At 36.3% G+C, this 250,734-nt stretch overlaps 32 protein-coding genes, 2 long non-coding RNA genes, 1 other non-coding gene and 2 pseudogenes across 46 annotated transcripts; 20 read left to right on the plus strand and 17 right to left on the minus strand.

Annotated features, from left to right (window-relative positions):
- The first annotated feature begins 2,487 nt into the window (after positions 1-2,487).
- LOC148168937 (T-cell immunomodulatory protein) lies at positions 2,488-4,556 on the plus strand. Its single transcript, XM_088046699.1, has 2 exons — positions 2,488-3,277; positions 3,327-4,556. Exons 1-2 carry the CDS (start codon positions 2,653-2,655, stop codon positions 4,493-4,495), a joined length of 1,794 nt encoding a protein of 597 aa, XP_087902825.1. The 5' UTR covers positions 2,488-2,652; the 3' UTR covers positions 4,496-4,556.
- Positions 4,557-4,611: 55 nt separating this feature from the next.
- LOC148168938 (E3 ubiquitin-protein ligase RNF10) lies at positions 4,612-8,319 on the plus strand. Its single transcript, XM_088046698.1, has 8 exons — positions 4,612-5,000; positions 5,636-6,029; positions 6,079-6,169; positions 6,220-6,892; positions 7,079-7,330; positions 7,531-7,808; positions 7,854-8,097; positions 8,146-8,319. Exons 1-8 carry the CDS (start codon positions 4,928-4,930, stop codon positions 8,232-8,234), a joined length of 2,094 nt encoding a protein of 697 aa, XP_087902824.1. The 5' UTR covers positions 4,612-4,927; the 3' UTR covers positions 8,235-8,319.
- Positions 8,320-8,503: 184 nt separating this feature from the next.
- Positions 8,504-20,010, minus strand: LOC148168939 (fatty acid-binding protein-like). 4 transcript variants are annotated; one of them, XM_088046703.1, is made up of 6 exons: positions 19,923-20,010; positions 15,622-15,698; positions 9,142-9,249; positions 8,929-9,098; positions 8,778-8,885; positions 8,504-8,730 (listed from the first exon to the last, which is right to left on the minus strand). In XM_088046703.1, the coding sequence occupies exons 3-6, from the start codon at positions 9,209-9,211 to the stop codon at positions 8,674-8,676; spliced, it is 405 nt and encodes a 134-aa protein (XP_087902829.1). In that variant the 5' UTR covers positions 9,212-9,249; positions 15,622-15,698; positions 19,923-20,010; the 3' UTR covers positions 8,504-8,673. The 4 variants fall into 4 exon arrangements, with proteins under 4 accessions (XP_087902829.1, XP_087902828.1, XP_087902830.1 ...); XM_088046702.1 differs by lacking the exons at positions 15,622-15,698; positions 19,923-20,010 and adding an exon at positions 10,597-10,744; XM_088046704.1 differs by lacking the exons at positions 15,622-15,698; positions 19,923-20,010 and adding an exon at positions 10,470-10,561.
- On the plus strand, positions 9,392-10,243 carry LOC148168940 (synaptic plasticity regulator PANTS). Its single transcript, XM_088046700.1, has 3 exons — positions 9,392-9,532; positions 9,581-9,745; positions 9,791-10,243. Exons 1-3 carry the CDS (start codon positions 9,476-9,478, stop codon positions 10,016-10,018), a joined length of 450 nt encoding a protein of 149 aa, XP_087902826.1. The 5' UTR covers positions 9,392-9,475; the 3' UTR covers positions 10,019-10,243.
- On the plus strand, positions 10,288-75,014 carry LOC148168941 (uncharacterized). Its single transcript, XM_088046697.1, has 13 exons — positions 10,288-10,554; positions 21,297-21,406; positions 21,840-22,048; positions 22,099-22,287; positions 22,341-22,490; positions 22,540-22,633; positions 23,855-24,019; positions 53,879-54,487; positions 71,105-71,229; positions 71,276-71,530; positions 71,638-73,698; positions 73,745-74,002; positions 74,053-75,014. Exons 1-13 carry the CDS (start codon positions 10,385-10,387, stop codon positions 74,323-74,325), a joined length of 4,668 nt encoding a protein of 1,555 aa, XP_087902823.1. The 5' UTR covers positions 10,288-10,384; the 3' UTR covers positions 74,326-75,014.
- LOC148168942 (transportin-2 pseudogene) lies at positions 17,161-20,742 on the plus strand (annotated as a pseudogene). Its single transcript, XR_015770836.1, has 2 exons — positions 17,161-17,505; positions 17,663-20,742. The product of XR_015770836.1 is annotated as a transportin-2 pseudogene (transcript).
- Positions 75,015-75,903: 889 nt separating the features above from the next.
- On the minus strand, positions 75,904-77,500 carry LOC148168943 (uncharacterized). The gene is made up of 5 exons (XR_015770748.1): positions 77,439-77,500; positions 77,325-77,377; positions 76,704-76,910; positions 76,597-76,643; positions 75,904-76,219 (listed from the first exon to the last, which is right to left on the minus strand). It is a non-coding gene; the product is annotated as an uncharacterized LOC148168943 (long non-coding RNA).
- A 1,053-nt stretch (positions 77,501-78,553) lies between these two features.
- On the plus strand, positions 78,554-79,423 carry LOC148168944 (cytochrome b5 domain-containing protein 1). 2 transcript variants are annotated; one of them, XM_088045686.1, is made up of 2 exons: positions 78,554-79,128; positions 79,173-79,423. In XM_088045686.1, the coding sequence occupies exons 1-2, from the start codon at positions 78,620-78,622 to the stop codon at positions 79,387-79,389; spliced, it is 726 nt and encodes a 241-aa protein (XP_087901812.1). In that variant the 5' UTR covers positions 78,554-78,619; the 3' UTR covers positions 79,390-79,423. The 2 variants fall into 2 exon arrangements, with proteins under 2 accessions (XP_087901812.1, XP_087901813.1); XM_088045687.1 differs by having other exon boundaries at positions 78,554-78,966.
- Positions 79,424-80,271: 848 nt separating this feature from the next.
- On the plus strand, positions 80,272-112,594 carry Traf4 (TNF receptor associated factor 4). Of its 3 annotated transcripts, none has more exons than XM_088045738.1 (7): positions 80,272-80,536; positions 92,617-92,668; positions 108,883-108,987; positions 110,927-111,088; positions 111,140-111,457; positions 111,509-111,769; positions 111,824-112,594. In XM_088045738.1, the coding sequence occupies exons 1-7, from the start codon at positions 80,505-80,507 to the stop codon at positions 112,175-112,177; spliced, it is 1,284 nt and encodes a 427-aa protein (XP_087901864.1). In that variant the 5' UTR covers positions 80,272-80,504; the 3' UTR covers positions 112,178-112,594. The 3 variants fall into 3 exon arrangements, with proteins under 3 accessions (XP_087901864.1, XP_087901863.1, XP_087901862.1); XM_088045737.1 differs by lacking the exon at positions 80,272-80,536 and adding an exon at positions 90,070-90,285; XM_088045736.1 differs by lacking the exons at positions 80,272-80,536; positions 92,617-92,668 and adding an exon at positions 106,787-107,097.
- On the minus strand, positions 81,217-81,329 carry LOC148168946 (U5 spliceosomal RNA). The gene has a single exon (XR_015770845.1). It is a non-coding gene; the product is annotated as a U5 spliceosomal RNA (small nuclear RNA).
- A 2,292-nt stretch (positions 112,595-114,886) lies between the features above and the next one.
- LOC148168947 (uncharacterized) lies at positions 114,887-118,211 on the minus strand. The gene is made up of 3 exons (XM_088046086.1): positions 117,511-118,211; positions 117,009-117,449; positions 114,887-116,952 (listed from the first exon to the last, which is right to left on the minus strand). The coding sequence occupies exons 2-3, from the start codon at positions 117,427-117,429 to the stop codon at positions 114,965-114,967; spliced, it is 2,409 nt and encodes an 802-aa protein (XP_087902212.1). The 5' UTR covers positions 117,430-117,449; positions 117,511-118,211; the 3' UTR covers positions 114,887-114,964.
- LOC148168948 (uncharacterized) lies at positions 118,208-124,236 on the minus strand. The gene is made up of 2 exons (XM_088046088.1): positions 124,185-124,236; positions 118,208-118,548 (listed from the first exon to the last, which is right to left on the minus strand). The coding sequence occupies exon 2, from the start codon at positions 118,544-118,546 to the stop codon at positions 118,208-118,210; it is 339 nt and encodes a 112-aa protein (XP_087902214.1). The 5' UTR covers positions 118,547-118,548; positions 124,185-124,236.
- Positions 118,672-120,701, minus strand: LOC148168949 (heat shock protein 68-like; annotated as a pseudogene). Its single transcript, XR_015770771.1, has 2 exons — positions 120,410-120,701; positions 118,672-120,356 (listed from the first exon to the last, which is right to left on the minus strand). The product of XR_015770771.1 is annotated as a heat shock protein 68-like (transcript).
- A 474-nt stretch (positions 124,237-124,710) lies between the features above and the next one.
- Positions 124,711-127,653, minus strand: LOC148168950 (uncharacterized). The gene is made up of 4 exons (XM_088046264.1): positions 127,371-127,653; positions 126,879-127,319; positions 126,725-126,820; positions 124,711-126,674 (listed from the first exon to the last, which is right to left on the minus strand). Exons 1-4 carry the CDS (start codon positions 127,651-127,653, stop codon positions 124,711-124,713), a joined length of 2,784 nt encoding a protein of 927 aa, XP_087902390.1.
- A 31-nt stretch (positions 127,654-127,684) lies between these two features.
- LOC148168951 (heat shock cognate 70 kDa protein 2-like) lies at positions 127,685-129,781 on the minus strand. Its single transcript, XM_088046265.1, has 4 exons — positions 129,577-129,781; positions 127,879-129,528; positions 127,754-127,806; positions 127,685-127,708 (listed from the first exon to the last, which is right to left on the minus strand). Exons 1-4 carry the CDS (start codon positions 129,779-129,781, stop codon positions 127,685-127,687), a joined length of 1,932 nt encoding a protein of 643 aa, XP_087902391.1.
- A 1,913-nt stretch (positions 129,782-131,694) lies between these two features.
- On the minus strand, positions 131,695-144,891 carry dom (domino helicase). The gene is made up of 20 exons (XM_088046294.1): positions 144,801-144,891; positions 144,146-144,324; positions 141,982-143,400; positions 141,286-141,789; positions 140,746-141,236; positions 140,510-140,696; positions 140,186-140,322; positions 139,950-140,136; positions 139,258-139,759; positions 138,846-138,976; positions 138,380-138,795; positions 137,956-138,328; positions 137,378-137,689; positions 137,014-137,325; positions 136,744-136,965; positions 134,601-134,636; positions 133,417-134,536; positions 132,774-133,364; positions 132,355-132,722; positions 131,695-132,303 (listed from the first exon to the last, which is right to left on the minus strand). The coding sequence occupies exons 2-20, from the start codon at positions 144,311-144,313 to the stop codon at positions 132,004-132,006; spliced, it is 7,776 nt and encodes a 2,591-aa protein (XP_087902420.1). The 5' UTR covers positions 144,314-144,324; positions 144,801-144,891; the 3' UTR covers positions 131,695-132,003.
- Positions 144,563-146,517, plus strand: Rad51D (Rad51 recombinase D). The gene is made up of 5 exons (XM_088046295.1): positions 144,563-144,735; positions 145,115-145,269; positions 145,323-145,441; positions 145,652-145,853; positions 145,903-146,517. Exons 2-5 carry the CDS (start codon positions 145,126-145,128, stop codon positions 146,350-146,352), a joined length of 915 nt encoding a protein of 304 aa, XP_087902421.1. The 5' UTR covers positions 144,563-144,735; positions 145,115-145,125; the 3' UTR covers positions 146,353-146,517.
- On the minus strand, positions 146,373-146,881 carry EMRE (Essential MCU regulator). Its single transcript, XM_088046297.1, has one exon. It carries the CDS (start codon positions 146,781-146,783, stop codon positions 146,529-146,531), a length of 255 nt encoding a protein of 84 aa, XP_087902423.1. The 5' UTR covers positions 146,784-146,881; the 3' UTR covers positions 146,373-146,528.
- A 23-nt stretch (positions 146,882-146,904) lies between these two features.
- LOC148168955 (uncharacterized) lies at positions 146,905-147,456 on the minus strand. The gene is made up of 2 exons (XM_088046296.1): positions 147,139-147,456; positions 146,905-147,095 (listed from the first exon to the last, which is right to left on the minus strand). The coding sequence occupies exons 1-2, from the start codon at positions 147,346-147,348 to the stop codon at positions 146,946-146,948; spliced, it is 360 nt and encodes a 119-aa protein (XP_087902422.1). The 5' UTR covers positions 147,349-147,456; the 3' UTR covers positions 146,905-146,945.
- A 10,806-nt stretch (positions 147,457-158,262) lies between these two features.
- On the plus strand, positions 158,263-159,425 carry LOC148168956 (uncharacterized). 2 transcript variants are annotated; one of them, XM_088046716.1, is made up of 3 exons: positions 158,263-158,346; positions 158,701-158,802; positions 158,895-159,425. In XM_088046716.1, the coding sequence occupies exons 2-3, from the start codon at positions 158,729-158,731 to the stop codon at positions 159,382-159,384; spliced, it is 564 nt and encodes a 187-aa protein (XP_087902842.1). In that variant the 5' UTR covers positions 158,263-158,346; positions 158,701-158,728; the 3' UTR covers positions 159,385-159,425. The 2 variants fall into 2 exon arrangements, with proteins under 2 accessions (XP_087902842.1, XP_087902843.1); XM_088046717.1 differs by having other exon boundaries at positions 158,265-158,802; positions 158,910-159,425.
- Positions 159,422-169,519, minus strand: Ttd14 (TRPL translocation defect 14). Of its 2 annotated transcripts, XM_088046714.1 has the most exons (10): positions 169,176-169,519; positions 169,058-169,125; positions 168,969-169,006; positions 166,219-166,256; positions 163,939-163,998; positions 161,496-161,624; positions 161,310-161,446; positions 160,929-161,262; positions 160,525-160,735; positions 159,422-160,463 (listed from the first exon to the last, which is right to left on the minus strand). In XM_088046714.1, the coding sequence occupies exons 1-10, from the start codon at positions 169,231-169,233 to the stop codon at positions 160,184-160,186; spliced, it is 1,353 nt and encodes a 450-aa protein (XP_087902840.1). In that variant the 5' UTR covers positions 169,234-169,519; the 3' UTR covers positions 159,422-160,183. The 2 variants fall into 2 exon arrangements, with proteins under 2 accessions (XP_087902840.1, XP_087902841.1); XM_088046715.1 differs by lacking the exon at positions 163,939-163,998 and having other exon boundaries at positions 169,176-169,517.
- Positions 169,520-169,717: 198 nt separating this feature from the next.
- On the plus strand, positions 169,718-172,461 carry Vps51 (vacuolar protein sorting 51). Its single transcript, XM_088046713.1, has 9 exons — positions 169,718-169,882; positions 169,928-170,062; positions 170,109-170,330; positions 170,385-170,989; positions 171,036-171,258; positions 171,305-171,679; positions 171,728-172,087; positions 172,134-172,246; positions 172,295-172,461. The coding sequence occupies exons 1-9, from the start codon at positions 169,802-169,804 to the stop codon at positions 172,401-172,403; spliced, it is 2,223 nt and encodes a 740-aa protein (XP_087902839.1). The 5' UTR covers positions 169,718-169,801; the 3' UTR covers positions 172,404-172,461.
- Positions 172,451-179,693, minus strand: SmD2 (small ribonucleoprotein particle protein SmD2). Its single transcript, XM_088046719.1, has 2 exons — positions 179,610-179,693; positions 172,451-172,857 (listed from the first exon to the last, which is right to left on the minus strand). Exon 2 carries the CDS (start codon positions 172,850-172,852, stop codon positions 172,499-172,501), a length of 354 nt encoding a protein of 117 aa, XP_087902845.1. The 5' UTR covers positions 172,853-172,857; positions 179,610-179,693; the 3' UTR covers positions 172,451-172,498.
- Positions 179,694-179,835: 142 nt separating this feature from the next.
- Positions 179,836-182,390, plus strand: LOC148168960 (uncharacterized). The gene is made up of 3 exons (XR_015770742.1): positions 179,836-179,931; positions 179,985-180,149; positions 182,098-182,390. It is a non-coding gene; the product is annotated as an uncharacterized LOC148168960 (long non-coding RNA).
- Positions 182,326-187,043, minus strand: LOC148168961 (uncharacterized). Of its 2 annotated transcripts, none has more exons than XM_088045763.1 (5): positions 186,836-187,043; positions 184,834-186,790; positions 182,850-184,781; positions 182,655-182,803; positions 182,326-182,603 (listed from the first exon to the last, which is right to left on the minus strand). In XM_088045763.1, the coding sequence occupies exons 2-5, from the start codon at positions 186,779-186,781 to the stop codon at positions 182,535-182,537; spliced, it is 4,098 nt and encodes a 1,365-aa protein (XP_087901889.1). In that variant the 5' UTR covers positions 186,782-186,790; positions 186,836-187,043; the 3' UTR covers positions 182,326-182,534. The 2 variants fall into 2 exon arrangements, with proteins under 2 accessions (XP_087901889.1, XP_087901888.1); XM_088045762.1 differs by having other exon boundaries at positions 182,850-184,784.
- A 235-nt stretch (positions 187,044-187,278) lies between these two features.
- LOC148168962 (uncharacterized) lies at positions 187,279-187,655 on the plus strand. Its single transcript, XM_088046266.1, has 2 exons — positions 187,279-187,294; positions 187,339-187,655. The coding sequence occupies exons 1-2, from the start codon at positions 187,279-187,281 to the stop codon at positions 187,653-187,655; spliced, it is 333 nt and encodes a 110-aa protein (XP_087902392.1).
- A 7,416-nt stretch (positions 187,656-195,071) lies between these two features.
- LOC148168963 (uncharacterized) lies at positions 195,072-196,244 on the minus strand. The gene has a single exon (XM_088046071.1). The coding sequence runs from the start codon at positions 196,242-196,244 to the stop codon at positions 195,108-195,110; it is 1,137 nt and encodes a 378-aa protein (XP_087902197.1). The 3' UTR covers positions 195,072-195,107.
- Positions 196,245-196,299: 55 nt separating this feature from the next.
- Positions 196,300-197,356, minus strand: LOC148168964 (uncharacterized). The gene is made up of 2 exons (XM_088046072.1): positions 196,639-197,356; positions 196,300-196,577 (listed from the first exon to the last, which is right to left on the minus strand). The coding sequence occupies exons 1-2, from the start codon at positions 197,210-197,212 to the stop codon at positions 196,300-196,302; spliced, it is 852 nt and encodes a 283-aa protein (XP_087902198.1). The 5' UTR covers positions 197,213-197,356.
- On the plus strand, positions 197,258-198,057 carry LOC148168965 (uncharacterized). The gene is made up of 3 exons (XM_088046267.1): positions 197,258-197,863; positions 197,954-197,971; positions 198,027-198,057. Exons 1-3 carry the CDS (start codon positions 197,325-197,327, stop codon positions 198,055-198,057), a joined length of 588 nt encoding a protein of 195 aa, XP_087902393.1. The 5' UTR covers positions 197,258-197,324.
- A 2-nt stretch (positions 198,058-198,059) lies between these two features.
- Positions 198,060-199,104, plus strand: LOC148168966 (uncharacterized). Its single transcript, XM_088046268.1, has 3 exons — positions 198,060-198,146; positions 198,191-198,449; positions 198,491-199,104. The coding sequence occupies exons 1-3, from the start codon at positions 198,060-198,062 to the stop codon at positions 199,024-199,026; spliced, it is 882 nt and encodes a 293-aa protein (XP_087902394.1). The 3' UTR covers positions 199,027-199,104.
- A 4,878-nt stretch (positions 199,105-203,982) lies between these two features.
- On the plus strand, positions 203,983-210,136 carry Osi17 (DUF1676 domain-containing protein Osi17). The gene is made up of 5 exons (XM_088046278.1): positions 203,983-204,606; positions 205,705-206,257; positions 207,522-207,657; positions 207,706-208,121; positions 209,431-210,136. The coding sequence occupies exons 1-5, from the start codon at positions 204,096-204,098 to the stop codon at positions 209,573-209,575; spliced, it is 1,761 nt and encodes a 586-aa protein (XP_087902404.1). The 5' UTR covers positions 203,983-204,095; the 3' UTR covers positions 209,576-210,136.
- Positions 210,137-212,190: 2,054 nt separating this feature from the next.
- Positions 212,191-213,024, plus strand: Osi18 (DUF1676 domain-containing protein Osi18). The gene is made up of 3 exons (XM_088046279.1): positions 212,191-212,585; positions 212,642-212,826; positions 212,872-213,024. The coding sequence occupies exons 1-3, from the start codon at positions 212,204-212,206 to the stop codon at positions 213,022-213,024; spliced, it is 720 nt and encodes a 239-aa protein (XP_087902405.1). The 5' UTR covers positions 212,191-212,203.
- Positions 213,025-215,405: 2,381 nt separating this feature from the next.
- On the plus strand, positions 215,406-216,234 carry Osi19 (DUF1676 domain-containing protein Osi19). The gene is made up of 3 exons (XM_088046270.1): positions 215,406-215,620; positions 215,668-215,881; positions 215,927-216,234. The coding sequence occupies exons 1-3, from the start codon at positions 215,426-215,428 to the stop codon at positions 216,232-216,234; spliced, it is 717 nt and encodes a 238-aa protein (XP_087902396.1). The 5' UTR covers positions 215,406-215,425.
- On the minus strand, positions 216,235-216,858 carry LOC148168970 (microsomal glutathione S-transferase 1-like). The gene is made up of 3 exons (XM_088045617.1): positions 216,690-216,858; positions 216,568-216,644; positions 216,235-216,523 (listed from the first exon to the last, which is right to left on the minus strand). The coding sequence occupies exons 1-3, from the start codon at positions 216,825-216,827 to the stop codon at positions 216,271-216,273; spliced, it is 468 nt and encodes a 155-aa protein (XP_087901743.1). The 5' UTR covers positions 216,828-216,858; the 3' UTR covers positions 216,235-216,270.
- Positions 216,859-219,250: 2,392 nt separating this feature from the next.
- Positions 219,251-219,981, plus strand: LOC148168971 (uncharacterized). The gene is made up of 3 exons (XM_088045961.1): positions 219,251-219,349; positions 219,394-219,613; positions 219,662-219,981. The coding sequence occupies exons 1-3, from the start codon at positions 219,275-219,277 to the stop codon at positions 219,979-219,981; spliced, it is 615 nt and encodes a 204-aa protein (XP_087902087.1). The 5' UTR covers positions 219,251-219,274.
- A 2,088-nt stretch (positions 219,982-222,069) lies between these two features.
- Positions 222,070-223,014, plus strand: Osi20 (DUF1676 domain-containing protein Osi20). The gene is made up of 3 exons (XM_088045402.1): positions 222,070-222,311; positions 222,361-222,508; positions 222,553-223,014. The coding sequence occupies exons 1-3, from the start codon at positions 222,090-222,092 to the stop codon at positions 222,951-222,953; spliced, it is 771 nt and encodes a 256-aa protein (XP_087901528.1). The 5' UTR covers positions 222,070-222,089; the 3' UTR covers positions 222,954-223,014.
- Positions 223,015-223,200: 186 nt separating this feature from the next.
- Dip-B (Dipeptidase B) lies at positions 223,201-230,290 on the plus strand. Its single transcript, XM_088045401.1, has 7 exons — positions 223,201-223,357; positions 223,409-223,799; positions 224,499-224,729; positions 224,777-225,226; positions 228,636-228,735; positions 229,699-229,893; positions 230,040-230,290. Exons 1-7 carry the CDS (start codon positions 223,332-223,334, stop codon positions 230,207-230,209), a joined length of 1,563 nt encoding a protein of 520 aa, XP_087901527.1. The 5' UTR covers positions 223,201-223,331; the 3' UTR covers positions 230,210-230,290.
- Positions 230,291-250,734: the final 20,444 nt, after the last annotated feature.

The raw sequence follows: 250,734 nt of genomic DNA on the forward strand, positions 1-250,734 counted from the left end.
TTAAAATCGGACACGTATGTCGTAAAAATTCTTTCCTGTGGCGTTTTCTACTGTCTCCGATGCGAGAAACGAAAACAAAACTCACAAATAACTAATTTACAGTATGTGGACGGTGCTATTTCCTAACCGCATTCTTCTGGTTATTTTTGAAACTTGAAAGCGCTAACTTTACAGGTACGAATAGAAGACGTCTGAGAGACAAACTTAAAAATAAAATCGTATAAAGGCAAAAGCTTCTATTTCGACCGGTGAAAGTTGCCCAACTGCAACATGCAATAGTTGTCCATTTTTCGTAAGTGTGATTTACTTTAAGATTAATAAATGACACAACACTCTAAATACTCATAAATTAATCTCGTTATAAATCCGTGGGTGATTTATGTATTATCTATCAAGAAAAAAGAACAGGTGTTCCTGCATCGAAGCATAAACGGATCTACTGAAGGTTCCTAATAAATCCGATATCAATAAATTGTCGCCAACACTGCCGCCCAAATTAATTCAATTATTTTAATTCGTTTAGTTGCTTGCGTATGTTGAATTTCCCACACCTTCTTTTACACTTAAATTGCGTGCCTCGCATGGCATGGAACAAATCGATAAAGCGCTATTGATTTTGGCACAGAAACAAACATTATTACTACACAGGTTTCTTGGCTAATGTGTTTTGGTTTCTAATTATTACTTTAGCCAACAACTTCATCCCGATTCGTTTATAAAACAAATTACAAACACTCGACGGATTTCGGGATATTCTTGTTGGAAACTAGACTACTAATGAAACAGTAATAGAGTCGAAAGACCATTAAAGTTCACTAATAGGTAAATCGGTCGAGTATTAAACGTTCAAGGATGTCCACATTTTTATAAAAACGATAGGTGGGAACTTTCTAGGGAATTTGACGACATATTCAAAATCGTTTCTTTGCCTTACAATTGAGAGATTATATTGCATTAGTTACATTGACATTGAAGGATTTCCCGGAGAAAGTGGCGTTGAATTTCACGGTTTTGCTTTAAATAATAAACACTTTGAAGACTTTAATTTTATGGATTACCTAATGATAGTATCCTTTGATCAACACATGCTTCTTTTTTCCGTCTTGTCTTCTGGATGAACATCAGTCCAGTTATACCATTACTTCGCCAGTTTTGTTTTCTTTGCACTTAACTGACTTCAACGAAAATAAATGGAGCGAGTTTAGTTTTACGTTTTTCTTGTAAGTGCGAAATTAACTAGTTCTGACTTACAATTGTTAAAAGAAAAACTCCACTGCGAGCAGCATTTGATGGTTAATTTATGATCCTCGAGGATATTCCACAATATTGAGCATGTTCAAACGGATGCAATTATGGGAAATAACTGTATTTTAGGAAATATTTATCTAATTTGTTTACGTGGCCGAGCTCGTTTCTTGCTTTGAAAATGGCTTCAGAGTGAAGCGCGTTGATTCTTTAATTTATTTTATATTAAACATTTTATTCTTTTATCTAAATCCAAAAACACAAAATATGAAGTTATTATAAAACGTTTTCTGTTATATATTAAATGACAAAATACAATTACCTTAGTGGCCCTCGGAATTCTGTAGATTTTGCTTTTTAATATCCAACGCCATGAAAAAGCGAGATCCACAGAATTCCGAGAGACACCTAGAATTTATCCAATTTGTTTACGTGGCCGAGCTCATGTCTTGCTTAGAAAATGACTCCAGAGATGTAAAAAAATTTGGAGCAGTCGTTTAGTGAAAAAAACACTGTTTGACTGTGGTAGTAAATATTTTGGTGCAATTTAAGAAGGCTTCGACACCCTAAAATTATTTTTTACAAATTTTAGCAGCATCATTTTGTAGTATCGTGAAGTTTATTTACAGGTGTTCCAGAGCAATTCAAAGTTAGCCAATCAAAACTTTTATTGTCATAAAAAAAGTTTGTGATAAACGTTGCTCCAGCCAATTTAGAATCTAATTAAACATTTTTTTTTCGAAAATTCACTCTCAAAATGCAAGAGGCTCAACGGGTTCTTTGTGATTTCTGGGACATTCTATATATAATTTGTTTATTTAACGATTTAAAACAACACAGGTACACTGGCATGGACCGGCGCGGCGCTTAACTTTTTTGGCTCCAATTTCTACGTTAATGAAAGAACAGCTGTGTCGCGTGGGCCATTTTGGCCAAACTCTGTACAAATATTGCTTCAATTCAATAAAATAATTAAAAATCACCCTGTATGTATTTTTTTCAAAAGCCATGGCTTTTTCGAAGTGGGCCATGGGAATTTGACAGCGTGCGATGTTCTCGAAAACGCAACGATTTTGAAATCCCCAGATCTTCCCGAATACAATGAAAACTAGACTTTTATAAATAAATGCATACCTTCTATTAATAAAGCAGTTTTTTGCACCAAGAACCACAAATTTCCACTTAAAATCGGCACTTTCACTCGCACTGACACCTACCATTCAAAATTGACATTTGACAGTCGGTAATGCAGGTCTCGACCACCACACATGTCGTTTGACAGCTCCAATAATGACGTACTGAGATTAGTCACGTCAAAGTCAAAATAACGTGAAGAAATGTTAAAAAATACGTCGTAATAGTGAAATGTGTGTGAATTACTTATTTGGATCGTAAAGCGGAACCAAAATGACTCTTCCTTATCACTTTTTCGCGTTGTTCGCGGTGCTGTCATTTTACACGAAAATAGCCCAAACCAGCGACATAACAAATTTGGTGTTTGGGAAACTTACGGATGGAATGCCTGCAGCTTTTGGTGATTTTAATTCTGACGAGCTAACTGACGTTTTTGTTTTGCAAGACGAAGGGAAGACTGTTGAGATTTTGTTGGCGCATGAGGAAGAGCCTTTGTTGAGGTCAGCTAAGCCTAAACTTGCTTGCACTTTTAAAGATAAAATGATTACGAGTGTGGTTCCTGGGGATTTTGATGGGGATGCGTTTATGGATATCATGGTGACTACTGTGTATAGAGGGGCTGAGAGGGATAAGTTTCCCCATACTTATGCACATGTAATTTGGGGGGGTGCTAACCAGTTAAACTGTAGTCATGACAGGGTGGCGATACCCATGATTGGGCAGCCTTTAGCTCTGGATTATAATCAAGACATGATTATTGATTTGTTTGGGCAGGACACTGACAATAAAAGGGTGTTTTGGGTGTTTAACAACACAAGGAACCCTCCTGAGAAGATCCCCATGGAAGATAATCGCCGCAGGACGGAGCTCAGGAGGCCCCACTCTCACGCTTTTATCGGTAATCACCATATAACAAAAAATTCGCTTTTAGCTTCCGTTTTTTTTAGATTTAAATGAAGACTACATGGCAGACTTGTTTATCACCACAACTGACGACTTCGAAATTTGGCTTGGGAGTGAGCACAAGGGCAAATTCGTCTACAACAATACAATTGAACATCCAAAGAATGCTGTCCACATTGGACAGTCACTTTTCATGGATGTGGAGCTGAAAGGACAGATGGATTTGGTGACTCCAGTTTGTTATGACTCCAACTGCCAAAACAGCGCTCTTCTGGTTTACAGCAAAGGAGAATGGCAGAATCTCCAAGTCAATTTTAAAGACGACACAAGTGTGACCTGGGGGTTTGTTTTCAAGCCCGGGACTAAATACACAGATACTATCACTTTACACAGTGGTGATTTTAATATGGATGGATATCCAGATTTGCTAGCGACGCTTTCTCCAAATGATCCAGAACACCCACAGTCTTTCTTTTTGGAAAATGTGCCTTGCGACACTGGATGCGGCAAATTCAAACGGTCCTTTGCCGTCAAATGGGGGATTTTGAACTCTTTCAAAAATGGTACCGCAATGGCTGCGTTCTTTGATTTCTATCAAGATGGGATCTTGGATGTGATCTTAGTCACTTACCAAAATAAGGAATATAAAGCTGCAGCGTTCAAAAACAGCTTAGATTACGACGCGAATTTTATCAAAGTCATGGTACTAACTGGTCTTACTAATAAAAATAACGCCATGATAATGGGACGAGTGGGGAAAAAACGGAGAACGTATGGAACGAATCTCCCGGGGCCTCTTATTTCTTATAAAACCACAACACAGGAAGGGTACACAAGACATGGAATTTCTGCCCAATTACCACAATCCGCGCACTTCAGTTTAAACTTACCATACACCATTTTTGGCTTGGGAAGAACTCCAAACTTTGTTGATTCTTTGACTGTTGGGTTATCAAATCACTCAAGGTCGTGGACTCAAATCATACCAAACTCCCAAATGGTTGTCATACCATGGCCTGCTAACGAACCTTCCAGATGGAAAGCCCAGCTTTTTGTCACACCAAGCAAATTAATTTTGATGTCGGTAGCAGCCTTGACGGGCATTTGTGGTATTATTACTGTGATTATTGGTGTCCTGCACTGGAAGGAGAGGCAAGAGGATAAGAAGGAACGCCTCTCGGAGTCGCATCGTTTTCATTTTGATGCTATGTGAATAATTTAGTATTAACAATTCGTGTTGTGATTTAATTTAGGACAATATATCATAGTTTGAATTTCCCGCTTTTTATAGTTGGTAGTACTGTATTTTCTTGGCCAATCACGTCACCGCGTCGTAGACAAATGATTGAATTTCCCGTCGCCATCATTGCGACGAGATCGCGAGAAGTGTTTTCGTGTTAAAATTCGTCGTTTTCGACGACAGGGAGTTTCCTGCTCCCGAAAGTTATTTCCCTAGCTTTTCGGCAACCTTTTCGGCGTTGGAAATTGAGGAAAATACAGTGTTGTTAACGTATTTTTCTTGTTTAGTGATTTTATAAAACATGGCTTTTTAAAATGTCTGCTTCGAATCTGCGTGTTGCCACTCCATGTGGAGGAGCTCAACTCTCCGAAAAACTAACTATTTTTAAGACTGGAGGACAGTGGAATGGAGAAAAAAGGGAGTCGTTGTGTACAGGCTTCTTCCAAGGGGGCCACTTCTGACTCCAAGAAAAGTCAAGGTTTGTATTGACCAAGGTCAAAGAGCAATTTTGCCAATATGGCCGCCGTTTGTTTTACATAATTGCGGTGTTTTGCTTTTTTACTAAAGGTGCGTCATTATACACGAATTGCGGTTTTATAAATTTGCTTTGATCGGCTATAAACTGCGTTGTTTGTTTAGCTGCCCGGTGCCCCAGGCTCAAAACAGTTGGCTAAACGAGAACAAAAAATGTGGCCTCTTATCAGACACCTTTGTCCCATAAATTCTCTTACATAATCTCGCCACTTGAATTTTTGCCGATTTCAAAAAGATGACTTAGCACTTTGCTTGTAAAAGTGACGTTCAAGTAATTATTTCCTATTCTGTATAATCGTCTATTGTGCATTTGCACTGCAGGGAAGTCTGCAGAAATAATTAACTATTGTGCGTTCGAGTCAATCTTTTATGACACCATAAAGCCTCAACCCATAGCAAATTGTTTCTGTTTTTTTACCCATGAAACAATGGCGGCTTTTTGCATCGTTACTTCGGGAAACTGTACTTTTCTTTACTTTGATGTAATGTATTGTGACGTAATGTTACTCAAGTTGAAACAATTTGCTCCACTTCCTTTTTTAACATTTCCGCAGATATTTCAAAATTCTGTTTTTCCAGATGGTACCAGCGGTAAGTTGTGGCCCCGCGCAGGGCGCCGCAGAGAGCCCGCTGGCAGCAGCCTGGCTGCAAAAAGCGAGTCATCTCGTAAGCCCACTCCACAACGTGCTAACAAGACGTTCGACATTAAAAGACCTAGGCCGAGGGGAGCCTTTGGCGCCGGTTCTGCTATGGGTCGAACGGAGACAACCCGGCTAGAAGAGGACTTTGAAGCTGAATTGGGTTCAGTTTTTCAACCAGGCAGTAAAAAACAAAGTCTCAATCATTTGCTAAATTTCGTTTATGCAACTCCAGGACGTTACCAGTCTGAGAGAGGATTTAGCAATAAGAACTCCAATCGTTTGATTCTCACCAAGAAGCATAAGTACAACAAGGAGCACTTTTTACAAGCAAAGTAATGATTTGATGTTCGTCGTCTTTTTTTAACGCGTTGTTTTTCTTAGTTGCCAGTTTGTTGTGAATACTTCTGGTGATTACAAGCAATATCTAAACAACCCCGATGCCTTAGTTGAGTGGAGTTTAATTGAGCAAGTGGTAAGTTTCATTGCAATTTTACACTAGTAGTTGATTGGTTTTGATTTAAGAATGTGGAAGTTTCTGACTATCCATCGTGCCCAATATGCCTTTATCCTCCAGTTGCTGCCAAAATAACTAGGTGTGGTCATATTTACTGCTGGTCTTGTCTGCTACACTATCTCTCCCTTTCCGATAAAGCCTCGCGCAAATGCCCAATTTGTTATGAATCAGTTCATAAACCCGACCTTAAAAGTGTCGTCAGTAAACAACATCAAACCTTCAATGTGGACGAAGTTATAACCTTCAAACTAATGAAGCGTCCAAAGGGATCACTGGTCACGTATCCAGCGTCCGCTATAGTTCGGGAAGAGGAAATTTTCAATCTCTCAGACTTACAAAACGTTGATGTTTATTCTAAATTACTAATCGCTAAAGAAACTGAAATATTGTCAATTATCGATAGAGAAAACGACGAATTGACGGCGCAACTGTTGGAAAATGGTGAATGCCCAGAGAACTGTTTTATAGAAGAAGCTTTAAACTTGCTAAATCAACGTAGAGACGAGCTACTTAAAAATCTGGGCTCTACTGTAACTGAAAAAGAATCGCATAACGTAAATGAAGCTTTTGGGGCATTAGAACTAAATGATAGTGACAGCCTTAATTGTAACAACGTAGATGCTGAAACTTTGGACATATCTACCACCAATCCACAGTCAAAATTTCACTACTTTTACCAAGGTAAAGCCACAACTTGTTTACATCCAAAGAGTTGAGTACGCACTGCCACTTCAGGCTTTGCGAAATTGTTTCTTTGGTAAATTAGCAGCTGTGTTGATTAGACTCTTACGCTAAAGTAACAGTCATTTCGCTCATAGCTACAGTAAAATTTTGTGTATTAGCGATACTCATAAGAAAATTTTGCAGCATCTGACGGCCAACATATCTACCTCCATGCTATCAATGCTAAAATGCTCGAACATACGTATGGGTCACTGGAACACGGCCCGAAAACCATAACAGGGAAGATCCTTGAAAAGGAAGGAGGATCCATGACTGAAGAGTTACGAAAGCGCTTGCGATATTTACAACACTTGCCAGTAACATGTCAATTTGAAGTGGCTGAAATTTACTTGCAGCAGTCTATTGTGTCCAAAGAAACTCTTCAGCATTTCAGTGGTAAGTCTTGTGTTCATCACCCGCACTGGAGTGTTCCATCAAATTACGTACTCTTTGGGAATTTGATCGACTTCGGTGCCATATTAACGTGAGGTTAATTATCCTTTTCATGTTCTTATAACGTAAAAGGACAGTCCCCTTACTACAGATACTTGAATAAAGTTCTCTCTTTGGTGATGACTAACAAGCTTCTTTTGTAGAACAAATCGAGGTACGTAAAAAACGTCGCCAACGCCGCGCCAAGCAAGAAAAGCGCCGCGAGAAAAAAATCGCAGCTGAAGAAAACCGTCTAATGGGGATATACCCAACCCCGAATATCCACATAGACTCTCCTCAACAGTTCCCACGTTTCGATGGAAGACCTCGATCCGAGTCGGAGTGTACCCAGCCCAGTGAAGAAAGTCTCTCAGAAGCCACAGTCACTCCTCCGAATAGTTTGAACACGGATCAAGAACACGCCGGGCCTTCTTTCGCCAAAGTAAATGGTCCGATTTTTCGTGCACTTTTTAAAAGGTGTTTGTAGATGCTGGCAAGTGCCAAAAAGACGGAAACCGTCAAATGGCCAGCTCTTAAAGCTTCCAGTCCGACGAAACTGATCAACGTAACTGGGCAAAAAATGGCAACTTCTTTCAAAGTGCGTGGTAATAAAAGTGATAGCGAGCAGGAGAATGAGGAGTTTGAGCCGCTTCCACCGAGTACTAGTCTTGGGGATGCGATCGTGCAGGCTCTTCAGAAGGCGGAGGAAAGCGATTTGCTACATGATGCTGGTGAGTGAGGACGTTTTTTTATTAGTTGTTTTGAAATAATTGTTACAGGAGTCACGCCAGGTGGTAAAAAGAAGAAGATCAAAAACAGGCAAAAGGTCCTCTTCACCACGACTCTGGCGTATACCGGGAATAAATAACGTTATGTTCATAGGTGTAACTTTTTTGTTTAACATTCGTTGCATAAATTCATTTTTGCTTTTTCATTTATTTGATCGAATCAGATATAGGTGTTATTTTTTATTATGACCCAAACTCGTGGACTATTTTAAGATCAGTGATACGCAAGTTTGAGGCTGGACTTGTCAATTATCAGTCTTAACATGTAAGTACTAGACTATTTTAACCTGTCCAGGGTACTCAGAGGGTTCGTTGTTTTATATGATTATTTTATCAAATAAAATAGAAGTTTACAAGCGGAATGATCATTTTATTGACCCTTGCAGATTAAGAAAACAGTTAAGTAAAGTCGAGCGCAAGAATGCTCCATCAAAATGTTAGTAACTACACCGAAGAACAATGGAGAGAAAAGTGCTGGAGAGTATTATTGCACATTTATAGAATAAAATGTTTGGAAGTTTACACCCTCTTGAAATAGCGTTTTCCTTCAGTTCCGCTGGCTTCGTGCTTCAAGTTCTGAAAATTTACATGAAAACGCGAAACATAAATAAAAAAAATTTTACAAGAATGCAGCCGTCATCCGTCAGTGAGTAACAACGTGTAATCTTTGTCTCATTAGGGCCAATGGAAACCGTCTTCAAAGTATTGTCATCCTCAGCGGTCGTCGTGCTCTAAAACAGAATTTAACACCACAAAACTACAAGAAAGAACCACCTTTAGACTTCCTTTCGGCATTTCTTCATCATATTCTTCATTTAACTTGAACTTGACGGTATTTGTGCGCAAAGTTGTAGCAGTGGTGATGGTCCACTCATCCCCGTCGACACTTATAGTGAGTGTGGGGCTGCTAAAAGCCATCATTTTGCGAATGAGGAAGGGGACCCCTAAAAACTGAATAAAATTGGGGAAATATTCCTACAAACTTACCCAGAGCCTGGTAGTAGGCATCCAAATTTTCATTTTTGTCAAGGGCGTACGTCCCGATCAGCTTCGACATTTCGGTTAGATCTTATCTCTTTACGTGCCGAAATAGATCTGCGATAACAATTAACGTAGACATTAACGGATGTGCTTTTATCGTGATAAATGATAAGAGGGTGAATGACACATTTGAAAATATACGCGCCCTTTTTTTTATCACCTCGACCAATCACGGTGAAGAAAGTCACGTGTTTGCGGCAGATTCGCAGAGTTGCCAACCTCTAGTCAAAAAACTAACCTTACATTTTCAATCAAATTTTTTATTCAAATTCGCCTGCAAATGACTGAAACTAATAATAATGAAGGCAAAGAACCGACAATTGAAGACGAGTGGATGGTATGGAGTCTTTTTGTATGTCATTAGGTTATGTAAGGTTAATTTTAGATCCGGCCATGCCCCGCTTATGAAGAAGAATATAAAGAATGTACCTCAATAAAGGGGCGATTCCACCAGTACTTTATTTTTGGGAAAAGCCTCGATTGTGTACCGTGGAAGCGAGATTATGATAACTGTTGTAGGTGGCGAGATAATAAAGATGTCAAATCGGCGGTATTATCCATAATACTGTGTAACCAAAATGATGTATTTTTTTAGAAAGAAATTGTGGAGAGTGAAAAAGTGAGGCGCAAACAGCGCTTGGAGCCCCATTATAGCAACGATGTATGGACACGCCGAAAATCGCCCCCGGAAAATTGGAATTCTCCTTTACCTGAGCACATACAAAAAGAATACGAAGCGAGTTACTTGAATGTTAAAGCAAAAGAGTTGCGGGGCGAAGCGCCGCCTCAAGCAGACCCCTCGAGTTACTGTATTCTGATGTAAATCTAAAATTAAATTGTAGTATGGATAGTGAGCGGTATGGTTAGTGTGTGTTCAGGAAATCCATAGAAAGAATTTTTGTATTTGTTATGTTGGTAAACACGACCCCAACAAAATGAAACCTATCATCGCTGATTTGCTAGTTGGGTTAGGCGAATGAGTCAGAGGTGTACTTTTTTATGAATGGTATTTTTGAAACTAGTTGCAATACAATAAAATAATTTACCATTACGACAGTATTACGTTGCAAAACTTGTCTTAATCAAAGTACAAATATACATATCAGTTAACTCTGTAAACAACGAAGCCTGTGTACATAGTGTTCAAACTTTAACATAAAAGTGCCTGTGATAAGTTTTCCTAGTGACTATGGCTAATAAAGACGATTATTTGACTTATTACCGCGAGTTTTTCGAAAATTTTGCTCAAACAGTAAATCCCAATGATCAACTACCTGTTAAATTAGGAAGCTACAAGTTGATTAACTTTGAAGTCGTCGGTGGAGTCATCGATTGGACAACTCAGTATTTAACCCAAAAGTAAGTCCCAACACAGATAAAATGATAAATTCCACAACTTACGTCAAATTGACACTTTATTTTGTTGTTTTTTTTGCTCAGTGTTTACTACGTACACTACTACGCGATTACTACAATTTAATGGCAAGTGTCAAATGAAAACAACAACAAATGCACATTGACAAGATGACACACTTCCGGTTGAATATTTAAGCCTTCAACACATTCAGATTTATGATTTTAGGTCAGTTTGAGATGAAAATTATTACGCAGGACATGCGTAGGTCACAATTTAATTGAATGATTGCAATTACGCGGGTTAGTCATTAGAACGTTTCAGGTTAATGACTACAAGTTAAGAGTATTTACAGAGAAGCGTTAATTACTTGTGTTTGTGTTTACGAACTGCGAAGCGATTAATTTTCAGTGGTTTTAGGCGGGTGGACACACCCTGCAAAACCGCCAGCCTTTACTCTTCACATTTAGGTCATACATGGACTCGAAAAAATTCACCCCATTTTCTGGTTTCTGCACTCTAAGAGCAGTTTACCCATTAACTGGTGGATTTTTTCACTTCACAGCACCTTTTTATTCTCCTCAAACTTGTTCCTTGTTAAAATTTTATGAATACATACAACATAAAAGTCGTTTTAAGATTTTGTACCTTGTTTTACTGCCACTTTTTAAGATATTTATTTTAAGCCTGAAGATGTTTGACCAGTCATGGTGATCAGTTTTGTTGGACATAAAAATTAGGCGAGTTGTTTACTTATAAATATAAATTAAGTGTTGTCGTGGAAAGACTCTAGGGGCACCTTCACTTAAAGTGGTGCTTTGATGGTTAGTCAGGCTTATTTTTCTTTCCAAGATTTGTTTAATTATCTTGTTTAAGTTTTAGCTTATCAAACCGCGTTGGTTTGCTGGCAGTTTGATATCCTGCTTTTAGTGATAACCTGATAACTGATAAGTCTTTTTTACTTAGCTTATTGTTTGTGAAGAGTAAAGAGTTATAATCTTACTATTTAGGAAAATATTATCACATTTAAGTCTTCAAATTTATCAGCTCCAAATTTGATTCTTATTTAAATCGATTAATTAGATTTAATTTTTGCAAAGACAATATTGTGTTGTTCTCGGATCTTCTTGATATTTCTATAAAAGCCGGTAATCAAAAGTACGCACTTTTCGTAGAATCCGCTTTTTACTTTACATAAAATGAAAAGCAAGCATTAACTAGCAGATGCGTTCAATTACCCTTACGACTATAGGAAAGAATATTACCATAAATGTTTCATAAGCACCAAGAAAATCGCAAATTGAGCTGCGCCAGTGTTTGTGACGCTAATTTTAAGAGATCGCGCTCCTTTTGTAAAACTTTTGTAATTTTAATTTTAAAAGACAGACAAAGCTGGAAGTTATATCAAAGTTTTGATTACGTATGAATGGTTGATTTTTTGATCGCTGAAAGTTCTTATTACGTTTTTTTTTTATTTTTATAAAATAATTACCTGACCCATTTATAGCTTATTATTATTACTTCAATATTTTATATCTAGTTTATCTCATCAATAAATCTTTTGAACGGCTAATAATAAAACAGTTTCGCTTAATGCCGACAAACGTATAATTTATCTCCGTTTTTCAAGATACAGAACTTTTATTTAATGTATTTATTTATACCAAAAAGCTATTAGTCGAATATCTTATCTGCGGTGTTATGTTATAATACAACACTTCCTGAACAGATGTTATTTCACGATCTAATTTACGAAACTAACAACAGATAATTCCGGGAAAAATGAGGAAACTATTGAGATTGATTGAGAGCGACGCTTACCTTATAGAAATGCTCAAAGTTCTCTCCAGAGCAAATAACCCCGAGAAAGAAACCGCCGTTTTTGGTAAACGCCAACATACCCCTTGCATTTTCTCATTATAGTATGCCGTTTTGGCCACAGTTAACCGCGATAGTTTCTCCCGAAGATTAAACAATATATCTAAATTCTCAAATAAAAAGACAAAAAACTTATGCGTAAGTAAACAAAGAAGATCCCTTTTTTGCAAAAAGAGGTGATGCGGTACGAATTTCTTTTTCTCTACTTATTTATGAATGCTTTTGATGATTGTAGGCAAACTACAGTAGAGTCTCGATAATTAAAAAAAAAACTCCGGTTCCCTCGATTTGTCTCGATAAATTAAAAAATTTCAATGTATTTTGGTCTTCTTGTTAATTTCAAGTAAAATCCTGCACTTTTTTCCGCCAACACTCTATAATTAATTTGAATTTTTTCTTTTCATTCTCTCAATTATTTGAATCACACTATATTTTGAACTCTCGATAATTTGAACTTTTTACCTTATCGCTAGTCTGTTTTGTTGGTGTCCTTACCACTGCTAAAATTCAAAAATGTTATAAAATATTGTATTTGGCGACTAAAACTTCAAACACTCAGTATACAGGGTGTCCCAGAACTCGCGCCCCAGAGAGAAAGGGCTTGTGGAGGCAACTGTTCTGAACGTAAATTTTGAAACTAAAATTTTTTAACTCAAAAAATAATCGAGATAAGACGAAAAAATGGTAGCCAATCCCGAAGCTAAACAGAATTTGAAAATAGGTAACTATGGACACATTCTATCATCTATTGGTCAGATGAACATTAGACTCTCGTTGTCTAGGAAATTGGGCTGGCCTTTTTTTCTACTTCTCGAATAAGCTTTTGGGATTGGTTGGTATTTTTTTATCCGTTCTCGAATACTATTAAACTTGGTTAATTTTTGTTTTGAAATTTATCATCTGTATTGCTGTCGGACCTTCCCTTGCTCTCTGGGGCCAAATTCTGGGACACCCTGTATAATTTTTTTACCCTTTCTTGTTCTACCAAAGTTCTAATAAAAACAATTTTACAATTATATCTGTGAAGTTCAACTGAATAGTTACGTATATTTTCTATCCCCGCAGCTAAAGAACTGTGCACACAAACATGATGAAATGCTCGGTACAATTCTTGAGTAATTGTTCCACTTTAGTTGTCTCATTACCATTTATACGACTAATTTATCATGGTTATGCCAATTTTTCTTCTTTTAACTCTTTCCGCTTGATGGAATCGACGTCCAAACGAGCAAAACCGTGTTAAAAATCCGCCACCAAGAACCTTTTCTTCATATTCATGTAGACGCCACATAATTTTTTGGTTCTTTTAACACCATTGCGGTATGAAATGAGGAATGAGTGGCAGCTTAGAGTGAGAACTGTTATTGCAATTACAAAAGAATAAACACAAATTCTGACCGCATTAAAGAATAAAAGAGCCGCAGTATTATAATGCGGACCACGTTTTATTGGATTTGAAACGGCTGTAAAAGTTTAATTATGGAGGTGCTATGTTAATTAATTCCCACATAATAGCGTGGCACCTATTTTTATTGATTTTCAGGAAAAATGAGTTGTGAGCATGCATGCGATATTAAAATAATATTTATTCCGGTTTGTAAATAATATGTTTGGTTTTTGTATCAGTTTGCTAAATAGGAGACAGATGACTCATTGCAGGACGTTTGTAAAGTAGGTTAATAGTGCCATAACGGCAAGTTTTGCGTTTAAAATAACATCAGGAGATGCGACAAATTCAACAAATTTGTGTGACGTAATTAACGTACGAAATAATCGTATTACTGTATCAGTTTCCGCCGAAATTGCAATCATTACTTGCATTTTAGACGTCACTTTCTATTATTTCAATACAATACATGCGGTATTTTCAGTAAGAGCACATAGTTGCTTAAATTTAGAACACTGTAGAATTTCAATTCTTTATTACTATGTATTACTTCCAGTGAAACTACACTGCCACCAGCAATGAAACGGCAATAATAAGTATTATTAACAATAATCCATGGAATTACAGATCGCAATAAAAAGTTGAATAAACTGTGTTAACAGTAAATGACATTTTCTTTGCCCTCTTTGCAAAGGTTAAACTTTGTCATGTTGTGGGCTTGGTACCAGAAATTTTATTACTAACGAAGATGACTAAAATTTGAGGCAAATTGTGAATCAGATTACGAGGAATACGGACATGTAGGTAGAAAAGAGGCATTCATTCAAGAGGAAATTTAACGCATCATTGATAAATTTCTCGGCGTGCTTTGGGTCTTGCCATAAATCTTACAAAAGGTTACGTTGCTATTCGTGGTTTGTAGCGATCATGACCTACACTAATTGTGTATTGATCGGGAAAAACTTGAAGGAAATGTTACAAATCTAACGTGGCGTGAGTGGGTTGTTATCTCCGAAATACAGAAATTTGGAAATTCTGATTTTCCTTGAAATTGCCACACAAACTCTGCGGCTGTTATCAGTGTTATTTCTGTCTGTCTGTCTATTTAGATTAGAGTGATAACGCAAACACAACCTGGAAAGTCCAAAACAAACAATAATCAGTTAATTGCAAATGATTACAGCAACAAAATGCATGATTTCATTTTTTTCAAGTATTATCTAACTTTGCATTCCAGTTCTCGTAATTTTGGTAAATTGAAACGTCAATTTCGCCTCGAAAAATGCCAGATATTTCGTGGAGCACCCACACAACGCCACATTTTCAATACACCTACTTAATTTTAATCATAGAACAGATGATGAACGAGCGCGTTATTAAAGAATGCAGGATTGAAGCTTGAGATAGATTCGACATGCAAATTACACTTAATTAACGATTTACATAATTAATCGAGAAGCAACAAAATGCGTAAAACCAAATCAAAATTACACAGTGCGGACTTAAGGTGTGAAATTAATTCAAAAGTGGAACTAATAACCTCCCAGGAGAATTATTTACATATAAAAGCGATTTTTACATTCTTTAGAGGAGTCAAACTTAATTGGAAACAACAGGCGAAAATTTCTAATGTTGGGATGAATGTCTAATGTTGCGCTGGTTTACTGCTATGGTAATGTCGTTTTATGGAGGATACAGCAAATGTCAACATAAATATTTGAGTTATGTATTCACCACTAGACATAACGAAGGTGCGTGGGGACAAGTCACAGAAAGTGGTTCCCTAAAAGTTTGAAAGCATACATACCTAAAAAACTGAAGTGTAGCAAGAGTACGAAAATAACTGCATGGAAATTTGATGCATCGTTTTAAAGTGGATGTTTTCTGTAAAGAAACAACGTAATTTGTTTGTCTATTCTTAATTTATACTGTCACAACAAGAGTTTATGACAGTTTTTGTTGCACATTTTTATAGCTTGTTATGAGTTATGAGACATTTATTATTTTATACAAATAGACGTGCGTGTTTTGAACTAGTTAATTCAGATCGGGGACAGTTTGTGATTTTATATGAGGCTTTGAATTATTTCGACGGGTTGGTAGCACTGCTGTCTGGGGATTTTGACACGAGCCGAGTCAGCAGTGATCTCACGTTTTGAGGGCAAAGTGGTTCAAATTCCACCACGTCGAGAGTGAATAATAATTTAAACCTAAAAAAAAATCCCGGAAACAATCTAGCGAAAGTACAGAATATCTAAGAAAAAATAAGAAAATCTAAATGAATTTAGGAAGAGTAAGGAAAACTGAAGAAAATCTGGGCAATAAAGAATTGCTCATAATGTTAAAGAAAATTTAGAAACTGTAGACAGAATCTACGAAAAGTGTAAATAAAATTCAGAGATTTTGCATAGCCTTTAAAAAACTACAAAAAGAAGGCTTGAAAAGACACTAAGGAGAACTCAAAAGAAATCTGTAGAATCTACGTTGAATTAGACAGAATTTAAAGAGAATTTTCAGAAACCAGACAATTTAATAGAATCACTGGAAAATCTGAAGAAAACACAAAAAGTATCTTAAGTACCTTAAGAACAGTCTAAGAGAAATTAAAAGAGAAATTATAGACAAAACACGAACAAACTAAAAAGAATTTAAAGCGAATAACTTAAAGATAATCTCAATTGAATACAAAGAGAGTCAAGACAAACCGAAAGATCTGGATGGTCCTAAAAATACTGAGAAAAATCAAAAGGAAAAGGAAATCTACAGAATCTTAAGAAAATCCAAAGAGAATTTGAAGAAACCGAGGAAGCAATATTAAGATATTAGTATGCAATAGTTTCTCATGCGCTTAGGGCCTCAACCGACCTTAATCCGTCTCTGAATCAACCAAGCATTAAAAAATTCACACTCACAATCGCGAGCAAAAAAATTTGCTCATTGTTTTGACGTGTCATCTATAAGATTTGTCGTTTAATTGGTTGTTTGTGCACAATTTAACTTGTAATCTTATAAATGTCAATTTGACGACCAAATTTTTTTGCTGCCGGCTGAAAATGAAACATTCCGTGCATTATTTTTAATTATAAAGATAAGCATTAATCATATTAACAACCATAAGGAGATAAGTAAAATAGTTATGTTATGATGCGTGTTATATTTATATTTATAAGAATTTTTATTTATGCCACATGCACACTACAGTTAGGAGCGAACATTTTTAAACCGTCTAAAACAGCCTTTAGTTACAGCCAACTTCACAAAATCAAAAATAAATTGAGCATAAAGCTTACTTTACAGTTTTTACATTTATTGTGGGGTGTCATTATTATTTTGCTGCTAAGATCTAGACACATATGAAATAATGACAATTTGTTTTTTTCAGCAAGAAAAAATGTTCATTTTAGTCTGTAATTTTCTTCCAGTGATCGTGTTAATACAAAAGTACTTTTTAATGTTATTTGACGTTTTAAGAAGTTGAAGATTTTATTGTCCAGTACTGGAATTATTGATTTTGTAACCATTGCAATAACAGATTATTCCCCTGATCAATGACGTCATCAAAGCGATACCGATTTACCGACTGATAAAAGTGATGCAGCGACACTGCGCTCTCTCGTTTTCCAAGGTTGTCGTGATAATCAGCTGAAGGTTTTTGTGCAATACCGGCTGTCAAAACAACCATTTTTGACGGGTAAGTGCTTTTTTACAACTCATTTCGCTTAATCTTCTATCTAAATCGTTGGATTTCGTTGTTATCAATCACATAATTCGCTTTGTGTCTGTGTAAACAGTGTATTTGTTATTCATGTGAAACATAACCCCACTTTTGACGCCGATTCTGTTTAAAGGTGAACATTCCATTATCGACGATGGATTGGACTTTGTGGAGACCTCGAGAAGAAACCCTAACATCAATCAAGGAACTTTTACAAGACGCATTGATCCCTGATAGCGAAATCCAGAAAGACGTGCAAAACAAGCTGAAAAATCTTGAGATTGTGGAGGATTTCACGTATTATTTGCTTTATATCGTGGGTCAGAGCCATTTTTCTGAAGAGATTCGATCGCTGAGTGGAATATTGTTAAAGAATAACATTGCAACGGTTTATAATAAGCTACCTCATGACAGTATTATTAAGATTAGGCAGTTGTGTTTAATGTTACTTCGAGACCCCTGTAGGGACGTTCGCACCAGTATTTCTAACGTTATTTACACGTTGGCGAAGCATAACCTTCATACATGGCCTGATCTAATTCCTTTCTTGGTAAAATCGTTCGAAACTCCCGACGAATATGGTGAAGTCGCCCTTACTACACTTTTTAGTGTTTGTGAAGAACTGATGAACCTTGACAAGTCTGAAGAAGAGATCTGTTTGCTCACGAAGGAGGTTTTCCCTAAATTCGTCGACTTTCTGACTGATGAGAAGTGTGATAAGAAACAGAACATAATCAAATTAATCAATCAATTCCTCCAGGATCATTACAAAATAATGAAACAATCAATAGATCTCGGGAAATACTTGAGAAATGTGATGCAGTTAGCCGACACCGACGAAGTCGACATGCAGAAGTACATTTGCCACACTTTCGTCATGTACGTGGAGTACAGAGAGGAGTGTCTTCTCCCTCATCTCCACGACGTCATCATGTACCTTATGGTGAAAACTCAACACGATGACCTTGAAGTGGCGCTAGGCGCTTGCGAATTCTGGCTAGCGGTCACTAAACTAACTAACTGTAAAGAAATCCTAACACCTTACATAGACAAGCTCGTGCCTGTACTATTAAAGAACATGAAGTACTCAAACTTCGAGCTCATCGCTTTAAAAGACACTTTACGGGTCGAGCAAAACGACCCAACCAAAGAAACCTTCCCCTTCCACATGCACGACAAGAGAATCACTCGAGAAAATGACTACGAAGACGCCGAATTTTTGGGCAACTGCGACGACGTGGACGACTTCTACGTCGGCTGGACTTTACGAAAATGCAGTGCTGCTTCATTGGACGCAATCGCCGTGAAATTCGGTGAAGATGTTCTTCCTTTGATCGTTCCGTTTCTCAACGAGCTCCTTTACCATCAAGACTTTCTAATTAAGGAGTCAGCGATCTTAGCTCTGGGGGCCATTTCCGAAGGTTGCATGAACGGATTAAAACCTCATTTGCCATATTTGATTGAGTATTTAATTCATACCATGAATGATGACCATTCAATGGTTCGCGTGATCACTTGCTGGACTTTAAGTCGTTATGTAACTTGGATCATCAACTCGCAACCTTCTCATTCTGTTTATTTTATTCCCGTTATGACGGTGCTGTTGAAGCACTTTATGGACGACAATAAAAGAGTGCAGAGAGCAGCGATTTCGGCGTTCTGCGTGTTCCAAGAAGAGGCGCAAATGCAGTTGATTCCGTACATTGATTTGATTTTGGAAGGGTTCCAATTGGGGTTCCAGAAATTTAATTATCGGAGTTTGTACCTTTTATATGATGCCATCAATGTCTTGGCGCTGTCTGTGGGGAATGAGCTCGGTAAACCTGAGTACATCGAGAAGTTGATGCCTCCCATCATGCAGAAACTGAACGAATATAACAATTATTCAGACGACCAGTTTATAGCCGTCCTCGAGTGTTTGGCGAACATTATACCATCTTTGGATGCTGGTTTTTTACCATATTCTGAAGTCGTGTATTTGCAGTGCATGGAAATCATCATGGACACCTTCATGGCGGATGCTAATTTCCAAGAGAATCTCAATGGGATGGATCCGCCGGATAAAGAACCCATGCATGTCGCTCTCGACGTTCTATACAGCATGGCGGTTGGGCTTAAATCTTACTTTTACAAATACGTGACCAACAGCAACTTGGTCTGCCTGCTGTACACGACCATGCAAGACTGCTCCTTTCTTATCCGACAATCGTCCATAGCTTTATATGGAGAATTAGTATTGATTTGTTACCCTTATTTATCGACGAATGTGGGCGACTACATTAAATTGATTGTAAAGAATTTAGACGAGAGCTACGAAGGCGTTTGCAAGAACGCCGCTTGGGTCATCGGAAAACTAACCACCATGATGGGCACAGAAATTCGTCCACACGTACCTGAAATCTTAACACCTTTCATCAACATTTTACGAAATCCATCAGTTTCCAGAGCGATGCATCAAACCGTTTCGGTCTCACTTTGCACACTTTGCTGCATCTGCCCCGACATCACCATCAGCGAAGCCGACACCGTTTTAAAGAACTGTTGCCTGTCTTTACGCAGCTTGAAAGACTCAGACGAGAAAGATTTGGCCTTCCGTGGTCTCTGTCAGATCGTAGTACGTCATCCCGATTTCTGCCAAAACAACTTTATGTATTTTTGCGACGCTGTGGCTTCTTGGAACGCTGTCAAACCCGATTTAAAGGACATCATTAAGAACATCCTAGTTTCTTTCAAAGAACAATGTGGAGAGATGAACTGGATACAGTTCTATGGCCAATTTCCTGAATTATTGAAGCTGCAACTGTATAATCTTTACGGGGTTTGAACAGTTTCATTTAAACACTTTACCGGGGAACGAATTTTTTGGGTGGGATAGCTTGAGTGCACCTGCCTTAAGTTACATCGCGTCATATCGTCCACGAGGGAGGGATCGCGTTTGTCTATCATAACAATCAAGATTTTAAACAAAATATGAATCATCGTCAACATGGGGATTTATTTCAAGAGAAAATAATCGTCTCAACGCCTTCGATTTGTTTACCCAAATGCTATTTTACATACATTTTTTCATGTTCTGTGTTCTTTATTCCTCTATTTGTAACTTTCTAAATTACTGGCTTGTTGCATTTTACTAACATCAATGAGTATTCAATGTTTTTTTAATAATAGTCTTGATATTGTATTCTTCATTGTGATCTTTATAAATGCTCAAATAAACAACAGTGTTTTATTTTTACCCCATCAGATTGTTCTTAGACTAAATAAACAAAAGTCTGTTATTCCGCACGAATTATCTTGAGATTTTTACAGGCGGAATTTCAAAACAGTCTACTGTGGTAAAAGTGAGAAAGTTGATCAAAGGTCTCGATACCGCCCGACACCAATCGGGGCAAAAAATATTACAAAACGGACAAAAATGCCGAATCTTAAGATCAGATTACAGGTTACAAAATTACTTTATTTTGATTAGAAAAAAACACATTTTCCGTTGTTTGTTCATTAAAAAATTTCCAGTTTTTTGCACTTTTACAAAACAGAAACTCTCATTGTAAAAGTACAATTTTTGTTATATTCCGATGCGTACAAAGGCTTTGTTTTTATTTAAATGTTCTGCTACATGACCGTGAAAATTAGATAATTTTAGTTGAACAGATCACATTTGTTGTCATCAACATTATGTGGGAACTGAAGTGTGACTTAATTGTTTGTTTAGTGTGTAAAAACATTTTTTATTTATTTTACTCGGCTAATAAAACATCGTTTTCCAGAAAATGCCCCGAAAGTTTAGTCGCCCCCCTCATTCAAATCGTCATCGACGAAACGAGAAAGTCCTGCAAAAAACAGCCCATAGCGTGTGGCTTCAACCCAGTAGATAATGGTAAGTTTTCCACAATGTGAAAATTTCTACCAGTTTTAATAATTACTCTGGCGGAAAATGTATGCATCAAATAACTGTGCTTTATTTAAATTTATGACGCGAATATGGTCCGATTTCTCCACTAGCGGAAGATAATAATTATTCAAAAGTTTGTACTTCCGCATCCGCTCGAAGCATTTCATTTAAACGGATATTTTTTCGACTTGGAAAGTGGGCTATTAATAGTTGCCACCCTTTATAAACTAATTCTAATTCGAGGTTCTTGTAAAGTTGAACTACAAACAGTTTCGGCAAATCAATAACAACTTCCACTCTCCATTTAGAGATGATTCAGTTAGCACACACATGTTTAATTTCAAATATTGTGTCACTTTCATGTGAATCACGTCACGTACAAGGTAGTGGGGCTATTCTGATCATTTGTCTTTTGCAGCTTACGAACCCTTAAAGTTAATGCAAACGGTGATGGCTATAACGAACGAAATCTGTTTGAGATACCTCGACAATAGTATGCTTTGTTCTTTACCACCCCCTGGAACACCCCATCATCTCGTCAGTATGTGTGCCGCGAAGAATAAAAGAAGACGAATGGAAGACAGACATGTGGTCGTCCACGACTTGAACACCTTGTTCAACCTCCAGGTAAAAAATCCCCCAAAATGTGTTAATTTTACTAAAAATTCACGTTCTAGGAATGTACTCCGTCCAGTTATTATGCAATATTTGACGGTCATGCAGGACATGATGCTGCAGCGTACAGCGCGGCTCATCTACACCAATTTCTAGCTGAAAACAAACACTTTGTGACGAATCCAGAACAAGCTTTACTTGATGCCTTTGATAAAACTGACGCTTTGTTTATTGACAAATGTAACGTTGAGGTTTGTACCACCGATGGACGACTCTTCAGAGTTTAATTTTTTTCGTATTACAGAGGTTTAATAGTGGTACGACAGCGGTTTGCGCGTTGTTACGACCGAAGGAAAAGAAACTATACATCGCATGGGTTGGGGACTCTCAAGCACTTCTTGTAAACCAAGGAAGAGTTCTACAATGTGTGAATCCACATAAACCATGCAGAACTGTAAGTGTTTCCTTGTTTCGGATCGTATAATAATAAGTTATGGTTCTAGGATGAACGGGAAAGAATTGAGAAACAAGGAGGATACGTTTGTTATTGGGGGACGTGGCGGGTCAACGGACAATTGGCTGTTTCTAGAGCAATAGGTAAATTCAAGAATGACGCAACTGTTTACTTTGGTGTTATCTTAGTTTGTCGTCTTGCAACACAAAAAAATCTTTTGTTAAGAATGTGGAGTTCCTACATGACGCATCGTTTTCAGTCACTTTTTTATGTAGTAATTATTTGTAATGAGTGAGAAAGGAGCGACAGAATCGTTGTGGTGGATCTGTTTGTTTTCAGGAAGTTTACTGACCTAATAAAATAGAATTAACTATCAGGTGCCATTCAATGCATAATTATTTACAATGAAATGCATCGACGTAGGATTACGAAGCGTAAAAAAACGTTTGGAATTGCAGACAATCAGAAGTAAAAAAAAATACTTTTTTAACGTAGTTATTATTCATAGAAAGGCGTGATTTCATAACATATCTGCAAATTTTGTTACTGCTACTAGTTAGTTATGCAACACATTTTACAGATTGAAATCATTTCCGTACTCTCTTGAAAGAGACTTTGCATTTTTCCAGTTGTGGTAGACCTGTTGTTTATCAATGTGGACATCTTTGTCCCTCAATGAATTAATTAAGATCTAAGCAGGGATGCCAATATTTCAATTTTTTTCTTGCAACTATCATTTTACGTTTGAAAGTTTATTTCCCCGTCTTCATCATTCGTAAGAAACTAAAAATTCTTTCACAACCAGCTAACATTGTTTCGTGTTCTGACTCTCTGGATAAAATTATAGTTTCCGAACTTCACTAACCAAGTATCGGAGGTTTTCATTAAATTCTTACGTTTCTCATTCTGTTCAAAGTTTCGTTACCTCCAAAGTTCTTGAACAAAGTCTACTAAATGGTACTTTTTATTTTATTTTATTTTAACTCTTCGGCTGAAGTTCTAAGGGTGTTTTTGGGTAATAAAAGAGTGAAACTACCAAACTACGTCGTTATGAAAAAAAATGCGAAAAAATTTAATTGAACGACATCGTGTCCCTTCCGAAGTCCGTGACCCATTTTCATAACGTGATTTTTGCAGGATCACCTTCAACTTTGGAGTTAATTATTTTGTAGAAGAGGAACATGTTATGTAAGATAGATGTGTGATTGTTTAAATAAACAAAACCGTTTTAAACTCTTTGATACGAAATTGGGAACCGAAAAAACCTGAAAATTCGTAGTTGACATGGGTGTTCACTGCTTATGTATTTTCACCACCTCCGCTCCTGTAAACAACCTCCTTTTGACTAAAAATATTTGTTCAAGGTGATGCAGAGTACAAACCATATGTAATAGCAGTGCCTGATATACGTGTTATACCTCTGGACGGGGGCGAAGACTTTTTAATCCTCGCTTGCGATGGCCTCTGGGACTTCCTCTCTGAAGACGATGCCGCCCGAACTGTGTACGAAATGGTCTGTCAGAATCCAGGTAAGTCTTAAAATACGCCGAACATTTGTTGTTCTTAATATACCCCGTTTTTGGTGGTCTGCCACCAGTCATGATTCATTACTTTAATCAAGTCCCGAGCAATGCGTCGATGGCATTTGTTGTCTCGCTATTATATTTAACTTTGATGTTCTTCCTCCCTCTCTTCATGGTTGTATTTTTGACTGCACTTTAGTGGCAATGACCTACAGGATTGCCCCGTTACGTCATTTCTAGGACACGCATGATGATTTTTAAATGTCATCTGTTCACATTCAGAATCACTTAACCCTCATCGGGTCGGACCCTTTTTTTTTCAACCACTAATTCAATTTTGTATGGTAATGGCTGCTAACTAGGATTGATAAAGTGTCAAGCGGCGAAACAGTCACAGTTCATTTCAATTGACAAGAGCAAAATCTTGCTTTACCAGCATAGGATCAATATTTTACCGTCAAGCGGCGATAGAAAGATGCGGTTTTTACCTTTTCCAAATCTAATTCGGTCGATACCTTACTTATTTGTAAAGCAATTGAACTATTGGTGCTCATTTTACGCCGTATTTCACGAAAATTTGAATTCAAATTTTAAAAAAATTGTTCTCATTCTACGTAGAATTTCAGGTAAAATCCAAAAATGGGCGACAGTTTCACATACGTCAAAAAAAACTGAGTTAGAAGCGTTTAAAGTTGCTGATGGTGCCGCTTGATTTAAAGGTCGATATCTCCGAAACTATGACATGTATCAATATGCGGTTTTGAAAATCGTTTTTTTTTGCGCCTTTTTACATAAGAATAAGTTCCTAACACAAGTTTCAAAAATTTGCCGAAAAATTCAAAGACTAAGGGTAGCCTACCCTAGGGTGCAAACCCTAATTCGGTCGATATCTCGCTTATTTATAAAGCAATTTAAAAAAAATGGGCTCATTCTACGTAAAATTTCAGATAGAATCCAAAAATGGGCGATATTTTCACGTACGTTAATCAATAACCGAATTAGAAGCGTTTAAATTGCGGATAGTAAATTTTTGCTTCCAAAATGTTTAATGCTCAATATTTTTGAAACTTGCGGTTTTTAGCATCGATTTTCTCAAGCCTTTTTTACATATGAATCAGGTCTTTACTCAAATTTAAAATTAAAAAAAATTATAAGACCAAAGGTAGCATATCTTATGGTTTTATAGACTTTTTTTTAGATTTTTGAACTTAAATATCTCCGAAACTATGAGAGATATAAAGAAGCGGTTTTTGTTATAGTTTTTCTGGCGATTTTTAGCTAACAAATCGGTTTGAAATTTTCCAGAAGTCGAAAATTTGGTTTCTTCGAATAAAACTAATGTCTAAAACTATGTCAAACTTCTACGGTCGATGTCTCGGTTATGTTTTGGGCGAATTCGCGTTATTTTTGCTCATTTTACCCAGAATTTCGCGCAGATTCCAAATCCGGGCTCAAAATCTACGTACGACGACAAATAACTGAATTATGGCTTATAAAGTTTCTGATAGTTGATTTTTATTTTTCAAATTTTTTAATGCTCGATATCTTTGAAACTACAACAGATAAATAGAAACGGGTTGCGCCATCGTTTTTCTCGCACTGTTTTCTTTTAGAATTCGCTCTCAAATACTCAAAACTAGGCGAGATTTTCACGTACGTCAACAAATAACCAAATTAGAAACGTGTTTAAAGTTGCGGATGCTGAATTTTTAGTTCCGAAATGTTTAAAGCTTGATATTTCCGAAACTAAAATCGATTTTCTCGCGCTTTTTTCCATAAGAATCCGGTCCTAAAATCTGGAATTCGAAAATTATAAAAAAAATACTAAAAATTTGTTACATTATGATTAAGGAAACTTTTTCAATTGCTAATTGAATTTTGTATGGCTGCTAACTAGGATAGACAAAGTGTCAAACGGCGATGCAGTCACAGTTCATTTCATTTATCGACAAGACCAGAGTGGAGTAAATCTTGTGGCAGGAAAGACTCATTTTTTTGATTTTATACCAGCATAGGATCAATATTTTACCGGAGATTAACGAGAAAAAATAAACATGATAGGTAGTTAATTAGATCGTGAATTATGCCGGTTTAAAAATCGGATTGGAATTAATGTTGGTCTGGATTTAATTAGATTTTGATCGGGAGATTAGATTAATCAGCGCCAAGGTTCTGGTTCTAATTCTGGTGCAAAAAGTGGCGAATTCGATGCAACTCGGGCTTTCCTGAGTGTAACAGAAACGCGGTTTTCTCCGAAATTCACCATAAAATAATAGACGCGGTTGACGTATATCAAAACCATCATTAGATGTAAACACGATTGGCTCCAGGGCATTAAAAAATCGAAGATTCTTCGGGGAACAAATCTTTTTTGTTACGAAAAATTACAATTGCTTGGGAGTGATTTTGACCACAGTTTGCATAACGCCACTGATTTTTTTTTCTGAATTCCAATGTCGAATTAAGAGACCCATAAAAAACTGATCAACAAATTGCCGATGACTGAAAAACTAACCGCCTAGGGATTCGTTATATTTCATATTTTTAATTAGTTTTTTAATAAACATTTCAGGCGTGACCTGAAAGACGCAATTAACAAAATACCACCAAGCTCACGCAGAACTTGGACACGCATTGCAGATTTGAACATTTTTCGGTTTCATACGAATTTAGACGGTTCAGAAATTTACTTGAAGGAATATCAACACGACTACAATGTGAACTAGGTCTTAAATATTACTATTTTCTGCTACATTGGTTTTTAGAAATTGGAAACGTGCGTACATAAATCGCTAGAAAAAGATGTTAATAACATGTAGTTTATCATAAAAACGTTCAATCTCGCTGTGAATGTTTTTCGTGCTGCGTGCCTCAGTGTGTACTCAACTAAAACACAAGTTTACCCACGAAAATTAATAACATTAAGAAGTGAACAAACTTCTCGTCTCTTATTGTTGCTCGCATGGATATGGGAAAGAGAAGAACGTGACTTGCTATTTTTTCTCATAGTTTCGTAAAAGACAGATTTATAAAAAATCCGACCTTGTAATCGTCATGCATTCTTCTCGGCGGAAATAATAAAACACATGAAACATTAACCTCCGAATAATCAAATTGACCAAACTCCGACTAGACGAAGTAATTAATAGCTCAGCGAAAAGAAATGAAAACAGCTTTTGATGCTCTAGATATGATTATCAAAAGGAAAGGATGGTCTGATTATTCTTGGGATCATGTATATAATTTGGTGTACCAGTGGCGCATGATAATTGCAAAGAGTACTATACTCAAAACGTCGTCTAACCATTAACTTTCACAGTTTCTTAGAAGTCCGCAGCAGCAAAACAAAACTTTTCGTGTTTATGGCCACCAGTAAATCTGCATGAATCATTAAACCCGCCTTAAAAATAGCACTTATTGATTGTTGAATGATCAGATAAATCTCGAGAGCATGTCAAAAGTGTTCATCTTCATGTCAGGCTTTTATTTACGGTGCGAAACAGAAATTCGCAGAACACGAGATGCCGGAATGATGATGGACGATTGATTTTTGCAAAAAATGCCGGTTTGGGCTCGGTAACGCTCGCTGCAATAAATTTCTCTAAACCTAGAAAGCGTGCAGGGCGAATCTGTCATAAGCTTCATGAAATGTTGATCTTGCTGCAGGAAATTGCGTTAGTAGAATTACCAGACAAAGACTTACCGCCTGGTTTTCCCTCGAATTGATTTTCATACGTCGACATGCAGTTTTCAGTGTTTTCCTCCCTAAAGTTCCCGTTTTGTTTTATTACTGGGGAGACTTTAACAACCTCCAGGCGCTACATGAGAGGAGCACGCGACCGCAATCGAAAACAAATTGAATTCGTTTCATTGGACCGATTTTCATCGTTAGCTTCCACTTTCTTGTTTTCATCGTCTGGAAACGAGTGGAAGGAATATTACAATTATGTAAAAATCGCCTTGTTTAATTGCTCCTTCCGTTACTGAGAGCAGCCAGGCACGCCCGTCTTCCGCTTTTTTTTCCTTCGCGAATGTGAATTATAAAACGGGGTGATTTTCGGAGGAAGAAAAATAAAAACATGAAATATAAAAATTCCCGCTGCTTTTACAGTAAATGGGGCGAAATGTGACAGAGGTGCATTTATTGGGCGACAGCTGCCGAGTGGATTAGCTATAATTATACAACGAAATGAAGCTCCATGTATTTGTCGTTATGAATACGCGAAAGTAATTATGTGGCCATACATATTTAACAGTTCTGTGAAATTGAAAATTGAAACGTTCAGTTTTACGTGAAATGCGATGGGCTCTCTGTTTTGATAAATTATTGGGGTTGATTGCATAATAAATAAATGTTGAAAATATCGCTGAAATTGAATTATAGACTTTTTTCTGACTGATCATATTCAAACCACTCATATCTCGCACTTTTATAACTTGTCAAATCAAATCTGTTTCAATAATAATTTATTTATAAATAAGTTTATAACCCTATAAATCACTAGGTACGGGTGCGTCGCCATTAAAAGTCGATGAATTGTACGTTGATCTAAATTAGATATTAACTGTACGTTGCTAATTTAACAAGAAATATTGTTTAACTATGCCCTCATTTTTTATCTACCCTTATATTTTTAATGAACAGTTCGAAAAACGACACGAAAATGATAATAGTAAAATTAAATAAATAATTATCTTTTTTTCAGACTAATGAACGGTTTTTGTTACAGACTTTTTTTTGAATTACCTAAAACGAAATGTATTTTTCATGCAACTGCTTTTATATCGTTGCTTTTTTAGCTTCCAAAAAGAATTATTTATCTCGTTTCTGTTCAATAATTTCCGCACACTGGGGATTTCAAATACTAGTGCAATGTTTGTTTGCTATAGCACTTTACACTAATCTACATTAAATTCCAATCAAAACTTCCGAGCAATTAATTCACCGTTGTGGGATAAATTGAATTAATTTAATTATCGCTTTTAATTCTCCACACTTTACAACTGGTGACGGTTTTTGTTTTTTTTTCCGGTTCTTTAAACAGAGATTAATGGTTTGTTTTAATTTTGGCGAGGAGTTGATTTTCCTGCTTAAATAATTTGGTTTGTTAATGCGTGGCTCCTGAATATTGATGGGAAATGATGGTTTTTAGCGAAGTTGGTTTAAAAACATTAATACTCTTAGATAAAATTTATTACCCCACGTAAGGTTGGTAATAAATTATAAAGTTCCGACTACACAACTCATTCCAGCGTCATTAGGCACTTCATTTAACTTCTTGTAGTACTGAAGGTATAATACGGAACAATCCTTAATAAGTGTCTGAATTTAATTATTAATTCGCTGGAGGTGCATATTAATATACAAAGAAAATTTACTCGTGCATGAGGTGTCTGCAACAGTGTCCGACATTTAATTAGCAATATTTACATTAACGCAAGCACCAACATTAGATATAATTAGCACACGAAACGAGTTCTGTTTCGTTTTGTTTTAAAATGCAATTTACTCAAGAGAATAGCGACGTCTCTATAAAATACTTGGGGGATCCTGACCTAGACAGGATTGGGTGTAGCTGCAGTTGGGGTGCATATGAATAAAAACACATGCCGGACATGTTATCGATTTCTTAACACCCTCCCGAGTTCACAAAAAGCCACGCGGGTCCGAATTTTATGAAATTTACAGTTCGACGGACTTTTTAATTACGACAAATCCAACGGTAACACCGGGACTATTGTTTGAGCTTTTAAAAGTAATTAAGTGCCACAATCTTATGTATCGGCATGGCGAACTATTATTCTAACTGTCGATACCAACGTTGCAATAAACATTTTCTTGCTGTAGGTTAGTAAAATAAGTTGAAGCGTGGGAAGCAATGAATCAAAGAAATGCATAAGCCATAATTAAGTCGCAAAATAATTGCAGAGTGGATAGCCCACGAGCTTTTGCAGATAATATTTCAATCCTCCGCCTCTTACCTCGAGGACACGATTAAAAAACGCTCAATAATCTCGTAAGATTTGACTGACTGGAAGTGCACCAGTTTTGGGGGGAAATTCGCGTCCGGATTTTTATGTAGATGTTTTGTCGTTCGAAATGCATTTCTAGGTTGTTGACCGTAATGCGTTCGGATTTATTGAGCCGAATTCTAACTCGGCATTCACGCGTCATTAGGAGCCAAAAGCGGACGTGACAGATCTAGAATCGATTCTAGAAAATCGAATTTCTAGAAGCCGAAATTTTAGTTTTAGTATTTCCGGGTTGGTGTGCTTTTGACATATTTAAAACCGCGCAGAAATGAGCTTTTTACATTTGTACAAAAACTTCCCTCCCTTGAGTTATAAAAAATAGATTATCTTGTCAGTGCGCCACTTTGAAAAGTGCCCCCAACACGGCAAGGGTATTCTTTCCATGACTTGGAAGGGCTTTATGGCATGTAGGGCTGACAAAATTGATGAAAAGTTACAGACCGTCGTAACTTTAATAACTGCGAATTTTTTGCAACAGTGTTAATAAAAGTAGTTGGATCAACAAAGAAAAATCTTTATTTTTGTATAAGTTTAGATGGGAGAGCCGTCCATGAGCTCCCCTTTCGTGCGCGCTCTCAGCCGGCTTGATTCATTTGCCAACAAAGCTCGTCTCGGCCTGCTAGATGCATTTCATTCAGCGACTCTTCGCAGGAACTGACTGCCGGCATAACGTAAACGCGGTTTGTCCCGATTGTACCGATAAGCTTTATTATTATTGTTCCTTGTAATTTTGTGCCGTGATCTAAAAAGTTTCTGTGATATTTGAATAAAATTATTGCTGCGTTGAAATATCTGTGATTAAGTGCGATCGGATTTTAGGTGAGTTTCTCTATTTTTATAGTAACTTTTAATTTGTGTGCGGCGGAGAAGTTTAACTTCTAACGTATTTATCTCGGAAACTTTTAGGGTGTGAAATTGGTGGTGGATTTGCTTAATTTCGACTGAAAGTTTTCGAGTTCGTACAAGATTACCGTGTCCGGAAATCATGACGAATGGAGGGAGCAGTTTACATTATAATTACGGATTTCGCCCTTGTGCATAATTATAACGTCGTTGTTTTATTTGCAAAGGGGAGACTGTTTTAGAAACAAATGTTCGTTGCGGTCGTCTCTTATTTACCGAAGCCAAATATTCTTCAATATAAGGTTTCTATTTGTAGGAAGTGGACAGAAACTCGATACATCCCTTTACAAATAGCAGTCTTGATAAATGTCCGAAGGGTCTCTATAGACAAGTGCATCCCTTGATAATAGCCGCAGTTTTCGAAAAACTGGAAGGAACTGTCGTGCTCTAGTTGCAATATAAATGAATCGGTTGATGCGCTGACGAAGAACGCAAATTATATAATTATTATTAATTGAATGTTGAAGCGGCCTCGTTATTGTGAACAGTTGCGGTAAATATTCATGTTGAATTTACTGCATTGAACACTTGAGCAGGAAAGTCGCGGAATTTTTTGTCTATTTTGTGTTACGCAGTCGGGTCACCTCTATTTTCTTACAATTAAACGGAATTAATCGACCGTGCCAATTATCCTGTCATCTCCAAATGCATTGTTAATTGGTAATTACTAAATGTAAAAGAAATCGGAAATTTATGTATGGCGAACGTAAGAAATGCATCAGTTGTTTAATTTAGTTCTTAAAAGTTGCAACCATGCATAACTTTTATGGTTCATAAAATATCAAGGACTGGTTTTATTTCTCCCCCCGTAACAATTTTATCTCTAGGTTTATTGTTTTAGTAAAACGGCCGATTGAAGATGGTCGCTTGTGCAGCGTTGAACTCACCAGTCTGTTATTAATTCGGTGTAAAAAGACCCTTATTTCGAGGTGTTGGAACGGAAATAGCACAACAATCGATTTGTCGCTAAAGAGAAAGCACCAGCAAAATTTCTCACTCATCATTTATAATTATTTTTATGGCGTTGCAGTCCATAGCAACCGTGGTTGCCTCAAAAGAACTGAACCGTGCAATACATCTAGTGAGACGATAATTTAAGAATGAAATCAAGGCCGCGATCCTGGTGTGTCTGCCAATATTTATAAAACAAACCGTGAAATGGTTAATGAAAAAGTTTCTTGGCGAAATCCTGCTGGAATTTCACGGTTTTGTAATCATCCTGCGAAATGTGTTTTTATGCAACCAATTAAACAATTAGTCGCATTGCAAAGTACAAGAAATCAACACAATTTTCAGTGTAAAAAGCACAGCGATACGTGATCAAGACTTATATCATAGACTTGTTAAACGTGAAAACGTCGACGACAATTTATGCTTAGTCAAACCAAGTGCACGTGATACAACTCGTTTTTTATTCTTGCAAGTCGTGGATATACGGCCATGTTTGTGGCTCTTGGTAACATGCGGTTTGAGCTTTGATCGTTGAGTTTTGAAGCATTAGCTTTAATTAATAACACTTGAAAACTTTCACGTTCTCGAGCTTTTTGCGGCACGTAAAAGGAATGGCACTAGCAGGAACGTTATGGTTGGTTTTCTACCATGTAAAGCATAATAGACCTGCAATAAAATGTCAAATAATAAATACGGTTGTCGGGAAGTGCTGTATGACTCCAAGCCATCCAAGTGCTTTCAATAAGTGATTTATATCTCTCTTTAATCCCAGCTCGTGGAATTAATGAGATTAGAATCGCAATCTTCGAAGGAAATCCTACAGTTTGGATTAATTACGATCATGCTGAGTGTGTGAGATTAACACTTATATTATGTGGGATGCACACGCTTAATACAAACATTGTCACAGTGCATTTATTATACAAGGGGATAATAATCTAATGCTCATATTAGGGGGTTTTATTTGACTGCCAGGGAACGACAATATCGATATTATACCCAGTCTTGGGGTGAATCACCCTATTTCCCAATTATACGGGGAGTTTGAGTCATTTTGTTTTCCTAGATTCTGTACTCAGATTGTCATATTGATCAGAAAATGCGATTTCGCAATAATATTCGCCTCGATTAAAGACAATAAAGAAAGCCATCTTTCATCCAATTAATATTGCTTTTTCAACCGTGAAAATAACAGGATCCAGCTGCGAACATTCGAATCCGATCGCACTTCTAATACTAATGACCATTCTGCAAGTCGGAGGTCCTTCCCGCTGACGTCATGATAATTAACGAGAATAGTTCCGATTCGCCATAAAACTACCTTTGGGCAGTTGTCAACACCAACAGCTTTCCAGTTTAATTGGCAAATTTATATCCATGGCTTCATTAGGCCAATAGAACGATCATTAAAGCGGTTTAATGAAGACGAGTTATTCATGGAAAAGTATACAGCTCTGTAATTGAGCCGTCAGTTGAGAGGAATCCGCCCTTTTATAACTCGAAAGCACGTTCCTCAGCCACTTTTGTCCCCTTCGCAGCATTGTCAAGCGATTAATTACGAATTTTGCATGGGCGGGTATTCCCATGCGGAAGTGTCGAAAATGATCGAAGAGAAGCCAAGTTTGGAACTCAATACGGGGCTTTAACACCAAATTCAACGCACACGAAAGTCGTAAAGAAAATTGGTAATAAACGGGACAATGGTCAATTGATCTTGGCTTTAATGGAAGTCCGAGTCTTCAGGAATTGGATTGCATTGTCTTTATTTGACGGTAATAAAAGTTACCGAGCGTTAGCGGAACTGTGAACAATTATGGACAAGGAGATTTTCTCGTTATAAAAGCTCCGGGTTCAAAGGTTTTCATCCGGGAAAAAATATTTGCAGCCATTGTCAATTTTCAAGAAACGGTGGAAAAATCAAGACGTTTTTCAATCCACTTTAATGCGTTTCTTCATTACTTTTTTAACGATGTAAACAGTTTTTCTCACTTACGTAAACCGTGCGAGCGCAAGTGTAAAATTGCAGAAGTTACAACTAGTTCTGTTTTCTTTATTTTATCCTGAACCACCTGTTCAACACTCGTCAGTTTATAATTTTTTTTGTAACAATTTTACGGGATTATATCCATCAGCCGCTTCCCGAAATCCCACCAATTTATTCCTGCCGAAGAGCAAAAAATTGGAAGCGATCCTTCACCCTGTCCCTTTTAATTAAACCCGATGCTAAATGATTGAAATCTGTAGAGCGCATCAGGGAATAATCGCATATTTTCGTTCCATTTATAAACAGCTAGCCGTCATTTTCTCCGTTGCATTAGAATTCCGTCACGTTTTCGACAGTCGCGACCGGAAATGACGCTTTTTATATCTAGAGGAGTCCGGGCACTTGGCCAAATATTTTTTTCTACATGTACGTTTCCTGCTGCAAGTTCATTGGCCAAGGTGTAAAAAATGTTTAACGAAGCGTTGCATATCGATTTTTGCCAGTTTTTATGGAATTTCGCGGATTCGTTAAAATTCTTTAGTGGAATGGTTCAATAACTCTGAAAATCAAACAAGATAACATTGCTGTTAATTGTCGGCGGGGTTCATTTGCATAGTTCAGCGGCGGTGTCTCTATCACTATGCAATTATTTGTTGTTATTTTTATACGCTGTTACCTGAGTCATCTTCACGATTGTTAAGTACCAACACCCACGAGACCTCATGTTTATAAATATTTTTAGAAACCCACATGGCGTGTATCAACAATAATCCACGTATGAATCACGTTAATTATCTTCTATAATGTCCTCATTTTTCCAGACGCTCAACCATTAATTTCTTACTATACATGACGGTGGACGGAAAGAAGTCGCTTTCCTTTTCTTTTACACAATTTTCTCTCATGAATAACATAACTTTTCTAGTGTTTTATAGGCGATTTCTTCATTGATTTCTCCAGTTTTGTACAAATCGCTCGTGCGAGAAAAAACGGGGATTATCTTCATCTAGATACTACCCAATTCTCTAGTTTCTTCGCCATTGCGCTATTGTTTCCCTGGTCTTCCTGCCATAGAATCCACCAAGAATCTTGCATAAATAATGTTCAACACTCCCATTAATGAGATAGTGTCAGTTGTTACAAGTTGTACTTTCCTTATACGTGCGTTATGAAACAGGAGCACTGTTTATATTTTGGTCATTGACATTTTATTGTTGTAATCACCTTTCTATTTCAACCTGTTGGCCAAGATTGCCTGACAAGCATTTCCTTGTATGAGTCGTCAGCTCTTGCACGAATTTCATTACCAATATCACTGTGGTCCCGATGGCTAATCTTGAGAAGCAATTAGTGTTAAACTTGCTACTTTAGCTCTAGTATGAAGATATAAATAAATGAAAGCGTCAATATCTAGTTTATTTCTGAAGCAAATTTGAAATTGTGCCACTCAGAGTGAAATTCTCGATGACTTTCAAATTTTAAAAATTGTAAAATCTGTATTTATTAAACAACAATTTTCAAATTTGGTGCTCTTAAGAAGCAGTTGAATAAAAACAATCTCACCAAATTTGAGAATTATTGACAAAGAGCTACTGAAATTATGGCACTCAGAGTAACACAGACGAACTTCTAGCAACTTCAAATTTCAAAATTTGTAAAATCTGTGTTTATTGGTCTACAATTTTGAAATTTAGCGCTCTGAAGAAGCAATTGAAGAGGAACAATCTCACCAAATTTGACAATTATAAACAGTGAAATACTGAAATTATGACACTCAGAGTGACATTCTTCGATCTTTTAATGGCTTTCAAATTTTAAAAAGTGTAAAATCTGTATTTATTAAGCTGCAATTATCAAATTTGGCGCTCTTAAGAAGCAGTTGAATAAAAACAATCTCACTAAATTTGACATTTATCGACAGAGAGGTACTCAAAATATGGCACTCAGAGTAACACTGTTAAACTTCTAGTAACTTTCAAATTTCCTCATTTTACCCGGAATTGCACGCTGATTCCAAATCCGTGCACAAAATTTCGGTACGTTAAAGAACAACAGAGTTATTGTCAATTAAAATTTTGGGTGGTCGCCAGAGTGTCAAAATTTTGAAGGTCTTTCTGAAACTACGTCAGGTCTAAAAGATTTTTGTCAAATCAGTTTTTTTTTAGTACCTCGCGTTCACTTTTGCCTTTTTTAAATTTGATTAACAGTTTGCAAAATCATGAAACTCTAGAATATTGGAAAGGTAATTAAATAAGCGTCTCAACGAACTATAGAAATCTGAAAAAGTTCCTTGGAAAAAGATTTGTGATCGAGACACTTTGCAACAGCTCGAAATATGTAATAACGGGTAAAAAAACAATTCAACTTGTTATGAGGCAAGACGGAAACGAATTTCGCACACTTGAGTAGTTCCGGATGGGAATTGCATCATCGGTGTCCAATGAGTCACAAATTTGCAAAAATAAACAACCGAGAAGGTTAGCACAACATTTTTGTTATTGTTTCTGCGACGACTTCCGCCAAATCTAAAATTTTGAGATCTTATAATATAAATTAGAAGAGTTGATCGACGTGGAGTTTTTTGAAACGTTGACCCATCGAGAACTGGTTCCGCAGACAATACTGTGAATTTTCTTTAAAAATAAACCACTCTTTGTGTACTGCATTCCCAATGTAAACTTCTTGGTACTGTTAAATTTGATCGTAATAAAAACAAAATTAAATGGCGTGCAAGAACGCTTGCATCGAATATGGACATATGTTCTTCTCTTACCACAATCATAATATACAAACAAGAAGCTACAAGAACCATACTCTTCTAGACATATGTTTGACAGCCCCGTTGGATTTTTACGTCAATACTCTCCTTCTGGTGTTTTTATGTAAATCTTTGAGAACTCGAAAAATCCTGCTGCAACTTGAGATAACATCAGTTGCGTCCATTAGATTAATCGTGACGAGCAACGGTATAAAGTTTTACGATTCGCATATTTTTCTGTACCGTACCGTGCATGAAAGTTCGGTGGTCAAGGCGCCAGAAGGATATGATAATGAGCACTCGGAGAGAAATCGAAATACTAAATTATACTTTTATCGACATATTTAAGCTGTCAGTTGGTGCACTTTGAATTGCCATTTATGGACAGGACGTAAATTTATCTCTTGCTCTTTCGACCTGTTTTGCTACTGGAGAGATTGAGATTACATAAATTTATAGCGGCCATCGATGATGAGTTTTTATTCAACACTCGATCAATGTACAGATCCGTGATAGAATTTTTTAAATGCGTGCACGCACGATCTAGAAGGCTGTAATTTTATTGTCAGCTAGGACAATGCGACTCCGCCACTAATTCATAATCTTTCTCTTTATGAGTCATTTTGCGCCAAGGATATTTAAATGCAAATTGCGCGGAGTACCGTAATTGTGCAGGAATTGGCTGCATTTACGTTTACGCCGATTCTCGTGGAATTTTTTAGGTTGTGTACGAGCATAGCAATCAAACTACTACAGCCACACCCTTTATCATGTCTTTAGGAAATCCATCATTTTGCATCGCGTTACCGGTCTGCATTAAGTAATTCGGTGGATTGTCATTATTTGCTCATTTTGGTAACTTGTGGAAGGAAATAAGGCTAAAAGACCGGTAACGCTTTCACGATCGTTAATTCCGTAATTACTTTGGCATTCTTTCACCGACACCTGGGGTGGTCGACTATTGAAAAATCGTCGGAAAATCACGAAGAAAATTTAATTCGATGTTAACTTCATTTCTATTTATAGGCATAATTAGGTGCACTAATGCATTAATTGCATGCATTGATAACGATGACTTCACCGCACGTAAAATATAAACACTTTTTCAACTGACTCATTTATCTTGGTATTTTAAACAGTTTGGCAGGCGTAGAGATAAATTTGCAATAAGTATAATTTTTTTGCCGTCAAGCATTCGAAATGTACCTACACTCAGCGATAAGAAGAAAACAAAACGAAAAACCAGTCATGTTTATTTTCCATCGTTTTCCTTAAACATGTTAAATATCATTACGTTGACCACAGTGATGTAATGCTGCGGTACGTGCAGTTTATTCAGTCTTTTTTAAACAAAGTCCGTTATTTTAATATAGGAGCTGTTTTCAAGTAGGTAGTATGAGCGGAAAGAGGAAGAGAAAAACAAAGAATTGTGGTAGAAATTGGAGAATTTTTGAGTTTATGAGGTCGATAGAAAAGAGGGTAATTCATATTTCAATAATTTATCAACTGTTTTAAAATTTTAGACCAAGAAACAGTATTTTTAGAACATTTCACTTTGAACAAAACTTTTCAAGATTAACTATTTTCAACTTGATTATCAACTGTGCTAAATTCCAAAATTTTCGAATGAAAAACATAATTTTTGAAAATTTTTATTTTGAAGACGAACAAAAAATTGTCACCACTCTTTATTAGATTGGCTTTGGCAGTTTTAATCCTAAAACGGTAAAATTTACATTTTTACTACTATCGACTTGATTTTCAGATGTGCTAAAATTCAAAATTTTAATTTTCATTTTGAAACAGAACAAAACTTTTCAAGATTGTCTGCTAGTTTGCGTAATATTTGCAGTTTTAATCCCAAATCAGTGAAATATGTAGGTTTTACCATGTTCGACTTGATTACCAACTGTGCTAAAGTTCAAAATTTTAGAAAAAAAACATAACTTTTGGAAAATTTTTTTTTGAAGACAAACCAAAAATTTTTATTAGATTGCATGACTTTGACAGTTTTAATCCTAAATCCGTGAAACTTTAAGGTTTTACTATTTTCGATTTATTTGCTGATAATTGTGTGTCACAATTTTAGAGGGAAAACAGAATTTTTGAACATTTTTCTTTGAAAGGATCCAAAATTTTCTACGAATTTTTGTAATTTTGATAGTTTTAATCCCAAAACAGTAAAATTTGCATTTTTATTACTTTGGACTTGATTATCAAATGTACTGAAATCCAAAATTCTAGAACAAGAAACAGAATTTTTAGAAATTTTTGTTATGAGAACGACTCAAAAATTTTTACCACTTTATATTTAAACTCCGTAAATTTAGCAGTTTTAATCTTTCAACAGTAAAATTTTAATGTTTTTCTATTTTCGAGTTATTTATCAACTGTGCCTAATTCTAAAATTTGAGAGCATGAAACAGAATTCCGAAAATAAGCGAAAACTTGAAATTGAATATAAAAAACTGGAAATTATTTGTCCTAACATAAAAAAATTCTAAAAAATCTGTTTTTGTCTCAAAAATTTGCGAATTTGGCAAGGTTAATAAGCCTGTTAAAGGTAATAATGGCTTCAAATTTCATTCTTGTTTTTCTAAAATTAACGAAAATACATATATTTGACCTAGAATATGTAAAATTTTTAGTTCTACTGTCTAGTAATTTTGACAAAATTTTTTTGGGTGGGCCACTTCACCTGGCTTTACTCATTTACATAGTCAAGTTACTACGGTATAATATGACGTGTTTTAATTTGCATGATGTAAGAAGGTCATTACATTTACTGTTGGCAATAAATCAGGAAAACTAATTATCGCAAATGGTTTCGATTTATTTTACTATTTATATAATTAGAAACAATTGCGTTTAGACTAAAGCCTTAATATTTCGCGCAGTTTTTGCTTACTCAATTTATATTTTCCTTCGTTTCAAAACACAAAAAAAAATAAATTCAAATTTGGAGCCTTTGTAAAATAAATTTAGAATGAGTTTAATGTGTCTGGAAAGCAATATGGTTGTAACCGCACCTTCAAGAACATCTGTCAACACCAAAGAAACTTCTTCGATTTATGTTTTAGCTTCTTACAGCTTTATGACTAAACCACAGTTCTACCAAATTTGATTCGAACCGTCGAACGTTTGCTTTGTTGATATTTATTTCGAGCGCTGCTCTATATCGTCCATGACTCATATTTTTTCGCGAAATATTGCCAATAATTGCTAGTTACTCGCTTAAAATACAACCATGCGAGCAAACTTTATATCTTTCTTCTTATTCCACCACAATTGCTTCGTGACTGAACCATTTAAGGGTTACGTTAAGTCCTGCTGAAAAAAAAATCAAGGCGACTATAAACATGGTTATTTTCCATCCGTAACAAGACGTGTAAATCTTTGATAACAAGCTGGAAGCATTCCATATCGACCATAATCATTCCTCTCGTAAAGTTTTTTATTCAAGTTATAAAACAAATTGTTAAATTGTAACGGGAGGTACTTTGTCGGCTTGAGTGGTAGCCCATTATTGTATCTCTACATCTTGTGTAGATTTACGAAATTATTACATTGGAGGCCGGTGATACGAGTTTTTATGCATAACGTGTAATTATGTAGTGGAGGAATGATTAAAAGGTATCCAACACCTGACCACGAAAATCCCAACGCTCGGACGAGCATTGAAATCCACTTGTGTGCTTATAGAATTGCAAATCTGCTTTTATAGAATCGTAGAACAAATAATGATGTCCAATCATCCCCTATTCACGCCATATTGTAAGCCTTTCATCTGTTATACGACTCTACAATCAATAACTAATTTACATACTCATTGTCCGTTAAAAAGGATTTCCAGAGGGGGTGACAACGTCGAATCAAATCATTCTGACAGCTGGAGTTGTTAAATATTCTCCCAATAAAATTTCTGAGTTATACGTATAAACCGACGCCACGCCATATGGTCCGATGTCCATTTACGGGTTGAGATTCACCCCCGCTGCGCCGGTTAATACCATTAATTTCTGAAACTGACCAGGCCCCAAACGGGGCCAAACCCGGCCCTGAGAGCTATGAGTCAGCGAAGTATCCTCGTAGCTCGCGGCTCTGCATGTGAATGTAAACCTCCAGTCGCCCGTCGACCGCGCTTCCACTGTCTTTCGGGGTCGGTGCTAAGTGGTGTTGAGTGAGCTAAAGCTGAAGACTTCGATCCAGAATTTGGATACAGCAGGAAGACAGGTATTTCCGGACAAACGCGCAGTTTTATCATGGGTTAAAATTAATTCTTACCAGCGGACTATAAATGATTTTTGTCTAAACAACGTTAAATTTAGGTGGAAGTCATGCATGCGATTCATTTTTAAAATTAGAGACTTTCCAGGCTTTTCTGTCAACCGAAAACTAATTAGGGATAAAAATTAAATGAGGTAATTAAAAGTTCATCAACCTTCATTTCGATTCTACTTGAGTAGACGAACGTTTTTAACATTGGGATGGAAAACGGCGAAGAACGACTTGTGTTCTTCAGCGGCTTTTTGCAGAGATAATTTTGGCAAAAATTAGAGATAATTCGACAGGTTTTTGCGGCGGAATCGGAATTTTAAATTGAAAAACAACTCGGGGGAAAGGTAATCGCATTTTCATTGTCACTTTTTGTACGTTGTGCAACCAAAAATACATTTTTAGAGGCTCCGATTTTATATCATTGCAGCTATAAATGTCCGAATTCGTTCGATTTAAGCATCGATAATAAACACCTCCTTTCATAAAGCCCCGATTAGATAAACACAATTAATTTCAAAATTAGAATACGGTTATAAAAATCGTGACGCTCTGAAAGATCCCATTGAATAAATCCTCCAGTCATCGACTCAAAATGTATTCATTGTCTTCTGAAGAATATGAAAATGAAACTTCCACGTTCTTCTCGTAGATCCTTCAGATACATGTTTAATAATGTTGTTAAGAACGTGTTAATTACACGATAATATCTCTCGTCACGCCAAACACAAAAACCATTGGGGGCTTTTAAAAGGTGGTATAATTTTAGCAAAATATTTAAATCACCCATAAGGGACCAATTAATTTGTTATAGTAGTCATTTCATTTGGAGCGGAAAGAATAATTTGCATAGTCTAGATGCTCGAATTGTTTTCATATCAAACCGATTTTATTAGATCATAAAATTCTTCTGTTTGCTCGGCGCGATACTAAATTTTTGCGATTATATTCATCGTGAATCATAGAGTTTTTGACTCGCAATTGCGGTTTTCATTGCTGCGTTAGAAAAAGACGAAAACTTGGTCGTGTGGAAAATACATGACCAGTGACTAAGACCTAATAAAATTGGCACGTCCTTTACATCCCATGATGTCATTGCCTGAACCAAACTGTTAATGTTAATAAAGTCTGTTAAAATTCAACGCGTGCGTTAATAAATTGCGAAACGATCTAAAAATGAGTTTCAATCCTCCCGTCTGGCCAAGAGAAGAAGTGTTGCATAGGTCAGTGAAGTGTCCTTGCAGCACTGGATTAATTAGCGTCAAACTACAGTTGAGTGGTCTTTTATTTACTGCAAATACCATCGAGTTTATTAACATTCTGTAGCATCGGCTGCTTCTGCGATATTTTCAACAATTTCTTTCGTGTTTTTGCGATTGTGATTACGTGTCTCCTTTCACCACTAAAGCATAATAGCTCTGTAATAACGCTGACTCGTGTTTCCATGCACTTTTCTCCGCGAAATAATTAGTTGATTTAATTAATCAAACACCGACACGCCCATTTGCTTAGCGAACCTCACCCTCTGGTTGTGCAGACACACCTATTCGCACCCTGCAGACTCTCTGGGCAAGTTCGATGACTCGAAGAATTCTGGGGTTAATTGAGACGCGTGTCCAACTATTGTGGTACGATAATTATCGTTTGAGTATAAACATACCAATTAAGGTGGCCGCAAGTTGAATCCATAATCAATTCGAATCCGTCATTATGATAGAGCAGGAAGTCATTATATAAGTAATATCGGCATATGATGTTGGAGTTCTTTTAATCTTCAGAAAAACAGGATGTGGCCAATTCTGGCTTTGTTTTTATTATAGTAATTCGTCATCAGAATCACAGTATGTGACAGTTTCATGTTGGTTTTATGCTTCAATGTACTTTTTTAAGGTGGACGGAGAAAAAGTAGATCGGCGTGGAAGCAGATTGGAATTCTTGGAAAAGGATTATCGTTGCGCTTTTTTAATTGGTTCAAAGAAAGGTGATCTTGAAATTGTTGCTTTTCTTAATTTTGAGCGTTTAGCTACACCTCCCGGAGTTTTACCGGAAAAATTTTCCGGGTTGGGTCAAATCAGACCTTCGAAAGCTAATAGCATCACAGTCGGGCAATTTGCCTGGAAGCCTATAAATGTGTTTCTTCCGTTTTAATTAACAACCCTCCCCTTGATTGCCTATCTGGCTTTTGCCAGTGCAGCCAACATTCCAATATGTAAAATGGGAACTGCCTTAAGCCCCACCGTAATTTGTAATTCGAATGCTGTTCCGAGCTTTAATAGTAATTATCGGCTTTAAATTCAATTTAATTATCCCAGCAATGACCATTTTTGGGAAACGCCTACAGAAAAGTAAAATTGATGCGATTGCATCGTAAAGAATCTCGCTGTATATGGAATTCAGGTTAATTCACGACTTTCATGGTAATAAAACGCACCTTCGCTTCCGATTTTCCCAGCCTGTGTTGGGACGTTATTACCGAACTTGCACTATAAATCTGAACTGGTGGCGATCACATAGGATTTTGGTGGAAAATAAATAAATTTATGGCAGTTTTGACGTTCAAATTGAATAAAGTGGCTTCGGAATCTTTAAAATATTCATGTAAATCTATATTTAAGCTCCAGTCACTATCTCAGTATTCATGTTCGTGTAAAGTGAGACATTTGGTTAGTCGTTTTTTTCCGCTGCTTTATTTTAGACCGATAAGTTCGCACAAGTATGTTTGACTATAAATCACAGTCTCATATCTTTTCAGTGATACTCGTGAAGACGATGTATACACATTCCTTGGCTCTCAGACCACTTATTTATAACACCGCGACGAACTTTATTTTACCTTTTTATCCGAGCACTAACTTACGTTTTTGTAATGAAAGGCGTCGGATTAATGTGAAAATATTTTCTTTCTAAACACGCTCGTGTTCTTGCAATGACAACTAAAGTGAGTCAGTTTTGGCAACTCGCTCATTGTTCTTTCGCAAAATGACTCACTTCACGTTCTAATTCTACTGGTTGTTAAGAGAAAGGTCAGGTTCGATCGACTTCTTCCAGAAAACTTCCAAGTTACTTTCACATTCTGACACAACAAATCCGTTGAATCCGCCTTGAAGCTAAAGACCCCATCGTGTTCGCCCACCTCATGCGTCTCGCGTTTGATTTATGCTTTCAGCGCTTCATTACGATGACATCTAGGTGTGTGGTTGAGTACATCGTCTCCTGGGCGGGACTGCGTCCATCTGGGGCACAAACTTCTTAGACGCGCTGAGGTGTGAGAGCATCGTATTCATCGTCCGTAAAGTACATCAGTTCGTCGACCCTTGAGGCAGTCATCGTTCGGTGCAGACGTTCTGCAGGTGGCGGCGACGGCCACCATCACCGTTCAGAGGTGGTCTACTGTTATGATCCCACCGATGATTCATGGACTCATCACTGATCATTATGGCTAATTATGTATGCTTTGCATGACGAAGGTCCATGGGTCTAAGTGATAACAGAACCTATATAATTGTACCCCCAACAGTATTCATTCAGTATCAATCATTCAGTATTCAGTATTCAGTATTCAGTATTCAGTATTCAGTATTCCATATTCCATATTCGATATTCAGTAGTCAGTAGTTAGTAGTTAGTCGATCACGAAGTTAGTCTGTAGAATTAAAGAATATATATATACCATCAAAAGTTTGTGTCAATCCTCTTCAAAATTCGACCGGCCCAAAAAGGAGATAAAAAGAACCATCACAAACTGGCGCAGTCGTTAAGGATTTCCAACCGGGAGCAGAAAAACTTGTGAAAAAGGGAAGATACGGTCAACTTTGTTGAAAATCCGCAACCTGATTTCAAGTCTACTGATCGAAAAAGAAAAGGAAGAAACAAACTTCTAGATCCGAGTCATCTTCACGGTAAGTGGAATTATTCTTTTGACCACGAATTTCTAACTTATCTATACGATGGTCGATACACGATCCAACCAAAACCAAAACCAAAATCAAAACCAAAACCAAAATCAAAATCAAAATCAAAACCAAAATCAAAATCAAAATCAAAATCAAAATCAAAATGAAAGTTCTGTCCAAACCTTCAATCTATCTGATATAAGAGCAATCATTTCTGACGACTTTGATGGAAATCGAGAAAAACTCTATGATTTTGTTCAAGATTGTACACAAGCATGGTCATTATGCAATGATCAACAGAAGCAATTACTACTTCCTTACATTGAATCGAAACTAAAAGGTTCAGCTCGTGCTCAAACAAGAAACAGACGATTCAAAGACTTGCAAGAATTAAATCTCTATTTACTTCAATTATTCGGTGATCGTCGCGATTTATCTCAAATTTTAGAAGAACTAAATTTAATTAAACAAAATAAAAATGAGTCAGTCCAAAATTATTTTAATCGTATTGAAAATCTACAAACTATCGCCCTAAACACATCAGCTTTACAGGATGCAATCCAAAATCCAGGTAGAACAGCTATGATAATGGAAATTGCACTTCAACGATTTATTTTACATTCAAATGATGCTATTTCGAATTGTTTACGTAGATCAAAACCGCAAACACTAAATGATGCGTTACGCGAAGCATTATCAGAAGAAAAATATCTCTTAGCCCGAAATCCACATTGCAACGGTAACACTTCTACATTATTTTGTTCCTACTGTAAGAAAAAAGGTCATAAAACTCAAGAATGTCGAAACTCTTCTCGTGATCAATCTAAGTTCCATTATTCAAACTCACAAAGACAAACTAACTCTAATTCTAACTCTAATTCCCATAGTACGACTAACTCTAATCGCCAAAATCAAAATACAAATCAAAACTCAAAATTCTGCAACTATTGCAAACATAAAGGACATATGATTTCAGAATGTCGAAAACGACAATATAATAATAACAAAAATCAATCAAGTTCACACAATTTACCTTCCACATCATCTTCATCAAATTCGGTAAATTTAAACGCCAAAATGTCCACAATCAGTGTCGCGTTACTAAAAAGCGATACGCATTCAAGAAATCATAATTTCAAAAAATCAAATCAAATTCATATGCAGAATATCGACAAAGAATTTTTAAATAAACAATCCTCTTATCATATTGATTTATCCAAGTCAAATCTTACATTTGTAAATCTTCCTCATTTCAACAATCAAAAACAAATAATCAATTTCAAATTTCTTGTTGACACTGGTGCAAATGTCTCTCTGATAAAAACCGATAAGTTGAAGACAACATCATTAAATTATAATCCTAATGATACCACCATGATAACTGGTATTGACTCTAATAATGCAATTTTAACTGCAGGCAGTGTTTCCTTAGAACCTCATTTCGAGAATCACGATTTAAAGATCAAATTCCAAATTGTCCAAGGTGATAACGCTATTCCTTACGATGGTATTATCGGTAACGATTTCCTAACCGAACAAGAAGCAGTAATTGATTTGAGTAATTCTGAATTAAAATTAAAATCTTTGCCATTCCCACTAAAACTGTATCCGCATTGTTCCAATTCGATCAACTCTTCCGTACCAACAATTTTAAAACCGCGTTCTGAAACTGTTATTGAAGTCAATATAGTTAACGAAGGAAATTTAAATGTTGGACTCTCACCGGAAATTAAAGTTCACGATGGTGTTTTTTTGGCAAAAGCTATTCTATTTGTAAACAAAGACAAGAAAGCTTTAACAACAATAGTTAACACTACAGACAAATTTGTAAAAATAAATCATATAAATTTACTTCTGGAAGAATTCAGTGAGGACCGAAGTAACATTTTTCTTAACACATCCGAGTCAAATATCACGAATCAAAAACAATACATTAAAACAAGATTGCAAACTCTTAATGCCAATCTTCGACTTGACCACTTAAACGACGAAGAAAAACAATCTGTAATTAAAATCTGTCACAACTATAACGATATTTTTCAACTACCAGGAGATCATTTAACGCACACAGATGCAATTCGTCATAAAATCATTACAACAAATTCAGAACCAATCAGTTCAAAAATCTATCGCTTTCCAAAAGTACATCAAGTAGAATTATCTAACCAAATTGATAAAATGCTCGATCAAAAGATTATAGAACCCTCAACTTCACCATTCAACGCACCACTATGGATCGTCCCCAAAAAGGTAGATAGCTCTGGTAAACCAAAGTGGCGCATTGTTGTGGATTATCGCAAATTAAATTCAGTTACAGTCGGTGATTCATTTCCAATTCCTAACATCGAAGAAATTTTGGATCAATTAGGTCATTCATGTTATTTTTCAACTCTTGATTTAGCTAATGGGTTTCATCAGATCAAAATGGATGAAAACGATGCTTATAAGACAGCATTCTCGACACACACTGGACATTATCAATTCACTCGTATGCCATTCGGTTTGAAAAATGCTCCATCAACATTCCAAAGAATGATGAATACAGTTTTAACCGGATTACAAGGCTCACAGTGTTTTGTGTACCTTGATGATATTGTCATTTATGCTTCATCAATTGAACAGCACGAACAAAAACTAAAGGCTATATTCAAGAGACTTCGCGAAAATAATTTAAAGCTTCAACCCGACAAATGCGAGTTCATGAAAAAAGAAATAACATATCTAGGACATGTTATATCTGCAGAAGGTGTGAAACCTGACCCTATGAAAATTCAAGCTGTTACTAAATTTCCCATTCCGACCAAAGTTCAAAATGTTAAACAATTTCTGGGCCTAGCAGGTTATTATCGGAAATTTATTAAAAATTTCGCAAAAATTGCTAAACCACTCACAAACCTTTTAAAGAAAAATCATCCATTTGAATGGAAAGAAGAACAACAAAAATCATTCGATCAATTGAAACAAATACTAACAACAGAACCCATACTTCAGTATCCAGACTTTGAGAAAACTTTTATCGTAACAACCGATAGTTCAAATTTTGCAATTGGTGCTATTTTATCCCAAGGCGAAATAGGCAAAGACTTAGCTATCTCTTATGCTTCACGCACATTGAATCAATCAGAAATCAACTATTCAACAACTGAAAAAGAACTTCTCGCTATTTTATTTGCTGTCAAGCGATATCGTCCGTACTTATATGGTCAAAAATTCAGAATAATCACAGACCACCGTCCTCTCCAATGGTTATTCAATTGTTCAGATCAATCATCTAGACTTTTAAGATGGAAATTAAAACTCAGTGAATTTGATTATGAAATTGTGTACAAGCCTGGTCGTCTAAACGCAAATGCTGACGCACTGTCACGAAATCCAGTTTTACCCATAACCACTGACGACAGACAGTATTCGAAATTTCTCGAATATCACTACAAAAACGACAAAACAATTGAATTTTCCTCAATAAAAGAAAATATCTTTAACGTAAGTCCTAATGTCTTATTTATAGCCAAAGATCTACATCCAGACAACAAAAATTACGAAACTCTAAATGAAAAATACGATCTAAATGTATTGAATGCAGATAATATTAATCTTCACGATGTTATTGTTTTACAAAACAACAGTTCTAAAACTTACATATTAATCACACATTTAAATCATTTTGATCAACCCACCTACCAAGACATTTACTATTCTCTTATCAACCTCTGCGATAAAGCTAATTTAGAAAAGGAAAGGCAACTCTTCATCAAAGATCCTTCTTACTACAATACAAAAATTAAAATGACAAACTTTAACAGCATGCTTTCGTTCCTCTTTAGCGATGTAATCAAACTTACGATAATTCAATCCGAAAAACTAACGCCAACATCTGAAAACGAGAAAATCAAAATTTTAACCGAAAACCACTCAACTTCAATTTCAGGACATACCGGGTTTAGCAAAACTTACAAACGAATAAAAGAACACTACAAGTGGAACGGTATGAAACACGACATCAAAAAATTCATAAAAAATTGCAGAAATTGCCAAATAAACAAAATTAATAGACATCCCACTAAAGCCCCAATGCAAATTACTACGACTTCATCCAGACCATTCGAAAAGCTATTTTTGGATATAGTAGGACCTTTACCAATAACGGAAAACGGAAATAAATTTATTCTCACCTTACAAGATGATTTAACAAAATTTTCTTATGCATACCCATTACCGAACCATGAATCTAAAACAATCGCAGATAAATTTTGTGAATTTATACTAATATTTGGAACACCCGAGAGTATAGTAACCGACAATGGAACCGAATTCACATCAAATTTAATTAAAGAGATCAATAAACTTTTCAAAATAAAACATATTACGACAAGTCCTTACCATCCCCAAAGTAACGGTGCCTTAGAAAGATCACACGCTACTCTTAAAGACTACCTCAAACATTTCGTCAACAAAGAACAGAATAACTGGGATCAATTCATACAAACAGCTATGTTTTCATACAATTGTCAAATTCATTCAACTACACATTTTTCTCCTTACGAATTGTTATTCGGACACAAACCACTACTACCAAACTCAATCACCCGTACACCAGAATTTCGTTACACATATGAAGACTACCATAAACAATTACAACTGAGACTCAACAAATCATTCGAGACCGCTAAATTAAATGCAAATCACTCTAAAGAAACATCTAAAATCCGTTATGACAAAAGAACAAACGACTATAAATTCAAAATCGGTGACTATGCTTACTTAAAAAGCAAATCAACAACTCCAGGAACTTCTCAAAAACTCTCACCACATTATAAAGGACCATTTAAAATAATCAGAGTAAACGCTAACGAAACCGTAGTCCTAAAAATCAAAAATAAAGAACAAACGTACCACAAAAATTTATTAAAACCAACCATTGTTTCAGATGATACGAATCCAAATAATACTACTCCTTGCACTCGCAAAGACATCAACGTCTCTTCCGACGAATAACTTCGAAATAACGCCGATAGAACAAAAGTCAGGACTTTTTTATCAAGATTTAGGCCAAATTCGCATAAGCAACGACCATTTCACTCTTCTCACTTTCAAAAACATTTCATTTCTCTCTAACAAACTCGCTTATATCCATTTAATTTTTAATAACTCTCAAAATCTATGCGAAACAATCACGTCGATCAAATTCCCTTCAGCTTACTGCGTTAGCTCAATTCGAATTATGAAAAATCAAATCAAACATTTGCTAGAAAAATCAGATACAATCAGACATCTAGTCGGACACACTCTAACGAATAAATTTAATAGACAACGCCGTGGATTAATTAACGGAGCATCAACAGTTTTAAAATTTCTTTTTGGTACCCCCGATGCAACGGATGCTCAAAGATATGATAATGCTATAAAGTCACTAGCAAACAACGAAAAACAAACAGCGATTCTCATGCAACAACAAATTCGAATCATGTCTTCCACAATCGACAATTATAATAAATCAGTTACTACCCTCAAAGCGAACGAAGAAAACATTAATAATAATTTTAGAAAATTTCAACAATTTTCAAATAATGTCTTAGATCGAGTTACTCAGTTAGAACAACTAGACTCTATCACAAAACATTTCGATCTCTTAAACGAAATCATAGTAGAACTTAGTAATGAGTACGATTCCCTCATAACGTCAATAATGTTTGCTAAACTAAACATCATATATCCAAAGGTAATCAATCCTCAAGACCTATGGTCAGAACTTTCAACTATAAAAATTAGTACAGATTTTATTTTTCCAGTCACTTTGAATGACTATAGTGATATCTACAAACTATATTCACTGTGTAAACTTAATGCAATTTATAACAACGAATTATTAATCTTTTCTCTCAAAATTCCATTAGTTGATCATAAAAATTATAATCTTTTTAAAGTCATCCCTCTACCTATTCAACATTACAACTCTAACATATATTCCTTTATAACGCCTTCCTATCCTTACTTGACTATCAGCATAGATAAAGACGAATTCGCTGGATTGAAAGATCTTTCCAACTGCCAACCACTGGAAGAAAGGATAACACTATGTTCTGATGTTATGACATACGCCACCACCTCAAATCCAAGTTGTGAAGTTACACCTAAAGTAGAACATTCGAATGAAGTACCAACAAATTGTCATCTCAACGTAATTAAAGCACAATTCGAAGTTTATCACAAAATTGGACCCAACGAATGGTTGTACATTGTTTCGAAGCCAACGAGCCTCACCATCAACTGCAAATTCGATAAACAGGACTCTACGGACAAAACCATAGAAAACGTCGGAATAATTCGATTAAGCACAGGTTGTGTAGGTCGCACTATGTCTTCATCCCTTAAACCAAGCTATAACCAAACCGTCATCGTTCATCACTACATCCCTAATTTCGACATAACGAGAAATGTCAAATACCCAGGGAAAATCAAGGAGTTAAGCAGAATGGAAACCAAACCCGTGATGTTCCGAACCGTGGATTTAGACCAACTCCATGATGCCAAACATCAACTCCAGATGTTTTCAGATGTACTACAGGACCAAATCAACAAACCTATCCTAGGAACTTACGTCGACCACTCCGTGATAATATTTTCGTCGCTCATTTTCGTAATCTTTGGTGCCATGATCACTTTCATCTACAGAAACAAATTGGTGCCGAAGTGTTCAAAACGCAAAAGTGAAGTGTCAAGTTTGCAGAATACCTAAACTGTGCAGCAGACTGTTCCACAAAGTGAATTTTCGATTAAAATACCTCAACAAACTAGTAACGAAACTCATAATGTAAATTTTAGAAGCATTTATTAAGTAGTTCTCCCTTTTTTATATCTCCATGTTATCTTTATTGTTTTTTTACTTTTTTATATATTTGTATTCACACATATATCAAAAAACTTAGGAGGGAGGAGTGTTATGATCCCACCGATGATTCATGGACTCATCACTGATCATTATGGCTAATTATGTATGCTTTGCATGACGAAGGTCCATGGGTCTAAGTGATAACAGAACCTATATAATTGTACCCCCAACAGTATTCATTCAGTATTCAGTATTCAGTATTCAGTATTCAGTATTCAGTATTCAGTATTCAGTATTCCATATTCCATATTCGATATTCAGTAGTCAGTAGTTAGTAGTTAGTCGATCACGAAGTTAGTCTGTAGAATTAAAGAATATATATATACCATCAAAAGTTTGTGTCAATCCTCTTCAAAATTCGACCGGCCCAAAAAGGAGATAAAAAGAACCATCACACTACTTAGGCGTGCTCAGTCTTCTAACACTAATCTGTGGTCATCTTGTCTTCTCGCGATTACCGCCGATTTGAGTTCTAAATTGTCAGTCAGAGTGTGGAGGTTTTAAAAATTTCAAAAAGTTGTGGAATGACAAGAAACAGGGACTGTGTTTTATAAGTTTTAACTTGCTTTTGTAAATTGTATATCGAGTCAAATTTCATAAATCGTTCTCCAGAGAATTATTTATTCAGAAAATGGCAATTCTTTTGGTAATTTATTATTAATGTGCATTCAATGAAAATTCGTTTTGTTGCAAAATTTAAAATTTTAATCTCTTGGACTGATTTCAAGTGACTTTGTTATGTTGCACACCTGAGTTCAAATCGACAAAGTTCTTCATAGGGAATATTTTACTAGGAATGTCCAAACTACAGTAAATATTCTAAAACAAGTTGCAGAGTTTTTATTAGTAATTTCTATATTACGGCTTTTCTTTCGAATTTAGCTTTAAACGTCAAGCTATAACATCTAAAACAGCATATAAAGTTCATTCTTAATAATAATTTTGGGTGAATTTTTCATTGTGACACCAAAAATCGTGTTGAATTGAGCCATTCTTTTAGAGACTTCTGAATCCAAAATCGTTTTAGAATGAAGCTTGTTCTAGTATGGTTTTTTAACATAGAATAAAGTCATTCTAATGCCCTAATATAAAAATTTATATTGTATTACTGGTTGCATAAAAGTTTGTTTTTTCTGGAAATGCGACTTTAAAAAAATGATCTTGACCCTTCTACGCTTCCGTACAATTTCGGTCAATGAATCGTTTAAAATCCCTTGTTCGAGAACAAAATACCAGTTTTTTTTGTTTCATTGTGATGATATTATACACACAACTAAAAAAAATGGTTATGTTGCGTAATGCAAGAGTATCACAACTTAAAAAACTCAAAACTAGAAAGATTATAACAAATTTTATTACAGGAGTAGAAACTACAATTTATAAGCGTCTTAATTTCTGAATATTGAGTTATGATATCTGCGTTATTATCTGGTGAGATTTAAATGAAATACCAGATAAGTTTTCAAATCTAACTTTCTTGAATATACACCTTTTTGAGTTGTGATAGTCTTGTACTCATACTGCGATATTTGGGTTATAGACAAGAATCTGAAGGATTTTCCGGGCAACTTGTCAGAGCTCGTACGTGCCCATCTGAACGTCGTTAATGTGTTGTGCCCCGCAGCGCATCTCATCCTTTAGCCACGCATCATTGTTACACAATCCTTGATAAGAGTCGGGGCCTCGGTCTCGACGTAACAATACAAATTAAATTTTATGAGAAGCTAACAGTTGGAGGAACTAAGTTGAGATCGCAAATCTTGGATCTTTGTGATGGTAATAACGATAATGATTCTGTGTGAACATCACGACGGAAACATAAACTCTTGCTAATTTGCGTAAAATTTGGGAGAATCGTCGGAACTGCCAAGTCGTGTGAATAGTGTCAAGTTTGAAAGCATCTCCTAGACCATGCCAATCTTGTTATCTGTTTTAACAGGACTGAGCATGGTTCATTTGGCGGGAGTGGTTCTCCTCGTGACTAAGCATGATGGGAATTGCAAGATGAACCTTTCATGCCTTGTTGCATCTTTATAATTAATCGAAACGTGACCAAATTATTGTTTCTTTAATAGCCCGTCATCTTCGAATAAGTGATCGGTCTGTTATTATTTGGTAGCAGATATTGCGATAGTTAGCACTATGTCATTTTTGATTGACTTTGTCATTTTTGTTTCAGACGAGACCGACCGCATAACCGAACAACTAGTTTTCCTGTCTAAAGAAAGAGGATCTGCAGATAACATCTCTGTGATAGTAGTATTCCTTCGAGAACCTTCAAAAATAGCGGCGGAAGCCCACTGGGCAAACCGCAACGCCCCTTCCATCACAATGGACACGAGCCTCGACAATGCCAACAACCCGTTCGCTAATTCGAACGATAATAACATCCTCGGCCAAAAATCAGATGGTCTCCTTTTGAATCTGTCAGAAAACTTCAAACAAAATGGTTCTGATTTATCACCAACAGGAGACTTCTTTCACAATTCTGAGAAATCGAACGGTAAACGGCTAGCATCAGAGTTTGACGACGATGATGATCTAGGACCTGAAACCGACGTGGATGCTGTAGATGATGTTTTATCTCCTTCGATAGTGGCTGCCAAGGCTCTGGCCGAAGGTATTGTTAACAATAATCCAGATGGCAGTTTCAATCCGTTCGTTGAGAAACACGAAGTTGAGAAGGCTGCCCTCGAGATCGATCTTGATCTTCAGAAGCAACAAAGTAGCGAGTTTGATGGACAGAGGTCGCCTAGAGAAGAAACACCGACACCGCCTGCCGATGCCGGTAAGTGCATATTACTAAGTCTAAATATAAGTCTCACATATGAAAGTAGTTAAATTAAGTAACACCCACTAACGACGCCATAATTATGTACTGAAATCGTAACGGAGATCGGGGAAAAACAACGATCAGGGCTAGAAGATTAATCTTCGAATTGCGTGAGCAGTTTAGACGACTCAGGCACAATTAAAACATTTTTCTAGATGAAAGAAATAGCACGATTTCACGGATTATGATTGTTTGTATGTTTACGTTCCTACGTGTGTACGATTATCGTCTTATCAGTTATTAAAATGGGATTTATAAATTAAAAACTGTTTGTCCCAAGGCGTTGCGACGACATTTCGCGTTAGACCAAAGGGGGTCATGGGAGTTATTAAATTCTTTGAAATTACATTGTCGTCATTACCCTAATTACAAAAAGTAATGTTTATGTTTATCGCACAGGTTTTATAGCGCAATTTCATAAAAACTAGAAACTACTTAAAATGCATTTGTGTTTCATAGAAATAGAAAAACAAATTAGATGCGTACTGTTTCGTATTTTGTAAATTAGTCTATTGTCGTTTCTTGGAGCTTGAAATTAAAAAAATTGAATTATTTTAAGCAAGGTCATAAATAAACGGAATCGTTTATTCACTTGAGACGGGAACTACACAACAAGCCTAAAAATTTTGTAGATTCGATTGTTAACATCTGTGTAAACCTTCTTCGGTCGATTTGCGTTATTGGGCCTCTTTTACGCTGAATTTCGCGCAGATTCCAAATCTGGGCTCAAAATCTATGTCCAACAAATAACTGAGTTATGGCCGTTGAAATTTTTGGGTTGTCGCCAGAGGTCCAAATTTTTGATGGTTCGAAACAATTCGTGCTCAATATCTTGAAAACTATTTCAGATATTGAGATGTGGTTTGCGCCATCGTTTTTCTCGCGATTTTTTACGTAAGAAATATTTCTTAGATTTTTCAAAAGTCGAAAGTTGCAGTTTTTCGCGAAAATTCATGACTAAAACTATGCCAAACTTCCGATATTGATATTTCGCTTAGTTTTTCGAGTAAACTTAAGTTATTATACATCAGTGTACGCAGAATTTTCCGCAGATTCCAAATCTGGGATTGAAATTCAGATCCGACATCAAATAACGTAGTTATGGCGGATCAAAGTTTCGAATAGTTGATTTTCATTTTTTCTTATTTTTCCACATTTTTAAAGTTAAATATCTCGGAAACTATCAGAGATATTGAGATGCGGTTTGCGCCATTGTTTTTCTCGGCTCATTTTACGTTAGAAAAAGTTCTCAAATGCCCAAAATTTAATAGTCGATTTTTCGCGAAAAAAAATTCCGACTCAAACGATGAAAATTTTTCAATTTTTTTATTTTTGGCCATAGCTTGTAAACTATTTGTCCGATCGACCTCAAATTTGGCCAGTAGATAGATCTTGAGCTCCTCTTTCGACTGATGTTTAACAAAAAGGTATTAAACGTCGTTTTCACCTTGAAAACAGTGATTGAAAATCACCCCAAAATGACCTCTTCAAAATAGTTTTTGGCCAATACCTTGTTTATTTATTAAGCAAACTCAACAAATTTCGGCTCACTTTACGCAGAATTTTACGCTGAATCTAAAGCCGCAAGAATTTTTCATTTTCGTCAACAAATAACTGAGGCATGGCCATTTGAATTTTTGGGTTGTCGCCAGAGGGCCAAATTTTTGAGGGTTCGAAACAATTCGTGCCCAATATCTTGAAAACTATTACAGATATTAAGATGCCGTTTGCGCCCTTGTTTTTCTCGCGATTTTTTACATAAAAAAGCGTTTTTTGATTTTTCAAAAGTCGAAAGTTACAGTTTTTCGCGAAAATTCTTAACTAAAACTATGCCAAACTTCTGATATCGATATCTCGCTTGTTTTTTTGAGTAAACTGCGTTATTATACATCATTTTACGCAGAATTTTCCGCAGATTCCAAATCTGGGATTGAAATTCAGATCCGACGTCAAATAACTGAGGTATGGCCGATCAAAATTTTGGAAAGTTGATTTTCATTTTTCCTCATTTTTCGTAATTTTTAAAGTTAAATATCTCAGAAACTATTAGAGATATTGAGATGCGGTTTGCGCCATTGTTTTTCTCAGCTCATTTTACGTTAGAAAATGTTATCAAAAGCCCAAAATTCGATAGTCGATTTTTCGCGAAAAAAAATTCCGACTCAAACGATGAAAATTTTTCAATTTTTTTATTTTTGGCCATAGCTTGTAAACTATTTGTCCGATCGATCTCAAATTTGGCCAGTAGATTGATCTTGAGCCCCTCTTTCGACTGATGTTTAACACAAAGGTATTAAACGTCGTTTTCACCTTGAAAACAGTGATTGAAAATCACCCCAAAATGACCTCTTCAAAATAGTTTTTGGCCAATACCTTGTTTATTTATTAAGCAAACTCAACAAATTTTGGCTCACTTTACGCAGAATTTTACGCTGAATCTAAAGCCGCAAGAACTTTTAATTTTCGTCAACAAATAACTGAGGCATGGCCAATTGAATTTTTGGGTTGTCGCCAGAGGGCCAAATTTTTGAGGGTTCGAAACAATTCGTGCTAAATATCTTGAAAACTATTACAGATATTAAGATGCGGTTTGCGCCATCGTTTTTCTCGCGATTTTTTACATAAGAAATAGTTCTTTGATTTTTCAAAAGTCGAAAGTTGCAGTTTTTCGCGAAAATTTATGACTAAAACTATGCCAAACTTCCGATATCGATATCTCGCTTATTTTTTGGAGTAAACTTGTGTTATTTTAGTAAAAAGTAGAAGTTTTTCGCGAAGACACATGACTTAAACTACTTGGAAAAGTTCTGATATGGAAACCTGATGTCAAGTACAAAAAAAACTGAGTTTTTAATGATTTTCATATGCAAAACGAGCTTCGAATTCAGAATCAAAAGACAATTCTGCTTTAGAAATGACTTTCTATTACTTCAGTACAAAATTCGTAGTGTTATTATTAATATTTTGATTGCAATCTTCTCCATTTTCCATCCGTGAATCTGTGTTAAAGTAGTTCGCAACTCTCGCCATTGTTTTAGTATTGTACATTTCTCTCTCTACACGCTGTCCATTAAAACTTTGCATTATCCAAATTCGTTTCGATTGGTGGTTTTTGAACCATAATATTGTTTATACATCGGACTCTGTCCATCATTTCGCTTCGCCGCTTGAAATTTTAATCGCCATTGCCGCATCACTTGTCAAAGTTTAAATTCTCATTAGGACTCCCATAAATGACGATTGTACTTAGTAATTACCATCTCTTGTTGATCCCGCCGCTTTTGTTACTCAATTAACGTGTTTCCATGACGACAATCCGTTGATTTCCATCTGTCTGCACCGGCGAGCTTTTCCCACTTTTCCGCTCTTCTGAATCACGATAACGAAATGACCGAGAACGGATTTTTTACCCTTAGGAAGATGTAGCGATCGGTAGTTTGTAGTTATAAATAGCGCAATTTACCCCCTCAGGTGTTGTAGCGGCATAAAGTCTGCATAAATCTTGATCGTGAGCGCCTGATGGTATAATGGCTGAGTTTGGTAAAGCGCGGTGATAGATCTAGGTGCGGATTAACACGGACACCTTCTCTTGCGTACGAAGACAAGGGGAGGACCTCCAACTGCTAAAGTAAAACGATCTGACACAGTTCAACACGTTAAATGGTGAGATCGCGGGAAGATCTCACGACCTCTCTTATTTTAAGTAAACGCTTGGATAAATCCCACAAACGCCTATGGGATTCTGAAAATTATTTCTCGAGCTCCAAAAGTGGTGCATTTCTCTAGCAACAATATGACATCTGGAGAATTAAGCTGCAAATTGAATTTAATTAGAGGTTTTAATGTGGGAGATTTGTTATCATTATTAATAACTTAAGTGGGTATTTAGGAATTCCAATTAGATTGTGCATTTTTCGTCCTACATAGACCTCCTTCAGATCCTCGTTTTTATGCACAAATTTTGAATCATCGATTCTGTTCTGTTGAAGCGTTTCCTCAACGCAAGAACGCAATATCAAATTTAATTACACTGCCGAGTACCGTTGAATATCCTTGATACACGAGCTGAATTAGCAATAATAAAAATTAATTATTTTTATGTGTAAGTGGGGTTCTAATGACCGTACATCATTTCCGTTCGAAGTTTAAACACAATTAGACTTTGAAAGAATGCCCGATAATTGACATTGATGATTTATTGGTTCAATTACCTGAAGAAAGTCGAAAATTTGCAATGGTAAGTGTCTCGAGTCAGACTTGTTTTTGCGCTCCACAAAAACTCTCTAATTAGTTGCTTGTATAAGTTGGAGTCGGAATGCGTTTTTAAATCCTGATCCAAATGTGTCTCTTGTTACATTATCTCTTTGACATCCATACCTTGTACCCGATCCTTCCAACTTCTTTTTGCATAGATCATGAACACGCACAGTCGCAAGCTGTCTTTTCTATCATGTCTTTCAATCTCGCTTCACTTCCTAACATAAATTGTATGTAGACAGCTGTACCTATAAGTCTCGTATTTGTTTAAACCTCTTTCGGAGCCAACAAAAAGAGTTCTTGACAATTTGACACGGCAGAACGTTCCAGCATCTTCTTCCACTTATCTCGCCATGGAGACACTTTATTTTTGAATCAGAGGCCTTGTGTTAATGAACCCTCTTCGTTTCGTTCTCAAAATAACGTTAAAGACACTGGTGAGTTTAGTCGCTAGACCCGAGACGACAGAATTGTGTGGTGTGTGCTGTTTTGGTGTCCAATTAGCAGAGAAAAACCGGACTTTTTGGGAAGTTCTGTCTGGTAATTTAACCGCCTTCATGTCCTAGAAACTAATGAAATAACCACTCAAATTATTTAATTTACTGTAACCTTTGTGCAGCCGTTGGATTGGAAAGAGAAATTTCAAACCGTTCCTTGAAGATAATTACGTCTTAATTGTCTTCGTTTTACGACTTTATCTCGATTTTGGAGACGTATGAATTAACCGTATCTCAGAAACCCGGAAGATAACGTGAGCGCTTAGATAAACCATGCGGTAACTGTCCGGAGAAGTCCGGACAGGATTTAAACAAGTCCATTTGTCAGCTCATGGTCTCCACCATATTAGAATTCATGTTTGTCGTCGAAGCAGGCACGCGAGATATCTTCATTTTGTTCAATCTAGGAGTTCCAAGCAAATTACTGATAAAATATGTAATGGATGGTGATGGGTTTTGTGAGCATTCGCATTCTTGGTGGTTTTAAGTTATTAGTGCGCGCATGATAGTGCTTATTTTACGATTTACACTTCTTGTTACGACGGTACGTGATGCGGTCATATCTTTTGCTATAGAAAAAACTTATTTTACTGTTGGTTTGTGGATGTTCGTCGCGAAAACGGGGCAGTTTCTGTTTGTCCATTAGGCGAAACTGGATTGGTTTCCGGGGTTATTTTTAGAATGTCAACGGAGAAAATGGCGCTGATAGAAATTAGCGACATTTCATGGCGTTATCTATAATGGGTTGTAGTTTTTTTTTACCATATTTTGTGCGTTCTTTCGGCTCTTTTAACTTGACTTGAATTAGTTTACAGTTAATAGAAAGCTTGGCGGAATTTTTGGATTAAATTAAGTTAAATGGTCATTTCCACAAAAATAAAATGATATCTGCATTTATTAACGACCATGACCTCAAAATTCGCAAAATTATAGGTAATTTGTTCACTCATTGTATTTGTGTGGTGGAAAAGTTGTACAGATTCCACAGGAAACGGTTAGAATGTGCCTACTTACCAAACACCTAGTAAGCTTTGCATCATTTTTTTATGTTGGTGACATATCAAAAGAAACGGTTTTCGCCATCTTGAGATTTTTTAGCCAAGAATTCGTTCTTAGATTTTTTTAAAAGTCGAAAGTTGCAGTTTTTCGCGAAAATTTATGACTAAAACTATGCCAAACTTCTGAAATCGATATTTCGCTTATTTTTTTGAGGAAACTGCGTTATTATACATCATTTTGCGCAGAATTTTCCGCAGATTCCAAATCTGGGATTGAAATTCAGATCCGACATCAAATAACGGAGTTATGGCAGATCAAAGTTTCGAATAGTTGATTTTCATTTTTTTCTTATTTTTTCAAATTTTTAAAGTTAAATATCTTGGAAACTATTAGAGATATTGAGATGCGGTTTGCGCCATTCTTTTTCTCGGCTCATTTTACGTTAGAAAATGTTCTCAAAAGCCCAAAATTCGATAGTCGATTTTTCGCGAAAAAAAATTCCGGCTCAAACGATGAAAATTTTTCAATTTTTTTATTTTTGGCTGTAACTCGTAAACTATTTGTCCGATCGATCTCAAATTTGACCAGTAGATAGATTTTGAGCTTCTCTTTCGACTGATGTTTAACACAAAGGTATTAAACGTCGTTTTCACCTTGAAAACAGTGATGGAAAATCACCCCAAAATGACGTTTTCAAAACAGTTTTTGGCCAATGCCTCGTTTATTTATTCAGCAAACTCAACAAATTTTAGCTCACTTTACGCAGAATGTCACGCTGAATTCAAATCCGCAAGATTTTTTAATTTTCGTCACCAAATAACTGAGTTGTCGCCGTTTGAATTTTTGGGTTGTCGCCAGAGGGCCAAATTTTTTGAAGGTTCGAAACAATTCGTGCTCAATATCTCGGAAACTATTACAGATATTGAGATGGGGTTTGCGCCATCGTTTTTCTCGCGATTTTTTACATAAGAAATAGTTCTTTGATTTTTTAAAAGTCGAAAGTTACAGTTTTTCGCGAAAATTCTTAACTAAAACTATGCCAAACTTCTGATTTCAATATCTCGCTTGTTTTTTGGAGTAAACATGCATACTATTTTATTTATCATCGTGTTTAAAATATACAGGATGTCCCAGAACGTTCACAGTTATAGTTTTTGAGATCGGATCACTTTGAGGTGGCAAATCATAGTGATAGATATCATTTCCCCGCGAAAATTTGTTCTTATATTCATAATTAATACATAATAAAAATTTATAAAAAGTTTAAAATGCTCCGAGCCGTACGATTTTAATTTTTATGTTTTATTACATTTTATATTATTACAGCTTTTTTTTAATGAATAATTACAATTGATTGAAAGCAAAATCAATTTTAAAGAATTCGAAGGAACCCTGAATGCAAATTCATATTTACATTTCTTATATTCTTCTATGGAAATCTCCGAAGAATATAAAATTAATTTAACTCTGAACTGTATAAACGCCGACAAATTCTTTTCTAACGGGCGTCTTTTATTAATCAGAAGCCTTCATATTATTAGCATTATTGATCTTTAACGAACTGTGTAATAAAGCTAGTTTCCGATAAGATTGCAGCTAAGCAAAACGATATCCGAGCGATAATTCTTAATTATCCAATCAATATAAATCAGTGTGACAATAGGTATAAATAAAATAAAACCATTTATCGATTCCGCGTAATCCGTAATCTTATCAAACAAAATTGAAACAAACCCGTAAATTCCAACTGTTGGATTAAAATTTACCACGACCTTCCGCCACATATGGAGGGCAGCTGTCCCCCTATAAAAAATTATTTCATTTTTATTATTTCCATTTCCCGCTGGTAACGTAGGCAACATGTCTTGCAGCGGTGTGGCAACTTAAACCCAACCTGAGAACTCCATAGAATTTCGACAAACAATCGGAATTTAGATTTGTCCTTTTCTTCACGCGAAGTAATTGTGGCACTTAACCCGTAATGCCTATGCATAGCACAATATCCGTTGTAATCTAACTGTATCGCGGTTGTGCAACAACTAACAATTAAAATCTTAGATTTTTACCACACCACGCCGGAAGAGAAATGTTCCCGACCGAACGGTACTCTGCACAGTTTTTGTGGATTTGCAAAAAAATCAAAAGTCGCGCCAATCGGGTCGGTATTGACGCGACCGGATTTACCGGCGCTTTTAAAATTCAAATTGTTTGGTGAAAATAGCCGCGAAAGGGTATTGATTTTTGGGGTGGTCACTCAGGGGTGAGTTTATTGTTGTTTAAAGTGGGATGGGATGAGGGATTATTGCAATTATTTGTTTATATCGCGATATAAAGAGAGTTTGTTGTGATTGCGCTTGCGCTTTGCACGACCCAACCCGAGTCAGTCTTGCACCGGCTTTGCAGAAGGTTCTGCTGTTCGCTTTCGTTCCAAGTGCCTAAATTTAATTTTAAGTGTATTTACTGTCCGTTCTGTGATATTTTATATGTTTTCTACTGTCTTGTAATAAGGTACGTCTGCTACAGGTCATAGTTTTCCAAACCTTTGTTTGTTAAGAGAAGCGACGTCTTTTTCTCACCAGACAAAAAGAAGTGTGGTAATTAACCGACGAAATGTTAAGGAATAACACGCAATTTGCACGACTGACATTATAGCACAAAAAACGAACGTCTTGTCTGGGAAATTTCTATTTTTAGCACTAGTTGCAGGTGTTAGGATCGTGGACAAAGCTTGACTATTTCTTCACGTGGTTGTAACAATGCACCATCAAGGGGAACGTAACCACCATATCCCTCGCTGGTTTAATACCTCCAAAACCCACAACCATGTCGGATTTTTACCACCGAACGTGACGCAATTCAGGGAAATGTAGGCTTAAATTCGTACCATTAAAATACCAAACGTCCGGTTAAATGTTAACAACTATTTTCTGCATACTAATAAGATTAGCTTCAAGTACGATTGATTGTAGCAATGACAGTATCCAAAACGGTTTGATTCCTTTTGAGGTGACCACACTGTACGAAAAGTAGCAATGACTTTTCCAAGGTTTCCGTCGTCATCGGTGTGAAATGTAACCATCTACGATGTGTTGCAAAATGCACGATTTGCACCAAGTCTAAATAAACGTTCTAAGGCCAAATTCGTGGTATTTGAGCCGAAAATAACTCATGCCACAGTTCCGCAAGGTGAACTGGATTTATTATCTAATAAAAAGTTTACAATTGCATTCATAGCAAAGGCACTAAATTCGTTCTGCATTTTCAAATGCGGCACTTATTGGTTTTATAAGATTCGAGTAAATTTACTTGAATCCGCATTTTTTGTTCTTGAAATTATCTTTTAGATCACACAATGGTTAGTTAAAATTCCTTTGAATTGGTGCCACTGTTGTAAAGTTCGCACCAGATAATTTTGTTATTAGTGCTAGACCGCGGTTTGCAGCGAATGCTCTAGTTCAACAAGAAAATACAGTTCAACTGGATGTTATTACAGCTGCATGTAATGGTGTCAATATATTTTATCTTGTGCCATCTGTATCATGATCGTTTTTCAAGTTCTATTCAAGCAGAAATTTAAACGTTTTGAAGGTGTCGATCGCAGCAAAACGTGCGTAATAAAATTGCGATTTTATTTAAATTATTCGAACGTTGCCATTGTATAGGAAACGATTATTTTCATTAATATTTTAGTACCATTTGAGATAGGATTGAATTCTTTGTTTTCTTGTTTTTAATACATTCGCTCTTTTATTTTAGTTTATAGGAATTCTCGAAATTTTACGTCTTAACTCTTTTGAATTTCCTGCAAATCTCGCCTTACATTTCTTGTTTTGTATTAATTATCATATTTCTGCTTATTCTTTGATTTGGTCAACTTTTTCTGTTCCTGAAATGTCTTCAAATCTTCATTTTTAGTGTTTAAATTTAGCACCTTTCGATCAGATTTTTATATTTTTTAATACTGCTGTCCCTAAATATTGTGTAACATTAAAGCTTCTCAGGTTTTGACAAAGAATTAACATTAAAATTAAATGAGTGCGTTGTGAGACACCCTGTATGTTTAAACTGAATGTTTTTTATTCTTCCGATGCTTTTAATCTTCTAGTTTGGCGTCAGTTCTTCAGATCTTTTGGATTTGTTTCTCACACCATTAACGGCCATTTGTACTCTACTCTTCTATGTAATTTTATCTTCGGAATGTCTTTTGTCAGAGATTATGTCGTTTCGTCAATTGAAGGGTTCGCTAAAAGAAGGGTCCAACTTCACAATATAAAACTTTGCGGTGCTGCGAAAAAACGTAAAAATGCACTTTATTAAAATTCAAATACATGTTTGGAAGTTTTTTAAATGTATTTTGAAGTAAATACAGTAGAACTCTGCTATACCGACACACCAAAAGCACACTATAATGTGTGTAACAACATTGTAACTACAAACAAAACCAAATCAATGAACATAAAAAGAAATTCATTTAAAGTGTGACAATTTTTTTGTAGAAAGACAGTGACACTCCTTGGTAACGTTTTGTAATGTAATGTGAGTAAGGAATCACGAGTATTGTAATATGCTGTAGCCCACGTGTTAGGTACAACGTTTTATCTACGACGCGTGAACTAATAAAAATAAGTTTCTTCACTTTGCTCTCCAATTTGTGGTCATTTTTCACATTCTTCTTCAACTTAATTTAAAGTTTTTTCCCGATGGGTTAATCTCCCTGGGAAATTGGTGTATTAGTCTGGGGAAATCGTTAGAAAATTATTAGAAAATCAGGGGAAGTTAAACAAAATCTCAAGGAAGTCGGGGGAATTTAGACGAAAACACAAGGAAGGAGAAGTTAGGCGAAATCAGAGGATGTTTTACGTAATCACGCAAATAAAGGGAAGTTGGACGAAATCACTAAGAAATCAGGGCAATTTAGACCAAATCACAAAAAAATAAGGAGAGGAAGTCAGGGGAAGTTAGACGAAATCATAAGGAATTTAGGGGAATTTGGACGAAATCACAAGAAAATAAGGAGAAATTTCACGAAATCATAAAGAAATCAGGGGAAGTTAGGTGTAGTCCATTTTTGAGAAGTATTATGCCCTGGGTTTTCCCCTTCTACTAATTTTCTCAATTATTTTTCCACACTTATTTCGTGTTTTCACTGACCCAAAAATAGACGAAAATATGAGTAAAAATAGAATACGCAAAATTTTGATTTTTGCTCCAAGCAGTATAATTTTGCAAGTCATTTTTTAAACAACACGCAAAACAATTTTCGCTTGATAAACAATTTACTTCTAAAATACAGTGACGAAATCATAAGGAATTTAGGGGAATTTGGACGAAATCACAAGAAAATAAGGAGAAATTTCACGAAATCATAAAGAAATCAGGGGAAGTTAGGTGTAGTCCATTTTTGAGAAGTATTATGCCCTGGGTTTTCCCCTTCTACTAATTTTCTCAATTATTTTTCCACACTTATTTCGTGTTTTCACTGACCCAAAAATAGACGAAAATATGAGTAAAAATAGAATACGCAAAATTTTGATTTTTGCTCCAAGCAGTATAATTTTGCAAGTCATTTTTTAAACAACACGCAAAACAATTTTCGCTTGATAAACAATTTACTTCTAAAATACAGTGACGAAATTCAAACAATTGCTGAATTGTTTTTGGTTATCTTTCTTATTAAATTTATTTATCCAAGTATCTTTTTGGTTCTTCAACTGAATTAAATGAAGGAAAAAAAGTAGCATCATCACCGACACGCGACAATTCTCCTTTGATTCAACGTCAAACTAATCAGATTAGACATTTCAATCACTGAAATCGCGGAATCTTCCGGTTACTCTATTTTTCCACACGCCTTATTACACACATTAGTTTTTCCCGTCCTGTTGGACCCAAAGAATGTTGGCACGCATAATTCCAAGCCAATTAGCGAACTGTCTTGTTCCTGCTTTAATAAATGAATAAAATTATTTTACATTTTTACCAAGTTTTGGTTCAGTGAGAATGTTTAATCACAGGGATTCACTAAAAGCAAAGTTTAATGATACAGGAGAGGTTTAATCGGACCATAACAATTACAGCTCTTAAAAGGTCATAAAATGCACTGTTTCCATGTAAAAGTGTACTGAACTTCCGTTTGTTGTTTTTTGGAAGATGTTACCTTTACACGGCAATTAGCTGTTACGTGAGCATTGCCTTAAACTGGTTAATTTGAATTCTTGGAGAGAAGTGATCGTAACATGTTTTTATAAAGTGAGTGATTGATTTAATTCAGCACCAGCAGAGCGCATTTGTGGCAACAAAGAGCAACCCTTTCACTAAAGTGAAATATGACACTTTTCGTGCGTTTACAGGGGTCAGAGCGACGATGATAAAGGACGTTAAGACCCACATTTGTCATGTAACAGGGGCAACGTACTTCACTCTTTGTTTTACTCGAGTTTTTTCCGACAATTAAATTATAATCTCACAGTATTGCTCGTGCATTATCTGCAAATTTATCTCAAGAACAGGGCGCGGTGGAATTATCACAATTTATCGTGACTTTTTTAAATTTTGCCAGGCTTTTGCGAATTTCTTTGGTTGAGTCGTGTGAAAGTGGGTTGGTGGATTTGCATTTCGACCTACTATAATTTTATTAAAAACAATGTGGAGGAAGAAGTAAATATTTATTAACCTGCTTCCATGGACACTGTTACGGTTACAATAAAAAAAGCGTTCGCGTTATTAGAGCCGATGAGAAATCCGTCTAGTTCCTTCATTGCGATTTTGCACACAATGCCGTTATTGAAATTGTAAATTACGTCGATTCAACACGAGATTTGTAAACTAGGAAGAACTTGTCATTTTTCGTTGAACCACCTGCGTGTCTGAATTGTAGACATAATCAATATTAAGATTAGATAGGGGTGGTGAACTCGGCGATATCGACCAAAAAAGGGATTTTGTTGTGCGTCTGGCGCCGCGAGAAGACCTTCATTAAGGAGAAAATAATGCAAAAAACATGACTGGCATAATTAGAGTTTTTGCGGTTTGGTTTATACAGGTTGTAAATATCAAGACTGATTCATTGATTGTTTTTATTGCGTGTGTTATTATTATTATGAAAATATCTCGTCATGGTAGTTTTTATCAGACGACACAGACTGGAACTCCATTCTTTACAAATCGTCTGTCAAAATTGGCTTATTGTTATATAATTGTAGCAAAAATTTGATTAAATATCAGTAATTTAAACAGTTTGTTTGTCGTCCTTCTGCAGTGAGGACGAGACAGTTTTCTTCGTAATTTAATCTCTGTGACGACTACAACCCTGTTAATACAGTGTGTTCCACAAATAGAGGGCAATTCGTGATCTTTGGATTCTAAAGTTTTTGTCCTAAAGCATTTCGTTTAGAAATTAAAGCTTTCCCAAGATCAGCAATGAAAAGCGTTAGAAAAAAATTAAAAAACACGTATGAAGTAACGTTACTAAATAAAATGATGGTACTTGCCAATTCTGAAGTAAAATATGTCAAATTTGAAGTGAAAGTCGCGGCCAAATCATTTTACCAGTCATTTGATTGTCATAAAGTGTAAAGCATCCTTTATGAATTCAATTACACTGGTCTACAAATTTTTTTTTGTGTCACAAAATCTCGCTTCTAATTTTAAGAATACTATAAACTGTATTTTACTGTTTATCAAAAATCGCCTTTAATTTGAAAGATAAAAATTTTCAAATTTGTATACGCTTTTGGTTGATCGAGCACCACAACCTGACGCAAAAATTTGTTATTTATCACCGTTTGTTTGGCGTCGCGACGCCTAAGAAATGTAATGTTAGCGATTTTTGAGTTTTTGAGGAAACACTCGCTAATTCAGCATTGTTTGCGCATATTTTAAACACAATTTTGTTGGTTTGTTTATTCTGACTTATTGTTTGTTTGCCTTTAAACTCTCGTTTATTTGATTTTTTTTTTGTCTTTCTCTCGATTATTTGAATCACACTGTATTTTGAACTCTCGATAATTTGAACTTTTTGCCAGGTTGCTTGATTTTCAAATTATCGAGAGTCTAATGGCAATGAGAGAATTTTCCACTGATATAAAACAAAAACAAAACGAATTGTCGCCTATTATTAACATTGACGCGAAAAATGTGTGCGAGTCCCAACTCCTGAAATCACGTTTTCAAAAATAGCTTTTCACTTAACACGCAAATGCAAAGATGAATGAACAGCTTCAAAAACACACACTAGTCATTAAATCACAACAATCCGTGTCCTTTGAATTTTATTCGCTTTGAGCAGTTGAAAAACGCGTGTAATAATAAAAACGTTGATTTTTGTCACGCCACACGCCGTCAGTGCTACTGGTCGGATGATCGTCCCATTTATCACCGACCCATTGTCCTGAAGATGTAAATATGTTTGGTGGTCCGCACATCCATCCATCATAATGGTAATGGTAATACCTGCAGGAATAGGCTCGTTAATCCACCAACGCATTGTTGCAATTTATAGCGTTGTTCGGGGCGGAACTGTTGCATGCGAAAGGGCGTGATCTCGCGCATTTCCATTGTCTATTCTGGTGGTTGTAATGGTCCTCTTATCAGGGAGGGCGCCCTTAATAACCCACCTGTTGAGCGCCGATCAGCTGCTGCGGAATTGCCTGCTGGCCAGCAGACGCTTCGTAATTAACCCATTAATGCCCGTAGATACCTAAGTGATCCTATATAAAAATCTTGAAAAAAAAAATGTTTTCAATTTTTTTCTAAGCTGTCTTATACAGGGTCCGGCAACACTTGTGTCCACCCCCAAAATCGTCTTTAATTTTAAAGTTACAATTTTGAAAATTTGCATACGCTCATAGTTGACAAAGCTCTAGAAGCTGACGCAAAAATTTGTTTTTTATCACGGTTTGGTTGGCGTCGCGACGCCTAAGAAGTATAATTTTTAGCCATTTTTAAATTTTTGCGGAAATATTCGCGAATTCAATTTTTTTTCAACATAACTGCGATACAAATATCTGAGTTTTTATTTTAATCTAATGCAAATTGTGTTTAAAATTTGCGAAAAAAACGTTGTTTTATCAAGTTAGTTTTCAAAATTATGACAGCGCAGCGGCAAACTACGTTTACACCAAAATTTCACAAGTCACTTCATTCTGTCTTATAAAGGTTAATTTTGATTAACACGGGCATGTTGCACTTTATGGACACCAGAAATCGTTAATTAACATCGACAAAGCGACAATTTCACTAAGTAAGACTTTTGTTACAATCTAAAACGAGCCAAAGGATCGATGTCATTTGTGACACAAGATGTTGACAGATGGGTGTAAACGTAGTTCCCAATTTTGACGTAATGAAATTGGAAACTAACTTGATAAAACAGCATTTTTTTCTCAAATTTTGAAGACAATTTGCACTGAATCTAAAATAACAACTGAGATATTTTTAACATATTTATATTGAAAAAAAAAATTAGGGGTTGGTATCACAAACCCTCACAATTAACTAAAAATTACATTTTTAAGGCGTCGCGACGCCAAAACTATCAGTGATAAAAAACAAATTTTTGCGTCAGTTTCTAGAACTTTGTCAACTGTGAGCGTATGCAAATTTTTAAAATTTTATCTTTAAAATTAAAGACGATTTCGGGGGTGGACACAAGTGTTGCCGGACCCTGTATATAGAACATTTGGAAATCTTTTTGATCGACCAGAGTTGATTTTTGCTTTATTTTTATATCCAAATCTTACCCATGTATGTCAATTTCTAGGTTTCCAAGTATGTTATATAATCATCCCCCCTCCCCTATGAAGACTATCATCCTCTTTATAGTTAAGAAAAAAATTGCTTGCATTGGTAAAGCAAAATGCAAAAATTCGACAAGAAAAATATGCGCAGGCATATTTCTGTAAACTTAACGAATCCGCCCAGTGTCCTATATATAGGACAGCATAATTTACAACCTATTATTACTATATAAAAAGCAGAAAATATGTACAAAATATGTGGCTTTGTTAAGAATGAACCTAACTTGTAATAATCCATAAGTCAAATTATATATTCAGTTTATCATTTTAGAGCAAAAAAATTAAATACGGTGAAGTGACAAATACACTGAAAACCGAGATTTTTTAATTTTTTTTGCTAAAAACTGAAACAACTGAAAAAAAAAGTTAATGAAAAGTCAATAGGCAGTAGTTTATGGTAAAATTAAAACATACAAAAACTGGTAATGGGTTAATACGTTCATAAACAGAAATATTGTTATCAGTGCCCGTTTGAAACTAGCCCATTTAATTCCTGCTGAGTGTGGGGTCGGGCAATTCCCTGAGCAAACAGAACGATCAGTAAATTCCATTAGTTTAATTTCCCAAGCCTCTGGCGCTGCCCATGACCCAACAATTGCCATCACCATTGCGAATTATCTTGCATCTGGCAACGGAGCAGTTGCACCCGCCACGATCGATGTCCCCGTAGCGACAGGCTTGTCCCGAATAGCCATATATTTTGTCCCAGGGTGTGGCTTAAGACTTCCATAATCGAATGACGGATCCCCATATTCACGCACACCACGTGGGTGATACTCGCGGCCGTCGCGACTTATATGAAGAGAAAAGGATAATGAGGACGTTGGCGCACTTTGTCAAGGTGTTTTCGAACGGAAATAATATGCAAAATCTTCGTTATTTACATGAGAAACAGCTTTTTATTTGCTGTATTAAGTGGATTTAAATTATCACATTTTCTTAATCTATGTGCATTCTCACGTAGTAATTGCACTCATTTCTCGAAGTGTCATATTAATTAAAATTGACCTTTGCTTTTGCAGTTCATGATGGTGGGTTAGAAGAGAACTTGGGCGATAGTGGCGAAGAATCCGAAGACGAGTGGAACTACATCAAAGGAGAGGAAGCCAATAAAGAGAATATCAGTCCGTCGCAGCCGGACTGCGAGGTAGTAAACCCCTTTCTTAACAACACAAACTAACTCTTTTCCAAAGGTTGCAGCCATCCTGGAAGACCAAGAAAACATGTCTCAGTTAAACCCGAACGCGGCGGAATTCGTGCCCGTTTCGCCAACAAGGAGCATCCCTTCCCCCGCTTGCAGACTAATGCTCGACCCTGTCATAGCCCAATCTCCAAAGAGACCAAGTGAAATTGACATCAACCTCCCCAACCCCCAGGATTTCGAAAAAGAGGTGAAATCAAGACCGAGCGACGTCGACTCGTTTAGCAATGGTCACAACCATGGAGGTGTAAGTCTCAACATTTTTATGACGCTATTAAACTGTAGATAAGATACTGATGTTAAAAGTCAACAGTTTTGTGCCAGCCATTGTTGTTAACAGTGCGTTCTTTGCAGGACGAGAAGCCGTTGGCTCATGAACTCATGGAGAACCTCCTCAACGGCAAGAATATTGATGAAATCCCAGAGTTTCAACCAGGAAGCACCCCGTCGAAAGGAGATGAGTTCCACTTTGGCCCCAACGCTGCTCCTTTCACTCCCGTGAAATTAGCGGACCAATCCGAAGCTGCCCTGTCAACTAATGCTGTTTTTGGCGACGAATCAAACGCGAATTTGGACTCTACTTTGGATGCTTCGCAGGATAACATCGATTTCGCGAAACTTAAAGAGGACGATCCCATGTCGATGTCGTTCTATCAGGACAAAAGCAGTGGTGATGCCGATCCTTTCGATTTGAATAAAGTGCAGCTGTTGCCGGATAATCTCGAGGATTTCTTGAACAAGCACGAGGTACCCGAAGAGACAATTTCCGCAGCGAAGGATTTACTGTCGGATGAGATTGTGTTGAACAACGATGAACGCATTCAGACCACTGATTTAGATAAAGTTGATGATGAAAAAGAGCTGGCTTCTCCTGTATCAAACGACGACGAGTCAAGTGGCGTTTGCGAGCTCTCCAAGTCTCCTCAACCTCAAGTAGAAGAGTTCGTCCAATTGGAGTGTAATCTGCCTAGTCAAGCACTCCCTGATGTTTGCCTGCGACCGGAATCGAAATCCCCGCTTCTGACGGAGTCTCCAGAGCCTGAAATCATCTCTCCTGCGTTTTCACCTGTACCTCAGACTGAGGCACCTCAACCTACTTCACCATCGCGCGAATTTTGTGAACTACCTTCTGAACCAGTAGTGTGCGCATTTCAACCGAAATCAGAACCGGAACTCCAAGAATCGGTCCCTCCTCAAATGGATGTTTTAACTCCTGAACTTACCTTCCAGAGCTCTTTTGAACCGAAACAAGACGTATGCCAAATTTCGAAGACTCCTGAACCAATCGGTGATGTTTGTAGTTTTGCAAAGACACCAGAACCAGAGAAAATCGACACACCAGAGCCTGAAAGACTTATTGACATTGTCGCGGAAGAACGATTGTCTGTTGAGAGTCCCATGGAAGATATCACGTCTTCCGTCAAGGACGCCTCTTCACCAATCAGCTCCCCAATAGACCAAGACCGTAATATCCAATTAAACTTTGCGCAAGAAATCAACAACGCTGTACAGTCAACAGTTAGTGTCACCACTTCGTCACCAATCCGAGAGGACAATCTCGTTCCAGAAGCTTGCGCTCTTTCCACACCAAAGTCAGTAACAGACACGGAGTCCGTTGCCACGGCAGATGTTAACTCGTTCTTAGACCGATCCGAAATTATCGATCTAACGTCGCCACTTAGTCCTGCAGATTCAACGATGATGAACCATCCTCTGTCAAGATGCGTTTATCCTTTACCGACTGAAATTGAGACTGAAAATATAACTCCAGAATTCGCGGAGTCTGTTGTACTTTCTCCAACAGTAGTAACACCTTCAGCTCCTTCACAAGAACCTCCGAAGGAACCAGAAGTTGTTGAACAAGCTGCACCAGTAGCCGCAGCGGTGGTTGCCGCCGAAAAGAAACCTACGAAAGCTAAAACACCAACATTGACCAAAAAACCAGCGGCTAAACCAGGCCCAACTCCGACCAAACTTGCAGCTTCGCCGACAAAGGCGAAAGCTGCTCCCACCGCCAAGGCGAAACTTCCAACAGCTGCTAAAACTGCACCGACGACTAGAACGGTCGCTGCGCCTAAACCTGCGGCTTCGAAGCCGTCACCTAAGCCTGCTGCTGCTGCTGCTAAACCTGCTGACAAGAAACCACTAGCTAATGGTGATGTGAAAGCACCTCTCCGTTCTACTCTGGCTAAAAAATCAACTGAAGGAGCTAAACCAGCACCAAAACCGACGACTTCAACACTTAATAAAGCGAGTCCAACGAAACCTCCGATTTCCAGGCCGACTACAGCGCCTGCAAGAACTGCGGCGAAACCGACGACTGCCACAGCGGCACCTAGACCCAGGCCTGCGACTTTGACGAGTAAGACTGTTGGGAGTACTGTGTCCAGGACGATGACGTCCACTGCTACTAAGGTAAGAGAGATTAACCTTCGATGGGTTTCTTAGAATTTGGTTTTAGGCAAGTACCACGAAGACTAGTGCGACCACCAGTACTCTGAAGACTTCTACTCCTCCAAGACCACGTCCTGCTACCGCTCCTGCGAAGCCTAAGCTTCCTGCAACCAGAACAGCAGCCAAACCTCCAGCAGATGCAGAAAAACAGAGTAAAGATAGTGCTAACAAATTGACTGCTTCGCGCACGGTGACGTCCACCAGGACCATTGGGGCTGCGGCTTCCAAAACTACCACTAGTACTGTTCGGAGAACCGAATTGAAGGTATGAGGAGTTTTGTTTTTTCGAAATTGAGAGTTAAGGGAGTTTTTTAGGCTACTGGAACAACCCGAACGAGTGTAACGAAAACGACCACATCCACAACGCGACCTGGAGTGAAGAAAACAGACTCGATACGCAATGGGACTAAAACTGCAACCAAAACCACCACGAAAACAGAAACTCCAATTCAAAACGGCGTCACAACTGTAGTTACTGAAGAGACCACCATAGTAAATAATGTCCTAAACAATGGCGAAGCACTTTTATTAAAAGATAATTCTCCCATTGATAATAAGTTACTTGTTGATACTAACACTGCAGACTGAACGATTCATACTAATATTTATATTAACCATTTAGCATTATACATTTAATAATTAACTGTTATTTTAAAATAAATTTTATAACTTTACGCCCATATTAATACTGAATGTATAGAGCTGTGGTAATTTAGTATCGAGTTTCTATGTGGTGTGGATTATACAGAAAGACTTCCATATGTAAGATTAATAATAATAATTTATATAACTATCAGAAAAAAAAGTTAAAAATGGTTGACTTTATACCCGTCAATCAATAAAGTTTTTGTATGTATTTATTTTTAAGTTTCGCTTTTTATTGCTTAGGTGTGTCGCCGTGATTGCTAATGCACTTTTTTGTAAATATATTTAAAAGTTGAACGGTCAAATTTTATGAACAGGTGCTTTTAGATCTAGATGAGACTGTTTCAATGTAAGGTTGACTTGCGTTGATGTTGGCCGATTATTGGAGTAGTTTTATCGTCAAATTTGTTATCTTGTAGACTTATTAAGTAGCATAACTCTGCTTTTAATATTGTCTTTATACATGTATTTTTTTTATCGACATTGTAATCTTAATAACCAACTACTTATTTGTACTTTTCATAAGATTTTGTTTTAATATTGAAATTTTATCAACGTTTTCCTTTTGTCTGTATTATTATTTATTGTGTAATGTATTACGAGCACAAAATAAATTGAACATAATAAACGACTCTTTATCTAAATCTCTGCCCAAAAATTTGAATAGACATTTTTGAGAATTACATTTTTATTTTTTTAACCCAATTTGAAAAAAATAATATAAATAAACTACCTAAAAAAAAAACAATTATTGACTAAAAAATTGTCTAAATAAGTTAGATTTTTGATTCAAACTAACTTAAAAATTCTATAACTGGTTAAACAAATTATTTAAAAATCGAACTATTTTTAGCAATTTTTAAGATTTTTCTACAATTTTGAATCATTTTTATAAAAAATTAGTTAAAAATAGTTAATAAATATTATTAACTAATTTCAAAAAAAATGACTTAAAAATCTTTAACTATTTTTAGTTAATTTTAACTATTTTTTTATAAAAATTGACTCAAAACTGTAAAATTTCCTAAAAATTAGTTAAAATTAACTAAAAATAGTTAAACATTTTTAAGCAATTTTTTATAAAAATAGTTATAATTTTTTTAAGAATTTTTTTTAAATTTTTAACTAATTTCAAAAAAAATTGTTTAAAAATGTTTAACTATTTTTAGTTAATTTTAACTATTTTTTTTATGAAAATTGCTTCAAAATCGTAAAAATCCTTAAAAATTAGTTAAAAATAGCTAAAAATAGTTAAACATTTTTAAGCAATTTTTTATACAATTAGTTAAAAATAGTTATAAATTTTTAGAGTTAGTTAGCTTTAAAAATAATCACAATTTTTAACCAATTTAAAAAAAAAATGTTAAAAATGGTTAAAGATTGTGAAAATTTAACTACCTCTAACTTTAACAAACTTACCTTAACTTTTTTTTTCTAGTGGAGGCAAAATAATTCGTTTCTCTGCCGAAAATCGATATTTTTTTGTGTCAGGTAATTAAAAAATATACAAATGGTCCAGATTCTTTAATTTTTATTGGAAAGAGTTGCACTTTATTTACAAAAGCACTTAATTATTTCTTACAATGTTAAAGTGACATTTGATGGATTTTCCGCCAATTACAAGTTAAGAAATTAACTGAATTTCAATTAAATTATTACATGAACCGATTATTAAAAAAATTAATTACAATTAAAGTTCTCAACACAAATATTAAACGTGACAAAATTATATTCACTTCCTTCTTCTTTTGGGAGGATTCACTGCACCAGGGTCTTGGTATCTTCTCTCTGGACAAGCAACTTCATTCTTCTTTTTCGTTCTTCAGAAGCTGCCTTCCTAAAAAAATAAAGAATCTTAAAACTGGGGAGACAAGTGTAATTTAGGGCGATTTGGGGATGAATTTTAGCAAGAAATTGTGGGAAATGGAAGCTTTTTTCAGTGGCCAGAGAACTGAATGAAAAAGAAGTTCACAGGTACCTAAATAATAATGAAGACTTAAAAACAATTAAAAATGATAAAAGGGCAAAGCGAAAAACGTCAAAGAAAGGAGGAAATGTCGAAATTAGGACAGAAATCCAACTACTAGAAACTATCTTCCTGGTAAAGTAATTACATAATGAAAGAAATAAAAATCGAAAAAATTGGTAAAATTACAAAATGTTGAATAGAAACGGGACAGAAATCGCATATAAAAAATCAGATCTCGATTCTACCTTATTGATGGCTTCTACGACGTCATCTGCTTCAAAGAAGGTCCTCACTGTAATAAAAGAAACAAATGTCAGAAAGTTTGACTTTTAGATAAAGCGAAATAACTCACCTTTTTTATCCCCTAGGTACGTTTTGTGTTGACTTCGGTCCCCGTTTCTTGTTAAGCTGGAGTTTCTATAACAATTTAGAATAAAATACGTCAAGAACGTCTTTCAAAGCCAAGCTGTTGTTCCTGAGTTCATAGCAATCGAACGCCAAAATTAATTTTGAGTTTCCACTGCATGTCTTCGTTGAACGAAAGTCCGACCTCGTATGTCTAAATAAAGAATGAATAGAAAATAAGCGATTAGCCAATAATAAAAATAATAAGTATAATACACCACTTTATGAAAACTGTTTTGGCACTTTGTATCAAAAAAAAAAAAACTGAATTATTAATAAATGCAGCTATTGTTGCAACTAGAAGCAGGAGTGCTTCATCTTAGTAATTGAAATTTGCACGAGGAACGAATTACACGACGAAAATTGTTGAATTTGTGACTTTGGTTGGACATTTGCACCCTAAACCAATTGTAGAAAAATTGTTCAAAATAACCCACAAATTACAGAAACTTAAATAAGGCAGGTTCAGTAATTTCCATTGAACTATTTGAAAAACTGGTGATTGTTAGGACAGGAACACCGAAAAGACTAATTCAAAAAATGTAAAAAAATTCAAGCTCTCTCTCACCTTGCGGGCAGTTTTCACTGGAACGTGCATAAAACGATCATCTCGTCCGAGAGCTGGGAACAAAATTTTAATAAAAACACGGTTTTTCTCAGTTTTTTTACAATATATGCCTACCTTTCGGCATGTTGATAATATCAATTCTAACCTTAGTTTCAATTTTGAATTGACAATTGACAGTCAGTGTTGCCAACAACTAACAAGTTAAAAGACCTGTTAGAAAGATGTGTATATTGTGTTGCATAACTATATTTAGATATTAATATTAACAGCGAAAAGGATTAATACCCAAATGATTTTGTATCAAACTTTTGATGTACATATGTTCGAATAAATCAGGTTATTATAATACAAGGTCTTTATTTGTCAGACGTTCACCTTCATAACTAACTTCATTACTATCGGTCTACTCATTAAAAAATTAAGTTGGCAGCAGTCCGTAGCGATTTTTATCCCTAACAGTTGGCAGCAAAAACCTTTGACCTTGACGCAACTGTGGCATGCGTAAAAGCTAATCGTCATTTCCAAAACTTTGTTAAATCTCTTTTGAAATCATTCTTTTGCAACAAATTTTTAATTAATTTATTGATTAATATACTTCACTTTGACAACGTGTTAACCTCAAAAATCGGTACATTCAATTTTCCCCTAGTTTTCTCCCTAAAGAATTGAAAGCCTGATTTACACCCAAGAATTTTCGAAAATTTACACAGGAGAGTGGACTGATAGTAATGAGCGGCACTTTATAAGCTTTTTACTACAAACTAACAAAATTTTATCTTCTTACATTTAAAAGCATAAAAGCGCTAGAAAGCTTTCTGTATTATTCGAAATATTATGGTTGCAAGAAACACTAATTGTTTAAAGATTTAGCTCGCTTCGCTCGCTTTAGTAAACTAATTGTTTTGTAGCGAAATGTAGCTCGCTTCGCTCGCTTAAAACAGTTGGAAACAGTCCACAGAATTAAAAACTGCGAGAAAATGCAGCTCGCTTCGCTCGCTAAAGACAGCGCTTTGTTAAATCCGAAACCCCAAAGAACATTTCAAAGATCATAATGCGCACACACCGTGACTTATTATACAACAATTTTCCTAACTCAGATAACTTTACTGGTGCAGAGCTACCAGCGTATGTAATTTACAACAAACTATTTATTTTTTTCTTTGGAAAATTTATCTTCCGAAAAGGATATACGCTCTGCCGCTCTCCCCTTAAGATATAATTGCGCCTTGTAAGTCATTTACATCGTCCGGCACGTGACCATTTGTGCACACAATCCTCATTTTTTCCGTCACAAAATGACGTCTGTCGGATCAAATTCTTTACCAATCTACGCACCATTTGAAGTTATCGTCCACAACACGCCGCAAGATTGTTGGTTATCATTTTTGGGGAAAGTCTACGATGTAACTCCTCTAGTGAAACAATACAAAGACGATGTTTGTGTTAAGCCAATTCTTGCTTTCGCTGGTAAAGATGTGAGTCATTGGTTTGATGAACGAACTGGGGATATAAGACACTACGTGCATCCCGTGACTGGAGTTGAGGTACCATATTGTCCCCATGGGTTGCTACCAGAAGTACCCTGCCAAGTTCCGAGCTCTCATTGGAAACCAATAACTTTACCATGGTGGTCAACCAAAAGGTACCAAATCGGATTTCTTACAAAACTAGTCAGACCCATCAAAATTATCAACATGTTGATCCTCAAAGAAGTCATTTTGAACGTGTGCTGTGAAGACACTTTCAACAGAATCGGCGAGCGATATGCTCAGTTTAACTCAGAACCTGGCAGCTATGTTTGGGTGTAAGTACCAACAACCATAAACTGATCAAACTCTTCGTTTTTAGATACGAAGACAAAGTCCTCAAGATGGACAAAACCATGGACGAGAACGGCATCCCCGATGAAAGACAAAAAATGGTAGAATTGCGAATCCCCAAGAGTTTTTACATGCCGAGTGTCCGACTGTACTACAAGGACAATCTTCAACATCTTGAGGATTTGAGCGACGACGAAGAAATCGAGGAAATTTCCTGCAAGTGCCCGAAGTCAAAGAAAGAGTAATTGCGTGAATAATAAAATGATATCTGAGGCATAATGCTGTTTAATTTGCGAATGTTGGCGAACCATAAAAAGGTAACTACACCAAGCGGAAAACACAATGAACCTTTTGCAGCAAAAAATAAAACATACGTGGAGGTAACAATAACGATTTGTGGAAGGAAATGGCGGTAGTTTCGAGTTAACAAAAGCGGAAAAAAGTTTGATTGCCAGAGGAAGACTAACCATGTGTTAAGTTGATTAAATAAACTTGACAATCACAGATGAAATGTCATTTCGTTAAAGTTCAAAGTGGCGCAATTTTCCTGCGATTTATGTTTATTGATTTCCTTTATTATTACCGTTCGAATAAAACCTCCTTTGTGATAATTGTTTGATTTACAACTAGAATGTAACTGGTCAAAGTCGTCCACACCCCAATGAGGAAAACCGATTAGAACAGTTTTCCGATCGAATTAATCGTCCACATTAACACGCCAATTACTATGTAATTATCTACAAAGAATCATAAAAACGAAAGGTAATAATGTGTGGCCTCTATTTATCACTTGCAGTAAATGTAAATTTATACAGTACTGTTGACAATAATTAGACCAAACCACTGCACTAAAGCTTTAGTCTCGATTTTCCAAGTGTCGGCGTGCACCTGGAGTGCAACACCTGGAAATTTTATTCGAAAACCGCCTGTGTATATTAACATAAAATCTCGAAAAAATTCAGATTCATATCTCGTTCCAGTTTATGGTAACTGTTTATTGAGGTTCTACACTCCGATAATTCCACCTGTGCTCTACCGATATTTTCGTACAAATTAACTGACCGCTTGCTACAATTGTCGGCGACAAATTTCTTAACGCTCGGGATATAAAGAAGTGAATAAATGTGAACATTTGGTCTTGGGGGTCTTGGTTCGACGACAGTGCTTCATTTATTTCTATATTTGTAGCGATGTAGTAAAGGCCAACAGTGAGGAAAGATAACGAGCTATTTATTCCGTACCGAGAATTGTTAAAAAATTATTTGTGATAAGGGCTCGATATAATGAACACTATGTTGTAAACCGAGAGATTGTTGATTTTAAGAAATCGCTTCCGGGTTGGAGAGTTGGAGTGTCGACAATGGAAATACCGCTTTACTTCAACATTTACAGGTGAGTTTAATTTTTTTTAGTGCGTTAAAGTCCGTTTAACAGTTTGTACAGTCGCAGCCAAATTCGCTTTAGTGTAAAGCACCCTTTATGAATTCCACTTTTGCGGTCACTTTTGACAAAAGTGATTGAAATTTACACGACAAATTGACAGTAATGCATGGACTACACTCAAATTTTCAAAATGTCAATTAAATGTCCTAAATAATTTGGGCGCGACTGTACAACTCTGACGCAATTAATTACACTTTTAGTCATGGAATTTTGAATGTCCGTCAAATGTGAAATGACCTTTAATTAGATTCCGCATAAAAAGTCAACTTTGCAATTTTGAAATATCAATAATAATGACGTTTTTATGATTCACACAATCAATTTTGGTTAGAGAAAAATCTGTCTCTACAGAAAGTTTTTATGCAGTTCCTAAAACTGGTCCAGACTTATTAATTATTTAATTTGATTTTAATTCTCTACAGTTAGTTTGTGCAAACGGGGATTTATTCCGTGTTTGAACTACTCTTTTCCTCTTTAAAATGGACTTTTATAATAATTCTGCACAGTTATTTGCCCCGGCAAGAGAACAGATCTGCAATAATTTTATACCGCAAATAAAATGCTGTTATTTCCATTAAAAGAATGCATAATGAATTTATTGTTTGATTCAGTTATCGCCCGGTCGGAAAAATCCAACTGGGCTTCAAAAAATTGGTCATAGACTCATTTGTATTGTTCCCCTCCACGGAAATCTTTAGTAAAAGGCGAAAGATTTATTCGCTTTGAAGGGAAACCAGAGTGCTCTTACCTTGTAACGGGAGGGAAGTTATGATTCTCTGAATATGTCGATAGTTGGGGTTGGTAGCATGTTGTGCCCTCTCTAACTGGAAGCAGGAACTCTGTAACAAGAAACGTACAGAAGTGTTTTTCATTCACGATATAATCGACTTGTTTCAATACTTAAAAAAGTGTTAATGATACTTTTCAATGACACGCTAATGAAATATAAAGTTTCTACTTATTCATTAAGGAAAAACGTGTTGTTTGTTGGTTTAATTTAAGTTAAAAAGTTCCAGAACTGTTATTTTGGGATGGTTGTGTTTACAGGTGGAACTCTTCCAAACACGTTTTGTTTTTGATTGCCTATTACAAGCATATGTTACACATTTTGTCCAAACAGTTAATCATTTTTTGTTTAAACTTAAATCTAATAGTTATTTAAATCAGATTTTTAATGGCAGGTCCTTCAAAGCTTGAAATGTCTTAAAATATTTGGATTTCTTCATATGTTAGGATATTTTCATTTAATTCTCGAAATTTGATCTTCGAGGTCCTTCAAGTTTTTCTCTGGTTTTGAAAATCATTCAAATTATCGGCATTCATAAACTTATAAAATTAAATTAATTAAATTCTTATAAATTCTATTTTAACGTAATTTTAACGTAAAAGCAATGGAACTTGCTGAATTCTTTGTTTCAGATACGTTTATAAAAAAATAGAGAATTTTAGATCAGAAAACTAAATTTTTAGAATTTTTTCTTCACAAGTCGAACACAAAATCCAAACTTTTTTAATAAATTCTGTAAATCTTTTTTTTGCCCAGGTATTTCTGAGGATGCTTAAAATTCTCTGCATTCTACATATAATAGTCAGTTTATTTAAAAAATCTAAAAAATGAAGTAATTTTGGTTGCTCCTTTACTTACAAAATACCCTTATTATTTACTTTTATTTACCCTTATTACTATTATTACGTTTCATCAAATTTGTATTCTTTGCAGTTCTTAAAATACAATCTTTAGTTTTAATTTCTCACGTTATTTCGATTCTTTTGGATTGATTTTATTTCTCAATTTTTGGTTAAAAAATCGTTGTGTTTCGTTTCCCAAATTTAAATTATTTATTGCTATTATTATTAATTAAAAAAGCGATAATTGCATAGATGCGTTAGCGATTCATATAATTATAGTACGAAAATTGGCTCTTTTCGTAGAAACCTTCATAAATTTATAGAATTTTTCTTCTCATTTGTAACGTAGGTGTAAGCTATAATTAAAAAACAATTAATTGTTGTCGGTAAAAGGAGATTGTAAATTATATAACGTTGAATATTTTTGTAACTTTAATCGTCGTTTTTGTGCAAATTCTAATCTTTGTTTATCTGGTGAAAGTCTAGACTAATTAATTATGATTATTATTTCTCCTTAAATTTAAATAAAGATTTATCGGGCCCAGTTTTCGTATTTAGGTAATTACAAGTCAACAATGTCCACAAATGGAATACTTTTTCTGCATTCTTGTTTGCGCGGAAATACCAACAAGTGTTAGCACTCTTTAGCTAATTAACTTCACAACTAACGCAAATTGGCACGGTGCCACTCATTCAATTTATATTCTTTAACAGCCCCACGAAGACGCTTCTCATTCCAGTCGTCATTAAACTGCGCCAACAGTTACCAAAGGCGCCACCACGAAGTCGCCTCAACAGTTACACGCGACTTCCATAAGATTTCAGATTTTCATATTATTATCTAACCCTAGCCCAGCTGCTCCGATTTATGACAAATACGGCAACATTTATTACAGGAGCCACACTTTTTATCCGCTCCATGTAAAGGAACTGAGGAGATCATGGGGCACCTGGCGAAAAGGAATTTACCATACACATGTCGGGGCAGATGTTCGGCGGACGTTCACGTTTTCGTAACATTTTCGTCGTCCTCTCCTTCATCCGGTAATTCAAAGGTTTCCACACAGACGGCCTCAATTATGCAAAGGCTGTGTTCAAATCAAAGCGAGATGAAGAATTCCGCGAATGTCGGGACTTGGTTCTGGATGGAAATGTTAAGTTCAAACACACGTGTTTAATGGTGTGGTCACGCGACCAACATCTGCTTCTTGGGTGTTTCCGCCCTCACCTCTTCCATGTACTGTAATTGACCGAAAGGGTGGAGACCAAAGACGCTGAAGACAGGTGAGGATAAGTGGAGGAATTTTATCGTGGTTCGGGTGAAGTGGGATCTCTACGATTTCCGATTGAAATTAGCACGTGGCGCGGAAATGAGGTTTTAATTAGACGTTAATAGTGTGAAGATTGCGTAACTTTTAGTGAATGGTTTGACGATTAAATTAAGGAGTTAATTCATTACTTTCCGATGTTACTGTTTATTCTAATCGCCTATAAATATTTAATTATTTTAGTGAAATTCCCGCAGTAAACACTTGAAATTGAGTACACAACATTCATGTTTTCGTGTTGTTTTTCCGACCATTAATATTACTAGACTGGAACATCCTCAATTCTGGAGTAAACACTGGAAAAGCAATTATTCTGAAACACTAAACATTAAAATTGAGTACTTTCTAAGATTTTTTCCTCATTTTTTTCTTAAATCTGAGCATTAATTGCCAATTGTCAGCAACACTCCTCCGTCTGAAAATCGTAAATTAAAGCATGAATTAATTTCCTGTTAGGAGCAACCCCGTCGACATCTTCTTCTTCCGGTCATCACGCTTGACTTCATTTGAAACAATAGTCTTGACATTCCTCAGATTCCTTCCCACAGTGATGTTTTTAATATTGCAATTAGTGAAGAATGTTCCAGTCATTTTCAGCGAATGCAATATGTCAACCTCAAATGCGAATATTTTAGCCCTTTATCTCATTTTAAAAGCGAAATTGTATATAATTTCGGTCTGAAATTACCACAACAAAGGTGAGTGCAGGTGCGGCGGATCAGAATGCACTAAAATGCATTTTATATTTGCTGGTCGGGCTCCAAATCTAAATTTTTAAAATAAATTCGTATAACTTCTACCATTTTGAAGTTAAAGCAATGCAATTTTGTGAACTTTTCATTTCAGATGCGTTTATAATGTGTGTTAAATTACAGAATTTTAGATCAAAAAACACAATTTTTAGAATACTTTCTCTCCAAGCCGGACACAAAATCCAAACTTTTTTTTAATTAAATTCGTATGAATTCTACAATTTTAAAGTTAAAGCAATGAAATTTAGTGAACTCTTCACTTCAGATGCGTTTATGATGTGTAGAAAATTACAGAATTTTAGACCAAAAAACAAGTTTTAGAATTTTTTATTTGCAAGTCGGACACAAAATGCAAACTTTTTTTTTTAATTAAATTCGTATAAATTCTACAATTTTAAAGTTAAAGAAACGGAATTTGGTGAACTTTTCACTTTAGATGCGTTTATTTAGTGTACCAATTTACAAAATTTTAGACCAAAAAAATAAATTTTGAGAATTTTTTCTTTCCGAGTCGGACACAAAATCCAATCGTTTTTTAATTAAATTCTTATAAAAACTACAATTTTAAAATTAAAGCAATGAAATTTGTTGAGATTTTTACTTCAGATGCGTTTTTAAAGTGTACTAAATTACAGAATATTAAACCAAAAAACTAAATTTAAATTTTTTTTTTCTAAGTAATATACAAAAATCCAAACTTTTTTTAATTAAATTCGTATAAAGTCTACAATTTTTAAGTTAAAACGGTTGAATTTGGTGAATTCTTTACTTCACATGGGTTTATAAAATGTAGTAAATTACAGAATTTTAGACCAAAAAACAAAATTTTTAGAATTTTTATTTGCAACTCGGACTCAAAATCCAAACTTTTTTTAATAAATTTTATAAACCCTACAATTTTAAAGTTAAAGCTATGGAATTTGGTGAACTTTTCCCATCAAATGCGTTTATGAAGTGCACCAAATTACAGACTTTTAGACCAAAAACAAAATATTTAGAATTTAGAATGCAGGATGCAGAATTTTTGTGGAGCAACAACCTGAAGAACCACGCAAATAATATAATTCTCTGTACTGTCAAATATGGATAATGTAAACAAGCATCCGACAATATTTACAATGACTATATCAATTAGCGATCAATATTCATAACATTGTCCCGGGTTCCGGTTTGGAAACTCCTTTCCGGTTAGGATTCCCATTGCGCCATCGACCTTTGTCAACTCGTTTCCGGGCGAAATTGGCGCGTGTACGGCGTGCTTTACTGCTGAAAAAAAAGAACTTTCTTCGAATTTGAATAATTGGCGCGTTTCGTGAAATTTTCAGACAGTACAATGGAAAAGCGGCACTGGAGTAATTGTCTTCACATTTCTAGTAACGGAAGTGTTTGATTTGAATTGGTTGCTTTTTCTTGGTGAGAGAAGACACTGTAGCTGGTGATGCTTTTAGGTTTTATAGGTGATAAATCAACAGAACCAACTTGTTTAATCAGGAAAATGGTACTTTTATCTATGTCACAAACCGGTTATGGAGGAAGTTCTGCAGGTATAAAATTAATCAAAAATTAGAGTTATAAATATTCAAATCAATATTTCAACAGATTTTCTGGCAGAAATGGGTTAAGGTGATTTTTCCATTATTCTTCAATCAAGTTAATTTAACTGTGTTTTTTATTAATACTGTTTGTGAGTAACAATAAAGAATATCCGTTCTGGCTTGATTTACATTAGCATAATAGATGAGTGATAACATACACAAGAGATAACTGTCCAGTGTAAAAATGTTTATGATGAATTCATTAAAAATGCTCGATTCAAGGCTGTTTTCGAACAGAAGCGGATTTAATTGCAATTGCAACAACTGTTGCTTTGAAAACAAACCAAAGACAAAGGCGATTATTACAACAAGTTCATTTAATTTAATGATTTATTATGATACGGTTATAATGAAGAAAATTACACTTGAATAAAGTCATTTGCTGTTAATATCAATAATGGGCTACTGTCAAGGATTTATTCATGTTGATTGCGATGTCGGCAAGTGGTGGTTACTTTTTATTGAGAATATGCAAATTGTGTATAAAATTCGGTGATGTAATTCAGTCGAAGACATGTAATAAGACGCAAAGGATTCCAAACACTCACAACTTTTTTTTAATACTAGATTTAATTCAAGACAATTAAAAAAGGAAATCCAAGATTACGTTTTAAACTAAGAATTAAACCATAAGAAACAATAATAACAAAAATGTTATCAATTTTAACGTTAAAGCAATGGAATTTGGTGAACTCTTCACTTGAAGTGCGATTATAAAGTGTACTAAATTACAGAAATTTAGACCAAAAAGTAAAATTAAAAAAAAATTGTTTGCAAGTCGGACAAAAAAAATTAAGCGTGTAAACTGGTCTTAAAAGTAAATTTAAATATAATCGATAGAGAATTTGGACAATCACTAAGATTTTTGGCACCGCCACCGCCACCGCCTAGAATGTTTAAATATTTTTTTTAAATAATAACAAATCTTAAAAGAAAATTATAACTTAGAAAAACTAGATACAAAATTAATAAAAACATAATACGAATAATTGATAATAAATCCATGGAAAGTCCAAAGAGAACGTAAAAACCAAAGTCCAAAAAATCCAGATAACCAATAAAGAATCTGAGAAGAGAGTATTTACAGAATTGATAGAGAATTTCAAAACTGAGAATCCAATCTTATTGTAATATTAAATTAATACATAATTTATGCATTTTTAAGGGGCCCGGTTAGCCCGAGCTAAATCCGCCTCTGACTGCAATTACCCAAAACGACCGGATTTGTGAGTAACAATAAAATTACTCCGCGTAAGACAATTTTTAATTTTTTTAATTTTAAGGAATAATGAGTTAGTTATTGTGAAATTGTGTCAATTTGAATTTCTCTAATTACCTCAGTTGCTTCATTTTCTCTTCAACAAATCGTTTAAGGTTAATTGTAGTTTCTTATTATCTACGTTTTATGTAGTTATTATCAGTTTTTTAGCACTCAAATTGTGCAACATTGCAATTTCATGCTTGACACGTTTAAAAAGTTTCAAAAGAAATTTTTGATTCATTTCCACACGGTGGCAACAATTTATCGGTGCAGTTAGATTTTTCAATATTTCAAATAATTTTGTTGTCCTTCGCGATAATCAGGCCTCACCTTCCTCTCTAGTCTGCTCATCATTACCCTCATTCGATGGAACACCCATATATAGGAAGGTTCGAGAAATCTATTCAAGAATAAAAAAAAAATCAAACTTGAAATAACGTAGGTGGATAGACACCTTATAAGTCCACCTAACTTCACTACATACAACTCTAATTATTATGATTATTGTGAAAACGTTTACATGTTAGAACGTCTTCTGTGTAATTTCTCACCACGTATTATTATTGATGAAGCATTCGTGAATGAAAACTTTAACCAGGACGGAAGTGTTTATTGATTTTTCTTATTTTTTTTTAATGATTTGTAGTACACATATGGTGACCACTTTTTAACCAGACAAATTACAGTGTTTGATGGGAACAGAAACAATGAATAACAGTCTTCAGCGTGTAATTGAAATTATTAAAAAATCGAAAAAGGGAATCCAATGTACACTAATATTTTGTTTCTTCTTTTTAATTAAAGAACGAGATTTTATCTAGTGATGTTTTATTCATGGGGTTTAATAATCCTGTCGTATTATTTTATAACCAGTTTTATTGCCTTTAATCTCCAGATGCCTTAACCGAGTTAAAAATGAAAATTATTGCGGGATTCGCGGAATTTTATTTGAAGCAAGTGCACATAAGGAATTTGAAGAAGTGGTGAATATTCCAATTATCACTTTCGAAGAAGCAATGATGTCGTGTTGTCGTTTTTATTATTCATCATTCGTGGTCTAAATATTTAAAATTGAGTTGGGCAGTATTGCGCAACTGAGGTAATAATGTACAGGTGCTCCAAGATCCCGTGCAGATAAAAAATGATGTTTTCTTTCAAGAAATTACTTATGCAGTTGGAAGGAGATTCAAGAGACCCACCCAAGAGGCAAATATGTGCAACATATGGAATATCACACAATTGTCGGCACCGCATGAGAAAAACAAAAAGCGAAAAAACGCACAGATGCCCCTTGTGAGAGCAAAAATAATCTCAGCGGTTTGTCCTTTTTTCGTCTTTCTCCAAGAATTCATTATAATTATCAAAAGACGTCTTGTGACGTTATGAAGCAACGTAGTTGCCGACATTTCCTCGCTTATCTTTTATGAAAAGTGCTTAGTTGCTTCCGCTAGTGAAAGAATAAAAAATATGATTGCCGCAAATTTATCTTGACTGCTATCGGTGCTCCTATTGTCTTCGCGTTTACTTTCTAGTTCGAGCAACGACTTTTTTAATGCTTGGTTATTAATTTTTAAAACGTTGGCACGTGGAGTTCTGTGGTGGATTATTTAATTTTTGATTCAATTCGAATTTTTTTGGAAAAAATTAAAAAAATATATTTTTTTTTGAGTTCGAAAATATTAAGAAAACCTTCGCGCCATCGTTTTCTCGCGATTTTTTACATAAAAATATTGCAGGTTTTCGAGAAAATTCATGACTAAAACTATGCCAAACTTTTGATATCAATATCTCGCTTATTTTTTAGAGTAAACTTAAGTTATTATACATCAGTGTACGCAGAATTTTACGCAGATTTCAAATCTGGGATTTAAATTCAGATCCGACAACAGACAACTGAGTTATGGCGGATCAAAGTTTCGGAAAGTTGATTTTCAATTTTTCTCATTTTTCGTAATATTTAAAGTCAAATATCTCGGAAACTATTTGAGATATTGAGATGCGGTTTGCGCCATTCTTTTTTTCGGCTCATTTTGCGTTAGAAAATGTTCTCAAAAGCCCAAAATTCGATAGTCGATTTTTCGCGAAAAAAAATTCCGACTCAATCGATGAAAATTTTTCAATTTTTTTATTTTTGACTATAACTCGTAAAGTATTTGCCTGATCGATCCCAAATTTGGCCACTAAATAGATTTCGAGCTCCTCTTTCGACTGATGTATAATTCAAAGCTATTAAACGTCGTTTTCATTTTGAAATCTTTGATTAAAAATCACCCAAAAATGACGTTTTCAAAACAGTTTTTGGCCAATGCCTCGTTTATTTATTAAGCAAACTCAACAAATTTGGGTGTCATTTTACGCAAAATGTCACGCTGAATCCAAAAACATAAAAATTTTTGAATTTTCGTCAACAAAAAACTGAGTTATGGCCGTTTGAATTTTTGGGTTGTCGCAAGAGAACCAAATTTTTGAAGGTTCGAAACAATCTGTGCTCAATATCTCGGAAACTACGACAGATATTGAGAAACGGTTTTCGCCATCGTTTTTCTCGCGATTTTTTAGCTAAGAATTCGTTTTTAGATTTACCGAAATTCAAAAATTTTACTTTTTTGGAAAAAATGCACGTCATAGTATATCAAAATTCTGAGGTCAATATCTCGGTCATTTTTTCGAGTAGACACCAAAAATTAGAGATTTTTGAAACTGCTTGAAAAAGAAATATCAATCAACTGCTTCCAGCCCGATCATTTCGTCCACCTCTGCATGATTTTTCAATTTATTAATCCCGAAGTAGACATATAATTTCGCTCAGTGCAGACGGCGATTGTAGCATATGTAATTTTTTCCATATTGTTGTTGAAAAGCCATTCCCCGCCATGCATCCGGTGTAAAGTTGGAGGTTTTCACTCCACCTGACTTATAATTCACCTGCTCTTACTAAACAGTCACGCTGTGCTGTTCGCAACCGCTGGCGCTGTCACTACACCAAGTTCCAGGCGCTTTACTACAAACTCTGTATTTGATTTTCCGCGATAACATTTCCGGTGGACACTCTCAAATATTAGTTATTGTTAATTGTGAAGAATTTTTGGTTATCGTGTACCATGCCAGTGGGACTCGTCTATGACTTCAACGGGTAAGATAACTTGTGCAAAATCGTTAAATTATTCAAATCGTGGTTTAGGTGAGTCATATAAATCGAGGACAGTGATCTTTTTATTAGTTTCAATTCACTTTGCAGAATTACTCAACTCTGGTAGTAAATTAGTCCGATTTATTGTTATTATATTAATTGGTTTTGTTAATTATAGCTTGCGCCACTGTAGTAATGTGATGTCTAACGATTTTCTGGGATTCAATGTAATGTAGAAATTACTGTAATTAATCGTGAGGCAATAGTTCATGCAATTCGTGCAAACAAGTGTCGGAATTCAAAGTTCTATGGCTCATTATGTTGTTATTCTCTTTTATATGAAAGATAATGGTTCGTCTGAATATTCATAAATTATTTCTGTAACATCGCTCATTATTATTCACCCTTTGGACTTTGCTTGTTTACATTTTTGACTGTCTGCCTGTTGCTGTGACTGAACACGTTCTTTTATCATTGTTTTCATTATTCATTAATTATAATAAAAATTGAGTAATTTGGAAACGAGATAATATAAAGAGTTCGACCTTTCAACAGATAGTCCTAATTTTAATTAATTTGTTTTTAATTTTCTAATATAAATATTTAAATGATTTTAGCGCAATTCAACTTCTTTGATATTTTAGTCTTTTTTTATAGGAATGTAATTTTTTTTGGATACTATATTTCCAACTTTCGTCGTTTTCTTTCTCTATCTGTGTCCCACATTCAGATTTTACGTATTTTACGAGGCTCAAAATTGAACTTGAAAATTTTTGGTTTCTGGAAACGTTTTTTATTTTCAAATTTGGCCAAATTAATAAACTAGTACAATCGAGTCATTTCCCTAAATTTCAGTCTAATAGCTTGAAAAACAACAAAATTACAAGACGCGAAACAGAACTGAATTAATTTTGGTCTCGCCTAAAAATGAAAAAATTTTCAAAATTGTTTCTATTGCTTTAGAATTTTGTAATTTGCCTGACTTAATAAGTTTGCAATCTTCCTAAATTTCAGTCTAATAGCTTTGAAAACAACAAAGCCACAAGACGCAAAACAAAACTTGAAAAATTTTAGTTTCTTCCAAAAACGAAAAATTTCTAAAAAATATTCCCATTGCTCTAGAATTTTGTAATTTGGCAGAGTTAAAAAGATAGACAAAATAAACAATCTCAGTAAATTTCAGTCTTGTAGCTTCAAGACCAAGAATGTTACAAAACTCGAAACAGAACTTGATGAATTTTGGTTTCTTTTAAAAATAAAAAATTCCCAAAATTTATTTTTATAGCTCTTAGAATTTTTTAACTTGGCTGACTTAATAAGCTAGTAAAAATTGAACAAACTCTATAAATTTCAGTTTTAAAGCTTCAAAAACAACAAAGTTACAAGACCGAAAACAGAACTGGACACTTCAAGAAATAAAATTTTCTCAAATTTAAATTTCAATTACATACTTAAAGACGCAAAATTTCCCGCCCACTTATTTCCAATGAACCGTACAGATTTATTGCACCACACCGTAAAATGTTTATTGCAAATTTGATGAAAACTACAGTTCTATCGGACAAACTGTTGATCCCATTCTGTTCTTCTTTCAATAGGATTAGCAGATTTTCGCACGATATTTTGGTCTCCAGTTAATAACTGTCATTTTCTTCATTGTAATTGTACAGTTGGTAAGTGTCATTTATATCCCCAACTCAACAAAACTGCATTTCTTTGAAATTTAAACCAAACGGTGCACAACGAGATTTTCTCCAAGATATCCAACGCACAATATTGTCTTGACAATGAATAATTTTATGCTCATTGAATAATGGGATTCAATTGAAAGCATCCGTCCATTTTGTTTTTGCTCTACTGCTTGTTTAATTCATTTACGAGTACAACCACTAATTACCAGCACGGATTAGATTAACACAATTTATGTAAAAAATAATTGAGTTTACTTATTATCTAATCTAATAAATTGCGGTTTCACGTGCACGGAAATTAAACTGCATAAAGGAAATACCTCTAGCTATGCACTTTTCGAATGGTCTCATCATAGAGCATTGCTTGGTAGCTCAACCAGAAGGTTCACTCACCGAATATACGCATATTGGTGCGTGTATCATTGCAGTTATTATCCGATGATAATGAAGCGTAAAAACGGACACAATGCATGGTATGTCAAGTTTGCTTTCAAGCTGAAGATCTCGTTTTTTCGAAACGTAAAAAACAAACATATGGTAGATGATCATGTTACAAGAGTCCCGTATTCTTGCTTTCAAGATTCACGAATAATAAAATGTAAATTCGCTTTGTGGCTGCATAATAACATATTTTTCGTTTCAGTGACGGTTTATTCACTGGACCGGAGAGCAGTGTCCCAATTGATTACGCCAAGGTAAGTCATGGGCAACAGAACGTGTGTGAAAAATGTACCTTCAGTGACGAATGGGTGGTATCTCTAAATGATCTAAAAGTATTTTAATATGTTATGCTTAAACGTGACGTGACAAAAGAGACTTCAACGGATGATCAAGCGACAAACCGGAGCTTTAATAAATTTCAGAGATATTTCAAGTAGTCGCTTTCAATCATTGCCTCTCAATCTTCCTTGACACGAGATTATAAATAATCTTGTCTGAAAGATCCTACTTGGTTATGGTAATGATTTTTGGAAACGTTTTATGGGGAATAATTTTATAGCTTCCATAAAACAGAGGCTGAGTGTCTTTACATGTTGAAATTATTAGGAAACGCCCGATGTCGAAATTTTTATTCTTCCCCGGATCACTTACGAGCGCAGCTGCAGGTTATTACAACCCCTCAAGTTACTGTTTATTGCTTCATCCCCATCTGGTGCGCATCTAGTGTCAACCTACCAAAACAATGCCGGTCGAAGGGTGCTCAAACCCACTTCCACTCTATAATTTCCGAAGGAACAAAGAAGAACATATTTCGAACACGTGCACCAATTTCCGTTAAGACATTTGACCCCAACTTATAAGTATGAATAAAATTAACTACCCAAAATGGCCCTCGAAAATTGATGTTACATTGTAAAAACCAGCATGGAACCAGCAAATGACACGCTCACATAATTATAATAAAAAGCAAGGAGTGGACGCGACGACCGTCTCCGCATCGGAATGCGTAATTCACCGGAAGTCACCTCCGTGGTCATGTTCACACGATGCGTTTTTCCAGTACTCGAGAAAGGCTTGATGCGGTCATTGAGGGCGTTATTTTTCATCCCTCGTCTTCCGGCCCGTGCACATCTGCTGGTGGCCAGATGCTATCTTTGAATTTTTCTAAAGACGACCTTGGGTGTAATTTGAGGGTCGTTGATAAAAACTTTATGGAGTTATTAAAGCGTCACGGTTTTGAGTCGAAAGTGGGAAACCGTGTTCTTATCTTCACAATAATGCGAATTCCTGCATATGCAATATCGTGTTTAACCACAATAATAATTATTCGAAAGGTGAACATAACGTAAGATGAACGCTGATTTCAGATTCCAAAGAGAAGTTGTGCATGCTTGGAACCAGTAGTGGTTCATATTGAATGTCTTTTCGTGCTTTACAGGTGGAATCACAAGTAATCAAATCCGCGATTTACTATTTTATTTTAAAAGTATGAGAAGTGTTTGATGTCGCCTTCGATATTTTTCCGTATTTGGAATGTTGGTATTTTTTACCTGCAGAACTTTTTGTGTTAGAAGCGAAATCAAATCCTTCGCTTTTACCTGAAGATTTGAGCTCCGATTGAGTAATATGAAGTAATATCATTTATGCAAACTTTAAGTGTTTTTTTGAGACTTACGGTTGTGTAAAATAAAGATTCAGTTGCGAGAATCTAATTCTGGCAGCTCCAAACGTGATTCAAGAGAGATTTACAATGATCTCAGCTCGTTGCTGTAATTTAGAAACCTCAGTTTTGTGTTTCACAATGAATTTAATTAGATATTTAAATATCCTCTCTTTCAGAAGCTCTAAATTAATTAGTTGGTGTCTATAAATTTTGACGATTTATTATTTGTCTTGCATCAGATTTTTATTGTTTATAAATTATACTTAAACACTTAATTTCTGTGTATTTGCAAGAAGTTCGTATTCGAAATGCTACCGTAGATAATTGAGCTACCAGAATTGAAAATCCGGATCTTTAGATTTCCGGGTGTTGTCGCCAAATTGAAAAAAAAAACGCATTTAAAGGAGGAATCCAAAGAAAAAATTGATGAGGACACGACGGGATCTAAAAGAAATTCTAAAGAGATCAAAAAAATAATTTAAAAGAAGAGGAATCTAAGAAATTAAAAGAAAGATCGTAAACGTAGACAAAACAAGGATATCCTTAAAAAAGAGGAAATTAATGATCATAAAAAATCAATCAATCCTACAATAGGTGGGTATCGAAACGGTCGAAAGAGGAATGTAAAAAGGAATCTAAAGAAAATTACAGAAGAATTAAAAAATACTTTCAAGAGAGGTCCAAAAATGGAATTTAAAAAAGAAAAACCCAACAAATATAAGTATGTAACTTAGAGGAGAAATTTCAAGGATCTAAAAAGAAATCTACAGAGAATCTGCAAAGAATCCAAAAGGAATAGTTTTCTAGATCTAATTTCGTCGATATCTCGTTTATAATGGAGCAATCTTAAACTATCGGTGCTCATTTTACGCAGAATCCAAAACTGGTCGATATATTCACGTACGTCAATGAATTAAAAGCGTTTAAATTTGCAGATGGTGAATTTTTAGTTCCGAAATGTTTAAAGCTCGATATCTTCGAAACTAAGACAGACTCAATTCTATTGTACAATAAATATTCTAGCAAATTAAAACCCTACCAAATTCGTGTAGATCGTCAATAATTTTTTAAAGCCACTTTTAAACTGAGTAAATCAATTTTGCGAGGCAGTGTAAATGAAATGTGTAAAGGAACCCAAAAAAGAATCGATAAATGCATTAGGTGGAACCTAGGAATGATCAAAAAAGAATGCAAAAAATAATTCAATAATAAGAAGGAATATAAAAAAAAAGGAATCTGAAAAGAAATCTTCAAGGAAACGACTTATCATATTGCTATCTGGAAAATTTAAAACCCGTTCGATTCACTTGCCACATGCTCGCGATTCAGTTAGCCAGTCTTCACTTGACTGCCCCCCATAATTTCCCACATCCCTTTTCTGTGAAAAACGGAGAATTCCGTTAAAAGCGTTGATACTGTTAAAAACCGTCCAGACGAGCGTCAATTAATAAATAACCTTGCAAGGAAATGCTATAATGAGAGCATTTCCTAACTCAGCCAAGTTACCTTTAGTTTATTAGGGCATATCTTGCATGAAAATTTCTAATACAATTAAAATGTAATTCAAACAAACACGCGACTTGCACTGAATAATTCAAAGAAGACATCAATTTACAAGGCAATTTTGTTGTCTGAGCGCTCGATCAAATTACCAAATAAAGAAAGACGGGATTTGAGAAGCTGATGGGAAATTGCTCATCCACTATAAAACCCACAATCGTCTTAAATCTGTATTTAATTACGGATTCAGGGTAAAAAACAAACCAAAATGTTACTTCCAGTGAAAAACTCGATGTGAATGAAGTCTTCGTTTACCCAGCCGTCATCCATCACCTAACATGTTTGCTCAGTTTATTTTGAACAGCTGTTTTTACCCTCTTTACAAATAATTTGAAACCCTTCGCTCTACTACTGAAATTAGGTGTTATTTTAAGTGGTGTTACATTTCACCATCGATACCGCGCTGAAAAAAATTCTCTATCGGTGGGTGTTTATCTAACGTATCTCCCCTTTGTTTCCCTTGCATATTTCCACGTATAAAATATCAGAACGCGACCGGGAGTTTGAGCAGTGCTCCATTATCCACGCACAAATATCTTTTTTATGGTCAATCTTAGTGCCTTTGTGTATGATTCATGCAGCAACATATTTGACCTGTAAGTCACGTTGTTTTTTCTTTGATTTTGAGCACAAATTCCGACCAATTATTGAGCTTTAAGCGGCTTTCATATTCAAATGTAGCTTTCAAAATATGAAAGGGATTTTATCAATTCAAACGTACAATTTGAAAAGAATTCTTCGGGATTTTTTCAATAGCGTCGCCTGTTGAAATGTTTGTTTAAGAGCTTAGGTTACGATGATCCATATCAGATTTAAGCCCTTTCTCTAAACACAGGAAAAAAATCTCGAAAAAAGTGCAAGCCGCACCTTGATTGATACATCCGTGCGTGTATTTATCTCGTCTCGTATGCACAAGAGTGATAATTGGAAGGTATTAAACTAGATGATGGTTACCACTCTAGCGAATTAGTGATGGCAAAGCATACAAACTTGCAGTGGTGTTAACGCAATTATCATGTATCTGTAAATAGGCAGAGAGAGGTCGTTCAGAGACGTCGAGAACCCGTTCCGTGCAAGGCGCAAGGACGTTGGTCTAGCAATCTAGCAATTCTGGAATGGATGCATTCTTGATAATGTATAAAACAGCCATGCATAGCTGGAGGCCATCCTTCGCGTTTGCTGTTTCTGTTTGTTTCTGGGTTAGCCAAGCCATGGGCATGGAAGGTGAGCTCACGCGAATGATGGAATTTCATGGCGCTGTGTAAACGCAGACACGACGATATTTTTGAATGGACACACGATTAGGTTTGGAATTTCGAGAACGAAATGTGCCACAAAATTGGTGGATCATCAAATAAAAGTTTCTTGAAGCGCGACTATTTTTTTTGGTGATTAATCTGTTCAGACTATGAAACGAAGAATTTCCTTTATGATGGCGCGACAAGGACAATTTGTGAGGTATTTATGTTCAAAAAGTAATAATAAGAAGAAAAATAATAAATTAATTGAGAAAAAAAAAGTCGATCAAATCCAAATATGAGCCACAAACTTTATGGTAAAGTGAATAAAGAAATAGATTTAAAAGTCCTTAGAAATATCCCAAAATCTATGATAGTTTCAACTGAAAAATTATAAACGCGCGATTGTAAAGTGTCAGTTAGCAATAAAAAATAATTAAAAATGATCAACGTGCAAGTAGAGCAGCGTTAAATAACAAAAATTTTAACTTTTTTAATTGTTTATTTCAAAATTTAGTTTCTCGTTTTTTTTTTAATAACATTCAACAAAACAAAGTATAGTAGGCTATTTGTCTCTTTTTGTTCCTTTGTCAATTCATTTTCACTGCGAAGCGTTAAAATTTTTGGATGCACAGAATCTGTAAAATTTCTAATCACATTTTGAGTTTCATCGCCGTTTTTCTTATTACTTTCATTAGCATGGCTACAGGAAAATAATTTCAAATGTACCAAAAAATTAGAAATTGCTTTAAAAATGGTGGAAGAGCGAAATTGTTTATTGCAGACTTTACAAAAACGAAAAATTATGTAAATTTTTTTTGGTTATTTAAAAAAGTGGGCTTTTTAGACTTAATCAACAAAGTTAAAATGTTTGGATGAACATAATTTGTAAAATTTCTAATCAAATTTAGAGTATCACCGCTTTTTCCTTATTGTTTTCATAAGCATAGGCACAAGAAAAGAATTTCAAATATACCAAGAAAACAAAAAATGCTTTAAAAATGGTGGAGGAGCGAAATTTCATATTTCAGACTTTACAAAAACCATAATTTATCTAAATTTCCATCATATTTAGTTATTTAGAAAAGTGGGTTTTCTAAACTTAAGAAAGATTTATTAGAATGCCGAAATAGTCTGTTAACTTACTCAAAATTTTCCTATAACTCTCGTAATTCTGGCAATTTTAGTGTTAAAACTATAAAACTTGGTAACGTAACTTGCATTCGACAAGCTAACTAACTGTGTCAAATTAGAAAATTTTAGAAGAAAAAACCTTTTAAAAATTCAATTGTTTGTTGGATGTTTCAAAATTTAGCTAAATTTTCCATTGAGTCTCGTAATTCTGGTAATTTTAATGTTAAAACAATAAAATAATGGTGGCCTTACTACTTCCAATTTTCTTGTAAAAATCAGAGTTGGAAATTTTGTATCAAGAAACCGAAATTTTTGTTTTTGATCGAGCCGTAATCGACTCAAATCGGCTGCGAAATAGCTCGTTTATCAAAGCAAATTTTGGTTCTTTAATAGTTATTTAAATTCCAACAACTGTTCAAAATTTAGAATAATCGCAAATTTTGGAAAATTCTAGGGACCCTTAGAAAATTACAAAAATTCGAAATACAATCTAAAACATTTTTGTTAAACCTGTAGCTTTATAAGGAATTCTGCAAAATTTTGGATAATAGAAAATTGTGGTAAAGTCAAAATTAATAACAATCAAATAAAGAAATAAATTTTTCAAAATTGGTGGATGCGCTAAATTTGATACTCCCAAAACAATTTTTCATTGCTTCAATCTGTAGCGTAAGAAATTACGCCATGGCCCTGGGGTTTTACAAGATTATCGCGAGCCTCTAAAATAAACTTTTCTTTAATTTAGAGCACCCTATTTCAAAATTTTTCAATTTTAATTTCTGTATTTCGGGCGCCAATCTGCAGAATCTCTGTAGCTTCGATTATATGAAACACAACTTTTTTATAAATTTCATAACCGTTTAAATTACGAATATTAAAATTTTTGAATAATACAAGTCTATCAATGAACTAAAAATAATTCTAATTTTTCTTCAATTTCATCCAACTTTCCAAATATCCACCGAAAAATTCTGTAAATAAGTAAATAAGTACGAGTTTTTGAAACAGCTGTATAAAATTAAATGAACAAATTTGTAATTCCAAAAAAAAATCCCACATTTTCCCTCACACCCAAATAATTTTTTATGAACCTTGTGACTCCACTTTTCTTTAACAAAGTCAATTTCTCCTTCACTGAACTCAAATAAACCCACAGCTCCAGACTTTATTTATTTATCTGAAATCAACAAACACTGCTACGCCAACAATTTACAGAACTGATTAGTTAATCTGCGCGTTCGTGTTCTTCCTTTAAGAAGATTTGTTTTAAAGCAACACGTAAAAAATCATAATTACATAATCTTGAAAAAATCCATCCACTGTTATCACAACAAGTCGATTCGCACTCACCTTTCACGGAAATGCCTTGGCACACCGATGTCACTAACCTTACTTTTAATTTTCTCCTTCCTCTTATAAGCCTTCTCACGATGTCTGGGCGACACATTTATGTAAATACGGTATTCTCTTAGTGTGTTAATACCACTAATATTTATTGAGTCTACATCACTAATTACAATACTTTGATTTACAACATCAAAGAAGTTGCAGCCCACATCCGCATATAGAATTTTGTGGAAATTTAGCCATGTGGAATTTTATCTTCCACTTGTTTACGGTTAATACCGACAAAGTTAATTGTAGGATTTGCATATTGTTTGTCTAATGAGGTCTTTGATGGTTACCTACAGACATGCAGGCCAAAAAACTGCCCGTTTTAACAAGCGGAAACTTGTGGTGTAGTCCTGCGATTGTTCTTTGCGAAAAGTAAATTTATATTACGTTTTGTTGAGGAGAAGAATTAAATCCGATAGGGATCGGTCTGTTTGAAGTATTCTTGGAAGTCAAGGAATTAGTGGAGATTATCTCCAGAGGGGTAGTTTAAGTAACTCTTATCTGTACTAATTATGCACTTCTAATCCCAGAAGCTGGCATTTTTGTATGGTAATAAACTCATTTTCAGTAACCGAAGAAAGATTCTTTTGAAATTGAAGCGAAACCTGAAAAAGCTCGTTTATGGTTGTCACTCTCATTGTGCCCATTCGCCACGCATAAAACGCAACTATTGTGAAACCTTGAAGCTTTCTTGAATTGAAATCCGAAGGCAAATATTTCCGTAAAACAATAATTGGTTACACTATGTCACGGTCGAACATAAATTACCAACCCTTATAAGCCTTAAATTCGTACTAACCTTAACACGAATTGTCCAATGACTTTGCACCTTTTTCGTCATCTAAAGTGAAACTTTAACGGACAAATTCCTGCGTTTATTTCCACGCGGTTTGATATCCTGAACCTGACATTCTAACGAATTTCTTTAACCTTGGAGAACTCTGCTATTATTTTATAACGGTCATACTTTATGGTAATTAAAGATTTTTCGTTTTTAATTCACGTAACGTTTCAATTTTAGCGAATGAGGGTATCGGTTTGTTTGCGACCGCCTCAAGCAAATTCTTTACCGGTGGATCAAAAATAAACAAACACCACTCCTATTTAACGTTCGCAAAATATTTGACATTATCTGTACGATTTTAACAAAGAGCGGGAATTCTTGTTCGCTGAGCATTTTTTTATTGTATCATTAATTCGCTCGGGCCTTAAAAGAATGCATTATATGATAATGTTACAGTTACCGACTTGATGGTATTATACAAGGTGAACATTTATCAGTAACAAGGTAAAGTATTGTGGGATTTTTTCCTGTGGAATGTTATAATAGTGAGAATCTAACATTTTAATCGTACATTCTTTCTAAAAATAATACGGAAATCATAAAATAGTCACTCGTTTATAGTGACACTGCATCAGGAAGTCAATGAATTAGAAAAATTGCTGCTAGGATGAGATATTCAGAACAATGGGAAATAAAGTAGTTTCACTATTATCGCGTCCTGAAGAATCGGGATTAATGGGTCGATCAGTTGACGTTGTCAAGATAAGACGTAAGAGAAAAATTAGGTAATGTTGAAAATTACAGAGTTTATTGCTCTACACACATCGTAAAAGATGTGCAAATTTTACCACTTTTAAAGAAATGGACTCAAAAGTACTTTCCCATTATTGTGCGGGCTGTGCTTTTTGGTTCCTTTGATGTTTGCTATTTTAACAAAATTTCTGAAGAAGAATTTTCTCCCGATTCTGAATCCGAAGCCCGTTTTGCTCTATCAGGTCCGGACTTTAAGATATGTTTAAATTAATTTTTTTTAATGGAAAAAATGCACGACTAAAACTGTTAATCTACTGAGGTCGATATTTCGCTAATTTTTTGGAGTAAACTTGAGTTATTATACATCAGTGTTCGCAGAATTTTCCGCAGATTCCAAATCTGGGATTTAAATTCAGATGCGACGACAAATAACTGAGTTATGGCCGATCAAAGTTTCGAATAGTTGATTTTCCTTTTTCCTCATTTTTCCTAATTTTTAAAGTTACATATCTCAGAAATTATTAGAGATATTTAGATGCGGTTTGCGCGATTCTTTTTCTCGGCTCATTTTACGTTATAAATAGATATCAAAAGCTTAAAATTCGATAGTCGATTTGTCGCGAAAAAAAATCCCGACTCAACGATGAAAATTTTTCATTTTTTTTATTTTTGGCCATTACTTGTAAAGTATTTGTCCGATCGATCTCAAATTTGGCCAGTAGATAGATTACGAGCTCCTCTTTCGACTGATGTATAATTCAAAACTATTAAACGTCGTTTTCATTTTGGAAACATTGATTGAAAATCACCCTAAAATGACGTTTTCAAAACAGTTTTTAGCCAATGCCTCGTTTATTTATTAAGCAAACTCAACAAATTTTGGTCTCATTTTACGCAGAATGTCACGCTGAATCCAAAAACATGAGAATTTTAGAATTTTTATCAACAAATAACTGAGTTATGGTCGTTTGAATTTTCGGGTTGTCGCCAGAGAGCCAAATTTTTGAAGGTTCAAAACAATTCGTGCTTGATATTTTGGAAACTATTTCAGATATTGAGATGCGGTTTGCGCCATCGTTTTTCTGGCGATTTTTTACATAAGAAATAGTTCTTTGATTTTTCTACAGTCGAAATTTACAAATTTTCCCAAAAAATCATAACTAAAACTATGCCAAATTTCTGATATCGATTTCTCGCTTATTTTTTGGAGTAAACTTGAGTTATTTATTATACATCATTTTACGCAGATTCCAAATCAGGGCCCAAAAACCACGTTCGACAAGAACTAACAGAGTTGCGGCTGATTAAAGTTTTGAATAGTGAATTTCCAGCCCCAAATATTTTATCCCCATTATCTTTAAAACTACGATAGATAGAAAGAAACGGTCTGCGCTAACATTTTTATTTTGCTGATAACTGTTTATTATAGTGCAGCAAAAACTAAAAAAGAAAACATTTTTCAAGATTATCTCTGAATCCGAACCTGATGCGACCAAAACCGACTTGAAATTCGGCCATTCCACTCCTCCAGTACGTTTTTTTTTATAAAATTTGTTGTCACGTGTTATTATTCGTCGGATTTAATCAAAATATAGTGGGACTTTTCCATTTCCACCACATGGCGCAATTTTGCATGTAATAATCCAACCAGTGATAACCACCGCCGCTTATTAATATTCAAATACCCAACGGCAAGTAACAATACGTAATTGAAAACTCCTACAATAACCTTTTCATGTGTTTTCGGTTAAACTAACCATTGTTAGAAAATCGTTTGTCTTGGCGCGTGTTTCTGTATCTCATCCGCATACTAAATCTTCCGATTAGCCTTCAAACATTCCTACTTACATAATCAAAAACCACCCATGATTGGGTTATATTTCTTTACAACCATGAAAATTGCACCCATCTGGTGAGTCAGCTTTCCTTTCAATCTCGACAGGGTGCTCGGACTACCACCCTCGTTTTATTGCAGTGTAAATAACAACCCAATCGGTCACAGGACGTCCTGAAATGATTTTCGGGTGACAGGCCAAAATGCAAGTTAAGTTCCTTGTTTGTAAATAAAGAAAGTCGGCATTTCGCGCGGTCAAAGAAGTTGATGAGAAGAAAGACACCGCCAGTTGACGTGGGCGATCTTCATACAGGTTGCATCGAGATTCAAGCAGGTATCGACCTGATCGCGATCTAAACCTGCAAGAATGTAGAATACGAATTCTTTACAAGAAACGTCACTTTGTCTCTTTGTCTTGATAATCGTCATCTTCCGATTATTGTTGTACTGTTAGTACGAGTTCACACACAAAGTACCAACGCCGTTATAAACAAAAATATTGTCTAACCACTGTTCCGGGCGTCGTAGCCCATAAAAGTCTTTTTGTTAACAAAGAGCAATAAATCGTAATTTATGGAACGTGTCTTCACTTGTTTATTTTCCAAACAAAGAGGATTTTGTTGCTGATCGCAATAATTATACCTCAATGCTTTTAGGTCTGTGGGTTAATCAACCGTTCAAAGCAAAGAAAAGCCCAAGGCAAGGTCACTTTCTTGGGTATTGGCAGGTTTTAACAGGAACCAGAAGGTAGTTGACAGGTAACGATTCATTCGAAATTCAAGTAACGCGCGTTGTGTTCAAACTTGAATTTACTTGTCTGAGGGACGAAAAACTATCATGTTATTGATTTCAAGACGAGAATGAGTCATTGCTTAGAGGCCCCCAAAAAATTCTTGCTTTATTAATATTCCATGACAAGTTTAGTTGTAATGACGAGTGCGGGAGGGAAAATGATGTTATCATTGGGGAAAGTACCCTTCAGTACAACCAAATGACATTAGAATGAAAGGGGGAACAGACAATGAACAGTCATGTCTAAAGACACAACAAATAAGTTATAATTATTTACGCTTTGGGAAAGGATATAGGTACGGACCTAATTACAGATTGTATACTTCGAAGCTCGCGGAAACTCGTACTTCCGGTGGTCAACAGTTTTTAAATATTGTTATTTAATCATCTGTCTATTAAAATATGAGAATATGAGTCACATTGTGGCAATTAAATTTAGAATGTTAAATATATGTATAAAAGGACATTGAAATTGCGAATTATGTTGGTAGCACTGCGTCGTTTTCAACTAACAACAAATTACAAAATGATTGTCGCCTCTAAAATCTGAACATACAAAACTATATTGATTGTTGAAAATTTCCTAAAATTTTAGAAACTGAACAAATATTTCGAAGATAAAAAAAATATATAATTCTGGTAGTTTTAGTGCCACAGTGACGAAATTAGGTAAGGCATTCTTATTAATCGTGCTCAATTACAAACTTCTAGGGCAAAAAAAGACAAATTTTGGACAATTGAATTTCAAGATCCACCCGTTCTTCATGGAAAGTAGAGAATGTGAATTAAATCGGATCAAAATCCAAAAAATAATTCATTTATTGGCTCGCCTTATCTTTATAGAAATAGTTTTTATAACAAAAATTGGCTAGATATGCAACTTTTTTCTTGGATAAATTTGTCGGCTATTATAACTCTAAATTTGCTGCAGAAGTTTTTCATTAGTTTTTGTAAACTATTGATGTAATAATTGTAATTTGTCTTTGTCCAACACGTGTAGTCAAAGGAATTTAACCTGCAATCAACTGTCATTCTAATTCTAAATTATACTATTTCATCAAACGTTCAAGTTAAATAAATAAATATTTCGTTGAAATATAGTAATTGAGGTTTTTCTGAAAAATGCTTCAATCAATGTAGACATTGTAATCGATTACGCTATCAGTGTTTACAAATTTGTGATAACTTTATTATACGTAGTCAAATAAATTTCATTCTGGGCTTGTGTCCTATATTGATAGCTTGAACTGGAGATGTCAACAAAAATATTTTTTGATATCTTCTATAGGAGTATTAAATTGATATCATTTTGGTTGATGTAAATTTGAATCATTTTGTTACTTCTAAGGGAGAAATTCCACTTTATTTTTGTAAACTAAAATCAAAGCAATTTATTTAAAACTGAATTTCGTTTGGAAATGCGAAAAATTGTCTTGGATTTGGTTCGAAAATTCGATATTTGTGCATTTTTACAGTTCAAAATTCAAGTTTATGTTTTCATATAGACAAAAGTAATATTTTGACTTCTTTATTAACTTCGTAAATTCTAAAATTTTAGAACAAAAAATAGAAAGTTTTATTTTGAGGACGAACTACAAATTTTCACCACTTCGTAACTTTGGTACTTTTAAATAGACTTGTTTATTAAATGTGCTAAATTTGAAAATTTTAGAACAAGAAACTGAATTTTTAGACCTTTTTATTTTGAGGAAGAACCAAAATGTGTACTATTTTATTTTTTTTTATTCTTTGGCAATTTCAGTTATAATGCAGTTAAGTTTATAGATTTTCTTACCTTCAATTTTTTTATCGATAATTGTAGCAAAAATTTATAGCTAAAAACCAAATTTTTAGAGATTTTCATTTAGGAAAAAAATAAAAGTACCTATCCACCATTTTTTTTTAATTTTGTAACTGACAATTTTTATCACAAAAGTGAAATTTTCTGAAATTTTCTGACTACTTTTGGCCTGATTATCAACTCTGCTAGATTTCAAAATTTTTGAACAGGAAACAAAATTTTTAGACATTTTGATTTTGAGGAAGGTTCAAAAATGTCGATCATTTTCGATTTTTTTCCATTAAATTTCGTAATTTCGATAATTTTAATCCCAAAACAGTAAAATTAGCGGTTCTCAATACTTTCGTCTTAATCATCAATTAAGCTAAATTACAAAATTTTGGAACAAGAAACAGAAATTTTAAACATTTTTATTTTGAAATAGAATGTCCACCAATTTTTATGTTTTTGTTTTAAATTTCGTAAGTTTGACAGTTTTAATTTCAAAACAGTCTTACTGCTTTAAATTTGATTCAATCTTATTTAGAACTAAACTTCATTTCTAAAAAATTTTTGCCTGAAACGGAAAATTGCGATTCCATTATCAATACTTTTTTTTCACATCGCGTCAAAGTGAATGGATCTTCTTTAATTCTACTCCACCTTTACACTGTGTTTATCACTTCTTTTTATTGTGTTCTACTTGTAAGTTTTTATACCATCTAATGGTCGTAATAAATACCGTATTCTCCGACAAAGCAAATGAATTCACACATCACAAAATCACTTTGTCTAGCAGTTATTTTCACCTCTTTATTTTCGAGATGATGTCATTCTATTTCATGAACAGTAAGTAAGCTGAAAATTGTTTACACCGGTCATTTCTTTTTGTGCCTAATTTTTGGAACCACCAACATTTGTCGGTTCTTTTTTAGAACGATTCCTGGAACGTTCAACTGGAACCACTCACCTCTGGCACGTGTTCCATTATTGGTTTTATATTTGAAAGCTTCATTATCTTTTGGGTTAATTATAAGTAAAGATAGACTTCATGGAACAGTAAAACACAAAACCGGTACCAAAAAATATGTTTTTTACATAACTAGAGCGCGTATTACTGCCTGCTCTCATAATAACTATGTCTGCGCATTTAACCGTCATAAACATTATTAACATTGCATAAAGTCGAAGAATTTATGTCCACCTGCCGTAAATCGCTCTACTTTCCCATGTAAAAGTGTGACTGTCGGCTAAATATTGCAAGTAACAACGAAAAAAGCTCGATCGATATTGTAACGGTCAGCAACGGTCAAATAAAAATCAATCTCGCTCGTTTATCAGCATCTCTCCCCTGAAAATCTCGAAAAATACGTTAGGAACTCCCACTTCCATGCACAATTACCAGCAACAGCTGTTTTTCAAACATAAAGAGTGGGAGAAAGGCCATCGAAAGGCCGATTGAGTACAAGAAGAAACACTGAAAACAGTTCGTTTCGTTGATGCGCACGGAGAAGTTGCGTTAGTTCGTGATAGACGTGTTTCGAAAATGGTTCGTAGTTTAGTCCAGTGGACAAAAACTTTGAGCTTTCCTGCGAGGATTTCTCCAAATAAAACTTCCAAAGAAAGTGTACTTTGTAGTCCTGGAAGTCCCACCATCACGCCCACTCCTAGTAACACTTCGTTATCACCAACGTGCAATAAAATCGAAATCAATAACATGAAGAACAACTCTTTGAATGAAGTCAACCAAGTAAGTCGGAACGAATTTTGTTTATTTGAATAATTGACCCAATTACACACTTCGAAGCCGCGGCCTTCCAGCTTCCACAGGATCTCTGCAAGAACGAGCAGGTTTCGACCTGCAGCTGCCCGGTTTATTGTCCTTCAATTCGCGAGTTTTCGCTAGTTTCCTCCATAGCACGTCTAGTATTAAAACACGTCTATTTGTTTGGGAAACGTTCCGTTGATGCACCTCCAGTACGTGATCTATCTAAACGTTCTTCATTCATCGAAGACGGAACTTCCGCAATTATGAACATGGGTGCGTTCTCGTTCAATTTCATAAGCGGATATTATATCATTATCGAATTAAGAGAGCATGTAACATCTTTTGATTGTATTTTCTTCGATTTCTCTCCATTGGGGTCAATACCTAATTACTGCAAGTTAGAGATAATTGCAGTAAGGCGCCTCTTGTCCGGACTTGCAGAGATGTCAGCGCTTGCAGCAGATACATAAATTTACACGGCGATTGTTGTTTATGAAGGTTACAAATCAACCTGCTGGTAGCACGACCTCTTATTCTTAGATCCGTTAAGTGAGAACGAGCGGCAATTATGTCAAAAGAACGAGATATTTTGCACTACTTTTACTTGGAGTTGATGTCTCCGATTTCGTTTTTGCGCGTTTTGGAGATAATGGGCGATTTAGATTGTCTCGAAAACAATAATAAATGTCGGTGAAGTTCCTCGTCAATGACTTTGAGCTATTTCCAACAGAACGGGGGAAAAGCAGGATGAAATTGGACAGAACGAGATTCGCCCTTCTAATCCCACAGATATTCAAATTAGAATTAGAAATTAGTCCACTTTAGTTGCAATTAAATGATTACTTATCGAGAAAGTTCCGATTTCTGTCAACACCGAAATTTCGTGGTCTTCAACTTTTCACACATTCAGTTTTGTAGCCTATTGTAATCTACCCATTTTTCTTGTAGACAAAGCAGAAATTTATTGCCCTAATCTCGGTACCATCATTTGGGCCTGAAAGGTACCTCTCATTTCAAACAATGAAATCGTGTTTACAATCTCCGGACACCCCAAAGAAGTAACTAAAACCGCTCTACTTTACACTAACAGGTGTGTCGATCAAAACAAGGACTTGCAACTTCACCCACTCAAATATTTCTTCCGCTGGAGACTTGTAGGCGTCGTTAAAAATGAGATCAAAAAGCGGGCATATTCAGAATTTTTTTCCTTTATTTGTGCGAATTAACATTAACCCCAATTTTACGACTGCCATAAATCCAAGTCTGCCGCCTCCAGTCTGGATTCTTTTCGATTTTTTCTCTCTGGTTAAATTGCTCTTCATGGTTCGTAATTAGCTGGTAGATTGTACTATTAATGTCAACAAGAGTTACCTGGCGGGGGTGCTACTCTTGGGTGGTATATAGACCATGAAAATCGGTTCCTTTGGTTTCAGCAACCGTGTATTGTGTAATTTATGGGTTTGACTCCCAACAAGGTGCAGACAGTGCATGAGTCAGACTTCTTCAGATCAAAGTACCTAGAATCTTATGTAGGTTGGGACATGCATTTATGCACTGATGATGTCACTTTTGATGGATGAATGAAAGAGATGACACTGCCGAAATAACGGTTATCATGAGATGAGGTCACTCTTGTAATCATCGTGTCAATATTTTACTTTGAATGTTATAATAGAAGTATAAAATAAATATTTGGAGACTTGGGAAAACACTGAACTTAATTTAATTGTACCGCGTTTCTACATTCTTTTTTTCGTATTGTTACAGATATATCCTGATCCGGAGTCGGAGAAGGCTATTATGAGCTCTGTGGTCTACTGTATTCATCATAAAGAAGGATGTAAATGGTCAGATGAGCTCAGGAAATTGAAGGTGAGTGTTCTAAGTTGTTAAACAATTAAAAGGAAAGTTCTGTTTTTATGATGGCGATTCAATAATAAATATTTTGAAAAGTGGAAAAAGTCGCTTTCTCTGGACAATTTGTTGTCAGAAATAAAGAAAAGAACTCATTTGTTTAACGCTTTATAACTGAAATTGTAAATCGCAACTACAATTTAGAATAAACGAGAAATCAGAGAAATTGTATTGGATTTAGTTCAAAAATTTTATAGGTAAAAAACAGAAATAAATTCTAAAATTCTGAAGATTTTTTAGAAATTTTCTTTTGAAACCAACTAAAAATGACCACCACTTCCTATTAAATTTCGTTACTTTTACTGTTTTAATCCCAAAATGCATACCTAAGTTTTATTGCGTACGAGTTAATACTCAACTGCGCTAAATTCCAAAATTTTAGAACAAGCAACAGAATTTTTAGACATTTTCTATTTTGAACAAACCAAAAATGTCACTTTCATATAAATTCCGTAACTTGGGCAGTTTTAATGCTAAAACAGTGAATTTCGGAGGTTTTACTACTTTTGACTTATTCATAAAGTGTACCAAATTTCAAAATTTTAGAGCGCTAAACACAAATTTTAGAAAATTTCAATTTTAAATGAACCACAACTAAGCGCAATTGTTATGAATTTCCATGTTGTTAACACTCGTAACAGTTATAATGCAGTTAATTTTAGGGATTTTATTACCTTCAATTTCTTTATCAACAATTGTACCAAAAATTTAGAACTAAAAACCAAATTTTTAGAAATTTTCGTTTAGGAACAAAATAAAAGTATCCACCATTTTTTTTAAATTTTGTAACTTTGACAATTTTTATCTCACAAGAGTGAAATTTGCAGTTCTGACTACTTTTGGCTTGTTGATAATCAATCTGCTAAATTTCAAAATTTCAGAACAAGAAACAAAATTTTTGAAGAGAAACCAAAAATGTCTAACATTTTAATTTTTTTTCCATTAAATTTCGTAATTTTGACAATTTTAATCCCAAAACGGTGAAATTTGCAATTCTTACTATTTTCAACTTGATTAATATCAACTTTGCTAAAATACAAAATTTTAAAGCAAGAAACAAAAATTTTAGACATTTTTGCACAAGTTTCAATTTTGTTTTAAATTTCGTAGCTATGGCAGTTTCATTCGTAAAGCAGTCAAATTTGGGAATTTTATTACCTTCAATTTCTTAATCAATTTTTCCAGATTCTAAAATTCTAAAACAAAAAACAGAATTTTTAGAAATTGTTGAAAAGAAAAAGTTGAAATGTACCAAAACCTACCACAATTTTTCTAAAAATTTTTGTTTTTTGACAGATTTTATCCCAAACTGGTTAATTTGCAGGTTTTACTACTTTTAATTTGATTATCAACTGTGCTAAATTGCAAAATTTTAGAACAAGAAACATAATTTTTAGACATTTTTCATTTTGAACAAACCAAATTTTTCTACGACTTTTTTAAATTTCGTAAATTGGGCGGTTTTAATCGTTTTGCAGGAAAGTTTAGGGTTTTTATTATCCTCAAGATTACACAATTTTAGAACAAGAAACAGAAATTTTAGAGGAAGAACAAAAAATTTCAACCACTTTAATTTTTTTTCGATTAAATTTCGTAATTTTGTCAGTTTTCATCGTAATGCAGTGAAGTTTGGGGATTTTTTACATTCCAATTGTGCCTGAAAACAAATCGAAGGTCAAAGACAATTTAAAAAGTTTTAAAAAAACGAATTTCTATCGAACTAGTTCAGTAGAATGCCTATCAAACCTCCTCAGCACCTGGACTTGCAAATTATGTCATCAAATTCCGCCCAGTTTCCACCTTCTCGGCAATCAACAACATAAAAATGTCAACGAACTTGACCACCTCCGCTTCCACACTCCTTCTATTAATAAACTAATTACAAATCTACTTCCAGGCCCACTTAAACTCTTGCAAACACGACGCGATCCCTTGCATTGGAAAGTGCGGAGCCCAAATCCCCCGAGTAATAATGGAAGAACATCTGAAGACCACGTGTCCTCAAAGGCGAGCCAGATGTCAGTTTTGCAACAAAGAATTCAGCGGTCTCGTTTTCGAGGTAGTAACCACCACCTTTCCCCGGAACCCATTTTCACGTCTTTTGTTATAGAACCATGTGGGCAACTGTGGCTACGAACCCTTGTACTGCGAAAACAAATGCGGTGTTAAAGTCCCCCGAAGACATTTAAGTCACCATAAAGTGAGCGAGTGCTCGAAGCGGCTCCTTCCTTGCAGATTCTGCACGAAGGAGTTTGTTGCTGACACACTTTCCGCTCATCATTTGAAATGTGGGAGGGTGCCGGTGGCGTGTCCTAATAGATGCGACGTTAATGTCCTTGCTAAGGAGGATCTAGAAACACATTTGAAGGAAGAGTGTACAGTTTCGGTCCTCAATTGCACGTATAAGGACGCTGGCTGCAGGTTCAAGGTACGAATTCCACGGATTTCTCGCGAAAAGATTTCATTGCGGTTATTACAGGGACCTCGACATTTACTGGAGAAACATTTAGAAGAGAGCAGTCAGCAACATCTTGCGCTGGTTTGTACGGTTGTGACGAAGCAGCAACACCAAATCACCTCGTTGAAGAGCGCGCTTTCGAGACTGTCTCTAAACTATTCCGGGACTCTGATCTGGAAAATCAGCGACTTTTCCGAGAAGATGACCGAGGCGAAGAACAAAGAAGGGATGGAGTTAGTTTCGCCCCCTTTTTACACTAGTCAGTATGGTTACAAACTTCAGGTAATAAAAACGTTAATTTGATTTACCACAGTTCTATTCTATTTATATCCACAGGCTTCGCTTTTCCCGAACGGAAACGGCGCTGGAGAAGATTCCCACATTTCAGTGTACATAAAAATTCTCCCGGGGGAATACGACGCTCTTTTGCGTTGGCCCTTCGCACATTCCGTCTCGTTCACACTATTTGACCAGTCGTCGTGTCCGGAAAAAGCGTGCAATATTGTAGAAAGTTTTATTCCGGATCCCACTTGGAAGAATTTCCAGAGGCCTAGTAAAGAACCGGATTCTCTAGGTTTTGGTTTTCCGAAATTCGTCTCCCATGAAATGTTGAAGAAACGGCACTTCATGAAAGACGACACTATGTTTATTAGGGTTAAGGTTGATCCTAGTAAAATCGTTGCTGTTTGAAAAAACGGGAATTTTCTTCGGCTTTTGATCTCATTTTGTAAATAATGTAAAGTTCTGTATAAATCGACGTTTAAGACTGTACATTGTGGAAAATAGTTTTGTTTTGGTTTGCTTCATTTATACTTAATTGGTATCTTCTAGAAATCTGTACATAGAATATTGAATATTTTTTGAGGAAAATATTCATTATTTCACTTCTAGTTAGGTTTCTCAGGAAGTTGTAAAATTCAAAATTATTTTTAGTTTGCATTGTTTTCGATGTTTTGTGATAGCTGGAGAAGACCAAAGTTCTGTTTATACTTTTTGTAAATATAATTATAAGGAACGAGCATGTACGTCGTACGTAAGCAATAGTCATTTTAGGTTAATTGTATCTTGAAATAGCGTTTCATTTTAATAAATTTCTTTTTACTTCTACTTTTTTTGCAGTCAAAATGACCTAACCATAGCTACTTTTTACCCTTTTGTTGCACAGTAATTGCTATTTATGCAATCGCTCGCTAGCGCCATAAACTACAGGGCTCTTCTACAAAGACCTAAATAATGTACGAATTACATACAAGGCTTTATATTCGATTAAAGCCAGGACAATTTTCTTTGAAAAGCGTGAGATTTGGCGTCAAAACTCGGGTGAAAAGAATTAAGTCGTGCATAAAATGAAAGAAATCGCTGGAATAGTCTCGAAATATAAGGAATTTCTTCTTCCTACCAACTTCTGAAGTGCGTATGAAGAAATTTAGAACGAAAACAGGTGGCGAAATTGTATGTTGACATTGAATAATTGTTTTTGACACTGATAAGCGGACGTTTTACTTTATCATTACGGACGCCCTCCATAAACTGGTTAAACAATATCGTAAAACTTGGATTATTGTTCAATCGGATGTTACTTGTTTTGTAAATACGTATAATGTAAAAATGACTTGTGGATGCAAATTGGGAGCGTGTGGGGCTGTGTGCCATTTAATGCTAAGCTTTATTGACTGTACAAAATTACAAAGTTGTAGACCAGACAAGACAATTTTTGGAAATTTTTATTTTTAGGACGATCCAAAATTTTTTCAATGTATTACGTTTACAACTGTAATTCTGCAATTCTCTTAATTTTTATGCCACAGCAATCAAATTTTGGGAAATTACTACTTTTACTACATTTATTAACTGTGCAAAATTACAAAATTGTAAAATAGAAGAGCCAATTTTTGAAATTTTTCATTTTTAGGACAATCCTAAATTTTTGAATGTTTTACATTAACGGCCGTAGTTTTTTAAATTTTAATGCTACAGCAATCAAATTTTGGAAAATTACTACTTTTGGTAAATTTTCAGTTAATAAACCATAAATAATACAGTTTATTATGTGCATACAAGATTAACCGTCTTAAATTAATTAAATTTGAAGTAAAAAATTCAGTTCTTTGCAATACATCCATATATGGATACAAAATAAAAACGTAATCACGCCACATATACAGAGTGTTTGACGATTTGCCTATTTTGACACCCTGAACAAATAATGTAAATAACGAGTGGGTTTAATGTTTATAGCGTGGTTTATAGAACATGCAACATGCGATTAAGAGCCCATTGACGCTTACCTTACAGAAATGTTCAAAGTGAGGAAGAACTCGGCGATCGAAACGTTGTTGGTAAACGGCAGCAAGTCCACTCACGCACACCTTGCACTTCACTAAAAATAACATCCATGTTATGTGCCATTTTGGCCACAAAAAACCGCGATAGTCCGCCACGAATATAAGACAACAAACCCGGAAAACAATTGACTAAAGAATGAACTGGTAGTTATGTAAATTCTCGAATCAACGCGCAAAAAACTTGGCCGAACGCAAAAAATAAGACCCTTTTTTGCAAGGCAATGGAACGGATTTTCTTATCTCTACCAATGTAGATGAAGATGAGTGATACTCATTTGCGGCAAAAAAATCACCTTTTGAATGTCTAGGCAGTCAAATGTGACATTTCGAATAGTTGGTTTTATTTTGCAAGTTGGCATCGCTAATAATTGTCAATTGTGTCAATTTGTGTGCCGATTTGGAGACCAATGACCTTCGAAAATAATAAAGGTAAATGAATTAAGTAAAGATACCACAAAAATTTGCTGAAACACATTTGAATTTAAATTAATCTGCAATCGTTTGATTTGAATGGGGTGCTACCAACATATTTCCAAGCTGATGAAATTCCCCTAAATGAAGGAATGACGTTTCAAATTCAAAGCAAGTCAAAATAAATATTAATAATTGTCGGCGCACAAATAACTATTATTATTGTAAACAAAACATTTATCCTCAAATTGGAAGTAACAGTCAACTTGAAATTTCGACTGATCGTAACTTTATGGATGAATTATGACGTTTCAAATTTAAATGTTTTTCCCCAATGGCAATTTTTTTTGTCATCAATAAAGACAAAAACAAAGTTTTTCAATTGTCAAGTGAAAATTTCTAAACAATTGTTGACAATAGGTCAGAAAGAGGAAAAACAAGTTGCAGGAAGTTGCCTTGAAATAAAATACCCGAGTGTACCCAAAACTCTTAATCAAATTAACCAATCAACTAAATTTAACACAACTAAAATTAAGTAAGATGTTTTCAATTACTCATTACTACTTACTTCAATTACTAATTACTTGCCAACAACTTTTATAAAAACTGAAAAATATGAGAACGGAATATCCAAAAAAATAGAGGGGAAAATAATAAACTTTATTATCTAAAACTACAACTTGTTAAAAACAAAACGAAAAATGAAACAAATTTTGAAAACTTAATAATCATTAGCATTAACTTCTAAATGTTCGACCAATTTTTTAATGTAGATGATTGTCTTAGCTAAAAGCTCAATCATTGCCGGGTCTTCACAGTTCAGTTTGTCGAGTTCTTCCACCATTCGCATTAGATTTTCATGTATAATATAGTAGTCCACCGAACAAGCAGTTCCCAAATAATCCATAACTGCTGATTCAAATTGTTGTGCACGTTCATAAATGAAATGAATAAATTCTAAACTTTCCTTCTTAACGTGCATCTCATTCAAATCGAATTTGGTAAAATAGTTCTGCAGTTCCAAAGTTGGTTTGACATGTTTCCTTTCTTGAACCATACAGGCCAATTGTTCATCAAACGTCTTCAAAACGTTGTTGACTTCTTGTAGATAAGTTTGTTTCTGAGAATCCAGCTCTACATTTCCTTCTGGCACATCTTCCAACAATTCCTTCAAAGAAAAAATCTGTATCATGTTTTTCATAAAATGGGTATTATGGATGGGAGGATGGAGGTCTTGTACTTCTCTGCGAATTTCGTCCAAATCCTTTTTCACATTTAGTAATTGAATGCTGAATTTTTTAACCATAATCGTGTTCTCCACATCGTCTGCAGCTTTTAGTGTACCTTCTTTCGTCGTATTTTTTTTTAATGTCTGAAGTTTAGCCCCATTTTCGTTAAATAATTCGATCTTTCTTGAAACAGGAAGGTTAGATTGAAAAACATCAACGACACTGTTTTCAATCGCTTTCAAAAATTGCAAGTGCTCAAAGTCCTTTTGATTTACTTGCCCATTTTGCTCCAAACTTTCCAAAATTGAACAAACATTATTCCAAAGAATTGTGAAAAGATCTTGTTCAAAACGGTTTTCATGTTTGAAAATTTCCAACTCGTTGAATATAGTCATTACTTCTTTGCGCATAGAACCATACGCTTCGCTCGAAATTGGATAAACAAATTGCAAGACTTCCTTTTCGTATTTGTTGAGTAAGGTTATCCGGGTTTTAATATCTTCAGGGAATTTGGCAGAGTAAAATTTTTCTTCGATAATGTGCATCTGATGTAAAATCTCAATTTTTTTTCGAATTAACTTTTGATGCAAGTTTCCAACCCTGTTTAATTCATAGCGGACTGTGTTAAACTTTTGAAGAGTCATAAAATCCGATTCCTGATTGTCCTCGACGTGTTTCTCAAGGTTTTCCAATTGTTTCAACTCAAAAAGTATGCGTTGATTAGCACTTCCTTTTTCAGCGAGAAGATCCAAAATAACATTAATTTCTTGACAAAGACCGTTCTTTCTTTTATCAATAAAGTCGTTTTCTGATGGCACCAAAATAACGTCCGTTTCCAAAGAAGAAATTTCCTCTCTTTTTATATCATAGAAATGAGACTTTTGTGGAAAACCAAACTCCCGAGTGTATTTTTCGTAGTGATCAAGTTTGTCTTTTATTCGCCTTAAATGACATGATACTTCCACCATCATAAAAGCATTAATTCTGTTATAAATTTCGCTTTTCGATATTGCAACTTCGTCAAAATTTTCAGAAATTTGCTGTAGTTTCTTAGTGGTCATTTGAAGCATCTCAATTTTTTCTTTGAAGCTACTCTTTTTTTCCATTTTTTCTGATAAATCACTTTCAAAATTCTGTAAAAAATCTAGCTTCTCATGTAGGTCTTTGTTCTCAAGACTAATTTTCTCAAGTTTACCCACCATTTGTTGGCCTCTCTTAAGAAGATTCACTTTTTTGCTTGTAAAACTATTGGGAATTCTCTCAACAGACTTTAGTAGATCCAAAATTTTCTCTCTGATTTTGAAAATAGCAGCATCTTCAATAGGAGCACAAAGCTGTCCCACAGTTCGTTCAAACACAATCAATTCTTTTTCTGCTTTGTTTAAAATGTTTAGATACATATCATTTTGGTTTTTATTTTTTGTAGATTGTACATTGCTCAATTTATCTGATTCTGGATTTAATCCTCTCTTGGTGTAAACTGCAAAATAAAAATTAAAATTATTTAAAAACAAAAGTGAATATATTTACACTCACGTGTGTTTTGCTTTTCCGTTTGAAACGAATGTAACTTGCTTAGTGATGTTTCTAACACATCAATTTTAGTTGAAGCTGAATGAGTTATTTTTGTGCTTATACATTTTACCTCCTCCAGTTTGTTTCGGATTTCTTCGACACTAGAAGCTCCTGCATTCGTCATATTAAGATTTTCAAAATATCTACAAATGCCTTTTAAGGAGTTTAGACTTTGTTCAACGGCATCTGTTATTTTTCCTGCAGGTGATTTTATGTACAACTCCAGTACTAGTACAGACAACTCATTTTGTTCATCCTTGGTTAATATTGAACAGCTATCCATGTAGAAAACAACTGTTTTCAAAACTTTCTCAAAGTCCCAATTGCAATGAGTTTCATTATTTTGTATTTCTGTTTTAATGCAGAGTAATTTTTGCTTCATTTGGTTTGGATCCTCAGACACTAAAATTAAAAAATAAGTACATATAAAAATGTAATAGCTCTAGATATTCGATACAATTACATTTTTTTTAAATCAATGTCATTAGACTCGGTTTAGAAACATCGCCGCCTAATTTATTATTATTATGATGGGTATTATGATATTATGTGTACGCTGGCCCAAAATTGCATTATCTACAAGAAAAAAAAAGTTTTTACCTGTAGGGGAGAGGGGGGCATAGTGGGGTACTTAACATTCAATTAGCCACGCATGTTAAAATAATAAAAATTAACAATTTTTTTTTACTAAATATCATAGACTAATGTATTGCGGATGATTTTTGTTGAACTTTTTTTGATTACCATAAAAAACTTACGACTTGTGAGCATTATTTTAAAAAATGGGATTTGCCCCGCTTTGCCCCGCACATAGGGGTAAAGTGGGGTACCCTATGGGGAAATCAAATTTTTGAATTACTGTGTACCTACTTAGAAAAAGTAACATTTTAAAATTACTTAGGCATCAATGCCAATTGCACATAAATGAGCAGGTTCATCATAATTAGCCACAACATTTGTATGACTAAATTTGAAAAAAACTTGCTCCCTAACTTCGCGGATTTTTTAACGAAAACACTGAATTTCACATTTGGTTTTATAAAACATATAGGTTTTCACATTTTGTTTTATAAAACACACGTGGTTAACTGTCAACTAACAACCAATCAAAACACGCTATTCGACTTTTTTCACAGCGTTTAATTTGAGCAGCAGGAGTGTTACCCCGCTATGCCCCGGTACCCCACTATGCCCCCCTCTCCCCTACTTTTCTTGATGTTGTTTATGTTTGGCATACATGTCAGTTTGTTTGTAGCATCATCAATTAGTTTTTTTATTCCATAGTTTGAAGAAGTGTATCTTTTCTTGCTTGCCTTTTTAAAAGTTTGTGAATAGTATGTAAGCGCGTTAAGCAGGTGACTTTGAACAGATTGATCTATTTCCAATTCTTCTTCCGAAAGCTTTATTATAAGCATATTCACATCCGACTTTACTTTCGCAATTGCGTTTGCTTTGGCAGTTGCATTACTCCCAAATAGGGATGATAGAATATTACCCATTTCTGAAATTAGAAAAAAGTTACTTACTAGTTTAATAATAAAGTTAAGTTACTGTCAATAATAATAATACATTTTTTAAAATAAAAATTTATTATGTTGGATAACATATAAGTATAATAAAATACATATAGAGAAAACACAAAGATTAAATACATATTTCAGTTATTAAAGTGTTGGCATCAAGTCAAACTTGTAATAGTTTACAAGGGGTTCGCATTGCAGCTTAATCTGATCAATAAGTGCTTTTACTTCGTCTTCCTGTTCCATGTCCATAGAATTTGCTGTTGCTTCTGTTTCTTCACATAATTCATACACATATATATGACTTTCCGCTAAATTCTTTTTGTTCATATTGTATTTTATAGCAACACAGTATTTAAGAAGATAGACCTTAAACTTGACAAACCCCTCAAAACGTTTATCTTCTTTCTCATTGTTTGCAGCATCTAGCAATGTATTTTTAATTTCATTTTCGTTTTGCACTCCTCTTGTGTAGTTGAATGTAACCTCTTTTACGTTGTCTTTATACTGTTCCATTGCTTTTGCCGTTAAAATTCCATTTTCATCGATATGCAATGAAAGAGTTACATGGCCCTGTGTTGGAGGTGCCAGCGTTAAGTTTGGAATTGTAAAGTTACCAATCAGTCGATTGTTTTTAGTGTTTGGTCTTTCACCCTCAAATATTGTAAATGTCATATCAGTTTGATGATCGTCATAATTGCAATAATTAAGTGTTCCACTCGTCGGAATAGGTGTATTTCTTTTTATCACAAAACACATATGATCAGCTAAACTGCCGGCACCAAGCGACAAAGAAATTACATCTGTTAACCGTATTTTCTGAATGTCTTGTTTAGGATTTTTTGATAACATCGCTGCTTGTAGAGCTGCACCTTCTGCGACACACTCATCTGGATTGACGAATTTATTCAATCTTCGTTGACCAAAATAATCAGAGAGCAACTGCTGAATCTTTGGAATACGCGTCGAGCCACCAGAAAGAATCACCTCATTGATCGCATCTTTAGAAATACCAGAATTTTTTAAGCAAGTGTCAACAATTTCTATAGTTTTGTTGAATAAATCGGCACAAACGGTTTCTAGCTGGTCTCTCGTGAGTTCTATTTGAACACTAGCATGACCTTCAACGAACCCAATTAGAACTATTAGGGTTTTCAGAGCGGAAGACAAAGCTTTTTTGGCATCTTCACACTTATTGTGGAGTCGACGAAGATTATTCTTGTCGTCTCTAGGGTCGTGATTGTATGTTTCAATCAACTCTCTACAGACGTGTTCCACAATGAGATTGTCGAAGTCGTGACCGCCTAATTGTGTGTCTCCTCCAACTCCAAGAATTTCAATTTTGTCAATATGTTTTTTAAGAATGGCAACATCAAAAGTTCCTCCTCCCAAATCGAAAACAAGAGAATAATTTGTTTCTTTACAGTCATTTTCAATATAGTAGGTCAAGGCAGCAGCTGTAGGTTTTCGTTTAATAGTTTTAAAACCATAAAACCAGCTTCTTGTGCTGCTTGTAAAGTAACTTTTCTTTGAGTCACATTAAAGTACGCAGGAACCGTGATAACGACTTTCTTAATTGTGACGCCCAACTTAGCTTCAGCATCTTTTTTCAATTTTTGGAGGATGATTGTACACAATTCTTGGGGTGTTTTACGGAAAGTTGTTGTTCTTTGCTCAATTATCACTATTGGATCACCATTTGAATCAGATGCAACTTTAAATGGCAAATATTTTAAATTTTCCTGCAGATAAGGATCTCTAAAGTTTCTTCCAACAAGTCGTTTTACTTCTGAAATTGGAGTTTGTTATAAAACGAAGATTCGATACGAAATGTTTTTTTACCGTAGATTCCATGGTCCGGTCTTCCAGCAGCCATTCGCTTGGCGTGCTCACCTACGAGTGTTTCTTGCAGACTGGTAAAAAAAATGAAAGAAGGTGTGATTTTCCCACCGTCACTGTTATCCAATACAATTGTTTTACCATTTAAATATACCGAAACACACGAATTCGTAGTGCCCAAATCAATTCCTATTACTACGTCCTCCATTTTGGAAAAACTGCAACAAAAAATAAATTTTAAAAGTTAACAGAAGGGTTTGAAAATTACCCATCAGCTCAATCCATTGCAAATACTACGCCACTGAGTTTTATCTTATCAACTAGGGTAAATTCAAAAGAAGTTTTTGGGCCTCTGACCGTAAAAAAAAACGAAATCAAACGCATTGAAGAATTTGAAATGTGCACCAAATATTAAAATAAAAAATTGATAATCATTTGGATTACACAAAATTACGAGATATACATACATACTTACCCACTTTTTTCAGAACGTTTTGATATGGTTTGATATTAGTGAATTTTTGTATTAATATAACAACTACTATGAACGACAATTTTTGTATTGCACAGTATTCGTAAAAGATTAGCTAAGTTTTCTAACTTTAATCACCCCCGTTAACATCACGACTACTTCAGTTTTTTATTTAGCTATTAATTTTTTTCTTTCTTTGTTTAAATGGAAATTTGAACAGAGGGCAAACCCTGTTATTCTTCACAACCTTTTTTGTACCAGTTTTGTTACTGCTGCACCACTATACAGGGTGTTATGGAAATGAGTACACAAAATTAAACTGGTAAGAAAACTCGCCATATGCAACAACTTTTCCTAATAAAAAAAATTCCAAAATGCTTTCGTTTTCGAATTAAAAATCAATGAAAATTTGCTGTGAAAAGCGTTACCCGCCTATGCATTAAGGATACTAACCTTCGTCTATGCGACAAAAACCATTGCTTCATAAAAACGAGTGGTTACATCAGGTTGTGATACTTTGTCGCTCATTTGTTTGTAAGAAAAAAAAACAGTAAAAAATTAACGAAAACCCAATTGAAGAAGAGTCCCGAATTTGTTTTTAAAAATTGCTCAAAGTGCCGTTCTTCACTGTTAATGCATGCTTGAATTTTCCGGGCCATTGAAGTTGGTGTTCTCACAATTATCGCTGGGCTTTGGGGAATTGTTTCAGCCACAACATTCACACGTTCACTTAATTTTTCCACTGAATTCACGGGGTTCGCGTACAACAACTCTTTCATATGTAACCACAAGAAAAAATCGCAGGGATTTAAGTCTGGCAAAAGAGGGAGCCAAACCACTGGTTCATTTCTACCTATCCACTTGTTTTCAAAGGGGTATATACATATGTATAAGAGCACGACAAATATAAAGATTTTCCCGATAGAAAAACCCCGACTGAGTAGTTGTTAATCAACGACAAATTAAAATAACTGAGCGACAGAGTATGAACGATAAAAAGAGGCGAATGTTAGACTTTAATAATAATTTAACAAAAAAACATGTGCTCGACAATTAATGTTTTCAACGACTGTTAATATTTTCTCCGACAGAATGGCTAAAATCGGCGACGAACAAACTTCACCTAGCAACAAGTAAATAAATTACTAGTCGTGCAATCTATTAAAAACGGCAAACTAATGTATGTTTTCCGTCAGATAGTTTGGACGACAAAATACAATTTTCCATACAAATAGTGTTCATTGTAAAAATCGGGGTAGGCAGTTTCACCATTGAATGATAATAAACGGGTAGGCTTATTTAAAAAAAATATATATTTGTATTCAAGAACGATAAGTAAAAAAATACAAACTTTATAAAAAAATAAAAATAAAATAAATTTTTTAGAAATATCTTTCTGGTTTGCTGGTTTTATTTTGTTGTTCTGCTGTGCCTGTCGAGAAATTAAAATTTATGTCGTTAAAATATGTCTGCCATTGTTGCATTCTGTCGTTGAAGTTATTAAACAACCAGGTTGAATCAATTAATTGCCTGGAGAATATCTTTATTGTCTTGATAAATATAACTTGCCGCCCGATTTTTTTATTCTACTGGGAAATAAAATTTCACGTCGTTCAATCTTTTTTTTTCTCGTTCTATATAAATAGTGTCTTGCAACTGATAATTTGGTCGATTTTATCTGTCAAAATGAAAAATGCCACCCGTTTTCAAAGTGCACATTTAGCCATTGGGAGATGGGCACTATACAGACGCTTTACCCCGACCTTCCTCATAGAGAAGGACCATATTCGTGTATTCCATGTTGGTATGTATAAACCATTTTGTACCACCTTTTGCACTTTAAGAACGATCTGATAACTTTGACACTATGAAAATTCACAACAAACTGAGCGTTTTTAATTAAATTACAGCTGATCAGTCGTTTTTATGCCAAAAAGTTGTGATAAGGTTTGAGTCAAAAAACCTCCTCGTTGCGGAAATGAAAGTGAATTTGTTTAGAGTTGGTTGGCCAACTTAAGGACGGAAAAAGGCGAAAATCAAAATTCGTTTACGGAAAAAATTATCTAGAAAAGTTGTAGATCTAGATGCGTTCTAACCGGTTAAATTTTGTAAATTTAATTTCATAACATGTTATGATTTTTTTGAATAAAATTTTTGTAAATTCCCAAAGTGTTTTACTTTATGTTAAAATTAATATCCCCAATTTAATTTTGAGATTAGTGAAAATGTCACTCTAAGATTAATGTAAAAGGAGTTAACAAAAAATTTATACAATAACTGATAAGTGATAAAAGACGCGCAATATAAGTATTTACCTATAATTATTGAAGTTTGTGCTTTAGATTAGATAAAAAGTGTTTCAAACATGTTGGCTAAACATATGTATTAGGTACATTATACATATACTTTTCAATCATTAAATCTGTATTTATGGTTTATTACATCTACACGTATACTGTTAGTTTTCAAAAGTTTCTGGACTCCCTTTATCATACTATAAATAAGGGAACAATAAACAAAAATTAATTATTACCGAACAATTTTATTTATCGTATCATGTTTCCCATGTCACCGTAGCATGACACGTTTGTTTTTTTATAAAATAGTTAAAAGACATAAAGCTTAGCATATCAAAAAGTAGATTCAGTCATTTAAATTAACGCTTCATTATTTTTTTTCGAAAATGAAGCTGAAATAAAAAAATTAAATCTGCCAAATCTTTTCCAAATCATCCTGTAGATATTTTTTTTTTAGATTTTTGTGAAGCTAATGATAGCAGTACATACATACATACACTGTGTAGCAATATTAATTTTAGTATTAAGAGCGTTGTTTGCCCCGATTGACAGTATCAGATCAAGGGAGCCACGTAGATCGTAGGATTTTTTAATTTAGTGGTGCCGCCGCTTTTTCTGTCATACTTTCTTAAAAGAAGTCATTTACGAACAAGTTGGTTAATTAAGGCGATAAATAAATTAAAATTATTATTCGCCCACAAACGAAGACTAAATATTTTCGTTAAACGCATTTTAAGAAAATTCAATCAGTCGCAGATTCGATTTTTACTCAAGTCGGGTTTTTTTCACTTCTTTACAGGTCTGACCAAAATGCAGAGTAAATAGTAAATATATTATAAAAGGATAATGAACAATTTTTGACGAAAGAAGAACAGTGTTATTAAAAAATTACGCCCTATGACCCTAAATCATTGTATTATTGTTCTTTGAATAGCGTGGCGTGAATTGAATCAAAATTGTACTTCAAGAGTAGTACATCTAATACAAATTTGTTGTAAAATTAACTTACTTGTTTTTTCAAAAAACCACAGAAGAAACTATGTTCTCACACGTCGCACCACGTATTTTATAGCAGAATTTTATCATTAATCTTGTACTTCTTATCGACTAATCGAGTTATTTTAGGTTGTAAAAAAAATCCAACAGGCGTGATATACAATCACAAAATCATTGTTTTTTAGTTTATAAAATTAATGAGATTTTAAGTTCTAAAATATTTTTAAAAAGTACAAAAGTGGTATATGAAATATGCTAACACAATTTGACAAGATGAAAACTTCAATATTTCCCCGTTCGCAATTCAATTATCAGTATCACCAATAAAGATAATAACAAAGTTATCAACTTTTAAGTTTTGACTTAAAACTCAACGAAAGTCTAAAAAAATAAAACGAACAATAGATAGAATTTGCAAAGAATAGTGATAATAGGTCAGAAACAGGAAAAAAGGTTGCGGAAAGTTACCTTGAAATAAAATATCGAAGTATACCCAAACTCTTATTAATCAAATTAACCAGACAACTAAAATGAATAAATTACTCATTGGATGCATTTGCTTCCAACTGATCTACCAAACTTTTAACATAATTAATAGTTTTAACAACTGCAGTGACCAACAATTGGTCATCGCAGCTCAACCTGTCGAGCTCCTCCACCATTCTCATTAGATTCTCATGTATGACGTAAAAATCCACTGAACTGTCCGTCCCCAAGTAGCTCTTAACTTGTGGTTCAAACTCTTGTGCTCGTTGACGAATGAGGTGAATAAATTCCAAACTTTCCTTCGTGACATTTAGTGTGTCCAAATTAAAATTTGTGAAACGATTCTCCAGTTGCAAGACTTTTTTACCGTGTCTTCTTTTTGCCACAAAAATGCCCACTTGTTCATCTAATAGCTTCAAAACGTCAACAACTAATTGTATAAAAGTCTGTTTCTGTGAATCCAACTCTACATCTCCCTCGGACATGTCTTCTACATACTCCTTCAAATAGAAAATTTTCGCAATTTTGTCCATAAACTCCGTGCTGCTGATGGGACGATGAATGTCGTGCAGTATTTTATGAATCCCCTGTAACTGCTTTCTGATGTCTATTAATTCAATCTTAAACTTCTCGACACAGATCTTGGCTTCAGTGTCTTCTATTACTCTTAGAATATCTATTTTCATTGTTGACATTTTCAAGGATCGAAGTTGTGCCTTCATTTTGTCACATCTTTCAATCGGAAGATGCGATGTCGAAATATTAACAATGCTGTTGTCGATCTTTGCCAAAAAATGCAGGTGCTCGTTGTTAGTTTCAATTTCGTCAGCAGATTTGTTCAAAAGTCTGCCAATCGAATGAATGTTGTAATGAAGACTGTTAGCATAACTGTGATTCAAATGAATTTTGAGTTTAAGATCTTCTAAACTACTGTACAACGTGTTGATTTCTTTGTGCAAGTGTTTATACGCTTCACTCGACTTTGGGTGAACAAACTTCAGCGCTTCTTTTTCAATGTTGTTCATTACGGCTTTAAATGTTAGAATTTCCTCCGAACTAGAGTATATGCGGCCTTCGATTATGTGAATCTGACTCAAAATTTCAATTTTTTTTCTGATTATTCTGTGGTTAAAATTCCCAACATTTCGCAATTCTTTCCGCATAACATTAACTTCCTGAAGTCTTGCTAAATCTGACTTATATTCGAGTTCAGAGTGGGATAATTGTCTCTGAAGTTCTTCCAAATGTTCCAACGCAGCGATTATGTTTCCATTAGTCCTACCTTGATCTGCCAGGATATCCAACGTTTCGTTGATTTGCTGAAGAAGCATTAATCTTCTCCCATCAATAAAAGCATTTTCTGATGAAACAACATTGACATCATTTTTTAAAGAAGCAATTTCCTTCCTTTTCACGTCATACAAATCAATACTTTGTGGGAAAGCAAACTGCCGAGCGTACTTTTGATAGTAATCAATTTTCTCTTTAACTTGTCTTAGGTGAGATACAGATTCTTCAATCATAAAAGCTTGAATTCTGTTGGAAATCTCCGCTTTCTGTATCACAACTTCGTTGTTGCTACAAACAATTTGCTCTAGTTGTTGTGCGATTATTCGAAAGGCGTTCATTCTCTCCTGATAACTTGATTTCCTTCCAACCACTTCAATTAGCTTAGTTTCAAGTTCACTTAGGCTGTTCAGTTTATGGTTGACGTCTCTCGTTTCGTGAAGAATGTTATGAAGAGCGGCAATTATTTTCAAACCTTGTTGATGAAGACGCGGCTTTTTACCTTCAATATCAACTTCGTCTGGAACTTTCGCAAGATGTTCTAAAAAGATGTCTACTTTTTCTTCCATCTTCTTGACGACGTTGTCTGAGCTGGGAGCACAAAATTCTTGTGCCATCCTTTCGTAATCATTGAACTTATCTTCCATTTCTTGCAAAATGTTCTTGCGATTTACGGTTTCAACTTTCCTTGAACCAGAAGATTGAGTGAACTTGGATGACAGCAGCGTATCTGAAAAATGAGGTTTCAGTCATACGGTAACCACTTTTTAACTGCAGTACATGTGGGTGCTTCTGACACTGACTCAAATTGTGGGTAACATCCAATTTCGCTGTATTTGTGCGTTTGTGTTGATTGGGATACCACCGCAGAATAAGCTAAAACACACAATTAAATTTAGAAAAGTAGAGTATTAAACTCCCACGAAAATGTTACGTTTATATTCCGGATTTTTTGCCCCAATTTCTAACATATTTAGACTTTCCAATGTCTTCTCATTTGCTTCCTTGATGTCTTCGCATTTACGGTTTATGGTCCTTAATTTAGCTCGCACGTCTTCAACACTGAGAGCGCTCATGTTCTTCATATCCAAGTTTTCTAGATTTTTCATGACCTCACACAAGTGCTTCAGAGTTTTATCCAGGACGTCACCGACTTTACTAGGAGCAGATTTTAGGAATAATCGTAAAACTAATGTAGAAATATCATTTTCTTCTTCTGATGTTAATACAGGTCTAGGCCATCTTTTTAAATTCTGAGCAGTCGCGACAACAGTTTGCAGAAAATTCTTGGTTTCCGAGTCTTTAATTTCATTGTTGTCCATTTTTCTCTTGATGTCGAGCAGAGTTTGTTTCATTTGACTGGGACTTTCAGATACTAAGAAATATTTTGCATGTACTAATTTAAACTGTTTATTTGATTGATTACCTGAAAAGTTATAAGCGATACGCTGCGTTGGCACGTTTTTTAACTTGGCGTGGGCTTGATGAAGTAACTTTTTCAATGCTATTGTTTTTGGTTCTGACATATATCCTTTCCGTCCCTCTTTTTCAATAATTTTCTCATAAACTTTAAGTGCGTTGAAGATTTGCTCTTGAACATATTGATCCATTTGCAGTTCTTCTTCGCCCAACTTCATTATAAGTTCGACAAAATCTGACTCTGTGTTCGCAATAGCTGCAACGTCAAACTTTGACGTGAATATTCCCATATCTAAAAAAAAAATATTGATTAATTAATATTTACGTTTGAGAAATCAAAATGATCTGAAAACAAGCGTTTCAACAGAAATACAGAAAATTAGTCCCTACAAGATTAATGTTTTTATTAATGGAAAATAATATAATTAAGAGAATCCTAAAAACTAAAAATAAAACGAATTTTTAAATGACCAAACCGTCTGAACCGTCTGAAGGCAAAACAAGAATTACTTAACAAAACTCATCAAGATACGGCATCAAATCAAAATTATGATATTTCACATGAGGTTCACATTGCAATTTTAGATTTTCTATAAGTGCTTTTATCTGATTTTCTTGGTCAACGTCCATATCGCTTGCAGAGTTTTCGGCTTCTTCGCACAGATCGCACACGTATCTATATCTATCAGCTATATTTCGTTTTTCCATATTATATGTGACCGCTTCACAATAATTAAGTAAGTAACTTTTATATTTCACAAACTCTTCAAACCGCTTATCTTTTTGTCTGTTCTTTTCAGCATCTATTAGAGTGTTTTTTACTTCAATTTCATTTTGAATGCCTCTCGCATAAGTTACTGTTACCTCTTTTGTGTTATCTTTACAACTTTCTTCAGCTTTCGCAGTTAAGATGCCATTTTCATCAACATGCATGGACAGTTTTACTTTACACTGACTTGGTGGAGCTGGTGTTAAATTCGTGATTATAAATTCACCAATGCATCTGTTGTGTTTGGTGTTTGATCTTTCACCTTCGAATATAGAAAAAGTTATTCCAGTTTGTTGATTTTTAATGGTTACGTAAGAAGAAGAGGCACTCGCTGGAATTGGTGTATTTTTGGGGATCAAGAAACTCATGAGACCGCATTGGACTCTAATCCCTAATGACAAGGGTATAACATCCCTTAAACGTATTTTCTGAATATGTTGTTTGGGATTTTTTGACAACATTGCTGCTTGCAAGGCGGCGCCTTCTGCGACACACTCATCAGGACTAACAAACTTATTCAATACCTTTCCACCGAAATAATTAGAAATCATCTGCTGGATTTTGGGAATGCGAGTTGAACCTCCAGAAAGAATGACTTCATTGATGGAATCTCTAGAAATTTCGCAACTTCGTAGACAACTATCAACGATAGTTATACTTTTTTTAAACCACTCGTCACAAATGCTCTCAAACTCCTCTCTAGTGAATTCCAGTTGAACACTAGTCTGTGTCTTAACAAAACCATGTAAAGTTATCAAAGTCGTCTGAACTGTAGACAGTGCTTTCTTAGCATCTTCACACTTGTTGTGGAGTCTACGAAGATTGTTCTTGTCTGTTTTCGGGTTGTATTCGTGCAATTCTATCAATTTTTTGCACACGTAGTTTACTATGAGATTGTCGAAATCGTGACCACCCAGCTGGGTGTCTCCACCAACTCCAAGAATTTCTATCCGGTTGGCGCGTTTTTTGAGAACGGCGACATCGAAGGTTCCTCCTCCAAGATCATAAACCAAAGAATAGTTTATTTGCTCGCAGTCGTTTTCAATGTAATAAGACAAAGCAGCAGCTGTGGGTTCGTTTAATAATTTCAAAACTGTAAAACCAGCTTCTTTGGCGGCTTCCAAAGTAACTTTTCTTTGAGTGACGTTGAAGTACGCCGGGACTGTGATCACTACTTTGTTAACGGGTACACCCAACTTTGCTTCGGCGTCGTTCTTCAGTTTCTGGAGGATTATTGTGCACAGTTGTTGGGGGGTTTTCCGGAAAGTCGTCGTTCTTTGCTCAACGATGACTATGGGATCACCGTTTTCATCGGCTTCAACTTTGAATGGTAAATATGTCAAGTTGTCTTGGATGTAGGGATCTTTGAAGTTTCTTCCAACAAGCCGTTTTACTTCTGAAATTTGAGTTTTCTCTAAAAAGTTAAAATAAAAAACGATTTTACCGTAGATTCCATGGTCTGGTCTTCCACCAGCCATTCGCTTGGCATGTTCACCGACGATTGTCTCTTGCAGACTGGTGAAAAAGATGAAAGAAGGTGTGATTCTACCACCATCACTGTTGTCAAGAATTCTTGTTTTTCCGTTTAAATATAAAGAAACGCATGAGTTCGTTGTGCCCAGATCAATTCCTATTACAAGATCGTCCATTTTAGGGAAGCTGGAAAATGAAAGTAAATTATGAAAGTAAAGAAAAGGATGCTAAAATCACCTGCTAATTCAATCCACATCGAATATCGCGGCACTGAGAATTATCACAGAAAATAAGGATAATAAAAAACTTGCACCTTCATCCATTAAATTAATGGATAAAATTCGTTGATACACGGAGTTAAAGAAAAAGGAGATGTTGGTCGACATCCTGGTTTAGTGAATATTAACCGCATTGTCAGTTATCAAATTGACTAAGCAAAAATTAAGAAGAGATTTCTTTTTGGAAAAGTGTTCGTTTGATGACTCTGTAGTTAGCCAACTGTTACTCGTGAAATTCCAAAATTTAAATTTTCTAAGATTGGAAGCAAAAATACGAAGTAGTTAGTCTTTGATTTGTGTTTTTTGTAATGCACGGATAATCGAAAGAACACCCCCTTACACGGATAATCCGCATCCGGATAATCGAGGTTCTACTGTATTGGTGTAAAACACAGTTGATGCAAGAGTGAAAACGCTTAACAACAGCATCCAGCAAGACCAATTTTGGCCCTTGCAAACCCTAAGAAATCGCTTCTCTCCCCACCAAAGTTGTTTCAAGGAAACTTGCTTTTCTCGTGCAAAATGACCCTACAGGGAGTAAAAGAATAACAAAACAACTGACATCTAGAACTGTCGCTAGAGTTTTCCTTTTGACTCCAATTCATCAAACAGAAAGACAAACATTTCATTGGATTTTGAACCACTGGGGCCTCATATTCATCTCTGACAAGTAAAAATTTAGATTGTGAACATTCTGGAAACTTCTAAATTGTACAATTTCAGCCATTTGCTTCAATGTCTGGACAATTTTGCGGTACTCATTCTAGATATGAGCAAACGAAAAACTCATCTTGTTAAATTGCTATTGCTAAATGTTGCTTTGGTGTGGGTGCACCCTCCCTTGTCCTTTGGAAATGCAATCCAATTTTAAATGTGTCGTTAATCAAGTTATCAAGAACTGGGACAATTCCACTTATTTTTTTATTAAACTTTTTTAAAAACGTTACCTTTCAGACCACTAATTGTAGCTTCTAATTCTGTTGAAAACAGTGGTGTACCAAAAAAACTGGCTGTATAAGTACTTAATTGTTCACGAAACAAACGGGGTAGTCGAAAGAATTGCGCAGTTAAGATGGACAAACGACTTACAAAAACAATTTACGTTCACAATTTTCCCTATACATAAGTACTTCACATGATTATTGTTATTTCGTGGTGAACGTGATCGGTTTTTCGGTCATTCTAATCAATAATAATAAATGAACAATTCAATTTACTTACTTAATTTCACAATTCAACACAACGATATAAAAACACAAATATGAATCTTTTTCTTCTCGTGGATTCGATTCGCACGTTCGCAGGTCTGCCAGAGCCAACTTGTGGCGAAAAAATAAACTAGGAAAAGTCCTGAAAATTTGGAAGGGACTTATTAAAAGTACTAAAAGATAATAAGGGAACCCCTGTTCTCCTGTTTCGGTATTAAAATATCTAAAAATTGCCTGAAACTTTTGGGCATACTTTCGATTAAATAAGTGCAATTTTTTCCTCTAATTTTTTGTAGGGGCGAGATTTAAAATGCGGCTCTGTGATTGGTCGTTTAGCTGTTGATTTCATGGGAAAATCTAAAAATTAACAATAGGTGTTAACCCTTCTTTGATGATGGAGGTAAACAAACCAAATTTTTTTTCGACATTGAAATAAGGGATAAAAATTTAAGAAATAAAACAATACATTGCTTTAACGATTTATTAATAATATTACACTTTATTGTATTTTCTCATCTTCCTAGAAGACTTACGCCTGAAAAATACACAACCACTTAAAAAGTGATTATTACCGACACAAATCATGCAACAAAAACCAACATAAAAAAACTGATACTTTATTTATGGGAATAAATCCTATTACAAAAGTTACATGAGGTTTATGTACAGTTAGATTTTAGTGTCGAGTATAACAAACTTCCAGTTACATAAGTAACTACAATCCAGTTGACATAAAAAACTCAACATTAATAAAGAAACCTAGGAGTAATACTAAAAACCTGTGAAATATTTCTATAAAATTCTTTAGTATCACAGCACAAGATTGAAAGGAAAACACACAACTAAAGCCGTGTTTTTTTTACATAAAGAAAAGAAAAATACAAAGCTCTAATACAATACCAAAAATAAACTTCACTTTTTTATAAATCTACTTACTTGTTCCGCACTTGAAGTTTGCGGAGTCCCTTGTTGTACATTTGATGTAGGTTGCACTGTAACTGCAACAATTGACGTCCCACTTGTCTGTAGCCGCACAGGACTTCCCTGTCTCACTACAGTGGGGTTTTGCAATGCTGCCGACACTTGCGATAACAACTGAGCTTGTGCTCCGCCTTGTCCTTGAACTTTAATCCCCGCCAATGCCCCAGCCAACGTTGACGATCCTTGTGGACGCAACGCCGAACTCAAAGCCTGAGAAGTTGCAGCCACAACCTTCAATTAACAATTAAAAAAACTTGAAAGAAAATAACAAAACCGTCGAACCTGGATCGTCTGTTTCGTCCCTTGGGAAGTATTCACTGGAATGACCCGCGTCGGGGTTCCCTTGGCCAATACCACAGGACCACGTGTGATTCCCAAGGGGGCGCGCATTACTTGTGTGAACTGTTGAACAGTCATTGCGGTTGATAGAGGCTTCGGACCTACGATTAGTTGCGTTTGAACGTTGTTCTTCCCACCCACTTGGGCAATGTTGAGTTTTTGCGTGGTAAGTTTCTTATGGGCAAGGAGTTGTTGATGGATTTGGAATTGTTTGATTTGTTGGGAATTCGCCGCTTTGATGGTGGGAGTTATGGTTTTGCCGGCACTCGCCAAAGTCACTCCAGAAACGGGAATCGTCACAGTTTGCGTCACTAAAATGATAATACGTTCAATTGTCCTTATCAATTCAAGTTATTATTTACCTCCTCCAGTGCTAGAAACCGCCTTGACCAAAGTCGCGACTTGCGTCCCTGAGGTTCCTGCTTGCTGGACAGCCTGTGCCAAGACCTGTGATGACAATCCTTGAATACTCTGCGCTTGAGTGCCTCCAGCAACAGCAGCCGTAATCGTCTTCTGCTGTTGTTGTTTCTTCAACAATTGATTCACTTCACTCTCCGTCACAGTTCTGGTAATTCCAGTTTTAGTACCCACAGTGACCGCCTGTCGGACGAATTGAGGCCTCGGTTGTGCTTGTGTAAACTGTACAACCGCTTGTTGCCCCCCTATCGTCACAGTTGAATTCTTAACAGTCTGTCCTGAAATCGTTCCAGTTTGCAGTCTCACATGAGGCTTAAAAGAAGCTTGTTGACGGATAAGTTGTAACTGCGCCGTACTGATGGATTTCGCTTGGATAGCCGTGGGAGTTCCTTCGGTTTTTGTTTGGACTGAAGAATTTCCCGAAACTATCAAACGCTGCGTGGCGGCTTGCAGTTGAGCAGGACTTAAACCAGCGACGGAAACAACAGTAGAGGCTTGAAGTGGTGAAGTGATGATTCTCTGAGAGCGAATGGTGTCTGCAAACCAAAAATTTAAGACGCGAACTAAGAAAAAACAGGAGAAACGTACTTGGAGGAGTCGCAGGTGTCGCAGAAACTGCCGTAGCAACACTGGAGACCACGTTCACGGTCTGAGTGACAGTCATCTGCCCTGCTGTGGTAACAGCTGGTCCACTAGAGACCGTAACAACTTGTGACAGTGTCGTGGATGAGCTCGATGGTGTTAGAGGCAGCAAACCTTTCATCATCTGGAACCTAACAATCTGCTGTTCAGTGGTCATGGGCTTCTTTTCCCTCGCCAGGCGTTCGGCTCTTCGCGCCGCGACCTCCACAGGTAAAACGGGATGATCAAGATCAATTCCACACTCCGTTAACATTGCCGTGTGTTTTGGATTTTTCGGTAATGGATTGGTGCTAACACTTCTTTGCGCCGGTACTCGCTTATTAGCGATCGATTTTAACGAATCGTACCTCTGAATCATGACTTGGGAGAACTTAGAGTTGTTATCCTGGGTATACAATTGCGACGTTCGCATCGGTCTGCCCGACTTCTGCTGGAATGGGAATTTCTGCACGGTTCCGCTCTTGTTCTTCTTCTTGCGGACTGTGCTGTCGAAGACTTGTTTTCCTTCTTCTCTTTGTATCAGTACGGTTTCGTAGCGTTGGCGACACTGTTTCGGAGAACGATATGTTATCGAAACAGTGTTTACGTAATCAGCAACGAAGTCCCAATTAGGAGTGTGTCCTGGTGACACCACTAACAGGTTCAAAGGCAACCCTTGGAACGACTGTATCACTTTCAACAGTGCCATATCTTCGTGTACTGTCCAATCATGCCACAATGGCGTCTCAATCGCCGGTTTCGGCACGTTGGTTTTGCCAGAGATTGGCAACGTGTTCCTCATCAACCCTCTGTACTTTTGCAACTTCAAGTCGCGTTTGAGTTTCAGACTTGTGGCTGAATGGAAAAGAGATTTCGGGGCGTTCATAGAATCTTCCTTTCTAGGAATCTTCAACGCTCTGCGGCTATCAACAAATCCAGCCTCGTGGCGAGTTCTTTTGGCTTCTTTTTTAACATAAATTGGTGGTAGTTGCGACTCTGACATTATGTTCACATCGTACAAAAACGACATTGTCTGATCTATGTAAATATCGGTGTCTTGTTGTGGGGGCGTGGGAGGACACCACATCTAAAAGTTTCATTTTTAGATACAATTCTGCCAATTTGAGGGAAATCAAAGGAAGGGTACTTACAGGCATTTGTTCCATGGTATTATCAGAAACCCAAATCTGTAACACAGGATAAAGATAAATTTGTGAGTAGAGGTTCAAAGTTATGAAGGGCTAAGAATCGCGATGGTCGAGTTTTGAGTTTTTATTTAATAGGACAAAGGAAGCAGCTACTGGAGGAATAAAGGCGATGATTCATGATCCTGGAAAGCTTTCTCTCATTTCTTTCCGGAGTTGATACCTACCTATGCACTTCTTTACGTTATTTAGGGGATGGGAATGTCGGGGTGGGTTGCGGGTTTTATAAAGAAGCCGCCTTGCTCGTGTCCAGCGGGGCAGTGTTTTGGTGCCCGCTGCGGACGCCGGAGCAAGAAGGCACCAAAACCCGCGTCCACCCCGCAATGAATAACACATTCGCAAGAGAACTTCTTTATTTCTCAATTATGTACATGACCAGTTACTAAATAATCGGTACGTTATAATAAATGGGATCGGTAAAAAACGAAAAGCACCGGTAATCGAAACAAATCGCTCGGTTTTTAAGATATAAAACTAAAAAATGAGAGACAAAATACGGATAGTTAATACAAGATAGTAAGACTATCACAATTCTTTTCCTTCGGCATTTAAATACATTTTTTTGTATGTACATGATAGTGAATAAATTTTCGGTCGTCCCTGAGCATTCGTAACTAGTTTTTGAATAGAATCCGGAAACAATGCCAAAAGAAAAGAGACCTTCAATAAAGAAAACTCAACCAGCAACGTAATCTGTACAATGAAAAAATGAAATTCTCAATGAAAATTTCAGAGGCTCATTCACACTTATAATTTACAAGTATTCGCATAAAAATGAGTTGTAAAAAAAACTATAATCCTAAATGTTATGTACAACATAATTTTCTTTGTTTAATCACATATTCACAATTTTAACTAAATTGTTCTTTGTCAACACTCGCAATTACTCCGATTTAATTACTTTATTTTGAATACCGAAGTCTGAATCATTTAATTCGGCTTCCGAACTAGTCCGTTTTAAAGACTCATTCACGTTCTCACTTATATTTTCTACATTATCGTCGTCTTTTTCACTATTTATCGAGGAAGCTTTGTGTATAGGAGGCGAGTGTGTGACCCAATCATCTAACGTTTTATTGTTTGTACAACGTGAGAACTTTCTTTTCAAACTAAGTTTAAACTTATTTTTGGCCGATTTCTTTAAATCGTCAAGACCGTTATCTATCGAGTTATTAAAATCCGACAATTCTTCAGTTGTATCAGCAACACTGTCATTATCAACAGATCCATCCACCACTTCTTCGTCTTTTTCGAGGCTATTTTTAGAGTCTTCCACCGTTGAGTCTACACTTTGCTCGTCAGTCTCTGGTTGTGAAGATAAGGTGTACTGACCTCCTGAGATGATGTCGTTGAGTACAACTTTACAGATCTTCCCTTTGGGTATTATCGTGTCTACGGAATTCTCACAGTTCGTACCCTCGATCGTACTTTCTTCTTTCTCTGCGTTCTCAATTTCTTCGTTCTTTTCGCTATCATGATTCAGCACACTTTCTTTTTTCGAAGTCTTTTTACGTGTCCGCACCAAGTTCTTCAGCGGAATGTCATCTTCTTTTTCCAAATCTTTCTCGACACTGTTACTTTTCAACTTTCTGCTAGAATGATTAGGAGAGTTTTTAACGGGTTTCACGCCCGGTAGGATTGGACTTACATCCAAAGTCCAGAGATTTATCGCAACCGTTCCTCTAGACCTAGTTCTAGGTGAGTTTGTATCAACGTGATTCGTCAAACTTTTAGTGATGGATCTAGATTCTTGTTCTGATTGGCTGTCACTTTCCTCAGGATCGCTCGAGTCTGTATCTCCGTTAACATTTCGCGACTTTACTGAATCATCTGCGCTTTGAGAACATTCAGATTCCGTATTTGTCTCTTCCTTCTTAATTGCACGTAGCCTGGTCATCCGCCGCCTATTAAAATTCCGCTTTAGTTTAGCTTTAGCTATTTTTCTGTCACTGGCGAATTTATTTCCTACCATTTTTTTCATGACCTTGTTGCTTTGCGGTGATTTATTGTGTAGATTTTTCAGTTGACGATTTTTATTAACAAACTTCTTCGCGCTCGAATTAATAACCTTTTTATTTTTAGTGCTAACCTGATTCGTAGCATCCTCCCTTGAAAACGTCAGCAATTCATTCTCTTCCTCCAACTCCCGCGCTCTTCGTTCTTCCTCTTCGCGCATTGCTGCCAATCGATTCTGTTCCCATTCCTTTTTCTGTTCTTCGATTTCCCGTTCCGCAGCCGCCAGTTGTTCCGCCGACCACGCCGATTCAGTTTCTTCAATGAATTTCATGGCGTACCTCTCGATGGGGGAGAGCTGGAAGAAAGTGATTAGTTTACTCAAAAAATTAAAGAAAAGAAGTACCTTCTTGATAACATTGTCGATTTCTTGTTCCGCTTTGCTCATCTCTGGCTCTTTTTCTTGGTCGTCCAAAGGTATGTTTTCATCAAACTCTGCTAAATCCGCCACCGCTTCCGCTTTAGCTGTTCTTGCCGCTTGGACATCTTGATCGTCTTCGCAAGCCGCCAACGCGTTCTCCAGTGCCCCCAACGCCGCTTTGTCTTCACCTGGTGGCGGTTGTTCGGAAGAAGACGGTTTGTCACGATTGACAACTTCAGACATTCGTTTCGCGGCGCTTTCTTCATGGTCAATGTTGAACAGATCTTGTATTGTCGACTGTAACAAAGTTTTGTTAGTTTCGTCTTGATGAAGAAACGGTTTGACTTACGCTCTTAAAGTAGGCAGTTGTGAAGTTGCCTCCTTCGATGGCAAGGTCCCCTAGGAGTCTCTTCTGATTGGCTTTCTTCAAAATGTTCTCCTCGATCGTGCGTTCACTTACTAACCGATAAATGTGCACATCTCTAGTTTGACCAATCCGGTGGCAACGGTCTTGAGCTTGGGCGTCCATCGTAGGATTCCAATCTGAATCGTAAAATATCACAGTATCCGCCCCTGTTAGATTTACACCGATGCCACCAGAGCGAGTTGATAAGATAAAGGCGAAGATTCGAGTGTCGCCATTGAATCGTTCCATTAACAGCTGCACAAAAACAATATTTGTAATTGTTGCAAGGTTCTAGATAGTTTTTAAAATAATGATTAAAAACATGCTGGCCATTGCACTGATCTTCCACTGCTGCAAAAGTTGCAAGCTATAGGGAACTATCAACTGATCTACAGTGGATTAGTAACTATTGTTAAGTTAGTGAAAACTGGCTTTATCCACTAGTGAAAAAAGTCGTTTTCGGTACACAAAGGGTGGCCTAATATAAGACAACACAAGAAGAAGCGAGGTTTGAAACATACCTGTCTTTGATCCACTTTAGTGGTTCCATCTAGCCTCAAGTAAATGTGTCCGTGGAAATTCAAAAAAGCCTCCAAAACGTCCAACATCTTCGTCATCTGCGTGAAGATCAAAACTCGATGTCCTTCACTCTTCAATCTTCGCAGCAACCGATCCAAAGTCTGTAATTTTCCACAATCGTATTGTATCAATCGAGGATCGGGAAATTGTGTACACATAGCAGAAGCAATACGATGTAAAGAAGTGGCAGGCCCGGACAAAATCGTCGACAAATTTCGCTTTTCTTCCTTTTCGCCCCAATACGGACTGGGTTGAGGGTGCCAAATTTGCATTTCCGGCTCCGGGGCTCGAACAGGAGGCACGTAGAAAATAAACCTGGAGATAAAAAGCGTAGAATCCGGAAATTGATTAAAAAGTACAACGAACCTATCACAAATACCTTGAAGTTGTTCTATCCTACTCTCTGGACTGTGGACAAGATCTTTGAAACACGAGGACAAGTCCAAATTTGAATCACATTCGGTGTTTTCGGAGCAATTCCAAGATGTAACAATGCGAGTCTTATCATCGAAAATCGTAACAATTCGACGAAAATCTTCTCCATATAAAGGAATCGCCGAACATCTCCGTTCGTTGATTCGAGCCATGAGTTGTAATCTCGTCTTTAGATCGTCTTTAAACAAATCCATGTCATCGGACGAGCCAAAGTCATTATCACCGTATTCATTGTCCCATCGTACGTCCAAACTATTTGATTGATTAGCGTATAGTTGTTCTATGTATTTCGATCCAACTGTTTTTCTTTCTTCTTTTTCGTCGGTTTTTACGGAGGCGGACGCGCTCTAGATTAAATAACAATGAAAAATTGCTGTACAAAAAGCCGTGACATTACCATCGTGGTGGTCGTGTTGGTCGTCGAAGTAGTCACGGAAGTGAGCTGGATTTTCATAAACGCTTTTGTTATTTGGTGGGCAGTCGCGGCGGTTAGAAGCGGTTGCTTGGAGAGGAACGTGAGCTTTTGTCCTGGAAGAAAACGAGGTGAGCATAACAATATTCAAAATGGTATATTGTTTAACGAGTGAGAAAGTTGCTTATTTTTAACACACGCAAGTGTTTACGACATGAACCGAAGACCACTCATAAAACAATCTAAATATGAATAGAAAAATGTCTGTTACAATCATACGACTTGACCACGAAAAATCGAGCCGTTTGGTAAGCAACACTTTGCTCTCCTTTCTGATTTAAATCGCAGACACCTTGTATACGACTTATTGGCAGAAAGGAACGCGAACAACACATACCTGCTGTGGTGGTAGAAACGGGAATATTCCCAGAAATCCCCGGGTTCTGGGTCAATAACAGATGTTTCCCTGTGGACGTTTGGACCAGTTGAGCAAAACTGGCTGAAATCTTATCCGCTGGCTTCAAAACCGACGTTACGCTCACAGGCGTCGCGGACTGATTCCCAAGCAAAGGTTGCGAAATATTCACTGGTATAGCCTTTACAATACCCTGTTGGACGACATATTGTGGTACTTTTACTTTGATATTTTGTGGAGTTTGGACGTTTTTCCCATTCACGTCTTTCTTTTCGACTTTAACGGGTCCACTTTTTGTCTCTTCTTGTTTCTTAATCCTCATAACAAGACGACAGGGTGGGAGTGACGGAATTTCTTCTGGTACTATGTTGGCTTCGATTATTTTCCTGGGCGTGCGCATTTGCTTCATGCGATAACTTTGGTAAGCGCTCAGATTAAGCTCCATTGATACGAAGTTTAGATTTAACGAGTTCAAGTCCAATTGCTGAAAAAAAATTTGTTCATTCCGGCCAGTAAAAAAAGTCGATAAGTTGTGAAGACTAAAAAGTCAGACAAATGCCTCGATGTCGCTCACGTAATGAGGTTTGACTTGAATGGATGCCAACCTCTCAGACGGTGTAAATATCATCATTATAAAGAGAAAGATAAAGTGACAGGAAGGAAAAAAAACTCACCTTCCAAACATCGTAATTTAATGCAGAATAAATCAAACTGGGATAAAGCAAGAGAATGCCATCGCTAAGAAAAGACGAAATCGTCGGTCGAACTTCAAATAAATTCGGGTGGTTGCAGACTTTACGCAGTTGCATGAGGACGTTGATGACACTCAATAAATTTCCACTAGCTAATGTTTCTCTCGTTCTAAAACATACAGTTGGAAAATTGTAATCACTAGTTTAGTGACAATTACTTTGCCCTTGACATGTAGTCGTCATAAAGATACCGCTGCCTTTTAGACAATCGACACAGAATCACATGCTCGTACTTCTTAGGCATCTGTTTTTCCACTTCTGACTTAAGCCGCCGGAGCAAAAACGGTCTCAACACCTAAAACAAGTCACTGTTTTGAACCACTTCTTTAGTTTATAAACACGATACTTTAATAAAATAAATTTCAGACAAATGCCTCGATGTCGTCATAACAAGAATGAGTTGAATGGATCTCAAACTTTCCGAAAGTGTATTGTATCATCATTTTAAAGAAACGTGGAATTTTGATGAAATTTTAGCTCACCTTATGTAACCTCTTGATGATGTTTTCGTTGTATTCCGCATTCCCTTCAATCATCCCCGTTACGGGATTTGCAAACCATTCCTTGAATTCCCTGTGCGATTGGAACACATTTGGCATCAAAAAATGCATTAAGGACCACAACTCCATTAGATTGTTCTGAAGTGGAGTACCCGTTAAAAGTAGTCGCCTGAAACTCCACTTTAACGAGCCGTCCAAACCAAACTTTGCAAACTTACTGTTGAGTTTGGAAGTTCAAAAGCAGCTGCCACCTTTGCGATTTAAAGTTTTTGATGTTCTGAGCTTCATCTAGTATGAGGTACTTCCACTTTTTTCGCCGGAAACTTTGATGATCTTGAATGACTAATTTATATGAAGTTATACAGATATGAAAAGCGTTCGGTTTTGTCCAGCCCGTTCTCTTCATTTTTCTTTCTTTTTGGGTCCCGTAGTAAGTTAGAATTTTGAAAGCTGGGGACCACTTTTTACACTCCATTTCCCAATTGAGCATTACAGATGTAGGAACGACGATTAAGTGGGGGCCCCAATTTTCTTTTTCACACGCCAGATGGGTCAGTAGAGCAATGGTCTGTATGGTCTTTCCCAAACCCATCTCATCCGCCAAAATACCATTCAATTTCCTCTCATACATCGTCACCAACCAGTCTAAACCAATATGCTGATATTCTCTCAAAGGTAATTTTAACAAAAATGGTACTTTAGTTGAAACCTACAAAGAAGATTTAGAAGACGAACGCAATTGCAATAATACCAATTACAGTGGTGGAAGACAACGTGTTTCCTTTCGGTTGTATACTCTCCGCAATTGCCGCTGCATCGTTAATAAGGTCATTATTTTTATCAGTCTTTGTATCTTCTCCCTCATTATGAGAATCTTCAAGCAACGACTTGAGACCTAAATCATCTCCGTGACTGTCGTTTTCTGATACGTCCATGTCAACTTCACGAGCTTCTTCATCGGAACTTCCAGTGAGTTCGTTCTCTGATTCCTCGTTTTCTTCTTCCGAAATCTCTGACATTCTTGAGTCTTCTTCGTCAGAGAACGATGGTGGAGGACCACTGTACTTCATTCGTAGTTCTTCTATGCTCATGTCGTTTTCAGCTTGAAGATCATCTAGTTCTTGTTGATGATTCTGCTCACCTTCCACTTGCTCTTGCTCCTGGATGGTGTCTTCATCATCTTCATCACTGGTAATATTAGCGGTGCTGAAATCTTCATCGCTCTTGGATTTTTCAGGTTTTTCTTCGTCAGACGCGGCTTCCTGTGATTTTAAGATTAATAACATACTGCATCGCATGGCTGAAAAACGGAATTTTGAAAAATCTTCAAGCACTAATTTTGAAAAAAACACGTCTGTCTAAAAATCAACACAAATTTTTCACTAAAAGGTGAAATATTAAAACCACGGAAACATTAAAGAATCAACAATTATAAAGCTATGAAATGCACTCACAGATCCGCTCAAGTCACTGATTTGAATACTGTCTCTATTTTCAAGATAGTCTTTAGGCAGTTCTTTCAGGAAATCATCGAGATCCATTTCAGACTCCCTCTGTAAAGCAGCGACTTCTTCGTTGTGATCAGCTGTCTCTCCCAAAGCCGCTTCCTCCTGTTCAATCGTCTCCTCATCGTCAGTGCTGTTCTGACTATCAGGCTGAAATTCATCATCCGAGTTCGCTCTTGAAACAGATCGCGATGACACGGTACTGACAGGTACATTATCAGTAGTCCTATTCATTCCTTCAGCTAATAACTGCGAGTACTTTTCTGTTTGATCAACAATAAAACTCAATTGTTGATCCAGTGCCTTTTTTCGCTTCTCTTCTAGAATTGTGTGTTGTTTATACTCCACCAACTTCTCAACGTTGTTCCAGAAAGTTCGAATTTCCTTCGCACAAAACGCAGCTATTCTTCGCAAGTGTTGTTCTTGTGCTTTTTCCGCCCGTTGCGCTGCCAAAGCTTTATCTTGGAAGTACTTCTGAACCATCCGCGCACATTTTTTCGCAGCAGCTTTCTTCCATTTTCTTTCTTGAGCGAAATCGGCTGCTAACCACACCATTTCTTCCAAAAGGAAGTCCCAATGGGCTTTCGTCCGCGGCATTTCTTGCACTTTGGGGAGTCTCTTCTCCGACCAAAGACCTTCCTTTTGGAGGTCCGCTATCCGTTGGACAACATAAGCCTCCTGTTTGGCCTTCTCCACTATCTGTTCTTGGTTGCTCACGGTTTGATGGTTCTGCGTCTTCACTTTGCTGGTACTCAATTTCAACTCCTGATGGTTCATTAAGGGTGTTGAAGTTGTAACGGGCGGCGTGTGTGAAATTCCCGGTAACGAACTCGCCGCCGTTGCCGTTGGCGTGCTCGGTACCGTTTGTACCACCGTCTCCACATCACCCTCCTTTGGATCTATCGCGTGTTCCTTCAAATACGCCAAATACGCTGGAGACTTCGGCTTCTTAGCGAACTGATACAGATCCAGGATATTTCCTCCAGCCTCCAAGAAATACGCTTCCATCAGATGTTCGTTGTACTTCTCTTTGATCAATTTGGATCTTACTATTCTGTGGTTCATGACACGTTGTAATTTGGCTGCGTAAGTATCTTTCTTCTCTGGTGTGGACGGTAATAATCTTTTAACTGGAGTTTTGGTCGGCGGCGTCTGAGACGGCATCGTCGATGAAGTACTACTTTCGCCACCACTACTCGGAAACAATTGAAGACGAACATTTGTATTGGTTCTTGGTTTCGTGAGAACGTTTACAATGTGTTGATTGGCTTGACTCGGTCGAAGTGGTGAAGTTTGGTTAACTCTTGAAGGACTTATGCTAATTATGCGCGTCACTCCACTTTGGGTCGACAGTGTGCCCGGGGTGATCTGGCAAAAACAAAAACGGGGAGCTGTAGAAAAAAAAGCCGAAAGTCTTTACTTAACCAGAGTTGAGAGCAAAAATTTTAGACACCATTTGACAATGACCCCGCATTTATAAACCGTGGCATAATTCATGTTCGATGATGTCCAGAATTTTTTGCCTCCATTCGCGAGCAATATAGCCACTCGAGCGAAAAACAGTAGTTTCGTGCTCATTACGTAATGTCCTAATTTGAAAACTTTTCAAAGCTTTTTGATGTTTTCTGACTGCGAATAGTCTTAAAAGGACTTTTTTGTCCATAAAACTAACAATAACGAGATTTGCCTTTATGTAACACGTAACCCATATATGGACACACCAATAAAGCAAATTTAAATGAGCATCCGAATAATGGAATTTAAAACTGTAAGGCGTAGAAATATAAAGGATATGACATGCTCTTTTATCTGACGAAAACAATGAAAAAATATTTCTTTGAATTAGCCGAGTTCAAAAGCATGAAAGAAATATAATCTCCCGATTATAAAATTGAAATTTAATGAGAAATAGGTTGAGTAAACGGATTTTGTGAATTAAAAAAACTGAATAAAAGTAATAAAAATAACAAAATTTCGTTTCGAATGATTAAAAAAATACTAAGTGGGCCCCCACGTCCAATTTGCAATCTCGAAATTGCAAAGTTCATAAGATCGAGAAAGGGGCCCCCGATTTCGCAAAAATTTTGGCGCCAAGCAGGAAACTCCCACTCACCTGGGCCAAAGCTGGAACTCCATGAGGCTGCGAAGTTGTGATAACATATTGTGCTCCTGCAACCTGAGTCAATCTCACAGCAGGGCGCTCTGCCACAGCTCGAGGACCTTGTTGACCCTCCCGCGGGGGCAGAGCACCCTGCGTCGCCCCCGGAGTTTCGTCGCTCATCGTTTACATGCCTACAAATAAAAAAAAAAGGAAAAATTCAAGACGTTTGATTGGTACTACTGTTTTGTTTTGATTTGACGCCAAGCAAAAATAAATAAACAACGCAATTTGCGCGAGAATTCCACTTAAAAAATTACATTTCAAGATGAAAAAGCTGACGTTGCAATTAAGTTCGTTTGCTTTCAAAATGAAATATTTTGGAGCGAAATCAATATACAATGACGTAAAATTTTCCTATTGATGTGAAGTTGAGAGAGATGAAAAGTCGTTAGGATTGAAGCCGCTTTCGGCCGAAATTTCCGCGGAAAGTACACGATTTAATTAGTGGAAAATCTCGGTATCGTTATTTGAACACGAAAAGTGTCGGAAAATGTGAAAATCATGTCGAAATGGGGCGTCTAAAACACATTTAGAACTCAAAGGTGAGACAAAGAGTAGGTCCCCAGTCGCCATGTTACATTTTCGTTTGCGATTGATCTCAACTTACCATCATGTAATCACAAAATATTCGGGCGAAAACCGCTCATCTGCTGATAAAAACACAACCAGCGTCTCGGTCAAACTTCAATCTACAATTGGATATTCCACGTTAAGAAAAAATCGCAAAATGTAGCCGATATTTTCAACATTTTACGCGCTCACATCCACAACGCACCGCCCTTGAGAAACATGGCGACGGGCTCTATAGTTGAACGCCCAAGCACAGCCGCCTGGACGACGCGGACCTTCTCTACGCATGCGTGGACTAAAACACACGCATGCGCGGCGGTATTTTCAAACAGAAATTTTGTTTTTTTTCAGGTTGTGACGAAATGGCGCGATTAAATACCAAAATTCATCAACTATTAAGTGAAGAAGTCGTTGAGGCTCTACATTCAAAGCAGATTTACACTGTTATTGACTTTGTAAAGGCGGAGACACAACACGTCGTCAGTGTGGGGAGGTTGAATTTCAGAGTACGTAAAATTGCGCAATGGTAAACAATTTTCTAAATGTTTGCTTATTGTAGGAAGTGTTGGCTCTAAAAAATTTTCTGCTGAAAAAGTACTCGGCGAGGGCTGTAAATGGATTGGAGTGGTATAAAAACACCCTGAATAACACCGCCATCATCCCTACTGGGATCCAGGGGTAACTTTTTTTTCCTTAACACAGAGGCGGGCTCAATTTTGCGCAACTTAATCAACCCCATCTCTTATGTAAGGAGCCGAAATTCCATCTTTTTGCCGCGCGCCAATAAGGAAGACTGAATTCACTCCTTGGCTCACTTCGCCCGCTGTAATTCGAACTGAAATCATTAATAACTGCCAGAATGTAAACACTTAGAGACTTCTTTTTCAGCGTGGATAAGTTGCTCCAAGGGGGCCTGGTCAGCGGCAACATTTACGAACTTTGTGGGCTTCCAGCGTCCGGCAAGACCCAATTCGTCTTAACTTTGGCAAGAAATGTCGTCCAAAGTACTCAACAAAGCGTCTACTTTCTAGACACGAAGAATGACTTTTCCGCGACAAGAATGAAGCAGATGTTGGGGCGACTTCCTGAAGTATTCTTATAGTACCAGTTAACATCTTCTATCTACTTTATTCTTGCAGGCCCAACAAACCCAGTGCTTGGAAAGAGTCATCGTCAACAGAACCTACACAAAATACGACGTGCTAAACGCTCTTTACCAGCTAAAATCTGAGTTGGAAGCCAACTTAAAGTTGCGCTTGGTCATAATAGATTCCCTTCCTAGCATTCTTCTGGACTGTTATGATTATTATAAGAACCACGCGCTTCTGAATCATTTAGTGAACATAATGCGCTACATATCAGATGTGCACCACGTAGTTTTCGTAGTGATAAATCTGGTGAGAATGTGGGACGACACCGGTGGAAACAAAAAGGGATATTTTGAACAAGTAGCGTGCGGGAAGTACTGGTTTTCCGTCCCTAACACAAGATTGAAGATTGAGAAATTGGAAGCGGGAGTTCATCGCGTGACTCTTCTTCCTAGTGATAACGGCGCTGATCTTCAATTAACATCTGAAGGGTTTTCATGACCAAGAAATAAAAGCGGTAATAACTTCCGATAAAGTTTATTTATAGATACTTTGTACATACAACGTTGCAGCCTGATGAATTGAATAATTTATTTTTCTACTGGAGGCTTAAAACAAGCTGGCAATTCATTAGAACCTAGCATATAATAAATAAGCTTAAAAGTACGTTGTGCATTTTAGTCATCATCATCGTCGTCATCTGAAGGAACAAACAGTTCGTTCTCTTCAAGAAAATTCGCTATGTGTTTGCTGATGGCAGCCCCAATCAGCAAACCGGGTACTACCGTTAAAATCAATCGGATTATACCAAAGGAGGTGCGGTGGGGCTCTGGGAGGACTCCCCCGGATTTAGAGTGGGTAGCTGTTCTGATAGCCCCCATGTGGGGAGGTACCGTCCAACGTCGCAAAATGGGGCTCAATCTGGATAACATTTTGAAGTGTAATGGACTTGGCACACTTTTTGATACTAAAATATAACCAAACTTTTAAAATAGGACGAGGCTGTGCGGCAAAGTGACAGATGTCACTGGGGTAATCAATAAAAGCGCCCTCTGGAAAAAATTGTGTATTAATTAGAAAAATGACAAAATTAACTAATTATTTGAATAAATGTGGGGAATGCTGTTGATAAATTTACACAGGGAGGTGTGGCTGTTGGCGTCGAACGTCTTATTGTTGAATGTAAAGTATTCTTCGGCTTTGATAACTCGGGCTCCACTAAAGTTCTCACATGTCCCACGGACCTAAAAAATAGGGTTAAACTACGAAAGTCTTTGGGGTAACTACCTCTATGTATTGCCCATTTAGTTCTCGATCCAACGGCTTGTTAAGAAACACGGTTACACTTAGAGAATCACTGGTGTTCAGAGTAAAAGACGAGCTCCCTGAACCCCCATCTTTAGTAACAACACCAAGGACAGACACAGTTTTGTCCACGAAGGATGGGAGTTGCGCCCCATTTACAATGTGATATCGTTTACTCTCTAGCTGATCCATTTCGTCGAGAATTTGGTAAACACTGTTTTCCCGCTACTTCGCATCAAAACAAAATGGTGGAATTGACAGACAGTGTTACTCGTGTGAAGCTAGCATTCTAAATTCTAAAAGCTGGTGGTGGGAGTAGAAATCCGTGTTCCTAGCATGGGCCATCTTGGAAATACAAGGTGTTTATAAATGTTTCTAGAATCAAGCGTGGCTTTGGAATTCCTGTCGTACACTATTTTGCCGCTTTGTTTTCATAGTGAATATAACTATGAGGAAAATTATTCATAATCTTACTTCAATGACGTTTTAATTACGGTTCTGTGCCCAAGTTTTCGATTTTCAGGTTTTAAACTACAACTGGAACAGTTTATTTCTCAAAACTTACTTTGCTTTATGTTTGAGGTTAACTGCAAATGTCAGTTGACAAATCGAAAACCACATTTGTAAAGAGCGGCAAATTTCTTTGACGTTTCATAGCACCCTTGATGCTAGAAACATTTATAAACACCTTGTAGCATTTGTGTATGCAATGATATAAATCTGGCGTATCAAATGTTGCCTATATGGCAAAATCCGTTTTACATTTTGAAAGGCAAAAATGATGTTATTATAATTTTTCTAAGATGTTTTTTCAACGATGTCATTAAAACAAGTTGACAAGCATCGTTATTTATTAAAATAATGGGTTTTATAATAAAAATGTATTTGTAAAAAGTCAATGGTAGTCTGTTTTCTTTTCTTTGCTATCGTAGAATTCTCAGTGATTTTTGAGTTAGTTCCTACTTTATCGTAATGCAATAATAATAAGTGTCAATACTAAATGGTCTGAAGTTTTTATAATGTATAAAAATAATTAAAAATGTAAGAGTAATCACCGGCGCATTCACCATTTTTCATAAGTAATAATACAGTTTACCTCTCAAACAAAACTATAGAAATTGTTTGTTATTAGACAACTTTTGTCTCCAAAGCAATTTTTTAGGAATACACACATCACAATTTTTCAGCAGCTTATGTAAATAAGCGCGAAAAAAAAACTATGAAGTTTAAAATTATTTTTGAGACTTTAATGAATATTTAGTTTATAGTGTAGTGTCCCACTTCAAATTCAAATTTCAAACTTTTCGCACCACAACGACCGCAGGGATTTTTGCGTTAAGAAGTTGGTGGACTTGGTAGTTCACCGCCGCCACAGCGGAGGAGGCGGGCGACGCCGGAGGCAATCATTCTTGGTACGACTTCGGAACTACGAAGGTGCTGTGTAATCGAGTGCGTTTCGCCAAATTTTTCCAAGTGTTAATTTTAATTCCTATTTTGTTTTAATTTTTCATTTTTGTGTTTTGTTAGTTTGTAGTTTGTCAAAACATTTTAAACGTTTCTCTTTTTTTTTAAACCCATTAATTTTGACGGGAGTGTAGTGACTCTTTTAGGGCTTCTTGCAGAAGCACTTGTGTGTTGTCACCTTTTGGTATGTAATAATTTTTGTAATTTGTTGTCTTAAGAAGGAAGTCACTCCGGAATGATGTAAAGTAGTTATTTTCTGTACAATTCTAAAGTAACGCGTTTTTTTCGGTGACGTAAGCGTCTGGATTCAACCAGTGTTCGCCCACCGTCCGATAAGCCACGTGCAGAAGCAGTTTAGATTCGTGGAAACCCGATAGTTTTAGGAACTTGAATTTTATTCGATTCAGTTCAAGGAATTTATACTGTTGAGTTCGAAAGATTAAAAATAGAATAGGATTTTAAAGAAATTGTGAAATACATCAAATTAACTGGGAATGTCTTTTTGAATCGCTCTGTGTCATTCGTGAGCAAAAACGAGTACATTTTTTCTAAAGTCCACGACTTTCTCTTCCATTGTATTTTATTGAAACTGAAACTGAAAATTTATATGTTTATGTATTTTATGTATGTCCCTTGTTTTCTTAGCTGCTCTGTACTTGTCCGAACCCAATGCCAATGCTCCTTTCTAGATTTTCTTCGTCACAAAAGACTCAACATAACAAACAGCCTCTCGCGTTAATATTAGTAGATTTTTCAGAGTGTGATCAATTCAAAATTAAACTTTGATTTTTGACTTTCGAAAACCCTCCAGTGCTGGAAGCTTGTTACGTGGGACTCGCGGGGTAGTCAGGGTTCACCTAACTAGCGGGTCTTCCGCGGGTGAGATGTTGGTTACTCTTAATCTGGCCATAATTTGTTAGTACTCTCGATAAGACACCGCCTGTACTATGCTTGCGGAATAGGAAAGATTGTCTTCGGGTCTTCCGAAAACATAATCTCGTCCTGTTTCTGTGTGTCGCCTTTGAAAATAATTATCTTTTATTAATGTTTATTGATAAATTGTTTGTATATGTTTACTTGGTAAATTGTGTGTTGTTTTTCATTGTTATTTTGTTTATATAATTTTTGTAGTTTGACCACACTCACAACAGGGCGAATGGGAGATTTTTGTAGTTCTTTTGATGTAATTCACTTTCCGTTAATTTGTTTATTGCATTTTTGTACCGAAACGTTTCTTTGTAAAGTGACTTCTTTTGACATTAAAGATTATTAAGAATTTTGTAACATGATCAGTTCGTCTGTTCAAATGCTTGTAATTCTTGAACAATTAGCTATAAAATTTAAATCAAAACCATTCAAACTTTTAAAGTCTGAATAAAACAAGTTAAACCACATTTGGTCTGGTGTATTTTTATTTCTTTGTATTGGTACGCTCTTCCCAAAAAAACGATGCACTGCTTTGTATCTAACGGACATGCGCCTTCACAACACAACGTAGGTCCTAGCCGTTTCAGACGATCACGATTTTCGGCCATTTTATTTATTTTTAAAGTTTGCGGTTCTCGAGTTTGGCGGTTCATTTGAATTTTGGCGGAATTGGGTTACAGATCATTACAATAGTTTTCTGTTTCGAGGTTCTACTGTAATTTTAATTTTTACGTGATCGAAATCAATCAAAATTTGTAAATTTGTGCTCACATTTTATTAACTCGAACAGAATACATTCATAGTGTAATACGAACATTACTTAATTAAGACACTCCTAATACATTTTACAATCTTCAGTTTAAATGTTAAACACTGTCGCTCGCCCTTGAACGAAATTTCGAATCCAAGAGTAAGAAGAAGGATCGTCCAATCCGCCTGACTGGGCCTTCCAGAAATGGATCCTCAATGATTGACTCGAAACTCGAAACAAAAGAGAGCAACACGTGTTTTATCTGATAGTGAAGGAAACAAATGTACACTCACCAGGGGTCTCCACCCCCTAGCTGTAGACGATGAGGAGCTCGAACTGTTGTCATCTGTTAACCTTTTGGAGATGTCTTTCAATTCATATCTTCTGGTCTGGTGGCCAGGGGAACCCTAGATATCTGGAAAATGAGACACAAACACGAACAAAAGCAAATGCAAAAGAACAAAATAAACAAAAGTTACCCAGTGGATGCTAGCACTCAACATTTTCAAACCTGAAAGAGAAAAGAGTTAGAAACTTATCACTTTTGTCGAAACATCTCCAGGAACTTCTAAATCTAGAAACCGTCTGAGAGATTCTTGGACTTCTGCAGTATCTGCTCTGGAAACAGCTTCTTTTGGTGAGACCGGCCGGCCTTTCGGCCGGCCGGCCCTGGTGTAGTGGGCGCAAGCGCTCCACAAGTGACCAAGAAAACTCTGCAGAACTCTGCTATCTAAAACAAGCAACACAACACAAAACAAAGCAAAAGTTAAAAAAAAGATACAAACCAGTGCTAGCACTCAACATTTTCAAATCTGAAAGAGAAAAGAGTTAGAAACTTATCACTTTTGTGGAAACATCTCCAGGAACTTCCAAATCCAGGAACCGCCTGAGGGATCCTCGGACTCCTGCAGTTTTTGCTCTGGAAACAATTTCTTTAGTTTGGGACCGGCCGGCCCGAAGGCCGGCCGACCCTGGTGTAGTGGGCGCTAGCGCTCCACAAGTGACCAAGGGAACCCTGCAGAACTCTGCTAACTGAAACAAAATAACACAACACAAAACAAATCAACAAAAATTAAAAAAGGATACAAGTGGGTGCTAGCACTTAACATTTTCAAACCTAAAAGAGAAACGGTTAGAAACTTATCGCTTTATTTGTAGGCACATCTCCGGAAACTTCAGAATCCACGAACCGCTTGAGAGATCTCGAACTCTTGCAGTTTCTGCTCTGGAAACAATTTCATTCGGTGAGACCGGCCGACCTTTCGGCCGGCCGGCCCTGGTGTAGTGGGCGCAAGCGCTCCACAAGTGACCAAGGGAACTCTGCAGAACTCTGCTATCTAAAACAAGCAACACAACACAAAACAAAGCAAAAGTTAAAAAAAAGATACAAACCAGTGCTAGCACTCAACATTTTCAAATCTGAAAGAGAAAAGAGTTAGAAACTTATCACTTTTGTGGAAACATCTCCAGGAACTTCCAAATCCAGGAACCGCCTGAGAGATCCTCGGACTCCTGCAGTTTTTGCTCTGGAAACAATTTCTTTAGTTTGGGACCGGCCGGCCCGAAGGCCGGCCGACCCTGGTGTAGTGGGCGCTAGCGCTCCACAAGTGACCAAGGGAACCCTGCAGAACTCTGCTATCTAAAACAAGCAACACAACACAAAACAAAGCAAAAGTTAAAAAAAAGATACAAACCAGTGCTAGCACTCAACATTTTCAAATCTGAAAGAGAAAAGAGTTAGAAACTTATCACTTTTGTGGAAACATCTCCAGGAACTTCCAAATCCAGGAACCGCCTGAGGGATCCTCGGACTCCTGCAGTTTTTGCTCTGGAAACAATTTCTTTAGTTTGGGACCGGCCGGCCCGAAGGCCGGCCGACCCTGGTGTAGTGGGCGCTAGCGCTCCACAAGTGACCAAGGGAACCCTGCAGAACTCTGCTAACTGAAACAAAATAACACAACACAAAACAAATCAACAAAAATTAAAAAAGGATACAAGTGGGTGCTAGCACTTAACATTTTCAAACCTAAAAGAGAAACGGTTAGAAACTTATCGCTTTATTTGTAGGCACATCTCCGGAAACTTCAGAATCCACGAACCGCTTGAGAGATCCTCGAACTCTTGCAGTTTCTGCTCTGGAAACAATTTCTTTCGGTGAGACCGGCCGACCTTTCGGCCGGCCGGCCATGGTGTAGTGGGCGCAAGCGCTCCACAAGTGACCAAGGGAACTCTGCAGAACTCTGCTATCTGAAACAAAGAACACAAAACAAAACAACAAAGATTAAAAAAGATACAAACCGGTGCTAGCACTCAACATTTTCAAACCTGAAAGAGAAATGGATTAGAAACTCAAACCTGTCGTCGACATCTTCTACGCTGACAGCCCGACCTGGTGGATTGTTAAATCTGAAACATATTACATCACATAATGGCGTTAGTACCATTAGTTTCCCAGTTAGATCTTGTTAAAAACTTAATGTTATTTATATTTACTTATTATCCCATTTTGTGACATGCATGCACTTATATTAACTTATTCTAAAACTTTTTTGCATAATTTACATTGTAAACTTATTTGCTAACTTAATTGCTAACTTAATTGCTAACTTAACTAACTATACTTAGGTACAGGTGAGCTCTGAAATGAAGAACAAAATACATTAATGACAAGAAGTCTCATGAAGACGGTCCTGAAAGTCCACCTCGATGTCGGCAACTTTCTGTAATATTCAATACATTAAAAACTCCTAGACAAGCCCTGAAAAAGAATCTAGTATAAATAAAATGACACTTGCTTGCTGGCCGGGGCGTTGAATCCTCGCACTCTTGAAGACGGTCCTGGAAGTCGATGTCCTGTCCTCCACCTCGACGACTGCTGCTCTCTGTAACATTCAGAACATTAAAAACTCCTAGACGAGCCCTGAAAAGGAATCTAGTATAAATAAAATGACACTTGCTTGCTGGCCGGGGGCGTTGAATCCTCGCACTCTTGAAGACGGTCCTGGAAGTCGATGTCCTGTCCTCCACCTCGAAGACGGCTGCTCTCTGTAACATTCAGAACATTAAAAACTCCTAGACGAGCCCTGAAAAGGAATCTAGTATAAATAAAATGACACTTGCTTGCTGGCCGGGGCGTTGAATCCTCGCACTCTTGAAGACGGTCCTGGAAGTCGATGTCCTGTCCTCCACCTCGATGACGGCTGTTCCCTGTAACATTCAGAACATTAAAAACTCCTAGACGAGCCCTGAAAAGGAATCTAGTATAAATAAAATGACACTTGCTTGCTGGCCGGGGCGTTGAATCCTCGCACTCTTGAAGACGGTCCTGTAAGTCGATGTCCTGTCCTCCACCTCGACGACGGCTGCTCTCTGTAACATTCAGAACATTAAAAACTCCTAGACGAGCCCTGAAAAGGAATCTAGTATAAATAAAATGACACTTGCTTGCTGGCCGGGGCGTTGAATCCTCGCACTCTTGAAGACGGTCCTGGAAGTCGATGTCCTGTCCTCCACCTCGACGACGGCTGCTCTCTGTAACATTCAGAACATTAAAAACTCCTAGACGAGCCCTGAAAAGGAATCTAGTATAAATAAAATGACACTTGCTTGCTGGCCGGGGCGTTGAATCCTCGCACTCTTGAAGACGGTCCTGGAAGTCGATGTCCTGTCCTCCACCTCGACGACGGCTGCTCTCTGTAACATTCAGAACATTAAAAACTCCTAGACGAGCCCTGAAAAGGAATCTAGTATAAATAAAATGACACTTGCTTGCTGGCCGGGGCGTTGAATCCTCGCACTCTTGAAGACGGTCCTGGAAGTCGATGTCCTGTCCTCCACCTCGACGACTGCTGCTCTCTGTAACATTCAGAACATTAAAAACTCCTAGACGAGCCCTGAAAAGGAATCTAGTATAAATAAAATGACACTTGCTTGCTGGCCGGGGCGTTGAATCCTCGCACTCTTGAAGACGGTCCTGGAAGTCGATGTCCTGTCCTCCACCTCGACGACTGCTGCTCTCTGTAACATTCAGAACATTAAAAACTCCTAGACGAGCCCTGAAAAGGAATCTAGTATAAATAAAATGACACTTGCTTGCTGGCCGGGGCGTTGAATCCTCGCACTCTTGAAGACGGTCCTGGAAGTCGATGTCATGTCCTCCACCTCGACGACGGCTGCTCTCTGTAACATTCAGAACATTAAAAACTCCTAGACGAGCCCTGAAAAGGAATCTAGTATAAATAAAATGACACTTGCTTGCTGGCCGGGGCGTTGAATCCTCGCACTCTTGAAGACGGTCCTGGAAGTCGATGTCATGTCCTCCACCTCGACGACGGCTGCTCTCTGTAACATTCAGAACATTAAAAACTCCTAGACGAGCCCTGAAAAGGAATCTAGTATAAATAAAATGACACTTGCTTGCTGGCCGGGGCGTTGAATCCTCGCACTCTTGAAGACGGTCCTGGAAGTCGATGTCCTGTCCTCCACCTCGACGACTGCTGCTCTCTGTAACATTCAGAACATTAAAAACTCCTAGACGAGCCCTGAAAAGGAATCTAGTATAAATAAAATGACACTTGCTTGCTGGCCGGGGCGTTGAATCCTCGCACTCTTGAAGACGGTCCTGGAAGTCGATGTCCTGTCCTCCATCTCGACGACTGCTGCTCTCTGTAACATTCAGAACATTAAAAACTCCTAGACGAGCCCTGAAAAGGAATCTAGTATAAATAAAATGACACTTGCTTGCTGGCCGGGGCGTTGAATCCTCGCACTCTTGAAGACGGTCCTGGAAGTCGATGTCCTGTCCTCCATCTCGACGACTGCTGCTCTCTGTAACATTCAGAACATTAAAAACTCCTAGACGAGCCCTGAAAAGGAATCTAGTATAAATAAAATGACACTTGCTTGCTGGCCGGGGCGTTGAATCCTCGCACTCTTGAAGACGGTCCTGGAAGTCGATGTCCTGTCCTCCACCTCGACGACGGCTGCTCTCTGTAACATTCAGAACATTAAAAACTCCTAGACGAGCCCTGAAAAGGAATCTAGTATAAATAAAATGACACTTGCTTGCTGGCCGGGGCGTTGAATCCTCGCACTCTTGAAGACGGTCCTGGAAGTCGATGTCATGTCCTCCACCTCGACGACGGCTGCTCTCTGTAACATTCAGAACATTAAAAACTCCTAGACGAGCCCTGAAAAGGAATCTAGTATAAATAAAATGACACTTGCTTGCTGGCCGGGGCGTTGAATCCTCGCACTCTTGAAGACGGTCCTGGAAGTCGATGTCCTGTCCTCCACCTCGACGACTGCTGCTCTCTGTAACATTCAGAACATTAAAAACTCCTAGACGAGCCCTGAAAAGGAATCTAGTATAAATAAAATGACACTTGCTTGCTGGCCGGGGCGTTGAATCCTCGCACTCTTGAAGACGGTCCTGGAAGTCGATGTCCTGTCCTCCACCTCGACGACTGCTGCTCTCTGTAACATTCAGAACATTAAAAACTCCTAGACGAGCCCTGAAAAGGAATCTAGTATAAATAAAATGACACTTGCTTGCTGGCCGGGGCGTTGAATCCTCGCACTCTTGAAGACGGTCCTGGAAGTCGATGTCCTGTCCTCCACCTCGAAGACGGCTGCTCTCTGTAACATTCAGAACATTAAAAACTCCTAGACGAGCCCTGAAAAGGAATCTAGTATAAATAAAATGACACTTGATTGCTGACCGAGGCGTTGAATCTTCGCAATCTTGAAGATGGACCTGGAAGTTGAACTCCTGTAGAATTTTAAATTCTGAAACATATTACGTTATACATATTCGTGTTAGTTCCGTATTAACAATTTTCCAGAATGTTAGTTCCCAACAGTTAGATCTGGTTAAAAGATTCCAATTACAAAATATTATTTGCGCACCTATTACATTTTGTTAGTTCCAAACTTATTTTATAACTTATTCTAAATCTTATTTTATAACTTTTTTGCTAAACTTACGTGCTAACCTACTTGCTAACTTAACTAACTATACTAGGTACACGCGAGCTCTGAAATTAAGAAATTAATTAAAACTAGGAAAAAACACGGATGAAAGTGGAACTGAAATTTCCTTGAAGTTGTTGTCATCCTCACCAGAACACATCTAAAACAAACAGAAATTAATCAAATGAGTCAAAAAGTGAGTTCATCCAGTTCTAAATGAAGTTGAACGTTAGCACCCACGTCATTCCTTGAAGTCCTGTCATCCTCATCGAACTCTGCTACAATCTAAAACATTCAAAACATTAAAAACCTCTTTGCAAGTCCCTGAAACAAAAAGAAATTAGTTAAAATAAACAAGAAGTTTGTTGAGGACGATGGAGTTGAGTGCTAGCACCCACGAAGATGTTCCTTGAAGTCCTCCACTTTGAAGTCTGCTACAATCTAAAACATAAAAAACATTAAAAACTTCCTAACAATTCCTGAAAGAAAAAGAAATGAATTAGAGCGTTGCGACGTTGAGTGCTAGCACCACTGAAGAAATCCAGGCCTGTTCCATCCATCCATTGTTGCATTTTCGCTCCATCCATCCAGTTCCCAAAAGTAATCTGAAATAAACAAATAAATAAACAAATTGAAATCAAACTTCTCAAATAAGCCGCGCATTGAATAACATTTAAACACAGTTAACTTTAAACAAAAGCGAAATTGTTACAATTAATAAACTAACGCGAAATGTGTCTAAACCGCAACGTCCCTAAATAAACCATTACTAATACTCACCCTGCAACAGTTCAATTCCAAAGTCGCTTTATTCCTCACAAACACGTCTGTCTTCGACAAGAACCACTGCACAACTGCCCTTCCAACTAATTAAATAGGTGCGATTACGTGATTACCAAAAACTCTTTTACGTCATTCCGAAAAAATTAATTGATGCAGACAAAGGCCTGGACACATGATCAAGTAATTAAATGGGATTACATGATTACCTAACCGTTTTTCTTATTGTGCAAAAAATTGTTCGCTAACAAAGGCCCGACTGCACTCCCAAAATCATGAAATTTAAAAGGGAATAAACCGAATGTTTTGTAGAAATTACTGTAGCTATCCACTTTTATACAAAAGCAATATTGTTTAAATTATTAAACGAAAAGTTCGGAGACACTAAGACGAAATGGAAATGTCTAAATTAAAACGGTTCTAAGTAAATTATCTGTTACTAATACCCTGCAACTATTCAATTTCAAAAGCGCGAAATTAAAAAGAAATAAACCCGACATTTCCTGTAAATTACTGTATCTATCCACTAGAGAAGTTAATTTAAAGCTATATCAACTAAGCTGCGCATCGAATTACGCTTAAGCACGTCTTATTTTAAACAAGAAGTAGACTTTTAAAACTTATGAATGAAAAGTTTCGCGAAATATTTCTGCCCTGCGTGGTTCTCAAATAAACTCATTTAGCACCTACCTTTCAATTCAAATCCTAAAACGGCACAATTTCACTTTACATGCACAAACACATCCGACTCCTCCAAGTCGCACCGCTCAACTAATTAAACAAAGTGATAAAGTCATTACGAAACCTCGGAAAAAACTGCCCTTCGCGTTTATTCGTCGGTGAATTAAGACCGCCCCATTGTTGTCATTATTTTTGCGCGAAAATTCAAATAAATGTCCGAAATCCTAGTTCTCGAAGAAATTTCGACTAATGTGAGACGACGACTCGAAATTCGACTGTAACTTGCATAATAGCCAACTGTATTGTTGGTTGCCTGCTTTACGTGCAATTTTTGTGAAGATAAATATTTGGCCGACTTCAAAACTAAAAATTTTTTATTATTCTGCAAAATATCTTATTCTACTTATACTATGCATCATTTAGCAAATTCAATATTTTAGAAGTGTTTTTTTTGTCGTTACAAGTTTTTTCATATGCAGCCAGTAATACAATACTGTACAGTGAATTATCTAAAATCTTATCTGTCCGACTATTTTCAGTGGTTTATTTCAACTTAGAGTAAAACATTACACTTGAGAATTGCGAGTTGCGTATAAATTTGAATACAAATATGGCTGGTGAGTAGGACCATCATGGCGGGTACTTTGCACCATCTAGGTTATTTACTTAAAGTCAATGGTAGCTGGCCCAATTAAAACGGTGATGCAACTGATCTAATTCTCAATCCTTCTCAATTAGTAATAAATATTGTGTGAATCGAAATTCAACTGGAACTTGTATAATACGTAAAAGTTACCAGATTCTTTTTAAATTTTGGAGCTAAATTAGTACAAAATGATAAAACAACGAAACGGATTCAAGAAGAGCCAGGCTTGTTTTCAGTACCAAAAAAATAGCCCCCCGAGTCAATTTAACCGAAAATTTCATTTGACGTTTGTTGTCAACATAACCTCACTTCTGGTTTCAAACAGGCAGCATCGATTCCTCTCATGACTTAAAATGTCTCTTGTTCCCGATTACGACGACTCCTCCTCCAGTTCAGAGTCCGAGGAAGACGTGTCAGTGCCCAACAGGTAAAGTGCGACTTCCCAAACGAAATTCTAACCTCGCAACTTTTTCTTGTGGTTCTTCATTTTAAGCACCAATGATGTAAAAATCGGGTCAGCTCTGACTGTTTTAGGGCCTCTGAAAAGGTGGCGCCCAAGCTCCCAACGCCGAGTTTCCTAGGGGGCGGTGACACTGACTCAAAGACTTCGGTTTTCAACAATCCTTTCATACAAGCAGAAAACGCCAAAGCAGCGATTTTACAAAAACACGTGAAGATGGTGGATGCGAAAGACAACGCGGTTGTTATCAATGGGAAAAAAATCTGTTGGAATTACAGGAAAGGACGTTGTCGATTTGGCCACAATTGTAAATACGCCCATGACTCAGATTTGCAGAAATCTCAAGAACAATTAGCTAGTGAAAGGAAGATTCAACAGACTGTTATATGTCAGAAACAGAGTTTACCGGAGCCTTCAACAGACGAGTTGGAGAAAATCAAACACGAGGCGGTATTGCAGAACGCACAGAAAAGAAAAAAACGGCCGGGATTAACCCAAGGACTGGTCCCAGGAAAAAAAGTAATGAAGAATTATGTAAACCAAAAGTAACTTTTTATTTATCTTTTGTCAATAAAAATGAAACGAATTAATGTGATTATTTATTGAAGAGGCTCCCAAAAACAGCCTGAAAAGTTACATTGTCATGACAGTGGCAATGTGCCTTTGTAAGTACACAAAATACTAAGCGAAGAATTGCGACTTGTCGCAGAGATGATACATCCATAAATGCAACGAAATTTTTTCGCCCTGTACATTTTTTACATAAGGAACATTTCAACTTGTCGCTAACACAAAGAGGCGACTTTTAAAATGACTTGGCATCTTTGTACTGGTGCGAAACACCACAGCCCCCAATACAGGCGGTTATATTTGGTTGTTAAGTATCCCACACGCTTTATTTACATAATAAAAATTTGAATAAATATAAAAACAGGTACATTCGAATTTTGTTTCAGTTCACTGGTCAGATGAAGTCACAACAGCAGTGCTTATCAACCGAGGTTGAGAACCACTGCTTCCAAAGAAATCCAAATTAAAAAAAAATCGTATTGTGACTTATTTTCGTCAATAAATAAATTAATTTAGTTTGTAGCTACTACAATGTTTACTTCGTCTACAAGATGTACAAATATTAAACCTGCTAATATACAGAGTGAAGTAAACTAAACCGATGTAACCACTGGTCTTAGAATGTAAATCACATTTAACTACGACATTAAAATACTGTCTATGAAAAAAGCTTACAAATTTCTAAATAAGTAATAAAGAATAGAACTTAAAATAATGTAGGCCGCGACTTTGGTCGCGCGACCAAAACCGCGACTACACCGCGACAAACAAAGTTAAATTAAGCTTTTCCATTGCATTCTTTACCCTTCACACCGTTATGACCGTTCATTTTCAACGCTTTTTTACAATCCAAGCCATTGGTAAGTGGGTCTTCGCTGGGGTGGTAGGACCAGTATTTCTTCGACGTTTTCCAGTCTTCTCTCAGCGACAAATTAAACATTGAATAATCTGAGTTTCCAGTCACTTCTTTCTCGATCTGGAGGAACTTTGGTAGAGTTTCCTTTAAATCGGCCTCATCGAGCGCTGAGTAGGTCTCAAGAAGCATTAAACCTTTACACCTGGAAAAGCACAGGGGTAACATAGCTCGTGATTAAACTCTGGCGTGCTATGAACCATTACCTGGGATGACTAGGTTGCTCGTAGATGTCGAGCTGAAAGTACTGATTGTTGTAAATAAAACAACGCCGCTTTTTGAAAATAGTAAAATGCGAATTGTCCTTTTGCGTCAAGAGATTTATATAGTCTCGATGTGTAATTTGAGTTTTCACTTCGATTATCTGACCGCCAGGTTGATTTTGACGTCGCATAGTGTGAATATAACTGTAATGCCCTGTAAGTTCAAAATAAATTTAGTTTACATAAACAATTGGGATTCCCCCGCCGCGACGATATTAACATGCGTTAGTAATAAAATAAAAACCCCCAATATACTTTTCAATATATTTGCATCAAATCTACAAATACAACGAAAGTAACGAAACAAACTAAAAAGTGCTACAAATAACGGATCTTTCGTTTCTCACCTTTCTGTCCTCTCTTACGCAATCTGACTTGAATTGGCGAATTCGATTGTAAATAATTATGAATGACTTCGAAATCTTGAAATGGTGGGAAAACCGAGTCTTTGGGAAGAGGACCCTTGACCAAAAACTTCAATTTGCGGGAGTTCTTCAGGAGTCTGTCGCCAGTGTCGATGCCGATTTTGTGGCACACCGATCCAATCATTCTTCGAATTTTACCTTCGAAGTCGGTGGAGTTGTCAATTACGTCGAAATATGGGTGACCAACCCACGAAGCGGCGGCATTGGAGTCTAACTCTCGAGCCAGTTCTACGCCCTCGGAGCGACAAGTGTGATCCTAAAAATAAAGTTTTAGAAAAGAAATGTGCACAAGTTTTTACGTACTTCAATGGAGTAAAATTCTTCCGCTCCTTTAGCTGCAGAAACCATATGTATAATTTGATTGTAGCGATTATCTCGCAATTCGACGCTATTCCAGTTGTTGTCTTTCATTATATGTTCCCACTTTTCTTTGGTTATAACTGTAATTTCCTTCATTACAAAAAAAAGAAGTAGAAAAGAGAGACCTACATGCTGACGCATCCATGGCACCTCTATCACAAATTATAAGACAATTTTGTTTGCAAGATTTACCAAGTTCAAAAAAGGTATTCTCGATCTGTATCATTGTCTTTAAGAGGTTTTCTTGAAATTTGATGGCTGAAAGAAAAAAGAGCATTATAAAAACGCTGCGTTGCCATTCGTAATAAATGTAATAAAAATTCTGTGTAAAAAGTAACTACTCTAGAATATGGTAAAAGCAAAAAAAGCGAAAATAGGCACAAGGATCAAGGAAATGATAACCATACCGTTGAGCTCGAAGTAGTAAAGAATTATTTCCACAAAATAAAGATATTTCCTACAATTATTGAGCGCAGAGAGAAATCATACATTAATGACCGCATTATTAAACGATTTTAAAATAGGGCCTAAATATGTGCGTAGAACTCGAAAAATTTACAGGTCAAACGCTCGCCAGGCAGGTGGCTCACTCAGTCATATCCTGCCTTCACTCGGCTATTAATAATAACATAACCTACATGTGAAAATCAAAGTCAGATTGAGACACCTAAATTTGAGGGATTTCCCAATTTTTTCCGCTATCTTCATTAATCGTGATAAGCTATTAAAATATGTAACCAAAGGAATTGACACAGTTACTTTAAAAACGACTTTATTTCATAAATAGCATTACTTAAGAGTCAAGTATGGAAGAAATCTTAGAAATTTAATGGAATAAGAATGTAGTCTCGACATGTGGACTATTTGAAATACGGTAGATTCTCGATAATTTGAAGTTTTTTCCGGTCCCCTTAATTCCTCTCGATAAATTAAAAAATTTCAATGTATTTTGGGCCAACAATATAATTGGAAATTTTCCCTCCCAAACTCTCGATAATTTGAACTTTTTACCAGGACCCTTGAATTTCAAATTATCCGAGCCTACTGTATCTAAGCCGCGGTTTTCTGAAGCTGTAATTTGCATTAAATATTTAACACTATGTTAAAGTGACACGTGACTATATTTCTGCCAATCAAATGTCTTAACTTGTTAAATAAAATTGTGTATTAATGACTCGATGAATGAGAGATCGCCTTAATTAACACATTTATTGTTAAATAACACAAGTTAACAAATTTTGTACTGGAACAGTAAAAAAAGCGAAGTGAGTTATGAAAAAAAATGTCAATTTATATTTTGACAATAATTCCATTCAGTTACTATCGCGGAAACAAAATTTCGAACATCAAATTGATTGATGTTTAAAAATTGTAAACTGTCCTTTGTCTTTATAACCTTAAAATTTATAAAAGACTCAGCAAGTGTCAGAAATTTACTTTGTATGTCAGTCACAATGACAATAAAGCTTGATTTACATTGCCATGTCAAAAAGTGATGTTCGAAATTTTGATTCCGCGATAGTAATTTCTATGTTTTGCCTTCTAACACACTTTGAACTCACTCATATTAAAAATTTGTACGAAAACAATTTGAAAATGTTTGCACTTGTTCCGATTTCTAAAAAATTTAATTAGTCAGTCAAAGAAATTAGTGATTTTTATTTTTGCATTCAGTTAATTTTGTAGGTTCTACACCAAATCCTCTAACATAATCATAATCACCATAATAACTGCCTTGTAACTCCTATTTTTTTTTAATACATTTTTCGTTGATAAAATTTTATTAAACTTATTTCAGTAAATGGTCGTAGATAAAGCATAGTATTACACTCGCATGTTATGGCGCTTATCTACTCGGCTGCGTTAGTTTAAAGTTTTTTATTTTAAAATTTAATATATGCCTAGAAATTACGATTTTGTAAACAATCGTATCGATTTTTCAATGAAATCGTAAAAAAAACACAAAAAGATTTAGTAAATTCTAAACAATACGAGACAGCAATACAATGGAAAATCGACGTAACAATTCTTGTGTTATATGCAAAATTGCATTTAAAAATAATGAAAAAGTGAATTTTTAGGATAAAATATCCAAAAATATCATGGAAAATATTAACCCTAGCGATGAGTTTTATAGGTCATTAGAAAGCTTATTAAATTGGCTTATTAAAACGGTGTAGAAACTAAAAAAAAAAACATTTTTAATTTAATAATTTTTAACAGATCTAATGAATCAAAATGAACGCTTTAAAAATGACTTTCCACTTCTCCAGTACATTTTGTTGATAAAGAAATTAATAAAATAAAACCATCAAACACCGCCGAATTTATTTTTTAGGTACTGCGCACGTATTTCTGTTCAACAATAATTCCATATTAAGACCAAATAAAAATTCTAAGAAATAATCTACGACATGGCGTGCCTAATAATGTTCATGTTCAACCCCAATTATCCATCGAAATCGATTATATTTAATTTTGTCAAAGACATCACGTGATGGCATCAGAGACTAAAACACGAAAGCTCCCTTGTTAGCAGTACAATTTGGAGCATTATGACAACTTTTCTTACCCTCGCAATGGGCCGGTGCTTCAGCTTTGCTCCCATGAATTTTCGTCTGAAGACCACGGGCTTTAAGAAATATACAGTCAACGAAAATGGGGAGAAATTAAAAAAAATAAAACAGTAAGGGGGTAAAAATACCACGTCCTAAGAGTCTGTCCCTTACGTTGCGTTAGTTTATGATTAGACTGGACAGGGTTGAAATTGTCACTGCGTTGGTGGAATTCTACGGAAACATATTATTCACTTCTGTGTGGAAATGCAACAAAATAGTCTTGAATAAGCGCCAGATAAATTCCAGAGCGTTCATTTTTAAGCCAGGAAGTCCATCTAATCGACTTAAATAGAAGCTAATTTCGAATCGGAAAAACACGGCGTGGGCGGCTTTTATTTCTCACGAGAAAAACCTTCGAATAGAAAAAACGTCCGCAAAAGCCACAAGGTGACGTTGGTCTTTAGTTTTTCAGCCAGACAGTATTTGTGTCTACTAACGATGAACTTTAAACGGTTATCTAAAAATACGTCTTCGTTCTGGGATTCGGCCAAGTCTTCCTCTAAGAAACTGACCTGTTGATTTACACATTTAAGGGAACGAGAACTTGAAGGACTTTGATACCAAAAATGAGGCTCTGTAAACAATGGCAGTTTATTTGGAATTATTTTCTTATCTCGGCCAAAAGACAGCGTGACCGCGCGAATTCTGATAACGATGCAATATCTTCAAATGAAGGTCAATACTCTTCCTATTTTTGACACACTTAATTGTCGCAATTCCGCTCTTTGGACGCAAAAAGGCCCACCTGCATTCGTGCGTCAACAGATAAAGAATAAGAGAATGTATTTATGTCTGGTTGTAAAAAGTTGGAAGTACAATCGATAAATCAACTAAACGTGGAACAAAACGAAATGTTGGGCCCCACTGCTGATTCATTCAAGGATCGTATTTTCAATGTCAAGACATAAATAATTTAATTTATAAAGGAAACCGGCGATGTGTGAACATAAATATAATTTTCCATAATTTCGGAAAATGTGAAGGTCGGCGTCTGAGAAAGGCAGAAAACTTCTTATTATTATGCTGTCATTTTTCATGTTTTAATAGGTTTTAATAAAAACTGGAATTAAAAAAAGTTTGGTATGTCGCGACGAATCTGCCGACGCGAGCGCTAGCATGCTCTTCATTGCCCTCGTTACATAATATCCCATTTTTGCATACTCGCATATCAAGGTCCGGATTAAACAAAAAGGGGTCTCTGAGTCATATTTACACTCCAGTGCTTTTATTATTATTTATGATATTATGATTCAATATGGTGCAACCTTGGAGTTCGTTTAATCAATGAAAATACAATTTTGAAAGAACAATTAACATTTTTCACAAAAATACCACGTCATTCGAGGCCACAATTACTCTGGCATGTGATTGAAAATATTTACTTGTCTAACGCACGTCATTGGTTATTTAAAAAAAAAACAAAAACAGACTTTCGTCCCTGTTCTCGAAGCTTTACAACGAATTTTTTTGCAAAAGTTTATTGTGGCTTCGCAAGGACATCAGTAACGATTTTAAATAGCGATTTATGTTCGGCTAAAACGATTTTGACAAGGACGCTAATTATAAAAACGACAGGAGTGATTAGCGATTCCCAGTAAATTTGATAAACATTGCAGCAGATACGGCTCTAGAAAAATCCGCGACCTCTTTGAAACCTTCTAAAGACGTTTTGTAGGTTTTCGGCGTAAAGCGGAGTCTCACGGTCACAATTACACTAAGTTAAGGTCAAGGCTGTTGATAACGACCAGAACTCAATTTATCCGGTATTTCGTCTTTTTTTCTTTTAAATAAACGTAAATATGCCTACAAGGAAATCCACAAATTTATCACAAGTAAGGCGGCACGTGATCAAAAAAAGAAACCCAGTGAACGACCTTCTCGAGAATCTTACTTTTACGTAATCATTTCACGTCCGTGTTTGGTAAATGCGTAAAATTGTCGCCATCAACGACACTTTTAATGTGACGTCAATGCAACGTTGAAATGTAAAATTTATGAATTACATTGTGTTCTTGGCATGTGATTTTCGGGTAAAAATAGCCCGAAAAATAATTGCTTTTCCGACGCAATTGCAATCATGCTTGATCTAAGCAGTGATATCGATTTATCGATGGACGGATGTGCGTTGCTACATAAAAAACTGGGTCTCATCCAATCTAATCACAATCAGAAATAGAAACAGCACAAGTTGGATTGCTCTAAAATTTTCTAGCTTTGCGTTTTAAGTAACTCACCTTCTTCTTCGCTTAGATCGCTGAACTTGATTCCACCACTGCAAAAAAAAACGTTTTTAGGGATTGTTGCATACGTTAGATAAGGGTTTAGAAAAATTGCGTTGCAAATTTTTCATTGTTTGATCACAGTGTAAATTACTGCACATTCAAACAATGCAGAAAATTTGCATGGTCACTATGGTGCGCTTTATATCTCGGGATTCCGCAAAATAAGGCTATTTTTTACCTTATCGGCATGGAAAACACCCAGCCTTGCATTTATCGTGGAAACTCTTCCATAGAAGGAAATTATACTGATAATGATAATAGCAACTACGTTTTATTTATTTATTTTCATAGGTCAAATTGAAGGAACATAAACAATGCTTGAAATAGATGCAATATTTTTTAATGTGCCAAATTTGGGCTGCAGACAAAACTGCAAACTTTTTGGACTCTTTTTGTGGATTCCGTCGAGTCCGGTAAAACACTTCATAATAAGGAAATTTCATTATTTAACATTTTATGCTGAAATCAATTTGCATTTGCATTAGTTTCTTCTAGAAAATTTGCTCATATTACATATTGAGATTTTGCCATTTATTGATTAGCGCTCATGCAAAAATCCAAAGTAAATATTATCATTTTAATTTCTTTCTCACAGTTAAAAACAAATTTATGATTATTTTATTTTATAAATAATGCTCAACAGGCTATAAAACAAATTTTCGTTCAGTCATACTCATAAACAATATGAATTAAAAAAAAAGTAATAAAAAATACAATAAAAAGAAAATTTCAAAAATTACAATTAATAATAATAATAGGTACGATAGCTTTTGTTTTCGTTAATCTTTACGACTTTCCATTGTAGAAATGTGTTATTTCAATTGAGAATAGGAAAATTACTTGTACCAAATCTGATAATCCTTTTTCCTAATCTGGCTATTGTAACACAGTTATTTCCGCATTCATTTAAATGCATTAATAGCCATTTCCACATCCGATGCGGTAATAGCTTCGGTACCATAGCAACCTCGGAAAAATTTGTAAAAAATAACTGTCATTTGGAACGTGTTTTTTATATTATTTTTTTTTAGACCGCCGTCCATTTTTAACGTTTTTGGTGACGCGTAAATAAGCCTAGACCTTCAAAAAGGAAACTAGTTAGTTTTATTGTTTAACGATTGATATAGCACTGTTATTAATAGATAGGAATCTGCTGAAGAGGAATGTATTGTTTTATTTCCAACATAGTCGTTAGACGAGCAACCTGGCAGAGTTAAAGGCGATAGATCAGTTTTTTTTTTTTATTTTTAAAATTTTGTTGGCCTAAAAACTAGTGTGGATCACACGTCCGAAAAAGCTTTTGGAAGTCTTGCTGTTGCTCCGCCTCGTCCTCGGAATTTTACTCAGACTTCTAAAATAGCATTGCATGTGAACCAAATAACTATTTGTTGAGGCATTATTTTAACGCTTTTTTTTAACAAATAATTTGGAGTTAGAAAAGTTAAAGTTGTTAAAACGACATCCAAGTCTCAAGATTTTAGTTAAATAAATATTTAAAAAACACCTGTTTGCACCCAATGTTTTTAGATATTTTGTAAAAGATGTTAAAAAAATTAAGTTAGTAGTTCAAAACCTACAGGGTGAACCAAAAATGGCAAACCAAGTGTGTACTACACCATAGAGGAGAATAGTATTAAACATTACTTCTCAAGAAAGATATTTGAAAGGTTTATTTTTTAAACCATTCGAATTACTGGCTGATTTCTGTTATTCAATAAGTCATCACAACAGTATCGCCCAATTTTTTTATTACTCTTATAAAAGGTCAGACATTCCCATTGAGTAATCTTTGTGATAACGTGCACGACTAAAGGTAATTGTAAATAAAAACAATTCAACAGTTTTTGAGCTAATCGATTTGTAAATGGATAGAATTTCAAAATATTATTCTTGTATTTAAAGTGGTCTGTAATGTTGCGCAACAGTTGTAATAGCTTGAAATTTTGTTACTTCAGACGTAAGAGCTAGGTGCAAAATTTGCACAAACTACGAAGAAAATTCGTCTCGACAGAAAATTTGCATTTTAAGATATTATATTCGATGTTAGCTAAATGTAGGGATGCCTAAGAATGTTTTGTATGTAAAATGTACCTTTTTATTGTTTATTATATCCCTTTTAATTTGAATATTTAGTTAATTTGTGCAAATGGCATCAGCGTGAATAAATAGGGGTTTAACCCTCGACAAGAAGAGCTGGTAACAGTTGGAGTATACAGTATAGTCGTTACTTCCTAGCCTTGTGATCTCTAAATTTTGGTAAGTGCGAAATTAATCTCTAAATAAATACCCGTCATCTTAATTGCTTTTAAGTTTTAGTTTTTATCTCAATTGCTCTTAAATAAAGCAACCAACACGTGTTTTACTTCCATGCAAAAACAAACACGAAAATGTTTTCAGTTCCTCCAAATTACCGTCAAGACTGATCAAATTTCTACCAGAAAATACAATTTGGCCCATTTCGCCTCTAATTCTTACGAAACCACGTGATGTTAGGGCATTGTTCCAAACTTATCCTACTCAAAAATATACCAGACCTCCTGACTCCTCTTTAATCGAGCCAAACTTCTAATTCTAAATTCCTAAATCTGGTTTATTTTAAACATAAATAAGCAAGTTTAATGTAAGCTCAAACTGACACTATTTTAAGAGCAACTAAGTGGGAAATTCATAGGGAAATCATGGAAAATTTTAATGACACATACCTTAGCAGGACTGAGGCGGTTTCTGGCACCCTGAACACCTAAGAAACCACAGAATGAAATAAGAAAACCCACACAGTGCCGGATTTTACCTTCCAACCCATATTTTCGAAAAACGTGCTCAATCTAGTCTGTCCGGTGGTTTTGCCACCGCATGGTCCTGAAACAAAACCAAAGTTATAAGGCACGGAAAGGGGATAAAACACTCACCTCCAGTCAAAACAACTTTGTAACAAGTTTTAGATTTACGATCATCTCCTTTATCCATGGTCCTATTGTCAAATCAACGTGTCGGGAAAATTTTGTGGTAGTGAAGATGTTCGTGAAAGGTTAAGAATGAAATTCAAAATTTGTAAGCACTAAAAAATTAAACGAGGTACATGATCAGAGTTTACTATATATCGATTTCATGTTTTCTTATTTCGCGAAAGCGACAAAGCTGACACGCGACACCGCACAGACGCGGGACTTTGAGAAGTGTGAGCGAATTTGATTCTTAAATAAACATAATCGCTATTTTTGTAAAATGTCCGGTAGGGAATTTCGTCGCGGTGTAGTGCCAGTCCGAAAATCAATAAAAACACGAGGCGCGAAATTCAAACTAACCGCCGTTACGTAACCGAATTTGACCAAAACTACACTACCACCAATAAGTTAAGGACGGTTTTTAACAAAAATCATAATCTGTGGTCATTTTAACGTGTAGAAATGCCTGGGGGGGTTAAAAATACGCACGTTTTTTTTCATATCTGTTCTGATTGGCTGATCGGTTTGACAGGTGTCAAAGTGACGTTTCCGATTGAGATTGAGGTTAGGTGTTCGAAAAAAAAATCGCGATGACGGAGAAAAAAGCGAACCCCCTTGATCTCAACAGCTCCAATTTTAACCCCAATATGTATCTCGATAAGCTCTTCAAGGTAAAATTTCCAGAGGTTTGACTTGGTGTGATTGACTTCTTGTAGGACTCAAATTTGAAGCAAATAATGGACCATGAAAGCGAAATCGTGAAAGACACTCAAACTCTTCACTCCGATATGCAGACACTCGTCTACGAGAATTACAACAAATTTATCTCAGCCACTGATACAATAAAAAAGGTAGTTTTGGTACAAGTGCCCCCAAAATCTGAGAAGTTGTTTGCAGATGAAAGTAGACTTTAAGCAGATGGAAACTGAGATGGACCACCTCGCCTCTAACATGTCCTCAATAACGTCATTCTCAGATCAAATTAATTCCACCCTCCAAGGCACCAGAAATCAAATTAGTAAACTCTCAGGAGTGCACAACCTCCTCCAGCGCTTGCAGTTTCTTTTCAAGCTCCCCACAACCCTTAAAGCACGCATGGAGGAGAAAAGCTACATTGAGGTAATACTCCCTCCCTTAAATTCCCACCCCTAATTTAATTTCGTCCCTTTAAAGGCCGTTCAAGACTACTTGCACGCCCAACGCGTCTTGGAGCAATACGGCAATCTTCCGTCCCTCCAAGGAATTAAATCCGATTGCGAAACCATACTAATAGAGCTAAAAAAAGAACTACGCAAACATTTCAGCAACCCCCAAGCCTCAGCGAAAGAGCTCACAGAATCAGTGGATCTACTCCTGCAACTAAATGAGCCTGCCAAAGAACTCTGCTCTGAGTTCCTCATCTGCGCGGAAAAGAGACTCAGCGATCAATTAGTCATGCTCAAAGATCAAAGTGAGCAACGCGATATCAGCGAGTTTATTGATTTGGGGTGCTCAGGATTCCTCTCTGACCTCTGCTTAGTCGTCGCTTCCTTTGACGATATGTTTATCAACAGGAATCACAGCGAGAACATCGAAAATAGCGATATTTTTGAGAATTTCGCCGCCACGGAGTTGAACAGTTTTGTGAAACAGAACATGTTGAAATATTTTGAGTTGGTTCAAAGTAAAGTTGATATGGAACAAGACGTGGGGGATACTGGGGTACTTGTACAGGCCTTAGATCGGTTTTATAAGCGAATTGAGAGCAACGCGCTGTGTAGAGACGTCGATTTCTCCTCGTAAGTAAAATCGGGTGGTTAAATTAGTTTTGATTGTCTTTTTTAGAATGGCGACAGACATTGTTATCAACGCGGGTAGAAAACAGTGCAAAGCTCATTTACAGATCCTCAAAATGCACTTCGCCGATTCGTTAACAAAGATCCGGCAAAGTCTCATTACCCCGAAGCTCGTGAGCCAAGAAGACACCTCCAAAAACTTGAACGAGCTCCTGAGCACGCTTATTTTCTCAGTCGTTGAGAAAATCAAAGGAGTTTTACAAGATCTCATGGTACCGATCGATACCTAAATAAACACTTTTAACGGTGTAATTTTAGGTGTTCATTCAACCGGAAATCAACTTTGCGCAAAAAGCTCAATTCAAAGACAGTTTTTGCGTTGACAACGTCCGAGAAGGACTGATAGTGTGTTTCATGCACCATTTTACAGCCACCGCGCGAAGTTACTGCGGAATTGTGGCATCTGACTTGAAGGTCCCCCCAACTTTGCTGTTGTTATTGTCGAAGTTGTGTTTGGATTTTCAAAGTGGCAGCGTTGGGTTTTTGTTGTCACAGACCGATGAGTTGTTCCAAATCAATCCGACGCAAAGTGCTGCTTTGACGAATGAATACGAGATTAGTTTGACTATGCAGGAATCGGCGCAGGAACTCCTAAACTACTTTGTTAGGATTCAGGGGCTGAATGTGTCCCAAGTAAGCGAGCGCAGCGAGCGTTGACTGTCTAATTATTTTTTTCTTTAGATGTTGCGTAAAAGTGTTGAGACAAGAGATTGGCTCAACACTATAGAACCCAGGACTGTTAGAGCCGTCATGAAACGTGTCGTTGAGGACATTTCCGCCATAGATACAACCGTGGCTCTGTTGTACGAGGATCAGGGCAACAACACTGAGCACAGCAGTGATTCTAGTCGTAAAACTCACAGTATTTCAGTCTCCAGGCACCAGTACAGGTCGAATTGGTCGAATTTGACTCCAAATCATTTGGATTCGGCGTTGGTTTCCAACATGCACAAGCTTTTTAGCGAAAGAATCGAAATCTTCTCGACTGTGGAGTTCAATAAGATTTCTATTCTTACAGGGATAATCAAAATTAGTTTGAAGGTGAGATTTCTGGAGATTTTGTCATGCTAAGTGTGGATTTTTTCAGACTTTCATGGAGTGTGTGCGTCTGAAGACGTTCAGCAAATACGGGCTACAACAAATCCAGGTGGATACGCATTACTTGCAGCTGTATCTCTGGCGATTTGTTGCTGACGAAAAGTACTTCTGGTACTGTAATAGTGTTGTTTACTAAACGATTTTTTACAGTTTGGTTCATTTTCTCCTTGACGAGATTCTGGGGTCTGCCGTTCATAGATGCTTAGAACCCATTTTGATGGAACCCAGCATGGTTGACATAATCTGTGAACGCGGCTAAACTCAAACAGAATTGAGTTGTTATTCATTCCATTGTAAATAAAACACTTTTTATTGTATTTTTTGCGAATTTTATTAGAATTACAAAAACTACATCTAACTAGCGGTAGCTAACGGGTTCCTAACTACTATAATAACCGCATCTCCTCGCAAGAACATTTTAGAAATAAATCTGTCTTTGTTGACCGGTTTTGCTTTCTTCTTGCCTTTGCCCGGTCTCGGGAGCTCCGTCCACATTTCCTTAACATTTTCCAAGACAATGTTGCAGTGGCGATCGAAAGCTTTGACTCTTCCAAGTAATTTCTTGTTGTTTCTACAATTTATGAGTACCTGCGTGTTGTTCTTCACCGACTGGGTTAACACAGAAAGTGGACCTGTGTTAAATTCCTCTTCTTCGCGCATTTGGAGCTCTTCGGCAGTCATTTCGGATTTCGGTTTTGTTAACGCCATTTTCGCTGGATTTTATGAAAAATTCGGGTTTTACAAGCGGTTTTTTCGGAGGGAAAAGTGAGGTTATGTTTGGGAAAGCGTTTGTCAACGTTAGAAAAGAGCGCATGCGTAGGGTTTCAAAGCGCGGTTAGTTTAAATTTTAGCAGTGGCGCGGGTGAAATTAAAAAAGGGGTCAAATCGTGCAAGAAATAGTCGTGTTTTTTTTAACAGATTCTGGTTCAAAAGTAGGCGTTAAGTAAACTCTGTCAATTACACTGTCTTTGCTTATGTACGAAAAATAATTAACTATAAATTTGAAATGGAGAAAAATCGTGGATAAAACATTGTAAGATACACGTTTAAAAGTCTCTTCATCTGTTTGAAACCAGCGACTAACATAAAAACTAAATGAAAAATGACTTGAATCTCAAAAAACTATATTCTTGCCACTTTTGTGAAAAGGCACGAGTTATAAAAACCTATAATAAACATTGCACATTTAATGTTTCCTCCCCACATTTTGAAAGCGTCGCGACGCTAAACTATCGGTGATAAGAAACAAACTTTTGCGTCTAATTGTAGAGCTGTGTCAACTGTAAGCGTATGCAAATTTGAAAATGTTATCTTTAAAATTAAAGACGATTTTTTAGAAAAAAATAAAATTGGCATGAATTTAATTCTGAAGTTCAAAAACCGAAAAATATACCAGAATCTTGGAAGACAGGAGCTCAAAAAATTAAATAGAGAGAAATAGGAATGTGGATAAATATTAAAAATTTAGGATAATAAATAAAATTGCCAAAATAATTATAAGGAGTACTTTTTAGACAAAAAAAGTTAATTATTTGTAGTTAAATAATTTCCCATAAAGAAAGGTAAAAGCGTTCTTTTTTTAATCATAAAATTCCAAAATCCACCGATAACCCACAATCTCACATTATTTATAGTAACAATGACAATAAAAGATAACCACCATTGCAAGTAATTATTCCAACTATGTTTATTTAAATATTAGTAATGCGTACGACAAACATCATTAATCCCGAAGAAAGTAGAGACACCGATAAACCACCCCTCAAGTATATAAGTCAAAGTATTATCAAGAGACCTCTCAGACTTTGTCCAAGATTGAAGAAGGAAAATTCAAGTTTCCCAGATATTAAGTAGTTGCGCCGAAGGTGAAATTTGAAAATCTCCTCGGTCTAGCTGCTTTATATTTGGTTAACAACAATCAACAATCTGATGCCATTAAACTCAAAAAAGACAACATATTTCAGCAATGACTTGCCAGTGTCAGATTTAATATTTTTTAATTGGACTTCCTCATTTACACAGTTTCCTGTCCGAGACCCCGCATGAGTTTTTTTTCTTTCATTTCGTCTTTTACTCGATTCTTCTCCTATATTCTACCTTAACTCAATTAATTGAATGAATGAAGCTCATCTGGACATATTTAAATCTTATTACGTGTTACTTCGGGCTAAATAGAATAATGGCTATGACGCTTACACTACTGAATGCCTCTTGTGCCGTTTTAACACGCGCTGTAGTCATTGATTGTATTGTTTGTGCTGGCAATTTGCAATTGTATAAGTGGTCCGGAAAGAAGGTAAAATTAGTTATTATAGTATCACAAATGAGGGAAACAAATCAAATGGAAAAACTTGAATGGAACCAAGTAATATTCCTATTCGGGTTCTAATGGGTGACAATCATGTAATCAGTTCAATCAGTGGTAATAATGTTACCGCGGACTCGGACTAGGTTGAGATTTAAAGGTTAAAGGTTCGAGGAATTCATTTCTCGGTGATTGGAAGATTTACTTTTTAGCCGTTCTGACTTTTAAATATTCAAAACTTATTTAAACAAAAAATTATTAATTCCCCTCTTCGATTGTTAGGTAAATAAATAAATAAATAAATACATAAATACATAAATAAATAAATAAATAAATAAATAAATAAATAAATAAATAAATAAATAAATATAGATAAAGACGTCTAGAAAATTGAAAAAAAATGCAGAATGGGAAAAAAGAAGCGAAAAAATCTGTAGTATTAAATTTCAATTCTGAAAAATCTACAGGCCTTAAAGATGTATTAGCAAAAAATTCAAGTAAATATTTGACTAGTTTTAGACAATCTGAAGAGAGTGGGGCATCTAAAAAATTCAAAGAATGTAAAGAATATTAAACATCCGCTGTTAAAGAATCTGTTTCGTAAAAAATAAACGGAAACAATCCATGCCCAATATCTCGGAACATTGACAAACTGTATGCGCCATCGTTTTATTTTTTGAAGTAAAGATTCCAAATCTGGGATTAAAATTTAGATCCGACACCAAATAACTGAGTTATGGCCGATCAAAGTTTCAGATAGTTGATTAGTAGATTTTTCCTAATTTTTCCTAATTTTTAAAGTTAAATATCTCGGAAACTATTAGAGATATTGAGATGCGGTTAGCGCCATCGTTTTTCTCAGCTCATTTAACGTTAAAAAAAGTTCTCAAAAGCCCAAAACTCGATAGTCGATTTTTCGCGAAAAAAAAATCTGACTCAAACGATAAAAAATTTTCATTTTTTTTATTTTTGGCCATAACTCGTAAACTACTTGTCCGATAGATCTCAAATTTGGCCAATAAATAGATTTCGAGCTCTTCTTTCTACTGATGTGTAATTCAAAGGTATTAAACGTCGTTTTCATTTTGAAAACATTGACTGAAAATCACCCTAAAATGATGTTTTCAAAACAGTTTTTGGCCAATACCTCGTTTATTTATTAAGCAAACTCAATAAATTTGGGTCTCATTTTACGCAGAATGTCACGCTGAATCCAAAAACATGAGAATTTTCAAATTTCGTCAACAAATAACGGAACTATGGCCGTTTGAATTTTTGGGTTGTCGCCAGAGGTCCAAATTTTTGAAGGTTCGAAACAATTCGTGCTCGATATCTGGGAAACTATTTCAGATATTGAGATGCGGTTTGCGCCATCGTTTTTCTAGCAATTTTTTACATGAGAAATAGTTCTTTGATTTTTCTACAGTCAAAATTTGCAAATTTTCGCAAAAAATCGTGACTTAAACTATGCCAAACTTCTGATATCGATATCTCGATTATTTTTTAGATTAAACTTAAGTTATTATACATCAGTGTACGCAGAATTTAATGCAGATTTCAAATCTTGGATTTAAATTCAGATCCGACAACAGATAACTGAGGTATGGCCGATCAAAGTTTCGGATAGTTGATTTTCATTTTTTCTCATTTTTCCCAATTTTCAAAGTTAAATATCTCGGAAACTATTTGAGATATTGAGATGCGGTTTGCGCCATCGTTTTTCTCGGCTCATTTTACGTTAGAAAATGTTCTCAAAAGCCCAAAATTCGATAGTCGATTTTTCGCGAAAAAAAATTGCGACTCAAACGATGAAAATTTTTCATTTTTTTTATTTTTGGCCATAACTCGCAAACTATTTGTTCTATAGATCTCAAATTTGGCCAGTAGATAGATTTTGAGCTCCTTTTTCAACTGATTTAAATTCAAAGCTATTAAACGTCGTTTTCATTTTGAAAACATTGATGGAAAATCACCCTAAAATGATGTTTTCAAAACAGTTTTTGGCCAATACCTCGTTTATTTATTAAGCAAACTCAACAAATTTGAGTCTCATTTTACGCAGAATTTCACGCTGAATCCAAAAATATGATAATTTTTTACTAATTGCCAATAAATAACCGAGTTATGGCCGTTTGAAATTTTGGGTTGTCGCCAGAGGGTCAAATTTTCGAAGGTTCGAAACAATTCATGCTCGATATCTAGGAAACTATTTCAGATATTGAGATGCGGTTTGCGCCATTGTTTTTCTCGTGATTTTTTACATAAGAAATAGTTTTTGGATTTTCCAATAGTCGAAAGTTGCAAATTTTCGCAAAAATTCATGACTAAAACTATGGCCAAACTTCTCATATCGATATCTCGCTTATTTTTTAGAGTAAACTTGAGTTATTATACATCGGTATACGCAAAATTTTCCGCAGATTCCAAATCTAGGATTTAAATTCAGATCCGACAACAAATAACTGAGTTATGGCCGATCAAAGTTTCGGATAGTTGATTTTCATTTTTTCTCATTTTTCCCAATTTTCAAAGTTAAATATCTCGGAAACTATTTGAGATATTGAGATGCGGTTTGCGCCATCGTTTTTCTCGGCTCATTTTACGTTAGAAAATGTTCTCAAAAGCCCAAAATTCGATAGTCGATTTTTCGCAAAAAAAAATTGCGACTCAAACGATGAAAATTTTTCATTTTTTTTATTTTTGGCCATAACTCGCAAACTATTTGTTCTATAGATCTCAAATTTGGCCAGTAGATAGATTTTGAGCACCTTTTTCAACTGATTTAAATTCAAAGCTATTAAACGTCGTTTTCATTTTGAAAACATTGATGGAAAATCACCCTAAAATGATGTTTTCAAAACAGTTTTTGGCCAATACCTCGTTTATTTATTAAGCAAACTCAACAAATTTGAGTCTCATTTTACGCAGAATTTCACGCTGAATCCAAAAATATGATAATTTTTTACTAATTGCCAATAAATAACCGAGTTATGGCCGTTTGAAATTTTGGGTTGTCGCCAGAGGGTCAAATTTTCGAAGGTTCGAAACAATTCATGCTCGATATCTAGGAAACTATTTCAGATATTGAGATGCGGTTTGCGCCATTGTTTTTCTCGTGATTTTTTACATAACAAATAGTTCTTAGATTTTTTAAAAGTCAAAAGTTGCAGTTTTTAGCGAAAATTCATGACTAAAACTATGCCAAACTTTTGACATCGATATCTCGCTTATTTTTTGGAGTAAACTTGCATACTATTTTATTCATCATCAATCAAAATTCGATAGTCGATTTTTCGCGAAAAAAAAAATCCGACCCAAACGATGAAAAATTTTCAATTTCAATTTCGGTCGTTTGAATTTTTGGGTTGTCGCCAGAGAGCCAAATTTTTAAGAGCGGTCGCTACCTACAATCCTTATGGGCAATGCAATGTAAACTAGAGCCATCATAACTCAAAAACGGTTTGAACTAGAAAACTGAAATTTAGAATATATACTGTCCTTGTAGTTATCTACAAACTGCATGCTTTTTTTTTATTGATATCACCCCTGGAACGGTAATTACACTGCATCAATTTTGGCTGAAGACTGTAACTTCGGTTTGCTTTGTTGTATCAAAAATGAATCCAATCGGATTGTAAAGCAAGTCGTTCTGAATACAACGGTCCTAAGTTTTAAAAAATATTCCCATAATTAAGCGAGTATTCGTAGCGTAAATTTTAGATTTTAAATCGAAGCTGAAATTTTGTAATTTACAACCAGCAATCGCCAGCAAACCATAGAAATTAGTACTTCTCCACAAGCACAAAATTTATGATGGGGTCAGGTAGTTTGACGAAACCAAGAGGTCCAGCGGTTTGTAAAATAATAGCTCTTTCTTGGAAATGGCAATAGGAAAATAATAGAACTGTATTTTCATCTTTGCACTGCATTATTGGACCACAGGAAAAATGTTAAAAAAAAACTCTTATATTAATAAGGATTCCTCTACTAGGATCCTATTTCTACTTGACCTATTTCACGTTCCTATGTATTTGTTCTACAGAACCGGAAGACCAAATTTGTTTTTTATCACCAATAATTTTGTCGTCGCGACGCTTTAAAAATGTAGTTTGCAAGTTTTAGCGATTTTTGAGGCATAGTAGAACCAAACACCCAATCCCATTTTTCAAAATAATGCTCACATGGCGTAAGTTTTTTATTGTAATCAAAAAAGGTACCTTAAAAATCATTCGCAATACATTAGTCTATAATATTTAGTAAAAATTTTTTGTTAATTTCCATAATTTTAGAATGCGTGACTAATTAATTGTTAAGTTTTCCACTATGTCCTCCCCCCTCCCCTACATATAAATGTGTTAAACATATCTTTTGTCATTTCAGACTTGATTCAAATTGTTTTTAAAATATAAGGAAAAATGCTTTTTTATCAAATTAGTCAAAATTGATTGAAAGACCAATGCTCAATATCTAGGAAACTACGACAAATAGAAATTACGGTTTTCGCCATCGTTTTTCTCGCAATTTTTTAGTTAAAAATTCCTTCTTAGATTTTCCGAAAGTCGAATATTTGATTCGCCGAAAAAAAATTCGACTAATAAAACTCATATGTCAAACTTCTGCGGTCGATTTCTCGTTAATTTTTGGAACAAACTTGAGTTATTTTGACTCATTTTACGCGTGGATTCCAAATCCAGTCTTAAAAATTACATTTGCTAGACATCGCGACGCTAAACCATCGGTGACAAAAAACTAATTTTTGAGTCATATTCTAGAGTTTTTCACGTTTTTATTTTTTAAATTAACGACGATTTTTGGAGGTGGCTACAAGTGTTGCCGGACCCTAAACTTATTAAAAAAGTCTGGAATACGTAAAAAAGCAAAAAAGGCATCTAATATTAAATTACCCCAGAATTTAGAGAATATTAAGAGAATTTAGATAATAACCCGTTTTATCAATTTTACACATAAGCAAATAAAAATAGAGTAAATAAATTTGCGTTTGACAATAAATGGGAAACTTTAATAAATTATTATTTGAACCGAGCAGACAACTCCGGATTTCTATGGACTTGAGAAGCGAATTATCTAAAGCAAATGTTTTTGGAATTTATCACCATTAGCAAGATTAGTCTTTACGATTCTAGTTGTACAAGAACATACCATTCCAAACAGCAATAATTTTCTCTTTCTTATCATTAGTCTACAACATTTTGCTTAACACTACAGATCTATTTTTGAAATAATTTTATATAAATAGGTAGTAATGGCATTATTCATAGAGTGGTATAGTAGCATCAATGCAGGCTACAATAGAATAATAACGTGTACAAAGGAAATAATCTCTTAATTTAAGTTAAATTAACACAGGGATGTGGGCTTCGCATATAAACCCAATTGACTCTCATTAAACGTCAGTGGCAGACTTAAATGCGTGATGTGTGTGGGTCTTTACAAACTGTGTCGTGTGTGGATCAAAATCAAGGTGAGCGAAAAAAATCCACTTAATTTTTTTCACAAAACATTTTTTCTTTATAGTCAAGAAGATAAATCCAGAGACATTACTCAAACGACGAATGTAAATGAAAAAAAACCTTATCGCATTGACCCCTAACCCCATGATATTATGATGACCCCCGACCATGTTTTCTAAAACAAATAGTCGTCGAGTGGTCGGTGTGCTGGGCACAAATACACTTCAAGGTAATTATTAAATCTGTTTTTTTGGCAAAAAACTCAAGATTTCGTATGATTTTTCTTGCACCTCGTTTTGATTGCTTGGTTCGGTCATTTTCATTCATAGAAACATGTCGTGTCATTATGCTACACGTCCATTTTAGTTTGTTTTAAAAAATTCAGGCTAACCTACATACATATCTTTAGCACATCTTTTTGCTTGGGTTGGAGATCAGCACGTGTCTGTAAATAGTGAGAGTGATCTCCGAAAGTGTGGTTTATACGATTAGATATTTTGCTGCGAGAAAAATTATTATCGCTGCAGATAGCACATTGTATGTAGTTTCATTGGTCGCCAGAAATTTTAGTCAAAGTTAATTGATTCTTTCCATTTTTTTTATTTTAATTTCTAATCTTACAAAACTGATTTAATCTTAAAATAGTCATTTATTGTATACGTGTTTTACACAATGTTTTATCCACATTTCGGGCGTTTAACATTCTTAAGTGGATAAAACGTTTTTTTTGAACAGTGGAATAAACTAACTTCAAAAAAGAAAAAATGTGCAGTTGTTAAAGATTTTAAATGAGGGGAAAAGTCGATTTAAAAGTTAATTGTGGACGAAATAGTTCAATTTAATAATGTGGAAATGACAATTACTTTATGTTCTTTTCCCAAGATTTTCACAAAAATTGGAAATTTACTTGCAAGTATAAGATTGAGGTCTTTGATTCCAGTAAAATAAAAAAAATGTACATTTTTTAACTCTGAAAATTTGGAAAATTCTTCGTTTCCTTGTTTACATAAGTGAGATAAGTCAGATTTAAAAGAAAATCGACAAGATTATTTAACCAAAGGGGTTTTAACTTTATAAAAAAATATTTTATGTGTTATTATTTCAGAATTAAGAAAAAATTTATTTGCATTCTATAAATTTTCAACCTCAGCTTTGACAACCCACATTTAAAAACCTCTCAGTCTCCGTTAAATAAGAAAAAGTTAGCGAATATATCAACGTAACGAATTTTAGCACGACGCGCGACGATTTGAAAACTGCATATTGAGCTTTTTACTTTACCAAATTTTAGAATTCGCATTTCTCTTAATTCCGTAAATATTTAGAAAAATACTTATTTTGTTTAAAAAATGAGATGTACAAAAATTAGAAATTGGTACTCAAAGATTTATTTTGAAAAATTCTGAATTTTCGTACTTCTTAATTCCCTGAAAAATTTCAAAAAATTTAAAAGTAAAATTAAACGTTACATTTTACTTCATTGAGTAAATATTTGAAAAACTCATGTCTGTGTTTCAAGATCGATATTTTTGACTGCAAAAATTTAATAATTCAATGCAATATTATATAATTTAATTTCTAGAGGATTTTTAATCTCACTCTATAATTTGCGAATTCAATTATAATAATCAGAAAAATTGGGCACCGGTCGATTTTACTTCTTCCTTTTCCCGCCAGTACATCTACTCCACTTTCTAGAAGTAAATTACAAAATTAGAATTTCGATAACCTTTCCACCAAAATGACCTTTCTGTTCTAAATTTAAGTCCGTATCATTGGTAAGACCACAACTGCGGTAAATTGTCCATTTCCATGCACCCATAGGTGGGTGCCCAGTATTACTCATCCCACGCTATCTAGCGAATGAAGCTACCCGTATAATGCAATCTGCCGAATACAGGACCACATTATTCTTAATAGCAAACATGAGGGAAAATTAATTTACTAGTAAAAACAGTGGGTTTCACCACCCGAGTTTTTCAGTGGAATTTTCGTCCAAGCAAACATTTACTCAGATCTCACTAAGAGTCAATTATAAACCGGCAGACGTTTAATTTACAAAAGGTCATTTCAATTAACCTTCCGACAAGCCAACGATGAATGAAAAAATGTAAAAGGAACACTCGTAAGGAGGTACACATCCGATATCACACCCAATTAATTAATTTTCGTTGCAGGAAAAATCGACTGAAAACTGTCCTGTTTCTAAGTACTAGTGCCGCAGGAGTACAATCGACCTCCTGCTGCTCAAGTGCTTATCAATGGGAACAGAATGATTTCATCGTGGAATTTGGAAGAATGAGGTCAAATGATGAAGTCATTGGTGAAAATGAAGAGCCAAATAGTAGGAGTCACCTTTGCCACGTCTTGTTATTGTGAGTTGATTTTTATTAAGTCTGTGGTGAAGTGTTAAGTGGAGATCTTGTGGAAGGAAGGCGCCTCGGGATGATCAAGAGGCTAAATTGGACAATTAGTGACTTGTATTTTCAAGAAAAATGTGTTGTGTAAAACTTTTCTATTAAAAATATAATTTGTACTTTATTTTCAACTTTATATTCAGTGTAAAAACGTTTAGAAAACTAAACCTCGGACGAATATTGGCTAAACCTGGGACTTACATACAAATAACTTTGCAATTGGTCGGTAGATCTTTCTTCCCCCTCAAGACATTTTCTCGCAACTTCTAAAAAGAACACTCAAATTGACAGCAAGCACAAGAGTTGCACATACTAACCTGATTAAAAGTATCCGCCATCAACCGACTGGCCCGTCTTAACTGTTTTTCTCGATTATCTATCAGTTTTTGTTGGACTTCCGGTAACTTATTGTAGTTTCTTTTATTGATTTCCTTCATTTCTTTGCCGGAGAAAATTCGTTTAGAATCTGGAAAAAAACACTTCAGACACAGCGGCCTTCAACTTTACCATACTTTTCTTGTTCTCCTCCTGGGACTTTTTCAAAAAATTCAACTTATTGTAGTCGGACATTTCTTCTCGTTGTGTCCTGTTTTGGTTGACTGATCTTCGGCGACCTTCAGCCTCCTCGACGAATTCTGGGCGATTTTGCGCCAAGTACTCCTGTAGCGACGTTTTGTTCCTCGGGAGTTCAGTGGTACTACTCTCACTTTCTCTCCTCCGTTTTTCTCGTTTTTTGTTATTTTCTTTATCTTTGTGCCTCTTCTTCGCAACCACCGGAATCTTGATCTTAATTTCCTCTAAAGGCTTTTTTCGCTTCTTTTCCTTCTTTCCCTCCTGAATCGGCTCATTTTCAAAAGTCAACATGTACGCAATTCCGTTGCGATTCCTCGACGTCTTCTTCAACTTACACTTGCAATACTCGCAATACTGAGAGCTGCTACGACTCCCTGACTTGCAAGTACAAAACTCCTGAAGTTCGTTAAGATCATTGATGGTCTGCTTAATCTCGTTCAAAGTCTTTGTTTGAACCACACTGTAACAGTTACAGACATGATCCGGTTTGTAGAAACCCGGCGAATAAAGAGAGCGATTTTGCCGGTAGCAATATTGACAAAGAGGGTACGTTTGGTCACTCAACTTCTCCCGAAGACGATATAAATGTCGAGAGGTCACATTCTGTCGTTTACAACAAACACAAGAAGTCAGAGACTCGGAAGAAGTGATTGTGCTTGAAAAAGAAGAAGTATAACTCGAACTCTGGGAGCCAGTAGACACACTTTTCTCACTGAAGGAAGTTTGGACTTCTGCAGAAGCGAACTGCTTGTCCCCAGGCTTGCAATAGCAGCAACCAGGTTTTATTTTCGTAGAGGGATTTTGCGCGTTCTCAAAGTCGCACTTACAAGTTTGGATCTCAGCAGACGCGTACTGTTTGGCCGATTTTTTCGAATCTTGAGAACTCGAAGATCTCTTAGTTACAACGGTATTCTCAGCAAGATTGTTTGCCTGATCAGAAAGTTTGGAGGTTTTGCTACCTCCAGAATTTGATTTGTGTTCAGCATTGGACTCACTGTACTTTATGCTATCAGTTTCGAATTCATCCGATTGACTTTTGTCAGTTAAGTAGGTTTCGGCATCTTCTGGTTTAGAAGTTTTGTCTGAATCATTGATGTCTTTTCGCTGAGAAATGGTTCCGTTTATTGGGCCAGTAACAACATCCCCCTTGCCAGGTTCAGTAGATTCAGTTTGCAGCGATTTTAGCCCTTCTTCAGGTTCGGTAGATTCAGTTTGCAGAGACCTTAGGTGTTCTTCAGGTTTAGCAAATCCAGTTTGCAGACTTCTTAGGTGTTCTTCAGGTTCAGTAAAACCAGGTTGCAGTGATCTTAGATGTTCTTCAGGTTCAGTAAATCCTGCTTGCAATGATCTTAGGTGTTCTTCAGGTTCAGTAAATCCAGTTTGCAGTGATCTTAGGTGTTCTTCAGGTTCAGTAAAACCAGCTTGCAGTAATCTTAGGTGTTCTTCAGATTCAGTAACTCCAGTCTGCAGAGATCTTAGCTGTTCTTCAGGTTGGTAATTGTCTTTACTTCCATTTCCATTCTTTTTGTCATTCTTCGTGCTTGTATCTGCGTGTCCATTTTTACAACGGCATGATCGAATCTTTGGCGCATCAAAGTCTTGGATTTTCGAAAGAAATTTATAACAGTCGCCTCGACATTTACAAGCGGGCGCTTCTTTGCGCTTACTTCTTTTATGTCCGCAGCAGTAGCACTCTCGTGTTGGATCTACCACCGTTAAAACGCTAGTCCTGGTTTCTTTTGAATTTCCAGGTCTTTCAGTGTTAGCATGCTTCTTGCAGTGACAAAAACGACCTCCGTGCTTATCCAGGACCGCATTAACTTGGTCATAAAGAGATGAATCGCTCAGAAGAGGAACTTTGAAACTAAAACCTTCTGTAAAAACTTCAGGTAAACGAGTAATTAGTAACGAAGAGATACGTACCATTTTTCTTCTTGGTACCACAAGGCCAACACATTTCCCTCTCCCCCTTGCTTCTTGGAAAAGTGTCGTATTTTCCCGTACCAACCAAACCCGGAGGTTTAAAACCTTGATTTTGATCATTTTTCACCGTCCGGATCTTAATATTGGTGGTGGCGTCATCCGAAACAACTTCAACTTCTCCGATGACGTTAGGATTGACATCTTCTTCAGACGTTGTAACTTGGTACTTCCGTTCCCCGTCTTTGTCGCGAATATTATAGTCTGTGGGAACACCAGAACTGCCACTTTTAGACAGTTCTGTTTCTATAACATAGTTCCTCGACGTAGAACTCCTGGAACTTGAAGCTGAAGAGTACTCAGGTTTGGACACCATATAGACCGTGGTGGTCCTTTGAACTTTCTGCTCAAGCAGTCCTTTCAGTTTAGTAAGATGAGTGATTTCATCGTTGATCCACGACAACTGGTGCTGTCTTTCCTTCTTCGCGAATTTCAGAAGGTGGTCGCCTTGACCTTTCTGCTTTTCTAGACGCCTCTCGGACGCTGTTTTGTCTTCTTTCCAACTGGGATGCTTCTCAAGACTGCTTTCAGCAGAATCTCCAGGTTTACTGACTACAAAAATTGATTTCTTAGGCAGAAACTCATCACTGAATGTCTTGAGAGTGAGTTTCGGTTGCCACTGGTCTGTTGAGGCTTTAGGTACAAACAGCTCGGAACTGGTGGTACTATCTTCGTTATATTTCGAATCCACGATCTTCTCAACGATTTTCTTGATGTAGCGTTTTTTGGTTGCAGCGTCGTACTTCTTTGACTTTAGCAGTTTTTGAAGAATGTCGATGCTTTTGTCGATGTCCCCAATGAGATTTTTCGATTGTTTCTTAGAAATTAATTGACCAAGTATCGGAAGATCTTTGGAAGAGTCGGTTGAGCTTTTCTTGAAGCCTTTTTCGTTTTTGTAGTACTCGAAGCTGTCGCAATGCGAGGCGACAACTTCACTCTCAGTTTGAGTGTTAGAACTTGAGATTTGTTTATCATTTTCGCTTTCGTAACTAATAATGATGACGCTCTGGTTTTCTGGCTTCACAGGCTCACTGTGGAGCTTCTCAGGTAGAACTTCAAGGCTAGTTTGTACAGATTTAGACACGTTTTCTTGAGATAAGCTAGTCTGGACGACTTTGTCGGAGCTTTTCTTCCTCGCGACGCATTCAATGTTAATGGGTTTGGTGGAACAAAGCGTGACTACTCGTTTTTGGGGCTTATCAACTTCAATTTTAGGTGTGGATTCAGCATCAGGCACCCCAATTCTACTCTTCAAGTAATCGATCGTACTCTTCAAAGAACTGGAACTAGAAGAGGTGTTCTGTGGAGTTTGCAAGCTAGAATTAGTACTAGCACTAGCAACTTTCTCAGTTTGCACGCTGGAGCTAGATGACGCAATGGGAGCTCGGGCGCGGTACGACGTGGAAGACGAGGATGACTGCGTTTTCTCATGCACGTCATCACTGCTAGGATATGAAATGATTGTCACAATTTGAGGGGCGAGTTTGGGGCCCTTGTCTGTACTCCCCACGTCTTGATCAACTAATAAAATGGGGAGAGAAGTGCTTTTCTGCAATTTCGTGCTTTTTTGGTAGTTATCGTAACCGATATCTGCGCCGTTGTCCCATTCCAGTTTGCGATTTGAGGTTATTGAGCTTGTAGGGGAGACAACTTTGGGGTAATCTGTGTCTTTTTCTGGAGCAACTAGAGTTTCACTGCTTGCATAATCAACGGCTATAATTGGTATGTTTGGGTGGATTTCCTCTTCCCTGACAATTGGGGGCATGTATGACAGTGACGTTCCAGAGAAATATTTCGGGAGATGCTTTGATTGCGAGTATTTCCTGTAGTAATCGACAATTTGTTTCGAAATTGCGTCGTGTTCCTCATCGTCGCTTTTATCAGAACTCATCGTAACGCACTAAAAGGCAGGTTTATTACCAGAAAAAGCGAAACGAACACTCACCCAAATTCAAACTTGTTTGTAAACATAACCTATAAAAAATATGAGAAAGAAAGTTGGACAAAAAACAGACCACGTAATGAGCCCGTTGGCGTTAAAAAAGGCTGATATGATGCTATGACTACAAATTTAAAGGTTTTTGGAGAAACTGCAATGAATTTAGATTAAATAAATTTAGACAACTGTCAAAACGAAAACAACGGTTATGTTCAAGCGCGCAAAATTCAAAATTAAAACTTCAAAAACGGATTTTCTTCGGAAAAAGGCTGAAATATACAAAAGTTTCTATACAGAAAAAAACGTTAAAAGTAAGTAATCATAAAAACAACAAAATTAATTGTATTAAAATGGTGCAAATTAAAATTGATAAAAACCAGCCGACTTGATAAACAATCTGACAGCAAACGTCACACCTCTCGGCGCCAAGTTCAAAATTTTTGTGCACCATGGACGATGAAGATGGTATTCTTCCTATTTTTTTACCCCTGTCTAATGTTTGTTTCCAGAAAAAAATTTCTGTTATGTTGAAGGCACCACCATCGACAAATCCGCCGCGTCCGATAGTTCCGACCTCCACGAGAACGTCTGGTATCGAATGAAGCCCCCAAAGAGGACTACCACCATGTACCACCCTTCTGTTTCCGCAAGACAGATAGATTTAATACGAAACATGATCTTGGGAAAAACTTCCTTAAAACCGCCTGACGTCGAAGTCAGAGCGCTTAGTGTAGAAATCCCGGAAAGAAGAGACGTTATTGAGAAACCGTGCTTAAAGCTGAAGAAGTCTTCAGTTAAGTTTCTTATTGAGCACGCTTATAAATAAAATGTATTAAATAAAAGTGAGATGAGGGTTTAAGGGTGTATTTTGTTTAGTCGGTGTCGCTGGAGTCGGAATCAAACGAGACTCTGGGTTGGATTAAATTGTTTCTTCGGTTTCTTTGGAACTTCTCTAAGCTTCTGTTGAGCATGTTTTGTTCGTTGCGTTCTTGTTGTTGTAGTGCCACCATTGCAGGACACTGGAAATGGTGTTATTCTTCAAAATTTCATTTTTTTTAAGTACCTCATGGGCAGATGTAGGTGTTGAATAATAAACAGGAGCTGGGTACTTAAATGTAAAATTTCTGGGTTCGTAGCATTCCGGGCATTGGAAAGAAGATTGGTACACCGGCCGCTGCAAAAATGGTGCGAATCTGTGATATCTCCGAAGTAAAAAGCAGTTAATAAAATCACTAATAAATAAAAAATAAGACAAACTTACTTGCGGTGTCACATCTGCTAGGAAGCTGGTATTCGCCAAACTCTGATGACTATTAGAAGTGGACTAAAACAAAGTCTTCTTTATTGTGCGTTTATTGCAAATTTTACATTCAGCGCACAGATTCTTTGTTTGGTGCATCGAGGAAATACTGAGCAACTCGTGTATTATCTCTTTCACGTCCTCGTCTCCTCAAAACAATTATAGGAGCTTTTTGAAATCGTTTTGGAATTTCAATGACCGCCACCTCTTCTTGTTCGAGAACTCCTTTTGGTATAACAAGTTGTTGAATTTTTGAACGCCTCATTACTGGAATTTTGACGTCGGCGCCGTTGTCACTTGGACAGCAAGGATACGCGACAATTAAAATTTTAGAAAAGATTTGTTATCTTTGGATTATAAAATGAACGAACTAAAGACTCTGAAGATTAACATTAAAAAAACAATTAGTTAAATAATTAGATGAACCGAAGAGACCTGCAATGAGAGTGAAAATGCAGAACTAGAATAAATTCATAATGAAAAGCAAAAAATGTTCTTTGATTCTTTAATATTCTCACGTTGACGTTCTGATCTTTGGCTTACTAGTTACATTATCTGTTGGTTGTTACAACGAAGCGATTTCCCTCCTTCGCACTTCTTGAAATTCGCAGAGCCCTCTTCTCAATGCGTTAGTTTCTTCTAATGAAAGCCGGTCGGTCTCTTCAATAAAATTCCTTACTCCCGGAGATTGACCAAGTGGTGAAGATACCAAGAGATTATTTTCGTTTTCGTGAACGCTGTAAGGCGACCAGGGTGCGCTGCCTCCAGAACCCGAAGAAAACGACTGTGGTGACAGACCTAATTCAAATTTCGCCATGTTTCTTTGTGGAGTCCTCGGCATGAAAGCATTTTCTTCTAGTGGAGAACACGGAAAATCTGGTGTTCCTGCCGAAGAATGTAAGGACAAGTCTCTATTCGGAGTGTAGGATAAATCCAGTGCCCATTTTGCCTGTGGTGGCATTTCTTCGCCTGGTGTTCCTTCTCCTTCTGCACCTCCTGCACATGCACGTTCATTACGCGGCAGATCTGGATGAATGTGTAATAGAGTTTCCTCTGGAGGGACGATATTCTCGCTCGATTTGCTAGGATCGGCAGCGTACAAAACTTTGCCATTACAAGTAATTTGGAAGGTGTTCGACGTGCCCACGTTCACTGTAACATTCATCCCTCTGCCGACATTAAAAACACAGTCGTTGCAAGGCGACTCTTGGCCTGGAAGCCTAGATGGTGGTGGTGTCTGGGGACAACGCGACAAACTACGGCTTGATGACTGGTATGGAGGTGGTGAAAGACTGTGGAAAGGAGCTGGTGGAGGCCTACCGAGGCCCACCTGTGGAGAGCGTTCAGCCCAAGAAGCACTGTGATGTCCTCCATACTGCTCCACATGTCTTTGTCGAGGAGCTCTCATTGGCAAAGAAGCAGCGCCCGAAAATGCAGATTGATCACGATAAGCCACAGGAGGTGCCGGACGAAAATCTCCGATGCTGGTGGATTTTATAAATGTTGGCGATGCTAGAATGCTCAAACCGATGGCGGGCTTGCTTAATCCTGCATAACAAGAAATTAAAAAATTGGAGAAAATAGACATAAAAGTACCAAAAACCATGTTTTTAAAAAGGTATGAAAGATTTAACGGAAATTTTGATAACAGATTTTGACAATAATAAAAACTGGAACGATGACATGTACAACTGCGATGATTCAAAAAACTTTTGAAAAAGAATTGAGAAGTTATTTTTCAAAATTCAATAAAAATGCCAATTTGGAATGACAGTAGGTTTTTGATGTAAATTTGTAATTATTTTGGGTAAATCTAACTATGTGTATCAGTGAAAAACCTAAAAACATTGCTAAAACATTGTGTTACTATCTTATGCCAAAATAGTTGAAGTAAATTTGAAGAAAATTCAACAAATTATCGTTTTTTTTAAACTCTTGTAAAAATTTATGAGATGGATTTGTTGAGTTTTGAAAAATAACTCTTCAATTGAGGCTCGCCATTCCAAAACGATGTAAATGCCATTTTAATAATTTTACAGGAAACGAAAAAAACTGTTTTATTCTTAGTAATCAATACCATTAACTAATTTATGTATTTATTTAACTTACCTACACATGTTGGCGGTTATAGGTAAAAATATTAAGATAAGACATCAAACTCCATCTAAAACAATTACCTTTTAGAAGCAATTATCAAATACTAGGACACGAGTAAAGCTAAATAAAAAGCTCTTTAAAACAACATTAATTTTATGTTTAACATTGATAAAAAGCATAATAAAATAAGCAATCATCTTTTTATTAACAAGAATATTGTTGTCATGTTGATTTCTAATTTTTAAACAACGCTGTATAGCTCTAGTCGTTACTCTACTCTCTACTCTACTCGACTTCTTTTGAAGAGCTTTTCTAAACTTATCTTGGTTTTTGATTCGATTTTCACATCGATTTTTGCTAAGCTTATAATTGGGACTTACAGCGTTTTGACTTTCGCACTTGTTTAATTTCAAATGTAGCAGATGTTTAGCAAAACCAATTGCAGTAAGACATAGATTTGACATTACCTACAGAACCCAAATCCAAAGAAATCCTGTTTTAGCGTAAGTTTACAACGTTTTGGAATGGCAGGCCTCAATTATTGTACTGTCTCTTACCTAAACTCTCTTCAGCTGTTGGTGATCCTGCACTCGGTATACTAGGTTCATTAAATGTGGCGTTACCAGTAGAACAGCCGGATAGTATATTAGGTTCATTAAATGTGGCGTTACCAGTTAGAGAACAGCGGGATGGTATATTAGGTGGAATATATGTTGGACCATTAAGATGAGTATATGTGGCGTTGAGATTTGGACCATTGTCGTATGGTAAATTAGGACGAGCAAATGTGGCGTTGAGATTTGGACCATTGTCGTATGGTAAATTGGGACGAGTAAATGTGGCGTTGAGATTTGGAGCATTGCCGGATGGTATATTAGGTGGAATATATGTTGGACCATTAAGATGAGTATATGTGGCGTTGAGATTTGGACCATTGTCGCATGGTAAATTAGGACGAGTAAATGTGGCGTTGAGATTTGGAGCATTGCCGGATGGTATATTAGGTGGAATATATGTTGGACCATTAAGATGAGTATATGTGGCGTTGAGAGGTAAATTAGGACGAGTAAATGTGGCGTTGAGATTTGGACCATTGTCGCATGGTAAATTAGGACGAGCAAATGTGGCGTTGAGATTTGGAGCATTGCCGGATGGTATATTAGCTGGAATATATGTTGGACCATGAAGATGAGTATATGTGGCGTTGGGATTTGGACCATCGTCGCATGGTAAATTAGGACGAGCAAATGTGGCGTTGGGATTTGGACCATCGTCGCATGGTAAATTAGGACGAGTAAATGTGGCGTTGAGATTTGGAGCATTGCCGGATGGTATATTAGGTGGAATGTATGTTGGGCCATGAAGATGAGTATATGTGGCGTTGGGATTTGGACCACTGGCTGGAGGAACATTGATCGTTCTATTTGTACCAGGTTTTGGAAATTGGTAAACGTATGCACTAGGAGAAGGATGTGAAGACGGTCCAAAATCCACTTGAGCTTTACGTCTTGCAATTATACTCTCGTCTTGAAGTGGAGTATTACAATAGGCTGTCCGAAATCCTGAACCATCGCTGTTATCAACAGCAGTGTGATACTCGCTATCATCGAAACTAGGTGGTGGTTCCAGAGATTTGACCGGAGTTGATTGAGGTTTTTCACGGAATTTCGGTGTCTCAACGTTGTACCAGGGTCTAATATTTTCCTCCTGGGAATTGGCAGAAATTCTGCTAAGCTCCCCATATTCACAATTTGCGCGCTCATCGAATCTCCTTTCGGCCGCTCTTGTAAATGATGCGTAGAGGTGAGAACCGTGCAGGTCAAGACGGTTTTTTAATTCCGTCCTAATCGGAACAGTAGTTTCCAACTTCTGCTCTTTTACCATTCTTTTAAAACGAGGCGGACGTTCTCCCTCGCGTAACATTCTCCAGTCGCATGGTCCAGTGTTTTCTAGCGAATCCTTTGATTTGTCCTCATCTACGTCACAGTTATAGTCCATTGCGAAGATTAACTATACTGAATCAATTTAGTAGCAAGTTAAAATCATTACTTGGAGAAACACGAAAAATTTAGATTTTACAAACGATGAGTGAATGGCAGACACAACTGAATAATGTCACTTTATTATCGATAGAAAGATGGCATAGATCGCTTCGTTTTTTTTTCAATATCAGCATCCGCATTCTCTAATTTAAGTTTGTGGTAAAGGTTCCACCGTCAAAGACAGAAGAGTTTTGCCGGGATTTCTTACGGATGGAATTGAAATAGACGGATGCATGGACGGATTTGAAAATACCGATGCGTAACCCATTCCTTCACAACTGTCGGAAGATTCTTCAAAATCTGGTGGAGGCGTACGATCGGATGCACTACAAATTGTCTTTTACATTGGTAGTGTAAACTTATAAAATGTGTACTTCATGGGAGGACGCGCCGCCGGAATAAACGGGTCCATGGACGGATCTGAATAAACTGTTGCGAAACCCATTCCTTCACAACACTCTGAAGATTCTCCAAAATCTTCAAATGATGGCAGCGTGTCGTCGGGTTCACTATAAATCGTTTTAGAGGCTGAATGGTGGAAATTCACCAGATGTTGTACCTTTTAAATGAAGAGGACGCCAAAGGAGGGCTGGGTTCGAAATCTGAATGGAAAGAAGGATGTTCGAGTGATTGCTGAGTGAGATTTGGATCCATGGTAGTTTGATTGGTCTGAACTCTTTTTAGTGATGCCAGAACATTTAAACCATCCATGTTTGCAGTTCTATTGAATCCAGAATTGTGAGAAGTGGAAAATGAGCCCATTTCAGTAAAAATGGTACAAAAATTTTGATGACAGGTTTGACGTTATGGAAAACAGGACCGACTACGAATTATCCTCCCCCTTCTTGAACTTTGACCTCAAAATTATTCCTGAATAAGTTGAAGAAGCACAGGCAGATAAGCAATTTACAAGAAAAAGAAAAGAGAACCGAACTTTAATTATCAATTATTACTTTAGTTGGTTTCAAAATACAAATCTTTATTTCCTAGCGGAGAGATATCTTCCGGATGGGAATTCATTCTCATTTTTTTGTTCCTGAGACCACGTTTGCTTCTGAGCTATGATGACTGGAACCTTTCTCAAATGAGCCGGTATTTCAATAACTGTAGTTTCACTGGGATTGATGAGACCTCTCGGTATTATAATTTTCTGCGCAGAGTTCTTCTCCATCTTTCGACACAAAAATTTAATTTTAATAATTTTTTAACCAGAATGACGTTTCTTAAATGGACACTTGATAATCAGATATGACAAGTTGATTGTCCACCAAATTTGCTATCTAGTTTTAGTCTTCGGAAATGTAAGAGCGAATTGGAAATTGGAGTTCCGAGTTTCCGAGATTATTTCAGGACATTCAAAATTTTGGCCCACTGGCGCCACGCGAAATTTTAATCGGTCATAACTAAGAGTTTGGACAAAATATTCATTCTAATACGGTCCTGAAGCGCGATCGAACGCCTATTTTATCAATATTAAATTATGATAGAGGCGGAGCAAGACAACAGCGGGAAAGAGTGAGGGTGATTTTAGCGATAACAGAATATTTTGTTTGAACTCTTAATAACTCACTTATTTATTGATGTATGGAAGAAATTACGTTAAATGTATTCCAAGAACTTAAATTTGCTCTTTAAATAAGCTAGGTATTGACCGAAATAGATTTTAAGAATTTTTGTTTGGGGTGATTTATAAAAATCTTTTTCAAGCTAAAAACGACGTTTAATGTATTTGAGTCATATATCAATCAAAAGAGCAGCTCAAAATCTATCATCCGGCCAAATTTCATATCTGTAGGACAAGTAGTTTACGAGAGGCGGTCAAAAAACAAAAAGTTCAATATTTTTCATCGTGAGTAATTTTTTTTTGAAAAGTTTTTTCTTTTTTTTGAAAAAAAATTGACGATCGAATTTTAAATATCTAAAAGCGAATTCTAAGTGAGAAAAACGATGGCGAAAACCGCATCTTGCTAGTCGTAATTTCAGAGAAATTGAGCATTGAAAAGTTCGAAAATTAATCAACTATCCGAAACTTTAATCGAGAATTTCTAAATTATTTGTTGTCGTACGTCGATTTTGAGCACAGATTTGGAATCTGCGTGAAATTCTGCGTAACATGAGTATTATTCTATTAAAGTTTGGGCAAAAATAAGCGAGATCTCGACCGAAGTAGATTTACTTAGCTTCACTCGAAAAACTGGCGGTAAACCGAAATTTTAATTGTTAATAACTCAGTTATTTGTTGATGCACGTAAATTTTAAGCACAGATTTGGATTCAGCGTGATATTCTGCGTAAAATGAGACCTAATAACGTAAGTTAGCTTCACAAATGAAGTAGATATTGACCGAAATAGGTTTTCAGAAAGTCTTTTTTGGGCGACTTTCAAGGCGAAAATTGCGATTAATACTTTTAAGTTATATTGTGTTAATCAAAAAAGCAGTTCAAAGTTTTTTATCTGCCCAATTACACTACAATCGTCGCATAATGACATAAAGAACAAATGCATAAAGGAAATAGATAATTATTTAGAAAGTTTTGGCGGAAACGAAGATGCAGAACTATGGAAAAAATAAAGCGGATGAAAATAGTTCACAATATGGAAAAATTCGAGTTGAATTGAGACGTAAGAATCTTCAATTAAAGAGCAAAAAACAGACAAAAGTAAGGAAACTAGGTGAAAAAAATCGATAAAATAAATCAATAATTACCAATTTAGAACGGTTGAATGAAAGTGTAAACAACGGACAAATAAGAAGTCAGAAGAAACAGAGGATTTAAAACACAAGGAAAATAAAACAACAACAAATTTCAATGGTGCTTTATTACGCAAATAAATCAAATTACTCCAAAAAACCCTTGTTCAAGTCCGTCGGCTTGCTATTTCTACTACGCTCAACCGGTCTTTTTTGCTCTGAATTTTCACTCTTGTATGATTTGCTTTCGGTCGTGGAATCATGATCAAAGCTAACACTCGTCCGTTTCGAACAATTGTGACAATCACGCTCGCGATCAAGCTTCCTACAAGACGAGTCGGTCTCAGGAATACTACTCCTCGAACTACTCTTCCCTTTCCTCGAATATCGTTTCATTTCATCCCAATCCTCTTCTTCCGATTCGTATCTTTTTTCTGCTTTGAAGGATGAGTAACTGGCTACAGCTGGACATGTTCCAAGATACTTTTCTTCGTTGTCATATTTAGCGAGTGATAGAAGTATCGGTTTGAGTAATTTGTTAATTTTCTCGTCCAACATTCGATTCAAAGCGTCGTCCTCCAGTTGTTTCGATCTGTTCATGGAAGGACACATGTAGTCCATCGGTTTGTACGAAGGAACAGGTGGACAAAAATTAGTGTACTGCGATGAATACGCTGGACATGTTAACGGAGCAGTCCTGTTGGGCGTAAAAGAATTTGGTGCAGTGTTAGAAAAAAATTTGCAAGAAGCACGAGAGCAGATTGGACACAGAGGGGAGTGAGCCTCTGGAAGATAACAAGACATTGTTTGTTTCGGTAAATGAGCTTCTGGAAGATGACAAGGCATCGATCTCGATGAACCACTTGGAGCACTCATATTCGGTTGGAACCTCGAAGATTCCGCTTGAGGTAAAAAAGTCGAGGAGTTAATACTCATCTGTGTAGATCTGTCGCTGCGACCTATCGGTTGCTCCTGAAGTTGAGGAACCATTGGAAATTGTGCTCTTTCGGGGGTAACAGATCTGAACGCATGACTACTCGATGTTTTAACAGTATGCGCCACTTTTTCAGGAGCTGAAACAATGAACGAGACGTCTCCCCGGTACGGCTCCACAGAAAAACAAGAATTGGCGTCAGTTGGTGCTTTGACGATCAAATTACTTGTCGCATCGAGATCGATCGGAATCTTTATCACGTTTTCTTCATTCGGGTTGATAACACCTTTTGGAATAATGATGGTCTTGAATGGTCTCTTCCTCTTGGAGTCATTTGCGCATAAGCCCATTTCTACACTGAGAATTTGTCACAATTTGTCAATTTGACAGCAGAGGTCACTTATATTAGTGCATGAAACTAGCAGCCACGTCAGAAGCGCTTTGAAGACTTGAGGAATCAAAGACGAGTTGTCTTCGGGCTGCTTGGAAACTGCTTAGATCGCCCATGATTTGCTGGAGTTCCATTGATTCTAACTCCCCGAGGGAGCTCATGACGTCACGCTGCGAAGGGGAGCCGGTGGAACCGGGGGAACAGGAGGAGCCCGAATAACCGGGAGAGCTTGAGTAACCGGGAGAGCCAGAGGAAACAGGGGAGCCGGAGTAACCGGAAGGGTAGCATGATCCTGAAAAGTCAAAAAAAATATAATCTTGATAAAAAATAAAATCAAAAAATCATATAGTTACCGTATCCTGGTCCTGATGGTGTTCCTGGTGTGGGGTCACCAGAGCTGTACGATGCCATACTGAGACCGGCACTCCTGTCTGGAGTATTCGGTCTCGAAGACTGTCTCAGGGGTCTAAAATCCCTGAACATCGTACTTTCTTTGTAATCTATATCCTGCAGAGTAGAACATCTCGAAGTCCTCGGTAAAAATCCTTCATTTGAAGAATCAGAAGAGTAATTTCTTTCCTCCGACGATATGTCTCCAAATGCATATCCGGAATACCCAAAATCTGGCATCGGAGGCGGTGTCGGCACATCGTAAGACCGATCAACCCGAGACTTATATTTCCACGGATCTTCCGTGTTGAAGTCATAACCAGAATGTTCAGGCGGCTTTATCATAGATCGTCGAATCCACTTGTTCATTTTGTGTGTTACTGGAGGCGGTCTCGCTCCAGCCATACATTTTCTCTGGGGTCTTGGCCGCGCGACAACAGTCCCGACATTTTTCAAATCCGCTGGAATTTCGACGATGGTGGTTTCCGCGGGGTTCACAAGACCTTTCGGAATGACGACTTTTTGAGGAGTGCACATTTTACTTGAATTTTTAAACGAAGACCGAAATGTTGACGAATTTTTCAAAAGTCACAAAATATGTTTACTGTGATGACTAGATGTTTTAATACGTCACTAAATTCCAGTCAAAATGAGCACAAGCAAATCTCCGCAAAATGTGTCTTTTATCAAAGTTTCACACCCTGAAGTCTTCAAAGTTAAACCGAGAGCAGGAGGATTCGTGTCTATTGATGGAGGTGCGGTGGAAACAGCCATCGAGGAGAGTTACAACCTCAGAGAAAACGTCTCCAAGGAGTTCAGAGTACAGACGGTTTTAGAAGAAGCGGAGTCTTTTGATTCTGAAGATGCCACCACTTCCACTCCGTTCAAAGACGCCATGTACATGCTTGGGGTTACCGTAAGCACTGTGATGATGATGGCTAATGGAGAAAAACCCATCACTAAGGACTATCTTAACTGGACCAAGCGTTGTTTGGAGTGCGTGAAAGATGAATTTGGAAATCATCCCCCCAATGTTCAAGGACTTTTAAACCACATGAAGAAGATGAATTTGGAGACAGACAGTACTGCAGTTAATGAAAAAGAAGCGGCAGCAGAAGACGCTCCGGAAGAAAACGCAGATGAGTCCGGACCGACAATCAGAACGACCACGACAGTCAAGATGCCAGAGTCAAATTAATTTTCACATAGATATCTTTGCAATAAATAAAACATTGTTTCGGAACTGTCGTGTCATTGGTGGGCAAACTTAAATTCCAGTGAAACCAAAGATGGGGGGTAAATATACCGCAGCACTAGTCATTTTAAGATTTTAAATTGTTTTTTCTTCCAGAAGAAGAACAGCAACCGAAGATGGAGGGTAAATATGACGCAGCACTGGTCATTTAAAAATGTTAAATTGTTTTTTCTTCTAGAAGAAGAACCGAAACCAATCGCTACCAGTACTCCTGTGGTAAAGTATCCAGAGTAGAATTAGAATAACCGCTTTCTCTCCAGACTTCTAGATTGCGACTGAATCCTAGCGCAACTGTCGATCCCCTGGACAAATCCCTCTACTTCACAGCTCTGCCTGTGCTTCCAGAAGAAGATTCTCCTTACACTCCCATTCTGTACACATTTAGAGTCAAAGTAAAATCCCGCAATTCGAAACTGAAGAACATCAAGTCGCGACCTCCTCCTTACTACCTCCAGTTTGATCACGCCATTGCAGTCATCTGGACTCTTTTCAACAAGTCTGCAAACAAAGAAAACTTAGGTTTGTGTGTTATTCTAAATCTTAGCTAAGAAGTGTTTTAGGTATCGGGCAACTACAATGGGCTCTCCACTTCTTGCAGTCCATTTACACCTCTTCAGGCATTCACCCGCGAGACGTCCAACTTTGTATCGACGTAATCTGCGATTACCTCATCGAAAAATACGCACAACTTTCTGGAGAAACTGTAGTCTACGGTTCTGCGAAATTCGGCGATTTTTCCCCCGAAGAAAAGAAACCACCTTTTTCAGCGAATTACGTGCAAATGATATCAAAAATTCCTCCACCAGGTCCTCTAGACGGCCACGACTCCATGATCCTAGACAAACAACTCTTGGAGGAGTTAGAAAACGTGAAAAAAGTTGTTGGAATCGACTCCATCGACTTAACCAAAGTCGTTTCAAAAGAACAAGTCATGGATATTTTACAAGACTGGAAGAAAGAACAAATCGAGAAGATCCAAGACGAACTCAAACTCTTATATGTTGTTGAAGACATGATGAAGAACTCTGATTCGCAGAACTTCCAAGGGTACACTGACGAGAAGCAATTTGGCAGCATCTTACGGAAAAATAAATAGAGTGAAATTTGATCTTGCGAGATTTCGTAATTAGCGTCAAGTAGACCACACGAAAGACGCGACGTCTCGGTGACCCAGAACGTGGCGCAATAATTATCACAAATTTCCTTTAAATAACTTAATGTGCCAATTATAAGATGCATACTAATTACGTGTTTACTTTCTTACACGAATGCCGACTGAGTTACGAAAATGTGGTTTTTGGTGCAGAGAGAGATTTAGGAGCACGTTTGACATGATGGCAAAAATAGGTGTAATCTCATCAAAGTTTGGCCAGATTTATCAAATTATTTATTCTCTGTTGTATCGAATTTTTCAGGTTTCTTCCCGGAATTTTATATTTACTTATTTAAAGTGCGATTATTTTAATATCTACTTCTAATCGTTTAATTTATAGAGGGTCCGGCAAATCTTGTGTCCACCCCCAAAATCGTCTTTAATTTTAAAGATAAAATTTTGAAAATTTGCATATGCTCATAGTTGACAAAGTTTTAGAAGCTGACGCAAAAATTTGTTTTTTATTATTGATAGTTTTAGCGTCGCGACGCCTCAAAAATGTAATTTTTAGTTATTTGTGAGGGTTTGTGATATCAATCCCTGATTTAATTTTTTTTCAGTATAAATGTGTAAAAAATATCTCAGTTGTTATATTAGATTCAATGCAAATTGTCTTCAAAAGTTGAGAAAAAAATGCTGTTTTATCAAGTTAGTTTCCAATTTCATTACGTCAAAGTTGCGAACTACGTTTACACCCATCTGCCAACATCTTGTGTCACAAATGACATTTATCCTTTGGCTCGCTTTAGATTGTAACAAAAGTCTTACTTGGTGAAACTGTCGCTTTGTCGATGTTAATTAACGATTTCTGGTGTCCATAAAGTGCAACATGCCCGTGTTAATCAAAATTAACCTTTATAAAAGTGAATGAAGTGACTTGTGAAATTTTGGTGTATACGTAGTTTGCCGCTTGCGCTGTCAGAATTTTGAAAACTAACTTGATGGAACAACGTTTTTTTCGCAAATTTTAAACTAAATTTGCATTTGATTTAAAATAAAAACTGAGATATTTGTATCACAGTTATGTTGAAAAAAATTTGAATTCGCGAATATTTCCGCAAAAACTCAAAAATCGCTAAAAATTATACTTTTTAGGCGTCGCGACGCCAACCAAACCGTGATCAAAAACAAATTGTTGCGTCAGCTTCTAGAGCTTTGTCAACTATGAGCGTATGCAAATTTTCAAAATTGTAACTTTAAAATTAAAGACGATTTTGGGGGTGGACACAAGTGTTGCCGGACCCTGTATAAAAAAATGCGAACCAAACGATCTCATGGCAAAATCTTGAAATTCCAGAATTTTGGAAGCTTCATATCTCCGAAATTATTTGAACAGAATCCGGCTCTATCTTAATTTAAAACAATTCATTTTTTACAAAATTTGAGTTTGTCGATTTTTGCTTGTGAAAGAAAATTCAAAGATACCAATGTTATATTTTTCGTACTTTCTTGCATTCCTTAAAACCGTAGTAACTTTTAAAATTAGATTTTAGACCATCAGGTTTTTCAGAATTTTAGCTTCTAAATTTCTGTTTCTCAAATATATTTATATTATTATAAAGTATTTGAAATTAAGTAAGCGGTTACGATCCACATAACTAATAAAATTTAAAACCACTTAATATTGCTGAAGGCATTTTGATAATAACAGCACTTGAAACAAACCTATAATTTCCTGTTTTATTGTTCTTTACTACTTTTTATTTATTGTCCGTCTATTAATTCACCTGTAAACATTTTTTTAGTATTTTCTACAATAATAAAACTGCAATTAACTGTGACACGATCAAAATTATTACCTGAACATGTCCCCTTAAATGACACGTTCAAGCTTTTAAACTCAGATTCATTACGAATCTAATCGCAGGTGCAATGAAAAGTCTTGTTTCTAGATTATCTAAGACAGTTTTACAATAGACTACACATGCTTGATTTTTTAATTCACCAGACATTCTAAATATAAACAGTCGTATGACCCAGTGGCCTCGACCACAAACACCTAAAAAATTTTTTATTAAGACACTATCGGTGACCTCAATGCTCCACGTTTCCTATATATTCGACAATTTTATATTGATTGCCAATAAAAGTCATAATCGCTAAACAATATAACGATTAGGCACGGGAATTTTCCACACTACCGTTGTATTTTGGAATTCGTAATCATTTCGTAACTTCATCCTACTAAACTTAAAAAACACATCCGTTTATTTTTTACTCTGAATTCTCTATTAGTGGTTGCGAAAGTGGACCATAACACATGTCAACTCTTACAAACAAATTACCATAAATGCGACAAATATCTACTTTAAAATAAAAAACTGACGGGAAGATTACGAGTAGTTGAAAAAATTGGACCACGTTTGCTAGAATAACAACGCGTGTTTATCATGAAGCATCGCGATGGTATGAAATTGACGGGTTGTGACCCCGGAAAATAATGATGGATGTGCTAGAAAAATAATGACAAAGGACGATTTATCAAATTAACTGCATCTCTAGTTTTTCTTCATTGCATGAGTTTGGTTTTTCTTTAGAGACGAACTCGGACGGGTGTAATAGTGTCAACACTCTATGCACTGAAAACTGCATTTTTCATTTGCAGAGACGATAATTCGTGGGTTTGGAGAGAAAGTAGCAATTATGACGTGTTGGCAAAAACTATAATCGCGAGTTATAAATCGAGGACTAAACGTAATAATATCTTGCTAAAATTGCATTCGTTGGCGTGTTAAAAGAATAATAATAACACTAATTTTGGACGAAATTTGTACTGATTCTGAATCCGAAGTCATCTGTCAAATAAGTTTGTTTTGAGCACAGCGCGTTCACTTTTTAATTTTTTCTCAGTTTTACTTAACTTGCAAAATCACAAAACTCTATAATACATTGTTAAAAAGGTAATTAATTAAATAAACTTCCCAACAAACTATAAAAGAAAAATGAGTTTTGCTAAGATGTTTGAGAAAAACTAATTTATTCTTATTCTTAGATTTATTCTTATTTTTAGATGTTCCATCTACAAGTTCGATTTTCTTTATTCTTCTTCGTTTTCGTGTTCATTTCTATTCTTCTGTCATTCTTCATTCCGATTTATTTTTCTTTGATTCACTCTTCCTCATTTTTCGTCATTTTTTTTATATCTCTTCATTTTATGTCTATCCTCTCTTATTTTTCACCTTTTTTCTTTATTCCTTTTTATTCTTTGTCCTTCTTTTATATTCCCATTCATTTTTTACTAAACTATTTTTCTTCGCTTTTCTTCTTACTTTTCCATTCTTATTCTACTCTTGTCCAATTTTTTAAGATTCTATCAGTGAGACTTTCTAGAATAATTTAAACTTTAAAATATCTTGCAAGATTCTTGGAGATTTTCCTCTATTCTTTGTCATTTAAATTTTTTTCTAGGATTCTGTTGGATTCTCTAGTGAGAAATTCTTCTAAATCTGCGATTTTATCCTTCATTCTCTAAAACACTATAAAATTTTCTAGCTTGAGAGAATTTCCTTCAATTTCCACCGAATTTTTCACAAATTCAGATTTTTAAAAATTACGTAACGTATAATTCTTCCAATTTTCTGGAGTTTTTTGGAAATTTGTATTAATTTGAGACATTACCTAAACTTCTTCTTCTCTTTCATTAATTTCCTGCATTTAAAGTGATTTTCCAAAATTTTATGAGATTTTCTACAATTTTATAGAGTTTTCTCCCGAATTCTTTCAGATTTTCCGCAATTTCCCAAACATTGTAAAATTTGCGATTGTTTTTATTTTTTTTTTACATTTTACAGAATCCTATAAGATTATCTTGAATTCTACTTGATTTTATAAAATTTTCTACAATTTCCTTGAGGATCCTGCAGATTTATCTCAGGTTTTCCAAATTTCTGTCGGATTCCTTAAAAATGTCTGCAATTTCTATTTGTGGGATTTAATGGGATTCTTTGTAATTCCTCTCAGAATCTTGCAATTTTTTGGTTGAGTTTGTCTGCGCTTCTATGGCAGATTTTTTGCGATATTTTAAGACTGCAACTTTGTACAGTTCTTTAAAAATTCTCTTAAATCTTCTGTGAATCTATGCGATTTTCTAAGAAATTATTTAGAATTCTTACGTTTCTTGAAATTATCTGCAATTCTTTGATATAGTCTCTGGAATTGTGTGAGATTCTCATGCTTTGTTTGTGATTTTTAGAATTCATCTAGAAATTCTCTATAATTCTGTGAATATTTTGTTTTGCGAAATTCTCAATAATTATCGCAGGCTCTCCAAACTTTTATTAGATTTTGCAGTCACTTTTCCAACAAAGTGTTTTTTTTTGTATTTGTGTTTAATAGTTCGATTACTTTTACAGAATATCTCTGAATGCAAACCTGGTGGAGCATAACCCACTTGAGATTCGAATTCACTTTAGAAATGACTAATATACAACATAAAATTCGAAGAAAGATTTGACGATTTTATTGCCCGTTGTAAAATTTGCATAATATCTAAGATTCTCAGTAGTTATCCAGACTCTTACTTTCCCACTTTTTACTTAATTCTCTCTAAAACCACCATTTTCACTTTCATCCATCACATTAGTGTCAAATTTCAGCTCGCTTGCTTATCTTCACAACACAATTACCAAATTAGTGTACAATTCACACAAAGAATGGTCCACATTTCATAAGATCACGCGAATTAACACTCTTTCATAACAATAACGGTCTAAATTACAAAGTCCACATTAGCGTGTGAAGAAAATCTTCTTCGTACTTGCAACTTCTTAAAACTCTAATTTTATTTACCCCAAACACCCCTAAAACCGGCAATTTTTCGCTTCCCAAAATCGCTCCGATCATCGCATCAGAATCCACCAAGTGGGGCGAAAGTATGTCAAGAAGTGATAAGTCGTCCGCTGACTCTCCACTTCTTGTATTCTCTCAGTGTCGGCCCGCGGAGAACGTCACTATGCCCTGATTGTCATGGTGGTCCAGTTTCAATGTGTTCAAGTGTACAGAGTGTTTAAACAATGTTTGTATTCTTCTTCTTCATATTATTTCGCGGGATCAGCGCGACCTCCAACTCCACCGAAGACATCCCGGAAGCGTACCTCAATCTAGCTTCCGGTAACCCCTTATGGACAGCGCTGGTGAAGAACTGTCAGAAACCAACCATGGAGTGTGTGCAGAAAAACATGTACACGTATCTCCGAGAGACTCTTGACCACGCGGATGATCTTCAAGTGACGCCGTTTCTTAAGTTTTCACGGAATAATATGACGTACGATTTCGTTGAGGAAAAACAGGACGATGAAGAAGCGGCGAGGAGTGCACTGGAAGATATGTCAAGGTCACTGCATGGTCGAAGTGTTAAGTTTCTAATGAATCACGATATGGAGGTACAATTACCGGAGATGTTCGAAGGAAGCACTTTGAAGGTTTCGCCCAGAGGCTTCGACGGAAGTGGAGCTTTAATGAAGATCGAAGTGGTTCCCAGAGAATCGGAAGTTGGGGAAGGACGGATCTTCTTTAAAAAAATTAGTAAGTGGTGTGAAACCACGTGGAAACTTGTAGTTAATTTGAAGAGTTGCGCAACGATCGGTGATGTGTTATTAAGTGGTTAATTCAATTAACGAAATGAGGTTTTTGATGGTTCAACGGTTTGGGTATGAAATGTAAATTAAACGGTCATTTTTAAGTTGTTATAAACAATCGGGTACAGTTATAATCCTTCGAATAATGGAAAATCTCTTTTGGGATTCCAAGCAAAAGAAATTGTGTTATGCTAATATTATCCTAGTTTACTAAAAAAGAACACTGTTTGGCGAGATGACTAATTTTCACCTTTCAGTGTTAAAGTGGTACTTCGTTAAATAGACTTTTCGCCCGTTAAAGTTTATTGCTCATCTAGAAATCAATTATAACTGGCTCAAGTAGTAAAATTATGCAATCTTCATTCATAACTATATAATTTATGCGGCTTTTGTTTTCAGTTAGGAAAAATGCTCGTTAAAAAATCTTCACGGAGTTTTGGTCCGATTAGAACCACATTTATTATTAATTGTTAAATTATTCAAACAAACAAAAATATGGAATAGTGGGTTAGTGGAAAAAATTAACAATTTTTCTTTATTCAGATTTTTCCAACAACATTATATCACTAGACGCTTTACTAAATTAATTAAATTAATTTTATCTTGGTAATCTAATGGGAACTTTGTGGTACAATAAAATTACGACCGAAATTTACGTTTGGAAACGAGACCACATTGTGGGTCCAATCATTGTTTGTTTTTATAATTCGCAGTGACAATTTGGTCCCGCCAAACTAGAACACCAATTCATTAAAAAATTCCATCGATTTATTAAATATAAAGTGGGTCCCACTTCCCAATTCGCAAATCTATTATTAGTGGCGTGAGCACAGAAGGTGACAACAAAAGGAAATGAGTGTTCATTCATTCATTAATTTTAGTGATCCAAATGTAGAGTTCTACTTCAAATGTGTCAGTGCAGACATTCTAATGAGTTGTTTGACTCTAAAATGACTTTCTTCACGTCTATTTTAACCTTCGCAATTAGCCACGCCGCGTAACGGTACTTGACGAAAAAGAGAAACTTAATCTTCCTTTCTTGCAGAAAAATACATCAGCGAGAAGCTCATTTACGCCCTCATGGCTATCCTTCTAGTCATCAAGCTCCTCGCTGCGAAATTCATGTTCTTCTTGCCGATGATGGTGGGCGCCGTCACCGCGAAGAAACTCCTTCTCAAAGTCCTCCTGTTCTTGTTCCCGGCGCTGCATCACTTCTTTAAACTTTGTGCATACGTGCCTCATGGTACCAAGTACCATCACCATAAGCACAGTATTCAACATTTCCATCATCTGACTCATAAGCCGCATCATCATGGGCATCACGAGTCGGTGGAGATCGGGCATCCGCATTCCCATCATGGGCATCACGACGTGGAAGTCATAAGACCGCACGCAGAAGGCCCGCCAAGTTCAGGATGGCACTCTGAAGGTCCTCCAAGTTCAGGGTGGCACTCTGATGGTCCTCCTAGTGTGGCAGGGATTGGATACCACGGCCATGGGCACCACGCTTTGGAATTAGAAGAACCCCATAAACCCTTCTACAACCCTCATGAACAAGAGTTGGGGTACTACTCCGGAGGTCCGGCTTTATCGCACCAGTAAGAACATAGAGCGTAACTGATTATTAAGTAGCGGAAAAACTCTGCAATTTGCATTAGTAGGTTGACGATGCCAAAAGTACGTTTCTGTGACTTTTGGGCAATTATTCAATTTAGGAACAATGGCTAGACAAAATTATGTAGTTTAGTAGGTCTTGTTAAATCACGTCAAAGAAGTAGTTTTATAGATTCCAAACCACAACGTGTGGAAAATGGTCAAGTGGGAGTGCATGATCGCACCATTCAGTGGAACCGATTTAATTCGACTACAAATTGAGTTTGCAATTTTTATAACACATTTTACGGTTTTCAGAACGTACGAAATATACCGGTGCGGTGTTTCTAAATTTATTATTCCATTCACGCTAATTTATGCGGCGGACAATGTGTGGTGTCAAAACAGGTGCGGATTATGACGAGAGAATACTTTTTCAACGCTTCTCAAGCGGAAAAAATCAATTTTTCTTTCAGCAAACGAACTACAGTACAACTTCGATTATCCGTGCTTCACGAGACCGGAGTCTGCATAGATAATTGAAGAACACGGATAATCGAGTTGTACGTTTTAAGACAACAGAATTATTTGGAACATTTTTTTAATTCAAAGTAAAAAAAACTTTAACAAAATTTATCAAAATCTTAACAATAACAATTTTTAATATTGAAAGAAACTGAAACATTCAACTCTTATCAGTCATATTTCATAAAAGTAACTATTTTGTAGTAAAAAAAATCTGGTACTTTTATTTATTTCTTTTTTGGTCTTAAAATTTTCTCTGCCACTTAAGTTTTTAGTTTCCTTAATTATGAATGTTTTCATTGCAAAAGAATTTATTTCTAACACTGCTATTATTAGACAAAAATTTGAACTAATAATTTTGTTTTTGTTCTCTGCACTGACTTGAATCACATTAAACTACACCAACTGTTAGTCGTGAAATTTCAAATCTTAAGTTTTCTTTGTGCGATTTGTGTGTTTTTTGTAATGCACTGATAATCAAACGAACATCTTTGCACGGATAATCGAGGTTCTACTGTATAAATAAAAAGAGGTCCACACCTTTACATTTATTCAATGCGCCTTACTAAATGCGATGATAATTTCATATAAAACTAATTGAAAATTCAAGAAATCCTACAAAACCTACATTCTCTTAGGTGCAGCACCTCCAGCACGTGCAAAGAATGTCTAACAAGAATCCATAAACAACATTAATTATCTAATAATATTAAATTATTCGATTCTAACTTTTCTCTTCCGCAGCTTCATCAACCACCGCCACGATTCAAGTGAAGACAGTAACGAAGTTCAGCCAAACGCCCAACGCAAGAAACCGAACCGCCCATTAACACCCACCGAGATAGAGGCTTTGGTCCTAAAAGCGGAAAAGGAAGCAAAGGTAAGAATTAAGTTCCACCCATCGTTTCCTCTCATTAATTTTTTCCAGTTGAAAGCACGACTCCAGCATGAGCGGCAGCGAATCCAAGAGGAAAATTTGCGTCTTCAGGAGCAATTACGACAAGCAATGAAGCTGCAAGAAAAATTGAAGCAACAAGCGGCGACGGTCAAGGCTAGGTTACCGGTACCACCAAGTCCGGTGTTGCAGACACCTCCTTCGGAGCAAAAACACCTGTTTTCCGCCAAGGTCAAGGAAGAAAAGGTCACGCAGCCGAGTGCTTATGAGAAGGCGGTGTCGATTACTTTTGACCCGTTTTATAGTCCGATTTTAGAGAAGATCGATAAGATCTTAGTGGGATTAGGGTTCCAAGAAGAAGGATGCAGAGAGAGGTTGATTTGTAGCATGTACAAGAATCCGACGAAGTTCAGCCCACATAGTAATTTACTCTCGGCGGAACTCAGCAGGTGAGGAACCGAAAATTTCCGTTTCAAGTTTTTTTATTAAATTAGAGCACGATCTTTGATTGCATGATCCATTTTCTAATAGAAACTATTACGTTTTGATTGAGTTAATTATGCAGTAACCTGCGACGGTTCACACCGGAAACGGTACCAGTGATAATCGAAATGGTACCACAATATCGACTTTCTCGAGTAATTCAGACTGAAGATTCCATAAGCCTGCTAATTTTGCAAGTCCTTTTTTGATGTTCCAATCAGATTAAACACGTTGCGAGTGAAATTTCAAATTCTTCCGCGGCACACTTTAAAGCAGGTTGACCACATATTCTTCACGTTTAAACAACACGTTCTTTCGTTTGTCTGGTGCATCAATAATGAAAAAATCGTGAGCGGTGGATGCAAATTGCAGGAAGACCAGAGATTAGGCGAGATCTGGGTCACCTAGTAGCAAAATAAAATAATTAGGAGAGCGTAATTGGGCGGAATAAATTTTGGCCGAATGTAAAACAATGGCCAGTGGTCCATCTAGTTTCAAATTGTTAAAAAATCTGAAGAGTCCCTTCGAGAACTTTTTTTGTTAATAAAACCACTCCGATTGCAATAATTAGAGTTTTTTGGCACGCCTCCATTCCGTGCAAATGTGCGATCACTTCACGCTCAACTTTAATATGGAAATCGTTAAGATTCCACGACTGACCATAAATATCTAGAGCAACATAATTGCACGATTGGGTAGCTTGTACCACCGAAGCATGGCCGAAATTAGCATCTACACCTTTTTAATGGTACTTTTTTAATTGTATGGACAAAAAATCGAAACAATAAACAAGACCATGTGTGCTCCAAGTCAACTGTGTGGTTTCATTCATTCATAAATATTTGTAATAGTTAGTAGTACCGTTACTATTACAATTACAAAATACGTTTCTCTTCTATCTATTGCACTTCTCGTGCTTGTCCAGATTAGCAATATCTTATTACTGAACCGGTTACGAAGTAAACCACGTAATTGTGTCGTGGATAGTACCACATGTGTCATCGTCCACCCATTCCTTCAGCGAAATTTCTTTCACTCTCTCCGGTCACGACCACGTCCGGAACTATAACACGATTAATCCGGACCATGACCTCATTTTTTTTCAGTAGTACCGACAGTTTTTCGTTCGGAAAAAACCAAATTTTTTCAACACATTCTCTGGTCGGTTTTCGGCACAATAGTTCGGTTATTGAGAAAAAATTCTGGTGATAATTGTTACCAAAACAAGAAAGCAGTGAAAGGACCTGTTCCACTCTCACAATGTCGATGTTTCAGAGATTCTTCAGAGCTTCAAAAACCAGTGAATACCAATGCTGCTGTCATCAGGTTTTACCGTTATGTCCAAGCAGCGAGGGATGGTCAAGACAAACGAGAGTGTCTAAGGCTTTATCCTTCTTGTTCAGTGAACACGGAACAATGAGTGAAATGCTGACTTTTTTCAGATTTGAAGCAACGTTCAGCAGGTTGTACATATTAGTCGTAGGTTAAAAAGACTCAGTCATTTTTGTATATAAAATGCTAGATTATTATTAATGCTCAAATTTGAAGCGATGGAAGAATGAGTACATCTAGTGGTGTGAATAGATTAGGATTTAGATTATTATTAATAATTTTTAGCAAAGCAACCAACAATACATGTAACTTTCTCTATCCTGTTGTGTTAGTACTAGATTCTAGTTTTTTTTATCTCATCTACTATACTAGAAAAGACACTAAACTAGAAACTAAGTTAAGTAAGTCTTACCAGTTTTTTTTCTGCAGTACTTAATTTAAGTCGAGACTGTATTATTTATTTATTTATTTATTTATTTGTTTATTTATTTATTTATTGTAGGACGTATTTATTGTCGTTGTAAACCATTGTAAATTTGTAAATTTAACTTATTTGATTTATTTTATTTATTCTTGAACTTGTGATGTGAACTGTGTGTTGTTTTGTGTACAGTTGGGTGCAAATAAAAACAATTATGTATTTTTTTCCTTACATATTGTTCTGAAAGATAAAATTTTAAAATCATTCACAAACTATTATAACTACAATTTGGCAAAGAAATATTGTCCAAAACCATTTAAAAATAGAAGTAGCGCCAAAATATGTTTTAAAAATGTTTTAGTATTATTGTTACCAGTTTATAGCAATTTCATATCACAATTTTTAAATTGATTAGTCGGATAAAAAATTGTCATTAAAAAACTGGATTTTGGTATATTAAATGGTAATGAAATAATAAAAGAATTAAAAAAATGCGAAATCCAAGCAAATTCAAGAATCTAAAATTAAATATTTGATGTAAAAAAAATTGCAAATACTTTAATCAATTACAAAAAGTGCTAAAAAAATACAGCCTTTACTTTTTTTATCAGTCTAAGTTATTCTTTCAGACAGATTTAAATTATGTAAACATTAAATTTAAAATATAATATATTCACCTCTAAAAAAGTTTGAAAAATGGTGGATGCGCCAAATTCTGCTTTCTCTGATTTGTCTATTTATTCTAAATTTACGGTTTACAGCAACTAAATTAAATCATAAATTTCGATTAAAAATTTAACAATGTAAAAATTAAGCTAAAGTTGTTAAATTAGTTGCCAGATTAACTTAATTTCAATTAAATTATTGTTTAAACCGGACTATATCACTTGAAATTGAAAACTAACATTTAAGAAATTAAATATGCTAAATAGTTTTAATTAAATATAGGTAAGTTAAAACACAAAGTTGAAAAATATGGACTTTATAAAAAAGGGTTTAAAAAAGGTAAGTCAACGAATCTAAAAAGAGACGTGGATTAAAGTCTGGGCTAATTTCTTAGAATTCTTTATTTGTCTTTAATGTTTACAGTCTTTAAATACTTCTTTCTCGATTCACCTTCAATTTTCTATTTAAATTTTTTTTTAGATTCTCTGGATTTACTTTTATTTTTTATTCTCTTCGAATTTACGGAAAATTCTCTACTAACTTGCTTTGAATTTTCTTGATACTCTCTAGATAAATTTTCTTTGAATTTTTTCTTAGATTAGTTTTGGAATACACATCTGGAATTTTTAGGTTTTTTAGATTCTTCTTCTTCTTTTCTTGGAATTCTCTAAATTTGCTTTAAATACTTCTTATATTTTTCTCAGATTTCCCTCAGTTTTATCCAAATTTATTTTAAACTCTTTGGTTTCTGTTTGGATTTTGCCTAAATTTTCTTCAAATTTGTCTAATTCTCCGTACATTCTCCATATTTTCATTGGATTCTTTTAGTCTTTTTAGATCCTTGAATTTTCATGATTCATAAAGTAATTTTTCTTCAAGTTATTTATTTTTTTCTGAGATTCTTAGCATATTTTCTAAATTCCCTTCAGAGTCTCTATAAGTATCCTTGTTATAATTTTCTTAGATATGCATTTTTTAGATTTTTCTAGATTGTATCAAATAAAATTAATTTTCTTTACATTTTCTTTAAATTCCATCTCAATAAAACTGAAGTTTTGAGATTCTCTCAAATATCTGTAGATTCTTTGGATTTTCTTTAAATTCGGTCCAATTCTTCATAGAAGCTCTAAGTTTCCTGCATTTTCCTCAAGTTCAGTATTTTTTAATTTGACTTGATGTTTGATTTTTAATTTCCTTGCTCTTATTTCGTATTTTACCTAAATAATTTCTAGAGCTTTTTTTCGAATTTCTCGTCAAATAATACCACAATATTTTTTTCTTAGATTTTCTAGAAAATTCCTGATTCTTTTTACATTTTCTAGATTCGCCCTGGATTTTATAAAGAAATTTTTCGGAGTACTATTTAGAACCATTAATTTTTTTTAATTGTCTTCCATATTTAAAATTTTTGCAAATATGGGGTGAAATTGATCCTCTCAATCTCACTTTTTACTTCTTTATCAGAAACTCATCTCAGTCACCTCCTTGTCCCCAAATGCCAGCGCGCCTAAAATCCAGGCCATTCTTCTCACGTCCAACCCCATTCAAACACATTTGGTTTCTATTTCCGTCGCGTGTCGTATATAACCACTACTCAAACAATCTTGACTATCATTCAAACTAATTACAATGACGAAGCTAGTGCTAGTGTTGGTACTGGTGTCTTTCACGCGTGCTGATCCATCAGCCACCGACCTCATCCAAGATATTTACCACACTTGTCTCAAGGATCTTTCAGTGTCTTGTGTTAAACCTAAAGCTCTAGGATGGATGAGCTACGTGTCCGACAAACCCGAAATCAAGATCACCGAAGATTTAGTTATTGTGAAGAAACGCGCAACTGAAGAATCTGGAGGATCAAACGATGTTTTTGATAAGTTTGAAGATTTCATTCAGGGACACGAATTGGTGGCTAGAGTTCCACAAGTGTTGCAACCTGGTGGTATCCTCGGAGGACTAGTACCAAGAAGTATGCAACCTGAAGATCTTAAAGTACCTCTTGCAGTTACCGGTGAGGATTTATCTTTGTTTGACATTAAAGAAGAATGATTTTAACTAATTTCGCAGGTCGTTCGAAAATTGTCAAGAAGGTTATTGTACCGTTCTTATTGGGACTTAAGTTCAAAACCGCCATTCTTGTACCTCTAGCGCTGGCTTTAATCGCTTTGAAGACTTGGAAGGCTTTAACTTTGGGATTGTTATCGTTGGTGTTGACAGGAGCTCTTGTTATTTTCAAGCTGTCTAAACCTCAGGTAAGTTTGAAGATGGTAAAGAAAAGCGCTAATTTTTGAATTTAGGTGAATTACGAGGTTGTTCATTTTCCACACCATCACGAGCACCACGTCGCACATGTTGATCACCTTGACCACCCTCCGACCAGTGGATGGGAGCATCCAGGGTACGGAAGGCAGTTGAGTGCGCAAGAGATGGCGTACAACGCCTATTTGTAAATTTGAAGATGTTGATATTTATTCATTATTTTTAATAAATTATTTGTTACAATTTGCTTACTTTTACTATAACTGTAAGTATAACGATGTAGAGACGGTTTACAAAACCTCAACTAAGTCTTTAATTGCGATTAAATATTTAACGCTGTATTAAAGTACCATGTGACTGTTTTCCGCCAGTAACATCTCAAGAATCATCAAATTAGTTGCGAAATTATTTTAATTGTAATCAAACTAGTGTGAAACCAGCTGACAAAATTTTAAAATTACGTTAATCAGATTTCAAATTTATCTGTGTTAAAAAAACAGAAGATATAAGAAGCTAGATAAGCCAAACAATCTCTAAGATGGAAAGGTTGCCGCTGAAGGTTTAGATGACCCTTTTTATCATATAATTAGATCTGATCCAGAAAAGAGATCGATTCCTATAGCATAAATTATCTCAAATTATACTTTCAGTCTAATTTTATCTACCAATTTAGCATTTTAGTCGTTATCTAATTTATAAATACATGACCAACCTGTATAAACGTAGAAAAATTGAACTTAAGTCAATCATTGCCATAACCGAAAAACCAACTGGCATTTATTAATTAATTAATCATCATAAACATTTGCTGCCTTTTACTCCACTTTTAATTAAATTTAATGTCTAATTAAAATGCATGCTAATCATTATTTTAGAACAAACGCCTGTTAACATTTTACTGCCGTAACTTAAGAAAATAAATTGTTTCTGTGAATTTATTATCGTCGTACTATTTTTGTATGTTGATTGATATTATAATTAATTATTCTTATGTGTTGTAAAATAAAGCATTAAAAATTAAAAAATCTTATTTCTCAGTTTACTAATAATTAAAATTTTAACTTCACCTTCCGATGAAATAAATGCGTCCTACTACCAATTGTCCATTTGCAGTTTACTAAAAGTTAATAAATTAATAAAAGATAAGAAAGACAAAAGTCTGTAAATTTTTACTGATATAATAAAAATAACTTTATTGTTCCTAAAAATTATTATTACAGATCGTATTTTATTTCATGTTATTTAAGAATCTAAAAAGCTAATTCACAGCAATTTTGTGCAGAAGAATAACAGAGTTTACATATAAGAGATTTTTAGTGCTCATTCAGTTTTATTACCCCATAGCACGTCAAAATGTGAATAATATCCAAAAATTAAAAAAAATATAAAATTACAAAATACTAGTGCAAAAAAAGCAAATATTTGTTTTTGGATGTACCAAAAATTTTGGAAATTTTAAAAAATCGTAATTTTGGTAGTTTTAAGTTTTAGTTACAGTAATGAAATTTAGCAGTTACTTATTCTTTTGACATGTTCATTAATGTGCGGCCTTGCAAATTTCGAAAGCAAAAATAACAATTTTAGAATGTTTCCATTAAAGATCCGCCCATTCGTCCTAACAAAATGGAGAATGTTATTAAATCAGAGCTAAAACCCTCAAAAGAAATTATTGATTGGTTCGCATTATCTTTATCAAAGTGTTTTTTACAACAAAAAATGCACGCAAACAACCAATTCGACGCAACGCTTCATTCATTGGCTGGATGCAAAACTGTTGTTAATTGGATACCTACATGTTTGAGCGAGTTTTACTTTGTTTATCAAATGTGCTTAATTCCAAAAAATTGAAACAAAAGATAGAATTTAAAAAAAAATAGTTTGGAAAGTGAACCAAAAATTTAGAAATTTTTATTTTGAAAATTACGCAAAAATTGCCTTCACTTTCTATTAAATTTCGTAACTTTGGCAGTTTTAATCCCAAAACAGTCAAATTTGTGAGTTGTACTATTTTCGACTTGTTTATCAATTGTTCAAAATTCCAAAAATTTAGAGCAAGAGACAAAATATTTAGAAATTTTTATTTTGAAAATGAACGAAATATTGCCTTCACTTTCTATTAAATTTCATATCTTTGCCAGTTTTAATCCCAAAATTGTAAAATTTAGAGAAAAAACTTAACACGAGTCAAAATTTTGTTAACTTCTTATTGACCGTTTCAAATTTAGTGTAAGACTAAGAATATTAAAGTTATCTAAAACATAAATAAATAAAAAAAAATGATAATTATTATCTTCATTTTTTCTTTTTTTCATCCGAACCGAATTAAATCGAAACTCAACCCAACAAAAGCAACATCGCCCTAAATACCCAACACTTCTTCGCCCTGAATATCAATCTCGTCCTTCTTCCCTCCTGAACCAGAATACGTGAAGAATTCCTCCAACACACAAACAACATTATTATGCGTAACGGCCACCAACAATAAACGTCCGGTTTAGTTCCGATATCCACTTTTCGAAACCCAAACGCACTCTATTATAAATAGCGAGGGCGTGTTCAAAACTTCATTCTTCATCCACCGTTACCGTAAGAATGACAAGAAAAGTGTGCGTGCTTTTGGCTCTTGTGGCTGTAACGAGTGCTTCTCCAGCTTTCTGGAAAGGAACAGCGTTGGATAAGAGTGTTGAAGAGATGAGGGCGATGTGTGCTGAAGATGATCCGATTGCTTGTTTGAAATTCAAGGCGATTTCGTTCTTGGATTCGTTGTTGCAGAAAGACAATTTCCAAGTAGAGTTTCACAGTTAGTTGGTAGTTATTTTATCGTGTTTTTGTAGATTGGAGATGATGTGGAAGTTTCCCGGAATTCTTACCAACCGAACCAAGTCAGCAGCCGCAGTAACGACATCTCTGTTGAAGACCACGTCGAAGACTACATCAAGAGTCATGATGTCACCTTCAAGTTACCAGTCCTCGAGTCTAAAGTTACTTTAGGTGCTCGGAATTTAGACAGTGATGAGATCGACCTCAAAGTCAATTTCGCAGGAGAAGGTGAGTTGGTTTCTTTCCAAAAAGTGTTTGAAATGGTTGTTGCAGCTCGGAAATCCAAACTTAAGAAGATCGTGATCCCAATTTTGGTCTTCGTGCTCTTGAAGGCCATTACTTTGGTACCTCTAGCTCTTGGAGTTTTGGGTCTGAAAGCCTGGAACGCTCTCCAACTGTCTTTCCTCTCCTTCATGGTATCAGTAGGATTGGCAATCTTCCAATTGTGCAAGAAAATAGCAACTGAGCACGCACCCCCTCAAATCTCAGCGCATCCACCATGGGAAGCAGCGTACCAACATTACGCCCGATCTTTAGGCAGTGAAGCGCAGGATTTGGCATACAGGGGACAAAAACAATAATTTATGAATAAAATCGATACCTCAAACTTTATTTTGTTAAATATGAGCAAACCCTATAACCATTGAATGAATCGCCATGTACAATATTATAACACAGCCTGACAAGAAAAGAATTGCTCGAGTTGGCTGTGGGACCACACGAACCGCGTAAATCACAGTGTGCGCGATTCTGACTGCCACAAAGGTAAAGAACATGAAACAAGCCAAACCCACTGGTGGTTTAGCGAAGAGATAAACCAATGCCACGATCCAGAACATCGGGATGTTCTCAAGGTCGTTTAAGTGGGCTCTGGAACAACGCAATCCTTCAGTGTTCGCGTCCTTGATTCTTACCTTCTAACTCTTTCGACCTCGCTGTTGAGTTCAAGTTGTCCTTGGTTTCCTTTGGTGTCTTCGGATGAAATAAACGCCTGTAATTCCCCCGTTTATAACGGCACCACTTTGTATCATCCTACCTTGTGGATTTTCCGCTTGTAACCAGTGAAGAATGCCAGAAACATCATTTTTATAGCTAAAATAGCCACACATACCATATAGGCACAAAATGACGGATTTTTTAAACTAAGAACTTCCAGAGATGTTTTGTTAGCCATGTCTGAAGAATACTGTCAGTGAGTCAGGAGATCGACTCTACAACTGTGTCACGTCAATGGTCATTTATTATTCAAGGGTTAAAAATCAATCGGAAAGTGGCAGAAAATGATTTATGAACAAAAGGTGACCGATTTAATTTTATATGACAATTAAAACATTTAAAGAATGTATGGACACGGTTGGAACGAGAAATTTGATGGTCTTATCGATTTGTTCGGTACATTATTACTCGTTATTTATTAAGTGTCATCCTTCAGTTTCTCGGACAAATGGAAAATCCATAGAATTGTTGTTGCAGCGTAGGTTACATTAGGATCGTTTTTAATTTATAAGTGGTTGAAACTTCATGATTCACACCCTTATTGATTACATTTATTTCTGACATTTATTACTCCTACCACTTTAAGAAGTATGAAATATAAATTAGAAGATGTTTAAATAGTTTCAAGAAACTTTACATTTTGCAGTTAACTATTAATTAACTGAAAAATGAAGTTAAAACCAAACAAAACAGAATATTTTTACAAGGTTGACTTTCGCGTTTTTTCAGGACGCCCCGAAATGGAAATGTAGAAAAAATCTTGTTTACAATACGAGAGCAATAATTTTTTTAATAGGCGTTCGATAAGAATGTGTAAACGAATAAAAAAGCTTTTGAAGCCAAAACTGTTGGCTCACGCGGTAGCCACTCAGAGGTGGGCTCATAAAAATTAAGGCCCAAGGTTCATAAAAAAGTTCTTCTTCTTCATAGATCCTCTTTAGAGTTTTTAGATAATTTCGGTGGGATTGTTTGAAATTTCTCTTTGGAATTTTTAAGTTCCTCAAAATTTACTTTTATTGTTAATTCACTTTGAATTTTTCTGAAATTCTCAATCGATTCTTTTGAAAATTTTCTAAGTAGGTATACTCCTACAAGTTTTCTTCGTGTCCAGATTCTATTAGAATTCTTTTGGCTTCTCTATAATTACTCTTTTGATTTGAGAATATCGATAGAGTCTCTAGGTATTTTTATACTAATTTTAGATTCGCAGTAGTTTCTCTACAATTTAATTTTCTTTTTAGATTTTCTCTTCATTGATGGTTCTTTTTAAAATTTCTGAGTACATCCTCTTCTGAAATTTCTACATTCTTATTGATTTAAATTTGGATTTTTCTCAATTTTTCTTTTATATTATCCTCAAATTCTCCTTCAATTGAATCAAAATTGATTTCAGAGTTTACCTGGTTTTTCTAAATTCTCTGAATTCTCTTTGAATTCTTTATAAAATTTAGGTACAATTTTAAAAAACCCTCTTAAAAGTTTTTTGATACTTCTAATCTATTTAGATTATCTACATTCTATGTAAAATTTCTGATTTAATTATTATTGGATTTTTGGTATTTTCTTTATTTTACTCAAATTCTACTTCGAAATTTCGGTTTAAATTTATCTTAGATTATTATCTTGAGAGTTTGGCTTATTTCAAATATTTATTCTAAACTTCTGGAATCTTTTTAGATTCGGTTCAATTCTTGTTATATGATCTTCATTTTTTTCGGATATTTCTCAAATTCTATTTAATTTTTTTAATTCTCCTTTGAATTTGATATTGAGTCTATCTAGATTGCCTGTAAATTCTCTTTTAATTTTTCTTAGATCCTCTTGAGTTTCTTTACAGCTTTTCTTAGATATCCTAAATTCTCTCTAGATTTTCCTTGAATTTTCTTCGGTCTTTGGACTTTCTTTTCCTTTAGACTGTTTCTTAAATTCTATTCTACTTAATCCCAATTTTGTTAAAGTTTTCCAGATTCTTCTTGAATTTTCTAAATTTTCCTGAAATCTTGGTCTAAGTCTTGTTGATTATTTTAGATTATCCATATTATCTTTATTATTTCTTGGATTCTCTTCTAAAATTTTCTAAATTCTTTCTCGATTATTTTTATATTTCTCTTAAATTCAGTTTAAATTCTCTTTAAAGCTTGAAACGTCAAACTACGAAATTACAGTTTAGAATGCTTCAAAACGAACAAAAAGATCAACAATTTTATAATAATAATAGAAAATTAAAACTAACAAGCAGTTGACTAATTGTTAAGAGTAGGATTACGCCGCCTTCCGCTAAATATTCCTAAACCGTCCGTTTTTTTCTCGGTATTCAGACCTAACACCTCCATCGCACCCGCACCTCGAAGCCTACGTTTCCAACATTTTTATAAAGTCGGTCCCAAACCTACCGGATTCGAGTCCAACAGAAATCGCCCAGACCCGATCAAAATTCTTCGATCGAAATCATGTCATTCAGCTAAACTCTGCTAATCATAATTACAATAAGGCCTCGTTGGTCTATACGATTTTGGAACCAAAGAAACCAGAACACTTACTTTCTATCAGTACCGCTAGTGCAGTATAAATAGTTAGGGTGTATCATTAATTTGCCATTCAACACTTGCTTTAGGTGCGATAAACATGAGGTTGATTGCGGTTTGTGTTTTTGTGGCCATCGCTGCTTTTGTTGGCGCTGAAGAGACGAGCGAGTTTCAAGTAATTTTCGGTTTTGAGGTTTTCAAATTTTAATAATTGATTAGATTGCAGATTTCGTTGAAGTGAAACGCAACGGATATGTCAGTAATGTTGAAGCACGAAGCACGAAGAGTCTTGAAGACACAGTTGAAGATTACATGAAAAGTCATGATTTTACCTTCAAATTACCAATTGTCGACTCTACTGTGACGTTCGAGGGAAGAAACTTGGACCAAAACGAAGTTGATGTAAAGCTCCGTTTCAATGAAGGACGCCAAGTTGAAGGTAAAACTCTTCTTATTCTAATCACTTAATAACAGAATAATCCTCCAGCTCGCAAGAAGTCCAAACTGAAGAAAATCTTCGTCCCAATCTTCATTTTCATTCTTATCAAGGCCATGGTTATGATTCCGTTAGCACTTGGTATTCTTGCGATCAAAACGTGGAATGCAATCCAATTGTCTTTCGTTTCGTTCGTTGTCGCTATTGCGATGGGCGTTTGGCAGTTGTGCAAGAAGGTTTCAGGTGATCATGTTCATCCACATATCGTCGCCGCTCACGCTCCATGGGAAGATCCGCACCATCACATTGGTCGTGCTTTTGAAGAGGAACAAGCGCAGAAGATGGCGTATTCGGCATACGCTCCCCAATGAGAAGTGTGATACGTATTTATTTTATTTATTTGTTTTTGATTTGTTTGAAGTTACCAAAAAATAATAAAATAAAACTCAAAATGCAATTGTTTAATTAAGTAAAAAAGGTCGGAAAAAACTTAATAATAATAATAAATATTTTTAGTTATTAATTCAATTTATTAAATTTGTGACGACACAAATTGTGTACAAAGTTTTATCACAAATGTATTTCTAAGAAGTAAAAAAAAAATAAATAAACGAAGATAAATTATCTGGTTAACAATAAAAACCTCCAACAACAGGTGTCGCATATTTTAACTTTCCAAATTTCTAAAGGCCGCTTATCAAGATGGTCGAAAAAGAAAATGAATTGCAGTCTGAATTTTTAAAAGTAAGTTTAAAGACAAAACAATTTATAGGCGTCAATTATATTATTGCTTTGACACTTGAAGTGTTGTTAAGAAAACTGGGTTTTCTAGAGTTCATTACCTTGTTGTCAGTGGCAAAGTGTTTTAAAAATAATTAAAATCATCATTGGTTAAACGTTAAAAAATGAAATTTGACAGCTATTTTACTGTGCAAAAAGTGTAATCTACAGTTTTTAGCACAGTTTACCTACATTTTGAACAAAAATTCATGGCTAAAACTATGCCAAACTTCTGATATCGATATCATGCTTATTTTTTGGAGGAAACTTAAGTTATTATACATCAGTGTACGCAGAATTTTACGCAGATTCCAAATCTGGGATTTAAATTCAGATCCGACAACAAATAACTGAGTTATGGCCGATCAAAGTTTCGGATAGTTGATTTTCATTTTTTCTCGTTTTTCCTAATTTTTCAAGTTAAAAATCTCGAAAACTATTTGAGATATCGAGCTGTGGTTTGTGCCATTCTTTTTCTCGGCTCATTTTACATTAGAAAATGTCCTCAAAAGCCCAAAATTCGATAGTCGATTTTTCGCGAAAAAAAATTCCGACTCAAACGATGAAAAATTTTCTTTTTTTTTATTTTTGGCCATGGCTTGTAAACTATTTGTCCGATCGATCTCAAATTTGGCCAGTAGATAGATTTCGAGCTCCTTTTTCAACTGATGTATAATTCAAAGCTATTAAATATCGTTTTCATTTTGAAAACATTGTTTGAAAATCACCCCAAAATGATCTCTTCAAAACAGTTTTTGGCCAATGCTTAATTTATTTATTAAGGAAACTCAACAAATTTCGGCTCATTTTACGCAGAATGTCACGCTGAATCCAAAGCCGCATTTTTTTTTAATTTTCGTCAACAAATAACTGAGTCATGGCCGTTTGAATTTTTAGGTTGTCGCCAGAGGGCCAAATTTTTGAAGGTTCAAAACAATTTGTGCTCGATATCTCGGAAACTATTTCAGATATTGAGATGCGGTTTGCGCCATCGTTTTTCTCGCAATTTTTTACATAAAAAAATTGTTCTTACATTTCTCAAAAGTCAAAAGTTGGAGTTTCTCGCAAAAATTCATGACTTTCTATGCCAAACTTGCGTGATTTAGGCTCATTTCACGCAGAATTTCGCGTAAAATCCAAAACCAAAAATTTTTAACGTATCTCAACAATTACTTGAGTTCTGTCCGTTTGAATTTTTGTGTAGTCGTCAAAGAACCAAATTTTTAAATGTTCAAAAACAAAAAGTGTACAATATACACGTTTTTGCACAGTTTACTAAACGCCTACTTTTTGAACAGAAATCTGCTCAGAAGACATCCACAACTCCAAATAACTCTAAATATTTTGGTAGTGAACGTTATGACAATTTAATTTTCTAATTCCACGAATCCACGAACATCATTTGAATAAAAAAACATTTTACTCTCCAGACATGTCTCCCATTTACCTAAGGATAATTCCGCGTCGAATATCAACAATCCCGACAATCCCAAAAAAAAATCCAACTTCTCCTTCAATCTCAAATGGTGTCAACGAAAAGAAAACGTCCTACATCCTGAAAAAATTCCGACTACTTCCTTCTACCACAATAAACACGGATTCACTAGCGGAACCACGCCATAAAAGCGATACTATTTAGGTATCAATTAAAAATCAAAACACAGGCGATCCCCTGACCGTATTGTCCACTATATAATCGATGGGTGTGTACCCATCATCAGCATTCATCGGTGAAATGTGGCGGTTAGTACTCGCAGTCTTGGCCCTCGGCGCTAGTGCCCAAAAAGTCATTCCCAAAACAGGCGACGAATTGGTTTCGTCAGTTCTGGACAATTGTGTGGAAATGGACTGTGTCAAAAGTAACGTTTTGGGGTATCTAGACAACGTCTTGAAGATCGAAAGTGACGCCAGAATGGCAAAGGTGGTCACAACTCCGTCCAAAGTGCCATTCTCATGAGTTGACTTTACAGAACATCGACGCCGCCATCTTCAAACGCGCCGCCAAAATCCTGAAGACACACGAGTTCAGAGTGAAGCTTCCAGAGATCTTCTTCGACAAGACTGAGTTGGTGTACAACCCCAGAAATGGCTTAGATGTCGCCTCCACTGATTCAGAATGTAAGTTAATCCGTTCTCCGACTAATCTAATTCAGTGATTTCAGCCCGAGGACTCTTGAAAAAGAAACTTCTTCTTCCAATTCTCCTGCTTCTTAAGCTGAAAATGAAAGCTTTGATGCCAATTTTTGTTGCTCTCATCGGTCTCAAGTCCCTCAAAGCTCTGATTTTGAGTAAACTGGCTATTCTGATTGTGCTGGGTTTCATCGTCTACCAGTTTATTGGTAAATCGGGCATGCCCATGCCCATGTCCATGATGCCCGCTGAGCCTCCAGCGCCCATGTATGGGCCTCCATCAACGCCTCCGCCCAATTCTTACGAACCCGCATGGGAACCTAATCAAGGAGGACCGTATTCCAGAATTTGGAGCAACAACGATAACGCCCAGAATATGGCTTACTCGGCGTATTATCCAGGGGCGTCCAGCACATCCACTTCTCGTCCTTAACTGTTGATTCATGATTATTTATTTATTGTTGCACTGTTGAAAATAAATTATTTGTACATAGCGTCCGCTTTTAGAAAAAAAATGAATAAAATGAAAATAACATAAAAAATATAGAAAAAAATGAGTTATTCAAGTAAAACTGAAAAAAAACGAATTCAGACTGCGATGTTGCGGAGTGTGGCGCCGTGCCAAGTCACTGTTCGCGACTTGGCCGCCATCTATCCGTGGGTAACCCAGCTCATCGTTGTCTCACCTCGCCATTGGTTCACCTTATCATCCGAAAAAATCCATCCCACTCCTCGTAACTTCGCTTATTTCTCAAAATACAGAAATCCATATAAAAACGCGAGTGTCAGTCCGATAAAGTCAGTACTACACATGTCGTGCAACATGTCAGACAAAGGGTAATCCATAATAACCCATAACTCACCGCCAATCCAACATTTCTTTTACAGACCACCGGTAACCAAACTCATCCTCGAAACCTCCCTCCAATCCAGCGATTACGATGGAATTGTATTAGTCTCTTCCCCTTCCCAGCAACTCCGAGCGGCCAAACTCAGCAAAGTGATCAACGATGCCATCAACTTGGATCCGGTGTTGGAATCGGAAATCGCCATTCTTCCGGTTCCGGATTTGCCGGCGAAGAGATTAGTTCATGCGCCGACTGGAAAAATTGATGCGGATTATCATGATGTCAGGGTGCTGCGAAGTGCCGCCCTTAAGGGCGTACAGAGGGCGCTACAAGCGGGGATTACGAGGCCTTTATTGGTTTTGGAGGAAAATCCGGCGTTTGAAAACAGCGAGTTGGTCACACTGTTGGGAGCCTTGGAGGCGGCTTTTGTGGTAAGATGGGGAATCTATGAGCTAAAAGGTTAATTAGGATAGCTATTGTAGTCAAGTGGGTGTTTATTTAGCGATAAAGGAAACTTTCTCGGCTTTATCAGATTATTGTTTTATCTAGCAATTTTTATTCCTCTATGCAATTAAAATTACAATTTTTTGAAAACAGTTTTGGTTAATTTTAAAAATGACTCCTTCAAAAGCAGTTTTGTTTAATTTACATAAACATTCAATTAGAATCAATTTCCAATATAATTGCACTAATTTGGTTTCTGACATTTATGCGCAAACAGATTTCTTCTTTTTTCAGGAAAGGTTATCAAGAAAGCTAAATGCAGACTTGCAGCAAATACATTCTATTGTCCATTTATGAATCATAAAAACATAACATTGACCGAGAATTTTGATTGACATTGAGATTCAAATAAACACATAAATTTCTTTCATATCTTATCAACACAATACACAAATTATTATTTATTATTGATCATCCAAGTCAATTTTCGAAAAAAATAGACTCTGATTTTTCAACGGACGATATAAATACACAAAGCCATGACATAGCAATTACAAAAATAGTTGTTATTGCTTTCAAAGTATTATTTCCCTCCATTTTTATATCAATTTCGTAACACATCACTTTATCGCACTATAAAGTGAAACTAAGTTTCCACGGTTACAAACAATGTTTTTTCTTTGCAGCCTATCCAAATTCGCGAACTCAATTCCGCCAAGCAAAACCCCATCCAACACCTCGGCGTCTTCAGCCAGAACCCCGATAAAACCAAGAAGCTCATCGACCTGGCCACAACCCTGGAAAGTGGTCGTCGAGTGGCTTGCGACATCGGTGATGGTGACCCGGAGCGCATGTCGCCCCCAAGAGTGGAGCAGTACATCCACGACACCTTCGGCAACAGCAACGTCAAAATTGAAGTAACTCCTTCAAAGTGTAATAAGCACGTTGTAACTCTGCCACTTAGGTCGTTGACGACATTAATCAAATCACCAAAGAATTCCCTCTTTTCGAGGCTGTTAATCGCGCCGCTTCTCAACATAAGCGCCATCAAGGCCGGATTGTTTTCTTGGAGTACAATCCTCCGGATCCGTCCAAAGTCAAGACGAGTTTGTTCTTAGTAGGAAAAGGAGTAACATACGATACTGGAGGCTCCGATGTTAAGATTAATGGGAGTATGGTGGGAATGTCGAGGGACAAATGTGGGGCGGCCGCCGTGGTTGGATTCCTCCAAGTTGTTAGATTGTTGCAACCTAAAGATGTGAGGGTTGTTGGGGCAGTGGGACTTGTGAGAAACAGCATTGGGTCCAATGGATACGTTGCTGACGAGCTTATAAGAGCCAGATCGGGGGCTACAGTGAGGGTTGTCAACACGGATGCTGAAGGAAGGATGATTATGGCTGATGTGCTTTGCAAGGTGAGTTGCCTACCATCACACCGTATTGTTAGTTGCATACGTTAAATCGACTAGCATGAATAATAACGTGTTGCCTATACAAAAACTAACACGCAGGACTAAAATACGGTAATGAACTCAAAATTATACAAATGACGAAAATCGCGTCGGTGAGACTTCCATTGTTCTCCTCCTGTTATACTTTGATTTTCCCCCAAAAAAAAACAAGTGATGACTCATAGATCGTAATTAAAATTAGTCGGACAAAAACCGAAAATTCTGCAATACTTTTGTTGTGTTATCTCCAGTCAGCGTCCGGAAAAGCAGACAATAAAATAAATTTTCCACACTAAACAATGCGTGCTATTTATATCTCCACCTTGACAAATTAATTAATTACCATGAGCTCCGAGCATAAAATAATTATTGAAAAAATGCAGATTACCCTAAGCACGTGCTTGGCACATTACAGTGCAAGTGCAGCTCACGTTTTCACGTTACGTAATTATAACGTATCGATGATTTTAACAAACACGTGTGACATTTAATCGGTAAAAATACAAATAAATGCATAATAGAGTAAGCATTAAAAACAGAAGTTATGCATTTTTTCCTTTTGTGTTGGTTATTATTTTTTTCTTTAATTAAATCCCAGCGGTAGGAATACTTTACAACTATAAATAATTATAATTTGCTGTTTATTTACATTTTTATGCAGTAGACTTGGAAATGTGATTACTGTATTACAGATATACGTAAACAGTTAAAAATTACAGTTCAATCGAACGGTGATGATGTCGCCTCTAGTCATTCTGCTTGTGGTGACATGCTGTTATTTTTATTGTTTCTGTTATTTTCATCTGCTGCATGGTTCAGTTTTATTACACTAGAAATTTCTATTCATAGTCAATCCCTGAATGTCAATATATCAAACACTTTTTCAGTACGTAAATACTCAACCGAAATTTCCGTTGCATGGATGGAAATTTTGTTGTGAATTTAACAATTATTTATTGTTGTTCGTGAGAATTAACAATTAATTTTAGTGACAGGAGAAAGTTGCTGTGAAATGGTTAAGAAAGTAGATAAACGTGTTATTTTGACAAAAAGATTAATTGAAATTGATTGACGTTGTGACAGGGAACAAACATTGAGTTATTTGTGTCAAATTTTTATGGCGCTTTTTTATTAGGGACAAAAATTGACACTTTTCTATGGGTTTCAGGAGGGAAATAGCTATTTTAGTTACAAGTACCTAAATATACAGTTTTTTCGGACTAATCCTTGCTGTTTACAAACGTGTCAATCTGCATTTTTTAGTTTTAGCTCCCAAAAACACATTCAAACATTTATGATTAATTATTTCTCGAAAATGCCGCCGCAGTAACCATCAGATTGTTTAAAATAAACACAAAAAAACGCAGAATCCTGGAAAAATTACCAAAAATTCAAAGAAAATTGTGTACAAATCTAATAATTTATTCATATTGATGTACACTGGTTTTTAAAAAAATTGTGTACATTTATTTTTTACTAGATTGAGTTGGCCTTCATCTTGACATTGACAGATTCTAAAATTAATCAAATTCCAAGAATGATAGTGACAATGATTGCCAGTTTGACATAACCTAATTGTAGAAAACCCACATCTACGTAGCCAAAAAATCATTAAAATGTTACTACTGGATATTTGTGTACGCGATTTTATTGAAAACCATAAATAAAGTTGTTGAATTGTATTGAACCACAATGCTTAATTAGTTGTCATTACAACTTTTTTGAGATTTAGTCCCAAAAAGACTCATTTTCGGGACATAAATGAATCCGTAAAATAGCAATAGTTATTTCGATGCTTCAAGATCCTCATTAAAGTATTGTTTTTCAATTGTTTCCGATGTTGTAAGAGACTCTTTAAAGTACTGATTTGACAATTGGTATTCCTGTAAATGGCTTGACAATTGAGAGATTTGCCTAATAATAACATCATTTGATGACAGCTGACTGAATGTTATTTCACCAAGTTCACTGTTAAGGAAAATGTCAAACTGCGTTTTTAAAACACAATAAAACTAGTATAAAATACTTTTTATAAGACAGTTTGGCGGTGTTTGAGAGTTTATTAATTTCGTGACGCGACTCGTTGTCTAATTTAGGGCGTGTGCCAAGACGCATCTTATGAAACTTGTATCTTAATATACTATTTTATATTTCGATGCTTCACGATTCTCATTAAAGCATTGTTCTTCAATTGTTTCCGATGCTGTAAGAGAAGCTTTTTAGCACGTTTTGTGAGTTGGTACTGTTTCCTGTCACCTGGTTTTCAAAACTGTGAGATGATCCAATAATTATGATAATAAAAAAAATTAAAAAAAAATTAAAAATGTATATTGATTAACGTTTCAAAACTTCAAAATTGACAGTTGACATTCCTAAAATTACGTGGAAGTCAATTCTTATCAATTATTTCTCAAAATTATGCAGAATAGACAGTCGTTTGTTGAGAGTTATTACTCGGATAACGTAAAACAAAGCAATAATATTTCAGTAGAAATAATTATTTAAAGTTTTGTGTGATTTTGACAATTTTTTCTTATTAATTGGACAGAATAACACATTTAAACCATTGGATGTTATGAATTATAACAGCTTCAGATGTCTTTTAAAATCCACGTTCGCTCATTCCAAGAGACGTCTGCTGGTGTTTTGATGTGTCCGTGACTTCTTAGGTATGTTAATACGTACCTTTAGCTACAATTATTTCTATGTCATTTAGAACATTGTTGAATTTTTTCCATACTTGCAATAAATTTGCATAAAATGAATGATGGTCAAATTTGCCATTTAACAGCTTGTATAAAAAAAGTGTGGTCATCTGTTGGTAAAATGGCAGTCAGTCTACAATGGAAGACCAGGAAGACATCTGAAGCTAAGTAATGTAACAAATTCAAAACTGCAATAGTTTCTTCGGGGCATAATTAATGTTCAATACATCCACATACCCCACGACCAACCTTCGTAATATTTTAACCACGCCTTAAACAGTTGAATCGATTTCCGATAGACGTTTATTTCATACCATAAACCTTCCGCTGGAAAAATCCCTTAAACCCGCTTAAATCAGCAAAATTCCGCGCGGCTTTGGCTCGCGTCCCTCCACTCAACGCCAAACCTTATCGAACCACCGCCGAAACAAGTGCCAATCGCTAATTGAAACCCGTCATGCCATTGGTTGAGACTTATCGAGATTTAAAGTAAATTTACACAGGGAAGCCGAGAACGTGGATGACCTCACGATTTCGGTCGCAACAACAACAACGTTGCTAATAATGATGCGTGAGCCATCCGCGATCGAAGCAAAGACTTTCAGGTTGATAATAAGCGGCAACTCTGCTTTAATTGGACATTTGTTAAAACACGCGTTTGTTTCCAGATGAAGGAAGCCGCCTTGGAGGCTGTCAACCCGCATCTCTTCACTGTTGCAACATTAACAGGCCACGCACATTTGGCGGTCGGAGAGGGATACTCTATCGGTAAGGAAACATAAACAATAATAATAAAAAAAGCGATCGACCGGTTTCGGCGCTTCGGGACTGATAAAACAACTGGTTTTTTGATTGAAGGATTTGAATGGATGTGAAAAGGAGGCGGCGGTGCTGCCCACCAAGCCAAAAAAATTGCGCGTAAAATATCGCATCCTGCTACATATTAGGATCGAACTTTTCCTTATTGTCAACAATACAAGGAAACTTCGCATCCTGAGTCATATAGTTCACATTCTTAGCGCAAGATTATGACTGCCATGACCCGGATTAAGTCCGCCTCCAGAATCCGGTTAACTCTCACATCAATCATGCACTTCCTCATCCAGGAAATCGCAACTTTTCGACCTCGAGACAAAAAATCATGTCGGTAACGGAACATCGCCTTCGTAAATTTCGTGTACCGAAAATAACTGCACGAAATTTTATTGTATCATGCCCATTATGCTAAATGTACCCACATAACTGTAAAAAAACGCACAGCTGACCTGTGCAATCAAAATTATTGGTTGAAGGTCCGCTATGTGTCCCCATTTCGAGACTAAATTACCGCTTAGTAACGACCGTTCGAGTCAGGACATGATTTGTAAAAATACAAACGAAACAAAAAAAATGGTACTGTTGATCTTAACAGTATTTATGTCAATGAAGTGGATGAGAACGGATTTTTGCGAAGCCAAACACCACATAGCGGAAGCTTTTCTGGCGAATTTTGGCCGCGATTTCGTCATTTTCCCGGAGACTTCAACGTTACATCAAGCGGCAATCACGTGCTGCAGCTGACCATGCGACGCCCGTAATCCCCGCAATAATTCTTTCTAAATACAGCGCCAACCTTGACTTTTGTTTCAATTCATTCTTTCAAAAGGTCAAATTGCGATGTTGCATGCAAGTACATCATAGTAAACACATAACAGTTTAATTTGTAATGATTTTTCTCTCCGATGATGTCAGTGATGGACAACGGTCCTGCACAGAAATCCGGAAATGCGCACCGCTTGCAAGGAGCTGGGGATGCCATCGGTGACATCTTCGAGATTTCGCGTCTTCACCTAGAAGACTTCGATGATCACCGAGGGGTGGCTTTGGGCGACGATGTTAAGCAAGGAGCGAACCAACCATCAACTCGAACCCCGAGAGGACATCAAGGTTTGTTATTGTTGCATTCTATATTGTTATGTCATTCGGTTCTTTTGCTCCTGTTACATATTGCATAATTGGCTGCATTTGAATAAATTAGAAAGAGGCGAAAAAAACGTTCAATGTTAGGATCTGATTAATACAAAAAATTGCAGGACCGGCCGGATTCCTGATGCTCGCCTCGGGATTGGACAAGCACGGATCCGGAAATGACAAGCCGCTGAAATACAGCCATCTTGATATCGCCGCATCTTCAGGAGAATACCCTAAACCGGCCACTGGAGCGCCGGTCCTGGCCTTGGCCAAGGCGTACTTGCTGGCTTAACCTTTGTACTTACTATACATTCTTGTTATGTTCTTTCATTTGTTGGACTTTAATAAACGACATTTTCTATGGGTGCATTAATTAACGTTTTTTGTTGTTTTCGATACAGTGACCTTCTTTGCGATCGTGATCCGCACTGTCAATCATAAATTCTGCGGTAGATAAGCCTCAAGGAAGTTTCTTGTCCAAGGAGACAACAATTTAAGATTTTCTCTTTAAAAAACTTTTCGCGTCATCTGTCGACCTCACTGATGCCCCATTAGATTTCGCTCACAATTGCCGTTTGTGTACAGCCACAAAGTGCGTGATGCATTCAGAAATGAAAGTGCGGACATGCACTGCAATGTCATTACTTTCTTAGAAACGACATACAGACTGCATATAAACACAATTCGAACTATGGCAGTAACTCAGTAATGCGAAAGGACTCTCGAGGAGGATGCACGTATGAAGGTATTTTTAGAATTTGCCTATTCGATGCGTTTCCTGGTGATGTTGCCAATTAGACCAGTATCACGCTCACGCATACATTACGCACCTCTCGCACGTCGCGGGAGGACAGGGCCGAAACGACAACAATCCTCGTAAAAAAAGTGTCGTTCGATCAGTAGGTGGTCGCGCCAAAAACACATCTTTACTGATTTCTTGAAATTAGAATGCTAAATGGGCGTGGCTGGAACATTAATTGGGCAATAAATTAACACTCCTGTTGAATTTGCCGGTGCCAATTGTGCGACATTTCTCCTTAGCCCGTCCCTGCTTCATATGCATTGCACGCATTTAACCTGGCCATTGTGACCAGACAATGCCGCAAAATATCCTCTTGGCATATGAATAGTGCAAATGCGTTTGAAAATGTATTCCTTTAACCTACATCGTGTCAATGTTCTATTAACATACAGTTCTTGCAGGAAGTTTACAATCTGGGCTCCAGATTGACCCCTCTAATGCCGTTTTTTGGCAGAGAAAGTCACTCGTGAAAGTTGGCGTCTTTTTTCGGAGAAATCCGTTCCATTTTCTGTCACAATGCTTGAGGAGTTGTAAATTTTCGCCAATTTTTTGCTGATTTATGGTGGTGGATTTTATGGCGCTTTTTAGTAGTTTACAGTTAGAAGGAGCTTCTGGGAATTTAAATTTGCGAATCGCAGAAAATCGACGGCTGTAAAAAAACGGACGAGGGATGGCAGTAAAATTGTAAAAATCTTGGGCACCTGGGAGGCGGCGGTACCGACAAAGAACTTGCGTAATTTTGTTTTATAAGGCTGTAAAAATGGGGCCATTGTTACCCAAAATTTCGAGCATTACCATAAAAATATGGTTATTGAAGGTGTTTTAGTTTTGTGTAACCGCGCTGAGGTCTGTAACTTTAATTGAAAACGCAACTTTAAAAATTAGGTACCGGAAATGGAACATCTTTCACCCCATCTGCCCATCGTGATGTCCCATCTGCAAACCCGCCCTTAATAAATATAATAATTTTTTAGCACAGTGTCCGAAAACCCATCATTCTCCCAAAAGGACGGAAATAATCATTTCATTTTTTTTACCTGAAAGGAAAGGTTTTTCTAACCCTTTAACATTCAATTATCGACAAAAAAAAACTCGAACCCTTGTATCTTTTTCAAACCCTTTTACTTTTTTACCATCAACTGCTTACCTGATCGATTGAACTTTAACGTGGGAAACAGATGATGTGGAAAAAATGGTTTTGGTGTCAGTGAACTTCTTAATACTGCAAGAACATCATTAACGCCGTGAATAGGAAAGAATTAATTAGGCGTTCTTTGTCTCACCAATTTCAATAAATCTCGAAAATTTTAATTAGTTCTGCGGGGTGAGATCTTTTATTACCCTCTAGAGCAGTCTCTTTGATCTTCACCGATTTCCAATAAAATGCAAATTCCGGAAATTCGCCCTCCATTTCCAGGTATCTTATGCTAATATCGCTCGAAAACACCATCACGCCCGAACGTGGAATGTCCTGACACAAATAATTCGAATAATTGCTGTTTGGTTATCCTTGACCATTGGTGCATTGTAGGAACAGGATTTCAATCAAGGATACGATCCTTGCGGTTGAAATGCAATAGAAGCGTAGCCTTGAATTGATTGCATTAGTTTTTATCGATTTATATACATATTGATTTTTTTTATTTCCACTTCTTGTCACGTATAAAGTAATCTTATTATCGCCTTGAACTTTATTAAAGTGATTCATTTCCTATCCCATTATATATTCTATCCTCCGGAATTTTCTGCACCAGTGGAATGGAAATGGGTTTTCTAGGCTCCATTTATCCGTTTGGGTGTCCTGTGGTCGTTCGCGGAACATACTGACATTTAGCTGGTTTTTATGCGGGCAAAATTCCACTGGCGATTTATTTTGGGTGTTAACTCAAACAATCCGAGTGGTTTTGACTGTTTTCTTACTTTACAGCACTAGTGCGTTAAAGCGACTTTTTGCACATTTCTGTGGGTGTCATAATATTGCATTTTCTAAAGTGCCTCGAAAATCAGTTCAGAATCGTGAACTCAACTCTGCAATCACAATTAGGCGAGCATTTTAAATTTCCCACTACCCACTCATTTAGTATTTAATGCCGGTAATACCACCTTGAAGTCGAAAGTTACGATTCCAATTTAAATCGACACTGTCGAACAAGAACTTGTGTTTTCTTTTCGTCGAGTTCGATTCTTTCTTCGTAGTTAAAAATCGATTAGCTGCAGGAAGTCACCGATATGGGTAAACAGTACTGCGTTTGTTGGAACCCCTCGGGTCAACGCATCACTTAAATCTTCTAAGGCCTTCTCGAAACATTCAATATTCATGAAAAAAAAAGGTCCTCCCTCGAGTCCGTTCTTTTCTAGGAAATGAACGGTAAACCATAAAAAAACACAGGGTGCCTTCCAACACGGAAGAACTCGAAACGACCTAACGGTAAAACAGGCTAACAAATGGTCCATTTTGAGCTCATCTACATGATTGGTTGGCCCTCGAAAACGTTTACCATCGTGGTCTCTCCTTCGCACCCATGCACTCAGACCCATCAAGGGTGTGTTACGTTAAATCGGTTCTTTCACGCTTACACCTGTGTTCATCGAGGGTATCTCTGTCCATGTAATTTTCAAAAGAAAAAAATACTCTTTTAAGCTTTTATGACGGTTTAATACAGATAGTGTATTGACCTATGGTATCCTTCTTCAGTAACACAACCGTGATAGAGTTGGACCTCGGATTTAATTCTATGATGAATGAAGTCGCTGGTAATGCATTTAAGATCTTCCTAATGTCGTGCACCAGGAAATATTGAGGTGACACTTTCAAACTGGTTTCTTTGATTTCACCGATTTTCAGATGGTTTTGACAACGTTTTATTGGTTCTTGAAACCTGTTCCATGAGCGGAGGAAGCTGGGACAGATTTAGCCAAAATTACGAGTTTTTTCCAGCGGATGACCAAAATAGAAGCGTTTTGTCAACGTCAATGTTCTTGAGTTTTTGCAGTTTTTCTGATCGCTAAAGAAGTTGAAGGTGGCACGTCGTCAAGGCTGGTGCTAGCCAGTGTTCCAAAAAATGACCCTCTTCTAGGATTTCCAAAATTTCCACCGGTTCTTCTGGGGGGCACAAATTTGCAATCTAGGAACTATCAGTTTTCTAAATTTAGCCGGTTTGTTGTCAGCGAGTTTGTTTACGTCTCCTTCTTCATCAGCATTGCGAAATAATCTACCGATAGTGATACAAAGTTGAACGACCTGACAAAAACACAAAGTTAAATTCAGCAAATGTATCCAAGGCCAGAGTTTTTACAACATTGCGACAGCTCATTTTCCGTAAATGTATTCACTATTGTGATGACACGTGTCCACTTTCGCCAAATAATTTTTCGCTCAATGAACAAAACCCACAACTCACTTTTATTTAGACAGCGAACAAACGAGCGAAATCTTCGTTGTTTGTTTTCTTCATTCGCACTCTTAAATAGAGCAGTTTTCATTTGGAAATCATTTAACATTATTGTATTGTTAATTGCTTGTGCAAACGCTATCATTAGAGGTGTTAGCCAACACTTCCGTATCTTTGCAAGAATTTTGGGGTCGATTTATTAAAACTCGGAAAAGCTTCCTTCGTGGTGATTCATTTTGATTGACTTTTTCTCCACGTGTTACCTTGAAAGTGGGAAAAAACGAACTTGTCAAGACCACTGAGATTTCCTGGCTCTGAGGCGCCAGCGAAAAAACATATAGCCTTGTAAAAGGATTTCCTTTTTTTCGCTTAAAAGCTCCGCGTCTGCTTCCAGACGCTTTACACCCCTTATGACTCCCGAAATGTGACCTTGCCACCGCCACCCCCCCCAACTCGCCCTCCGCCCCCACGGAACGGAAATCCGCAAACCCAAAAGCAATATACATCTCATTTGCTTTGCAAATAAGTCGTTCGTCTAGACAATTGCGAATCGCTTTTCCCCGCTTGTCGGATGTTTGTAAACATGAGAAATCGGCGCATATCGCACGTACGTCCCTGAATCTTTTGGGAGTGTTTTGAGAACATTCACAGCTGACTTCGATGCGCGACTGTCTTCCGCGGGCATAATCGTGACGTCACAGGTGAATGACTTGCTTACGTCACATTAGTTCAATGGCAAATCGCGACCCAGATCTTCTGGCTGGCTTCTCTCGCAGGATCGCAACAGGCTTGAGATTTTACAAATGGCCGAAAATGGCAGGTAAATAAGGAGTAGCCTTGGCTGATTGATGGGTGGGTTTTGAACGTGGTAAGCTTAATTTATGCGCATTTTTGTAGGACTTTTACATTTCTAGGGAAAGACAGGGACACGTGACTTGGGATGGTTTATGACCTGAGGGGATTATGACTGCGATTTATAAGATAAGGAAACAATCATAAAAGAGGAGTTGACTCGGATTTTGTGTGGACATTGTTGCATGTTTGCCAAACAATTAGCTACTGGAGTCGTACGTGCCATCACCAATTGACGGCTCATTAGTCAAATTTTGGACAAAACCCAGTCGATTGTTTTCTATCACCGATCATTTATCAAATTCGAACTTTCATTTTTTCGGCCTTCTAACATCGTTGCGAAAAAATACCGCTGCATCCTACTTCCAGAACAATGAAAGAATGACTAACGACCCGGATTGGAAAAAACGCACTTACATCTCTTTGACCCAAAAAACGAATTCCTAGTATCGCGCGAAGAAGTGGACCAAGTAAGTGCTAAAAAATCTCAACTCTATAGTTTGAAGAAGAAATTAAAGAGACGGTAAAAATCCGGGCTAAGCAAACAAAGAAGACATTCGCTGGATTTGCAAAAAAACGGTGTTAATTGTGTTTTGGGCGAGTTAACCAGATTTGTTTGGTTTGCAAAAGTGGGACTGTTTGCTGTGGAGTTAAAAAATTCTTTTCGCACTTTGATGTTGACTTTGGAGGCAGAAATCGTGTGATAACTCTGTTGTTTCGATCGCCATCTTTCCACATTGTTAAGCAAATCCCTTCTTCTTTCGCAAAAAACAGCGAACGCCGCATTGTCCGATCCGAACAATATCGCGGTACAAAGCCCCATAAAAGACCTCGTTCAATATAAGACAAACATTCTCTCATACACGGCATGTCGCGGAAACAAGACTTAACGAACAGATGTGAAAATATTAAGTTTCATCGACATGAAATCTTCGATAAGAGCCATCCGGACCTTCACCCTCACCTACCACCATAAAAAAGCAGCACGTGCAGAATTTTTTAAGGCTTCCACCTAAACACACATGTTTTTATACCCTGACAAAGAGACAGATAAAGAAAACGAAAGCGGAAGAGACAGACGCAACATATGGCACGTGGCATTTTTTTAGCATTTTTTTTAGCGTTGTGAATTAGAGAATCGATCCAACACGAAACCAGGAAGCGAATGCCAGCTTGAGCGGAAGAGGAAATATTGCAACTTGCACTTAATAAGATAAATGCAACGAGTAGAGTATTGTTCGTAATGAACGCGCCTGGAAATGGAATAATTGGTTGGAGGGTTTCTGAAGAGAAGAATGACGACGTCATAATTTATCTTGATGGCTTTGACAGGTAGAAGCTACCGCTAAATTTTCAATAACTGGGTGGTAAGCCCTTCGCAAAAATCATAAATCGCTGACATAAATAGAAAGGGATTAGTGTACCTGGTAGCAACTAATGAACCTTCTTTGCGGTTAAGGCGTCAAGCCGCTTGACTGCGCCAGTTCCTGGAACGGGGGAATTCGTCAAAATTTTGACGTGGCGCGTGATAATAGACAAATTTTACCTTCAGTTTTACCAGTCACGTCTTTGATTGAACAGTGCATTTTTTTTATAATCTGACATTCTGAAATTCGAGATTTGGGAAAATCCCGATCAAAAAACATCTTATCGATCATTTTGTTGCTGCGTTTCAACACTGATTTCATCTCAATGTTCAATTGACAGTTGTCAAAGACGATTTGTAATCAACGACAAACGTCTGAGGTGTACCTGATCGATTGACTTGTACAACTCCACCTGTTAAATTAAAGCGTCTTTTCTGACGTTTCCAGATTAGAAATAATTCTGAAATGTGAAAATCATTACCAACAATGCAAAATAATGCAAAAACAGCTACACGTTATGAATGAATGAGAATCTAAGCATTTGAGGCTTGAATACGAAATATCAAAAAGACGTCACTCCTCCAGTTGGTTGGAAAATTTTGGCTTCTTTTGGAGCGGTGGCATGTCGCCTCCAGCGGAGCCATGGGGTGCATGGTCAAGGATCCATCAGCATCATGGTCACTTTTCTTCCTCTGCGATTAGAAAATGCGGGTTCAATGTCCTCGGTTAGTCACCCTTTACCCCAGTGAACCGTCGGCCAGTCGCACACTGACCGCCTGTAGATCGCCCCCTTGTCCCCTCTCGCCCTCAACGCGGAACCGCGACACATACCCGACCTGACCCACATCGACCAGGAAGCGAAGCGTCGCGATGTCGTGACGCGGTGTCATCGAACCTGCTGTGCGAATCAGCTGAATTCGAGGACGTTGACTTCAGGTTGCACTGGGTCTCGTCGAAGAGTTTCGGCAGAGCCATGCAAATTGGGCGGCGGTCAGGTTAGGTCATGGGAAGAAGCAACACGTGGTGTTTTAATGGGTAAAGAGCAAGAAACGCTTCCCGTTTTGGTTAAGCAAGATCCTCTTGAGTCGAGGTCTGTTAAGGAAAAATCTTCTGATTTTGGGTGTTGTGAGCGTCGCTTCCTCATCGCTGGTTCCTCTTCGTCGCCTCCTACCACTTCTGTGGCATCCGAGCCGTTGTCCTTCGGCAAGCTCGCGTATGAAAAAGAGCAAGTTCGCGCAACTTCCACTTGGTGTATCTGCGGGACACCTCTCAGAAGGCGATGCATCTGGCATCTGGGGTGACCGAAAGAGCTGTGAAACTAGAATGGCGGATCATCGACCTCGCAAAGTTAGTAGGTCAGGGCTTGCGGCGGTCAAAGACCTGCCGGTCATTTACTCATTTCTACTTTGTTCGATGGCTTTGTCCTTCTTCAGCTCGCGAAGACCTCTCTGTGACAGACCAATTCGACGGATGGAATGTTTGCCAACGCTCCCAGACTTGATATTTTCGGCGCTTCCTCTCGGAATGTTCGACACTAACTCGGGGACTTTATGATCGCCCGAAGAGTTGCATGCTATATACGGAAAGAAGACGAGCTCAAGTGGTTATTTCATTCCGAATTATAATCGATGGCAGGCCACACGGAGAGTGGAGGTTTTCGGTGATGAGGGTCTGGAGGAGGCGGCGAGACGGACGATGCCACAGACATACAAACATATAGACATAGAAACATGCAGAGCAAACACAAATTTATTATTTCGGTCATTAACTCAAATTAAGTCAGATCTTTCAGGTTCAATAATATCAAAGAACAAAGACCAATACACTTTGAACTTGCATCATTTTAGCTAATCTTGGATTACCGTCCCGACGGGTGCTAATTCTGCGAAAAAATGTTTTAACGTTATGACTTGTAAGAATGAGTTTTGCACATTGTTCTCTAATTATTGCTAATTTGATACAAAAACATGCATTAAACATGCTAAATAAACATTTTAATACGATTAATTTTCTGCATCAAAAGAACAATTTCAGATATGTAAAGTAGATAAATATAAAACTGGAATCTAATGGTCCAGAAAGAATTTTTTGCCCGGACTATTATAAACATCATGAATTTAGATGAGATCTAATTATGAAGATTGTAGACTCTATGAGCTAAATTAATAACAAATTTGTAAAAATAAGTGTGGAATATGAAAAAGCGTCTAATTAATTTTTTGTTTTATTATCGTTCCTCGTCCGCCATCGATCCTCGGCTGCAGTTTTATTGAATTCCCAAACAGGTAGTATCAACTTTTCAAATCATAAAGACGAAAAAAACACTTGGAGGTGAATAAACTCTCATATTTTTGTCACAAGCCATATAAATTTTGCAGTTGGCGCTAATAAAACCGTGTCCCATGCAATCCGGCGTCATCATATAATTTTTTTCTTGTCTTCTTGTCCATAATGAAGCAGTATTTTGCCCACGAACGGATACGCGTGAATTTTTCTTGTTTTTGCGACTTTCACGAGTTTCGCGAGTCATCGACCACTCCTACCCTAAACTTGCGGAATCGTTCTAATTGCGACTTTCACCGCATTTCCCCGCTTTCACAATCCCGTCGCTTCCGGGAAAGTGGTTTGATGTTTTTCCTGAAGACACGTATTGAAAATTTGGACGTATTGTTGTGGTAAATCCGGTGTCCATCTGGTAGTGGACAAGGGCTAATCCGTCATCGGGCATGTGCCGCCTTGAAGAGCTCGGACACACACCTTGTATCCGTCGTCCCAATTAACCCATGAGCCCTTGTCCGTCACTTTATAAGCCCATTTGTTACAGAGTGTTTGCGCTTTTGACGGTCTCGTGTCCACTCAATTCAGCGAAGGCACCTGGACCACCCTGTGCAAAAAAACAAATCAATACGCTTCCACGCCTCATAATTGCTAATTATGTCCGGAGAGCGGCCATCAGGCTCTTGAACAGCAGCACCATATGCGGACGCGAACGTGGTTCCCACGGTGGAACTGTAGTTACACTTCCATATGTAACCCCACCTATGAAGATCTCTTGATCTTTGTTCTCTTCGCTGATGTGGATGCGACCTTTTTTTCTGGGTTTTATGGAATCGCTTATGCACAAACGGGATGGTTTATTGGTCCATATAACAGGCAGCGAGCCGGCATTATGGGCTCGTTAAGGACGCGGAGGTGTAAATCATGGCTGACAAGCGATGTGGATTTGAACTGCGTCAGTAACTTCATTAGCAAAAATTTTACTTGGCTGTCGTTTATGGGACTTTCTTTGTATTGAGGAAGACGAGGTGGTGGCAAAAAACAAAACAACTACATAATAGAAACTTTCAAACAATAAAAACTTGTACTTTCCACACCCTACTCCGCACCAAAGCCAACGATCGCAATCTAGAACTAGAAGGCAAACTATCTGAAGAGAAAAGATATTTACGAATTTTCTTAGCATCGCCTTTAATCGTACCTAATTATTCAATAATTTCCCTATTATAAATATATTAGCATCCACAATAAGCCTGAATCTCATTTATTTTCAATTAGATTTAGGAAAATTGCACAAAGCGTTGTTGATGAGCGAATTATACGATACTTGTCACACATTATCTTCATAATTTTCTTCAATAAAGCCAGGATGACCATATAATATGGCAAGTTGAAGTATTTAGCTAGATTAAAGTGCACCAACGGGAAAAACGAAGAAAAGAAGAGAATGCATTCTTTGTAAGCGTAGTCATATTTTAGGCGTTCCTGGAAGACTAGAAGAATGGAGTTTTTTCTGGGCCATTTGGGTATTACCTTGGGTAAAAAGGTTCGAGGTGCAATTAAGAAAAGTCCCGTTCCAAGTGGAGTTTTTGTTGAAAATTAGAGTGTGGCGTTATCAGCGCGTGTGTTGAGGAAGGTTAAGCCGTGTTCTGGTCGATGTGACGTACAGGAGCAGTCGGAATCGAAGAAAAGATGATCGGTCGTAAATTACTGAAGGGGTTCAGTGGCAGCGTGAGTGGGTCAGGGCTGGCGTGGCGTCCCGACGACAACCGACTCCCACTCTTGACTGCATGCGCCGTCCCATCACATTTAAACGAGCGCTAGGTCCCACTTCAGTTCATTCCCAGCGCGACTCGTACGCAAGTAATGTCAGGTCTCGATCCGACCGGCCTCTATTAAGACAGTATCAGTGCTCGTCGACGTTTCGTCAGTCATCGTCAGTAGTAGTAAACGTTAGCAGCATGGACGGCGGCAAGCTCGACCCCACCGGACAATACTAGAAGTGTTGGTGACCGGTTAGTGGTGATAGGGACTCGCCAGGATGAACGGAGGGAAGAGTCTGGATCCTACGGGACTTTACTGATGTGGCACCGCGACGGAGGCGATGGAGGGCGTCCGGAAACATCGAGTTGTCGACGCAGGAGACTCCGGTAAGTCCAGTTCCACTTCCGCGTGTTTTTCTCCGGTTATTGACCCAAGTTTGGAACCCATTCGCCCACCTGCGGAGGCGCCCCCGCTCATATCGCACATCCCATCATCATTCAAAACACGATGCCCAAAATCACCGGGAGCATTGACATCGACGTTTCGGACAGCATCTTCGGGGCGAGCAAGGTCGCGGAAAGGCACTAGGGCACCCGTTTATTGATCTGCGGGCTTTTCATTACGTTGACCTCTTTGGTTCGATGCTCCATCATCTCGGTGCTTGCATATTTTCGCCAATGCATCTTAAAATGTCAACTAGTGGCATTTCGGGCGAAAATACTAAGGTCACGACTAGGGGTTAGATTATTTTGTCTACAATACTTGTAACACATTTCCGGATTGCAATCTATCAAGGCCACCGTTCTAAAGCTTAAGGCTACGACAGGCAAAGAGATGACCCAAATTACCTACGCCTTTCGAGGCCGATTTTCGACCTTTGCGAGCAAATTTTTGATTGATTGACACCTAACACTGTATTTGTTCCAGATAGTACAATCGCCTCTTAAACAACACACTGCCACACAAGTTACCACCTTTCATTCATCTGGATGTATCAAGACTGATGTTTGTTGATTTTATTAATTATTAAGATATTGTTTTTATTAAATTATATTAGGTTAAGTTCCTTGACATGTTCTCCTTAACTTGTTGTATATAAATATAAACAAAAATCCATCTCTCCATTTGTATAGTTAAGCATCGCTTTTTTATATTCTTGGATGAATAAAATATTTTTTATTTAAACTCAACCAGTGTTTTCTTCAATTTCAATTTTCTTTTGGTCATTCCTCCCACTCGCCGCCTCCGACCGATAAATTCGAACAAAGGTCCGGGTGGGGAGTCCCTACAAGTTCAAGGTTCCTTGCGATAATTTCATGCAAGTTTTGTGGTGTCGGATGCTCCAGGTCCTGAGGAAAAACACACCGTAAAAAACGAAAGTTATCCAACAGAAGGTCGTACCTTTTTGCGGCAGGTTCGAGCCATTTAGCTTTTCTCGAGGTTTAGGTAGAAATCATGCTAATAATCCGGTAAGACGAGAAACGCATTCTGCATTAATAAAGTCCGGTCCATTTAGCTCTTCGCGGCACTTAATCCGACAACACTCTAAAGGACGTCAACAATTTCTTCGCTTCGCGGTACCACATACATCATGGAAATGGAAAAGCGAAAAAGCACCTGTTGTCTTTCAGGTTTTGTAAAATATTCGCTGCAATTAGCATAATGTCGATCCTTGACCTTTATTTGTTTTGACTGATCGTTGAAAAAAAAGAGCGAAATATTATGTCATGCCAAAGAATCGGTACTGACCTAACCTTTACCGCTCCGTTCCGTTATCGCTAAAATCGTTCGCGGATTAATTGGATGTGGGAGAGAAGGTTTCTTTGTACCTGACCTCAAGCCACAGCCGAGGTTACAACTAATTTTCAATTGATATTAGATACAATTATTGCAAGAAACACTTTTTTTGGATTGCAAGGATGTTATGTTATTAAATCAAAGACCTTCGCTTTCGCATTCATAATCGCTGAAAAATCATAAGCGTTTGTGACGAATCCACACACTTCTTCATCTCGACAAGAAAATTGCACTCGCTGGAAATTTACAACAAATTAATTGGGATGAAGGTGACCGAAGAGAGAGAACGCACGAAAAAAATTCATTCTGGGTGTTGGAAGACACGGAAAAAATTCTAAATAAATTAGAGGATACAACCAGAGTCAATAACCTATTATGCAGAAACCCGAATTGTTTGTCGGCTTATTTCGCTGCAAATTTTAATTAAGCTCCAATAAAGGGATACTTGGAAATAAGTAAATTCGAACATGGTCAAAGGGGCCTTGAGTTTTTAACTGTGGTACCACTGATTTTTGACATTTCAGAACCGCCATAAGAACATGTGAACATTGACATTATTGCATACTAATTAGTCAAAAAAATTCACGGATTTTACTAATTTAATTAATTGCTTCAGAGATAATTTCAGTTGACAGACAGAGCTACCAACACATTTCAAACATTCACATGCTCTGAAGCAATTTAAAATTGTTATTAAATCATACTATTGGATTAACATTCTCTTAGTTGGATAATTGGCGCTGATAAGAATCGGATCGTAATTAGATGCATATTTATGACGTTAGATTGATTTTGATTAAGGCTTTTTGTACGTGGAGGTAGATAAAGTTTCGCCTCCAACTCTACAATAGCATGATTATCTTCTTATCTATCTAAATTTAAAGGATACAAAAATCCAAAAACAAATATAAAAAAAACTGAAATAAAAGAATCTAAAAGGACCCAAAAGTGATCAAATTTCATAAAAAATATTTCAAAAATCTACTTTAGATGTCTTTTTTTTAAATATTAATTTATATGTAGGTGGTAATGATAATTTAAAATTAGCTACACTCTAGGGAAGGGTGTCCTTTTTCTGCAGAGCCGTATCCAATTTTTCTTCGACCTGCGATTGGATTCTGGTTACAATTACTGTCCTTGATCACATTTATTTAGTTATAACTATTTCTAAGTTATCTTAGGTCAGTTTTATCGTTTCTGTTGCTCAATTCGAAGCTGATCAAGCTTTCCCGAACATGAAAAGAGTGGAAATAGAAAAAAGTTGGAAATAACGAGAAAAAAAACGGATGACACAATAAAAATTTCCGTGAAATTTGCGGTTTGTCTCATTAAAAATTTCCGCGTAATCTCGATGTGTCCGAAACAGTCTGCCACAAATTCGCTGTGAGCGTCTTCAGTTCATTGTTTTGTCTGGAAGCGTCTCCAGATCATCCATATTTAGCATGTTCGTTCGGTTGGTCTCATTTCCAACCCAAACGGGGAATGTGTATCAAATTTGGCTCGAATCCAAATTAGTAAATGCAGTTTTCAGTCGGCTATCAAATGTCAAATATGGTACGGCATGCGGCCGTTGGTGCACACGTGCGTTCTTGCATTTCTTGGAGAGGGAGTAGAAATCACGACCCTTCACCTTGAAATGGAATCGCGGTCGTCTAAATTGCTCTGGCGAGACGCAATGAAAGAGACACTGTTTTGGAATTGATGGACGATGGAAAATAATGAAGTTTTGGGGTCGTGACCTGGAGCGGAAACAATTGAGAGATTCCGAAATCAAGATGGAGCTGGAGTTATTAACAATTCCACTTGCACCTCGCCACAAATAAAGCATAAGATTTAATGATACGCGTTCGCTACATTCCTGATTACATGATGGAGACTAAATAAGTAAACAAGGAAGAAAGATTGCAGGAAAAAATCGAAGAAACACTTCCTTTCACCCTCTGCGATTTAAATTCTTTCGATTTGAAGCGTTTTTACCGTGCAACCTTAGTTTTTATATAACCGTGACTAATCTTAATGCACCTTCCTTGTTTACATTTAATTATTTGTATCGATTTCTATAAGCACCAGGAAGCTGTTGTCTCTTTCAAAACCCTGTCAATCTCTTTTTGTACACTCTGTTATAAAATCTAACCTTTTGATACAGCGAGCGCTGCGAATATGCCATTTTCCAACTATCCAATTAATCTGTGTTCAGGTCACATGACCCTGTACAAGCCCAACATGCAAATGTGAGCCACACTCTAGAATTATTTTATAGACCACACATCGCTCGTATTCTTTTACAGAACACCAAATTTGGACGATTTAACCTTCTTGTAGGTTCAACATCCACATCTTGTCAACCTTCGGATAGGTTCGGTCATATCATCGGCGATTTGAGCTTCAACGACCAAATAAAAATGTTTTATTATTTTTTTCTTCTTTGTGTTTCCTCGTACATCTTTGGTGATGAGATTGATGACTTGGTGCGTCTTCAAGTTTCCAAAGAAAAATAAGGGAAATTAAAAAACCTGTTCCACACCGGCTACATAATCTCGAGTGTAAACGATGTAAGTAAATACTAGGAGATTTGACTACGAATTGCGCTCATGAAGGGCACTTTACACACGTTTCTTCCACAAAAAATCGCAATTATTCCATAAACTCGCTTGGGCGAAAAATCTTGATTACGGACTTGAGATATCAATCTCTGGAGCTCTTATGCAACTAATTTGAATTACAGAACTGTATTGTGGTGCCAATTTTTGTTCTTTTTTTGTACGACTGATCAGCGGAATTTAGCACCTTTAGGTTGTCATACAGGTTTTTCAGGAATAATTTCGAGTTGACGGCAATAATTGTCAAAATTTCATTACCGTGTAACACAAGTTTGCTTTTTCTTCGACTTCTTCGAGCTTAAACTAGTATAAAATTAATAGCAATAATAGAATAAATTAATACAGTCGAACTTCTATTACTCGAATTTTTCTACAACTCAAAATTTATTTCATTCCCTTGCGTTTTCTTTAAATTTTACATGTGATTTCATCTCAATTACTCGAATATTTCTGTAACTCGAAAATTTTCTCAGAATTAGTTTGTAAAAGATGATATTGTAGTACTTTCCTGAATCTCCTGAAGTTGATTAATAGCTTTAAATCTCACCATAAATCTAAAATTTTATCAAAAGTGCTAGATAGTTATAAAACCAAAATTGATCTTCTGGGTTCTGTAAAAATCTTATCCGCCATAAAAATTAAATAAAAAATTACTTAGAATTTTATTTCGAAAATCTGGTTTATGTAAGTAATTCTGACAACGATATCCCACTAGAAGAATTGAGCCAGAAAACAAAGTTATAAGTTCAAGAAGAAGAATTATCCTATCCTAAAACCCGATCCAAATCAGATCTTTAACAAAAATTTCAGAAAATCATAAAAATATGTAGATTTTGAAGATTTACAAAAAATGCGTTTGAAATATTAAAACTTTTTTTATTATGACTATGCTATACCGACTTTTATAATTTTCTAATGAAAAAAATTTGTAAGAACAAAGATTTGCGCTGAAATTTAATAACGAATTATACAGGGTCCGGCAACACTTGTGTCCACCCCCAAAATTGTCTTTAATTTTAAAGATAAAATTTTGAAAATTTGCAGTCGCTCAAAGTTGACAAAGCTCTAAAAGCTGACCCAAAAATTTGTTTTTTATCACTGATAGTTTTGGCGTCGCGACGCCTTAAAAATGTAATTTTTAGGTAATTGTGAGGGTTTGTGATATCAACCCCGAATTTAATTTTTTTTCAATAAAAATATGTTAAAAATATCTCAGTTGTTATTTTAGATTCAATGCAAATTGTGTTCAAAATTTGAGAAAAAATGCTGTTTTATCAAGTTAGTTTCCAATTTCATTACGTCAAAATTGAGAACTACGTTTACACCCATCTGTCAACATCTTGTGTCACAACTGACATTTATCCTTTGGCTCGCTTTAGATTGTAACAAAAGTCTTACTTGGTGAAATTGTCGCTTTGTCGATGTTAATTAACGATTTCTGGTGTCCATAAAGTGCAACATGCCCGTGTAAATCAAAATTAACCTTTATAAAAGTGAATGAAGTGACTTGTGAAATTTTGGTGTAATCGTAGTTTGCCGCTACACTGTCATAATTTTGAAAACTAACTTGATATAACAACGTTTTTTTCGCAAATTTTGAACACAATTTGAATTAGATTTAAAATAAAAACTCAGATATTTGCATCACAGTTATGTTGGAAAAAAAATTGAATTCGCGAATATTTCCGCAAAAACTGAAAAATCCCTAAAAATTATACTTCTTAAGCGTCGCGACGCCAACCAAACCGTGATAAAAAACAAATTTTTGCGACAGCTTTTAGAGCTTTGTCAACTATGAGCGTATGCAAATTTTCAAAATTTTGTCTTTAAAATTAAAGACGATTTTGGGGGTGGAAACAAGTGTTGCCGGACCCTGTATACTTGTATGAAATTTTCATTTTTTCTTTGGTTTTTCTTTAACTCAAACCAATTGTGGTTTTCCTTCAGGTTTCGAGTTATGGAAGTTCGTCTGTATAAAAAAATATATGACACCACGACGTGTCAGCAGACCCATAATGACCATACCTGCATTTTTAAGCAGATTTGGTCTAAGACTAAATGATAAATATTAAGAATCATAAAAGAAAATTGATCTTGGCCATAATTAGATGTCATCATTTCAATATTTATGACCATACTATTAAACCTGAATAGTGAGTGATCAGTCTGATCAGCAAAGGGAAAATTACATGATATCGGAAAATGAAATGGAATCATTTTAATGACACAATTATTGCAAACGTGCAAAAATGACAACCCCAAAGTAAGAACGATTAAATTGGTTGTATTAGAAAGTTTCTGTTTTGTTGATGTAATTATGTAAAAACGTGCATGTGTGTTTTTGCCGTGTAAAAAAGTTTATTGTGTTGCAATCGCATCTCGCGTGTTTCCCACTGTTGTCAAAAGAAGAATTCATAAATAAAACAACGACGGCAAGGTGAAGAGAACACCATTAATAAAATGTACCAGGAACAGCCTTACATTGTAGAATTAACTGTATGTTGAAGCCACTACAAACTAATTTAACTATGGGACCAAGGAACCCCGTGTTCATTGGATAAGATAAAAAAACGTAAAAAACAGAGGCATGTTTTGCCGGGCCAACGACCTGGGCCAGGTTAGTTTACATTGCCCTTACGTACTTTTAGGGTTTGGCCGTTTATGAGGTGAGGTGCAAAGATGTAGTAGCTCTTACAAATACTCATTTTCAAACACCATCTTCTTAGTTTTGGTCAATCGAACACAAAGAGTGTTCTTCGACGGTCAGTAGCTTCTTGGCTCGGCAATCAACGGCCATTAATGCACAAAAAAATCCGAATCATGTTCGGATAATGTAAGTAGGTAAGTATGTATTACACATCATTGGCATCATTATTGGAGTTTCTAGAACGCCACGTATTGATTAGTCCGTTTCCTCTTTTTGCACCATGCACGGGGTAATTTTGATATTGAAACTCTAAACCTCGCGACAATTAAAAATTGCTTCTATAAATCCAATTTACTATCGCCCTATTCTTCTTTGGGTTATTAGGTGAGGGCACTCGCCTCTTTTTCGTGCGTCTTCGGAGCCGGTTAACCCATTGAGATTGGAATGCGGAAGGTTCGTTCGGTAATAGGGTGAAAATAACGGGATTACCCTTTAGGGTAGGTTAGTTCAACCCTTCAGTTTGTCTTTCTTACGCAACAGCCGCTGGCCTTGGGCAATTTTTTATCGGAGGGTTTTTTGTCGAGCTTTTTTGTGCTCCATCTCCTACACCTTTTTAAGACCATCATCTGCCTTCTCTGATATTTTGTGTTACGCACAATATACCGTTTTTAATCACGAGGGACCATCATGGACGCGCTAAAATACCAACCTGACGACGGTAAAATACAAAACTGATGACTGGACGCGGGCCCAATTTAATGTGACACAAATTTGGAAGTGTTAAACGCAATATACAAGATCTCCTTGACCTATCAACGCAACTGAATTTCAATAGGAACAGGAACGTATTTTAGTTGATAAGATTTGGCGAACTTCAAGGCCATACTTGTATCAGATAAACTATTTTAATTATAGGCGCTAGAGACAATTATTTGTAGGTAAAAACAAGTGAGTTCCTGTCTACTTCACACTTGGTTTTCTTGACTCGGCGAGATAAGAAACTTCGATGAATAAGTGAAATCAAAAACTTCGCAATGCCGAATAACGTTTCAAAGTCTGCCGTTAGAAAATAATCAAATTATGATTAAAAGTATTTGGAATGTGGGACCGCCCATAGATTTAGAGACTTTAGAATTATTTAGAAGTGAGTATGTAGAGTGTCCTATCCTCCAAATCCTTTTCCTGGGAGTTTTGAGAGCTAATATTGGACATGGATGGTTCAAATGAATTCAGGGCAAATATGTTATCTGGAAAAAGTGATTACTTATCGGCGCTACTGCCAACCGAGTTGCGCTTTAATTCAACAAATTGCGTCTTTCGTTATGATAGGTAATTGTTCAAGACACGGCATGGACAATTTCAAAGCAATTTTCACGTTACCATTATTAGATGGTTGATAATACCGCGGTAGTGCGATTAAATATTCTTCTACTCGGCCACGGCATTACCTTAACAACATCTCAGATTGCTTCTGCAACAATTATTTTTACGTTATGGCAAAAGTAAAAACTTCCACTTTCAACATCAAGATGGGTTATACACCCATAACTCATCTTTTCCATAACAGACTGCTGAAGAAACCCTCGAGTTTCCAAATAAGGTCGCGAAAACACTCGCGATTCCAATAAATAAAAATATATAGCACGTGCCCATATACAATTCCACTTTCGGCCGTAGTCTCCTGAATAATGCATCTTTCAAAATTAAAATCCAACTTGTTTTTGCGGCCTTGTCCCACGTGCTGCATCGGCATCGTCGAAAATGCCTTCGGTCTCTTTTGATTTTATTGCAATGCCTATTTAGAAACTAAAATCTATAAATGGTATTCATTTGCTACATTTGCCAAATTCAAATGCCAATCAATCGTCTGCAGCTACTCAGCTGACAACAAAAGCCGAGTACATGACCAAAATTCGAATGCATGCTAAACGTGGATCTGATTTCGACGAGCAAAAATTAAACGGCCACTCTGAACTGAATTTCAACGGAGTTTTTTCGGTGGAATTCTTCAAACAAAATCCATAAACTTGTCTCGGTAGATTAAACAAATTTGACACTGACCCTCGCAGCGTGAAGATCATAAAGTTTTATTCCTCTTTGTGCAAATAAGCCTCTTTGGCGAGGCTAATTTGCTTGTGGAAAGCTTTTAATGACCCTCGTTACCTGCCCATACTTGATGTGGTCAGAGTTTTTATCCCAACTTTCCACCAAATGGGTAGACACCTGAAACAAAAAAATAAGCAAACGGTTTTCTTTTAATTCTATACTTACCACAGTGTATAGTTTCACCACCTCGCTCTGTAATTACGAAGAACAATATTTATGGTAGTAATCTTGATAATGGATACTTTGCGTCAGAAGCACAAAAAACTTGTCCATCTCCAGTTTTCTTGACATTTGACTTCAGTCTCCTTCCACCCAATCCGATGATTTCGTCGCTAGTCAAGTCCAAATTTGGCCTAGACTTGTCTGTCTTTAATTAAAAATCACGTCACGAAAAGTGAACCCATCTCAAATCTTCGTATTGTTTCCAAGAAGGTGCCATTTAAAATGAAAATATCATCATTGTGCTATATATGGAACAAATATCTATCGTTTTTTCGCCGCCAACAGGTCTAGATCACTTTTAAAAAACTTGCACCGATTCGGAATTTCTCCATTTCGCATGTTTATCTACATTGTCATTTTGCAAAGTTATGTAAAAAGACATTCCACTCTGCAACTTTGTACATGCGTACGAGATGTAGACGCCTAAGCTAGTTCATAGAAAAAAGTTCAAGTCTTATTTTAATTTGCATTAAATTATACTCTACATAGTTTTTCCTACACTATCAATTAACATGATGATGTGTTGTGATGGTTCATGTTTTCAGTAGGAATTCTCATTTGATTTATTCCTGAAAAGTGCCTTCGACACTAAAGGTAAAGGAACCCGAAAATTTCACGAACTGAATTATAATTAATTACAGGTTTCGGATTGACTTCGACTTAAATGGTAATTACGCATGCCATTATTTGGAAACTTGACAATGTTTACATTAATGGAAATTTCGGAGGCAATTTGGATGTTTTTCCGATTTAATTGACGAAGGACCGGTTTGGAAAAACTGGTCCCACATGTTGGGTACCACTGCTTCAACGCAAGGTAGCAGAGTGGTAGTTAATTACTTTTCTAATGAAAAGAGTACATCCTGGTTCCTGGACAAGCCAGCGATTGGCTACCCTGACGTCATACTCAACCAATCATAGAAAAAGAAAACAGTCAATTGTTTTTTCTAGAAAATTTTTCATTAGTCACACTCTTTAGTTTCAAAAATTT

This window comes from Gnatocerus cornutus, chromosome 9 (assembly GCF_029298725.1).
Source record: "Gnatocerus cornutus isolate USDA-ARS CGAHR chromosome 9, icGnaCorn1.1, whole genome shotgun sequence".
Classification (NCBI taxonomy): Eukaryota; Metazoa; Arthropoda; class Insecta; order Coleoptera; family Tenebrionidae; genus Gnatocerus; species Gnatocerus cornutus.

Bases quoted from the DNA above. Each gene is read 5' to 3' on its own strand.
- LOC148168937 (XM_088046699.1), top strand. From the start codon at position 2,653: ATGACTCTTCCTTATCACTTTTTCGCGTTGTTCGCGGTGCTGTCATTT. The intron at 3,278-3,326 runs GTAATCACCATA...CGTTTTTTTTAG, and splicing joins CCACTCTCACGCTTTTATCG to ATTTAAATGAAGACTACATG.
- LOC148168938 (XM_088046698.1), top strand. From the start codon at position 4,928: ATGGAGAAAAAAGGGAGTCGTTGTGTACAGGCTTCTTCCAAGGGGGCC. The intron at 6,170-6,219 runs GTAAGTTTCATT...TTTTGATTTAAG, and splicing joins GGAGTTTAATTGAGCAAGTG to AATGTGGAAGTTTCTGACTA. The intron at 6,893-7,078 runs GTAAAGCCACAA...AAAATTTTGCAG, and splicing joins ATTTCACTACTTTTACCAAG to CATCTGACGGCCAACATATC.
- LOC148168939 (XM_088046703.1), bottom strand. From the start codon at position 9,211: ATGTCGAAGCTGATCGGGACGTACGCCCTTGACAAAAATGAAAATTTG. The intron at 8,886-8,928 runs GTGGTTCTTTCT...ATTCTGTTTTAG, and splicing joins TGCCGAAAGGAAGTCTAAAG to AGCACGACGACCGCTGAGGA. The intron at 8,731-8,777 runs GTAAAATTTTTT...GTAAATTTTCAG, and splicing joins CGGATGACGGCTGCATTCTT to AACTTGAAGCACGAAGCCAG.
- LOC148168940 (XM_088046700.1), top strand. From the start codon at position 9,476: ATGACTGAAACTAATAATAATGAAGGCAAAGAACCGACAATTGAAGAC. The intron at 9,533-9,580 runs GTATGGAGTCTT...GGTTAATTTTAG, and splicing joins CAATTGAAGACGAGTGGATG to ATCCGGCCATGCCCCGCTTA. The intron at 9,746-9,790 runs GTATTATCCATA...GTATTTTTTTAG, and splicing joins ATAAAGATGTCAAATCGGCG to AAAGAAATTGTGGAGAGTGA.
- LOC148168941 (XM_088046697.1), top strand. From the start codon at position 10,385: ATGGCTAATAAAGACGATTATTTGACTTATTACCGCGAGTTTTTCGAA. The intron at 10,555-21,296 runs GTAAGTCCCAAC...ATCGTTTTCCAG, and splicing joins ACTCAGTATTTAACCCAAAA to AAAATGCCCCGAAAGTTTAG. The intron at 21,407-21,839 runs GTAAGTTTTCCA...TGTCTTTTGCAG, and splicing joins CTTCAACCCAGTAGATAATG to CTTACGAACCCTTAAAGTTA.
- LOC148168944 (XM_088045686.1), top strand. From the start codon at position 78,620: ATGACGTCTGTCGGATCAAATTCTTTACCAATCTACGCACCATTTGAA. The intron at 79,129-79,172 runs GTAAGTACCAAC...CTTCGTTTTTAG, and splicing joins CCTGGCAGCTATGTTTGGGT to ATACGAAGACAAAGTCCTCA.
- Traf4 (XM_088045736.1), top strand. From the start codon at position 106,894: ATGGTTCGTAGTTTAGTCCAGTGGACAAAAACTTTGAGCTTTCCTGCG. The intron at 107,098-108,882 runs GTAAGTCGGAAC...GTATTGTTACAG, and splicing joins CTTTGAATGAAGTCAACCAA to ATATATCCTGATCCGGAGTC. The intron at 111,089-111,139 runs GTAGTAACCACC...CTTTTGTTATAG, and splicing joins TCAGCGGTCTCGTTTTCGAG to AACCATGTGGGCAACTGTGG.
- LOC148168947 (XM_088046086.1), bottom strand. From the start codon at position 117,429: ATGAAGCAAAAATTACTCTGCATTAAAACAGAAATACAAAATAATGAA. The intron at 116,953-117,008 runs GTGAGTGTAAAT...TTTATTTTGCAG, and splicing joins AACGGAAAAGCAAAACACAC to TTTACACCAAGAGAGGATTA.
- LOC148168948 (XM_088046088.1), bottom strand. From the start codon at position 118,546: ATGGGTAATATTCTATCATCCCTATTTGGGAGTAATGCAACTGCCAAA.
- LOC148168950 (XM_088046264.1), bottom strand. From the start codon at position 127,653: ATGGGAATATTCACGTCAAAGTTTGACGTTGCAGCTATTGCGAACACA. The intron at 127,320-127,370 runs GTAATCAATCAA...AATATTTCTTAG, and splicing joins TATCGCTTATAACTTTTCAG to TATCTGAAAGTCCCAGTCAA. The intron at 126,821-126,878 runs GTAACATTTTCG...TGTGTGTTTTAG, and splicing joins AAAAAATCCGGAATATAAAC to CTTATTCTGCGGTGGTATCC.
- LOC148168951 (XM_088046265.1), bottom strand. From the start codon at position 129,781: ATGGACGATCTTGTAATAGGAATTGATCTGGGCACAACGAACTCATGC. The intron at 129,529-129,576 runs GTAAAATCGTTT...CTCAAATTTCAG, and splicing joins ACCAGACCATGGAATCTACG to AAGTAAAACGGCTTGTTGGA. The intron at 127,807-127,878 runs GTTAAGTAATTC...TTTTATTTTTAG, and splicing joins GCCGTATCTTGATGAGTTTT to TTTTTAGGATTCTCTTAATT.
- dom (XM_088046294.1), bottom strand. From the start codon at position 144,313: ATGAGCGACGAAACTCCGGGGGCGACGCAGGGTGCTCTGCCCCCGCGG. The intron at 139,760-139,949 runs GTGAGTTTTTTT...ATTTTTTTTCAG, and splicing joins TAAATTACGATGTTTGGAAG to CAATTGGACTTGAACTCGTT. The intron at 134,537-134,600 runs GTAAGTACCCTT...TGAAACTTTTAG, and splicing joins ATACCATGGAACAAATGCCT to ATGTGGTGTCCTCCCACGCC.
- Rad51D (XM_088046295.1), top strand. From the start codon at position 145,126: ATGGCGCGATTAAATACCAAAATTCATCAACTATTAAGTGAAGAAGTC. The intron at 145,442-145,651 runs GTAACTTTTTTT...CTTCTTTTTCAG, and splicing joins ATCCCTACTGGGATCCAGGG to CGTGGATAAGTTGCTCCAAG. The intron at 145,854-145,902 runs GTATTCTTATAG...TTATTCTTGCAG, and splicing joins TGTTGGGGCGACTTCCTGAA to GCCCAACAAACCCAGTGCTT.
- EMRE (XM_088046297.1), bottom strand. From the start codon at position 146,783: ATGTTATCCAGATTGAGCCCCATTTTGCGACGTTGGACGGTACCTCCC.
- LOC148168955 (XM_088046296.1), bottom strand. From the start codon at position 147,348: ATGGATCAGCTAGAGAGTAAACGATATCACATTGTAAATGGGGCGCAA. The intron at 147,096-147,138 runs GTAGTTACCCCA...CCTATTTTTTAG, and splicing joins TAAATGGGCAATACATAGAG to GTCCGTGGGACATGTGAGAA.
- LOC148168956 (XM_088046716.1), top strand. From the start codon at position 158,729: ATGTCTCTTGTTCCCGATTACGACGACTCCTCCTCCAGTTCAGAGTCC. The intron at 158,803-158,894 runs GTAAAGTGCGAC...AAATCGGGTCAG, and splicing joins GACGTGTCAGTGCCCAACAG to CTCTGACTGTTTTAGGGCCT.
- Ttd14 (XM_088046714.1), bottom strand. From the start codon at position 169,233: ATGGATAAAGGAGATGATCGTAAATCTAAAACTTGTTACAAAGTTGTT. The intron at 166,257-168,968 runs GTATGTGTCATT...TTTTTTTTGCAG, and splicing joins ACCGCCTCAGTCCTGCTAAG to TGGTGGAATCAAGTTCAGCG. The intron at 160,464-160,524 runs GTAATGGTTCAT...GTGCTTTTCCAG, and splicing joins GAGCAACCTAGTCATCCCAG to GTGTAAAGGTTTAATGCTTC.
- Vps51 (XM_088046713.1), top strand. From the start codon at position 169,802: ATGACGGAGAAAAAAGCGAACCCCCTTGATCTCAACAGCTCCAATTTT. The intron at 170,063-170,108 runs GTAGTTTTGGTA...AGTTGTTTGCAG, and splicing joins CCACTGATACAATAAAAAAG to ATGAAAGTAGACTTTAAGCA. The intron at 171,259-171,304 runs GTACCGATCGAT...GTGTAATTTTAG, and splicing joins GAGTTTTACAAGATCTCATG to GTGTTCATTCAACCGGAAAT.
- SmD2 (XM_088046719.1), bottom strand. From the start codon at position 172,852: ATGGCGTTAACAAAACCGAAATCCGAAATGACTGCCGAAGAGCTCCAA.
- LOC148168961 (XM_088045762.1), bottom strand. From the start codon at position 186,781: ATGAGTTCTGATAAAAGCGACGATGAGGAACACGACGCAATTTCGAAA. The intron at 184,785-184,833 runs GTACGTATCTCT...AAGTTTTTACAG, and splicing joins TGGTACCAAGAAGAAAAATG to AAGGTTTTAGTTTCAAAGTT. The intron at 182,804-182,849 runs GTATGGTAAAGT...GTTTTTTTCCAG, and splicing joins CCAGGAGGAGAACAAGAAAA to ATTCTAAACGAATTTTCTCC.
- LOC148168963 (XM_088046071.1), bottom strand. From the start codon at position 196,244: ATGGGCTTATGCGCAAATGACTCCAAGAGGAAGAGACCATTCAAGACC.
- LOC148168964 (XM_088046072.1), bottom strand. From the start codon at position 197,212: ATGTGCACTCCTCAAAAAGTCGTCATTCCGAAAGGTCTTGTGAACCCC. The intron at 196,578-196,638 runs GTAACTATATGA...TTGACTTTTCAG, and splicing joins ACCATCAGGACCAGGATACG to GATCATGCTACCCTTCCGGT.
- LOC148168965 (XM_088046267.1), top strand. From the start codon at position 197,325: ATGAGCACAAGCAAATCTCCGCAAAATGTGTCTTTTATCAAAGTTTCA.
- LOC148168966 (XM_088046268.1), top strand. From the start codon at position 198,060: ATGACGCAGCACTGGTCATTTAAAAATGTTAAATTGTTTTTTCTTCTA. The intron at 198,147-198,190 runs GTAAAGTATCCA...CTTTCTCTCCAG, and splicing joins TCGCTACCAGTACTCCTGTG to ACTTCTAGATTGCGACTGAA. The intron at 198,450-198,490 runs GTTTGTGTGTTA...GAAGTGTTTTAG, and splicing joins TGCAAACAAAGAAAACTTAG to GTATCGGGCAACTACAATGG.
- Osi17 (XM_088046278.1), top strand. From the start codon at position 204,096: ATGTTTGTATTCTTCTTCTTCATATTATTTCGCGGGATCAGCGCGACC. The intron at 206,258-207,521 runs GTAAGAACATAG...TCTCTTCCGCAG, and splicing joins GGTCCGGCTTTATCGCACCA to CTTCATCAACCACCGCCACG. The intron at 207,658-207,705 runs GTAAGAATTAAG...AATTTTTTCCAG, and splicing joins AAGCGGAAAAGGAAGCAAAG to TTGAAAGCACGACTCCAGCA.
- Osi18 (XM_088046279.1), top strand. From the start codon at position 212,204: ATGACGAAGCTAGTGCTAGTGTTGGTACTGGTGTCTTTCACGCGTGCT. The intron at 212,586-212,641 runs GTGAGGATTTAT...CTAATTTCGCAG, and splicing joins AGTACCTCTTGCAGTTACCG to GTCGTTCGAAAATTGTCAAG. The intron at 212,827-212,871 runs GTAAGTTTGAAG...TTTTGAATTTAG, and splicing joins TCAAGCTGTCTAAACCTCAG to GTGAATTACGAGGTTGTTCA.
- Osi19 (XM_088046270.1), top strand. From the start codon at position 215,426: ATGACAAGAAAAGTGTGCGTGCTTTTGGCTCTTGTGGCTGTAACGAGT. The intron at 215,621-215,667 runs GTAGAGTTTCAC...GTGTTTTTGTAG, and splicing joins TGCAGAAAGACAATTTCCAA to ATTGGAGATGATGTGGAAGT. The intron at 215,882-215,926 runs GTGAGTTGGTTT...TGGTTGTTGCAG, and splicing joins AGTCAATTTCGCAGGAGAAG to CTCGGAAATCCAAACTTAAG.
- LOC148168970 (XM_088045617.1), bottom strand. From the start codon at position 216,827: ATGGCTAACAAAACATCTCTGGAAGTTCTTAGTTTAAAAAATCCGTCA. The intron at 216,645-216,689 runs GTAGGATGATAC...GGGGAATTACAG, and splicing joins ACAAGCGGAAAATCCACAAG to GCGTTTATTTCATCCGAAGA. The intron at 216,524-216,567 runs GTAAGAATCAAG...GCGTTGTTCCAG, and splicing joins GAGGTCGAAAGAGTTAGAAG to AGCCCACTTAAACGACCTTG.
- LOC148168971 (XM_088045961.1), top strand. From the start codon at position 219,275: ATGAGGTTGATTGCGGTTTGTGTTTTTGTGGCCATCGCTGCTTTTGTT. The intron at 219,350-219,393 runs GTAATTTTCGGT...ATAATTGATTAG, and splicing joins AAGAGACGAGCGAGTTTCAA to ATTGCAGATTTCGTTGAAGT. The intron at 219,614-219,661 runs GTAAAACTCTTC...ATAATCCTCCAG, and splicing joins TGAAGGACGCCAAGTTGAAG to CTCGCAAGAAGTCCAAACTG.
- Osi20 (XM_088045402.1), top strand. From the start codon at position 222,090: ATGGGTGTGTACCCATCATCAGCATTCATCGGTGAAATGTGGCGGTTA. The intron at 222,312-222,360 runs GTGGTCACAACT...TTGACTTTACAG, and splicing joins GTGACGCCAGAATGGCAAAG to AACATCGACGCCGCCATCTT. The intron at 222,509-222,552 runs GTAAGTTAATCC...CAGTGATTTCAG, and splicing joins CGCCTCCACTGATTCAGAAT to CCCGAGGACTCTTGAAAAAG.
- Dip-B (XM_088045401.1), top strand. From the start codon at position 223,332: ATGTCGTGCAACATGTCAGACAAAGG. The intron at 223,358-223,408 runs GTAATCCATAAT...TTTCTTTTACAG, and splicing joins TGCAACATGTCAGACAAAGG to ACCACCGGTAACCAAACTCA. The intron at 224,730-224,776 runs GTAACTCCTTCA...TCTGCCACTTAG, and splicing joins ACAGCAACGTCAAAATTGAA to GTCGTTGACGACATTAATCA.